This window comes from Passer montanus, unplaced genomic scaffold (assembly GCF_014805655.1).
Source record: "Passer montanus isolate IOZ18808 unplaced genomic scaffold, ASM1480565v1 scaffold4, whole genome shotgun sequence".
NCBI classification, from domain to species: domain Eukaryota; kingdom Metazoa; phylum Chordata; class Aves; order Passeriformes; family Passeridae; genus Passer; species Passer montanus.
In genome coordinates, this window is record NW_024368818.1 from 14,474,109 (window position 1) to 14,762,466 (window position 288,358).

General features: G+C 39.9%; 2 protein-coding genes across 2 annotated transcripts; one reads left to right on the forward strand and one right to left on the reverse strand.

Moving 5' to 3' along the window:
• Nucleotides 1-35,484: 35,484 nt before the first annotated feature.
• TMEM135 (transmembrane protein 135) lies at nt 35,485-194,928 on the reverse strand. The gene is made up of 15 exons (XM_039718506.1): nt 194,729-194,928; nt 184,227-184,354; nt 178,704-178,796; nt 159,655-159,688; nt 126,627-126,692; nt 95,071-95,117; nt 53,815-53,856; nt 52,420-52,566; nt 50,211-50,280; nt 46,161-46,328; nt 43,479-43,542; nt 42,706-42,782; nt 40,963-41,061; nt 39,417-39,484; nt 35,485-37,882 (listed from the first exon to the last, which is right to left on the reverse strand). Exons 1-15 carry the CDS (start codon nt 194,867-194,869, stop codon nt 37,750-37,752), a joined length of 1,377 nt encoding a protein of 458 aa, XP_039574440.1. The 5' UTR covers nt 194,870-194,928; the 3' UTR covers nt 35,485-37,749.
• Nucleotides 194,929-213,511: 18,583 nt separating this feature from the next.
• On the forward strand, nt 213,512-219,534 carry FZD4 (frizzled class receptor 4). The gene is made up of 2 exons (XM_039718328.1): nt 213,512-213,766; nt 215,004-219,534. The coding sequence occupies exons 1-2, from the start codon at nt 213,635-213,637 to the stop codon at nt 216,330-216,332; spliced, it is 1,461 nt and encodes a 486-aa protein (XP_039574262.1). The 5' UTR covers nt 213,512-213,634; the 3' UTR covers nt 216,333-219,534.
• The last annotated feature ends 68,824 nt before the right edge of the window (nt 219,535-288,358 follow it).

Genomic DNA, 288,358 nt, shown 5'->3' on the forward strand with positions numbered 1-288,358 from the left:
GGACTTGCATGGGAATTCCTATTTGTTGAAGCTTGCATGAAGCTTCCTATTTGTTCTATACTTACTTGCCCAGACTCTGTATGGCACCATAACCATTTATAGTTTCCAACAACAATTACCCTTAGTTGTGTTTAGAATAATGGAGAATATGCATGTCATATTCAGCTTTCAATTCTCTAGCTAAGCACCAGAATTCATTCAATCTGTGAAGGGACCAGCAAAGGAAATGCACAGATATACACCTATATAATATACACAACACTATTTTTCTACTGCCTCTGCTGTAATGTCCTGCTTCTTGTATTCCTATTCACACAGAGTAGTATTTTTCTCTTCAAGCAGCCTCACTGATTTTAAGTTGCTGTGAGGGAGAGTCAAACTCTATTCAGCATATGTAAGAGACCCTTGTGGGCACAGTGGAAGAACAAGATTTTCACAAGATATGTGAAGGAGGAAGATGTTTAATGCAAAACACTTGGTCAGTTCTCATCTGAAACGTGAAGAGCATTTTAATAAATGTTCAGCAATAGCCTTTGTCCTTCTCTTGTATCTGCTAAAATGAGAACCCAGGCTCAACAAATATATTCCAAGGAATATTAGAAGATAAAGAACACTGGGTTTTGGGGTTTAAGTTTTTTTGGGGGAGAAGGGGGTTCTTTTGGGGTCCCTTGTAGGGGTTTTTCACAGTTAATCTCAGTAACAATTTTTAACATAATATATAGAATTATTCTTAATGTTTAGTCTTTGTGGACTAAAGATTTAATTCTGTGCAAGTTTATATTGCAGCTGCCATTAAAAAAATCTCATGATTAGACACATTTTAACTACATTTCTTGCCTTCCCACTTTAGAACAAAATTTGATATTAAACTGAATTTCATCTGTGATAATATTAGAATCATAACTTGCTATCAGGGACATTAAACAGTAGTGGATTTGTAAGTGAGCAATATTTTGCTAGTTAATGTTCAACCAAAGTCCTAATGACATCCTAAAATTTATATTAATTCTCTGTTTTATATTGGGCATCCTTGGTTTATGGGCTTGATCTTCTTCATTTTGCAGTACCCTGCAAGAGTGACTCCATTTAGCTAAATGTTATTATACTGTGTTATGAGGCCCTGTGCAAATCCATGCCTTTTTGAAACATCCTACAATGACAATTGGCTTCCTTTGTTGTTCCCTGATATATTAGAGTTATGAAGCTCCACAGTGGCACATTTAATCATTGGGTTTCCTTCCATTTTGCTTCACAGAGTTGAGCATTATCAGAGAGGAACTGAGGGCAAAGAATTGAATGAAAAGTCATCCATCAGTACAGTGTCTTTTTCCTTTATTTAATTTGATGAAACATGCACTGCTGTCAATTCTGCAGCCTTTCTGTGAGCAGGACTCTCCTGATCAACAGATGTGGATACTGAATGATTGCTGGATTATACCAGCCAAATGAAAATTGCACTTGGTCCCTGACCTGTGTATTTATTCCACAATGGAAAAGTTATTCTTTCTCTGCAGCTAACAGCATTCACCAGGCCCAGTTTCCCTTTAATTATACATTTCTACAGTTTTCCAGGACCTTGGAGTTTTTTGTTTGTTTTCTTTTTTAAAAGATCTTTACTATTCCTTCCAGCATTCATAACTTGATAACATTCGTCTGAACTAGAATAAAAGTTTACTAAGCATCTGTTTGAAGCATGGCTGAGCAGGGCACATCACTGAACTTCATGACAGCAGCAGGAGCAAATTGCTCCACCCTTTGTAACAAGGCAGACCCAAGTTTGAACTTGCCTGAACTTGCACTCTGAGATCCGCTTGTAGAGGTCCTGAGCCTTAGTTGAAGTCATCTCTACTTACTCACATAAATCTACATAAAAATTATGCATAAAGGAAAGCCCTAAGGATTCCAATGTTATTTTAGCAAAAACATGTCTGTTAGATAGTTTAGCCCCAGAGAAAATTTCAACTAGAGAAGTTTCTTGTAGTAGAGCTGGATAAGGTAAGTGCCATTATTTTCCAGGCTAAAAAATTTCACTCTAAAAACTTCAGGCACAGAATTAATTGCTTTCTCTAATACAATACCTGAATTTAATGAAATTGAGAAGTTAGGATATTTTTGTGTTCAGCCCTGTTTTCATTTTCTAGATGGTCACTTCCACAGCCCTGAAATAGCCTTAAAGAGATATCGAGGAAAAGACAGAGGGATCAGAGGCAGTTTCTCCATACTAACCTTCCAAAAGACTGAATTGGTAGAGATGGGGAAAGCATGAAGAAAAAGGGAAGGACTCCTGCTGTTTTAGGACTATCTGAGCAAACTCTTGGCTACTACAGCTGGCTACGAGGAGCAATCACGGAGCCAGGTGATAATTTCTAGGGAAGAGCACTGGCTTCATTCAGTCACCCTCTGAAACAGCTAACATCTGGCAGACACTTGTACCCTAACAGCAGGGGGGCTTTCCTCCCTCTCCTCATTGCTGTCAGAGAGAAGTCAGTCAGGGTTGGCTGAAATATGCTCTGGAGCTTGTCTCCACCCCTGGGGTGCTGTGCTGAATGCAGCAGGATGAGTTGAAGGAATTCAGGAAATGGCTTATTTGTGCATGGGAGGGAAAGTGTCACCACCACCCCTGGGTTTGGGAAACAACCAGGACTTCTGGAGTGGTGATGGTGGTTTTATTCTGTCCCATGGGGTGCAAGGAAGATGGCTTCAGTACTTCTTTTGTCATGAGCATCCTCCTACCTCAGAGAGAAAAGAGTGTGGTAGGAATCTTCCTCTTTCCCTTTTCTCTGTCAGTGTTCAAATGAAAGGTCAAGGAGTCCTACTTAAAAAAGAAATCATGCTTATCTTGTTTTCTCATTGTCCCAGGAAAGGGGACACAGTCTGTCTGTAAGGGGGTCTGACTTATTCTGTCCCCAAACCTCTATTTACAAAAGGAACCAGTGTTGTTCAGTCCCATTGGCACTCATTGGTTCCACTGTGGTCTCAGTAGATCTCAAGATTTTAGATCAGCTTCAGTGTCTCACCAATAAGTAGTGCTCATGTGAAGCCAAGCAACACCACATTAATATTTATGTTGACAGATATATTCAATCCATAAAGCTTTTTTCTTTTTTTTTTAATATTTGATAAAATGATACATTTGATCCATTTTGATAAAATGTATTATACCCACTTGAGAATGGTGTACAGCCTCGTGGAAATTTTTTCCAGGTAAGGGCCAGATCTTTGATCATACAAGGAACAACCCTATCAGTTGCAAAATGCTGGTGCTATTCCCTGCACTGGGAATACTGTCCTTTGCACCACAGGGTTATGCTCCAGTACCCACCCATAAGCAGATGATGAAACACTCTTATTTTCATTACTTCAACTATACCCCAGTTTGCTTGTAAATCAGACCTCAATGAAAAGAGATATAAAGTCAACAGGCAGTTTGGCAACCATTAAGAACACCCAGGAGGAACAAAATTTGTTGTTGAAGCTTTAATAGACCCCACAAATCTGCAACAGCCTGAACTAAATTTTTCTCCTGTATTTAATTTTATTCTCTTCAGCTTTCAAACATAGATCCTTCAATAATTACTGTTACATCATCCAAGCAAGCCTCCTGTAAGTCCTGCTCTACTAAGTTTACCTGGTTGTATCTGCTCTTGGAATGAGTGACTTGTACTTAACAGAAAGGTTATTCATGTTTGGCTAAACCAGGTTTCCTGGGAGGACAGTGAGAGACATATCAAGTGCTGGTTAATCTGCCATCACTGAAACACTGATTTTATGTTTTGCCACTTGAATTATTTTGCTTCCATTTCTGATGTTTATATTCTTCTTTTCCTCCTGAAGAGCTCTTCTGGTGCCTGTTGTTTCTTTCCACAGAGGCACTTGACCACTGCAACAAAGCCACCCTTCAGCCTTTCTTTTCAAACAGACTGAACTGAGTACAATCCACTCACCCTGGAGTATTTTCCTCAGCTTACATGTAATTTCACAGATTCGCAGGCTAGCTGAGGTGGGAAGGCATCTCTGGCGACCACCTGCTCAAAACAGGGTCACCCAGAGAAGACTGCTCAGGACTCTGTCCAAACAGGTTTGGAATAAATATCAAATAATAATATAAATAAATAATTATTCAAGTTGCATGGATCTATGTTCAGCATTCCACTCAGAGGGTGGAATGGTAAAACAGAGTTGTTTGAAAGGGATCTGCAGTGACCTGCTCTATTCTCCCACACTCAAGGCAAATGCAGCACCCAAGTGGGATCATATTGCTCCAATTAGGTTTTGAAAATTACTAAAAGCATTCCCATAAGTTCACTGGGGTGCTGTTGCAAAGCTTCAGCATCCTTGTGGTAAAGACTTTATTTCTCATGTCCAGGTGTAATTTACCTGGCCTCATGTCTCCCTGGTGTTTGCTGTCTATGAATTGGGCCTGAAGTGTTCAAATACTCCATCACCCCTGGAATTTTTAAGTCCACCATAGTCATATGGATCTTGCTTTTTTAAGAAAATAAAAATATTTTAAAAGTAGTTTGATTTATGTGTTCATCCAAGCTAGCCATAATCCCCTAGGAGACAAATAGAGTTTCTAAACTTGGATGCTCTAGACTAAAAACTACAGACCTCACACCAAAATGTTAGACAAGAGCTTCATAAATAACAGGAAAATGTGACTTTTTTTTTATATTGTGCTCTAATCAGCTTTTAAACAAGACTGAATCTTTCCAACACAATATGCAGGCCATGTGAAATAAAACTTCAGATAAACAATTCATTTTGGTACAGAACTAGAATTTTGGAGGAATAGTATAAGAACAACTAGAATATAGAATTTGAGATCAATATTAATTGAGTGCTTTGGTTTCACCCTTTTTTGCTATTCTTGACTCCAGTGTGAGTTTGTGGCATTGCACTAAGAGCCTGTCCTGACAGGGTTGTTACCTACAGCTGCAGAGTGATGGTGAAGAACCTGTATGTCCATGCTACCATATTTTCTTCTTTTAGATCCTCCCCTTCACCCAAACACCTCTGCCCAGGTCCATCCATGTCCTCAGGTAATGTCCCATGGCTACAGTCCCACAGAATATCCTTCCCAAAAGCAATTCAGGTGCAGCAGATGAGGCAGCACACACCCAGAGGCAGGGAGCTGACAAGTCCTCAAAATTTCCAGGTATGGAAGGCCATGAGGCAGAAGAAGATTTGAGGGTGTATAAAATGTCCATAAGATTTATAGGTGTACCTTCATATAATCTGAAACATTTAAGGTCCCTGTAATGGATTTGGGAGGTGTGTTTACAAAAGTATTTTTCCTACCTTCATCATTTAGAGAGCGAAGTGTTAAACACTTTTCTACAGCATACAAATCACTGTGCATGGGGAATTTCAGTATCTGGCATCTGTTAGGAGCATGTAACATACATAGAGTAAGGAATCTGATCCCTGGACAGCTCATTTACTTAGCAAGTACAAGCAAAGTCTTTACTCATTTCCTCCTGCCACGGCACTGAGATGGCAGCCTCACTACTCAGCTACCCAAACAAAGCTTTTAACCCTTAGCCCCAGGCCAGCATGTAGGCATTGAATTTGCTGCTCAGCTGGCTCTGTAATAGCTCAGCCTCATTGTGGAGTGCACTGTGCCTGTGTTGTGCCAGGTTATCTCTGAGCTCCGTGCTTATGTTCAAAGAACAAACTCATTAATAATGTCATACTGTTCAGAAGTCACCCTTGTGCATCATGTCATTCACTGTGTGCTCTGGCAACAGAAAAATAGCCTGTCTGAAGATGCATTCATTCTTGAAATGGAGAAGAATAATGCATAATTCTAGCACACCTCATTCCAGACATGCAGAAGTAACCACCGAAGCTTGATTATTTAAACAGAAATTTATGGAATTGAAGAAATAGAATCATAGAATTATTGACTTGGAAGAGATCTTAAAAATCATCTAGTTCCAACCTCCTGCCATGGGCAGGGACACCTTCCATTAGAACAGGGTGCTCAAAGCCCTGTTCCAGCCCTGCCTTGAACATTTCCAGGGATGGTGCATCCACAGCTTCTCTGGGCAACTTGTTCCAGTGCCTCATCACTCTCACAGTAAATAATTTCTTTCTAGTATCCAATATAAACCTACCCTCTTTCAGTTTATATGTGTGTGTGTGCACATGTATATATATGCACACCATATGTAAATAGTCCTGCTTTGGAAGCAATCCCATTCATCTGAATTGCTGCACTTACCCATTAGCCACTCCAGCTGAGCAATATGCCCTGGAAAAGCAATTATCGAGTCCTTACAGGTTGCACCCTTTCTAAAAGGAATAAGTTTTAAAATTAGGGCAAAATGTTCCCCAGAACTGACTTGGATCCAGCAACGCAGTTATATGCATATTCAACTTCAAAATTGCACACTGTAGTACAGCCACTTATTAACTGTACCTCTGCAGAGCTACCAGCAAGCCACCAATGTATTTCTCTCTGGGTAATTTAGCTATGTAAGACACATCCATACTCTATTAAACAAATCAAGAAAGCATATTGAGAAATTTCATATGGATAAACAGATGCCAGAGCCTGAACTGCAGCAACTTTACTGCGGAGCAACTTGGAGGCGATCTCTGTTAGGCAGTCACTTATATCTCCCGAGCATGTTGGAAATATAAAACAAAATGAACTAATTTATTTCAGGGAAGTAAAGTAACTCTGTTTCTCAGCAGTAAGCCACGGAGCCACACTTACTCATTTTCTCGCAGACATATGTACATGCTATTAAACTGCAAATCTTTGAGAGTTGGAAGAATATAAAACTATCTCCAGAAAATAAAAGCAATAAGACGTATGTTGAAAAAGAAATCTCCAAGATGCGTCATCAGTAATAGATAACGAATACAACAGCATTTTGGAATTAACATGAAATAATAGTTATCATAATAATAGTAACAATAATAATAATAGTAATATAAACTAGAGCAACACCACTATAAATAAAACAAAGGCAAAATTTTGATCAAGAAAATAAGAAGGAAATTATTGTGTTTCTGTAGAAATTATTGCTGTAGATGGAAAAGCTTCATATTACTGAAGACCTGGCTTTAGAAGAAAAAAGTATTGTCTGGCTTTTCTCATTCCAAGACTGACACTCCCGTGGCAAGCACTCTGATGAGATTTCCTGTGGAGGTGGGTGGAGAGGGAGTAAGGTAAACAATCAAAGAATGAAGTGTTATCCCACAGCACACAGCTGGACATTGCGAGCTAAGGAAAGCTGACAAGCATTGGATCATATAAATTCTGTCCCAGAGATCTGCAGAAAGCCACAAGGGACAACAGAAAGCCTTAGAAAGATTTTTTACATAATGCTTTGCATGAAGGAGGAAGAATTAAGTAATGGAGCCAAGTATAATTAATTGGGATCATGGTAAAAGTTCTAGTAGAAGGTTGAAAAAGCAGTTACACATGGGGAGGGAGGAACAAGTGACATGGTAAAGAGATTACCTCAAACTTACTTGTGATTCTTAGCCCTTAGAGTGAGGCATTCATGCCTTGAGTTTCTTGAACAACAATGTCCTGAAGTAGAGACTCCATAGTTATAAATAAAAAGCTGCCATTACCCAAATGACTGCCCCTGCTGAAGTTGGGCATTTCAGTTCTTGGGTCAGCAACACACAGATGGGCACTGAGCAGGCAGGAGCACAGAAGCAACACGTCCGTGATGGTGACAGTGACAACCAGTTACAACATGAAACTTCAGATGCTGCTCTCTCTGGAAAGCTCATCATCTCGAACGGGGTTTGCAGGAGAGCCTGAGGTAGACTCCCCTCTTTTGGCAAGCCCAAAGATATCAGCCTGGAGAAGAGAAGGCTCCAGGAAGAACTTCTAGCAGCCTTCCAGAACCTAAAGAGGTCTACAACTAAGTCAGAGATGCACTTTTTGCAAGGACATGAAGTGATAGGATGAGGGATAATGGTTTCACACAGAAAGAGGGTAGCTTTATATTGGATTAGGAATAAATTCTTCACTGTGAAGATGCTAGCACACTGGAACAGGTGGCCTAGAGAAGTTGTGGATGTCCCATCTCTGGAACTGCTCAAGTCTGGATGGGGCTTGGAGCAACATGGTCTAGTGGAAGGTGTCCCTGCCCATAGGCGGGAATTGGAACTAAATGATCTATAAGGTCCCTTCCAAAACAACCCATACTATGATTCTGTATTTTGGGTTCTAAGACACATAGGATGAAGAACAAGGTTTTGACAGAAGAGAACAGTTTTTGGCAAACTGGAAAAGAGGACAGGATTAAGAATGTCCTTAAGAACATGCAAAGATGTTGAGAGGCAACCAAGCCCTCGCTGGGATGAGGCATAGATGCCTGGGGAATAATGCACTGTTGATAACACCAATATTCCTAGAGTCCAATACAGGAACTGTCTTTTGTGATTTACATGGGAAAAGCATGCTCAACATTTGGCATAAATTGAGCCCTCAGGGAATTATTGCTCCGGTCTCCGCATGTCCCCTGGCTGCCCCCAGCATGACGCACAGCAAATCTGACAGGGCAACGGAGACAAATGTGGATGACTGTGAGGATAAATACCCTGTGCCACGTGTGGACACTGCAAAACTTCCCAGACAATGCAAGCCAGCCCAGACCCAGCTAATTTAAGAATTTATTCATCATTCATTGCTCTGTCTGAAATAATTTTGTGAGCTAAAAAAAGGACGTCACTTTAAAACACAGCAATTACATTTGTTTGGAACAGGTTTTTTACATTTCCATTTCTTCCTTATTTTTAGCTAAATGTGCATCTAGTTTTGTCTGAGCATTGTCCAAATCTCTTCTAATGAAACTTGCTTAGTGCACGTCACAAGCCAGATTTCAGAAATGTCTGTAATCAGAATTCAAGCTAAGTGCCTGCTGAAGGGCAGCCAGTATAGAAATGGTCTTAATATTTTCATTTTTAAATTGAATTAAGAGTGCACAGACCTTACTTTATCAGAACAGCTACTATTTTCTCCTGAGAAAACCTATGTACATTATTTTTGTAAGGTTGGAGATATTTTTGCTCAGCTCTAGGAAGGTAAACAGTTGGACTGAAACAAAAGAAAACATCTACAGGATCTTGGAAAACTCTGGTGTTTATGCCTCTGGGCTCCTATCTTCTAACATATACATGTGCCTTGTCAATCATAGTGGATTGGATGCCAAATTTTACAGGGCCAGTTTTGCACAAGAAAATTTTAAGTTTAAATATCTAAAATTCTCATAAAGGGCAGGACAAGCAATAAGCATTTCTAAATGATCCACTTAACTGATACTCTGCCTGCTGCTCTTAAAATCCAGCTGGTTTATTCTAATTGTCCACAGAATACCAAAAAGCACTCAGCAGCCATCTATTCTGCTCAGGCAGGCAGCAGTGAAATCCCAGCTCCCTTCGAATATCATTTTTCAACTTGTTTATAAAGTCTGCCAAATTCCTGAAGAATTAAGGTCTTACTCAGCTTTGCCCTGATTGTAAACAGATAGGGAAGAACACGGGCAGGAAGGAGTCCATATCTGTTTGCATCAAAAGTTTTCGTGTGAGCACAGAATATCAAGAGGTTCCTTCACTCATCCATCCAAACACTTGGGTCTGAAAGATTAATTCTACCATGCTGCAAGGGCAAAGAAGGAGAATTTTTTAGCAGTGACCACCTCTACTGACTTGCTTCCACTAGTGTGACACTGGAATAAATTTCTTTGGTGAGTGAATTCAATGAATCTAAGTAACTAGCAGGGATGCTAAAAATACTTTGAGATATATGTTTCATACACACACACACACATATATATGTAAATGTATATGTGTGTGTGTATGTATGAGTGTGTATATATATATATTTTTTATATATATATATATATATATATATATATATATATTAGAATGTCATTAGCATTTTGAATTTTTTAGGAAAAAAATTCAAGCAACCATCAACTGCCTAAAGCCACAGAAGAGTGAGTTACAGTAATAATCAATTGTTCTCCATTATGCTAAAATTCCTCTTAAACTGTATCTTACCAGACACCACAGCAGACCATTAAGGGACTTCTTATCTGTGAAATCTCCCTTCACACACAGCAGCCTGACAAAATAATAACCGTGCTGGTTCTTCCAACTCCTTCTGTCATTTTAGACTGTATTTATCAAAAGGGAATGGTGTTTCTGCCAAAGGTAATATTAACATAAGTTAACATGAATTCCTGCAATTAAATCTCCCTGAGAAACAGGGTTTCCTTCAGTGGTTTGAATCCAAAACACAGACATCTGAAAGCAAATCTGCTTGTAAAGAAAGGTGAAAAACCACTTGGTTTCCATTCTCTGAAGAGGGAAAACAGCATTAAATAATTATTAAATTGGTCCCGCCCAAGAGTATGGAAAAAGAAAAAAAACTTGTATACTTACTCAGTGATGATACACTGAAGGGAGGGAGGGGTTTCTGTCTGGTGAGGGCAAGAGCAGGTTGCTGATGGATCTGCAAGTGAGACAAAGGCTCACCAACAGAGATCCAACCTACACCAACTTCCTAGAACACATATTCTTTCATTTGGGATGAAGAAAATTGAGATCCCATCTCCCAGCCAAGACAGTTGTTTTCATTGTATTAAAATTAAATTATAAAATGAAGTCCCATCCAAAACTGTGGAAGGGGCTAACAATGGGCCTGTTAGCTAAAGGAGCAAGAAGAAGCTGAGAAGAAAGAAGAAGCTGATAAGGAGCTCTCTCCAAGGCTGTAACCAAGGAGACCAAGAGAATTGAGGGACTGAAGAAAGATAAAAACTTCACAGCTGCATGAAGTATATCTAGAAAGTTAGTTAAGTCACTGTAACTTTTCACCAATAGTGTTATGTTGATTTATTGTATCCAATAGTTAGGGTAAAAGAAGCATAAGCAATTAAAAAGTGTATAAAAAGTCAGCCATGTTCGATAATAAAGTGTTGCCATCTGAGACTACTTATAGTCTCTGCTTTGTGTCGTGACCGCCTCGACAATGACACAAAACTACAAAACTCTCCTGGTTTTGTGTTACAGCTGGATGAAGCCTCCCCTCAGCTTTACGTGGTTTCCACACAAAAATATAAATTATTTCATATTTCCAAAAATATATATTATTTTATTTTTCAAACACAGGTTTGGCAATAGGAAGAACCATTCCCCATTCAGGGTTAAAATGAAATGAATGAAAGCTGCATGTTTGTGGACTTCTTCATAAAGCTTTTCCACAGCTGTATCTGTTTTAGAAATAGAACCAGTCAAATTAGTTGTATAGTAATATCCATTACAAAAGCAGTTCTACTGTATTTTCCACCTTTAAAAAAAATAGTAAAGATTGACTCTTTGTTTGGAAGGTTTTTGTCAATATCTTGCTTGAGCACTTGTACGGTAAAACCCCAGATTCTTTCCAAATGGCCAATGTGATTATTCATTGTTTTTTGCATGTCAGTAACTACAAAATCAGAGTATTTTCTCCACTCAGTGAGTGGCAATGGAAGTACCAGCAGCTAAAGGACACTAGGCTATGAACACTTCTCTGGGGTTACTTTTTGGATTAATTATTAATGCAAAAATTCACAAAATTTTCAGCATTTTTAAATCCTTTCAACTACATGAAGCAGTTTTCCCAGTATTCACAAATAATAATGATTTTTTAAAGCTAATCTTGGTATCATTATTTGAAAGATACTAAGCTACTTTTTCTACTATCAAATTAATCCTACACATAATTGTGTTTATTCCTTAAGCCTTAAAAAAATATTGCATGGTATCCTCTGAGAGTTACAGTACTATAAAAACTATTTAAAAGTTTTTATTATACTCCTTCAAACTGTAATTGTAAATAGAGCAAATGAGGGAACAGGGGCATAGCGCTTTTTAGCCAAAAATAACAGAAATAGGGGAATTATAAGAGATTCAGCAAGGTGACCTAGAAATCAAGAAACTACACTGCATTCAAGTTGAATAATGTAACTGCACAGAGCTGAGGTTGGAGGTGAGGATGTCAGCATTGCATTAGCCTTGAGCTCACCCTTTTCTCTCTCTGAGTGACAAGCAAGGTGGAGAAAGCAGCTCCTGCTCAAAGGGGACCAGCCAAGAGGCCACATGGATGCCTCCAGATCTCACAGTGGCTGTCAGAGCAAGGATCTGCTCAGTTCAGATGAGACACCAGACCCTGAGATCCCTCGATTGCAGGTCATCTGCTAAATGTATCAGTGTCAAGGAGTGAAACCAGCATTTACTGAGAATATGTAGAGACCTGAGTGGGAGGGCTCCTTCTTGGGGATAACCCAGCCCTACAGCCAGCATTTTTCTTTCTTTTCAAGGAATAGGTGTAAGTTGGTCTCCAGGTGCAAAGATCAGAGGAGTTGCCCAAAAGAAGCCACAGAGGAAGGACATTCCAAGTGACCCAAAATGCCTCACTCACTCACAAGCAATGAGGCAGGGAAGGGATTAAACCTGGAAAAAAAGAGAAAAAAAAAAATTAAAAAAAAAGGCAGAAGAAATAGGTCCTTTAATAGGTCCTTTCTGTTTACTGTAATAGCAATGCTTGCTGAGCCATGATTTGGTTTGTTCTCCGTATAGTCACAGCTATTTAACAGCCCAGGCTGTCTCACTGCAAATTCAACAGATGCAGAGTAGTGAAGTGTTCACTGGCTTCTATGCACAGGGTTGATTAAATGCTCAAGAAATTAATAATGACTGAGAGAACTACCATAACCTTGCAGGGCAGCAACAGCTGTGGAAATGACATTTGTATAACATGCTCCCCACACAATTATTTGATGAGAAAGTTAAAATATTCCCATATGGGGGTTTTTTTCCCCCAAAATGCTTATCCAAGGTCTAAGGTCCTACACAAGAGTTTGATAACCTCAAAGGTCAGCACAACAGGTCTGGAAATAAACAGTGAGGGGAACTTCTCTCTGGGTCATATTCTATCTATAGTGTTGTCTCTGGAGTCTGCTACAAGAGAGAAACTCCACCACAGAGAGATCAGTGCTCAGGAACACCAAGGAAAAGTGGCTCCTGGCAGGAACAGCTCCCATCAATAAAGCATTGTGGATGCCCCCGCGGTGAGATGAAGGATCACCAAGCCAGCCGGGCAGAGATGGCCACAAATGATGCAAGAACCAAATCATAGGAAAGGGTTTGGTGAGACACCACCAGCTCAAGACAGAGGTGACTGAACAAGGACATGCACCAGTGGGTAGTACTCACACAGGTGTTGTGGAGTGCACACAGAGGCCACAGCAGAGCAGTTGTCCATAATGAGCTATGACTAATTATTTTCATTCACCAGCACATTTGTAACCATATTTCTCAAACAGTAACCTCATGAATGGTAATGAGACCCCAGGGTATTTACCACACCACTTATCTGTTATTAGAGCACACTACTAATGTGTCTGTGGGAAGCTGAACATTAGTGAGGGGCTGGAATAAAAGGGCATTCAAATGCCAAGAAAAATTAATGGTATAAAAGCACAAAACAGTGATGCATCAATCAAACACCAGCACACTAAGAGAGACAAGATAGGCAGGTCAGCTGCAGCAGGCATCCACCCTTCAAACACTATCTGGATCTAGGGATCAGAATTGAACTCCTGCTCCCTAGGGCCCTCTCTGTCTGAGTCCTCCCACTCACAGGATGCAGTGGCATGGCCAGACATGCTGTGCTGCCATGGCTTAAGAGATTACAGTCCCAGCATGTCCCTGGCCTCTTGCCTCCACCTTTGCCTCTCAGTATATTTGATGCCAGTTATTATCCTTCTATAACCCCTAGCAAAAAATGTGCTTCTATCCAGGTTTATATCTAAGATGTTTTAGTATATTTTGCTTGTTCAGATCTTTCAAGAGAACATTTTGGCAGCCTGAATTTTGGAAAAACTATATCAGCAGAACTTAGGGGGATGTGAGGAGGACTGATCATCAGGGTGGTGGGCTGAGCAATTCTACACCAGCTGAGCTATGGCCAAATCAGCCTGATGGACTGCATATGGAAACAGGGAAACTACTTGCAGCACTTGCAGTGACATTGCACTTTCTTTCAAGATTTAGGCCAAATTCTGCACAACCAAGGGCACAGATCATTTCTCCATTACTGTATTGGCCATCCCAGAATGTCAACACTCTTCTTCTTCCATTCCTCCCAACAAAAGGAAGGCATGGAATTCGGGGGGTTTTGAGTAGACCTACAAGCAGTGAGGTATCTTGCACAGAAATCCAGGAGAAGAGGCAGTTTTAAGATGTGGTATTCTGTGGTATTCACAGGTGGTACATGTGACAAGGAGACTGTGCAGTACAGAAGAGGATCTCCTCTATAGCTACAAAAGTCCTTCACTGATGAAATCACCCACAGAAGATCCCACATAGGAAGCACATGTCAAAGTGAGGACAGTGTGACAGTGCTGTCAAAGCTGCTGCTATGCAAGGCTTGGTAGCCCTTGAGCTACAGCTGAATGCTTTGAGACTCTCTCTTGTATCCCACTCCACTCCAGCACTTGAAAAATAAATCCAGAAGCAGAACTAGCTATGAGCAGAGGGCATACCACATCAGAAATTATTTTTTGGGATCTACCATGCAGATCTGGGGGCAGGGGAAGCTGTGTCTGTGCCAGCCTGCTGGGAGGACTAATATCACACAGAAATCAGGACAAATGTGCTGGCAGAACCCAAGCAGAGCATGAACCTGCTGCAAGGCACCACATGTCCAGGACTGCTGCAGGGAGCTCAGCACTGTACACAGATTTCTGTGGGCACTTGCATGTCATACAACCCACAGAGGGTCCTGAGAAGGCTCTATTTTGCATTGTAAAAGTATCAAACATGTTTTCACTGCATGTTAAAGAGGACTTGATGTTTGATTTGAAGAATGGTACCTTCAGTGACTAAAATGTTACTACTCTTTATCCAATCACACACTTACAAATGCTGGCACTACTGACAACTGGCAATTTGATTCAAAACTCAAAATATCAAAATGAAAATATCGCCCAGATCATCAGCAACTTCAGTTTTATCTGATGAACTTCATGGGAAGTATCTTTTCTTGCACGTTAAAGCTAGGAGGAAACATGACACTGAGAGATCTGGAGCCATGAGAACTACTGAAAAGGCCCAGATCCCCTCTTTAGAAATTGTGTGAAAAATTCTATTATCAATCCTAAAAACAAGACTAGTGAATTTGCCTTCTCTGTGCCAAAGGAAATTAATTTTGAATGAACAGCTTTAAAATGTAGTCGAGCACTCTCACTTTCCTTGTCAGAGTTTCTACCCCTTGCAGCAGTTACAGCTGCAGTATTTGACTCTGCTCAGGAGGTAAAATATATCCTGAGGAGCTGAGATAGAATAAATGACTAATGCTAGGAAGAAGGGGAAAAAGGTTGGTAGGTCTGCATGCTCCTGCAAGTAGCAACTGTGATTTGGGAGGTTTCTGCCTTGCACCTTTCCTTGTCTGCTCTTCAGTCATACCAAGGGTCAGAAAAGCTGTTTCTGTGCCCTTGCAGCAATGTGACAATTGCAAGAGAAAAAGCAACCTCTTAAAGCATTACTGACAAGCTATTTCAGCTATTAATTCCAATTTTTTTTTTTAAAGGTAATATGCTGGTTACCATGTAACCTCCCTATTTCAAAGTAAACCAAGGAAAAGGAAAATACATTCCTGAATATCCATGAACTATTATTTTGCTTGTTGAGTAGGCAATATGTAGAAGTTTGCTCAAAACAACCCCAGGAAGTTCTGTATTCTTTTCTAAGAAAGGAATCAGTCATTGCAGTTAAAGACAACAGCTTAAGACCCTCAAAAAAGACAGCAAGTATATCCCACAGGCAGAAAGGAATCCAAATTTGCCATATAAATGAGTTATTGTGAATTTTTGGCTCAGCTCTGCAAGGCAGATTAGCATTCAACCGAGCAGTCACCTTCCATATGTCTGAAACCGTGTGACGTCGGTCCCTGTCAGTGCCACGCAGCAATCACTGACTTGCAGGTTGAACAAATGCTTTGCACAGTTGCAAAGAACAGATGTTGCACCATTCACTATGGTCATGAAAGATTGAAATCATTGGTCTTTGTGCTAATATACTTTTATGACTCCTATTGCCCAATGATCTCAACACTCTCTCATATCCCTACTGTGTCTCCTATGGAATGGGAACAATAACCCTTTAACACAGCCAAACAGGCTGTATTGGTCAAAAAATGCATTGGGAGAGGACAGGCAAGCCCAGGGAACTTTCCCTTGGCCAGATCAATTGCTAATGTCTGTTAGTCCTTGCAGCATTCAATTTTCCTCCAGAGAGCATGACTGAATTAGGCTTTTAAAGTAAAACAATAAAAAGTAATTAGACTGTTCTACAGGGTTCAGCTTAACTAGTTTTTTTTAATATTTTTGTTTCTTTATTTTCATCTTGTGAAAAACATCCTGTAAATCACTATCTATCACAGCCACTTTTCTAAAACCATTGACTTGATTTAAAGAATTTGCTTTGTTTAAAACTTAAGTGAAATAAACAATCTCACACAACTGTGAGTTACAAGACTGATACAGATCACAATTTCTTTTTCTGATTTTTTTTTAATTTTGAAATATGTATTTGAACGATAACAAAATTTACCATGAGAAAAATAACCTTTATTTTAAAGAAATAATTTCAACCAGTCCTATTCCCTAAAATTTTCTAGAAGACCACTTTTAGGTTTGCATTGCCTATGTAAACCTCCTCCCATGTGAGTAGGACCACCAAGATACCTTGGTCTGCTTCTGTAGGTCCCTCAGAGGAAACAAAGATGGTTTTCTTCTAACATATTGGAAATTTGTAGCCACAAACCCCATACTTGTTTGTTTAGGTTGCATGGATCTAGAGTGGGGTGAGTCCCAGGAAGCCTGCATCTTTAGGTGGGTAAAGACAAATAAATTTCCCATGTTTAGCAGCAGTACTACTAACATGGCATGGCAGTTCAGTTATCAGGCATATCATTTTGTTAGCCACAAAACCTTAAAATATTCTTGTGTGAAATCACTCCAGTAGAAGAAATTTCAGCCTAAGTATCAGAAGTGTATTAAATACCTAAAGCCATTTTTTGACTCTTACACACTCCAGTACTTCCATATATTTACATGCCAGCCTATATCTATAAACAAAGCTCTGACCATGACCAAAATGAGACTTCTCTTTTTCCCCAGGCTGCACACATCTGCCACTTGTGTCCCTGAGTAACAGGACAACAGTTTGGAGGCAGTCCTGCAGGGCACGGAGCACTCTGTCCTGCCCAAAACCTTCATAGATGCTTACGAAATCAGAGGCTTGAGCTACAGGCTCAAGCCTAAGTGAGGCCAGCAGAGAAGGTGCTGTTCACAAAATCACAGAATATTTGAGATAGGAAGGGATGTCTTGGAGATTGTTCAGTCCAAGCCCCTGCACAAAGCAGGGGTCATCAGGAGCAGGTTGCTAGGGGCCAAGTACAGCTGGATTTTTAATATCTCCATGGACTTTGTGCTGGTGTCACAATGATTTTACCCCCACAGTTCAGTCAGTTTTCAGTCCACCTGCCTGTCTATCTGCCCTATATTTCATCAGTTTGCCTATGAGGATGCTACAGAACAGTGTCAAAAGCCATATGGTCTCTCTTCATCCACTGAACTCATCATTTCTTGTGAGAAGGTTCTTGGTTTTGTCTGCAAGACTCCCCTTTCTTTAACCTATGCTGACTGCTCCCAATCACCTTCTTGAACTTAATGTGTTTGGAATTGGTTTTTAGGAGTATTGCCTTCGCAAGGTGAGGCTGAGCAGCCTGCAGTTCTCAAACCCAACTTCTTGCTCATCTGAAGTGACACTCATCTGGGTGACAGGAGTGACACTGGGTGAAAGAAATGCAAAAACTTAACTGAGAGAGCATGATCACCCAAGGCAACCATCCAGTTTTGCTCACCACCAAGGTTTGTTACTGACCTTTCTCATTAGTGTAAAAATAAGAGCTGTCCCAGATAAGCAAGGTAAAGTGTATTTCTTCTTTTTCTTTTTTTTTTTCCCCTGCTCTGGACACAGTTGGGCACTGATGTCTGCTTAGTACACCTACAACTCATTTGTCTGCTAATTGTTCCTCCAGGAGACATCAAGGTACTTAAAGTTCCCAATGAAGATCAGGACTTGTGATTGTGAGACTCCTTCCACCTGTGTGAGGAAGATCTCAACTAGTTTCACCTCATCAGGTGGTCTGTAGCAGAAATCTGCAAAAACAACACCAACTTCTGACCAAATCCTGACCCACAAGGTCTAAGTTTATGGCTTACCACTCACACCAAGGCAGAGCTCGACATGTTCCCAATGCTCTCTCTCATACAGGGCAGCTCTCTCTACTTCCTTCTTTTGGAGCCTGTAGCCAATCTTCAGAGCACTCCAGCTGTGTGAAATATATCACCATGATCCTAAAGAGGCTGTGGCCCTGCTATTGCACAGAGACCTCTCATTCCTTCTGTTTGTTGTGCTGCACTGTCGGAGTGCCAGCACTTCAGGGAGGTGTCCAGTCATAATGATTTCCCAGAGGAGGCATGTGAACTTCCCTAGTTTTTGACCAGGTTGTTGAAGACTCCAGTGTGTTGGCTCCAGTCAGTTTTGCATGGGTTCATCAGAGCCCATTTCTCCTGTAGCAGTCAAGCTGATGAAGTTCCCCAAGTCCTGAATGTGCCCAGAAGGACTGAGAATTGAAGAGGATTTGTTTTCCTGCCCTGTACCCTTTATTAAGCACTAGTCCAAGCTCAGAATAAATGTGAAATTTTGCCATTTCCAAGAAAAAGTTTCACCTGATGCCTTTAAAGAATTGCATCTTTCTGCACCCTCCAGTTTTGCCAAGGTGGACATATCCTACTGAGTAACTTCACACTTCAGATACCCAAAAAGATACCCAAAAATCTCCCACCATTTACAAAGCAGGTTCATTTCCCCCTGTTACTTGTGTGACCTATCAGCATCCCCTTGTTTGGTATTATCAGTATTTCAATCCCATTTACACAAAGAGGGGTGTTCATGCAGTCCTGACATGATCCTTCAGAGGGACAGCCTATTTCACAAGTGTTCATAAATACAAGTAGGCAAAATTTGTTTCAGAAGAGGAATGCTGAATGGAGATCCACAGGAACTCACTGACCACCTCAGAACTAAACCAGTAATACTCTAATCTGCTCACAAAAGGTAAGTAGCCATGAGGCCTGAATTTATTCTCGTTTATATTCTAGAAGACACTGTTGTTCAGGAATAAATATCGTATGTAAATAAAAGACAGATTGTGAGTTGCAGATTTTCAGTAGCAGATAAAACCATAAAGCTTATCTTAACACTAGACTCCATGCATTCTTGTAATGCTAAATATCATACTTCAACACCCAGAGAACAAAAACTAGTGAACAAATCCCACATATTTCAATGAGATTTTCATACCTTATAGCTCCTTTGAAACAGAAAAAGTGCAAGATTTTATATGTATTTATACAATGCCACCTAGTGTTGTACTCACCAACACTTTTTAATCCAGAGAGCACCCAGTATTTTTTAAAAAAACAGTGTTTGCTGGCACACTGTCATCAAAATGCTTTTCAAATACTGAAAATCAGCAGTCAGATTACATGGCCAGACTTCATTCTTTATCTCCATTTTTTCCTGTGTTGTTCTTTACAATGCATGCAGGAATGTGACTTAATTCTTACTATTCCTAACTTGCAGCTATTCTATAAGCCCTGATGTCACACATCACCAAAAAAAAAAAAGAAAAAAAAATTATAACACTCCTGTATCTAGACCAACTTTGTAGCCACTGGAGAAAACCAGGCACTTTGAGGGACTATGTAATTTCACCCTAAAACCAGTATGTAAGATAGGGCAGATGAATTACAGCCCCAAAGTTTATCTGTCTCTCTCTTGTTTCCCCTACTTTGCAGCAGAGAAGCAGGCAGTGTTTACCTCCCACTAGGAAAGTAAACAAAGTTTCTGTAGAAGGGGAAAATTGGAAGGCAGTGAATTCTGGCATCAGGGTGAAGGCTTCTGCCTCACCCAGCTAAGGGCTTAGAGTTGCAAAATGGATTCGCCACCATCAAAGATGAAGAGGGAACAGATGTGACAAGTAAAAGACTCACAATACTCCAGGTGAGACAATCCCCTCCCTTGCCCTGCTGGCCATGCTGTGCCTGATGCCCCCAGGGCACACTTGGCTCTCCTGGCTGCCAGGGCACTGCTGACTCACCTTCAGCTTGCCATTAATCAGGAACCCCAGGTCCCTTTTTCAGCACTGCTTTCCAACCTCTCGTTTCCCTGCACACACACCGAAGGTTGCCCCATCCCAAGTGTAGGATCCAGCTCTTTCCCTGTGTGAGTGACAGGGGTTTGGGTTCTGTGGCCTGGGACACGTCTGCAGAGTAGCATCTGCTTGGAAGGTGTTTGCTAAGCAGAGAGAAGTAATTTCCATCATGACAGCTGATCTCGTAAGGAGGGCTTTAAATTCAGGAAAATGAAGGGTAGGGTAACTAGCAGTCTTGTGAAGGAGAGATGGACAGAATCACCGAGCAAAGGGCGTGAGGAGTGATGTCATGGAAGGGACCACGAAGTCAGCAAAATGAGGCTTAAGCGGGATCTCCAGCATGTGAGCAAGGAAGTGCCTGCAAGGCACTATCATGGAGAAATCTTCCAAACCATCTCCAGAAACTCAGGGTTCTGGGGAAACTCTCTGAAGTACCTGTACAGTCGTGCTGTAGTATGGAGCACACACAAAACCAAAAGAAATACTGCCTGAACATCAGGAGACACTTTGTTCGTGTGAGAGAGCACCAGCACAGGCTGCCTAGAGTGCTTATAGCCTCATCCTCTGAGATATTCCAAAGCCATCTGGACAACTGGCTCAAGGTAGGCCTGTGAGAGCAGAGGGGCTGGATAAGAGAACCTCCAGACATCCCTTCTAACCCTAACCAGTCTTTGATTCTCTAAAGAGAGCCAGAGTCCCTTGATCAGACTTCCACACTGCACAATTCCAAGGTTCTGTACAGGAAAGAAAAACATTGACCCCAAAACCATTATATTTTGAAAAAGGGGATAAAAGATCTTGATGCCAACCAGCTCACTGTTTGGGCCTATGTACTTAATATTGTCGAACAGACTTGGAAGGAAAGGATAATTAAAGTCAAAAGCTAAAACTGTGTCTTATCTGAGGTACATAACATTCAGGGAATTGGACTTATCTCAGGAGATAATGGGCTTCTTACATAAGTAGAGTGCAGAGCACCTATGCTGTCTCTTTTTAAACATAGTGGATATTGTGCTTCATGTCCTAAAATAGGGTCTCCTGAAAGAGGAATCACCAGGCTAACAAAAGGTTGTTAGTGCTGTTTCTCAATATTCAATTGGGGCACCAAGCCAGTTTAATGCTTTTATTTCACTGTTGCCCTGTATCCCATTAAATTCAGGATTGCCATTACTGTAAAAGACCACAGGCTTCATTCTTTCTCTGCAAGGCCTCAGGACTTGCCAGGCTTTGTTCAAACGTGTCTTGGCTTGCCTAAAGTTTTACTTTAGCTTGCTCAGCTCTAACAGCACTTTTTCTAGAGACCCTGGCCATTATTGCCTCATTTGTTTTCTTTGTTATAATAATGTGGTAAAACAGTATTTTTTTTATATAGACAATGCTTATTCTGCACTAAATGAAACATTTATGACCGCGGGATAATGATACATTGTATGGGGAAAGCAAGGCTGATACGACAGCAGAGGCCTTGAGAACGGGGACATGGGATGCAGTGCAAGCAGGCAGAGGGTGATAGGGACATTCATTAGCGCTGGAGACTCCCCCAAGGCTGTAAACAACCCACCAGAATGTGCTGTTAGAGGACTGCACACCTGTAGCTGAGCAAAACAGCTTCAGGGGCAACAAGGAGACCAAAGAAGTTGTCTTTGCACTGGAGTCTCATTGATAGCTGGAATTCTCACCAGCTGTCCTGGGCGTCGATCTAGTAAAGCTGTTAAGCCTGTGCTTAACTTGAAAGAGCACTAATGGAACTCAAAGCTTGAAGCAAACAGGACTTAGGCTGAAGTTAAAGTAGCTGTCTGGACTGAATGGGTTGTTTATATAAAAGTATTACAGCTCTGTGAAGCTGAGCAAAGTTTTCCAGTTTCCTCATGATGAAGTAATATTACAAATACAAGAATTACATTCTCAAAATGTATCTATATTTGTGAGCACAAACTTATAAATACCTTCTTATTTACTCAGAGAATGATCTGTCTTCAGTGTTACACTGTTTCCTATATACCTACTCAAAATTTTATGGTCTTAGTCTAAATGTTTATGATTTAAAAATCACATGGTATAAACATTAGTGACAAGGGCAAGCTAGTATGTTAAAGAAACTTGGTCTCAAACCAGCTTATTTTTTTTTTCCCTTTTCCCCCCCCCCTGAGGATTTATTGATTTGTACAGTTTGGGGTTTTCCTCTTTGGCAAATGGGCTGTTCTCTCCCCCACCCTTATCAGTACAGCTGTGTAACTTCACTAATCTGAATCATGCTCTTGCACCAGGCACTGCCACACTGAAATGCTGTTGAAGTCAATATTTATGGGTGTGAATTGCATAGAAATGAGGTGAGAATCTGACTGATTTCAGTAGCTCTGATCTACTGAAAACTGGAGGGAAATCCAGGGCTGCACTTTGCTAAGCCTTCGTGTCAAGATAACCAATATCAAGTTGCCTCCTCTGCTCAGACAGACAGAATTCAACTCAAAAATTCCTGATTTTTACCTGCTGAGTTGGGTCCCGAAGCACTAGTCCTGTGATTACAAAAGAGACCACAGATCCATTAGACTGGGTCACTGCTGGTTGTTTTAGCTGTAAATTCATAGAATCATAGAATAGTTTGGATGAGAAGAGACCTTTTAAAGGTCATCTAGTCCAGTTCTCTCTGCTGTGAGCAGGCACATCTTCAAAAAGACCAGGTTGCTCAAAACTCTATCCAGCCTGACCTTGAAAACTTGCAGGGACAGGGTGTCCACAAGTTCTATGGTCAACATGTTCCAGTGTTTCATCACTCTCATTGTAAAAAAAAATAGTTCTTAAAAGTGTTCTAAATCATCTCTCCTTCAGTTTACAGTCATTACCCTTTCTCCTACCACAACAGACCCTGCTAGAAAGTTAATCCCCATCTTTCTTATAGGTTCCCTTCAAGTACTGAAAGTCCACAAATTCAGCTGTTATAGGATTGGAATGGTGGTGGGTGGGCAGGGAACTGGGCAGTAGGAGAGCCTTTGGGGCTTTTTCCTGTGTGGGTGTTAATTATGCAGTACTTACCTTTGAGCTCTTTCTGGTAATCCTCTACCAACAGGAGAGGACATCTTGCTCTTCTTCTGCCTCTCTGGGTGATGTAATTTCAGTGCACCAATCAGCAGTGGGCTGGCAATGATCAGAAAACCTGAGAACTCATCTCTCACAGGCCAAGGATGAATTATGTGTAGCCAACCAAGCAAAGAAAAGTAGATGAATTCTGTCTAGGCCATATTAAAAACAGGCCAACTCTCATTAACTATGTTTGGCTTTGACCACACTGTTACTTGCACCACCATTCTTCTCTCAGTCTCAAAAAATAGCTACTTCAACCTGCATAAAGTAAAGGAGACTAAAGCATGGAAAACTCTAACCAGAAACAGAGCAGAACATTTATTGCCACTGGCAAAATCTCATGGTCATCCAATGACCAGATCCAGGCAGGGAGTGGGGCCAGCCAACCTCCCACAATCCCTTCAGAAGTACATCACTCTGTGATGCCCTGACAGTAGAACCTTCTTCTGTTGTACAACTGCAGCTTGAAAGATCATCTTGATCCAAAAACCACATGTTTACAGTTAAATGTTCTTTTTTTCCATTCAAAACAGTCCCAGACAGGACATGATGGACATGGAGTGAAAGAGGAAACAACAGACAGACATTGAACAGCTTTGCCCAATGTCACAGAATAGACTGAAAGCAGAAATGGAAATAAAACACTGTGTACAATTCCAAATAAAGAAGGAAATGGGAGTTTTGAGTCACTAAATCAAGGAAGATCGAGGAACATGACTGCTGAGGAGGGAAGGTTTCCAGAAATAGCATGCTGCATGCAACAATCATTCCCTAATGCTGCCTTCCAGACATGTGTACAAAATCCCCTCAAAATCCTCATCTCCCCTGAGACAAGGACTGTGCCCTCGTGACTAATGGTGGCTTAAGGCCTCAACATGCATTGCAGAGCTCACAGACAGCCCTGGCTGAAGGGAAAACCCACCTGACTGCTCACCAAGCCAAAAGGAGAGAAGGGGCCCACATGTTGCTAATTTGAATGAATTTGTCTGGTGCTTGCTTAAGCCAGGATACTCTGTGGAGTTGATCTGGGGACCACACTCACCTCAGTAAAAGAGGAGGAGCTATGCCTGCTCCCTGTGGCTCCTCTTCCAGCAGCTGCATTTCCATACTAGCCAAGAGCCCCAGCAGCCTCCTCAAAGATGCTTGTGCCCATCACCACAGCCGTGGGGAGCCCAGTGCCTCCCAGCACCAGCCAGCAGCACGGGGCAAGCTGGATTCAAGGCAGCACGCACTATGAGTGTTTCAAATCTACCGTGGCAGGCCTGCATCGCTGGCTTCCCACATCTCCATGGAGAGCTGTGAAGATGTTCCCATGTGAAGATGTTTGGGGCTGCTGCTTGCCCAGGTACCTGTAATAAATATCTCGTTTAACCTGATTTTTATTTTTTTTTTAAAAAAAAAGATAATTACCCAAAAACTTCCATTTCCAAACTTTGCCACTTCTGTGACAAAAAAGAAAAAAGGTGCAAAATTATGTCTTTTAAGAAAAATGTTTTCAGCAAAAATAATGAAAGGAGAGCTGGAGCTCTTCCTAAGAAGAGGAGAAGACAGGAACTGTCAGGAAGCCTTGTGCAGCTTCCCATGGTGCTGTGACTCAGAGCACTGCTGTCCTGGTGATCTGAGAGGATGTTCTCCTCAGCTGTCATCCATGACCCTCTCACCTGCTACAGTGCAAGAACATTTATTCCATAAACCTTTACAGAGAACAATGTGTCAAACACTTCAAAACAAAATCAATGCATCAAACAGCAACACCCATGAAGGAAAACACGGCTACATCAGTTCTGCAAGTGGAAGGTGTTCTGCTTTCTGACAGAGCACAGCATTTCTCAGATGCTGCAGGGTGTAACTCGGGTTTCTCCTGGTTCACCCATATCCTAAGGAGGAGGGCAAGGATGCCTGGAACAGGCTAAAATAGACAAGTCAGCTCAGCTGCTCTTCCAGCCCACATGCTCCTGGCCTGGGCTGTAACCTGGCACTCAGGGTCTTCTCAGAATAGATGCTACCGACAGCAACTGGCAGAGTATCCCAGCTCACACTCCTGTGGGAACCAACAAATAATATCTTTCCAATTCTTTCCAGGCTATATTGACATTTTATTCAGTGATTTTAAAAAATGTTACTCTGCAGGGTTTGGTTTGTCACAGTGTTAGACTTGCTGAACATCTCTTTCTCCCCTCTCGGTCAGCAACAGGCTTGCTCACATCTGGCCTGTCTGGTCTTGCTCTCCAAAGACAGAGAGCAAAGAAGTGCTCTATTTCTATTTCATTTCTGCCAGTTATTTCTTTCTTTTTTTTCCTTCCTCCTTTACTACAGTCAGATGAACACGATCCAGCAGTGCCCAGATGACCAAAAAGGCTAGTGGCATCCTGGCCTGGATCAGCACTGGCCAGCAGGAGCAGGGCAGTGACCGTCCCCCTGTACTCAGCACTGGTGAGGCCGTGCCTCAAATCCCGTATCCAGTTCTGGGCCCCTCACTACAACAAAAAACATTGAGGGGCCGGAGCGTGTCCAGAGAAGGGCAACGGAGCTGGGGAAGGGTCTGGAGCACAAATCTGATGAGGAATGGCTGAGGGAGCTGGGGGTGTTTATCCTGGAGGAAGGGAGGCTCAGGGAGACCTTCTCACTTTCTTCAACTACCTGAAAGGAGGATGTAGCCAGGCAGGGTTGGTTTCTTCTCCCAAGTGAAAAATTATAGGACAAGAAGAAAAGGCCTCAAGCTGTATAAAGGGAGGTTTAGATTGGATATTGGGATAAATATGTCCTGAAAGTGTGGTCATGCATTGTAACAGGCTGACCAGAAAAGTGGTAGAGTTCCCACCCCTGGAATGTTCAAAATCATGAGGATATGGCACTTGTGGATATGGTTTGGTGGTGAACTTGTTGGTGCTGGATTGATGGTTGGATTTGATGGTCTTGGAAGTCTTTTTGAACCTAAACACTTCAATGATTCAGTGATACCATAAAGAATCTTATAAGCATTTCCAGCTGTGCATAATGGTTCATGGTATTTCATTGATTGGTTCTTGATTGGCTCTTGGGAGCCTGATCTTTATGCTGGGAGGAGTCAGCACTGGTTGCTCCATCAGTGTAATAAAAGGTCACTCTTGGATTTGTAGAAGCCCATAAAGAAACCTTCCAGAGGATTTGGGTGAGACATCTTGTATCTTGCCTGGTTTTTTTTTCCTTAGTGTAAGTTCAGCTCTATGAATACCCTTTGCTCTCAAGCCTAATTTTGAAAGAGCTGTAGGGAGCAAAAATTGCAAAAACTCTTTCCATTGACTTCTCCCACTGAGGTTTTTTCCCATTTCTTTTGCAAGCTCCAGGTGTGTTCTTGGAGGATGAAGACAATTCTTCAGGATGGGTGTAACTATTGATGCTCCTGGAAAAAGTTGCAAAAGATCCTCTGCCCTCTGGGTCATTATCACCTCTGTGTCTCCATTAGGCTGTGCACTGCTCAGCAAGCTGAGGCACTTTGGGCCAGCTGCATCCCTGCAGGAATGGACCAGACCACAGCTGAGTCCTGCAGAGGACCCAGCTCATTCAGAATGCAGGAGAGGCAGCTCAGGCTCAGCATGTGGGTGAGAGCCCATGGTTACACCCTTTGTGGAGCAGCCCCCGTGTCAGGGCTGGGGGTTGCCTCAGCACTCTGTTATGATGAAGTAAGAGAAGGTCATCTTGTACCAAAACCTCACAAATGAAGTGTAGCATAGCAGACACAGGCCTCAGACACATTTCTTGGGTACTTTTGTTCTCTTATGACCTCCAGCTCAGGTGCATCCTGCAAAAACAAGAAACTCCTCTCCCTCCTCCAGGGATGATACTGAACCTTTGGAAGAGTGCATCCCTGCCACCAGGGGGGTAACCCAGGGCTTATTGACCCAGGTCGTGGTGGCTCACTTCCATCCGGGTGTTCAGGGAGAGAAAATGTGGCACTCACTGCACTGAAAAATGCACCAAGACCAAATCCACCAGCACCCACCTGCACCCCAGTAACTTCTGGTGGGAAACCATCTGGTGAGAGCCTCTGTCCTGCCCCCACAGCACTCGCTGACAAACTGCACCCAGGCAAGCCACCTGACAAATGAGATCTGTATCTGGTGTGTTATCAAAAGCTGCAAACCATGAGTTTTTTAGCTCTCCACAGAGTGAGGGTGAAGATTTCTGAAGTGACTTGTGGGCTCCAGGTGCAGCTCATGCCCTTGATAGACTCCACTCCCACTGGAGTGAAGACTTCTGCAGCTGCATCAGAAAAATGTTTCAGACTTCTTTGCTCATCTAGAGACAACCCAAAAATCAGAAGGTAAAAGTTTGGCAAAGTTCCACCAGAGTAAACCCTGGTTCAGGCTTCTTTGCTCATCTAGAGACAACCCAAAAATCAGAAGGTAAAAGTTTGGCCCCAGGGAATTCAAATACTTCAATAGGACCAGATTTCATGCAAAAAATCTGTTTACAGAGGAGGGACAAGGAACCAATCGTGTATTGATGGAAGAAGTTAGTTTGACCACTGTATATTTGTTAGATATAATTAAGCTCAATAGTTTTATTTTCTGTGGTTCATTTGTATAAAAGTACCATTGCCAGGAACAGGTTGGCATTAACCCTCAGCAATAGAGATTTTATAAAACATTTATAGGAGAGAAATACATACATGCTTCATCTCTATTAAAATGTTTCCTTTGAATTCTCCTTTGATTAAAAAAGAAAATCAAATGTCTATTCTCACTGTAGCATCAAATTAAACCACATGAAACAAAACTAAGCAAAGTGCCAAAACATTTGTACCCTGTGCTGTGTTTATCTGCACGTGTGCGTTCCTGTGGGTGTATTTTTATATCTGCCCAAGTCATCTCATGGCATCAGGGCAATTAGGGATGTGAGGGATTCCTGGGTGCTGAGTTTTGGAAACATGTTTATTGATAGGGAGGTATTTCTCGCCTTGGCATCTGAGCACAGTGAGGACTCCTCGTCTTCCATGGGGGAAGCTCAAGAAGGAGCCAGAGCTGGATCTGAGTGTTCATGACAGTCACGTAGGCAAGGGCTGTGTGGATGGAGAGTACAAGCAACTGTGTCTGTAAGAAGAGACGGTATTTTCTTCAGTTCTTTAAAACCTCTAAAAGGAGATGAGAGCAGAGGACAAACCCCATAGCATGGTACAGGCATGTTGCAGTGAAGATTTCTGAAGTGACTTGTGGGCTCCAGGTGCAGCTCATGCCCTTGATAGACTCCATCTCTGCAGGTTTGATGGGCAATCTTCTCCCAAAGGTTCTAGATTACCGCTCTACAAAGGGGTAATTTCTCAAACAAAAGAATGGCAGGAGAGTAGGAACGTACCTACCTACCTACCTATCTGCTGAGGTCCCCTGATCTGCTCAAAAGGTGTCATATTCATGTGCTGATGTCCCCATCTCTCCTACAGGAGCAGAGATGCTTGGTTCCACACTCACTGCCTACCCCGTAAAACCAATTCACTTTTTCATTCAGTGTCAGAGCTTATTAGACAAACTAAAATGAAACCTGAGGAGCAGCATTTCATCTGCTTCATGTGCCCCTGCACAAGCAGGAACTTAGAAATGTCAAACACACACAAACAACATGCAGTTGGACTCCTCTCCTCTCCTCTCCTCTCCTCTCCTCTCCTCACAATTTTTATGGCCTCATGGTTTTGTTGGCACAAAGTGTACTGTCTTCCCTGTGGAGTTTGGCACAGATTCACATAGCTTTTCAGAAATTTTGTATATCTCATGCAGGGCTGGTTTTCCTCACATGGTAGTTACTTGTTTTCCTCCTTCATTTCTTGACTTCAAAGGCAGAAAAAGGTATTTTGTTTAAAGAAGCAGTTAAAGGATGTTGATGAGAGCAGAGTGCGTCCTCTCAGCAAGATTTTCCACCTGGAATATGAAAATGCTCCTTCTGTGCTGTAGGATATCACCCCTAGGAATGTTTCTCTGGCCAAGGAGGGAGGATGGAGATGCCCCTCCTGCTCCCAGGCACCCACCACAGCAGCCCCTGGGGATGGGCCTGCCTGGGACATGCTGGCTGCTCTGCCCTGGAGCCCGGCTGCAGCAGGGACCACAGACAGCACGGGCCTGTTGGCAACACACATGTAAGTCTGTGCACTTCCTAGTGAATTCACAGGGATTTCCAGGGAAGGACAAAGGGGGAGCAAGAGGAAACAAGCACATCCATCTCTGGTTTCCTCTCCTGCTTTGTCCGTGCAGTAAATTTTGGAGGCTAAAGCTATAAAATGCACATCGCCCTGCCTGACCCTGGCCCTTGGCAAAGAAACACCGTTCCCTCCCACATTGACTGCCCACAGGAGAAATGTGTTTATGTGCATTACTGGTCCAGGCAATTAATTTGCAGCCATGATAATGAATCTGAGACCTTTTGCCTGATTTCTCCCTTGCTGCCAGGCAGCTTGGCTGTCTGGGCAGAGTCCCTAGTAAGTAATTTCCCTGCATATCTCCTCAGGCCAATAGGAAACTCCATGAGTCACTTTCCTCCCTTTTAAGAGCAGTAAGCGACAACTGGGAATCAGAAACTTCCTGTGAAAACAAAGGCACAAAGCCTTGCCTTGACAAGTCTAAATCACAACAAAATCTTTGTCAATCCTCCAGCTAAGGCTGCCATATCTCTCCTCCCACTGCTCTGCTCTGTGCAGCAGCAGCCCCTTGGCAGTACTGGAGGTGTGGGAAGCCCTGTCCCTCCTCAAAGAATCATGTAATGATTAAGATTGGAAAAGACCATCAGGATCATCGAGTCCAACAGTTAACCCAGCACTGCCAGGTCCACCACTAAACCATGTCCCTAAGCAGCACACCAACATGCTTTTTAAACATTTCCAGGAACAGTGATTCATTCCACCACTTTCTTCCGCAGCCAGTTCCAATGCTTGACCACCCTTTCTGCAAAGAAATTTTTATTAATATCCAACCTAAACCTCCCTTTATACACCTTAAGGCCTTTTCTTCTTGTTCTATTGCTTTTTACCTGTGAGAAGAGACTGGCTCCCCACCTGGCTAAAGCCTCTTTTCAATTGCGGAATTGAAATTGTGCAATGTGCAATTGTGGAATATGAGAAGGTCCCCCTGAGCCTCCCTTCCTCCAGGAAAACACTTCCACTTTTCTCAGCCACTCCTCCTCAGTTTTGTGCTCCAGACCCTTCTCCAGCTCCGTAGCCCTTCTCTGGACATGCTCCAGGCCTCAATGTCCTTCTTGGAGTGAGGGACCCAGAACTGAGCACAGGATTCACAGTGTGGCCTCACCAGTGCTGAGTACAGGGGACAATCCCTGCCCTGGTCCTGCTGACCACGCCATTGCTGATCCAGGGTGCCATTGGCCTTCCTGGCCACCTGGGCACACCCTGGATCATGTTCAGCTGCTGTTGACCAACACCCCAGGTCCTTTTCCAATGGGCAGCTTTCCAGCCATGCATCAATGCTGCATCCACACCTCTAAACTGAAGGGTGCCAAGGGATGTTGCTGGGACAGAAAAGGTGAACTCTCAGAGCTAAGTTGTTTGTAAGTTCAACAAATTGACATTTGTTGGCCAGGACCAACCAGTACACACCCAGCACATCCTGGGACATATCCAGGAGTTTACATGGGCCAGACCTCATTCCCTCTGGTCGGTGGCTGCCCTAGGGGACTGGCCTTGGCAAAGGGACCCTTGCACCCCTGTGGTCATGTGGGAGGCAAAAGGCTTCCCAGCATTATCACAGCTCACAAAATCCATGCGGAAGTGGCAGCACAGAAGGTCCTTGGAGGTTTTCACAACTGAAAGGAACACACTACTGTCAAGTTAAACTGAACCTCACATGGATTTTGAGAATCATGATTTGAAGCTGAACCTCCAGAAATGGAGACTGATATTCTTAAGTCACTTAGGAATCTAATCTGTGCTCTCAGCTACTGCAGGAGGGAGCGTACAGGAGGGGAGGAAGATGTTGCTTGTATATGATAGCATAAAGTGTTTTTATTGTCAAGTCTTGAGAAATATTGCCCAACACAGCAAGTAAAAGGTCGCTCTTTCTTATCAAACAGAAAACTCTTTAGAATGAAGAGCTCAAAGAAAGATTTGTTCCAAGGATCTGAGCTAATGTCTGAAAACATGGCCTCAGCCCCCCAGGAAAAACATTTTGCATTGCTACACACACTGTTTTATTTGGACTCAGTCTCATCTTTGTGAGAATATTCTCCTCCCACTCCCACTTATTACAGCAAAATAATTTAAAACTAACTCATGGAATCAAAAATTAAACCCATGCTGAGTGGTATTATGATTGCTGCAGCAAGCAATAATTTCTGCCCAGCATCCTTGTCTGTGTACAGATCAAAGCCAGCATTAAGGCCAAACACATCCTCAGCTAAGAAGGACAGCCCCACTATTGCTGTTCCCAGCTGAGCGAAAAGGCTGAGCTCTCCCTGTTGGATCATCTTTGGAGTTTACATGCCCTGGAGCTGGGATGCAGATAATCTTCAACAGCTGTAGGTTACCATGGGGTTGAATGAGGACCATACAGCTGAAGGGGGACAGACAGGTGAGCAGAAACTCCAGCTGAGGTGAGCAAGACTTCAGCATTCAGCTTCCCACAGGAGCACTGTGAAGGCTGTTATCCAGGCTCCCTCTTTCCCAGAGACACGTGAAGCCTGAAGTCATGCTCACAAACAGCTGACTGTCAGAGACTGCATGGAGCTGAGTTCCCAGGCAGGCCAGCATGTGAAGGGCACCATTAAAGGGGAGGTTTTCCATCAGAGCTGCTTTGTTCTGCATGCTGCACATGGCAGGGAGCTGCTGGGCACAGCTCTGATGGCAGCGACCAGTCTGGCTCAGTCCCCTTTGCTGGGACTGCTCTAATTTGCCCAGTCCGTCTGACTCCAGCAGTGACTTAAGAAACAGGCTCCAAGGCATCAGAGGAAGCCTGCGGTGCTGAGTGGCCTTGGGCTTAACAAGCCCGAGTCTGTTCTTGTGGCCACTGGTTTCCTGCCTGGGTTCCAGCAGGCTGTGCCTGGGCAGATGAAGCTGGTTCCATACAGAAAAACCCATGTGACAGGTCATCTCTTTTATCCTTGTAAGCCTGCAAACACGAAGTAGCGCTATCAGGGCACATACCAGATTTTTCATTTCTTGACATCCTCTGCATGAGCGACATTGCTTCACTTTTGAGATCCACAGCAGTTTGTGCTCCAGTGACAGTTGTGGGAGAGGGCACCTGACAGAACAGGACACCTGCTGACTTCCAGGACACCTGCTGACTTCCAGGACACCTCCTTGCTGTCCCTGTGACCTTGCAGAGGATTAAGCTGTTTCTACTGTTATAGAAACCAACTGGATTTCTTCATCACCCCTGGTACGTGAGCTCAGAAATCAAGGCCGTGTGCCTTCAAAGATGACTTTTGTCCAAGTTGACTGTTCCTCGTTGCACACTACCCACAGCTCCTCTAGGTTCAAATAATGCACAGATAATACTGTCTCAAACCCATGGCAGTGATGACAACGGGTTAAGGACTGCACCACATGAGCCAATGTTTTTTTAAGCCTTTGGGTATAGTTAGAGTTGACAATTTGGTCACTTTTTCAACTAATGTAAATGGTCAAAGGAAAGGAGTTTCCCAGTTGAGTTACTTGTCATGGTGAGGGGAAAAATTTCTTTCATTTTTCATTTGTTTTACAGCCAATAAGCAAACCAACATTTCTGGATTCTTTGGAACTAGGTTTTTTATGTTTGTATCAATGCAGTGCTATCAGCAGCACTTTAAGGTGGGACTCTCTCATCAGATCTGTTCATCCCAGCCCATTTACCCTTTCTTGCAGGTTTTTACTGCCTGTAATGGGAAAGCAGGTTTTCACTCTAAAATACTATGAAAATGCAGAAAAAAGCCTTGCCTTTGTTCCTGATTCTGTCTGATTAGGTCTTTTGTAAACTTCAAGCAGGCCTGGGAATGGTCTTATCAGCTCCTGCTCCAACAGCCACAGCAGCAATTTTAGGTCTCTGTTGTACCAACTGAGGGGAAAAAACATCCACTGGATTCCACCAGCATGAGGAGATTAATAATTTGCCTAAATTTCTAACCAGACCCCTCTACCCTGCATAGAATTTTGTCATTAATGCTTAAAATTCTTCTGACTGTTCTCCATTTTAATTAGCGAGTGGAAATCTCTCTGGCCTGTGCCAGGGAAAAGAAAACAGTCCTTGAGATTAAAGTGGGCTCTAATTCACATTTCTTCTTGCCACATTCAAAGCAGCATTTGGTAAAGCAAGTATCCTGTTTGATGGAGAGGGAAGGACACAGTCCAACTGCTGCAAAAGGTGAATGCTGTGTCCTGAGTGAAGACATCCCATTTCAGTGTGGCTAAAGGCAAGGAAGAGCACTGGGTGATTGTGCCAGTATATCCACAATGGCAATTTTAGGTTTCTTACGGGGGAAAAATGCCTTAAATCTTACTGTTAATGTATCTACAGGATAAAAAACCCATCCAGGATCTGCTACTAAATGGTAAGAAAACCCATGTGACTGTGTCGCTCAAAGAAAAGTGCCATATTTTTCTGTTGCAATCTCAAGGGTGTGAGAGAAAATGTATTGGTTTTGTCAAATGAGGTGACTTGTGAGGCACCCTCCCCCTGCAAATAGAGAGAAAAATCAATCTGGAAATGAAAACCTCCAGACCAATATTTAGGCACAAAACTACAGCCACTAAAATGTCTTCACTGTCCCAAACTGCATTTTGCTACATCCCCCTAGTCCTGAGCTTTTGCACCACAGCAAGGACTCACAACCCTGATGTAGAGTCACGTAAGTTGATAAAGACCTCTAAAACCATCGAGTCCAGACATAGAAAGCCTGGGCCCTGCCTCCCCATGTAGTTGTGTAAAATAATCCTCAAAATCATAAAACCTCAGTATAATCCTCACTGATTTTCTTGCAACCTTTTTGTGCCTTGTCAGTGCACGCACAGTCAAGGACCACTTGTCCAGAAATATTTTCCTCTGACAGAGTTGGAAATTTAAGCAGCACACAAACTGTTCTGAATCTGAGCATAAGGCTGGGCTCAGACCACAGCAGACTCTTCTACCTGGGATGTCATCAGGAATCTGGAAAAAACCTTGCCCATGTCCTCAAACATAGGCAAAAGCACAGTGGCTTGGAAAAAAGGAAGGGAAACTCGCAAAGGGGAATGACCCAACACGGGGATAAGCAGAGGTGAGGGAGGAAGAACTAAGCCATAGGCCATGCTTGTTTCTGGGAGCCATGGATGAAGGAGCAGCCTCCTTCAGGCAGGAGATGCCTGCATGGAGCTAAGTACTGTTGTCCTGAGCAGACTCCCTAAGGACACCCAAACCTCTGTTGCAGAACTGTGACATTTCAGGTTGACCCACCACTTCTCACCACCTCCTGCGCAAGCCTACCCCTGTATTCCTCTTTGCACAATAAACTTTTGCAGGAAGTTTGGCATCATCAAAGAGACACCATCCTATCATCACGAGCATCAGGAGGCAGAAAGGGCTGGCCTTTCAGTCACATGCGGCCCAACCGTCCGGCCACGGCAGGCAGAGCTCAGGGTGTGCGGCTCTGCCCTGCCCGCACATCAGGACATGTGGCTTGCTCTGTTTGAAAAAGACACAGTAACATAACTCACCTTACCTCATCACCCAGGGAAGTGCAGAGCTGAAGTTGCCAGCTGAACAGTTCCGAGGTTACCTCTTCGCTGACACTGCATTGAGACTTTATTTTGTAACAATTTAAATGCTCAGTCACATTCCTGGAGCTCCTTCACCACCAAGAAGCACTTCCAGGGCTAACGCCTGCAAACTGAAGGAGAGTCCACTTGGATTAGATATAAGAAAGAAGCTTTCTACAAGGAGGGTGGTGTGGCACTGGCACAAGTTGCCCAGAGAAGCTGTGGATGGTCCATCCCTGGAAACATGCAAAGCCAAGTTGGATGGGGGTCTGAGCAACCTGGTCTGATGGAAGGTGTCCCTGCCCATGGCAGGGAGCTTTGGAACTAGACAGCCTTTCCTTCCAATCCAAACCTTGTATGATCCTATGCTTTCATTTCACATACAACTCCAGAGAGATTATTAACATGGCCCAAAAAGTCACTTTTTAAAGCAGCAACTGTTTATTATTGGGAAGAACATTAGGACTTTATTTTTTTTTTCTTACATATATTCAATTTTAATAAAAATAATTTAGATTTTTTTAAATTTTTCTTTATATTACATGAAAATAACTTGAAACAACTGTGAATTTTGGAAGCAAGAAACATAGACAAAACTGTTATTTAGCTGCTGAGATGTAGTTCTTGGATTTTTTTCCCAAAAAATCCCTCAAATAGAGAAACAATCACAATTGTCATTCCAGTGGAGAAACTTAATCCATCTATAAAATATCTTTAAGTTTGAGAATGGTATATCATTACACTAGAAAGTATTCATAATACATTGAGTGAGTTTTAATATACCACCTAAAATATATAACTTCTCAGACTTTACAAGGTCAAAAACTTTAGACCATATTCCAGTGGAAAAACACTATAAATCTCTTACAATCCTTTAAAGTTCTTGTTCAATTAACTTTTATTTCCTTTTGAGGAATTCTAATATAATTGCAAGCAACAAAATATTGCATACAAACTAGCTTGCAGAACTTTATTCACACTAAATTGGACAACCACTGTTTAAAAGGATGAAGCACCTTTAGTAACAGTGACAAAACATCACTGTTAGTGGAGCTGATGAAGAAGCAGATTTTGTGCACAAATTTGTAAAATTGTCATGACAATAAATTTGATAAAAATGACTGTATATTCAGTATTAAGAAATTCAGCTAATTGGAATTAAAATATGTTTATGGCTGGGGTAGGATTACAGTGTTACAAGACAAAGACTAATTAGTCCACTTCATATTATCTGTTACAGACTTCCAATAAAACACTGATTTCTTCTTTTTGGTTGGTTTTTTTTTTTTTTTTTTTGAAAATACATGCAACCTACTGCAATTTCCCTGGCTTATTTCACTTCTTTTCAGTTTTTTCAGTTGAATGTGAATATAGTTCATCTTCTCATCAACTTCTAGGATAATGAACACCATTCGGCACCACCTGAATGGGTTATAATTTAAAAAAGCTCAAAAAAGCAAAGGGAAAAAAAAGCAATTAGCATGTCAAGGTTTCACTTTGGAGCACAAATCTGCAGAAATATGTACAGTAAAAATGAGATGGACTTTGTGTAGGTAGTTATTTGCATTGAGTACCAGATAAAATTTAATGTAACTGTGCCAGTCGTGAGTCTGATAGCCTGGTGGAAAACCACTCTTCACCAATCACAAGGAAAAAAGACTATTAATATGATTGTCAAAACTGTTCTCTCCAACAGCTTAACCTCAGGGGTCAGTTCTCTTCCAAAGAAATGCTTGAAATGCTGGCTGGTGCTGTAGCCCAATAAACAATCTGATGCCATCTAAGGCGACAATGTCCAACCCTTTCAAAAATAAACATTTTGCTTCAGTATATTTTAGCTGGGGAGGGGGGGAGGTGGGTGTGTGTTTAGCTTTGTTTTGTTTTGTTCTTGGCTTTTTTATTTTTGTAACTGTCTGCTGTTTCCAGCACCATCTCAGAGGCTGGAATGCTTCATTCCTTCCTCTGCCAGTTGTGTCCCTTTCCACTTGGCAGATGCTGACCACCACACCCGCCGCTCCTCGGCGCACGGCAGCCACCGGTGCCGCTTTCTTGTTTTCCTTGCCTGTTATCTGTGTCATCAGAGGAAATTACAGCCCTGGAATGTGACTTCTGAATCAATATGTGGGTTTTTTTCCTAAGGAATGCCTTATTTTGCAACCACATCTGTGTAAAAATACCCTAATTTTAACTAATGAGGGGGTGGTGGCTCTTTTGAGACAAAACAGTGATACAATTTGAAAAACCAGGGAGGCATTTTCACCCGACTGCAATATTTTTAAGATCAGGTAAAATTTTGGAGCTAAACTATGCCAATTGTCTTCATTTCTAAATTAATAATTACTTTTAGTTTTATCAAGAAATATTCTATTGCTATGAACTATGGAATTTTTGAAATCATGAAGCATATTTATGTTTTACTTCTCTAAATATATTACTCATTTGTTTAATTCATTCTACCATACTGTCAACCAACTATAGTAATCCAGAAATGTTTTCTGCTTATGGAAGGGGGTTAATCACTAAGCCACACCTCCCTGCAAAGCTTCAGTATTTCTGATTGGTAAAAAGCTTTTCTCATTGAAATAATACTGAAGTGGAGCCCTAGTCCTCCTCCATATATACGACTGTCAAGTTAATTAACTTTTCAGGACAAAATGCTGATCACAGTCAATGACATTCGTGTTCAAGACAGCTCCAGTGGTAACTCTGGTGGCACAACTGTGTATCTTGGGTCAAGTTTAGGCGTGAAATCCTTGAAGTTCTTAGATGCTTCAGTACCAAACACATCTAAAACTTTCCTGTTCATGAGAGCAAATCTGAAAAAGAAAAGACAAGAAAGCATGAATGCATGACTCATTTACTTATGAAAAAATAAAATTATTTCATGTCATAAAAGTTTACCAAAATCTCTGACATATAAGGCTTCAACCTGCACCATTTATATGTTGAAAGTTCTTTACCTCAGGCAATAAAGATTTTTTTAAAAATTGCATTTGAAAAATGTGGCTAATAGTGTTTGTGTTAGTGTACTTCAAAAATGCAACTCATTAAAAAGGGGTAGGCTCCCCTTCTACTTTTAATTCCACAAAAAAAGGTTAAACCAAAATATACTGCTGTTCTCTCTCACTCCAGCAGAGCAAACTGGGGCCCTGCCTGCCCAAGTCTGGATGCCAATTTTATGGGTGTTACAACCGATTTCCATTTTGTTGTTCTTCACAACTATAGAATGAAAAGTGTATGAAATGTCAAAAGAAACTGCCTTTATGGAGAGAGTATCAAAACTACCATTAGAGAGATTTGCTTCAGATAAAATAAATGAGCAGAACAGAATTTGTATTCCTTCCTCTCCTTCAATTAAGGCAAGCATAAGATTATGAAAAAATGCAGCCAAAATTGGACATCTGCACTGACATCATTCCCTGTATCATGTTTGTATGGCCTCAGAGGTTGCCTGAGGACTGCCTCCAGGCATCCCAAGGAAAGCTTCCCACTATATCTTCCAATGTATTCAATCACCTCATGTGTACTGTGCCACGGGGAGTGTAGATTCAACATGCTCCAGGGACTGGTCTCTGATTTCATTTCTATTTTTGCAGTCTGGAGAGCTTGTTGTCACGAGAAGCATTACCTTTTATAACCCCATTCATAAACTGATCAAGATTTGGATGCCTTGTTCCTGCCACACACTGCACCAGTATAACAGTGTACACTTCACTAAATCGTATTTTTGTAAGTCAGTTATAGCAAGATCTATTTTTAAAATAAAGTTTTTTAGATTCCTGCAGAAAATAGGAAAAACATCCAGTATGATATTACATTGTATACTTATGATTACGATCAGTGAAAATTTTTCACTAGCTTTCCAAGAAAAAAAAAATCCTTTCCCAACTGAAACAGTTGTAAAAAAAGTACTGAAACTTTCAAGTATTCTTAGGAGATATTCTGACATTTCCAGTAATGCTTTTAAACCCATGGGCATACTATGTTGTCAATCACTGTGCATACTGATTTCTTCAACATGTACAGTTGTTTACTGGATTCTTCATGTTCCAATGGAACTTGAAAGCATCCCACCCTCCAAGTAAACTAAAAAGGCTTCAAGTAAAACACTCATCTGCTAGATAGTCTTAATTAGAGCAGTATGCTTCTGTCATTACACTAAACCCAGCAATGTCACTTCAGCAGCAAAGAACTTCAAGAGTACTGGAAACCATTTAAAAAGCAAAGTAAATCCACAGGAAATTAGCCCTCATGTACTTCTAGCACTGCTGTTGGTAGTGAGTGACACAGAAAGCTGAGTGTGATCAATGACAGGTTTAGACAAGCCAGAACCTACCCCTGAGCACATACCTGCCCTTTGTTAGACGTAGAAGAAATTTCCAGTATGAAGGTCTCAGGTTCTGAACTTCCATGACAGCCTGCAAGGAGAGGATTCTGTCAGAGCCAGCTGACAGTGCCAGGCAAAAGCTTCATCTGCTACATTAGGTTGCCAAAATCAACAAAAGGATTGTTATGGAACTCCTTTTTACTGCTCTCTGCTGAATTCAATGCTCTGTATGATCACCACCAACACAGACTCATATTTCCAGAATACAATATTTTACCAATGGTGACAATTAACTTACATCTCATTGTAAAGAAAGCAACAACAACCATTATATCTACATACGTGACTTTGGACCGGTGGATGCCAAATTTACCTCCTACTTAATCCCCTATCCATTCTGCATTTTGTTATCCACCATTTCTTGTAGTCATATTTATATTTCATGCCACATTATCTTAAATAATGTCAGAGATTCAAAATCTATGTATTCTCTCTATTCCATTACTTTTCTGGGTCACTTAGAAATACAGAGAAAAACAAACATCTCAGTGTGGATCCTTTTTATAATTTTTCCTTCCTTCTTCTTGCCAAACCCAGCAATTTGTTTCTAATCTTAGATTTGTTTTCCAATCAGTTATTAAGTAATCAAAAAATCCTTCTTTTCTCACATTAACTTTTTGTCTGTTAGTCTCACACAATTGTCCCTGACAGGAATATTTTGGAGGCCTTCAGGCACATCCCAAGCACTAAAATATCAATTCACTTTGATACTAGACTTAGAGATATCCCAAGTACATGGGAAGAAGGAGGAGGAGGAGTGTCTCTTAAACATCCTGTTAAGCACAAGACTGCAGAAGATTGCTTTAGGGTCATTTTATATTCTCTTTATTTGGGGGCACAAAAAATATAAATTGTTATAGAGGTTCCAGAGAATATGCAGTTCATGCAGGGATGTTTCAGCAGAAGGTCTAGAAATAGTGAGATGCAGTAGAATAGTAGAGCTATTTGGGTAGCACTAAAAAGATGATTTTCTAGCTGATGTAGACGATTAAATGACTGAGGTTAAAGGCATGTAGCTAACTTGAGAAGTACAAAAAATGGTACTACTGCCTGTGTCAAATGTAACACTTCAGGGTTTTTACTACTTTTTGCAGATTTTTTCAATTAGGCAATATTAATTTAAGTCAGTGGAAACTTTCAGTTGATTTAAAAAAACATAAAATATTGTATTACACTGGTTGCCTCCTTGAAAAACTGTCCTTTCACATGCTCATGGAAGTTCATACATTAATGTTCATCTGCTGGGTGAGTGCATTTCAAAATTCTTTCGAAAGAATTCAATGTTTTGTATAACATATTCAGCTATAAGCACAGAAGAAACTGAGTCCTAGAAATGACCTTCCCCCAGTGACACTCAAAACCAGGATGCAGGAGCCCCAGGATGCAGGAGCACGATGCTGTGAATCACTACATCTCACCATCTTTTCTACAGAACTATCTCCCTGTGCTCCTCTTTTCATTCAACAGTTGATGTAAAGAACTTCATGCTCTGTTAGAGAACATACTTACTGCCTGAAAGCATATTGATGTAGAAATGGCATAGATGATGCTGTCTGCATGAGGGAAATAGGGAACCTTCCCTGCTTCAATGCCTTTGAAGTATATAGTCTATAAAAATAAACAAAAAATGTTGAATGCAACAAAATCATAGTATCTTTTTACTTTTTTATTTTACCTTTTAAAAAAAACACATCAACTTTATATTTTTTTATACGTCCACAAATGTGATATTGATTAAAATAGATTATAGATGTTGCACAAGATCCATCTAATAAGAGGCCATTAATGCACAGAACAACAGAACAGGACTAGCAACAGCTTGGGTGCTACAGAACCTAAAGATAAAAAGAGAAAAGTTTGCCCTGTTAAATTCTTCATTTTCAAAAAGCAAAAGAACAATGCAATAACTATTCCAACAAAGTGAATATTCACTGTTCTTAAACAGCTTGAAATCACATACTTTACTTTCTGAGAAAACATGTACAGTTTATTTTCCTGAGCACAGCCTGACCTTGCGAAGCAGCACACGCCTCTTTGGTCAGTTACCCTTGGCTTGCGTAAGATGATAAAAACAGTAAAAAAAAAAAAACAACAACATCCCCCAAAAAAAAACCAAAAAAAACCCCCAAAAAACAAAACCAACCACACAGCACTTTTCTTATTTCACCGTAGACATGATGTCTGAAAGTCCACAGAAAACCATCATTAATACAAGATAATACTGGATTTTTTACAACTGGTGATCCAAAAGTCATAATGGATAACTAAGGTTTGTCTTTATATGACCAATATGTGAACTGCCTTCAGAGCTCGGTCTGGGATAACCAGGAGGAGGAACAGAGAGTATCTTCCCTTTTTATGTTTCATTTTATGTGTAACAGAAAAAAAAAAAAGTTCCTTCTTTTTATGAATTCTGTCTTTAAAATTAATTCTGCTCTGGTAATGGAGGTGGATAAATATCACTAGAAAACAAGGCCTTCAAGTTCTGCAGGAGAAATATGTGATACAGGTATGATCATACTCAGAGAACTTTATCAACTCATTCCAGTGGTGGTGTTGGGGAATTAACAATGACTAAGTCTCACTTTTCTGGAAAAATCAGAGTAAGAAATCAAATGCTGGTTAGAAAAGTATAATCAACATACCCAAACTCTGCAACTATTTTTTTCCTGGGCTCCTAATTTTAACAAGTTCAGAGAAATAATTCAAGCCTGAAGAACAGTAATTAGAACAAAGTTCATTCCAAAGCTGGGTATTCAATCAGCTGTAGTACAGTGACAAACAACTTCAGCTCTAGACCAAAACCTAAGCTATTTTGAGTTATCTTAGACTGTTGAATGCCAAAATTAGGGAACAAAGGCAGGAAGTTAAGCTGTAGCTTTTGGCAATAAATCTGCAATTAAGGACTAGGTCTGATTTATGTTTCTGGCAGAATAGACATTCTTGGAACTTTCTGATTTAAAAAATCTGCAAAAACTACAAAGCAAAGGGTATGAGAAGATTTAAAAAGTAATGGAGAATATATATGAAGACCAGTGGATAAAGGACATTTAAAATTAGTCAAAGAAAAGAAAGTAAGAAAGAAATGAGAATACATGGCAGCATTGCCTCTTGGCACACATGTAGTCAAACACCATACAACTTTGTATTTTACTGGAATTGCCTGACAAAACCCCTGACATTCATTTTCTTTTCTTCTGCCTTGAAAAAATAGATTAAATGAAGGCCTCCTTTAGGAGGATAATAACTTACCTCTACTAATTTAGACACCAGATACATAGAGATCGTTGTACTTTTGTAAAACATCATAGAAATTCCTGCTAGACACCCTGTAACAATTAGAAAAGCATTGTTAAGGTTGTGATTTGGGTTGTTAAGGTCACTGTTATGTGTCAGCCCAACAAACTGTACAGGACTATTTATTTCTGCTGCTACAGACTGCACAGTCAGCTGATGTTCTTTTGCTGCCCATCCAAATATGGTTTGTATCACTAAAAATAGAAAGTCTCACAAAGCTGAAAGAAATCTGTACTTCAGTGCTCAGGAGCACACTATCAAATTTCTCTGTTTTTTGTGGGATGAGAGATCTCTGCGGTTCCAGCATGTGACAGATGCACATGAGGGAAGGGCCCTCACCACCACACAAATTTCATGGTAAAAGCATCTTGCTTTGGACCCAGTGGAGCTCAATGTGTAATCCGTCACATATGGAAGAGTATTTTCATCTCAATGTCTACAGCTGCAAATTAAAGGACAAGTTTATATTTATGTACACAGTAATACACTGTCCTTTGAGCTGACCATAAACTCCACATACGACTGAATTTGCCTTACAATTTTAATTGCAACTCTTTCCTTGACACCACTTGAAACATCACTGTCACTTTGACACAACCTTGATGTACATAGGAATAGGAACAAAGTCCTATTTTAATCACAGAAGTCTGAAAATGGAATTGAAGGACAGACAAGAGGAATACTTGCAGAGTCCCAACACAGACAACACAAACTTTCCATGGACTCACCAGCTACAAGTGCATGAAGCTCATCATCTAGGTTTCGGACCCAGCGCAGGAAGCAGCTGGTACCCTGCAGAAGAACAGAATGCAGGCTTAGCCCTACTTATTCCTTAGAACACACAGACTGGAGGTATCCCTTATAAGCTAGTAATACAGCACACAGTATGAATTAAGAATGTAGTGTGATAATACCCATAATCACAGAATCATAAAACGGTTTGGGTTGGAAAGGACCTTAAAGATCATCTCGTTCCATCTCCCCTGCCATGGGCTGGGACACTTTCCACTACACCCAGTTTCTCAGAGCCTCATCCATCCTGGTCTTGAACACTTCCAGGAATAATGCATTCTTCTTCTTGGAAGGTTGTTACAATAAAAGGCAATTTAATTGATAAGTGAGCAGGCAAACTTTCCCATTTTATGAGTCTTGTAAGGGAAATATAAAATCACACCGTAATTTCTTAAGAGCTGTAGAAACTTTCATTATAGAGACATGATATGTCTGATTAGGTAATCTTTACCACATCAAGAAACACTAAATTACATCAACAAAAATACAGGCAAACAACAAAACTATAGAACAAGCCTTTCAAAAGCATGGATGATACTAAAGTCTGAAGAGTTGGACATAGTACCCATAACATTCCGGTGTCTTAAATTTTCAATTTACTGCTGCCATTTCTTTCAAAATTGGAGAGCAGATTAATCTAATTTGAATTCAAATCTAATACCAAAGCTAATCTTGAATTCATGTCATCCTCAATTGCTGTACCTGCTAAACTCTTTCCCATGATAAAGGGTTTTTTCAACTACATACGAACCTCCAGAGATTTTTCCGTTCATCCAATAAATTCTGGAACTTGGAAAACACATTAACTTAAAAAGGCAGAACTGCATACCCTTGGATCCAAAATGCACCAAGCATTTAATTTTTTTTTGCCATGGTCCTATTTTTTTGAGTGACTAGAATCTTTGCTGCCCTACATGTCTATTTAGACTGGAAGAAAAATATAATGCAACCAAATTTGTGTAAGTTATGAAATGCAAACAGTAACATATAGTAGATCATAGACTTGCAGGATCATTTAGCCTGGAAAGAGCATTTAAGATCAAGTCCAACTATTAACCTAGCATCCACCAGGTCCACCACTAAACCACATCCCCAAGTGCGACATCCACACACCTTTTGAACACTTCCAGAGATGGCAATTCCATCTCTTTCCTGGACATCCTGTTGCGGGGCCTGACAACCCTTTCAGTAAAGAAAGATTTCCTACTATGAAATCTAAACCTCCCCTGGGCAGCTTGAGGCCAATTCCTCTTTTCCTGTCCCTTGCTACTTGGGAGAAGAGACTGACCTACACCTGGCTGCACCCTCCTCCCAGGCAGTTGTAGAGAGTGATGAGGTCCCCCCTGATCCTGCTTTTCTCCAGGCTAAACACTCGCAGGTCCCTCAGCCAGCCTTCATCAGTTTTGTGCTCCAGACCCTTCCTCAGCTCCACTGCCCTCCTCTGGACATGCTCCAGCCCCTCAATGTCTTTCTTGCATTGAGGGTCCCAGAACTGAACACAGGATTTGAGGTGTGGCCTCACCAGTGCTGAGTACATACTTAAAAAAATAGTAAATAAAGGTCAGAATATGTCACCCACATTTTATGAGTATCCACTGGGCTGAATTGCACCTCTCAGTTGAAGCTTTTAAATACAGCAAAATCATTTTAGCTTTTGCAATTTAAATATTTTTCTTCTCTAAAGGCTTTTTTCTTAAAGTTTAAGAAAAAAATTAATTTTCAAGCAAACTCTGAACAGCTCATTTGCACTTTCCTATAAAAAATTTTAGACTCTGCAACCTACAAATTATTGTCTCTCGATTTAATTACCAATCAAGTGAAGTGCTGTTTTACTTATGTTTAAGACTGCCTTCATTATTTTTCAGTAAATAACATTTACCCTGAATAATACAGCATAATATTGAATTTGCAGAGCAAATAAAGTGGCAGTTGAAAAATGCTATGTGATTAAGAATAGAAAAATGCAAAAGACACTTCAGCACTGCACTGTGCTGAAGTGCTATTCTGCATTAGGGCAGGTGCTTTGCCACATTCTCTTTTGGCATAAATAAACATAATTGATTAATTCCAACAATGCTGTATGAATGCATATCAGTTCACAATCTGTCATCTTATAATGGGGTAGAAAGGATAGACTTCCAAGCAGTAAGTGCAATGTCTCCCCAGCTACATGCTATATGTTCTGCAGTCTCCTGCTATTCAGTGTCAAGTAAGAATTCCAGATATGTGAACCATCAAAATCTGCACATGGCTTCTCTCTGGCAACACAGACACTATTGCAGTCACTACTTGTGCCTGCATGAAAATGCTTTTGTGTAGCAGCAAATCCCTCTGAAATCTGAATTCACTTTCTCTGAAGTACTCTCTTTCTCCTGATCTTGAAAACAAGTTGCAAAATCCATCAGGTTTATATAGAAATTACAGAAAAAACACACAGAATGGAAGAATAGCTTTCTATTTACAATTTGATTACTGCAATAGTACTAAATTTGTCAGTAACATCCTGTAGGAAACAGCACCAGTACCATTAAGCAGCTTGACTTTTTAGCTCTTTGTGATATTCTGAAAAGAGAAATAAAAAACAGAGCATTTGTCATTTCTGTATGCTATAAACTTACTTTGTATATACTGACAAAAGATCCCAGAAAAGCTCCAAGCTGGAAATTTTCCTTGTTGTAGAAGAGGGAAAGCAGCCGTGATGGTTGTGTAAGCAGATGCCGGAAGGTGGAAGGAATCCGAAGGCAACACTGGATCAGGTAACCAATGCTAAACATCCTAATGAAGCCCTAGAGAAAAGAAATAGAGATCTTGTGGTAAGAAACCACAAAATCTGGAATAGGAAAAGCAAAAGCTTCTACAGAAGGTTTTATTTTTGACATCAAATAGTATAAAAACCCACTCTGAAGGTAAACACATCAATGTATCCTATCCCCACCTTCTAACTCAAGAGTTTTCTTTTTCCCAGTTATCCTGTAAAATAGCAAAAGCAGTAAAATGATAGACAATTGACTCTTCTTTAACTTCTATGAATTTCTGAAAGGTCTTAAGAGAGAGCCTTCTATTTTACTCCAAAATTCTGTCCTTTGAAATAATCCTGATGACTTCATTTCTAGGTTACTTGACCAGCTTTTAACCACAAATGGGTTTATAGAGGAAAGTGATGCAGTGGAAAAAAAATGAACACTTCTGTACTCAAATGTCTCGAGAAAACAGTAAGGAGGAAAAAGTCCACTAAAAATAAATTTCAGAAAGTGTGAGAATTAGAAGTTAACCCTGGTGGCTTGGCACATGCTCATGGACTTTTCCTCAGCCAAACATGAAGTTGTGGGATGTCTGTAGCAAGGGAAAGGGAGAAACTGGAATGGAGTTCATGTGCAGAGCTTCTGAGAAGAGATAAAATGGGTTCCAAAGAATTTACTTACTATTCCACCTTGAATAGGAATCTTTTTTTTTTTTTTTAACATGGCACAAAACCACACTCACTTTTTTCCCCAAATTATTCTCCCCAGTTTCTTCAAAATTCCTCCAATGCTTCCTACCATTATTCTTACCCTAAAGTGAACCTTTTTCAATAATTCTGATTATGTTTTGCCCAGTTTTTCTTTGGAAGATTCTTTATGTGAAAACTTTCTGCATCCACTTGCAAATAAGGCAGGCACCTTATTCAATTACAGGGACACAATTCCAGTGACAAGGAAATCTGGCAGAGGTTATGACTGAGCAACCTTTCAGACTCAGAAACTCAAACCACTTTCGCCTCCTAAAGAACTTTATAATGCATCATAAAGCTCATAAACTTTTATTGTGGTTAAACATCCAGTAATAAACTCTTCCTGAAGCAATTACTCTTCCTGCTACTCAAGAAGTGATTTATGAATTCAAGTGGAAGAAAATAAGTCAACCAATGATCCAACAGAATTTTTGATTGAAAAAATTCTATTATTTCATGCCATTACATCAGAAAAGAAGAAAATGTCCCAAACCCAGCAGTGATGAACAAAGCCCAAAACAAGAAACAACAGAACAGTGTATTTGATGTTTTTACAGAGGAAAGGTGACTTCAGTGGGGCGAACAAACATCTAAATTACAACTGGAAACACTCAAACACATCCCTGATTTTATTCCTATTAGTAACCAAATTAGAAGCACTGAACAACACGACAGAGGTTTAGGTTCATGTGCATGAAATACCAAGTATTGTGCAAAATCTCCCTATTTAGCTCCTTACTTTAACCAGGTGAAATCATATCACACCTAGAGGTGTTTTTTCACAGTCACAGGAAGTATCATGTCTTATAATCCATGTACAGTATTTTATCTTTTATCTTCCATAAAAAGCCATCCAATAAGAATGGATGTAATACACAGCAGAGCATATGCAGGACACTGTAATAAACTCAAGTGACCAAAGAAAACTCTGCTAAGAGCCATTTCTCCACAGAGATTTTGAGCTGGAGCTCAGGTCAGCCAGAAGTAGTAGCACAGTGTAATGACATATCTCTAGAATTTGCTGAATAAAACTTTCTTTCTGCTTTTGAGAAACAAATTTCTCAATACATTCTAGATACTTGCTATAACTCAAATTCAGAAGAGCACATGTGGACACAAGCAGCATACTATAAACTCTGTTGCAATATATTAGGAACTAGTTAAGATAGTTAAAATCAATTAATTAGGATATTTAATATTTATTCTGGGTATAGAGTAGCCCATGTTCCTTCAAGAGACAGAACTCTGAGACAATAATCATGGAAAATAATCTCAGAGAAGTCATGGATACCCCATTCCTGGAGCTGCTCAAGGTCAGGTTGCATGAGGCTTTGAGGTGCTCTAGTGGAAGGTGTCCCTACCTACAGCAGCAGGGCTGGAACGAGGTGGTCTTTAAGGTCCCTTTCAACTCCATTGTATGATCCTACAACCTTCTTTGAGGTCACCCTAGTCACCAGTAAATTTGGAGAGTTATCTGGTCCTGTCTGCAGCACCAGCAGAAGAAACAGACAACTGGACTTGTGGCTAATGGCTCCTCACTGTAAACAAGCAGAATCCTAAAGAGGAAAAATATTGTTCCACTGCTTCTGCCATGGCTCTTTTCAGACATTTACAAGAACAAAGCATTTCAAGTATTTAAAGTTTGAAGGGAAGTCAATGAACTCAGGTGGTATGGCACTACTGAATCGTACCTCATGTAAAAGCCATGATGCTGTCACCAAGCTAATGCACATTTAAATGTGCAGCAGGAGAAGAAGAGCATGCAAATGGCAGTTAAAGCACAGATGTATTAATGAGGAGAAAAGTTGTTCAAGGGTAAGGGAAAACAGCACTGAGGGGAAGTTTTGGCAATAAGCAGCTCATCACATCGTTATCAGATTTGAAAGCTCCATTACAGAAAAGGAGCTGTAAAAACATGCTCAAATCATGTCAGCTGACAGTTGCTGTTGATCAACTCCAGGAACAGTCATAGAGCTGAACTTTGAGAATTTTGGATCTTTAAAAATATGAATACATAAAAATAAATTTTTTTCACTCATGTTTTAATTTAAATAAAAAGTCACAGAACAGACAGGAAATTAGAGGATCTGACTGCCACCTTCAGCAATATCTTCCTCACTAGATTATTGCAGTCAAGAATAATTTATACCAAAATACTACAGAGGACAGGTCCAAGGATGAAATGTATTTCAAATGCACAACTGTCTTCTCTAAAGAAAGAACAGCCTTATAAAAATTTCTTTTTAAAATTTACGTTTCTTCAGGTCAAGTCTTTATTCAGCTTTATTATCAGTTAGGATTTTTCCTTCCCTCATTCCATTTAAGGATATATAAAACAAAACAAAATTATGCTGAATCAGTAAGTGAAAAGTACGTGTATTCCTGAATATCTACCTTCCACCGCATCCTCGGCTTCCTTTAACATTTTAAAAACTTATTTTTGAAAGTAATATACATTAAAAGCATCTGAGGATACTCAAATACATTTTTGTTGCTCCATATATAAAACCAGATCAACTGTTAAGGGACTGGGATCTTCTGGAGCCTTACCAAATCCCAAAACAGGCATAGCAGGTGGTACCACCTGTGCCAACCCAATGCCAGCTAATACAAATTTCTGCACAGTAATTTTCTGAAAAAAAAATTGCACTGCTCACATTAATAATGGAGGATGAATTATACCACCATAGATAAACAGCTCTTCCTGGGCGTAGCAACTGTGACCAATCTCTCATTACCCCGAGCCCTTAAAATAAACGACTGGAGGAGTGCACCCAGTGCCCAGCAGCGACGTTCCAGAGCTGTGCAGCTGCACGGGAAGCACGGCCGCCTGCCACAGCAGCACATTCCAGGTGCTTTATTTAGGGGGGAGTCACAAGTGGGCTCAGCCGTGAAGTGCATCACATAGTTAAACAAGTTCCTTGCTTGCTAGGCCATTTTTTTCCCACACATTTTATGTTACTCATTCACTACAGCTAATCTGAAAGACCAGAGAACTTTAACCCCACCACCGCCCCATCCTAAATTGAGAAAATCTGTTTCTGGCTTGTCACATTTTCAATAGAAGCAGAATGAGTAACAGGCTCATTTCTCACTTCCTAAGCATATGCTGTTCCTGACTACAGACTTTTACCCCCTCTTTGCCAGAGTTTGTCAATCCAACTTTTTCTGCACTTACTTTAATACAGTATGAGATGCAATTATCTCCATAGTGTTTACAGCATCTATGCCTTGGGCCATGTTTGCACCTGCAAAAAGCATAATGAAACACGTATTAACTCGTAGCTGTTTTCAGCATCAGCGACAGGAGACTTCATAAATTTTTCTTGCCTAAAAATACATAAAGTGCTATTTGCCCAGCACTCATTCTCCCCATTACCCACTGAAGGGCACTGTGAACTTTTATGATGCCATAAAGGGACAATAAAAACTAACAATACTTTAGTTGTACACCAAGAAAAAAGTGTCTGCACACTTATTTGGATCCAACCTCTTGCCATGCTACACATAAAATGCTAAATTAAAGAACAAATTTTCTGCCATGGTCAACAAGGAGAAGTGGTGTGACCTCTCCTCGTTTGTCTCTGCTCCATGGTTCTGGAAGGATATTTGAGCAAGCGTCTGTTACATGTATCCTTTCATCTTTCACACCACTAAGGGCCACTGAAAGGCAATGCAGATCATACAAATGCACACCCTGTGAGACTTCCCTCAATTACAAGCCTCTCACTTTTGGGCTATTTCTTCTGTAGTGTACATTTTTATGTAGCTCTTCCTTTGAACTGAGAATTTGACCTTGAGTATGTAAAACAGACTGGCTTGGGCTGTTGGGATGTGTGGATTGTACAGTTTCTAGCCCTGCACTATGCAGAATTAAAACAAGTAATTCATACTGGGTCTGAACATTATATTTTGCTATATCCAAGTATTTAAGATTTAATGTAAAATAAATTACACAATTTATATACTATGTCAAATATCTTGGAAGTTTTGAATTGTGTACCATAAAGTCTAATAGACATGAATCATCTGTGAGGTCAGTTTATGTAGCAAAATTGTAATGAGAATGTGCTCAGGTTACAGGCATTTAGACTCAATTATATTGAAAAGAACCATATGGAAGAGAAACCAGTGGGAACATAAAAACTCCATATTGAAAGTTTGCTGAACGTCCGAGTTGGGAGTTTCAAAACCTTAAAAAAATTGTTCTTCTCCATCTTCAATCCTTGCATTTAACCAACAACAGAAGAGCAATGATCTATCTCTAGCAAACTGAGTCACAGGTATTTAAGACAAAACAGACATAAGCCATTCAGGTAAAAGCATTTGACTATGGCTGGAAGTGTCTTTTCCTTGTAGGTCTTTTGCTGTCTAATACAGTCAAGCCTGAAAAACCACTGATGACTTCCCTCCTATTTTTCAACTAAAACTCACAGAAAATCATAGGAAGTCACCAGGTAATGGGGATCAATTCATGTTTGTTCATCATCGGAGCAAGTAAAATAAGCCACTACTTTGAGTACACAATGCACTTGGAAGACTCCCTCCTGCAGGACAGCAGGTAGAGATTTGGTCATAAAACTGCTCTGGAAGAGGTCGATGGAAGTGAAGAATCATAGGTGTCACTATGAAAATACTCCCAACCCATTTTTTACTCCATCTTCTCTGTAAATGAATGACTCCTCATGGTATCCAGTGTGCCTGAAGCAGAGGAATCAGTTATAGCAGAAGTCAGCTGAACATATCAGACTGAAAAGCTCTCCCTTCTTTAAGCTCATACTAAAAGACAGTGAATTGGATCCCGCAGATAGGGGGACACCCACCTTGCCTAACTTCACATGTCTAGATCTGACCTCATGTAAAACAGTTTTAAGACTCTTTGCTTTGCAATTTCCTATCTCCAGACAGCAGAGGCAGCCCACGTGCCATTAATCCTCGTTTTAGGTAGTTCTCCTTTATGCAAGACAGTCCCCCAAAAAACTATGTTACAGTCACTTATGGTGACATAAGTAAGATCTGCTGCTGTGCAATTTTTCTCCTTAATAGTACTACTAATTCCAGCAGAACTATGCCATGAACTGGTTTTGCTGAGAACTGCAGAAAAAGCAACCACCATTCTGCACTCATCGTGGACTGCATTTGCTCTCCCTTGTTAGACAACTGCATGTTGCAAGTCATAACTATGACATAGGTCTTCAAGTTTTGCTTTCACCAGAGTCCATAATTTGCCACTATTAACTACCTAGTAAAAATGAAATTAATAAACACTGAAATGCAAAGCAGAAGTATTACAAAACATTGTCAAATACAACATAACAGGTATTAAAGTGCTCTATATAATAAAGGTTCAAATTTTTTTTTGTTTTCTTTTGGGTTTTTTCACTCACACTTTGTCCATGAGCTTTTTTGTTAGTGCCAGAATGTTCATTGACTGTGATACTTTTTCATTATGCTTGATTTTTCTATCTGTTTTTGAAAATGCTGCTTCAGGTGAAAAAGAATGGGTGGGGATTTCTTCTTTCCCTACAATGAACCTGAAAGAAAAAAGCAAAAGAGAACAAAGCAATTGCATAAGTAACTCAAAGAAATACATTAAGTCCTGTATTAGCCTCTAAGTCTTAGACTAGATTGAAGTTACTCCCAGACCTGTAAAAACCATCTTATACAGCTGCTAAACCTCCTACTTCTTCAGAGAAGATCACTCCATTGACATATATTTAAAGATATACTTCAGCTAGAGGATACAATTCATGCCAGGAATTTTTTAAAACTAAAATCAAAACCATTAATAGGGAAGTCCACCTCTCAAAGGCAGAGCACTAAGTAAGAATATAAAATGGCACTTGAAATATCTCAGTTTTCTCCAGCAAAATGGGGTTACATAAAGGTGGATAATTACTATAATATTTTTATAAAATATCTATTTTGCAGAATCTTTGAAATGTTTTGGCTCCCACCGAAAGCACCAACTTTGTTTTGCTTGGCCTCATCTTCAGCCTTCTTACTTCACCCAGAAGTTGATATTGCCAATATATTGGCTCATCTTAGATGTAGAATTACTGTGTATCAATGACAAGGGAGGACACAATGGCAAAATGTTTCCTAAAACCATGCACTATAATCCAAGTTACCCTTGGCAAGACTGCCAAGGTACAGTGCAAAGAAGATATAAAAACTTTGTCATTCTGTAATGCAGCAAATAAGATCCAGGTACAAACACAGCAGCCATTTGCTTCCAGGAAAACATGGGTTATCATGAATCCCAGTTTTAGGAAGACAGAAGATAAATGCTCCTTCTAAAACATGCAATCATATGTCTGAGTTTCCTTTAATAACAGTCCCAAATATGAAGGGATTTCTCTCTTGCTAGCACACAGAAGGAAACTGCCTCAAGCTGCACCAGAGGAGGTTTAGATTGGATATTAGAAAAATTTCTTCACTGAAACGATTGTCCAGCATTGGAACAGGCTGCCCAGGAAGAGGTGGAGCCATTGTCCCTGGAAGCATTTAGAAGACATGCAGATGTGGCATCTGGGGACATAGTTTACTGGTGGACCAGGCAGTGTTGGGTTAAAGGTTAGACTGGATGATCTTAGAAGTCTTTTCTAACCCAAATGATACTATGATTATGCCTTCTTCAAAATATGTTGTATACTCAAAAGTTGGACAAATTTTAGAGCAGCATGATTTTTCTTAGGAATAATCTTTTCTTACAATGCAGCTGCCACCTGTGCATGATTCCTCAAAATCTTGTCTTACATAGTCACAAAACATTTACTTACTTTAGTGCAGAGTATGTAAATCCTTTCAAGCCATCTTTGCACCTGAAAGACAAAACCAAAAGATTTTTCTAAAATGGGCTGCTGGCAATATAAAGTGTTACAGATTAAATATGGCATAGAAGGGCTGTGGAGGAACACCAGTTTTCATTAACAAAAAACAGCACGTTTGCAACAACTCTGTGGTTATCCTTGATTCTCAGTTGTCACCACAGCCTTGGGACACATTTCTGAAACAAAGGGCACAGCATCAAATGCCAGTGCTTCTCTTTTTTATCCAAACCATGAGTGGAGAAATTTTTAAAGCATAGTAACAGAACCACTAGGGCAACAATGCAAGCTGACAAAGAACTGTTGCTTTATGGAAAAGTAGTCATGATGAGTTGAACAAAACAGAAGTTTTACTGCAAGGAGAGAAAGGAGGGTTGGGTCTCAATGAAACACCCACCCTTCTTGTGAAAAGCTGCAGGGAATAATTTCTCTGACTTCGAGATAAACTGTGGTACTTTGCAAAGTGCTGATCTCTGCAGCTTCTTACTTTAAGAAGACTCTTAATCTGAAAGTCCTAGGTTTTCAATTATACAGTCAGTGGTTGCTCTGATTCTGAGCTTGACAGTATGTATGTATATATATAAAATATATATCTGTTCTTACAACTATGGGGTTCCTTTTTTGAAGAATGACCACAGCAAGGAGCCCATATTTGGCTACTGAAGATTGGACTATTGACTTTTTTTCTGTCCAGGATACAATGAAAGGAGCTGAAACTTGCAGCTGCTACTGATTTCCCCTGAAAAACCATGTTGACAGCATAGTAGAGAGGAGATATCTGTGTTTTCTCCCCTTTTCTTTTTGTAGAATTCTATGGGGAATATAGGATAGCAAAAATGCATTCCTGACACAGTATACAAAGCACAAACTAGTAACTTATCAACACCACCATTTCGAGAGCATGCCTACTCTAAGGGAAGGTAGGACAGCAGTCGCAAAAGCTTTGTAAACAGAAGCAGCTGATGACAACCCTTTGCCTTCCATCTGCAGAGACCACATTGTCCCTGGAAGTTCTGTGCCCACACCCTTCAAGAGCAGGTGACACCATCTCCCAAAAGGCTCCATGCATGGTCAACCTGTACTACCAGTGGCTGGATACATGCAAACAGCAGGAAAAACATATCAAATCAAAGATGTTCACAAATGAAGAAAGTCTTCCTTTGTCCTGGCAGGGGATTGCCTGGTGCAGAGCTGGTAAGACATCACAGCACTAAACACTCCTGGGAAATCTTCCCAATGTTATGACCTTCAACACACATGTTTCCAAGGACTTGGTTTTGTCAGCATGTGCACAGTTACACAGAGCACCAAAAAATCATTGTAAAGAGTTTGTCTTTTAAAATGACTGCAGTTAAAATATTGGTCGCATATTTATGATGCATAGGGGTTCAAGGTAAATATGTAAAAATAAAATTGCTCATTGTATATTTAATTAACATAGAACTTTGAAACCAAAGACATAATTTTACTTCTGATTCTTTACCCATACGTCCAATTCAGAAGCCGAAACACTATCACATCACTTTTACAGAACAATGGACTCACTAAATGATGGACTGAAACAAATCAGATTAGCCCAGAGATCACCGTGAATCACTGGCAGAAGTCCAGAGTCCAAATGCACAGGTTTAATATACACCCCACTTCATCCACAGTACCATGGTCCAGTTTCCAAAGTTTGATTTTAAACCTGCAGCTGACTGTAAGTTAAATGTCCTTTGAGTGAAGGGTGTCTAACACATTATGCCTGCAAGCTGCCAGCTCATGAATAGGGCTTTAGTTTCTACTTTTCCAGTAAATTAAAACCATATATACAAACTGCAATCTAAACATGCACGTAAGTGTTTCAAGAATAATATCAGAATAGAAGAGTAATCACAGCATGGACATAATTATGTTTTCTCCTTATGTTTCTGAACACTGCACTTCCAGTTGCAAGTGTTCAATGATTCCTTTACTGCACCACCAGATGTCCCTGCCCAGCTGTGCTAGAAGCACCCTGATGGATGCTATCCCTACAACTCATTTCCTTTAAACTGACCCCAAAGAAAATGTCAAATCTTTTCTTCATTAATATTGAAAATCAGAAAACATCTGAATGACCAAAAGAGAAAACAGCACTCCAACCCACTACTTTTTTTCTCCAAGAAATAAAAAATATTTCTAATGCCTAATCTAATTACAAAAAAAGTCAATTCTGTGTAGAAAGTATTTGGTGTATTGGAATTTTATTAGCTATGCTTACTTTTCTTATTTTTTAGTTGTTCTGTGTATTTGGAGCTACAGCTATGAACCTCCCTGAAAAATACATCAAAGTTAAATATGTAGTTCCGTAAGGAAGTGATCCTAAAGACACAATTAGAATTTTTTCCCCTTAACTTCCTATTTAATTTTAAAAAAGTAAAAAGTGCAATTAAGCTTTTAAATACAATGTAATTAATGTTACTTGCTGCCTAAACTCTCTCCTGTAAAACCATTCTGCAAAACTAATGGGTGTGCAGAAAAATTGTTTATTAAGGATTTTATAAACAGGAGTCCTAGAAAAACAATACTTGCAGTAAAGAGTAATTTGTACTGTAACTCCCCTTCTCAGGCATGGCCATTTTGCTCTTATGAATGAAGACGTAACCAACAACAAATCTGTAATTCTAATTTTTTGTTTTACATCATGGATAATGAATTCACTATATTTAATGTTTCAGAATGCTGGTCTAGAGATTGAAATGACCTTTTTATTCACTCAACACTGGCAGCAACCAAAAAAGCTCTACACACTGACTTCACGCACACTTTTTTGGGGGGGGAGGTTGTGACAGCCCCCTTGCAGAGACATCACAAATTCAGTGACTGGTCTCAACAGTGACTGCTGAGGAACAACACTGGCTGCACATGGCACGTTTCACAAACACCTGGCTGCTAATAACTGAAGTAAGAGTAATGATTTGCTTCATGCAGCCACTAATTGGTAATAATAATGCCACCACTAATTGGTTATAATAACTTTTACTCAATGCTTCACTGCTCAAGGGGTGAAAAAGCCTGCACTCTGCTGCTGACCCCCACGAACCACTCAAGCTTCAAATGAGCCTAGTACAATACATTACATGTGCCCAGCACTGCAGACACCCCTGAGAGGGGAAAAATCTAAACAGTGAATTGTAAGGGGTTTGTTTAGGGTACTATTCAACTTGCAAAGCTTGGGATAACAGAGTTGTATGGCATCAGAGGGACTCTGTGTAGCTCACCTACCCTTCTGTGAGGGCATGTAGTGATAGGACGAGGAGGACAGGCTTTAAACTGCGGGGGCAGATTTAGATTAGATACTAGGGAGAAACTCGTCACTGTGACGGTGATGAGGCACAGGTTGCCCAGAGAAACTGTGGATGTCCCATCCCTGGCAGCGTTCAAGACCAGCTTGGATGGGTCTTTGAACAACCTCATCTAGTGGAAGATGTCCCAGCCCATGACAATCATTAAGGTTCCTTCCAAACCAAAACACATTCTACTGCTCTATGTTTCCCACCACGCTGAATGTCCCAGGGACCAAATCCCATTCTGCAGGAGTATAACACTGTTTTCTGCCCAGCAAGCAGTAATTTAAATGGTCCATAATTTGGCTACATTTTCCCATCAGATGGGGACTGTCCCTGGTACAAAGCCAAGAGTGCCAGTGACTTTGCCAGCTGTCCCTGCTGGCACCACGTACCTGATCACACAGCAGAAATGCTCTACTCTGCTCCAGATTTTGTTTGGCCAGAACTTGTGTTTGGTTGGAGCCAAAGGAGCAGAAGAATCAAAGAGCCAAAGCAATAAATTTGGATTCTCAAAATTCCCCTGCTGGGACTATTCTGGCACATGAGCAAATAGGATTGATTTTAATCATGCCTATTTATAAGATAAATTTAACTTACGGCCACACACATTTATTTTTTCATAAAGAAAACAGCAAAAGTGGAATAGAGCCAAGGCTTGATACAAACTATACTTCCAACAAGACATGAACAACTGTAATTGTGTTTGTATATGCAAAGAGGTGCTGTACATTAATTAACTGTACTCTCCCTCCATCCTGCGGGAAGAATTTCCCACATTGTACTGCACAAGCCTGGATGCCAGCAATTATATTTTGGGTTTTTTTATTAGTATGTCTGTTTTGGAGTTTTTTATTAGTATGTCTTGTCATAGCTCTTCTCAAGACTTCCTCTGTGACCAATAAATATACACTGCACAAGAAACCTTCTGAGGGAATGTCACTTTTCACCCACGGAACTGGTAAGCAGAAAGCAGCTCACAGTAGTAACAACATGCCATGTTTAACAACATCCCCACAGTGCTTATGGTATCCTTTAGGGTAAGAGTAAATTAGAAACTCCTACATGCAGAGCTCTCATTATGGCCACGTGGGAAGGAAGCACTTCAAGCACAGGACGTGTTAGCATTTTACTGCAGCACCTCTGCCTGTGAAGACTGGTCAGGGGGACTACATTTCCACATTAAGGCGTCTTCTTCATGAAGAAGGGAGGATCATACTGATGAAATGTGACTGTGTCTGAACATGCCAGCTATACCTCTTGCTATTAAATCCCTTCCTTTTAGGAATTAAAGGCTATCTACGGTATTTTGTGACCTATGCTGATCTCTAGAGGACAAAACATTTTCTGTTTTAAGTTGCTTAGAGAGGTTACTATATCTCCCTCCTTCTGTTTTTCAGCTGGACTCCATGATCTTAAATGATTCATTCCTCATCCTCTTCCCTGTGTTAGAAGTCAACAACAACAGGTGCCATTTTTCTGATATGCCTTCTGTATCTCTTTCTCTTCTTCCTTCTCCATCTTCTCTTTTGCCCTTTCTTCCTACAAGTTGAGCTGCTCTTCCACATTTCCACCCAACTGTCCTTTCAATGTTATTCTCGAAAGCTCATTTCTCTTTCTTAAGAAAAATTGCACTGAGGAAATCCAGACGTAAGTTTATGTGAAAAAAATTATTCATACCCAGATTCTCTCTTTTGTGAATTTCCACTTTTATAGATTAAACATATATCTTCTTTCTATTTTTACACACAGGTCTTACCTATTCAAGCCAGAACTGTGACAAAAATATAAGGTGCAATTATAAGCAAAAATCTAATCTCCTACCCCATAGACAACATGCAGCTTTTGGAAAACATGTCAGAAATCATATTAAAAACAATTCAAATCAGAGGAGTTGTAGTTTATAAAAATTATACTTCAAAGTTTTAAATGTACAAATGTAACCAGGATCAAAATTCAGTCAAAAGTCTCATAACATGTGCTTCCAAATCAGATAGCTAACTTCTGCATGTTTAACTTAAACACTAAAGAATGTATCCATGGCATTTCTTTTAGTTGTGCCTGAAGTATAACATGATCTTTTGAAAAGGCCATGGTTTTGCAAACACTATATGCAGTGAATATAAAATCATACTTTATAAAAAAGTAAATGAACAAAGAAACAGTAAATAGGGACAACATTCAAGGAGAAGGATGAGATTAGCACCATGGAGGAGGTACATTATTTTTTTCTTGACCCAAGTTGAATGCATAATTTCCAATACTTGGAAAGAAAAGGTGCATGGAAATGACAAACCATGTAGTCAACAGTGACCTATGGTCCGTCCCATTAAACTCTCATGTAAATCCAGAGAATTACATTTTAGAACAAAAATTCTGCAATTCTCTGAAGAATGTGACACTGCAATTAAAAAGAAAGCTGTTTATATTGAAGTTAAATTACAATACTGGATTCAGATTTGCAAACCAAAGTTCCTATCAATCAACTTCACATCTGATTGTTAATCAAGTTTTCTGCATTATTGTCAAATTGAAATCAGATTTCTAGTGATGCTAATTATCCTACTACTTATAACACTCTCATTTCTTCAGAGATTAGCACTTTCTGAAATGTGCAAGTAACTGCAATTTCAGTAGGTCAAATTTCTCTTAGGTCTTGTAAATGACAAAAAAAAAAAAGTTATTTTAGCTGGATGCAGATGTTCCATATCTTTTTGTACCAACAATATTGTGCTGTGGGCTCATACACACAACAACTCAATCATTCAGGTGGCCACGTTCCCATCTCAAAATCCTTCATCAAAGCCCCTGCCTCACACAGCTAATAGAAGAAGCCAACATAGAACCACAGAACAGTATGGAGTGAAGGTACCTTTAAAGATCCTCTTGTCAACACCCCTACCAAGGGTAAGGACACCCTCCACTGGATCAGGTTCCTTAGAGCCCCATCCAGGCTCTGAATGTTTTCAGTGATGGAACATCTACCACCTCCCTGGGAAACTTCTGCCAGTGTCTCACCACCCTTATAATAAAACATTTCTTTATTATATCCAGTCTAAATCTACCCTTTTAGTTTAAAACCATTAACTCTTGCCCTGTCACTACAGGTTCTATTAGAAAGTCTGTCCTCACCTTTCTTATAAATCCCCTTTAGGTAGTGGAAGGTGCTCTAAGGTCTCCCAGGAGCCCTCTCTTCTCCAGGCTGAACAACTCCAACTCAGCTTGTCACAGAAAAGGTGTTCCAGCCCTCTGATCATCTTTGTGGCCTCCTCTGAACCTGCTCCAACAGGTACAGTCTTTCCTGTGCTGAACACTTCAGAGCTGAATACAGTTGTCTGAGCAATTAAAAAAGCTGACTAAACAATGAAGGATTTATCTGCTTAGTTAAATTGATTTGCTGAATTTTGTGAAGTAATGCAATTTTTCCACTATTCAATTTTGACCTTTTTCTTACAAGTGTTTTAACAAAATACAGCGACCTTCTGTTAAAGCAAAACCCAAACACTCTCTCCAAAGCAGGCACAGAACAAAAATAGGAAATGGAAAAAAACCCTGGAGACATGAAGATGGGAAGTCAAATTGTCTCTAGAGGCATGAGGACACAGAGAAATGTACCTTGACACGTGTTCAAAGCCACGTCCACCTCTGGAGCCAGGGCTGCACTGATGCTGTCTCATTGTTGTTAGAACAATGAGTCAGTCACTAAAGGGACATGCTGTTACAAGATTACAAAACAAATAATCCTTAAACCCACAACGGGTTTTGCTCATTATTAAATAATAGTGGCACCTGCAGTGATTCTATCTTAGAAGGAGACTTGTGCTAAATTTATCTACTGCCAGATTTTCTGCTGGCTTACTCTTATGGCTCTTTGCAAATGGAAAAAAAAAGAAAAAAAAAAGAAAAAATAAGAGGCTAAATTTGCTGGAACTGTTTTTTGTAAACATACTTAATGCTCTTTGCAAATGATTCAACATTTCTCCTACTGATTGATTACTTCATGCATTCAAAAGAAATGGCTACAACATTTGATTTACCAAAATGATCCTGTAATTGGATTTGAGCGAAAGGTTTGGCTGTTTGTTTTGTTTCAATTTGGGGAAAATATGATTAAAAGAAGAAAATCCATTTATATTTTTACATTTATTAATTATATCTCTGACATTTAATAACATATATGATCAGGATAAATTTATAATTCAATGCAAAACTATAAAAATATTTTAAAGAAATTAGCAAACATTCTGAATGTGCTCAGGCCGTTGCTGAGCTAGGATAGAGAGTGAAGATCAGTGAATTATTTTTAGTACATTAACTTGAATTGAGATCTTCACTCTATTTTTCAGAAATATTTTTCATTCGGTATAATGCAGAATTTTGCCAAAATTATTGAGGCTGTTACAAGTATTTAGCCACAAGCATTAGGACAACATCAGCTGGTTGTTACACACAAACTAAATGACTATGTTGCAAAGTTTGTTGAAATTCAACTTCTATTTCTTTGTGATGATGACTGCCCCTTGCAGATTTACCCACTGACCCAGAGTTCACACCCACATCTCCAAGATGAATGCTGTGGTATTTGCCTCTGATGCTTGTAAGTACCATAGGAAGTCTTGAAATTACATTAAAATGTAAAATCTGTTCTGGAAGAACCACATAGTGAATAAAGTGTTTGTGCAGAGCCTCAAGAAAACACTATTTTGAAAACCAAATTTCAGTGCAACCACAGAAATTTACTCCTGAGTAACTCCCTTGCTGGCTTATACTTCAGCAAGAGACCACATTTTACTCTAACATAACAGTTTTATTTTAAATTACTACAGTGCTGGTCAATTAGATCGTATTTTTAGTGCTGCACATCCAGGTGCAGTATTTGGAATAGAAAGTTGCATCACCAAAAAAAACCCCAAAAAACCAAAAACACCAACTTGAGAGACTGGTCATGAGACCTGAAGTGAGCTGACACAAAGCCCAAGCCTACAGGTCACAGTCAGAGGGAGGATGCATCATTTCTGTGATACACAATGCTTGTTCTTTCTTCTTCTAATAATCACATAAATTTGGCTTCTGAACATCTGTAATTCCTTCCAATTTTGAATTTTTGAAAAAACAACTTTTAAGAAAAAGTTAATTCCATACCAAGAATGTATATAATCATCCAGATAAGACACAAGATTTCCTCAAAAATACGAAGAAAAATAAAATTAATTATTTTACACTGAATACTTGCTGCAGTTTACTAATTTAAGCAAGAACATGGTATTTATGAAAATAATCTACCCAAAATAATTGCTGGGAAGTTAATGCTGTTGGTATCCTTTAGGAGATCAGTAGAACCTCCTGCAATTATTTCACTTTGTAAATATACCACATCTGCATTTGTCAGCTACAAAGTATGTAGCATAGTCTCAATTTTCCTGGCATTCCGAGAGAAGGCCAGGTATGGACTGATTGTGAACCTCCAAAGTGACCTCTATAGTGAGAAAGGTACATAACTGTGGGATGTTTAGTTATTTTTAGAAAAGACAGTGCTAAATACTAACTATGGTACTGTCTGGAAAAGGAGGAATTAGACAAAACTGCAATTCAACTGGCTTCCTAAGGAGGAAGGCTGTACATAAACAGACCCTGTAAGCACCTGGAAGACAATCATGAGGACATGACTAACAATGAATACACACTTATGAAAAAAAATCCTTGTAACATTGTGTCACATTTTGTAACTGGGATTGCAAAGTGATAGGTGTCATATGCTATTGACTTAATTCAGGCTTTGAACATAAAGCATTTGACATTTTCTTACAAAAACAACCACAGAAATATAATCTAATGGAAAATAGCTAGAATGAATACAAAACTGCTTAGAATGTAGGAGTGAGAGAACAGTTGTCAACGGCTTCCTGAAAAAGTGGAAGGACAGACCAAGGTACTCCACAAGGACCAATTCTGGATGTCTGCTACTCAATGATTTCAGTACTGAGAGTGGTGACAGAGAAAAAAGTGCATGCCTATTACATCTCCAGGTAATACTGAGCAGAAAAGGGCTACAAGGGCTGCAAAAAAAGGATGAGAGAGTTGGGGTTGTTCAGCCTGGAGAAGACTTTGGGGAGACCTTATATCATCTTCTAATACCTAAACAGGTTGCAAGAGTCCTTTCTAAGAGGAACTTTTAGAATGTCATTTAGTCTTAGGACAAGAAGTAAATTTATACTGAGAGGAGGTTTAGATTAAATATTAGGGAAAAAATTTTCCTGTGATTGTGGTGAGACACTGTTACAGGTTGCCCAGAGAAGCTGTGGATGCCTCATCCCTGGAAGTGTTCAAGGTCAGGTTGGATGGGGTTCTGAGCAACCTGTTTTGGTGGAAAGTGTCCCTGCCTATGGCAGGGAGGCAGGAACTAGGTGATCTTTAAGGCTCTTTTTAACCCAAACCATTCTGTGACTCCATGATTTTATGAGGTGGAAGAGATTGGCTCAGAAAAAAAAAAACAAACAGGATGCTATTCATCAACTGCATGTGCATTATATGTGTGGAGAAACAATCAACTACACAAAGGATAAGAACTGTGAAGCATTAAAAAGCAAAAGCTGATATGGGATGCAAAAGAAAGGCTACAACTTGCAGAACACTGGATTGTCTTTCTCTATTGTATCTATCAAGCTTTATCAGCTGAAATAAATTATCTTGAGCATGACAAAAGAGAATAGGGTAGAGGGAGACAAGGGGGAGAAAAATATAGCAGTATCTGATAAATCTTTGCTACTAAAGTTTGCTACGAAGTAAAGCAAATAATCTGTTTCACTCATGTTTGTGGATGAGAGAAGAAGGAATGGACTAAAATTTTATCAAGATATATTCTATTAGACTCTGTAAAACTGTTATCCAAAAAAATGGCTAAGAATAGATTGCTCAAGGATGTCATGGACTCTCAATTACTGAAGACTTCAAAGAAAAAAAAAGTCAGACATTTTACACGAATGGGGAGAAAATAAGACAGTCTCTCATGAATTCAAGTCTGTTTATTCTACATTAAAAGACTGAAAAATAGAGCAAACACTTAACATAAAGGTCCTCACGTATCCAAAATTTAAACCAATGGCATAACCTTAAGGAGGGAAAGTGGAGATTCTCTAAAGCTGTTCTTGAAGGTTTCTTTGTCATAACATAGTATGTTATGACATAGTTTCTTTGTTGATAACAAAGTATGACTGCAGTGAATGAAAAATCAAAAGGGATCAGCCCAGAAAGTGGAGATTCTCTAAATCTGTTCTTGAAGGTTTCTTTGTCATTGATAACAAAGTATGACTGCAGTGAATGAAAAATCAAAAGGGATCAGCCCATGATCAACCCTTGGTTCTTGTTCTTCGGCTGAAAAAGTCCTCAAAAACAGTAAACAAGAGCTCGAAAATCTGATTTTAACTTTGAATTCATCTGTTTTGTATTGGAATTTTCATTCACTTTTAATGTTCAAGTCACAAATGTAACCATTTGTTCTCCTAGAATAAAACTAATCTTGCTCTCATTTTACATTTAAAAATGTGTTTTAGCAAGCTCAATGCACTTTGTTGTTGTTGAAAATATAAAGCCATATAAAAATGGTTTTGAAAACAAACTTTCACGTGGCTGCAGTCCCAGCAGGCCTGGGAATTGAAGGTGTTGCATTATGTTTGTTACTCAAAAGTAAAGGTCAGTTTTGGAGCTTAACTTCATGAAGAAAAACAGTGCTAGTCAGTTATCAGCCCAAAGAAGAGGCACAGGTAAATGAATCCACATGGACAAAATCTACATCTGAAGAAGCAACACAACTGGCTTGGCTGTGGAACACAACTGTGAGACAGCTGCAGGAAGGCCAGAAAGCACATCTGCCACTTCTTCTGTGTTTGATGCAAATGAGCAGCCAACTGGAATTAACTGTTCTATTGGTCTGTGCCAGGCTCTTTTTTCAAAGTCAGTATTTGGTAAGAAACAACGTCAATGTGACTGGCAGACCAAGGACTCAGGATGAAACTGTGGGCTGTGCCTGTATCCATCCAGTTAAGCTGACCATCCTTCTCTCCTTTTCCTGTGAGTTTTCTTGTACAGAGTGCTTCAGGAGAGATCTTATGTTTCTGTCTTGCTTCTGTGTTCTCTTCATAAAGTTTTAGTAAGAATAAATAAACAGGGAATGTCAATGACACATCTCCTTAATTCCAACAGAAGCAACAAACTAAATATGGAAAAGTAAAGAAAGAGTGTAATATACAAAGGAAATTTTTGGCCCACTTGACCTGCTAATGCCCCACATTTTAACAGGAAAGGAAGAAAATCAGCAGACAAAAGATTTGCACCATGTTCCTTCAGCTCTGACAGCTTTCCAGTGAAAAAGTTTAGAGTAATACCCAGGGCATTTGGACTGTTTTCTTCAGGGGATTACATTCCTCCATCTATCTCTTCCCAAGCCAGAATGTGTCTTTTTTCTAACTGCACCTGATGCTGACTCATGGACTGCTCTGGACACTGCAAAGCCATGAAAGCAGATTAGACAAGGCTGCTTAATTTTTGATTTCCAGTCATTAGGTGGAGAGGAATCAAAGTTCTAGTGGCATATTCTTGGTGGGTTTTTACTACTTTAATATACTCATCAATATTATGTGAACACTGTTCCTAACTCCATATGGCAGATATTAATTCTTGGATCCATAAAATTTTAATTGTTTATAATAAAGCTATAAAAACTAGCCAGCTGTGGAAAAGATCATTATAGTTTCAGAATTTTACTTGTAATCCAGCATGAAAGTACAGCAAAAGTTTTACTTTCATATGGCAACCACAGTTCAACAAAACTACACTGAAGTCAAGTTATTAAAGGTACGTAAACCAGGCAGCATGTAGCAGCTGCATGGTCTTTCATTCTACCCATTACTTGCTAAAGTTTAATTAAATTCATTATTTTCCACTGGCTGTTAGAAATACAAAATTTTTTTAAAACAGTAGTATTTTACATATTTCACCCAAAATACACTGATAGTTGAAGGTAAAAAAATATTAGCACTAGTAAAAGTGGAAGAAATTGAAGGTTTATTAAATTAGGTAGTTGCATGAATGTGCAGATTCATGGTAAATTTTACTATATGCACAGAAAATGAGTTTTGAAATAACTGAAAATAAACTACTCTTCAACAGGATTTAGGAAACCCCCAGCACTTGTGAAAAGAGATGATTAGCACTGTATTCAACCAAGAACTGACGTTTAAAAAAAAAAAATGTGAAGAAGCCATGTTTTGAATTGATGTGTTTCAGTCTATGATGCTGAGAATAAGGAAAGGATTCATGGCAAGGATTAGGATGTTACAAATCATATGGAACATATGAATAGGAGTCTGTTTTCACATATCAATAGGGGTTTAATTTCTGAATGAGAAGCTTAAGCAAGGGCACATTCTTTTGTAAAATATCCCACGGGTTTCCTAGAATACACAGATGTAGTGACATCCTCACTTCTAACTTTATTCAATAAGTTCTTATAAATCCTCTATGAATGTTTAATTCCTAAAAAAGTAATATATTGGAAATTGTTTTTTGAGAAGGATAATAAAAATAGAAATAAAGTCCATGACAGAGAGAAAACTAAATTCCCTCAACCTAAGAAGAAATATTTATTAAGGACAACTGCTTATAACTTCTCAAAGTTTGCTGCTCTGACTGCTATCTGAAATCATGATTTCCCAGGGGGAAAAAAAAATCCAAACCAAAGCAAAACAGCTGGAACACAACCTAGAGATAAAAAATAAATCACTTGCAAGTGAATTCCACATGCAGAAGCCCCAGTCAGTACTCTATACAAACAACAAAACAAAGCCCAGAAGGAGCATTAACATCCCTGGTAACTGGTGTCTACTAATTGCAGAGCATCAGGACAGCTTCAGTGGAAAAGCAGAACCTGAATAGGATTGTCTGATAAATCTCCTACCCTCAAACACTCCACACAATATTCTTGACCTTGTAGGTCACAATCTTTTGCTCCCAAGTCACTCATGCCAAAGGGAATAAAGAGGTTTACCCCATTCTGTTAAGTCCCTGTAATTATTTGTTACAGTTTTAAGTCATGTAGCATTATGTACATAGCAGCTTTGTGAATCACCCATGCTCTTTTCAAATGAAAACTCAACAGACAAAATGGATGTAATTTAAAAACCTGTAAGGTAGCCCAAAACTTTACAAGTTTAATTACTTTTATATTTCATTTGTAAGAATTCTGTGTAGCAAACAATTTGCAGCAGACAAATTAGATGTAATAGCCTCCAATTATGTCTAAACCAAACAAACATGAATTAATTCACAATAGAAGAAGGTTAGAAATTTATCTAAAGCTTAAATTCACACAGATGGGAAAAACACATATTAACCACAATTGGGTAAGAAAAAGAGGGTACCATCAGAGAGCAGCAGAGTCATAAGTAAGTCTTCAGATAGTTTTCATTCTCAAATTTCACATCGCTAACAGTTTGCTGTCAAATATAATATTTCTTTTATGGTGTAATTTGGCTGGAGTCTGCCAAATGCACTGTATAAAAATGATTACTTCACCTTATGAATCACTTTTCATCAGCATACTTTTAAATACAGCTGTGAACTTTTGTTCTAGAGAAAAACAACAATTTTACACTTGATTTATCTGATGGAGCAAAGGGTGGAGCCTGGGAATTTAGGATGTTTTGAGGTTTTTTATATTCACTTATTTGTTCTCTATTTTAAGTATAACTACTTTTATAAATATATTTCAAAATACATAAAAATATGTGCAAAAAATATTATATGGCTCTCAAATATTAATGTGTTTCATAATATGCTTGCAAAAAATTGACCTGGGGAATGCAGCCAAGAGAGTTTTGGGGGTCACACTGCAGTCTGGAATATCACTTTGGGCTTTATTAGGAAGAACATTTTAGCCATATTGCTAATCGTACTAGTAATGGTAAGGTCTAAATGGCCTAGAGTCATGTCCTCTTTAAGGGCCATATCTTGCAGAACAAGCAGATGTACCTAAAACTGGCAGTTTGAAAGGACAAAGTAATCAATGCCTGTCTTACTCATGTCAAATCCCAGTAAGAGTACTTCATTCTTTTCTCATTTTTGGATTCATGATCCATCCCTATGGGCCAGAAGAAAACATGTGCAAGAAAGTTTAATATATAAGGAGGAAAGGAAAGTTGATTACAAGCAATCTGCACCAGGAATAGCATTAGTGTTCTCAACAGTATTTCAGAAGAAGTTTCCATAGAGGTTTTTTTGGTGTTTGCTTATAATGTGCACAGAATTACACTATCAAATAAATCTTCTCTGGAAGGTTATCCTCCAAACTGTTGTGTATTCCTATTATCAGGGCAAATATTCCAGAATTAAGACTTCTTGGTAGAGGCAAGCCACATTGATGTCTGGACAACTAATGAACCCTGTAGCTACAACCCTGACAAAGCAGCATGTGCCTTGACGCTTCAGAATATTTATGTGGTCAAGTCACAGAGGCTCCACAGAGCACTTGGTGACATACATTTTAGATCTCGCTTGATAAATTGATACAGTTTGATCTAGACTCAGTTCCAGACTTTCTTATACTTTGCAAATTAACAGGGGCTTTCCTCACACAGAATGCTCATGAAGATGCAAGAGACTGTGTAGTGGTGGTGTCAAATAAAAAGACAGAGTAATGCTGCACCTCTTCATTAAACCTACTGGCTTGCCAGGAGAGGTTTCCATAGAGGAGCAGAGCACATACAAATCTGCTGGTGTTTTGTATATTGAAGCCAGAGAGAGAGGCCAGATTGATTTTGCCCTCCTAGAGATTCAGACTCTCTGACCAGACATGCATATCACCCAGTTTGTGTTTTGAGGTTTGTATGTGGTTTTTTTCTTGTTGTTCCATCAATACAGAATTTGCATGGTTACAAACAGTGACAACTTTAAAAGCTATACTGAAATTGTGTCCCAAATTAATTTAAACTAAAAATTAACAATCATAGAATTAAAGAATTATTTGTATCCAAAGGTATCTTATAGGTCATCTAGTTCATACTCCTGTATTATACCTTCCACTAAACCAGGTTGCCCAGAGCCCCATTCAACCTGGCCTTGAACACTTCCAGGGATGGGGCATCCACAGCTTCTCTGGGAAACCTGTGCCAGTGCCTCACCACTCTCATAATAAAGAATTGATTTCTTATATCTAACTAAATCCATTTTCTTTAAAGCCATTCCCCCTTGTCTTATCATTACACATCCTTGTAAGAAGTCCCTGGAAGGTTCTATAAGCTCTCCCTGGAGCCTTCTCCAAGCTGAACAACCCCATCTCTCTCAGCCTGTCTTCACAAGAGAAGTGCTCCAGCTCTCTGATCATCTCCATGACTCCTCTCTGGATTCTCTCCAACAGGTTCATGTCTTTCCTGTGCTGGGAGCCCAGAGCTGGACACAGCACTGCAGGTGGGGTCTCACCAGAGCACAGCTGAGGGGCAGAATCCCCCACCTTGCCCTGCTGCCCACGCTGCTTTGGATGGGTGGCTTTCTGGGCTGTAAGGGCACATCGCCAGGACATGTTGAGCTTCTTGTCAAACAATATTCATCAACTTTTTGTTCTGATACATCAAAGTCATGTCTTATACAACTCAGATTTTGAATATCTGCACACAGTAAGCATTTTTATTGCTACTTTATCTAACTTGCCAGCATATCAAACCATAACTTGATGAACTTCTCTGCCTTCCAGGGTTTTTTTGTTTGGTTGGATTTCTCAAAAATATAGTTTTCCCTTTTTTTGCTATTAATAGTTTAAAAAAATAACTTATACTGAGAAGAATGTACATAAACAGTTATCCTTTTAGAGACAAGAAAAATACCAGACTTTTAAATGCCCTTTATTGTTGATTAGACAGGGTTTGTTTTTTTTTATCATCCCCATTCAACTTCAACAGGACAGTGGCAAAGTTTTTAAAACCTGTTAGGCTAAATCAATTTTGTTTTTTTCATGAACAATTAAAGCAACAATTTCTTCCAGGAGAAAACAAATTCACGGAGCCTGGTTTATGGGAAATGTGAAGAGCAAGTGTATTCTATGAGTGCAACACCCTCACACACTTCTGTGAGGTCTACAAAGGACTGGGTTCATCCAGGAGCATGTGATCACCAGCACAGCTGTCTTGTCTGCACAACTGCTTATTGTTGTGAAAAAAGCAGAATTTTCTGTACCTTTGGGACCTTAAAACTTTTACAAATATGACTAAAACTGCCTCTAGGGTTCAAAGCTTCCTTAGGAAAGGGATCGGCAGAAACACAAGGGAGTGCTGTGGGTAACATCCTTCCTCCTTTAAAAACCAGGTGAAACACAGTCAGGATTTCACTTGACTAATATATGAGGTCTTACAGTTATCTCCCCTGACAGAAATGATGTCTGTTAAAAGGCTAACCTGAAAAAGATACACTTAAGAAAAACAAACTTTCCCCGACTCTTATCTTTTTCACATCTCATCATCTGTTTTTGTGGGAAGTTTCTATTAACATATGTTCACAATATGAATTTCTAAAGTCACATATTAAATTCAATCCATTATATTTTGAAATGGAGATTCTCATATATCACTTTTTTTACCCTTTTTTGCCCTCAGATTGCCTCATTCTGCCAACATAAAGCAGCTCAAATTTAAATCCACAATGAATTTGAAAATGATACCATTTGTTGCTTAAAGTATCATTAAAAGAGCAGTTTTAAAATTTACCTGGTCATTTTTCTAAACAGATATACCACATCTACAGTATCTCCTCTTTTGCAAAACATTCAAGAAAACACCATAAAATTATATGAACCACAAGAAAGTGCCATAGTTTGTTTGCTACAGATTGCCTTAATCAATGCTTTAATGAATTGTGATTATTTGAGCTGTAAGTGCTTTAGAAAGAAAAATCACACTCCATAATACATTCATGCAAAAATCTAACTGTGGATGTTTATATAAATTAAATATAATGTACATTATAAATTACTCCTCAGATCCCAGTGTTAGCTGAAAAACTGAAATATTGCACCAGCTTGCACATCAATGTCTGTAAGAATAAATTCATATATGTATGTCAAAAGAATTATTCACTTTACTGGCAAAAACCAACTCATTTCTCCAAAATGGGACTCAATAAAATTCAGAAAATATAACAATGGAAAATTTGTTGTTGGATGCTGTTTCTTTGGTATCATTTGGATAAAGGATTTTTCTCAAGGTTAGCTGAGAAAGAGCCTGTCAGTGACCGCAGCCATCACAACATAAAAGCAAACATTATGAAGACCACATTTCATTTGCAGATAAGAGCAGAATGAAACAGTAAAGATTACAATTTGGGACATTCACATTTTTCTCATTCTTAAATGAGATTCCCAATATCAGAGAAACCTACCTTTTTTCCCCTGTTGATATTTTTTAAATGGTGCTTTTTGAACTGGAGAACATCTGGTGGGCCACCCTACCATTCAATAGGGCATGCCATAAAGGCATGGAATTTCACTGAATTTTGTCAAATTCCTTTGTGAAACAAAGTCACCAATGATACACATATATAATATACACATACTTTTTTTTTTTTGGTCTTGTCCTCTAGTAGAGATACCTGTACTCAGGGATACAGTTTGTTAGATGCTGTGCCCATACTGTGGCAACACAGAGACATGGCTGGAAGGAGACTGTACTGCGGGATCACGCCCATCACCTAGAGTAAGCAAACTCAATTCTCAGCAAGGAACCACACTTCTGATAAGCAAATCTTCTTATTCCTTATTCGAAAAACCCATCAGACTTATTTGCTGTGAAACCTTTCACTAAGGAAGATGTGAAAAGAAAGGGAAATTAAAAGGTGGATTTTCCTTTCCTAAGCATTCTGCTGGCCTCAGCAGGCAGCTCAATGCTCAGTTGAGTCTATTTAGATTTAAGAGACATAAAACATGACTTCAGATCTGGGTGGGCTGTGTAATGTCCAAGAATATATGAATTGGTTCACCTTCAAAATAATATTTTGCTGCTTTTCTTTCCTCCAACAATAAATTATATCCACTTTTGCAATAAAATCACAGGGTAGTGTCTAACAATACTGTTCCTCTACATCTACTGCTGGGTGTGTATCGCTGACAACCACCTGCCTCTTCCATTTAAAACAGCAGATCACTTCAGTAAAACTATAATTACAACTGGATGAACAGATAGAAAGTCAGAAGGTGCTGGTTTTATACAGTTTCATAAACAGATCAAAAGTCTTTTTTTTTGTCATGCCCTAAGGGGAGAAAAAAAGGCAGCTCTCCCTCTGTAAAATGAGCTAAGTGCAAGGTGTAGCCAGAACTCTGCTGAAGCCAGGAAAAATCTGACAAGAAAGAAAAGACCCATGAAACTGAGTCGTGCCATAAATTGCTGAAGAAATCAAAATATCAAGCTACTACCTTCTGTAAGACATTTGCTGTCATAAAATCATATTTTCAATAATATGAACATCTGTACAGTACTTCAATCACTTTCACAGCACCTCGGGTTTATTTAACACTACATGAGTTCCTAAGTGCAATCCAAAATTAACATTCCATCCAATCCAATCTTGTAAAGTCATACCACACCTCTAATTATGTGTCTTATAAATACACTGGTTTGAATTTTTATTTTATATTTCATAGTTCCCAATTATAACTGATTTTTACACAGGAAACAATTTTGAAGTCCTAGTAAGCATTAAGAGAATATTTTATCCTTCTGTATTACTGGTATTTCAAAAGTAAATCTGCTAAATAGAGTGTTTCATTTTCTGAGACCAAAACCCACATTATGTCACCTTTAATTATGTGGTAAGTATCCATATTGAACAATTAAAATCCCATTCTGCCTGACAATCACCAGTCAAACATTCCATTTAAAGAAACACTGTCACAGACATATAGTTTAAAAATTAGTATTTGGTTTAAGAATGGGGAATTTACCTAAAATCTGGTATTCTCAACAAGTATGTCAACAACACTTAAATTTCCTGGCACTGGCATCCACTAACAGGTTAATTTCACCCTATGCTTTTCAAGCAGCTTTGTAACCCAAACGACTTAAATTTAAATGAACCAGAACAGCGCCTGCTCTGAGGTCTCCAACCACGCACATGCAGCTATAGTACTGCTGGGTGTTCACAAACATGCCATTGCCAGAGACCACAGCAGGACACGTGCTGTGCATGAGGGACTCCAGCAGAGCCTAACAGAGGGCTCTGTGGATGCTGTGACCTCCACTCAGATAATCACCACTGGCAACACTCACTTCTTCAAGACCTAGGAATTTCCTACCCCTGAAAGGGATAGGGTAGCCTTGCAGGAAGGCTTCTACATGGCTTCCTCTGTATCTCCTTAACCTACAGCAGTCAGGCTTTAAATAAGTTAATCATGCTTTCTCCTGACTGCTTCCAAGACGGAAAGGGAAATTCCTTCTCTTCCATTAGCCAAAGAAAGATTCAGAACCTTCACACCATGGACTACTCAGGCAGCAGCTCTGTCATGTCTGAATAGATGCTACATCAAACTGCAGATCCTACATATATATCCTAGGTTCATGACCAACCATTATCAGACTGGATTACACACAACAGGACCTCATACAAAGGCTTCTTGTGGCTACAGCAGATCTGTGGGGGTTGGTTTGCACCTTCACAAGACACGCTTCACCCCGTAAGGGCCATACTGTGCCATTGGGAAGTCACCACTTGAGCATCTTCCTCCAAGGAACGGGGCAAATGCTTGCTTTATTAGCAGAACTGAAACACACAATGACCTTAACAAAACAGCAGTTCGACACACGTTGTCCCCCTGCCCCCAACTACACAAGGTATCATTTTTCCATCTTACAAGACTCTGCAGAGATAGAAGAATGAGAAGCCATGCGCTTGGCTCTTGGGGAAGGAAGGCAGGTCTGTACAGAAGGCCTACGGTGCAGACCTGGCTATAACAGGCATCCCAGCCACACAGTCCCACCTTGCAAGTACAGAGCAAGGGCTCACAAGCAGTGGCCTCCCAGAAGACCAGGAGGGATTTTTCTGCAAGTACCTTCTAGCACTGACACTTTAACTCAGTGAAGGAATGAGACCTCCTGTGGGGCAGGAAGATGGAGGTGGGGGGAGATCAGTCACCCATGATTTGCACTCTGCTGCCAGGTCTCCAGCTGGGCTAAGCATTGTGTGACAGACCTGAAATCCTGATCAAGTCCTTGATTTATGTTTTGGCATGCTTCACCAGTGCTTCTCAGCAGGACTAGATGAATCATTGATCTGTTCCAGTACAATGATTTCTATGTATGCTCATAACCTTGGAAGAATCTGTGTAACATTTGAACATGCATTTAGCTTGCTCAATGCTCAGCTTTAAACACTGAATTGTATTCAAGCTGCACACTTACATTGTTGCTGCCTACATATGCACATTAAAAAAACGCCAAATTTTAGAAAAAATACAAATTTTTAGAAAAAAATACAATCATTTCTTATATCTTAATTTAGGCCTGAATTCAAACATTTTGTGAGATAAATGGTTCATAAATTAACTGTATCAGACAATGTTACTGTTATAAAATCCTTGACCCCAGAAAAACTTTATTTAATTACTGAATAAAATAAATGTAGCAAGAGAGACAGCTAATCCTTGAGCATTCTTCCTGAATTTTGTCTCAACCACACTCATGCAGGTCAGACATAGACAGACTGTCATACACAAATGAAAGTAACAACAACTGCCTATGCTCAGAGAGCTCGAATAACTCTCTACACCCTTGCACAGCCAGCAGCCCACTGACATCACCTTTTAAAACAAATGCAAAAAAAAATTATAATGATCTAAAGAAATTTCCTGTTATTCTGCTCTAGAGAAAACCCCCATCCCATGTCTTTCACATATGGTGGAGACCATCAGCATTTTCCAGGCTCAGGACATATTTTCTTAATGAGCATTGCAGACAGATTTCCAAAGCTGTATGTAACTTGTGAGGCCTTTGGAGCACCAGGAGCTCCAGATTCCTTGGGGGTCCCTGACCTCCTCTTCACAGGTGGGTGCCACAAGGCTGAGGACCAGAGAAGCTCTGCTTCCCACCTGCCACCTCACTAACTCTGGAAACACTGAGTTTGCAGCCCTACCTCCTCTTTGGTTTCCCTCAAATTAGGTTCAATTTGATTCTTACAGCTCCATTTCATGTCTAATGCACCACCTTGAGCAACTCTGGCAGTTAGTATAAAGGAGAGACAATTACCTAGTTACAGAAAGACTATACACAATGCAAACAGTTCTTTCCTCTATATATCCAAGAATGCCTGAGGTTTCATAGGGTGTTACTTAGGAAATATTCATTGCATAATTATGCAAAGAAAACAATGAATATTTTGTTTTACTGAGTCTTGCTCAAGCTGAGGAGCAGCAATGTATTCACTATCAACTACCAACTTACTTGATTGTGAAAATGAAGCAACTTCTTCCTCTTTGTTAAATATCCACATCAGAAACCACTGAGATTATATTAGATTAAATACCCAATTCCCAAGAGTTACTTTTAAAACACCAGGCAAAATTATTCAGGCAATATTCCACTTCAATAATTTTTTAAATCAATAAATCTAAAAAAGTGCTTATCTACTATTCCAACAAATAACACCAAAGAATACTTTAACTAAAAAGAAAATTAAAATAATTATTTCTTTTCCCATGACTTTTTTTAGTTGCTAGCATACGCAATATCAAAAAAGTTCTTAAAAGTCATGAAATGTCATTGCAGAACTACAGCATTTGGTGTTTAAAAAGAAATTTACTATTAATTCTTTAAAAACCCTAAATGAAACTTAAGTAGTAATGCCTTCTGAAGCACTTTCATGAAATGGCACTAAACTACAGATGTAGTTTATTAAACTTTCTTTTTCTTTCACTTGTCTTTATCTTTTAAGCTGCAATTCTCACATGGCATGAAATAAATTATATGAAAATTGCAACTTAAAAAGGACATTTGAGTGCACATTTTAAAGTAATGGTATTTGAAAACTCTTAGGTAAAGAGGTGATTTCTGGAAAATCTTTGTCAATATAAAAATGCAGATGAGGTTATCTACCTTCTACCTACCGAGACATCCAAAACAAGATATCTGCATCAAATTAGATCTGACATAAGATGAAAAGAACAAAGCACAGGAGAAGAGATGCTAAGCAGAACAGGGAAGGTGTTGGGTTCTTGAGATGAATGTCAGGTATGCCAGGTAATCATTTCCAGCTAAGTGAAAGAAAAAGAAGAAAAAAGGCTATTACAGAGCAGATGGCTACTGAAAGAGACATTCTCCAAAAGCTCACTCTACCCAGTTGCAGAGTAAGAGCTATGTGCAAATAGCATCCTGAGCTTTACCAGCAGACTAGCAGCACACAGTATGCCAAGGAGCACTTGTGGAAGTGGCAAATTATCCTACACTGCACACACCATAAAGCCCTTCAGACCTGAATTGATTTTATCTCTACATTATCAGACACCTTCTGAAATGCTAAAGATTGTGTGGGTCTTTTCTTCATTCCCTGCTTTTGCAAATAAAATAAAATGAGAGAAAAATCACAAGCCTAGCAGACCATCTCATCTGGGAAAGGAAACCTCCAGGACTGCTCTAATGGCCATAGAATAGGATATCCTGTACACAATTAAGGGTTAAACATGTCCAGTTTCCTGAAAAGAAAAGCCCCTCTAAATAGATGACTTCTTTATGTGTAGTCTATAGAACAGAGAAGAAAAGACTGGAAAAAACAAGACCTCGAACTTAAGTATTTCCAAATCTCATCTTGGTGCTCTGATAATTTATAACACCAAATCTTCCCTAACATGGAATCTTATGTTATTTCAAATAAGAGAGGGCTTCTGAATATATATATATATACACACACACATACATATATAAACAAAATATAGTATTTATATACAAACTATTTTTGCTCAAAGTCTACAAATACTTTCAGCTGAAGTTGTACTTTGCAAGGAGGAATGGAGAGGCACCAATTAGAGGGCAAATAACAGAAATGCACATTTTAGATTTAATTTAGCAGAAGGCAATCAACCAAATAGTTCCTAGATACTAAAACATACCATCATAGCTTTGGTTGTTTTCCAAAGTATTGTTTACTTTATATGAAATTAATACAGTAATATAAATTAAAGTCTTAAAATGCATTTGCAGATCAAATGCCAGAGGACTTCTTTAAAATTAGAACTGAAATGGAACTGAAAGTGCAGGCACTTCCACCTTTGAGTACATTATTTAATGAGACTAAGAATATTCAAAAGAAAATTTACTTTATATTAATTTTCTCTCTCCTGAGAAATGCTGCATTTTTTTAATGCCTCTCATTGAAACCTAGATAACTGCTTGTCAACGGATACATATGAGCACAAATGTGCATATCAGTCACAGTGTTATCTATAATTCTGAGTACCAGGTGGCATGTTCAACATTCTATTAATTGCTGCTATGCTAATTGATTGCAAGGGCACTTTAAAGAGGGATATGCACAAAATTATGCATAAAATTAGTCTTTTATATTTTTAAAATTAATAGTAGCTGTCTGTGAATCGAATGCGCCTGAAATAAGGACATGCTGAGAGGCTGAGAGTGAAACAAAGAATCACCAGACTGCTTCGGTAAATCACAAGAATAATTCCTGGGTAAGTCACTCCATGCTTCCCAAAGACAACTGACAACAGATTAACAGTGAACCTACTTCAAATTATCGCATCTTCAGCTTATGAAACAAAATGTAAACAAATGTTTCTTATACTGCCAAAGAGGAAAAGCATGGATATTGGTTAAGAAACTCAAATAATTTATTCCTGCACTTTCCCTTTATGTTTGTCACTTCTTAAAACATACTCAAGCACTTTATAACACCCAATAAAGAGCAGTCAATCATTTTACATTTTAATCAATATGATTTACATTGTATTTCTAATGTGACTCTTTAGACTAGAACTGCTTGGGTGGGTCGTGCTGATATAACTCGAACTGACACTTCCCTGTCACCTACTCACAGCACACTCAGTACAGTGAAAACACTCACACTCTTATCAGAAGCCACAAATAAAGCCCCAAACCTCTTAAACGATTTGAAAGCTTTGCTTTCAGCACAGGCTTACCCTTTGTTTGTCCCTGTGAGAAGAGGTGCATCAACAAGAAATTATCAGTAACCTGTCAGTCTTTACTACAGAGTGACAACAGAAGATAAGTAAAATGCCAATTTCTTTAAGTCAGTTTTGGAAGGTGACACACGCTGAAAACCTAACAGTCCTATCTTTTAGCTGTGTCTAACATTTAACTTTTCTAAAGGGCAGGGACAAATCAAATCATTTTCTCATCAACTGATCTTTACAAAATTAGAAGAATGAACTCAAAGCAGAATTCCAGAAAGAAGCTTTTCTACTTACACATTCTGGTTTCAAGCATTTTATGACTTCAGTTTTTCCTCTAGTGCTATAGGCAGTTATCTCTTTAGTTAATTCTTCATGAAGCAACAGAGAGAGAAAAGATATTCTAAACCAGGAAATGAATAATTGGAAAAACCTGAAGTTCCTTGGTATTCCCATTGCACAACTGATGAGATTTCAAGATTTCAAAAGCCCTTTAGAGCAGCTACTAAATAAAGACCTGTGCTACAATCATGTATCTTTTCCTTCTTTCTTCAGGAGACCTTGCTCCTGGAAGAAATGCATACAAGCATGTATAGAGACCCAGCCTATGACAGCTACCACACATTTATATTGCATGAAGTCACAAAGGTGTTCCAGCACATCAAAGGTGTCCTCAACATATCATCTTCCTCTCTACAGCTGATCTTTGTTGCTTCAGTGACGTTTATTTTGCCAGCAGTCCTTCCTCAGAATTCTACCACTAAATACAATCTACTGTTCTTTGACACCTAGGTGATATAAAACATAGTATTTCCAATAGGTTCTCTTTTAGGAGTGATGGCTCATGTCTTATGCAGAAACAGTTCCTGCAGGGAACAGAAATCACTATTTTTTTAAAAATATCCAATATAAACATCAACATTTTCATGTTAGTTCTACCATGTTAGTTGGACCAGCCATTTAGCCTCCATGTATGGATGCCAGTCCACTTGAGTTCTCCTGTGCTTAGAATCAACACGCACACTCAGACAGGGTCATAATCACAACTGAACTCAGACCACAGGTTATATAGAATAATGACATAAAATTACAGAAGAAATTTCAAACAGTCGCTTCTCCATCAAAAACAAGGACTGCAGCTCTACCCTTCATGTCAGCCCTGGTCATCAAACCATCCCTCACTATTTGGTTAGTATTAATATTAGAAAGATTCTCAAATATAATTATTTCTAACCCACGTCTAGACCCTGCAATTTTAGACTATTATTTTTTTTGCTTTTACCCAAAAGAGAGTCCTTTATTCTTGTCCTCATTACAGAAGTACTGCACACATGAGAGACTAGTATCAGCTTAATATCTTTCTGGAGTAAACAAAACATTTCAAGTGATTTCAAGTTTCTCAAACAATATGGTCTATAAATGTCTGATCACTTCCATTCTGCTCTGGCTCTGCACAATGTGTCCATGTATAGATTAATTTTGTTACTGCAGCTGACATTACTGACACTAAGGAGAGATCAGTGGTTAACTTCACATGCTTTGTATGCTCTACTCTTATTTATGTCATCACAGAATCAGAAAATGTTTTGGCCTGGAAGGGACTTTAAAGATTGTCTAGTTCCAACCCCACTGCCATGGGAGGGGACATCTTCAGTTAGACCAGGTTGCTCGAAGTCCCATCCAGCCTGGCCTGGAACACTTCCAGGGATGGATGTGCACTCAGTTTCACTGTCCATATCATTGATGACCACTAACAGAGATATGTTCCAAGACAAAGCTGTGAGGGACACCACTCATTACTGGCCTCCACCTGGACACAGAGCCATTGATGACAACTCTCTGGCTGTGTCCATCCAGCCAGCAGCCACATACCCCCAGTTACAAGTGCTGTTCTCCACAACTCAGTACTTTGGCTCATGTCCAGGTTGCCATCTAATTCCTACGCGCTGCTATAAGAGCTGTGACCCATGAAAAGGTTCCAAATTCTCCATCTGTACAGTTGATTCTTTCTTCTAAAGTGCAGAACCGTCCATCAATTCGCATTGTATATTTTGGGAGTATTTTCCAATTTGCCAAATTGCTCTGAATGACATATTCATTAAATCAGTGGAAAAAGCCAGACATCTTGGAAGACAGGTTTGGTCTCATTGTTCAACAACTTTAATAATGATCAGGATGACTACTTAGAGCTTGATATTAAATCTGAGGATGGAACCAATTATCCCTTCCACTCGATGGTAAATTCAGTACTCTGGTTTTTCAGCCAGTTTTAAGTAGGAGGGTTTTTTTCTACAGTGTACTTTCTGGCCTTTCCTATGAGAATGTCACATGAGAGTCTGTCTAAAGATTTACTGAAGATATATGATAGCCTCTATTACTTCTGAATCAACGAAGCCTCTAATCTTCACAGAGGGAAGCCAGATTGACTTGACACAATTCATTCTTCATCAATAACTGTGCACACTGCTATTCACCTCCTTGTTTCTTCTAAGTGTCTTCAAAGAGCGTATTTGAGAAATCATGCCAGAATTTTTGACATTTGCATGATCCTGGGCTAAACACTACTGTAATGCCTTATTGAAAAAAATTAAATATGTTTTAATTCAAATTTATAGAGAAAAAAACTCTGGCATATCAGAAAATTGCTATTTAAAACACCTGAGGTATCCCACCTACTTTACAAAACAGACTTGAATCTAAAATGCACTAATCTTACTCCTTTCAACAAATACTCAAATATGACTGTTCTAATTTAATTTTTTTTCAGGGTTTTTCTTACTAACTACTTATATTATTTTATTAATATAAGATTATCTTACTTCTTAATTATCTTATTCACACCATAAGTGAAATCCAAGGTTTTTACAAATTAATTAAAAAGAACCACAGTTTCACCTGATGATGAGAACCATGGTTTGGTATTAATGTAAGAGTCGAGTCAGAATCTGAATTAGAGTTTATTATATTAATCAGATCTGGTTAGTTCATGGTAAGGTTTATTTAGGCAAAAAATGTAAGACTAGAAACCTTTCCTCAGTATGGTTTCTAATCAATGTATCAAACATATGAAAGAGAATAAAGAATGTCTCATTCTTTAGAGTATTTGAAATGGCCCATAAAGTCTCAGTTTCACAGAAGAAACTGGTTTTTCTTGCAGCAGTTTCTTTTTCTGTGAAATTGAGACTTTATGAACTGAAGCATGTCTGTGAAAATCATCTATGACATAATTTATACTCTTTCAACCAAATAAGCAGATGGCAGAATGAAGAAGAACTATGTAAATCAATGTTTATAAAGTAGCAGACATTTGACAGACTTCAAATTATGTCCAGGGTACACTGATAGATGCCATTATCCATTACTGTGCTTTCTCTGACATTTTATCTAAGGGCCAAAAGCCAAAAGAAAGACCACAAGCATCTAACCACAAAGTAGCTCTTATTTTCCTATTCTAGTCAGCAATTAGCTCACAGGAACAGAATTTCAAGTATTTCCAATGCCTGTAGTTAAAAATATGCCTTTTTCTAAAATGAAATACAAATGTCATATGCTAAAAGCCATATTTGAGACTGCAGTCTTTGGACTAGAAATATATACTCAATTTGCACAGTAGTTACATGTAAAATATTTGATCACGTGCAAGCCTTACACAAACAGAAAGACTATTTATTTTAAAAATACATACCAAAACATGTAGACTCTAATGTAATGTAATTGCCTTCTGCTTTTCATGAAACGGAGATTTTCTGCCCTGTCTGCTATCAAATCAGAAACATGTGATGAGTGTGAGTTACCAATTCAGGACTTGTATTTCATGACCACCCTGGTGTCTGCAACCACTCAGTCTCGCCACAAAGGATTGTAGCAATCAAATAGACACAGGTAACATTCAAACAACAAGCAGAGATTTCTGAACTCTAAATCCATCTTCTAAAAATTATAGTTCATTTCTTGGTGTGATTCTCCTTTCATAGGTGGATTTTGTTAATACATAGATGGTTCTTAAATTTTTCCTAATTGCTGCTCAAAGGGATCTCTCTTTCTTTAATGCCAGGAGAGAATTTTCTAATTTAAACAAGCAACTACAAAGACCCTCAGCTCAGCAAAACTAGGTAACTATTTTTAAGAAAGCAGCAGCAGCAAAACCAGGAAGAACCGACAGGCAACAAATGGGCAAAAGAAATTAAGCTGAGCTGGGACAGCAAAGAAAACAAGAGGAGTAAAGAGTACAGGATGTGTTAATGATAACTTCCTTCTCCAAGTGATAGTGGAGCCAATGAGGACAGGAGCTATGCTGCACTGTTCTCACCAAGACAGGGCTGGTGAGGAACGTGAAGCTCAAGGGGAGCCTGGGCTGCTGTGACCATGAAGTAGTGGAGTTCAAGATCCTTATGGCTGCAAGGAGGACACACAGCAAGCTCAATCCCCTTCAGGAGAGCAGACTTTGGCCTCTTCAGGGAGCTGTTTGGAATAATACCATGGGATAAGGCCCTGGAGGCCTCAAGAAATCTGGTTGATACTCAAGGATCATACCCTTCAAGTTCAGGAGTGATGCATGCCAAAGAGGTAGTTCAGCAAAAATGCCTGGAGGCCTGCATGGATGAACAACCTGCTCCTAGGCAAACTCAAACAAACAAACAAAAAAAAAGCCTATAGAGGATGGCAGCAAGGACAGGTAGCCTGAAAGAAATAGAGAGAAATTGCCTGAGCAGCCAGGGACAAGGTTAGGAAAGAGAAACCCCTGAGAGAATTAAAGCTGGCCAGAGACACCAGGGGCAACAAGAAAAGGTTCTGTAGTACCCTGGTGATAAAAAGAAAACAAGGGGAAATGCAGGCCCTCTCTAGAAGAAAATGAGAGACATGCTTACATGAGATTTGGAGAAAAAAATAGGTATTCAGTGACCTTCTTGCCTAGACTTCATCATCAAGTGCTCCAGCAACACCACCTGAGTTGCACAAAGAAAAATCAGGGTCTGGGAGATGGAAGAGCCATCTGGTATAGGAAAAGATCAAGTTCGACACCATCTTTGAAATCTGAAGGTGACAAAGCCATAGAACCTGAGGAGATGCATCCACAGATCCCAAGGAAACTGACAGATGAAGTAGCTAAGATACTTTCCATCCTTTCTGAGCAGCTGTGGCAGGCCAGTGAAGTTCCCAGTGCCTGGAAAAGGGGAAACAAAATTCTCACTTTTAAAAAAGAAAAAACAAAGACCCAGAGAACACAAGCCAGCCAGTCTCACCTAAGTGCCTGGCAAGATCATGGAGGAGATCCTCCAGGAAACTATGCTAAGGTACATGGAAAACAAAGCAGTGATTGCTGACAGCCAATATGGCTTCACTAAGGGTAAATTGTGCCTGACAAATCTGGGGGCCTTTCACAATGGGGTGACAGTGGGGTGGATAAAGTAAGAGTGATGTCACCTGCCTGGACTTGTGCAAAGCATTAAGCACTATCCTGCATCACATTTGTGTCTCTTGCCTCTTTCTATGGTTCTGTATAACTGTTTATATACTACTTTCCACCTAATGCTCTCGCAGCAATTCTGCACCATGCCCCACTTTTCAAAGTTAAATTATGTCCTGTAACAAGAATGCAGGAGAGATAGCCTTGTGATTTAAGAACAGGACTGGAACTCTATGGCTTGAAGGCACACAAATTTTGTCTCTGGCCTTCAGCAGGGTATTTAAATCTTCTCCTTTAGCACTCTGTATGTAAAACGTAAAGTGCCTCAAATGTACGTGAAAGGGTAAGTCAATTAGCTGCCAAATCCTTACTATACAGTGCAGACATAAGAAAAGTAATACAAAAAAAAAATTTTAAATAAGGAAGAAAAAAACCTAGTTCCTTGTAGTGCTGGCAAAAAACATAGATAAAATAAATCTAACAGTTTTGAAATCCTGCAAAAATACAAGACAATCCCTGCATCCTGTGAATGGATCTTTTTAGCAGTGGGATTAAAGCGACCAGAAATCTTGTCTGCACTGTACTTCCACTCACAGAGCTTGGTACTTTAATGCCAGGATCAAAGACAGAAATCGAATCTGTGAACCTCAATTGCTTTTTCATCATCTGACTTGTAATATCAGCCTTGTTCTGGCCAGTGCCTGGGAGCTACAGGGTGATGTGAGATGGTGCCACTGATCACATCCCCACAGAAGGCATTCCAGGGCAGCTGGGATGCCGAGGTCCCCAGCAGCCACAAGCAGTTTATTCTCAAAGCCTGAGAACCAGAAGCTATTTCCTTTCTTTTATTTTGCATTTAAGGATGACAGGAAGATGATAAACAGCCAAAGCCCAGACACATCAATATGCTAGCAGTACAAAAGCCCTTTGTGATTGACTGACAAAACCTAAAGAAGGGGAGGAGACCCTCTTTTTCTTCCACTGAGGATGGCTCTGGACAGAGACGCCTGAAATTTTAGCCCTCAAAAGCTTCTCCTGTTACCACCAGATCACCTTGCAGGTAAACACTTTCCTGGTTCACTGAGTCACTGTTACGTATCTGAAAAAGAATCTCCACTGAAAAGTGATAATGGTGGAAAAATACTCCCTATTGTACAGCCGTAATTCTTGTACTGCTTGTCTGCAGGCAATGCATTTCCTCTCTTGAGGAGGCTGTGCAACTGGATCCAGCTACATGTAAAGCAATCTGTTAAAATGAGGACAAGATTTACTGCTGGAAAGAAAAAGTTTAAATACATTCCAGGAACTTATGTACCATATGACTAAAAGTGACTAAACATAGTAAATTAAATTTAATCTCTTCACATTACATTCAAAAGTTTGTATTTTTCTATACAAGAGTAAACTTACTGATTTAGCAAATGCAATTAACTATTTGCAATAACTGGTATTCCATTTTAACTCTTAAAGAAATAAATTCTTTCTGTAGGCTAATTAGTTATATTTTTAATAGTGTACGCACAGTACTAAAATCCATATTTCACTTACTTCCTAGCATGCAAATTGGCATGTGTACCATGCAATGTGGCAACAGAAACCATGATGCTTTTATCAAAAATTTTTCCTTTCTTCCCCTATAGCTGTAAAATCATTGATACTACTTAATCCACAGGAAGCAATTATGCAAGACTTCTGAATTTATGGTAAAAGGGGTTTTGTTTCTTTTAAAAGCAGTGAAGACCAACAAAAGAGAAGTCATATGTTTTAAAGATTCTTTAAAGAATCTTCTTGACTTTTGACACATGTATTACCATTGAACAGATGTACCAGCATATCTCAATATGAAAAACAACCACAAAAAAAGATAGGAAAGACAGGAACTAAACAGAACATAATTTTCCTCCCTCACTGGCAGCTGAAAAAGCCTACTCTGCAGCCTTTTTGCAGACTGCAGGAATCAGGAGCAGCATGATTTAACATAGGGAAAATGAAAACTAACCCAAGTTCAGCCCACACATTTGATACTTCTCATTTGGACCTGACCTAACCACAGCTCATGCCTTCAAGAACAGAGCTAGTTTGAAGACAAGGATATAATACAACAATAAAATACTTGCCTACTCATTTCAATCCACTGTTAGCTTTTAAACTTGAAAGACAAAGTGAAAAATAGTATGTACTGGAACTGGCAAAATTCCTATAACAAGAAAGGTGGTTCAAAGGATTGGAAGCAGTATCTGCCTTTTGTAAAAAGCCAAAAGGACAATGATCAGCTTTATTCTGGGCTATCATTTGATACAGATAACATTTGGGTACTGCTTAGGCACATAAAAACAGTTGCAGAAAGCATGCTGCAAAAGTATGTGATGTTTCTGTTAGATCCAGAGGCAGAAACAAAAAAAGGAAAGAAAATGACCTGATTACTTGCAAATTACTTTTATGATTCACTATGCTTTTAAATAAGTACTTTATCTGAAGAGCTTTCGTAAACCCAAAGACAAAAAGCTGCACTACAGCCCTAATAATGCATCTCCGATTCCTTTAATTACAGCTGGATCATGGGTGGTCAAAACTCTGTCCTGCTTGGCTTCTTACTCCTTCACTGTGGATACTGTTCCATCTCTCTTCCTCACATTTCTCTTTTTTTCTCTGGTCAAGCAGTGCATCTGATAACTGGAGTAGGTGAAGGGGAAACAGCCAGTTTTGAAACTCAGTATAATCTATCATCCTTAAGAGGATCCAAAGAAAAAAATATTTTGAAAGGCACTCAAGAGGAACATTTGTTTTCCCACTGCTCATAGCCCCATTTGGAGCCTCCACCCAGTCCCTTCCCTCCCCTTGGCTCTCACCACCAGTGCTCCCAATCGATCACAACTCTGGAAAAGCAATGCTAATCATCTGACTCTGCTGATAGAGTCACAGTGACAGTGTCACTATCTCACCTTTCCTACACTCTCACCTGCTTTTGAGGAGACTGCAGAGCTGCCGGCTCGGATGGGGGCAGGCAGAGATGCCACTCGCACGGCTTGGCAACAGGTAAAAGCTGCTTTGATCTTACTACCAGATGGAGTGTTTGAAATACTGTAAATATATTTATGCTTATCCCTTTGAACACCTAAATCTTGCAGTATGGACTCTCAGGTTTGGTTTAGTGTCCTATGATGCATATGGACATGCACCCTGCACCTCTTCTGGGGTAGGCACAGACACAGCGACATTGCTTGGCTTGGCACAGCAGCCGTACCATGGCTGACCATAAAATAAGCAGGACAAGGATTAAAGGCTGCTGTGGTGCGCATTACCTTGGGAGAAACTGGAAATACAACGGGCAGCACACAATCAATGACCATTATCAAAATGTCAGAAATTTTCTCTCAGGGTATTTTGAGGAAATTAGTCCAGTAACTCCTGGTATCTTAAGACTAAGTATGTTCTAGTAACATTTCAGTATCACAAACACATCTATTCGAAAGGCAAACATGAATATTAAATGCTACATTCTAATCATTAAATATATTGTTAACACATTCTTTCTCAAGAAAAGGTACTAGAAAAAACTTTGTAAAATTAACATGACATGCATGACAAGTCTCTAATTTAAAGCAATACTTTAAATACTGTTACCAAATTGGCATGTACATTTTGAAAGACAGAAATAAATAATGGCAAATTTAAACCTTTCCAGTTCCAAAGATGGATCTCTAGGACACAAAAAAGGTATAAATGCTATCATTTTTTCCTCTTGACAAGAATCTAAAGTGACCACAGTGTTTAGTGAAGTTTTGAACTTTATATTACTGTAAAAATTACAATAATTCAATTTAGAACTTAAAGGATATTTTTAAGTGTTTGACATATTTTTTCCAAGCAGGAGAGCAGTTTGGTCTATGATGTTCTTTTCCTGTAACTTCCATCCAAAAACTTTGGCAATAATGCATAAAAATCAATACTTAAATAAATACTTTTAATAAACACGTCCTTTTTGGGGTTTTTTGCTTTTATTAGCAGAACAAAAAGTAATTTCTTTTCATCTCAAAGGCAAGAAATTGAAAGATGACATGGGCCATGTATGCAGAATATGTCAGAAAAAACTTAAAATCATAGTATCTCAGCATTTCATTAATTCCAAACACTTACCATCCCCCAGAATAATTTTAACAGGATTTCTAGGTAACTTGAAAGAAAAATGTTAAATAAGACACTCCATTTGGAGCTATGCAAGTAAGTTTAGTGCACAATCCCCTATATAATCAGTTAGAGAAAGGAAGCTCCTCAGCATGAGTTGAGCCTACACAAGATAAGAACTGCCTTTGATTTGCCCATTTTTCCCTCCTATATCCTAACTTAAATCAGATAGGTGCCTAAAGCTGAAGATGAGTCCTGGAAAGAGGCCCTAGAGACAGGTCAAAGATCTAATTGTTGTAAGGTTCTCTTTAATGCTATGCTGGGTATCAAAATGGATTTCTTCTGATTTTATGAATACCACTATTGTCTTCTTCCTCCAGTACCTCCCAAATGAATAGATGAAAAATAATGATTCACAGTTGGAAATATAAGAACACAAAAATTGCAAAAGTGGGATTTGCTCGTGGACATTGAATAGCAGCCACTGCAAAAAATGAAGGTGCAAGAGTGTCAAAAGAGGCTCACAAACCAACTAAAGATGCTCCCCTTAATCCTGCTGGACACTGCAATTTTCCACCCTAAATTTTTTTTTTTTTTTTTGGTAAAATCTCTAGGTCCAGATATTCTTCTTACTTGTATGAAGATCTCAAAAACTCGAATTCATGCAGTAATAAAAATATGCTTAAGATGCACCTTTATAATTTCTGAACCACACATGTATGTCCAGCATTAGCCCGAGGAAATCAGTCTCCCTCTCCTGTGAATGTAGCAGAGTTTGGACCAGAGCTCCACAAAATTCAGCAATCCACAAAATTTCCCTTCAAACTAAACCTAAAAGTACTATAAACCCAAAAGAACAACATGGTATAGCAAGATTTAAGAGACAAAAATAAAAGAAACAGAAAAGAAAAACTAAAATGCAGTGGAAGTCTGCTAAAAGACTATGAGAGAAAAAAAATATCTTTCATGAAAAGAAAAAGAGTAAAAATCCTCTTTCACTTTTTATTCCATTGGTAGATAAACAGAACATGGATTATCTCACCTTTTACCCATATTTATATTTGAACCCAGTCTGTGCAAGTCCAGCAGCAGGTCTCTGGGGGCATTTTTAGTTGGTTTGTGAGCCTCTCCAGAAGTGCCTGAGTTAACCCAGAAGGTTATCTTCTCATTCCCAACCCCCTCCTGCAATCCATGTTCTACTTTTGCTCGCACTAAATAAAGCAAACTGGTATTTATAGCATTTCTTAGGAGGCTGACTGTTTTCATCTACTCACCAGGTCATCCAAAATACCTCAGAAATCAAGTTTCATGACATTTACCAAAACAATGCTTTGAATCACTAACTTTGAGATGTTTATATAAGGATAGTAAAAAACATATAAACATGGGAAAAAAGCCTCATCTGTTTTTTTCTTCTGATTTATTACATAATAATTCAACAGCAGAGGGCTTTTAATGCACTCCTGTAACTCTACAACAAATGGAAAAGGCTCCAACATAATCTTTATAAGAAAGGGGAAGATTATTTCATATTAAATCCATATAACAGCAACTCTGACTGTTAAGCTTGCTGATTCTACTGCAGCAGGAAAGTAGAATTACAAGGCAAAAATATCCTTCAAGCAGTTGCTTCAGCACAGAAGGCAGTTCAGGTGATTAAACAAGAGACTAACATGGCACTGGTACCACACATTTTTAAAAGAAAATAAAGGCACTTTGAAATATCATGTCGAAAATACTGAATAAATTACAGGATATGTGTTTCACAGAGAAAGAAGAGCAAATAGCTGTAATTTGGGAAGCTAGAATTTCCTTAATGAGATAGCATAAAGGGCTCTGCAAACAAAAGGACCTTTCTCAAAGGTTTTCAGTGTCTTTACACAAATTTCAGTACTCTAGTAGCAGTATATGACACTGCATCTGCATTTCTTAGGTGTTTTTTTTCACTAACCATTTTTAATCAGCACATAATACATAAATGGCATTAAGAGATCAAGAGCTTTCTCTTGTGAGCTATGCCAATCCTGTGTTATGAAAAACATTATGTCCTGCTTTGTGAAATCATAGCAGTAACTTCAGATTGTCTGAAATTACTGTTTCAGAACATAACACTTCAGCATTTATCTCTAGAGAAGGCAGCCTTCATCCTCAACTCATGATCAATCAATCATCAGAAACATTCAGCCTTCCTTAATAGCTGGTTTCAGCTCATAGGTGGGGCTTTGCTTTCTAAGGTTCAGAGCAGATGAATTAACATGTGCATATTATAAACTGGTGGTATATAGTCTAAGGATTAACTACTATAGCAACCAGTACTGTAGTCTGACAACACATATTCACCCAAATTGCTGGATTTTCTACATTTATACGGATAGGATTTCTATGTAGGTGTTCATTTATTGTAGAGAGATTGCAAGTTCTATATTAAGTGGATTTCTTCAAGCATGAAAATGCACAGCCATTGCATCACCCTTCAAAAAAGAATCTCTTGTGCATTATTCAAAATGAAACTGCTACTAAAAAAAACAATTGCACTGTGTTTTACAAATATTTATTTTACACATTGTAGGATCCCTCCTGCTTCTTCATTTCATTCTATCCAATTACTCTAGAAAAGTATTCTGAACAGTACCATGAATTATTCAAACTGAAATAAGCTGGCATGAAACCATGGTATAATGAAAACCTTTCTACCTACAAATGTAATTCCATGTAAACTGCAATTTAAAAAACAATTAGAAGCATTAAAGAAAAGTGTACTTTTATTATAAGATATTTTAAAAATTATCTCTGGGGACTGATCAAGTGACCTCTCTGCTCTCTCTTCTCCTTAAAGGGAACTAGAGTTGGCTAGTCTGTTCATATCCAGAGGTATTTTCACCCAAACCCCTCCACACCTGGTCTCTTTAGGAAAGCAGCACACTGTGAAGAACTCCTACTCACAATACATTAGATGACACCACTAAGTACTGGGCTTTTTGAGTAAGTGGTGAACACTCAGACCCAGTGGAGTTCAATATCACCTAAAAATTAATTCCTACAGATAATATTCTACAGATATGATAATATTCCTTTCCCCAGACACACTTCTGCATCTAAGATTCTTAAGCAAATATGGGTGGAAGAGCGACAATCCTGTTTCAACTGTGGTTGCCTGTATATGTAAATTAATATACATGTATCAGATTCCACTACACTGTGTATACTACAGCAATCTACAAATGAGTAATACATCTTAATTTCATCACTACCAGTGGAGTGGAGCAAAAGCATTTTGAGAAAAAACAGAGGTCCAAGTTAGAAAAAAGAACCACAAGATGAGGATGGAAGAGAAGAAATAAAAAAGTACTGCACTAAAATATGCTTCCTCTGAGTGTAAATATAACTCTGTTACTTGTAAACCTATCATCTGTATTTCAGCTGCTTTTTTCCAAGTATATTCTTCTATTTTTTCATGTCTCCTGACATGACCTTTTTTCTTCCCTCTTTGGTCACTCTCTCCTTCCTTCTTCCTACTGTCTTCCTTTGTATATTGCTCTTCTGAATTTACCTTTCACTCTGACTCTCCTCCCACTTCACCTATTCTGGAGTAATTATTCCTGGTTTTTCCTTCTACCATTTCAGCTCTGTAACCTCACTTCTTTACTCCTGAGATTTAGCACCTTATTTTTCTTGTCCTGTAGCAGATGCAATAATGTTTAAACAGTCCAACAGAACTGGGGAAAAACTCCAGCTATAAATATCAAGGCTGCCTGGTGAAGTTTTCAACTAGTATGGAACACCTGCCCCATTAACAGACCATTATTACAGAATTTGTTTAGAAAACAATGTAAGATAGCGATTATAGCAAGATACTGAAGACGATCAATATACTAGAAAAGTAAATATTCAAATACATCACGAAGAACAATGTCTATACTTCTACAAACCAAGACTCATGCATCTGTTACAGCAGTATTTCCTGCAACAGTAGGGAGTAGGTAGGAAGACACCCACCTCAAGGGAGAGGTATGATCATGTTGCAATTAAGTGCTATGCTGGTTTTTTTTTTTTTTTCTTCTTTTAATGGATAACTATCAACAAGAGCACTGGCCTTCCAGAAGCAACGCTAAGCAAACTCAACTTTACAGGCTGCTGTTAACCTGGCAACCTGAAAGCTATCCTGGAAGCTGTGTAATATATAGAACATATCTCAATTCTTCCATGCAGAAAACAGTTTTGAACTTTCCAACTCAAATAACTTTTGATTTCCTAGATTCAGCTAAGATCACCTAAAGTCATGCTCATATGCAGTTACTTAAAAATTACCAAAGTCCATGTGAATGCTGTGGAGCATCTGTGCTCTCCATGCTTTCCCAATCAGCACCACTGGCTCAGTCCAATGCAGCTACCATGCATCACAGTACAAGCTGTGCAAGGAAAATGATTCAACTCAAAACAGAGCAGAAAAAGCAAACAAATTTAGTTAAATCTGGAGCTGTTAGGAATGCAGCTCCAACCAGGGCTACCTATTAGGGACAGTAATAATTTTTAAGATCAGAGAACCCGATAACCTCAGATAAGGCAGTTTATATGAACTCAGAAAATAAAAAGACTACTTTTTCTTTTATTCCATGCAACAATTGACTCCCAAGCATCAGACGTTCATAGCATAGAGGTAGACTTATATTTAATCTCTTTTTAGAAAAGTTTTAAGCTTCAAATTACACCATACACCAAATCCTAATAGGATTTTATTTTTAATAATGAAAGATATTTTATATATTCCTGGTGACTATGATTACTACTGCTGTCAGTACCTTTGCTGATATTTTAGTTGGATGGAGAGGACAAAAAGCCACTCTGGGAACAAGTTAAGTAAAATGTAAAAGATAATTTTCTGTTTTTCAGGTCAGTCAATGCTTGTTAGGAGTTAACAGTGTTTTATAGTCAACAGGAATATATTCCACAAGCCAAACAGATCTGACTTTGAATAAGGTGTTTATTCCAAAAGTATGAATATAATTTTGTCAGTTTGATCCACTTATGATTAAGAAAAAGGCTGAAGCGATTTTGAGCCATTAAATAGGAAATGTAATTTGATGACTCTCCCAATTACTTTCTGCTTTAGATAACAGAGACAAGACTGCCTTCCCTAGGACTCCACACAGGATTTTCCCAAGGGCTGTCCACAATCTTACTGAAGGGCATCAATGGTTAATTCACTTATTGATTCAGACAGCAACCAGCTCACAATCACAGGCAGTTCAGACAAATGGACAACTCTGAGGCCTGATTAAGTGACCTCTCTGCTGTCGCTTCTCCCTGAGCAGTTGACCAGACTCTGTTCCTACCCAGAGGTATTTTCACCCAGTCCTCTTTATACCTGGTTTCTTTAGGAAAGTATATGAAGAAGTCTTCACACAAAAGAAGACTCACAAAACTGATTATAATACGAAGGAAGGAAAAAAAAAAAACCTCAAAAACTAGTTTGTGCTAATTATTTTTGACAAATTTGTCTTAGTACATTCATTGGTGTTTACAAATAGATTTTTTTTCCCCAGTAATTAAACTAAACTTGTGCCTATATTTTAATTCCACTGTTAAAACACAAAGGCGAAAGGAATTAAATGTTGTTCCTGATTGCTCAACAGGATATTCCATCAGCCTTGGCATGGAGTCACTATTTTAGAAGACAAAGTGGTTTGGAGACCATTCAACTGCCAGTGTTTATGTGTCAGGTCAGGGAAAAATTCACCAAATATGTCTGGGCTCTGTGTCCGTTCTCACCTCTAAGGAGGCCACAGGAAAGCTGGAGAGGGACTTTTTACAAGAGCATGTAGTGACAGGATGAGGTATTGGCCTCAAACTGAAAGAGGGTAGCTTAGATTTGATATTAAGAAGAAATTCTTTACCGTGACATACTATGTGGCGGTGAGTCACTGGAATGGTTTCCCTGACAAGCTCTGGATGTCTTGTCTCTGAAAGTGTTCAAGGCCAGGCTGGATGGGGCTTTGAGCACTGGTGCAGTGGAACATGTCCCTGCTCATAGCAGGGGGGCTGGAACAAGTTGACCTTGAAGCTCCTTTTCAGACCAAACTATTCTAGGATTCTGTGATTTAACTTACAGGCTCTCTCTAAAACACCACTTCATTACCAAAGACATAGGTAGGAGACAATTAGCTTCCTCCAAGATCATATAGTTTTGACCAGAATTTTAGTGCTCTGAGCTCATTTGACCAGCATGCATGCCGACAGGTGTCTAACCTCAACAGTACAAGTCAAATTCTCTGAGGTTGTTATGGCTTAACTCAGAGATGTAGAAGAAAATAAAGCAAGAAGATCTGCTGCCAATGCAAGGTTCTTAATAGGTTATAGATAAAAGGAGGAATGCATCTTCGAATCCCCTAAATTAACAGCCCTCTTCTATCCACAGACTGTTCTTGGCCAATATCCGTAAGTAATGGAATTATGAAAAACAAGCTGCAGCTTCCAGAGTTTTGCAATTACCAGGGGATCATACAGCTTGAAGAACCATAGATGGCTGCACGCCGCAGAAAATTCTAAGCCAAAGGGCTGTAGTCAAAGGTTACTTTAAAAAGCAATTTTCCAATTTGAGATATAATGAAGCAAATTTGAGAGGTCCGGTATTTAAAGGGAAATAAGATAAATTACATCCATCTACATTGCAAACTGAGAGAGAAACAAGCCATTAAAATGAGTGTCTCATCCACCTCCCACCACTGTAAGTTTTAAAACATGGCTATAATTCATAATTTGTGAAAACATGTGAAACAAGTTTATTCCAAAATTGAAAGAAGGTAGTTACACCCACACACAAGTCAAATATTTGGCATTATTTAAGACCACAAAATTTGATTTTCCTCTTCTCCTCTGTTTTTACCAGAAGAGAAAATGTGATCTTCCTGCCGTGAGCTCTTAAAAAGAGCCATGAAAAGCAGATTTCAGTTGTTTTCACACCATGTTATATCTCCAGGGTCTTAGGAGATGAAACTCCTTAAGTAGTCAGTATATTTTCCAGAAGACTCAACATTTCCCTTTTTAGCCCAATTATGATCACAGCACTGGGTGATGCCACTGAAGCAGTCCAGTCAATTCATCTTGAGCGAAGAATATACAGAGGAGTACCAAAAAGCAACAAGCTCTAAGAAACACTGTTCAAAACGATTTGTACAACATAAACAGATACACCAGTGACATACCTGAAGAAGAACATGAACAGAGCAGCTGTGATGCAGAACAAAAGAACCTACAAGAAAAAGAAAGGGTGTTATTACATAACACACTACTACTGCACGTTCTGGATCATGAAGATTTTATGACTTTTACTATAAAAGCTATGCTTTATATATATGCTTGAGGGGCCAGAAAGAAAGCTTATCTGAGTCCACAAAAAAGGACTGCCTAGTTTCTAGTGAACTTTGAATGATTCTTGTAGAAGCTTAAAAAATTGAAACCCAAACCAGGGTAGTGGGACAATGGACACAGCAAATGGCACCACTTAAAAGCATCTGTAATAAAAGGCCAAGTAATAAAATAATTATGAAACAACAGAATTTAAACAATAAAATATTAAAACTGAAATTTAAACATCACATTTTACCAGTCTTTGTTTTTGTGATTTATTCAAATATCATATTGCTAGTTCCAGTTTAAAAGGAACGTTGTTTAAAACATCTGTATAGACAACTGGTTGCGCTGAACTGCTTTCCAGCAAGTTTGAGAGTAGATAATTATATTCCAAATTAACAGCACCCTTTCTAGCAGTTTAGCTTAGTGCTAAACTCACTTGGAACAATCCTAGCTTGCTCTGGGCTCACACACGAGCCTTTGAGCAAACTTAGCAGCCCTCCAGCACTGAGAGGGGAATATCCAACTTCCTCCAGCCATCCTCTCTGCTGGGGCTTAGAGCTGTTACCTCCTCCTTATCACCTGCACAGGGACTCACAAGTGCTGAAGAAAACCTGCCTTTATCCAATCCATCTTTTCCAGGTACCCCTCACAAGCGAGAAAATATTATTTTATTCTAGATATACTGGCCCATATTCATACCATCATTTAGGAGGCAAAATCCTTACAGAAATATTGCAAGTCTTTCAGAAAATATTTGCACCTATTTTCAAGAGTTGAAGAAGCTTTCATCATGAGAGGATACAGACATATCATGTGAGAAGAAATGGAAGATGTGGCAGAGGTGTAAATTAGAAGGTCATGAACACATAGAACAGGAGGCTGCTACGTGTTAAAACAGATCAGAAAGTGTGAGAAAAATCTGCATAGGAAATCTTTACAATGACTTTCAGAGAAAAAAACATCTTACAAATGACACCATTTCTCTTTTCTAAGTCCTCTGTGATTTAAAACTAGGTTACATGAGACAGTATAACATGTGCTGTGTAAACTATCCATTTTTTCCTTTTCTTTCATCAGCACTCTCATACTTTATTAATCTGCATCAAATATGTGAAAATCTGAAATCATTTTATATCAAATCATTAGGGCAAAGGTATATTTCATGAGGGTAATTGAATATTTCATTTCAAACTAGCAGCAAAAGCAGAAAAGCAGACTTGTTTTTAAACATAAATTCTACTCAAAAAAATCTGCCCTATTCCTCTAAAGTTCAAAATGTATTTGATCAGTCAACCAACCATCAGTTCTCTGGAGGTTATTTTGGAGACACAGGGAGAAGGCGGCTTGACAGCCTGAACAACAATACTGAATATTGGGAAATCAGTGAGCTATGGCAAAGAACCAGTTTTCTGGATGACTGGGGATTGGGGGGGGGAGGAATGACAAATAAAACTAATTAATTAATTGATTAATTAATTAATTAAAGTATGCCTTTGCATTTTAAAACCACTTTACTAAGAAGTCTTTTTCTTGCCCTTTTTTCTTTTATTCCTTTTTTACCTTTTTTGTCCCAGTAAGTTTGATAATAATCTACCAAGTATTCTATATAGCCTATCTAACATTCTATATGTATAATTAAGATTCCCTCAGAGCTCTTTCTACTCCAGGCTAAAGCACCAGAGCTTTCTCAGCTTGGAAAAGGCAGCACGGGACACAACACAGAGACATGTCTCAGCAGCACTGAGTAGGAGGGAAAGAACACCTTGTTCAGCCTGCTGGCAGTGGCCTCCTATGCTGGAAGGGGCCTTTGCTGGCTCATGTCCAGCTTGGTGCCCACCAGGACCCCCAATTCTTTTTTGAAAAGCTGCTTCTTTCCAATGCCCGCAGGATATACTGGTGCCATTCCTCACCAGAGCCAGGACTCATCCCTTTGTTGAACCTCATGACCACCACGATTAAAGAAAAGCACAGACAAAACAAGACAGTCCAGAAGATCATGATGGAAATAAAAGGCCTGTAGGCCACAACTGTTGGAAAACTGCTGAAAATATAAAAGTAGTAGTTAAGGATGAATATGACAACTATGTTCATATAATTATCATATACTGATAAATCTGTTTCATCAAGTACAGAAGGAGGAGGGCAGAGTTAAATCTACAGCAAATAAAGCACTGTTAGATAACAGAAAGAGCTCTCCCAGGGTAGTGATACACCAGAACAAGTTGTCTGTGAGATTGTGGAATGCCCTTTATCAGCGATGCTTAAGATCAGTAGATGCAAACATATCCAAGAAATGCTGTGGGCATGTTTAACAGGGTCTCTCCAATATTTACTCAACTGAAGGACAGCAAGACGTGTGGCTAAACCAGACCCAGACTCTTCTACATGAAATTCACTGCCCCACATGGAAAGTCTGGAGACTGCCTCATCATAGCACAAATAAGGCAGAAACAGAAGAAAATTGTCACTTTGCTCCAAATCTAAGCTACTTTCAAAATAATATTTTTTTAAACTTTTTCCCCATTCTAGAATTTTTTATAATATCTTCAATACAATATGCAGTACCTATTTTAGTTTTTAAAATAACTAGATTAAGAAAAAAAAAAAGGAAAAATACCTACAGAAATAGAATTCTAAATATTAAGTGAATTTAAGACTTCTATTCCAGTGCACAGGAAGTCTCACTTGGGATTTTTCTTGCAGACTCCATTACTTTTTGATTTACAACACAAGACCAACACAATGTACTTGGCAAAATACAGACTATGAATCTTTCCAGCTGCAGAAACAGATACAAGCAGAAAACCTGCATGTTGCTAATGAGAATTATATGCCCTAAAGATTCTAACATCTATGAAGAGATGCCTGTAGGTTACAAGAAAAAATCCTTAAGCTCCAGGACAGGTTAGCATTTTTGGTATGTGAGTACGTTAATTTAATTGATTACATTATACTTCACTGTACTATGCTAAACCTTAAAAAAATTTTTTAAAATAAAAGGAAATTTGCTGACAAAACTGAAAAGGTACTTTTTTCCAGATCTCTGTTCACTGACAAAGCCAGTATTTATTTTTTTCCAAGAAAGTTCAGCCCTCATATAATCAGCCACAGGAAGTGACATCTGGCAGTACCCAGCACTGAGCACAAAACAAAAAGCTCTGGGTGAAAGTGGTTACCACTTGCCCTGATGACAGCAGTAGACCCAGTAACACCAGCAGAAGTAGCTCACAAATGACTTTCCCTCACAGCCAGATAAAAATCTTGGCCCAAAGAAAGGAAAAAATAACACTGCTAAAAGTATCAAAACTACTTGAGCCTTGTGTATTCAGGCTTTTCCCGCACATTTCTCAATCCTGAGGTTATGTGCATTTTCTTTAAGCATTTCCATTATAGTCAGATTTCCTGGGGTACAAAGGTCTCTGATTGGAGGCTGCTCCCCTATCAGCCAGAATAAAGAGCAGGACTGAAGTCTGTGATAAAGGAACACAGACCTAGTAATTAAAAAGAAAAGCACTGAAGGTACTCATAATCTATTTAACGAAGACAGGAGAAGGTAAATGGGCAGATCAGTGATATTAGCACGGAGAAGAATCCAGAGTGTTGGAGCTACAGTTCAACACTGCATAGTGCTACTACCAGCTCATGGAAGACCTAAGGCAGCTTCAACAAATGGCACATAACACTTGACTTCCAGTGTATTCATAAAGCCTGAAAATCATCACCTTTCTGATCAACTACTTTGCAATGTATGCGAGATCTACAGCTACACCTGATGAAAATGAAGTTACTACTACTACTCCTAGATCCTTGGAGGCTGCATGCTGCAGAAAACTGAACTGCCAGCTAAGCTCTGTCTGAGGAAAAGCTTAGTGGCAAAAACCATGGAAAATTAAAAACACAGTTTAAATAAGCCCCTTCAGTAATTAGTACTTGAGCCAATTTCTTCAAAAGTTACAAGATATATAACTCGGATATATATAACTAGGAACTTTGTACAGTTGGTTACAAATTTTTACTCTTAAAATATATGATGCAGAAAACCCCAACTATTGTGCATATATTTTTATTCCAGAAAAAAAAGACATTCATCCACAGAAGAGTTTACTGCTGCCTGTGCTGTTAGAGGTTATAATCCCCTCTCACCTTTATACACACAGCTGAATAGCAGCATAGCAGCTCTAATATCTATTATTATACCAGGGATCACAGAAGATGTTCCATGGGACTTCTGACTACACAATCTATTTTTCTAATTTACCCCCACTTCAGACATGAAGAATGATTTGCTGCACCCAAAAGCCATTCTGGTTTTTTCCGTACATATTAATTAGTCTAATAAAAACCAAAGCATCACTAACAGTAAGCCCCCAAAGCTACACTTGTTTTCTGTTCCTAAATATGTGTTATTGCCATCATTAAAATGTTTTCTACAGTTCTTATCACTAATATTATCTCTTAAGCAAACTCCCTTCTAACAGAAGCAAAACAAAACAAATTAAAATAATGGAACTAGCCATGCAGATTAATGTAATGGTCTTGTACTCCATGACCCAGGAAATACACATGTATGGAATACCTCTTCTTCACCTGAACATTATACAATATTCTAATCAATGAATGGTCTTTGTTAAATACATTGGTTAATATTTTCCAATAAAAAAAATAGCTAGTTTAAAAAGCATGCAATTTTCTGTACTTCTCTAGTAGTTAAAAGGGATGGAAATCAGTCTTTCTGAGTAACTAACAAAGATACCAGAAGTCATACCAAAAGACACCAGACACCAAAAAGAACTTACGTAAAAGCAGGAGCCACATTACTTTACATTCAGCCTCTTAAAATCTGATCTGATCACTCTTGCTAATATAAATAGTTGTTTTAAACCATTATTTAATGCCTCAGGCAAAAAATTACCACAGTAAACAATTACCTGATGGAATTAGTCACCATTAGCTGAGACACAAGTTCCTATGTGACAGTTCCATCACCACAGCTAAAAGGCAGAACTTCAGCCCTAAACCCAGGAGGTGCCAAGAGCATCAGCTATACCTCTGAGATCACTGCCATGAACAGCACTTGCACAGACACAGTGCAAAGGAGGGCCACTACAGCCACTCAGCACTAGATTACATCAGCAATGGGTTTGGCAAGGGGTTTTCCTGAGCACTGAACCAGTTCTCCCTGCTCTCCACAGAGATTCACTGTCCTATCTATCTATCTAGCCTATCCACTTATCCATTCACTGTCCCAAGTAAGTAAAAATCACTTGGGGAGGTCACTCGTCCCCCACTTTTTAGACTGATGTTCTTTTTGAGCAAGTATAGCAGATTCTCCAGAGCACAACTCTACTCCCACCAGTCAGTGAGCTAAACAACACCAGGAAAAGGCAGATGCAAAAAGCAACTCAATGCCCAAGTTACACTACTCACTACAAAACTAAAGCTAGCAGTGTCTCAATGCCTTTGGCTTATTCACGAGAGGACCTTCAAGGAAGGTGGCTGGAGCACCAGCCTGCAGGAATAAAAACAATCCATAATTTGGTAGAAAAATGAGAGCTAGGACTTGAAGTCTTGTCACACTCAAACTAGTAAAATTGCAACTTTTTCTATGGTTACTTAGATTAATTAATGAAATTTGATTAGACTGGTTTGTGTACACTTGATGCAGTTTGTGGTGAGATGCACCAGCCACTGATCAGTATATAACTGGATGATTTTATGGTCTCCTGTGACATTACCATTCATAAAAATATTATTACTGATGCATGGCTCTAAAACAAATGCATTATAAATACTAAAACATGTATTTCTACACACTTTAGCAAAAGCTTCTGAATCTGTTATTTTTATTTAAATTTCAGTATTTAATAAAATATATACTTCAGCTCTGTCAAATGACTTATTAATACTCTATTGAAAATATAGTGAAGACTGAAGGGAAAACAAACTCCCAAATCCTGCAGCAGCTCCAGCCCTACTGCAGCCCTCCAGCTTTTTGTGTCCATGTCCCTTGCTCCTCCCTCCACGGCCAGTGCTGTGTTACAGATGGCCCCTTAGAGCACCAAGCAATGCCTTGGACAAGACTAGGGTGCTTCCAATGACCATTTTTACATTTAACCACAAGCTCCTTATTTCTCAATCCCTCAGGGAGAGAAAAGGAGCCAAGTGGGAACGCAAAGCTCTCTGAGTTTCTTCAGGCACGTACAGATCTGGAACAACCGAGACTATGAGTCCAAGATCCAACAGCTGTAACAGAACACATGCAACCACCATGGAACATTATGGTCTGTACCTGCTGAGTTGGCACTGTCTAGTTACTGTGAAGTCATATAATGTCTCTTCTCTTTTACATACTAATCAGAAATTGTGATTTACTTTTTACTTTTTAATTTCCATTTAAATCTCTTTATAATATCCCTTTTTTCTATTAGGAGCACTCCTCAATTCCTAAGAATTGCAGCAAGCAGCAAAAATGAGCTATTCCATTTCTCAGAGCTGCCACTGCTTATTAAAGAAGTCACACAGTTCCTGTACAGAAATGTCATTAATGAAGTTTTTAAAACAAAGATATTTTACACTGAAAACAGGTTATTTGGTTTTGTATGAAAGCATAAGGGCTTAGGAAAAATGGTGGTTGTCCTTCACCAAGCTCAAACTTCTAGGAATCCCAAAAGACATATGTCAACTGGAAATCCTGAAATGGAGCCACATCTCCCTGGTAATTTCAAGGGATGCAATGTTTTGCCTTCTTTCACTAGGTGATCCTGTCAAATGGAAATCCTTGTAAGACCTTATCTCCATCTCTAATTGAAATGTGTCATATCTGGGGAGAACTTCACGAGCTATCAAAAGTAATGGCAAAAACTCTTGCCATTCCCATGGTCATTGCATAATTATTATCTTCCTAGCTGAAATTAAATAACTTTTGAAGCAAAACTGCTGCTGCTTTAAGATTGATAGGCTTCATGAAAATGCAGAAAACAATTTGTCAGATACTCATTGGGCGCAGGGCCAGTTCAGCTACACCTACAACACTCAGCTGTTAGAGGCTCCTGATTTTTTTTCTGCCAGCAAGTCTGAAGCAATCTCTGGGGTGATAAGATCAAAAGAAACACTACTATGTGTTATTAAACAAGAGATTATATAGATTCTTGTTAAAGCACTGTTGTTGGATCACGATTAAAAGATTACAATTGGCAAATGCAGACAATAACTGAGCCAAGACTGGGAGCACCTGCCAGTCCCAGAAGAACAGCAATGAATTTAAAAAAAGCTAAACATCTGATTTTCGAGTTCACAAATTCTGTGTATGCATGTGTGTGTGTGTGTATATATATACATATGCATACCTATAACTGAGCATTTCAGCATCTTCATTTGTTTTCTCAAAAAAAAACACTTGTCAAGTTTCTTCCCCAATTTTTCATATTCTACTAGCCATAGCAAACAGAGCTACAACATACATTGCCAGAGCCACCAAATATCCTTTCAGCTTCTCAGGAAAGTCCACTGCCTTCAAGAATGCACAAGACTTGAGAGACTGAAGCACAAAAAAAAGTAGTTACCAAATGACAATGTACTCTCATCACCAACAAAAAAAAAAAGTTTTGTGTTATACCACTGGAGTGTACTGAGTTCAATTTATAAATCTACACTTCAAATCCACATTTAAAAATCTGGACTGGGTCACTATGATCCTTCTACAATCTGACATGTTCCTCATGATGGCTGCACATCTTGCTGTGCAGGTTTGCCCATTGCTGGGTCACACACACAACTTGAGTTGAAACTAAAAAGTGCTTTCAGGCAACATGAACATATGTAGTCATCACTCCTTTTTTTTGGATGATTATTCCATGTGTCTTCTGCTGGCACAGAGATGCACAGAAGAACAAATCTTAGATGTGACCCACCTGAAAACAACTACTTCCTGCTCTCAAGGACTGAATAGGGGCAGGGCCAGACAGCTCAAACCACACCCAGATCAAATCATAGCCTCATGCCAACAATAAAGTCAATTCAACCAGCAGGATTTGAACCTCCCTCCATTATACTTTTTACAAATAAATGTGAATTAGTTGTGAATTGCTCAAATTATATTGAAACAGCAGAATTAGTGATATACTTGAAATACAACACCGCAAATGCAAACTACAAAAACACTAACATCTCTAAGTATCAAATCCATATGTAAACTGAAATTTTAATCTGGCTACTTATCCTACAAGAGCTTTACAAATGTAGGAAATACTAAAAACCCAATAAATTTTCTTAGTAGTCTGTGCGGATGTCTTGTATTAGGCTTCTGAACGTAAGTGCTTAGCTCATGTTACAATCATCCAAGATTTCATCTCCACCATGAGAATTTTTGCTTATCTGTCTCTTCTTCTTCCAGAGCTCACAATCACTGAAGAATTACAAGGTTTGATATTACCTTAGTATCCAAAAAGGAACTGCAAGTTATTAATCTTTAAAAGTTTACAGGTATTGTATATTTTGTTGCTGTAAAGCACATGTATTAACATTATAGACACAGCACTTTGCAAGGCAGCATCATGAAAGCCACTGTATCCAGGAATGATTCATACTGGTGAAATTTCTGAAAAGTAGCAGAATGTGATGAATTTCTGATACGCATTGAAAGCTAGTAAAGGGACAGGATTAAAGAGGTAGAAATAAATTATCTATTTCATAATTTGGACATAAAAAGCAGGGTTTTCCCACTATTGCAGCCATTTAACGATTATCTATGTATTTGATAATTGAAGTCAGTTAGGTGGACAAATTTTAAAATTACTAAAAATTTTGGCATGCTCAGATTTATTTTAAGTTGACTACAACAGACGAATAGTTATCTTTTGAGCTCAAGAGCTTCCTGCCCCACATGCCCATGCCCATAGCTGCCTGCTCTGTTCTGCCAGTTGAGACTGTGGGCCGTGCAAAGAAGAGGCTGAGGAAACCAATGGAGGAGCCAGGAGAAATACACATTAAAGAATGTGCTCAGAAACTGTGCATTTTGTTTCTTAAAAATGCTGTACAACTAGCAGACACAAATGCTATTTCTATATATACATATACAGCAGTGTTTTGATGTTTAGTAACTGAGGAAAAATATTTAAAATTTATGATAATTATTTATGTTTGTGCATAAATCCTGGTACCTTGTATATGATGTCATTTAACATTCCTGTATCTCTTCACAATTTTGGCAGAGTTTTCATTAACATTCTGAACTACATGCATTGCTTTGCAAGTAAGAACCCCCCTTGAGAATGTGAGGAGGGGGAATAGCTAAACTGATAAGCTAAAATGCCTCTCACATTTCCCCAGATAGGAGCCTCCACAATGTACAGCTCACACTGGCTGTCATCATAAGACACAGTCAGGTCCTCAGGGGAACAAGGGCTCTTGAAAAGTAACATTTATGTGAGCATGTAAGGAAAGAGAATCAGACCTGGCTGGAAGGGGGTGAAAGCAGTGATTGTGACTGTTGAATGGAGGAGATCATGCTGAGACAGAATTACTTTCCAGTGAATTTTCCTGAGAAAGTACAGATACTCTTGTGGCACATGAACACCAGTTGAGTTCTCGCCACAGATGTCTACTCCATCCCACTGCTGGAGGCTCCTTCTCCCTCATCATCCACATCACTGCAGTAAGCCAGGGAAGGGGCTCAGGGTGCTGGTGATGGCTGTGCTTCAGAGAGCAACTCATTTTGAAGAGCCCCCCTGGTGGTCTTTTTAACCACCTGTGACATGGTGACTGAGTGGAAAGAGGAGATGCTAAGCAGAAGCTCATGAAGCACTATTATGAACTGTTCTAGCTTGATTCACAGTGCCTTTCCCTACCTTTTTATTAAGGTACAATATTCTCAGACCTAAGACACACAAGCTAAAAACTAATACAGAAATCAGTGGAAAAATAATGGTGTTTAACTGAAGTACTTAATTTTTAAATATTACACAGCAAAGGCCCACACACCAACAGCAAACACCCATTCTTCCTCCATTACAGAACTTTATTACACCTTGATTAAGATAAACAGTACCGACTATATTATGCTTCTCTTTCTCCCAACAGTTTAAATTTTGTCTTGTTTGTTTGTTTTACCAACCGTCACTTTAGTTCTAGAAGATCTATCACCCACTTCTCCACATAACACCTACAGGTTCAGGAAAAAGTCTTGGCACCAGCCGAGAATGCAACTGAGAAGGCAGACTAATTTTTATTCTTTCTGCTATTGTTACTACCACCACAACACAGAAAAAAATAAGATCAAAACAACATAAGCAAATTGAAACAGGGTTAACATAAGATTATGCACTGTGGTCACTGTTTAAATATGCTCTTAGATGGTTAAAAATTGGTGTGAATGTTTATTCATGCCTAGAGGTATTACTCTGTTGCTGATCCAAAACCAGAATACAATATTTTCTAACTGGCACATAACAAAACAACTAAAATGGTCACAATTTCATTTATATTACACCCCTGCTGTATTCTGCTCTGCACCCCCACCTCTCTCACCCGTTCCTGTCCTCTGGGAAGGGAGGATGGCTGTCTGCACACAGCTTCTCCTGCCAGGAGCTGGAGAAGGAGGGCTGCCAGAAAGGCTGCCCTAGACCCTCAAATTACGTCTTTCACGGCATCTACCATGGTGGATGAAATTCCTAATGGTACACTGCACCCATACAGCGGTATCAGACCAGTAGGAAAACAGGATAGGAAAGAAAAGCAAAAGGGACAGATAATGTGGGTTACCTGGTATACCAAATCTCCTGAGTCTGCTCTTGGAGAACTTCAAAAGTACTGTGGTACTTGGTAATAGTGTGATTTTTATTTTTTTGTAACTTTTATAAAATATAAATGAGGACACATTCAAACTGGGCACAAAAGACCTCAAAGAAAGAAGTCACCGTGATAAAGAGAGTTAAAAAACCCTTGAAAAGCATTTAATTAGGTAAGAGCTGGTTATCAAGATCTAAACCAATTAATCTGCAAAGATTATTTTCATTTAGCAGTATTAATCATTACCGTGAAAATTAATGAAAATCCGAAATTCTAATTCTAGTAAACAGCTGTGCAATCCACTGAGCTAACTGCAGAAAACACCCATGCCCAACACTACAGTGTTGTACCCTACAAATTACTGGGAACCTGAAAAGGTCACAATAGGGAGATTAGCTGCATTTCTAACTCACCACACAGTTAAATTTAATGGGCTCTTGACACTGCTGCAGTGTCTTCACGCCCAGTTGCTTCAAATTCCTGGACACATTTTAGGAAGCTATCAAAAATTTCAAGTTATTCGTTATTTTACGCAAATAACGTCAAATACTACAAAACTGGGAACACGCATTATCTCCCATTAGCTAAGGGGCTACAGATTTACTTTAGGCTCTCCTTCATCTGGCCTCTCCCTACTCAGCAAGGGGACACTCAGCAAGCACTCCTGAGTGTAAGTAACAAGCTCAAATGAGACAACCTTTCAGCAGCTGAAGCTGAGAGAGAAGTCTGATCTTTCTTGCAACACTTTCACTCCTATCTTTTCCAGTCATTATCTCAGAGCCATCAAGCACTGTATCACTGCTTTTTCAAATACAAAATACATTAACTAATGGCTAAAAATAGTGTTAAAGAGACTATACCACAAACAAGATATTTAATCAAAATTTTGAACTGCTGCTAACTGTGGGGTTTTTTTACCTGATTCACACTTGATTTTGCTGCAGAGACACAGCTAACATTGAGTAAAAGTACCAGGTCTGTGCAGAGCACATAGTACAACACGGCACGTGTGAGTTCAACTCCTTCCTAATATGCATGTTCCGAATTTCAATGCAGTACAAAACAGTTATCCCATGAGAAAAACTTACATCTGAAAAACGTTTTACTCCACTAATAACTTTTAAAAAATTAAATTAATATTTGTTTGTGGGAAAGTAAGATAACTTATTTAAATTATTTTTAAAAATTTAAAGGCTTATCATATGTATGATCTTTAGCTACAGGAGAAAAGAGAATATTATTTAAACACTTGTATTAATGAAACATCTGCATTTAATACAGTTGATTACTCCTCTAAAAGACATCATCAGTTATATTTTTTCCTGTAAAATTAGTTCTATAGATTTTGAGTCTTCAAAAACATCACATTTTCGAAGTGTTATGAGATTATTTCCCCTCCCAAAATACTGCATTCAAATAATTCTTAGCCCCAAATTAGTCCTAAATGTCACCAGAATCTACCTCACCTTGGCTTGACCGGGGAGCCACAACACAAGTACATTTGAAAGACCTGTCTGATTTGGTTGACAGCAAAAGATGAAGTGCAAGAACTCTAGAAAGATTTCTTGTGATAAGAGAAAAAGTGAAGGAAAGCATATCATGAGTTCACTCAGTTCACTGAACTGTGTAAAACGACTCAACATGAACATCTTCAAATACAACAGCAAAGAGCTGAACTGATTCCCTCCTGCTGTCCAGAACACACCTGCTGCCCTTTTGAACTGCCTCATTAAGTATCGCTCTGAAGCACATGGGCGAGCTCCAGCTAGAGAAGATTACAGGGCTCCACACATCCCTCTTTCAGGAAACAATTTAATTCTCTGTCTTCTGCACCTGTAGATGCACCACAAATGATGCAGAAGACCAGGTGACTTGGTTAAGATCCCACAATTAAAGGCTTTTTGATTATAGAACAGGCACTCTGAAAGCAGTCCAGCAAAAGGTGAAATGTACCCATAGGTGGTATTGAAATATTTGCTCTATTAAAATGATTCAAGTTTTCCAAGTCACCACTGAGAAACTCAGTATTTCCCAGGCCTAGGTGTGAGTAGATGAACTCCCAGCTAATGAAATAAAATGGCATTCAAAGCAGTATTATTTAAAAAAAAAAAAAAAAAAACCAAAAAAAAACCAACTTTTTTAAACTTCGAAAACCATGGATGAATGTACCCATAGGTGGTATTGAAATATTTGCTCTATTAAAATGATTCAAGTTTTCCAAGTCACCACTGAGAAACTCAGTATTTCCCAGGCCGAGGTGTGAGTAGATGAACTCCCAGCTAATGAAATAAAATGGCATTCAAAGCAGTATTATTTAAAAAAAAAAAAAAAAAAACCAAAAAAAAAACCAACTTCTTTAAACTTCGAAGACCATGGATGATTATAATGTAAATCAAACAACCCAAACACTCTAGGGTTCAGGGATGACCAGTTGAAAACACCTTTTCATCTCTCACCTACTTCCAGACAAGTTTTTACAGGAAAACAGGACTAGGAAAAATTTGTGGGGCCAGTTCCCTATTGCACAAAAAAATACTATCTTAGTTGTACTCAAAAGCATAACCGGGCTATGAGAACATCCAATGCAAGGCAACAGCACTAGAATCTTATCTTTCCAACTACAATTTCATCATTTTTATGTCTTTAATGCTGAAAAGGAGAGCTAAACGAAGTGCCACAACTATGGTTAACACAAGGGGTTAAAAAATTCAAACCCAGAAAAATGTAAACTCAAAGTAAAATTTCCTTCCTGCAAATTGCAGCAATGGAATTGAAATTAAACTGCATTTAGTTTAAATCCTATTATCACTGGAAATTCTTTTTTAAAAGTCAGCAGCTTTGGCATAATTATGTTCCTGGCCTGTTTCCTCAAAAGTCTCAAAAGACTTTCCTGTAAAACAGCTTAAGTGCACATCCTACTCTGTGAAATGACAGAGTGCATAATATCAGGGTATCCATCACGTATAGATGTGCCTTTTTCCCCAACAGAGCACATAAGAACAAATCAATCAACCAAAAGAAGACTTCAGCATATCTTAGTGAAAGTATCCTGAAACAAAGACTTCTTTCTGCTAACTTAATAACAAAGACAACTGAGGTAAAAGAAGACGACATATAAGGTTATCTCATCAAATTTCATTATTCCATATTTAAGGGAATGCTTTCACAAATACTCCTGAAATCTTTGAGTAAACTGTTATATCACAATTCCCAGGGATTTCAGAGATTTTAGTAATTTCTCTGAATCCAAGGCAGAAACAAAAGGACTTAATTTTTGTTTCCTTAATAGCAGCCATGACAGCCCAGCAGCACCCAGCACCACAGCCTCCTGCACTCACCTCTGCATGGACAAAGGGCTCTCTAGAGGAGGCCAAGAGCTCCTTATATTCCACTAGCCAACAACAGCTGTTCATTCAGAACATAAGCAGAAGCCTATAATCTTACAATTTAAAACAGGCTTATTAAAAAAAAGGGAGTTTTATTGTTGCTGTTGATATATTTTTTAATAACTTGCCTGCCTTGCTACCTCTTGGCACTGTTACTACTCAAATTACTTTTTAGCATAAGCTGGTAGAGAGAGAAATTTTTTGAGCTTTCAAATCACTCACATGTACACATCCCTTCCTACTTTGAAATGGCATTTCTAGCCTAGAGCCATCTCTTCTTTTGGAAACCTGTAAGAAAATATTTTGTGTTCCCTCCATGCACTCTCACTGTAATCAGAGACTAAAATTATTCCTTAGCAGGACCAGTTTCCTTTTCATGCTACCCAAGTTCAGGTGGTGGTTAACTAGAAACAGCTTTGGCAACACAGAAACCCTAAAAGTAAAAAAATAAAATACATACAAAACATTAAAAAACACAAACTCAGAGACAGAAGATCCCCAAACATGCTCAATTTACAGGATTGTTTTAAAAAGTTAAATACAAAAGGGGGTTGGGAACAGGAGCTTACTCAGAGATTCAAATCTGAACCTAAAGATAAACCAAACTTCATGCAAAATCCTTGCAAGCTGCTCAAAAATTACTAGCCTCTAAATTAAATACAGGAAACACCGTGCAACCCCCCCATATTTGTCATTATTTGCACTATTATCACTATCTGCAAGGTATGGTTGACCTCACATGAACCTTAATGTTCACAGACTGCAGGGAATCATTAAAGAAGTGAAATCTAGGGAGACAAAAGCAGAGTGGAGTCAAGCAGGCAGCACATGCTCCAGAACAGCCAAAATTCAGACAAATAGGTCAGGTTACACAAACTCAAGCAAGTGCAAACCAGTGTAAAACAGGAACCAATAGTTTCAGCTATCATATTACAGAAAAAAATCCCTTGTAGAAATGAAATACCAATATAGATAAAATGTTAATTTGGACAATATTTAATAGAGTAATACTTAAGAGATTACTTATGTTATAGATATTTGGTTGAAAGTCAGAAAATAAATATAATAGTTCTGGTAAACAAAAATGAACTATTGTGCTCACATTAGTATTTTTAAAGAAACATCTTGCAAATAATAATTTTCAGATACTTCATTCATGAAATCAAAATGATGCTGTCACATAATAGCAGAGGGTATTAATGTTTTTGACACTTTTGATTACCTACTTACTATCAATTTCAGCCCGCATTGAGAACAAAAGAAATACTGGGGGGAAAAAACCCTCAAATTATATTGTCTGTAGATACACAAAGGGATTCACACAGAGAATAGGCATTTAGTAAAGTAAAGGCACCAGCCTTTCCAGGTTTAACACTTTCTGGAGGGAGGATTTAAAAACAACTTCCTTCCCAGCAGGATTGGACTCTTCTCCCACAGAACAAGTAATAGAACAAGAGGAGACAACCTTAAGCTGCAGCCAAGGGAGGGTTGTTTTAGCAATTACAAAAAAAAAATATTCACTTAAAGGGTTGCCAAGCATTGGAAGAGGCTGCCCAGAGAAATGGTGGAGTCATCATCCCTGGAAGGATTTAAAAGATGAGTAAAAGTGGCACTTGGGGACGTACGTTTAGTGGTGGACCTGGCAGTGCCAGGTTATAGTTAATCTTACGGGTCTTTTGCAATCTTAATTCCTCTGTGATTCTACTCCACTTTTCTGATGACTGCAGTGACCAGGGCTTGAACAACATCTAGTCTTTACCATTACAGAGATATTTGAGATGTCAGCCAAGGGGAATAGAACATGCTTACTATTTCATTTCATGAGTTTGTGTCTTTGAGGTATTTTCTCCCATCATTCTTGATGTGCACCCATATGAGCTATCAGGTTTCTGGCTTTTTTCCTGAATATCAGAACATCACTTCTTTGAACACGGTGCTATTTTCAGAACAAACACTATTTATCCATTTCAGCTGCAGTAATAGCAAAGCTTTCAATTGGGAGACTGTTTCAAGTGGGAGTCTGGAACACCTGGTGAGTTCAGAACACACCCAAGGCTGTCCTCTTGCACATCTTACTGCATTTGCTGCACTCACTGATGCTGTTTTGGTCTTGTGTAATCCAGCTGCTTCTGTTAAAAGGATAACAAATCTTGGACAAAAGTCTGTTCATCATGAGATCAGTTCATGAAGACTTAGTAAAATACACCAACTATTCTGATTCACATAGTAATCTGTTTGGTCCTCCCATTACGTAAGTTTTTTTCCTCTACCTACTCACACAGGAGTAGGTTTGCTGGGGTTTTTTTAGCTAGGACTATGCCTTAGACTTAGACTTTTCTGCTCCTTACTTTTCTGTGCCCTACCATAAATTAAATGCTGATGCAGAATTATGTTTTTGCAGAATTATGCTATTCAGTCTCTGGAAAAAGTAAAACTGATAATCTGCATCTTTCCTCATTCCTTGAGAAATAACCAAGCCAAGCAGTACACAACCAGAAGTTATCTATCAGATGACATGAATCACTCAGTAGTGGGATAACAACAGTATAGATCTTACAACATACAAAACACTAGCATAACACTGTATTAAAAAAAAGGTTGACAGGCAGAAAAGGAGAAAAATTTCCAATTTTTGTGGAAATTATAAAAGAGGATCATTCTGGTAGGCGGTTTGGTCTTTGTATAAATCAACTACTCCCTTGCCAGTGAGTGACATGAAAAATGTGTTTCCTGAAGCAAAGGGGAAAAAGGAAATAACAGTGGAGACATTGATGGAGACAATATGGAAAAGTTCAGCCTGTTATTTTAAGTTTAGAAAAAACGCCAGGAACCCAGGAAAGAAAAAATATTACACGAGGGAGGGAATTTTACTTCAATTTTTAAAAATGTGAAAGTTAGATTATAACTTTATGAGAAAGTATTACAGCCAGTAAAACTGATTTAAACCCTCTAAATTGCAGCCAAGATGATGATCAGGGAATTTAAAAAACACTCATGAGAAGTAAAGGAAATGTCTTATTGGCTTATCTACGATTAAGTAAAACACAGGTTATGTGAGGAAGAATAATTCACTAGTACAACTCACAAAAAAATGAAACAAAATGGAAGGAACAGTTTTATCACTGCCCAATCATCAATGGAACTGGTCAATTTTGGACTAGTCATCAGTCTATTCACTGATACTTAGGAATAATTAAACCTGTCAGGACAAGGAAGAGGAATAAATTAGTAGACCATTAAGAGTCCTTTTCAACCCTAATTACAAGCTGCCTTTTGTCAAAAACAAAACCAACCAACAACAGAAGATATATATTAGGGGGTTTCTATTGCTGCCTTTGTGTTCAAGAGCTTTACTTTAAACTGCAAAAACAAGAAACAAGAAACTATATGGGAGCTTGCACAGGGTCCTAAACTTGGTACCCCTGTACAAATATTGTACCATCAAAGCAATTCTCAGATTGCATCCAGAACTTCTAGCAGTGTTTCATACTATTCCTAGAATTTCACTACTCAGGCAATGAAATGCATCTTAAAACACTGAACAATACTCTGCTCATTACCAAGGGAGAAGCACACAAAAATATTGTTTGGGGGGGAAACCACAGACCCTTATTATCATTCAGCTTCTTAAAACAAAAAATAAACTTCACAACAAATACACATCACATTAAAATTGAATGAGGGCTTAATACTAGCAGATTTAATGTAAGAAGCCTTTATAAATCTGACCTGAGGTCCCTATGCTTTTGAGGAGAAACAAATCCAAGGCAGAAAATTAAACAACAGAAAAAATCAACAACTACAAATAAATAAGAAATATTTGAAAATTAAATTCTGTTATCTTCTGGTTCTCTTGAAAATGTGTCTTCCATTCGAAAGCTTTAATATTTAAATTAGGAGCTTTCTCAGTTCTTACCTATAGTAAGTGCTGAATCTTCAGCAAAGAGTTTTTGCTTCCAATTAAAAAAGAAACGTTCACACCAGAAAGGTTTTGATTAATTATAAGACCACCTTAGACAACTGTATAAACACATTTGTATAGTCTGAAAGGGTATAACTTTGCTACATATATAGACATTAAATAAAAAATGGTTAAATTAAAAAAAAAAATTAAAGTATTTTCTCTCCTCCAAGTACAACACCATTTTTATCTTCTTGCTAGGTCAGCTGAGCAGAAACTATTTTAGAATCATGTAACACATGACAAATCAGTCCTTATCTTCAAAGGTGGTGGTGGGAAAACCCAAAGGAATTTCAAACTCCTGATATACCAACAAAGAATTTAATTATTAAGTGATTTACTACAGAATTTTGATACTATAATCTGCCTACAATACAGGAATGGGTCAAAGAAAAACTGAAACAACTCTGGTTCATTACTATATCCTCAAATGTTTAATGTGTATATTTTCAAATGTTTAATATAATGTCAGATGAGAACATCAGAAACAGAAACACTATTCTTTCTTTTTTAGAGATCTTGCATAAAATTCTTTAAGATACCCTGAGGGAATTAATGGAGACAAATCTGAACTCTCATCTATACTGGGAAAATGTCTGAATGAGGTATTTCAGCAATAAAAGCAGCTTTGTCTAAGTTTAGCTCTCCTAAAATCCCTTCTTAGGGAACCTTTCATATTCAGCACTGTGGGACTGAAGACATCTTAATAGCAGGCAGCACAGAAATTATGTTGTAACTCAGAGACAACCTTTCCCACAGTCTTTTGATCAGATGGTGACACCAGTCCAAAGAGTCCCTCTTCAACAGGCTGGCCCAGTTCTCCCAGTACCACTCCAGCAACACTGATACCCTCTAACCACATTTTTCTGCCATAGCTCTCACTCTGGGGATGAAGCTGAAAATCTGCTCTAGAAAGGCTCTTTCCACTTACTATAAGAAAAGACTTTGTCTTGATAGCCCCTTAAAAAACCCAACTGTTAAATACTGGAGAAAACAAAAATGGGGAAGGGTGAAGATGCAAAGGGAGAACTTCCAAATGCACAAAGTATTCTGTCTGCTTCAGACATAAGCACAGCATTTGAAATGCAAAACAGGTGTCACTTTTCACTCCAGAATTAGTAATGTAACCTCAAATTGTAATTTTTTTGGCATAAAAATGCATTGAGATAAGGGACCAAGGCAGGAACATTTTCTTAGCCAGCTATTTGTCACTATGCCCATTGTTGAGCAGCACTTTAATGGCGTTAAAATCATGTACTGATATTTTAATATACACCAAAATATTTATTAGTCAGTAGAATCAAATATCTTTATTTCTATCCTTTCTATATAAAGTTCCACTACCTAGAACAGTATTTCCCATATTACTGACACATTAAAATAATAAAAACATTTGTGCATCTCAATGCCAAATGCTGTTTGTAGAAACTGCATATACTAGAACTGAAATAATTTATATTGGGAGTTAGGAAAAAAAAAATCATTTAAGCCAGTTTCACAAGTACAGGAAAATAAGACATCTCACAGAGGAATGATTTCTTGATACCCACTGCCTCTACCATACTGCATTGGTCACCAGCTGTTACTTTTAAATGGCTCTCTGTTATTCAAGATCAAACAAGAGAATGAATGATCTTTGGTGGCTATCAAAAACATAGAAAGAAACATTAGTCAATCTTTTCTTTAAACATCATCACTACCATTCAAATCAAGTGAAGGACACTTTCTTTAAGTCTGATAAACAGCTCCAGAGTCAGATCTGATTACATAAAAGTTCTGAGTTTCAGCAACTTAAAAGTTAAAAAAAAAAAACAACCTCCTATTTTATCAAACATATGTGAACACTTCCAAATGTCAGGAATTCCAAGCACTTTCCTTATGACTGGAAAATTGTACCCACTCATGGTCTCTTGACATAGTTATTTCAAAGTGAAACTGAGTTCAAGGACATGCAGATGACACAGGGAAATTTATTTGTCTACATTTTTGTCCCAAATTTACACAAAGTCCAATGAGTTGTACTGAACACCACAGAGAAGAGTACATTGTGTACAAAATAATCTTCCTGAAAAGAAATATTTCCACATCTGCCTCTGTTCAGTTCCATCCTGCACAGACTGCAAAATGACAGCTCAGAGCAAATTCAGAGAAGTAAATTGTACAAAAGTGTTGAACTCTTCTTACAAACAAGTAACAGAGATTTAAATCCAATGTGCAAGGGAGTCAAAGCACCTGCCAGAAAGGACCTTTGTAAAAAATACAGTGCATCTCTCCCTTTGCTATAAACATTTCAGCAATGAACAAAAGGAGGCAGCAAGGCTGTTACTGTTAAGCCAATAAAAGATTTTCTTCTAATTAGGAGTGAAGCTTAGTTTACAAACTTTAGCAAAATTCAAGAGGTAGTCAAAGAGTATGATTTATCCTATATCCCAAAAATATTATAAACCCTAAATTTTTTGCATGAAGTTTCCAGGCATCACCTTATTCCTGAGCATCACCTTATATCACTGGATGATTGAAAAGAATAGTGGCTCCCAAGCCACTGGACTTAGATCCACCAGAACCTAAAACTGCAGGAGACCACGTGGGTTATCAAGACCATCTTTCACTGCAGTTAACCCCATTAATTAGTTTATGATAGGAATTAAGTACATCTACTGCATGACCTATTGCAAAATAAGAAGTGGCATTTTGCCTATATAATGAAGAGAGCATAAGCTTACTTTTCACCTGTAGGATTCCTAGTCAGTCACTTACCTATCCCAAACCTCTCAAGGAGATGTTAATACTAAACTTTTTCCCAGCCTCTTCCTAAATTTATTCAGGTAGTCAACTGTCCAAGGCAAGTATCCCTTACTAAGTTCATGATACACATTGCTGATGCAATTTTAATTCAGGTCTGTGGTCGATCTCTCATTACTTTGTCACATGATGGATTTTATGAAAGACTTCGTGCCTCCTTCATGAAGGGAGGCAAAAAACATTGCATAGTGCAGATGGGAAGCACCATCCTCATTACCCTGGAAAATGTCAGTCTGAGAAGCTTGAAATAAAAAAAAATTGGTATATATATAACACAAAATATAATAAATATAAGCCAAGGTTGGTAACCATTCCAGAGATTCTAAATATAAGGCTAAAACAGTGCTGATTCTCATGAATCTTTCAATGCCCTGACCTAAGATAAAAAAATAAAAATTAAAAAAAAACCCTTCAAGTACATGCTTAAATTATTATTTCCTGCCTAGCAAAAAGCTTAAGTCACTTGTTTGGTTAAATACTGTTGAAATCAAGGGGACATATACACACTTTTAAATTCACTCCCCACTGAGTAAAGCACTAGACCATGTGCTAAACATGCCCTTGGGAATTAGTGTCTCATGCTGCACACTCTCACAAATATTTCGGCACGTGTTTGTTTTGTTACCATGAATATTTCCATTGATAAACGTGTCCATAGCTGTTAACAGGAAAAAGACCTGAAGCATTACTAAGGAAGAAATCTATCAAACAAATTACAACTGCAATATTGCATATTTTTGTAAATTACAATCTTAGAGGTGAATGAGAAATTTCTCTACATGAAGAGATAAGAGTAAGGGACTCAAAGCTGTTAGGGTGAAAACTACACTACAGAAGCAAAGCAAGTTATTGCCACAGCCAACCAACAGAAAAACAAATTTTATTTGCTCAGCTTCCACATCTTTTCCATACTCACAGTTCCTTAATAGGGCACATAAATCCAAAAGAGCAAAGTATTTGCATTTTTAATCCCAAATAATTAATGAGCATTTTCCCTCTTACTTCAATCAGAACCCCCATATAGGAAAATATAAGCCAATTGATGCCATATGTCCCTCTGAATTGTTATTCCAGATGTATTGCTTGTATTCCTTGGAGTCACAGAATAAAAGTTCCTGTTTCCTTGAAAAGTAACATATTCCTAAAAACTCAAATTAAGCAATTTTGAGTATAAAGTAGTTTATTAATATGATTCATTTTTTTTGGTAATATTAATTTCCTTCAACATTTTTTCCCGTAACCTAAGTACAAAATAAAGGAACAATTTACCTATAACATATTGAATTGTCGAGAAGCACAAATGCATTTAGCTTTAGCTTTTAGCTTGAGATTTCTCTGGCCAGAATAGTTAACTAACACGTAGTCATTTGAGAACTAATGTTTAAGTTTTCACTTCCATTACCACAGAATAACTTCACCCATAGTCTGAAGCAGTGGGATTTGACCAGAATGCTTGCTTTTAAAAGCAATGTTTCATTATCTTTTTCTTTAGCCTTGTAACAAAGAAAGAAATAAAAATGCACCGGTTTTGTGGGAATATTTGCTTAACTGAAGGTTAACTGTTCTTTAAGTACTGCAAACAGAAAATCAGAAGCAGGGAAGGGAGTTGCAGCAATAGTTTTCCCACACTGCCCTGCCAACAACCTCAACCTTGTTGGGCCATTTTCTCTAAGGGCTAGAAGTAATTAAGTTTCATTGCTAAATCAGTCTTGAGGCTGTCTTGAGCAGAAAAATCACTTATGCTTAATTGCATGCAGTGATGTGGTGAGCAGTCCATTAGGCAGACTGCAGATACCAGTTTACTTTTTGCAGCTCTGCAGGATACTTATAAATGAAAGGTCATTATTTCATCCAAGCAGTCACTTGTATAATACATATTTCCTACAGAAAACAGTGGTACTTCAAAAAAGGTTCACATTAGACTTTTTGCTACATACTTTTACAAAATATTATTTTGAGGGTTGTTGGGTTAAAAGCTTGAGTTCCTGAAACTTAGGAACAATAAAACTGAATATTCATCCTACCATAAAAACATATGTTTAATAATTATAATTTTATCAATGATGATACAAATATTTTAAAAACAGTATATTTAAAAAACAAAACTGCCCATCATTTTTAATACAGGAAGATAAATATGTAACATAAATATGTAACATATGTGTAGTCACACACATCTGAACACATGCATATGGCCAGAGGAATATTCTCCTTGACCAAGAAACTCTACAGACTCTTTGCTAATCAGAACCACATATTTTTCACCTGATTCCATCAACAAAAAATTAGTTTCCATAAAATTGTAGCTGCCAGGAACAGATTGGTTTCATGGTTCAGAGTGGGAGAATTGTTCCAGCAGCTCATGCACCCTATCATTCCTGCTGCTGACAGACCAGATCTTCACCCAGCACAATCACCTTGCACTGAGATATCAATCAAGAAACACAATATAACCCTTCCTAAGTTATTAAATATTGTAAAAATATTACAATACATTAAAATGAACCAGTGCAGACTGTTACTACAGAACTTCAGCAATGTTAATTTCCATTAACATCCACTATTCCTGATTCTTGAGTACCCACTCCTAAGCAGTGAGCAACAGCATTTGATCGTGCCCATAACAATAACTTCCTTAACATTGAAAAAGGTACCTAAATATCTCAGGCTAGACTGTTCCCCTGCTGGTATTTAGGTACAGGGATGGTCTCACGGGCCAAATGCATAGAAGTTTTTTAAAAGAAGAAAGAACACCTAAGATTTTTAAGTTTGAAATCTATAGTACCAGTCTTACAGTGTCCGAAAAAGCCAGCTGTGCTCACCCAGTAAGGATCACAATCTGTCACGTTATGGAAATGCTCCAGAGTCTCTTCCCCATGCCACCAAATAATGTCACACCAGAAATACTACACCCTAGTTTTGGTACTGGTTCCCAATCCCAGTAGTCAACCTCCCTATCAACAGTATTTTCCCATATCTTCACATTTTGTAAAGAACAATAAAACCCTTAGCCTTTATAAGCAGGAACTGCTTACCCTAGGAACTGTCATTTGATTCTTCTACAGCTTAACAGAAATGTATGTAAATTTTAACTTTTATATAATATTAATCAAGTAAGTATACACCAAATAAAAGTAGGATTATTCTAGTTTCATATCTACAGCCCAAAAAAATAATTTCAAACTGCATTTTGATTTATGCAATCAGTTAACATACAGGACAATTAAAAGTTACCAAACATGACTATTATTTCTTGGTTTTGTTCAACAACACTTTAGTAAGTCTAACACATGGCCAAGAAGCATAAAATAATTTGAATTGAATGAGAACCCTGTTTTCCAAAGGGAATATTACATTTAATTAGCTGAAAATCTTTGACTGTAAGTAACATACACTCAAATTAAGATACTCATCCTTCAAAGTGACTGTTCAGCCTGGAGAAGCAAAGGTTGCAGGGAGACCTCATACCAACCACCTAGCATCTGAAAGGAGACGGAAGGGAAGCCAAGTAGGGTTTCCTCACCAGGCACTGTAGTGATAGGACAAGGGGGAATGGCTTCAAACTGAAAGTACATTTGGATTAGTTGTTCAAAAGAAATTCTCTGCTGTGATGTTGGTGAGGGACTGGCACAGGCTGCCCAGAGAAGCTGTGGATGGCCTATCTCTGGAACTGTTCAAAGCCAGGCTAGATGTAGCTTTCAGCAACCTGGCCAGTGGAAGGTGTCCCATGATGGGGAGGAGATGTAATTAGATGTTCCTCAAGGTCTCTTCCAACCCAAACCATTCTATATTCTGTGATTGTACATACAGCAGTGATTTAGTTGACATGTGTATATTTACACGGCAAAGTGTTAGTGAAAATGGTGCACATTCAGACACTGACAAATTCTTCCAACAACTTGCACAAAAACTAAGGATTAGTTACACGTATGCTTTAGTAACACTCAGCATTTAAGAATACTAAAGGAATGTGAACAAATTCGTAGCTTTATCAGGTTAAGTACCTTCTTACAGTTGCCTATTTCTTCAACTCTATGAATGAATCAACATACAACGGTATCGACACCACCAAAGTGAGAAAGAAGCCATGACATACAAGACTAAAAAAACTAGATTGGGAGCTAAATAGCTTTTCTTACATTTAGCTTTGTTGCCATAATTTTTTATTGTCTACTTTTATCATGCACTAGCTGCTTTGCTGATGCATAAGAGTAAGAAATCTGAAATACACAAGCTAAGTACTAAGGAAGGAAAAAAAAATGGAGAACTCTTTAAAATAGGTAATTCTCTCCTTACTTTACTCCCTTGCCAATACTTTCTTGGTGAAACACACCTGGAAAATACCTCAGGGCATAGTTTAATTTACTTTTTAGCCTTGTGTTTCACTTCATTAAGGGAAGTTAAGACCACTCTAAGACAAATACATACCATGAGCTTGAACCAAAGACAATTACAATAATAATAATGCCCAGCATGATATGCTAAATGCTTAAAGTATTAAATTCTGTTGTTCCGCTGCATGAAAAATAGACAGACTACATTTTCCACACACTTAAAAGAAAACTACAAAGCATGAGTTACCTAGATATTATTTCACTTCTGCTTTGAAATTCAAGTTCTCCAAGCTTCCAAACTTGTGCGTTACCTTTCTTCAGTGGTACCTCTCCATATTCTGGAATATGTAGCCATCTCTTACTTACAGATATTTCTACCTTAAATTTACTACATCACAACAATTTAAAATTATTTAGAGGAGGTCAGTACCCTATCAAGGCTTGAGATGATTTTTAGTAAGAAACAGACTATCTTTAGGCAAATAGTATAGTACAAGAGCAGAAAAGTTCTTCATATTCAACTATGGTTTTTAAAACAAATTTTCCTTCCTCTTAATGACTAAAAATTAATGAAAAATCCATCCATAGACCACTTAAAATGGATAAACCATTTGTCTAAGGCCGGCTAGACAAATAACACCTTCACACAACTGAACACACGGCAAAAACAGTCCTGGAACACTGTACACTGGAACAGCTCAAAGGCAATCTGCTGGTTTCCCTCCCCAGGGTTCAATGGCATTCTCAACCTTTCTCTCTCTCTCTCTCTCTCTCTCTCTCTCTCTCTCCAATCAAGCTTTAGTTTTCACTGCATTTAATCAGAAGAATTATTTACCTTTGACTTACTTCCAGATAACATAGATAAGGTATGCCAGTCTTTGGCAATTAAATTACCTTTGAACTGTTACCCATTGTGACCTGCCAGAAGAATTTTCCAGATCCCGGTACTATTTTGAAATACTTCTGACACGTATGCCCCAAACCAAAACCTTAAGCCAAAGGACTATAAAACAGTTCTATTCTTGTGGATACATTTCATCCATTGCTGCTTCTTTACAAGAAGTTACAAAAGACAAGCTCTATACTACTTCCAAAACAGATTTCATTAATGAGAAAGCTATAACCATGTATGCCAATAATTTGAGCTGTTAATTGATGGTTCAGAACACTCTTATAGGATATCTTTTTAATTTTATTTTTTTAAAAACATTTCTTTTGAAAAAGCTAAAAATAAAAGATTATTTTCTTAGAACAGAGAGAAGGGACTCACTTTTCATGAACAGGCACTTAGACCTGCCTGCAACCAAATATTTTCTTTTAATTTTGCAAATACCTTTCAAATATAAGTAGGTAATTTTATACAAGAAAATACTGAAACCTACCAACACTTTGGAGCTTACACAACATTCAGAAATACAGTCTGGTTAAATTAAATTTACACTGCTTTGCAACATTTTTAAATTTAAAAAACACACATGTTTTCTGTGTGCCAGCAGCCCTTAACCAGGCCAGGAAAAACAAAGAGGGTAAGATTCAAGAGACTAACAATCCTTTATATAGAGAAGAGATTATCCTTTAATGAATACTTAGTTCCACATTACACAACTAAATATGATGACAGGTGTCATAACATCTCTTCTGAATTACCCCACTGGCAAGTAAAATTAAGATGTTCCTCCTCATGAAAAAAGTAATCACAGTTTTTGTTAATAATACAAAAGGTTCATGTCTAGATGACTTTAATTCCACAGGTGAGTTTCCAGGAGCCTACACTGCACTCTGCTATGGCACAGAAGACTGGGAAGAAAGAGGGCAAGGAAAACCCGACCTGGCAGTAATGTCACTTGAACTGTATACCCTCCTTCCCAAGGTTCTTTCAATACACCTGTGGAACAAAAAGTAGTGCTGCATGAAGGAGCATTTCAGTGCTCCCACTGCTACATATTCACTTGTAAAAATATTAAAGAAACCACATTTTAAAGATCCTTACTGGTCCTCTTGTTCAACGTTTAGCTAAGTGTGGCATTGCAAACACATCACTGGTATTAACTATGAACACAAATCCACAGAAATTACTCTTGACAGATATCTGGGCTAAATTCATAAAAGTTTGCACTTCATATTACTGAATTTACAGAAAACAACCAGAATGGTGACATGTCCTAAAAAAAGCTTTAAACAAAAACAAAGACTTGTCTTCTTCCAAGGAAGTCCACTTTCAAGCATGGGTATATACTGCCATAGCAATGAATGCAGTTACATGTAACACACTGCAAGGCAGTAAGCCATTTTAGGCTAGAAAAACTTATATATTTATGCTAACAGCCACAAAGATCATGGCTGGTATCAGTTGGGGCTCTTTGTGAATCATAGCTCTACCATGAAATCTGTTGCTATGTCAGCCTGTGCATTTCACACATTTTTTCCATATATGGGTTCCACCCTCTCAGATTATCCCCCTGCTCCTTCTCTGTGTGGATCCATTTCCCTCATCTACAGAGCCTGAGACCATCAATGACTTGTGAGCTCATTGTTCTAACCAAATCTCTCCTTCCTGTTCAGCATCTCCACAGGATATCCATATCCTACATGACACACTGGTTCTGATATATCACTGGCACAACGTGAATAAACTTGGTCACTTCCAGTAAAATTTTGGAAATTTTCTCTCTCTCTCTGTGTATAGTCACCGAACTGATCTCAGCTTGTGTCAAATGTATTCCATCCCGCTGCCACGCACTCAGCAACTCCTCACAGCCCACTGCTGCCAAGCCTTACTCCTCCTTACAGCTCTCCCTTGGGAGCTCAGCACACAGCAGTAGAGGCTTCAGGAATTCAGAACTGGAAAGCACAAAAAGTCACCTCTGAAGCAGAAGCCTCCTTGTATTCCTCTTGTCACTCATTTCAGCTGGCAGACTGTTGCTGCTCTTGTTTCCTCAACCCCATCACTGCTGCCCTATCAGCCAGCACCACAGAGACAGCAGGCCTGTCTGGCAGAGACTGGCACTGAGAGGAACTGATGGCAGCAGATCTGAGCCTCTTGCAAGACCAGAAGCAGAAGAAACAGCTGGAGAGGCTCTCTAGGTGGTGCCAGGTCCGGGCTCCCCAAATGCACAGCTCTCAGCTGTGCCAACCACCGGCTCTCAGCCTTGTGTCATTAATGAAATGCATATAAAGATTGCCAGAGAGAAGCACAGCCATGGGATTTGGTGTGATCACATCTGCTCCCATAATTTTTGAATCATTTAGGCATCAGCTAGAAGTAGCAATAGAAATGAACAGGGCTCTGCCCCATATGCCACCCCCACAATAAAATAACTCACAGGAATCACTAATTAACATAGAAAACAACATACTGAATCCTGAGAATGAATTACACTTCTGGGTTTGATTCCCTCCCACATATGCTACTACACTTAAACCCACACAGGAGCAAAGAGAACTGCTGAGAAGATTCTTCAGGAACCTCTATGATTAATATTCCACAGTTAAATAATTTTTGGCACTATGCACCGAATTTTGGTAATTAGTTTTGGCACCATAATTATCTAAACTCTTAACTGTGATTTTATAAACCACATGCAAAAGTAGAAAGATCAAACCTATACATCCTAATTTTTCAATTTCTTCAAGAAAAATAAATGAAAAACATAAAAATTCTACACACATAAAGACCTGGTAAGGCCAAATGAATGAGGAAATGTTGAAAGGAGAAATAAAAGAGACTGCCAGTGGACAGTCAATATTGTAACTTATAAATCCACCTGGTAATGACAGCTGGATCATAATGGACAGCTTTTCATGCATCCTGTTTTGCTTGTAGAAGAAATGTTTGCATAATAATCTGTTCAGTGGTAGATACAGAATAATGCCTTTTTTTTTTATTAATTTAAAACAAACAGGTATGACTTTTGCCTCCTAGCAGTGAACAGTTTTACCCTCTTTCAAATTTTAAATGGTGTTAAATTTTTAAGTGCTGATGTGAAAGTTGAACAGCACTTTTGTACATTTGGATTGCTGCCTCCGTATTTTGAAATTTCCATTAAAAAAGTTTCTCTGTTTTGATTATCACTGCCAAATTCACACTTCTCAAACAGAACACAGTCAACTTTAGTTCATATTCAACTTTTATTCTGGCTTCCTTTCTACTTATGTGTGCAAACATCCAGCAAGTTCTTGGAAGGGCAAAAAAAAAAGTAGTATGACTTGATAACTATATATTTTTTTCTGGAAAAATTAGCTTCATTTGAATAATGTAATCTTTCATTTTCAAACTAAGTAAATTATAATTACACAATGGAATTTAATGAAAATATCTCCCTTGAGTGAAAACATTTTCTGCTGCATGAAGTCCAATAAAAATACAAGAGAGAAAAAAGGTATTTTCTGGTTTCTCCCGCTGCCTTCTTACACAAAAAGCCAATTCTGGACCATTATTACCATGTTTTATCTATAAATTATCTAGCTTAGTCTTAACTGCATTTCCACTGAGGTCTCAGGAATACCTCAGAAAAAGTATCATAGGACATCATACACCAACATGAAGTTGACTTTCTCACCCTTCCTTTCTTGCTAACCACAGTTACAACTTCTCACCACTTATATTGCTGCTCCTCCTCTGGTTCTTGCTAGCCTTTGAGGTGGTTTAACTGATAAAAAATCAGAAGGTATATGTGAAGAAAAAATTAAATTTTTTTCTACCTTATCAGTGAGCTAAACTGGCTCAACAGAAGATGTATCAGATTCAAAAATTACTAATATCATTCACAACAGACATCATTACATCTGTTGTTGCCCCAGTATTTTGGATTGCAAAACAGTACAATTAGTTACTCTTTAAGAAAACCAACAATTTTCTTTTTCCAGAATTCACACTCCTGACTGGGTAACTACATAAACATTTTGAGCAACTTGGTCATTAAAAAATAGAAAATTAAGTAGCCTTCACTGTGAAAAAAAAAACCAAAAAACAAAAAAAAGAAGGAAAAAAAACACAAAAAACCCACAACAACAACCTAACCAGGGAATTTGGAAAAGATGTACATATTAGGTAACTAACACTTCTGGAAATGGCATTACATTCTTCTGCAGAAAATAGCAGTACACAAAATTCAGAGAGGACCCATATATTCAGAAAAGCTATAACTACTTTAAAGACAATGGCAGGACATGATATCTCAGGTACATCTTCAGACACTGATGCAGAGTTACATTATTTTGTCACAAAAAAGAGATTAAGGCAACCTCATCAGCAAAAGGAACCTTTACAGTACAGCTGGGACTCCAGAGTCACTGTAGGTCAAGATTCCAGACTAAACACTGTGTCTCTGATAAGAACTTTTCACAAACTTATTAGTAATTTGATCAAAATAATATTACCATGAGAAAACACTGGGTTTTCTGATACTGAAAAACCCCACACACTGTAGCATCCAGCTGTGGCAATGCCCAGATCATTTCTCATTTTCAGCATCATGACTGACTGTAATATTTTATTTTTAATTTTAAATCCAACCTAAGTATAAATGGCACCAACTCATATTGGACATACTTAATCATAACATTCAAAACCATGTTAACCAGATATAAAACTGTACAAAGAAGGGAAAAAAATGTTCACCACAAACAGAAGCATGTATGAGCAACATAATATTCAAATACATTTAGCCTCTCCGGAATAATTGATGCATTAATACATTTATATGTAACATGAAGTTACTATTTCTCAAAACGAACAAAGGATGAAGTAACCTCTCCATAGCTATCCAGTGATAAATACTGATCTCCTGTGAACTTCTCTAGATTTGACCATCCTTAATAGAGAAAATTGAGTGAAAAACTTGGCAAAGCAGCTGAAAGGCTCTCTTGAGCCACTTCTATCATACGGCTAAGTAATGACTGAAGCAAAGAGAATAGAGTATTCTTTGAAAAATATTTCATTTCTGACTGGGCAATATTTAAGTTCCTGTTCTCCTTGAAAACAATACAGGAATGTAGGTATGCACATTATATGTAGTCCAGCTCTCTTCACTTACTTGAAGACAGTATGACTTCCAGGAACTTATAAAACACTATATTAATAAAGCATTATATAAAATATAAACAAGAAACAAAAAAATAGATATATTTAGCCTTACTTCTCCATGTCTCAAAGGTGTGATAGCTCCTCTTGCTACCGCCATTCGGAACAATGTTTCTGTGGCCTGCATCAATAAACACACAGTCAAATTAGTTAGTTAATTATTATAAAAAGACAATACATCTCATGACAATTTGCTTCAACTTTTATACCATTTTTTATATTTTCTGCTACCTTCTAGCACCTATTTTACAATTGAATTGCTCCAGTAATTCCTTTAGAACAACCTGCACAGTTTAGGCAAGGTGACACATGTTGAGGATTTTGGTGTCAGCCTAAGTAACAGTACATCATTCCTCAGGCAACATCACAGCTGTTCCAGAAGACTCTTTGAGCAGGTCAGAGACGCTCAGCCCCAGATAACTCTCCTCCAGAAGCTGCAAAGAACTTCTTGTTGGAAGTCGTAAGGAATATAGTTGGGTTACTGTGGAAAAAATAGCTATATGGCATTTTATGATTCATGAAACTTAATTTCAAAGTTGCTGTTTAACAATACACACTTAAACTGACAAATGTGTATGAAAAAATAGTATGATGCAGTGCTTTTCCTAAAAGCACCTTAGCCCCTCTTAACTCTCAGTAATGGTGGGATTATAAAACACAACACTGTCATGCGCAAATGGCAGGGAACACAAATTTGGGGAAATCTCCTATCTTTGATTAGTTTGAATACCTTTCTGTGTTAGTTGCCCCATCCTTTCTTTGATGCAGCGAGACAATTGGCACATACCTCTGATACAGATATAAGTTTCTGGCTTAATACAAACTATAATAGGTTCTGTACCACTTATCTTCCTACAAGCTGGTTGGAAAAAGGCATGAAAAAAATCTGCAAGTTACATAAATTCACGGACAACAGCATACACATGAACAGATTTGTTTTAAAAACTTGTTTCCATAGCAAACAGTGAAGATGGTTTCAATTTCAGCTGTAAAAAAAACATGGGTTTAATATCTGGTTCTAATTAAAAAAATACCCTGACATTTAAGGATCTATGTTAAGCAGAAGTTAGCAGGCTGTTTGGGAAAAAACAACAACAACTACAACCAGATTTAGAAAGTTTACAAATAAAAGCAGTTTGCAGTAGCTGATCATCTTTCCAAACAGCGATTTGAAAAAAAAAAAGCATCTCAGTGTTTCCATGATTGCATGACTTCCTGAGTTCTCACTACCACTACCTTAAGAAAGCTGCACCTCAATAAATGTGGTATCAAAGACATTTCTTGAGCTAATTCCTCAGTCCTCCTAGAGACAGATTAAGTGAGGCTTATTCTTTCCTACGTAATTTTCTAAAATAACTTAATAAAAGATATTTAGATTACCTTATGTTCTCCCCACACCCCTGTAAATGAATGTGTACACCCCAGAACACTGGGCTGCAATATGTATTACTTCATTTACACCCTCAAGGATGCAGCGCAGTGCTCCAATGTGATTCTCCTTCTCAAACCTTTCTTCCCTGAGAGATTAAGTGAACCTCACACAACCTTTTGTATTTCACAAAATTGGCTTCTTTCACCAAGGTTTTTAGGGATGTTGCAACCAAATTGAGCATTCTGTCAATACAGCTAAGCTGCTTTTGATTCTTTTGAAAACCATTGGTGTGTGTGACTTTCTTTTCACATCTACTAGTAAAAGACCTCTCTTAGTACACTTGTACTCACCTTGTTAATGCCAGATGTCAAAACCATTTAGAAACAAGGAAAAATCATAGCAATAGCAAATGCAACATCACAGATGCCTTCCAGTAGGCTACCCTTCACTAAGAAGATTAGCCCTACAAACACAGCTTCCCACACAAACTGCATGGTGGGGATGAGGCCACCCATAGCCTTTCACCGGCAATGACAAGGCTGGAGAAAGAGCTATTGGGGATTTCAGCATGCAAAATCCAAGAGGAGCCTTAAAGAAGTTTATCTTTCAAAACATTAATCAGGCCAAGCCTACTGTTGGTGTAACCTTTAATGTGAAGGAGGTGGACAGTGGCAGTAAATAGTTCAGGTCTGCATTCTTTTGACAAAGCAAACTAGGTGTGAACATGTGGAGATTCAGTAAGGCAATGTCTTACAAGGTAGAAGAGCATGATGTAACCATTCAGAATTTTTTAACATCTTCACAGGGCTATAACATCACACAGACTAATGATAAAAATAATCAGCTAGCAAAAATTTGCCAGTATTAAAATACAAATTTATCTCTAACACTTCTGTTTTTTTAAAGCTTCCACACTGTCTTCAATTTCCATCTTTTTCCCTTCTGTCCTGCAAATGAAGAAACAATCATACTGGACCATGTCCAAGGAAGTGTAGCAGCCCTGGAAAAGGGTCTGAAACACAAGTCTTATGAGGAGCAGCTGAAGGAGCTGGGGATGTTTAGTCTGGGGAAAAGAAGGCTCAGATGGGACCTTATCCCACTCTGCAACTGCCTGAAAGGAGGTTATAACCAGGTGAGGGTCAGTCTCTTCTCCCAGGTAACAAGTGACAGGTCAAGAAATGATCTCAAATTGTACTAGGGGAGAGGTTTAGATTGGCTATTAGGAAAAGTTTCTTCCTGGAAAGGGTTTTAAAGCACTTGAACACAGGCTGCCATGGGAAGTGTTTGAGTCACCATCCCTGGAAGGTGCTTAAAACCATTTGGGGACATGGTTTAGTGGTAGACTTGGCAGTGCTGGGTTAATGGATGGATGGACTCTACGACATTAAAGGCTTTTCTTAGCCTTAACCACTCTATGTTTCTCTCTGATCCTGCTCAAGTTTTCCCTTGAAAAAGCTTCTCTGGGCCCATTTTCAGCATCTCAAAGATCGGAGGTCGCACAACCTCTCTGATCAACATGTTTCAGCATTTCAAAACAACATTTTAAGTGACAAGCCCACAAAAAAAAATGCAATTTACAGATGACCTGTAAATTCCTTCTGCTCCCCAAAGAAACACAGCCCAATTCCTCAAATTCTCTCTAAGTGGTGCAAGAGGTTTGTGCCAGCCAAGTGGAAGGATATCCTGCAGTTTCTAGCTGTGACAAGCCAAGACACAAGGAAATCAAAAAACACAGAACATCCTGCTGGCATTCAAGCTGCACATGTTGGATATGAAAGAATAAGCATAAGGGTGGAGAAAGTCAAAATATACGTGGATTGTATATTTTTTTTGAACGTTAGAGACAAACTTCATCATACTTAATGCTCCATAAAGGACAGAGGAAAAAAAAGCTGCATGAGGAACCACAACGGCAATATAAAAGCAACAATATTCTTGCACACCTCATATATTTTCTAAAATTCTATTTATGATAATACCTTGCTGAGAGTAAAAGGATCCCTACAGGACATCAAAACTACTTTGACTAAAAATCCAGTTTATTGAACACATCTTGCCTGACATATCTTTGGTATGTAATTTCAAACCTACCAATGTTACCAGTATAATAATAGCCAATATTTATGCAGCAAAATATTTGCATACAACTTGTTTCAATATGACTAAATCTACTAGTGACATTTGAGTTCAAAGGATTTACTTTTAAGTAATGTGTTAAAAGATACAAAGTATATTGAACGGCAAGTTTATGTCATTGTATTAAATCTGCTAATAAATATGCAGAGTATAGCTGTCACAAGTCAAACTAGCATAACTGTCCATTTAAGAAATAATAATACTATTCTCAAAGAAACTGCTGACTAGGAATTTAGCTAATTTTTAACTGTTTTCACTAAATATTACTATATACTCAGATATTTTAGAAAGCTGTAAAAACTTGAGATTTATTTGCATTCAATTCACTGTGAATAAGCCTTCTACTCAGCCATGGGAGTCAGAGGTTCCTAAGAAAGCAAACTGTCAACACATGGTTTTAGTGATCTCAGTGTGAAAGAAATGTGTTGCCAAGATGATTGTTACTGAATCCTAAAATTGTTGCTCGTTACAAAGAACGTGTAGTGTGTTACATTACACTTGAGGTGAAATGGCAGCCTGAGTACGCTATCACTCTGTAACGCTGTGCAAGCTCTAATGTCATCTCCAGACAAAGATGACCAACTGTTCCCAGTCCAATAAAGCAGTTGCTTCTGATCAAATTCTTTGCGAGTTAAAAAAAAAAAAAGAGAAACCACTGATTGTATGAAACAGAACTAAAGTGGAAGATAATTGTGCATTATTGATGGAAATGGTAGGAAAAACAGAAACACTGCATTAGACTCCAGATGTCTTGAATTTTCTAGGTATGCACAAAAATAAAGTGGTCTCACATAATGCTTCAGCAGAATAGTTACTGTTTTACCAAAGCTAAAACTGCAAATGCAAGCAGTGCAGAGATTGATCACACAAGTTAATGAATTTAGAAATGTATGCTTTTTAATCACCTGACAAATTTTGGCATCTACTTCTATATGTTCATTAAAAACCCAAAACAAACAGAAAAAAGCCTAATTGAATTCAAATGAAATTTATGCAGATTGTTTATAAGAATAAAAAAGGATGGAATACCACAAAAGATATTTTTTCTCTCCTATTAGGTTTGCTGATCATGGATACAATAGCTAGCTGACAGCTCTGGCCTGTAAAATTTGTGCTTCTTCGTGAAAAGCAAATTACATGAAAAAATGGTTTTGACAGTCTATCTTAAACCATTAATAACAACCTTTTGACTTGATTATATATGAACTATTGTTATAGTCCTTATTAGCTAACCATCACACAACTTTTGAAAACAAGGAGTGCTAGATAAAACAGATCTGGTGAGATTCAGAAGCAATAATGACTAGGAAAACACAGAAGAAGTTTTTGAATTTTTTTTCCTCAATTCTGTCCACAAAAACTCAAATGTAAAGCAACTGTCTGCATTTAAACCTTACTCAAGATGACAGATTTAACTGAGGAACTTAATTATTGTTGCAACTTTTAATGAAATTACCACAATACCAAAACAGAATGCGTTGCCATTCTATATACTTTAGAAATTTAAAATATATAATAAATATGTCAAAATACAATACTGAAGCTGAACTGAAGCTTTCAAAAAGTCAGATACTAAATTCCTACTCTCTGAAAAACCCTAAAAAGTTCCATTAATTCCATTGTAAAGATGTAAATTCCATATATCTCCATCTTTTACTTTGTTGAATTACTCCAAATGTCTATGCCTTCATTACTGAACTACTGGAACCTTATTTGTACAATGAGTAGATCAGCCTATATTTAACATCTGCAAGACACAAGCTCTTTCCAGTCACCCATTAATAGATCAAATAATATCCTACCTTTACTTTCAATAAATGTAACTTAATTGTGAACTCTCTAAAGCCTAAACAATTTAAACCCCACGATAAAGAATATTTTACAGAGTTTATGAAAGCCTTGTATCCATTTTCCAAAAGTCTCCAATTGTTTTCCCAAATTAAGCTTTCAGAATGTGCTGCACCAAACCCTCACCTTTGCTTCCCATAATACTTGATCTCTCTCTCCTCTGGTTACTTACCCAACATTTATGCAAACAAAGCACACATCTGGCCATGTATCTTATAGTACTATATGGAAAATACTGTATTTACTTTCTTAAATAATAAGCATGTGTTGATTCCCTAACTTGAGTTTGGAGACATGCGAAACACATCACTAATATAGCATAAGTAAATCAGTATTAAAACTAACAAGACTAACAGCATAGTAACTTTTTAGAGTTGTCTTGCTCATTCCTGAGACCATTTTCGGCTTTGTCATGTAAACACGCGTTCAAATTTGTACACAGTTCAGTGTAACTTCTATTCCATTTACAAATTCCGTTTGCTCATTGACCTGAATGTGCACTTTCAGGGTTAATAAACCACCTTATGAATTAATTTATCTCTACCCTCTACCTAACTAAACTATCCTGATCTTCCTCCCTGCTGCAGTCTGCTCAGGAACCTCAGCCTCTCCTTAGACAGCTTTGTAATTTACAATTGCAGAACACACGCTCAACAAACCAGGCATGGAAATAATCACATGATATATGTTACTAAGAGGTTGAAATAAAAAACATTTGTATGTATTTATCTTAATCTGAAGCTAGTAGTCTGCAGTTGTGGTATTTGTAATATTTGCCAAGATTATGATAATTGTTTTTTTTCTCCTGACTTCTCCTTTACCTGTTTCTCTTCCTTTCCTTCCTCCCAGCCCCCTCACAAAAAATGCTTGGTATTTACATTGGGATTCCTGGTCCCAGCCTGTAACTGACTTTCACCTTTTTCTAGTTTTCTCGGCATGAAGGATTGAAGGGCTCAACATTGCAATTAACTAAGTATCAGGAAGCCAGAAAAAAAAATAAATCCAGCAGTACAATGCTCATGAACTGAATTACCCACAAACCAGGCCAGCAGCCAGCATGGGAAACTGGAGAAATAGGCCATTTAAACGCCCCTGCCTTGACAGAAATGCCAGAAAAAGGAGGTCCAAGCAAGCCTGCCCCATCATCATAATGGAACAGAGGTTTCTGCATCTGAGAAATGATCCAGTGAAGCCAATTTAAACCTTCCTTTTTTCCTATCACACAACAGAAGGACAGCAAACAGCTGCAAGCCAGCCTGCAGAAAGCACATGACAACTGTCAAACCTGGTTTTGATTAGTAATGCTGCCAGAGCAGAAGATAGTGGCCAAAAGACCAGTCTGGCCAGACCAGGAATATACAAGCACATTTGCTTGTCTCCCAGGATTTAGGGGCAGCACAATCTTCAGATTTTCAGCTCCAAAACGGTGAGAAGGAGCACTCATCATGCTTCATATCCCTTTATCCCATTTGAAACTGATCCATGGAGAACTTTGCTGCTGCCTGGCCAAAGGCTACTGAAGAAACAATAGGTCTGAAGAAATAACAGGTCTAACAAGGCTTGATGTAGTCACCAAGTTCTCAGGATAAAACGCCAGCACTGCCCTGAATCCAGAGCTGTAATGAACTCCAACACTATACAGAATTATCGAATGGTTTGGGTTGGACAGGACATCTACAGACCATCTAGTCCACCTCCCCTGCCATGGGCAGGGACCCCCTCCACTGGACCAGGTTGCTCAAAGCCCCATTCAATCTGGTCTTATCACTTCCATGGAATGCGTCAGCCACATCTCAGGACAAACTGTTCCAGTGCCTCACCACCCTCACAGCAAAGAATTTCTTTCTTTCTTTATAATCTAAACCTGCTCTCTTTCGGTTTAAAACCATTGACCCTAGTCCTGTCACCACACACACTTCCGAAATGTTTGTCCCCATCTTTCTCTTAAGTCCACTTCAAGTACTGAAAGGCTACAGTGAGGTGTCCCTGGAATCTTCTCCAAGCTGAACAACCACAACTCTCCCAGCCCATCTTTGTAAGAGAGGTGCTCCAGCCCTCTCATCATCTTTGTGGATATGTTCCAACGGGTCCATGTCCTTTTTATGTTGGAGACCCCGCAGCTGAACACAGCACTCCAGGTAGGATCTGATGAGAGCTGAGCAGAGGGACAGAATCCCTTCCCTCACCCTGCTGCTCATGCTGCTTTGGATGTAGCCCAGGATGAGGCCAGCTGTCTGGGCTGTAAGTTCATATTCCCAAGTCATGTTGAGCTTGTCATCCACCAACAGGCCTTGGGGGTTCTTCACTCCAGGGCTGCTTTCAATCCATTCTGTATGCTCAATCTGTATTTGTGCTTGGGCTTGCCCCAGCCCAAGTACAGCTTCTTACCCTTGGCCTTGTTGATCATCCTACACTTATTACTACATCTTTGCCTGTCCATTTTGATTCTTGGCTGTGAGTTCGTAGCACCACACCCTCCTCACCTTAAGAGCACTGGTGAAAGAAACACAGCAGAAGAGAAGACAGGGTGTGTGACATCGTTACAGGCGCCAGGAAGTTCCTGTAGAATTCATTCCCAAGCTATTATAAGTAAGTGAAGCCAAACTCTTCTGCCACACAAGTTAAAGAAGACTGAGGTGAGTTTTCATGGTCCACCTGTAGTTCCTTGGTGAGTTACTGGGACAACAGAGAGTAAAATCAAAAGATCCTTGATCTCTCTTCTTCACTCTAACCCCTGAAAAATGGCAAATATTTAAACACCAGCAAGCTATTCCAGCAGCCTTGGATCTTGCAACAGACATTCACTATGACCAGTAAATTAATGAGAGCTGCATATTTAGACAGCTTTATTTCATATTATCCAAGCACATGTTCTGGAATTCCAGACTAATTTAAACAGTCATTTACAATTCCTTTATCTGCCTTCATTGACCAGAATTTCTTGTTAGCGTGAACTCTGAGCGGGTTCAATTCAGTACTTCAGTACATTCCCTACAAGTTTTACGAGATTTACATTTAATGTGTTTCACAACCAGGGCCCTTTTTCTTCAGGGGATTACCTCACCTTTTACATTTCCCACTGGTAGCAATTTTAAGTAGTAGCTCTCTGTATTTGCAAATGGAACAAAAATTTCTTTGTCTCAATTGGTTTGTTTCCATGTATTGTGATTTACTCACAGTGTTATGTGCTAAACTAATATGAATCCAATCCAAAAAACAATTTTAAATTAGTGATTTATCATGACCACGGTGGAAACAGTACAATAGATTACACTGACTTTGCATGAGACACTTAACTCACTTCCCAAACTTGTTGTTTAAACACGTATATGTCACACAATCTTTCAGAACTAACTAGAAACAGAGCACACAAGTTAACACTACTTCATTTTTGGGGGAGCTTATAAAAAGTTTTACTGATGGTAGACAACAGCTAAATTGCTTTTGAGGAAGAATATGTCTGTTTTGGTGATGACCTAAAATAAAACAGTGTGATTTATCACATGGTCTTATCTATAAAACACTTAACTAAATCAGATGCTGATTGTGATTGAAACCACTTAATACAAAATAATCAGCAAGAAAATGCAGAAAGCCATATACTCCATAGGAAATGGTAATTAACTACCAATGTAATGTAGTACTCTGAATCATTTTTTAATCAACTTTTTTTCTTTTTAGAAGAAGTGAAAATTTCATTGCTTAGAACAGTATTTTGAGAACTGGTGGAAACACTGGTCAAATTCTTCCTATTCTCAAGAAAGCTGTTCTTACTTTGGCCATGAATAACTATTAGAAACCCTCACTTATGGGCTTCACAACACTCAAGAGTTTGCAAGTGAAGCCATTTCAGACAAACTAAATGAGCAAGAATTCTTATTCCCAAGCATTTTTTCCTCAAAATTGACAGAACAACAGTCTCTCCAGCATCTAGAATCACCCCTTTCTGCCAAGCAGTGCAAAGCCCATAGCAAAGCATGCATGCACGCTGTTTTCTCTTTTCAAGAAAAGCAGAAAACTTTTATCACAAGACTAATCTCAGGAGGAAGCCACACTTCTCCTTCACACACACCATCAGAAGAGCCATGTCTACTTTCAACTTTTTAAGGCTGTTGACAGAAGCCATGGTGCAGCTGTACTCCACAAGCCCTGCTGCATTACGCACATGTACAACAGCAAAAAGTAGTAAAATCTGTCAAATCTGTTCAAACAAAAGGCATGAGAATTCACCACCTCTAATTTTGTAGCTAAAGAATTCTAAGTGTACAAATCTGGAGGATTTACCCATTTATAGCATTAGTCTAAAACGTTTCCCTTCTGTTTCTCTGTCATGCCAGATGAATACTACTCCTTCTTGCTCTTGAGTGTTTTCCATGAAGGGAAGGTAGCTGGCCTGATCCTGCAATGGATGAATTACTGCATCCAGCCCAGCCGCATGACCAGAGGACAAACAGCAAATGTCAAAGCAGAAGAAAGCACCTCTAGCAAGCTGAACTAGTAAAATGCCCTTAAAAATCAAGGCATGAGCCAGACTCAGACTCAAGCCACCTGAAAAGAAGTTGGCTAGGGCCTCCATATCCTGAAACACATTAAATCCAGAGACGTTTTCAGTCAGAACTGTTCGAGAACACTGCAGACACCAAAATTACTGTAGTGAATTGACTTCAATACTATGGAATATTCCTGCCTGGTGTATAATGACTTGGTAATTGCTGCCAACTAACTTTGTCAACCTAACAATAATGGTTTTGTATAGGAAAAAACTGTAGCCTACTTTAACTCAAGAAATATGGGACTTGATTTCTACTTTCATGTGTGGGTTGTCTCAGGGGATATAGGACTTTCATCAAAATTCAGATGGTTGCTACAGACAGTGGTAAAAGAAGAAAATGAAGCTACACAGCAATCAGTGCCAGGTCTGTAAAACTCCTCTTTCTCTAAAACTTGTGAGGCAAATCACAAGGAAACACAATGAGATTACTAGTAAAACAAGCAGAGTGCAGAAAGAAGGGCCAGATTGTAGCTTTTGTTTTTCTTATCTGACATCAGGCAGGACAATTGAAACACAGAGGATTCTTCTGTAAACAGGTAGTGTAGTCTTCTTTCCCAAGGGTGGGAGACCCTCAATCAAGAAATCCTAAAAATCTGCTCCTGATGGTACTACCATGGCAATTCCTCATCCAAAAGAGAAGTAATACTTTTCATTTACCTCCCAAAAGTCCTAAAGAACATTGACTTAGTTATTTCCATACACTGCCTTGAGAACATACAGAACAATTACAATTCCAGCGTGGTAAAAAATGTAACCAAATAAAGGGGCAACTGCCTCAGCTTTCTAACACTGAATCACGCCAAGTTATTGAATATTTTTTGAACACAATCCAAATAAATAATTCTATGATTCTACTTCTCATGCAAAAAATAGTTACTATATTTACCACTCATAGCCCACTGATGAGAACAAATTTTAAGAGACTGTGAAGTATTTACAGACTGCAGGTGAGGAGTGTAAGAGAAAAGCCACTGGAGGAACTGATAACCTGTATTTTATGGAAGTTTTGAACGCACCAATAGTTACAGTTATGAAACTGAGCAGCTGCTAATCTGCAAGACATCTACAATCTTTTATTGGGAATGAGCAATGTTCCCAAGGAAAAGACAGTGACTGCACAGTTAAAGGCCACTGATTCAGGTCACAGGAGGCACTATCAGTATATCTACTGCTAGATTTACCAAATCAGAAACTGCAGCAGAGCCCTAAGTTAGTCCAAGTGATGTAGAGCTGTATCACAGTGTTGGGAAGGTAATGAGGAGATGGCCTAAAGTTCAGTTCAAATATAGCTCAAAGTCTTGCTTGCTTCCAGCCTCAGGGACAGACAAAGAGAATCTCTTCACCAGACCAGTTTATTACACTACATCTACCTGTTCTCTTTATTTAAAATATGTAATTAACAAAACTACAGAGAGTTTAAGATTTACAGCAAATAGTTTAATCAAGTTCAAACTAACAAGAAAGAAGATCAGGGAACAAAATGTACAGTTATTCCTGGCAAGGTTTAATGGTACTGAATATATATAGTGGGTCTGTTCCACAAGCTGCACAGGATTGCACAGACAGGTTTATTTAACCACGCTGTACATTAGCACGGCCAAATAATAGCTCATACTTCTTAAAGGAAAAGTACATAAATTAAAACAAGTAGACCATTACAGAACAAGGAATTGTCTAAGGAATATAGCAACACTGAAAACAATTTAGAAACCACAGCAGACTATCAAGTGAGCCTAAAACACACAGTGCTCCCCACCAAATCTGGAAATTAATCCTGATAATTCCTGATAATAAAATGTCAAATAAGAACATAAGTCAGAAGCTTTCAGTTGGACTCACTCTTCAGAAAGCTTTCAAAATATGGCTGAAAAAAGGATGCCTCTGTTTTGCAAACATTTGAGAGTAGCTAGCACCATTACAGGGTTAAGGACCATATGTCAGGTCAGGTCTTCACTACAAGTTTGTCCCTCTCATCTATCACATGTTTAAGGTCTCACCTCTTCACTGACAGAATATACAGGAAAAAAAAAAACCAAACTGGTGCTAAAATGGATGGGTTTCATTGACCCTTAAAGAACTTGCATAATCAAAACACCAGAAAAACTGTCAGCATGAACTGTCAACAGTAAGATGCTCCTCCAAGACAGCTCTGTTCCATGCTTTATGCTCACACAAGTATCTGTACAGAAACACTCTCTGATAGCAGCCAACTCCTTCACTCAGTAAAGAGAGAAGGATGAATTACCACTTTACAAAAGCCTACAAATAAAATAGCTTCAACTAAAGCAGTGAGATGTGGATTTGTTGTTTTAAATACATGTCTTACCAAAGCAATTAGCCAACACTCATCTTTCTTAAGTCTGGATTTAAATGCCCAGTAGCTGTTCAAAAATAAGTTACCAAATAGAAGTGTCCAAAAAAGGCTAATGTGAAAGGTTTGTCATCAAGCTGGAAGAGGGCTGTCATCAAACTAGCCAGTAAACCATAATTACTAGCAGAGGCTACAAATAAATCCTATTCCAACTATTCCAGCCTTCATAACTGGTAAAGACTCTCTGTGGCAGGGGACAGAATAATTTAAATAAAACATAAAAAAGCACATCCTTTTTTGGGAGGGAAATATGTGTGCGTGTGTGTGTAGAAAGGGCTAAAGGGCCATTCTCAAACCTTTCCTATACACCAAGGTCTCATTTCCAGCATGTACTACAGATACACATGGTCATAAACAGCCAGACCCCATTACAGGTTCCAAAATGCAAGTGCCACAGAAACATGGAGAAGTGACTCGGGATTAGGCTTCAGGAATTGCTGGAGTCTCTGTGGCTGGCACCCACAGAGCCAGAAAGGCAGAATGAATGGATCCCTCAGTGGTTTACAGTAATTAGGCACATTTCTGAAACTGGCGCTGTGATTGCTTCGTCTGCACTAATTGAGCACAATGCAAAGCAGTGCTCTGAAATGCCAAATGGCACATTTAACAACCTTATAAAGGAGCCAGGAGTACAGATTCCTTCTTTTTTTTTCCTTAATGAAAAAAAAAAAAAAAAAGCACTGGCCTAACTTGTCACTGCACAATACAGAGAGCTGGAAACTTCCCAAAATTGCTCTGTAAGTGTTGTTTTATTAGCCTGAGACTGTTAATAAATATATTGTAAATGAACTTATACTTGCTTGGGTGAACATAAAGAAAGAATTGTATCACTGTTCTTACAATGTTTGCAATTTACTCTAGTTCTTCACTTTTTTAATCCTAGTTACACTGTTTCTATACTAGTGTACCTTAGCAACTGACATTTATTTGGGCCATAAATTACCCTAATGCAGTTTAGTGCTCTTTCATAAATTTTACTAACACAACACTTACAGAACATAGACTTGTATTAATTAAACCCATGCCTACACAAATCAAACATTTCCTTTTAATGTTTTTACTTACTGCTAATTCTGGAAAACATACAAAAGGACAAAGGCTTTCTCTTCTCTTTCACCAGGTGTGAATATACATATACATAAATATACACATAAAATGTGGGGGTTTAAATGTGTATCTCATTACCAGTGTGTCACAGCTGATAACTGACAATCTCTGAGAAGAAAAATATTGTCTTCCAAGAACTTGGCATACTGAGCTACAAATTAGATCCCTTCATTAAGAGAAACGTAATTAACTCTTAGCAATTTCCACTTTTGACTTCAGTACTGCAAGACTTCCATTACTTGTCAGAAACAGCTTTAGCAATTTCAAACCCTAAATGTTAAGAGTCTTTCAAGATTAACACTTGAGTCCTGTAACAGAAGTTTAAGAAATTTGAAAAAAGGCTTGTTTCCTATAAGAACAAAAAAATGTTTGAGGAACATATTTATAAGATAGGAAAACTAAATACTAAGGTAATTTTGGTTTTTCAATGCTTTTCATGCCCAAGTTTAGTTTTAAAATGGAAAAAATAAAGCCATTGTTATGCAATATCTGTATATGAATATTCAATAAATATTCTGAATAACTACAGCAGTAGAGCACACTACAGTACAGGAAGACACATGACATATATATGACAACGTGTGTAATATGCACTTAAGGTGCTACTTAGCCACACTTGTCTCCTATTTGCCAACATTTGAAAATATGTTGTATTTTGTACAGAAAATACATTGTACCAAATCAAAAGCAGAACAACCTGAGGTGCTGCACACCCTGTCCTGGGCTCCTGCCTCCCTCAGGCAAAGCCCCTGGGCTCCTGACACATGGAACTTGAGGTGAGCAGCAAAACAATCCCACCACTGACATAGCCAAGACCTCACAGAATGCCTACAACCACAAAGCACTCAGACAGACTGCCCTGTGTAAGGCAGCATCTGCTCTGCTGGAAGCAGAGCATGAAGCCCCAGGTTCTGTGTTTAGCCTGCTCTGGTCACTCACTCACTAGAAGAGAAAGGGCAGGTCTGTGTGCCCCCAGCTGCACACACACACCAATCCCACCCCCGACAGCAGGAAGCATTGCTCCCAGGCACACATAAACTCTACACAGGCATTTAATCCAACATGACATATTTGTGAACAATTTAAGCTAACACAGCAGCACTTACACCACAGTAAAACCTTAGAGATACGATAAATAATTTACAAGAGCAATGCAGTCACCAGCAGTGTTTGTTTTCTCAGTGGTCTTTATTAAACCAAATCACTGGGATTAAAGCTACTACAACAAAAACTGGAGACAGACATGAGTGGGTTGACAACTCTTCTGTTTGTTCAAGCCTCCTTACTGAGAAGACTCGAATTAAATATGACCAGAAATAAATTTGTCACAATACAATTTTAATTCTCAAATATCTGGAACCAATTAACTTTGGGAAAGTTTCAAAAGGGCCACCCAGTGATACACACAAAATCATTTGTGTCTGCTGTCTTGTTTGTGATAATTTTTTTTATTGCTACCTCAGTTTCAGATGTCAGAGTAATGACTTCCACATTCCGATAAAAATGTGAATTGAATCCATATGGAAAAGATGCTCAAGCCCATCAAAATCAAAAGAGCTCCCCTATTCCTAAGTTCTTATACAAAGAATTTTATGAAGGCTAACATTTTGACTATTCTCAATCAAAACCAGGAAATTTTTAATATTCTCAAAGACTCAGATACATCTTTCTGTGACATATCTATTACTTAAGAGAAACATTAATGTAATCCATTTTACTTAAAAGTCTCCAGTTAAAATTAGCATGTTACCCTTCGAAAGATGTAGCAGCCTTAATTGCCAAATGATTCCACTTCCTGTTAAAATTATTTAGGAAATACACATTACAATTATTTAATGTTCCACACTTTCAGATATTTAGATCAAATATTCCACATACAGCATATTTATCTTCCCACTGAAAAATAACCTAAGGCAATTGCCAAGACTCAAAAGACTGTAAAAGAAGCTATCTCCTCCTTCTTCAGTCACAAAGTCAATGTCCTTTCCATCCTTCCAGCTTGAAAAAAAAATACCTCACCACTCCTCTAGGAGTTTGTTTCTCCTAGATAACAGAGAATAAACAGAGGTACAGGCAGAACTTGTATACACAATTCTCTAAAACCATACAGTATTTCTTTATATTTCTTTTTGAAAAATATCACTTCTGCCTATATTTTCTATGATAATTAAAGAGTACAAGTGCTTCAAAAGTAACAAGGAGGGAAGGGGAAGAGATCTGCTTTATCTGACAAGGTCAGGCAAAACTATTGAATCAGTGTTACAGAAGCCTTCCTAATCACACAGCTAAAAGCTCCCCACTGTCCATCCACTGGAACAGAGACTCCCACATTTGTCAGAGACACAAGCTCAGCTGAAAAGAGCACTCTCCCCATCTGCATAGACTAACAGAGGATTTGGTGAGGTAAGCTACATCCACCCAAGCACACATCATCTCCGAGTAACCAGGTGCTAACAACACACACTGTCTGTCCAGGGATTCAACCACATACACTCTGAAGCACCAAATGCCATGGGGCTTCCCTGCATCTTCTTTAGCACCTGTTTCGCCTGTTTTTTTTTACATACGGTAAGAAGAATTAAGAATTAAGCTTAGATAGAAAATCCTGCTCATGTATGCTCAATTACTTATTCCATGGACAGCAAGGAGAATAAAAAATAAATACAGTTAAGAACCTACACACCAAGAGGCAGTGGGAAGGGGAGGGATGTGCTTCAGCAAGCTCTGCACAGGACTCCTGGAAGTCCAGTAAGTCACCCCACTAACTGTGGGAATCGTTCCTCAGCTTACACAGATGGCTAAACGCCTTCCTGCTGCTGGAACCGAAGTGGCCTGAGGTGCAAGACCTGCCTCGCCAGATGTAGGTGTACAAAGCCTTTGAATTCCCAGTCCACAGGCCAAAGGAGAAATATCTGCATTAGATCCCAGAGCACAGGTCCACAAAGAAGAGTTCCATAACACACACAATTCCTGATTTTGAAAAAGCAACAAGTGCCTGAAAAATACCTTCCCTGCCATACAATGAAGGAAATTCCAGGGCACAGCTGCCAAAACAACATATAGGATTGCAACTTGTGATTGCACTAATGAATTATTTTTCCCACAATTTCTCCTGCAGCCCACAAGAAAGCTTTTGGCATCCTAATTGTCCCGTGTAGTTTCACATCTGTGTGCATCAGTTTGTTTTGAACTGCTAACAGTTTTCTTTGGCATCCCTTCATTCCTGTATTACAAGTAAATAATTCATCACCATTCCCCCTCTTCACATAAACATGATTTTACTTTCTTGTCTCCTACTCATTCTCCCCCAGGCTAAGTTTACTGAACTTAGCTCCCCCACTTACACATGTTCTTCAACACCTTTGCATCTTTATTTTTCCAGGAGGTACTTTCTCTACTTCTATTACACTTTAAAGAGGACTAGAACTGCAGACAGCAGTAAACCTGTCAGCACACCCATGATTTACATAGTGGCGTGATAATGATTTTTCAGTTTTATCCTCTACTCCTTTCTCAATCATCCTAAATATTAAATTGAAGGAATAGGGAAAATGGGGGTTGTTTAATAGCTACAAAATGTGGAACTGACATTTTCCTCATATTTTTGACTTCCTGTCTGAGTGAAGAATCATATTCCAACACTGTACATATAAAAGAGGAGTTTTCTCCCCACATGCACTGCATTACTGCCACTTCATCAGTGGAACAGTGTTACAAGGCTTTAGAACCAGCTCTAATTTTTACAATCTTGGACAAACTATAAATAGCAAAATTTATCTTCTCAGTTTCTTCTTTCCCAAAGTGCTTATGACAATGCCAATAGGTGCTCTTCCTCATTACCTAGTGCTTGGCCATATTTGCATGATCCTTATTTTTGCAATGCCAATCTGAAAGTCTGTGGCTAAATTTAAAGAACTAAAAATTGAGTTGGTGAGCATGGATGCCTGAAAATTATCAATATGAAGATATTTAAAAATTAGAAAATTCTGTGCTTTTAAGTTTATCTTAAAGATATATACAATTTTTCTGTATTGTTTTCTACCTGCACAACAGGAATATTTTATCAATTGTTTAAACAAGCAATCTTTGCATTCTCTTACCAAGGGCTAAATTACTCTCTTTTTTCTGACCAATTTCTTTTTCCAGTTATCTTCTGATGGCATATCTTACGAGTCTTTAAGCTTTCTATATTGCTTTATAAAAAGAAAATCTATCCATACTAAAAATTCCTAAATGCTATTTTAAATAAAAGCCCCACATTTTTGAGATAAGCACACAAAGTGTACTTTCCCTTAGTCTTAACTTCCATTTTCTTCCTTAACCATTACATAATCTATTGGAAAGTTCATAGGAATCTGCTTCTGCTTGTTTTTGTTTTTCTGTCACCTATGCCACTGCTTGCCGGTCCAGCATCAAAAGGAGTCAACTACCAACTTTGCTCAATGACAACTTGCACAGGACAACAGCTCATCTTCACTCCTTGTAGCCTCCCCACTTAGAGCATTGTCTGTAATCTCAGAATATATTTACACCAGTTTGCATCTGGTTGTAAGCATTAAGTTGCTATTTAAGACCTGAACATTGATCTCAAGGATCATTATGTATCATGACCTAAATATTCATCAATCTAATTTCAATAGCCAGGCTAAAAATGCTTCACGAGAAAAGAAAATGGCACAGAAACAGTCAGAGTTAATGTGCTTTAGTGAGATGAACTTCCTCTCATTATTTTATTAATCTAATACCTATTGGGTGATTATTTAAAAATATTCCAGGAGCTCCTGATGACATGTTTTTGTGCCCTCAAAATTCAGTATTAACACTATTAGTAAGCCTGCCAAGTATTTTTTCTCCAAATCACCTGCTCAAATGACCTGTAAACTCCTGGTTAACCCATAAAAGTTTAATGACTTTTATAGGTAATACAAATACACTCTGCAAACTTGCTTTCAATAACAAAAAAAAGACCTCTAATCAGGGAGACGTCATGTTTTATCTGACTTTTCTTATTTGAGCAACATGTAAGCAATCAGTGAAGTAACAGATTAATTAATTAATTCTCTGCATTTGAAATCACAAGTCCAAATTAAAAGCAATTATTTGAACACTGCTATAATAGAAATAGTAAGCAACTGAGTACAAGACAAAAGTGACCATAGACCAGTGGAGAATTATTACATTTGCAAATATTTGCAAATACTTCAGTACATTGAATTGAAGTCTGTGCAGAAGACTTGGCAGGTTGAAAAAGTGAAAAGAATCACATCTGTACTACAGCCAAAAAAAAATATACTTGGTCTTATGACTTAATTTGGAAATGCCCATAGTGTGAGACCCAGACGTACAATGAGCTCAGCTGGTCAGAACACAGTCCTAATTTAGTAACATCAAGGCTGTGGGTTCATCCCTGTATGGGTCATCTACTGAAGGGTTGGACTCCCCGATCCTTGTGGGTCCCCTCCAACTGAGAGTATTCTGTTGATGAACCTGTTGATTTTGCACACAAGATGACCCAAGAACTGAAAGATAGGTTAAAAATACAAACATGAACATCAACTACAGGTTTTGTTTCTTAGGTTATTGCAAAACACCAACTTATTTTCTTCATTTTAGCACCTAACAGTTTGTTTGATCTTATGTTTCAGTAAGTCTCAAGTAATTAATCACCTACTTTTGCTGAAGGTCATGATGCTCATTGACAGACCGTTATGCTAGCCCTTCCTCTTAACCCAGTGGTAAAATTCCTGTAGCTGAGTCCTCTACTACGGCCCACACCAGCTTTTTATTTTCAATTCACTGCACAGGTTTGAGGTTTTCCATATCCCTGACCTGTGACTGCAGCTTCCTTCCACTCCCTCTTCACATGAGTGAATACTGTTTAACCCAAACCAATTTGACTTTGGTCTGAACTACTGCTCAAAGTATAGATTGCAGTAACTCCATTCAGTAAAGTTCCAAATATAATCCTTCCAGCTTGACACACATTCTTTGAGTTTCTACATGCACAATACACAGGCTACTTTGCAGAGAAGACAGAATTCTGAGAGAAAAATTACATATTTGTGTCCATTAGTAAAGCTTTCCTAACAAATCAGTGAGAGGCCTTACTCTAAAATTTGTCAAAGCAGAAATGTCTTCAACTTCTGGTTCATTCAGATTCATAAATGCCATACAAGCAACGAATCAGGAAATCTAGTAGAAAATCTATACAGATTTTCTTTTGGGGAAAGGGGGAGATATCCAAGAGTTTCATTAGTTATGACTATGCAAAGCTCCAGCAAGGTCATTTATATCAGTGAATTCCCCTTACATCTTGCTTTGCCTAAGGCTAGTGACTTACTGTGATTTGCAAGCATTATCAAACAACACCCATATTCAAGTTCAGTGTATCCATTTTGACACAAAATGGTTGATATTGTGCACTAGAGTCCTGCCTCAGGACTCAAAGGGCCGGTTTGAACACCTTAACGTGCTCAGGAGCATGGATCAGCTCCCAGCAGTCTTAATTAGGCCAGGAATAAGTAAGAGACATGATGAACATCAGGGTTTAAATGCAAAGTAAAAGGGTTATTAAAAAAAATAATTTCTTGCACAACAGAGAATTGCAGCGTGTTAAAAGAACTGTTGTGACCAAAACCAACTTTATATTTTTACATAGGACAATGACCATAATTTGTAAATTTCTCCTGGTTAATAGAAACAGAAAGAAAGAGAAAAATAGAGACAAAGGCAGTACATGCCTGGATGCATGAATCCATGTGCATGTGTCAGGAAGCAGATAAGGTTTTTATACTCCTTAAACAAAAAAATTCCTACACAAGCATCTGAAGAGTTTAAAAATTTCAAATATTCAAAATAAGTACAATTGTTTATGAAGTATTTATAAGCAGCTAGTGGGGCATGAGCTTACACATATAAAAAGCGTGTATTTCCAATCCAACTGTACAATCCACTCTTTTAAAATTTTTGTAATGACTGATATTTAATTCAACATCGTGATCTGCAAAACACATCAAATTCTTTAAGTTAAATGTTCCAAATAGAATTTTGTCTCAGAAACTCTACCAGCACATTTGTGAGAGTGAAGCCAACAGTTACTTTATTCAAGGTTGCTGACACAGATGATTTTATATAAACTTAAACAACTTTTCAAGATTAAGAAATTTGCAATTGAAAAATAGTATAATCATTAACACTTTAAAATATTCAAATGTGACAATTATTAAGTTTGATTTTGGAGGAGTGTTAAACAAATTCAGGACACTTTTAATGAAGTTATTTACTTTCTATGAACTTTACATCTAATACATTTTACTGAAAACTATGTCTATATTTTTTTTAACCCAAACTATGGTAGGTATACTTTACAAAATTCAGAAACACATAAAACGCTGGCATATGTGTCAGTTTACTGAATGTTCTGTCAACATAAACCAGGTATAAAAGTTGAGAAACTTATGTTCTTAAATATATGTTGTTCAGCCCCTCTTTCTGATTCCCACTTCAGATCATTCTTCTCCCTAGAAATACTGAACAGGGAATTTCCATTTCCAGACTTATTTCAATTGAGTCTGCAAAAATCTCCTGCAGTTCTCAAGATCTGAGGAGAGCAGCAGCTATTGAGGCACCCCATTGCAGAGAGAGAAGAGTTACTGAACCAGAAAGAAACTCCTTAAAGAATCACACTGCTCACGTTACAAAAACATTAATAGTTCACATGGAAGTGACCACACGAGATCAATCTCAAACGATGCAATTCCTCAGAAATAACCCCATTCAGCAGATTACTGTAGTAAGATACAGTAACTGATGCACTACTGAAACTTCCAGAGTCACTAATGGTCTGATTTACTGATCCATTGTGTGGAAAGGGTAGAAAAGAGAGAGGACCAGATTCAGAAAATATTCTAATGTCACACTCATTGCTGGATTTTCCTTTAAAAATACTACAAAAGTCAGTTTGTCTTCCAAAGACAGAACAGTCTTAAAGACAGGACACTAACTGGCAAGTTTCACACATGAACAGGACTCAAACCAAGACAAAAAATCTGGCTTAGGAAAACCAGTCAGATTTAGATGTAGATAAAATAAATCTTATTCTTTCTTTCTTCACATTTAACAGATGTAGACTGGTATTTTAGAATTATTTCCTTCTGCTATATGAAGAAATTCTACATTTTCTTTACCAATGTTTCCTTGTTAGAAGTCAGTTTCAAGGAAGGATTTTTTCCTTTCATTTTCCAACACCAATACAGTTTTCAAGCTGACCTGTCTTCCATCCAGACTGACATTTACAAGCTGTGCTAGAAACTGTCCTCCTCCGCTTTTCTAACCTTATTAGAGGCATAAGGAGCATATCACAGAGACAAGATTTCAAATGAACCACCTCCCCCTGAATGCCAAACCACTGACTGTTTAGACAATTAAAAAACTTAGTCTCAGCACTGTTTAAAAATCTAAGTATCCTGTAACAGCATCATGTAAAGAACTTCAGCAGCCACGTGTTAACATTTGCCATACACCAGCACATCCATTCTATCTGACTATAAACATAAGCAAAAGCATTTACTTTTTCACAAAAAGACTTTTAAAAAAACATTTTATACATAGCATGAGAAATATTTTTTAACACAGAAAATATTTCAACACATAGAAGTGAAAAAGAGAACATTCTTTTTGACTTGTATGTGCAAAGGCACAGCTTTTGTTTTGCATCACAGAAACCATTAAAATGGAGAAACTAACTGTAATAGTTTTGAAAACAACTCATTTTTGTAAGGAAAAAAAAAGGTTATAATTTTTGGTTGTAATGATTATAATTTTTAGACCAAACTGGTTTTGCTCCAAAACTCTCTGTGGAAGTCTATTTAAGGAATGCAAATGCACAACTGACTTTTATTTTGACAGCTTAGTGTTTCAAAAGAAGCAGAATGATTTCTGGGCTCAAAGTACTGCTCTGTTTAATTATCATCCTATAAATGATGTCAGGAACAGTATCAGACTAGAACTGGCACTAATATACTATAAATGCATATAGGCAATTAAAACATGAAGGATTTAGTTTCAACTGAAACATGGAGCACAGAAAATAATAATTAAATGTAATATGCAATTAATCAGAAGGAATGCCTGCTCATTCCACTGGCCAGCTCTATGGCAAGATTAACACTGTGTTGAAAAAAAATCAAAATAAAAACCAGCAGAATAAACTTAAACTTTGCAAACTTTTGTCCTCTTAGAAACACCTTCAATCTGCATATTTTGAAAAGAGAATTGAAGATTTCCTCTTCTTCAAAATGAAATATGCACTCCATGACTAGTTTTCATAATACCTGAACCATCCAAGAAGCCATAAAGAAACAGTTTGCAAAAACTACCATCAACACAATAACTCAATGATTTTGAGCAGGGCAGCCAAAACCTCAAAAAATAAAGATTCCACAATTCTACACATTACATTACATATACATTTTGTTAGAATGCAGTAGCGAGACAAAGTGGATGTTTACAGATTCATCCAATGCACTCAGTTAGCAGTTCTGATCCACCAACTTCTCTATCTTTGACTACGCAAAAACACCTTTACCCAATTTCCTTTGTGCTCCAACAAGAGTGAGCCAAACAAAGTTTAGTGTGCTCTTGGTAAATCTGCTATCTGACACTAGGTCCTTACAACTGTTCCCCAGAACTCTTCCACATCAGCAGCTTGCAGAGAACCCAGCTCAAGAACTTTTCCTCTATTCTTCATGCCTGAGCTCACCACTGGACAAAGCAGATACATTAATAACATTCTGTCTCAAACACACTCTTACCATGCCTCTGATTTTCAAGCTTCAGCAGAGGACTCCAGGGTTTTGGGTAGCGCAGGAGTAAGAAGCCTGCAGCAGCATCTCACCTGCTTCACTGAACACTCAGAGCATGCCCTCCTGCAGCTGCAACTGGATCCTGAGCATTGTTCTGAAGCAAATGGAGATGCAAATGGGAAATACTGCTGGAAATTGAAAAAATCCCTCCCTTCCAAAGAAGTTTCTGTATCTACACCTCACTACATACAGAATAAGCATTCCTTTTGCTTAAGGTCCCAACTTTTTCAGTCCCCAAATTGCATCTTCACCTCATTTTCCCCAGAGCACGGCCATCTGCCCTTCTTCCCAAACCTCACAAACTTAGAAGCATGAGAGGGCAGCAGAAACTGCCAGGTAACAGAGACTGAAGCTGGAAAAAGGAGGATAATGCCTGTGTTTTTCAAAGGCTTGAAGAACATAAGAGGACTGCCTGACAATCTGAGAGAAGGGAAGAAGACTGCTGAGATAGTCATGAAATTGAAAAAACAGGAGATTCTTGCTCTCACAAGCTTTTACCGGAAGACTTCTGAAAACTCTTTCCTCCCACCAGGAAAATCCTCAACCATCTTGAAACACTACTTGGATCTGCTCTGCTGGGAAGTCTTAAATTCTCTCTTGGCCCATTTTCTGCTCTATCAAATCACTGCCCACAGCAATTCTCATAATCAGAAATGTTACATGCACTAGAGAGGGGTGTCTGGAGCTCTTCAGAAACTGAAGCCATGCATTATTTTCAACTTCACTACTGACCAGCAGGGAGTTAACTATAAAAGTCAACTACCTTTCTTTAGCTAGTATATTTTCTTACAGGAAATTCTGCATAAGCTACCAGCTGTGGCTGAGAGGTTAGCCTCAAAACTGAATTGTAATATTGACACTTTTGCTAATTCTAGAAAGTCAAACGGATAGATATTTGCTATAGAAGATCACGTTAAAGAAGCATAATGATAAGTACAACATTGAGTTTCTAATGAGACACACAGGAAAGCTCTAAATGCAAAGCAGCTTTGCACAGAAAGCAAGAGACAAAGAATTAAATGTTTTCTCTGACTCTTGCCAAAAGTCCTGCTCTGAATTGATGGATGAGGTTTCCTGAGGCTAAGATGCCAAAGCCAATTAGCCATGTCAATCCACAAGAATGCCAGCTGCCAGGATCTAACTTTATTACAGTATTACTTAAAAGTGAAGACATCAGCAATGTTTAAGTTCACATGACTCCTAATTTTAAAACCTGCCTTTTTTAGATTTAGGGTGGGGGCAGTGACAATGACCTTAAGTTTCAACCTATTGAAATTCTCACAGAGTACCATGATTACCCATAATTTAATTATGTAAAGCATTCTGTTAATCAAATTAGACTACATTATACACTATTCAAAAGAAAGTAAGACTTCAGCTTATTTCCCTCCTCATATGAATTCTATGTAATGTTTATATTTAAAAGTAGCAATTTATTTCAATAGTGCCTGTTTCAGTTGCCAAGCTGCATATCCCACAGAACATGATATGTGTAAAGTATATAGCTTACCCATTTATGGCATCTAATTTTGAATTCCAAAATAAAATTTTTGGAAAGTGTCTTGAGTATTTGTTGACTAGAATAAAGCATGTCCAAGTCTTTGATTATTTGAAAACATCTGCATTTAATTTCTAAGCAAGGAGTTTGGAAATGTTGATCTTACAATATACTTCCCTGCACATTCACCACAATAAACTCAATCATTCCATGAAAGGGTAAAATTTTTCTTCTGTTTAGGTGCCTGTGAAATAAATCTGAACATTACTGTCAAGCAACAAAAAGCACCTATTTCTTTGGAATAGCATCCATATTCCTCCAAACTTCTCAGAAAACTCTGTATACTTCAAGTAGATTATATTAACTTTATTGATATCTCAATTGAAAGTTTGGCTTTTTGCTACCACTACTACATTTATACTGCCTTTATTTACCACCCCAGTACACAACTGGCAGTTCTTCTTGAATTATTCTGTGCCTCAAGAATGCTGAGAGAATGAGACAAAAGCAAAAGTATAACAAGGTTAAGGAACAGTTGCAAGCCTTCTGGAAGAAAAACCAAGCTTTCTTTTCTAGATTCTTATCCAAAACTGGGATTAGTTTTAATCATTTCTTGGGTGGATAGTTTTTGTTTATGCAGACACATGCCTATACACAACCACATATACAGCAAATAAGAGCCATTACCAAATAAGTAAGAGCTTTAAATCAATAAAAGTTTGTTCTCAACTCTCAGTTTAACCTGTCAAAGGAAAGAGAGACTGGAATGAGTGACCAGCCTATTCCAGTTATGCAGATCTTTCACTACGTAAAGCCTATTTCATTAGTATTTATTTCCTTCCTTTGAGATGTTTCGGAAAGATAACTTGGAAATGTAAGTGCCATCAAGTGTCCAAGAAGGCTATATTTTGTTACCATTTATAGAGCATTACAGTCTGCCTACTGAAATGACATGAAAAAAACAAATCCTATTTCTCATTCCAGAAAACTGTCTTCAAGTGTAAACTAACATGATTAGCTTTCTTTGTTGAGATTTGCCCTTTAAAATCTAAAGGATAAAAATCCATTGATCTTGGTTCTTGTTCCTGAGTTTCATAAACCAGATTACTGTCACTGTCACCAAGTGCATCTGTGATGCCTGAGTGCCCATGCTGTGACACCAGCCATATCGCAAGTGTCACTCTGAGAACAAGGGGCTGACTCCCTCTGGCTTTAAACCATGAGGCAGCACAAAGATGAAGGCCATGTCTAAAGAATAAACAATAAGCTCCATCTGAGTATGCCTTCCATGAAATGGGAAAGATGCAAGCTCTTTGTTTTCCACCTTATTTTTCCACTAAGATCCAGGCAGTAATGAAGCAGAAGCCATGGAAGATTCTTTCCTCTCAAGCCCAGATGATGAGCTAGGAGAAAAAAGCCATCCCACAACAGGAGGCAGAACTTCCCAAGGAACATCACATGACCTGACAGAAGAAGAAGCAACCAAGTCTTGACAAAATCCCATGCTACAATGTGGGCCAAAACAGTTGTAAAAATGCCGCTATTAGAAGCGGGGATCCAGGACTCTCTGTTGAGCTTCAAACTTGAGATGTGTTATATTAGAACTACAGCCCCAGGGAAAACACTACTGAGTTGATTCCAATCAATATTTCAAGTCTTGTCTAAATTGATACCAGACAAGACTTGTTTCTTGTTGGCATTAAAATTAAAAGCTTGTGCTAGAACTACAAAAATTAGCAACTACAGCAAATGGCAAGACATCACCTAAGAGAGTTTGTCCATGCAAATGCAGAACTTCTGCCTCAAGTGAGTATTTCAGACTTCTTTCCAGCCAGGACTAAATTATGTGCTTTTTGCTCTTCCCTCACCCAGGCAGCAATGACTTGGTGCTGGATGCTTCCCTACGAGAATCAGGACATTCTTCAGAACATTGTCCCAAAATGGGGCTTTGCCCTCCACAAGGCTTTACAATTCTGAGCTTCAGTTTAACACAGTTTCCAAGAAGGAAAACCTTTCCCTCTGCGCTTTCAAATTTTCACAGAATTACAGAATTGTTTAGGCTGTGAAAGAGCTTTAAGATCATCAGCTCTGACTGCTAACCCAGCACTGCCAAGTCCACCACTAAAGCATGTCCCCAAGTGCCACATGTACAAGCCTTTTAAATTCCTCCAGGCTTGGTGACTCCACAACGTTCCTGGGCAGCCTGTTCCAGTGCTTGACAACCCTTTCTATGAAGAAATTTTTCCTGGTATCCAATCTAAACCAAATATCAAAGTACTTCTCCTATTCCAACAGTAACTTATAAAACCACTTACTATTCTACAAAACAAAAGTAGCTTAGTACTTAAGGCTTTTTTGTATGAAAGAAGCAACAACACAATGGTTTTACCTTAACTAGCAAACTGTCAGCTTAAAAGGTGACAATACAAGGAATGAATGGAGAATCTGGACACCGTCAGACAATAAACTCATGTTTCCTGACAGCTGCTGCTGTAATCAAAGCCACTGTCACCCCAGAAGAGGAGTAGAAAAAACAGTGACAAAGCAATCCTGGAAGACAAATGTCTCAAGCATTTACTTGATGCACTTGCAGTTATGGAGATTACTTCTGAAATGTTAGAAAAAATTCAAAAAACCCATTAATTTCTATTTGGCTAATATGCTAAAAGAATAGCTAAAGTCTTACATCCAGGCAGTCCTCATATAATGTTAGTACTAAGGTTTACATGAAAGCACACAACAAAACTTTAATTATCTGAAAAGACAAGGCATGACTAGTCAAATTCATTTTACCACAACTAAAAGGTTCAAAACATTTAAAATGTGTATTTGGAAAATTTAAATCCACCTGTCCTTCATCATTTTGGATTCCCTCCATGTTTTGACTAAGACGAAACTGTTCCCAATGGAGAAGAAAAGGTGGAAGGCAGTCCTGTTTATGAAATGTCGGTTTAGTAAGTTCAAACAGAAAACATTTTCCTGTGCTATGATGAATAAACTGTGTAGCCAAATATAATGCTTTGCTGAAACAAATGAGATGTGTTAAATATCTGTTACTTCACAGTTACAAAGAAAGAAGTGACAATGTTCTTTTTTTTCATTTTAAAGGATATTTTTGAATTGGTACACAATGTTTTATAGCACGTAGCAGCACTGGGTGATAATTTCTCCGAGTTGCAAGTTATATTAATGACAAATGATTGCACATTACTGTAAAACCTGCACAAAACAAAAACACCCTTCAACCTGTATTATTAATAGTATCCTCCCTCATTTAATTGTAACTGGCACAAGGTATTTCTCAAGACATCTGTAACAACTAAGATACGTCAGCAATTTTGTACAGAAAGCACTTGATAAGCTCATAAGAAAAATCACTTAGGAATGCTCAGTCTTAGTGCATTTCTTGCATGCAAGTACCTTCTTTTACAATATTACCAGTCTGGCTTTAGCAAAAAGTTAAAACTACAGGATCAGCAAAATAACAATTAGAAGTGGCTGTTGTTTATTCTCTTGCCATAGCAAGTCTCATTCCTCCTTCTTTCATCCATCCACCTATCACCCTCAAAAGGGCATTAAACAATAACAAATTTAGTGTATATGGAAAGTTATATTGGAGGGTTCTTGGCCCAAAACATTTGAACCATGTCCTATATTGTGCCATATCTCTGTCAAGCTTGCTATTTACTTGGCTCTCTGTGTGTGCCAGATATCTAGAATTAGGCTAATAGCTTTGAGGTTTTTTTAAATATTACACAGCATGAAAATTTTGTGATATTTTGAATCACTATGACTTCCACCCTGTAAAAAATTCATACAAATACCTGGAATTAAATTTGACTGAAGAGCAATGGATACTAATTTCTCCATGAGATCCTGAGGGATTTATTTTCGAGTCTGAGTTTCAGCATTTTGCATGCTTCTAGACCAAATATTTCAAGCTTTAAGAGCACAACTTACACGCAACCTTCACACTTGACTAGTTGGAATAAACAACAATACACCCAAAATGAACCCAGATTTAGCCATTTTATGCAACTGAAAAACAAGTCAACTGTGAAACGTCTTGGACTACTTTAAAACAGCAAAAAACTGCTGAGCTGTGTTACTTTATCATATACAGAAGCAAAGCATCACCCACTGCAATGCCACTGATCAACTCATTCTGTACTTGTCTAAGTAGTATCTCTTCCTCTGTGTATGAAGATCTGTGTACAGTATTTCATAAACACCAGATGCACTGATGACCCAACATCAGCAAATAAATAAGATTGATCTCCAGATTTCTCTGTAAATTGTGTCCAGGTGAAATTGCTGACAATTTCCCCCACTTCCATTTCCAGGACGCCAACAATACCATCTCTCTGTGTCTCTCTTTCTGGTCTCTTCCTAAAATGTTCTTAATATTAATTAATTATTAAATTAATCCAATCCTTCATGGCAAACCCATCATTTTCTTTATTGCCTGCTCTTTCCTTTAACTAGAGTAAACTCTCATCTTTTTTCCACTTGTTTTACCTCTAACACTCCCACACACCAACTCCCATTGTGTCAGTCCAGCTCCATGTCTCTTGTCACAACAAATTTTTGGGTTTTACTTGCAGATTGTGCTTCTCTACTTCCTTTCTTTCTATATTTCTTATCTTACTTTTCAAATTTATACCTTTCCACTCAGTAATGTTTTCTCTACGGCTGGGACATATCCCTACACTTCTTCCTCCCATCACTCTCAAGAAACAGCTCTCAACAACATCACTCTACCTTTTGCACCCAGCTGCTTCACCTTGTGCTAAAGCTTTGTCATTTAATCCGTGACCCTCGAAAGCCTCTTACTGATATTAACATTTCCAATTCTGTAAGCAGCCCACCATACACCAGATGTTTTAGTAGAGAATGAATAAAGACTTTGATGTAGTGATGCAGAGTTTGAATTTCAAACAGCATGCAGCTCAGCACATGCTAGGATAACTGCTTCCTCTCTGGGGTAGCATATCAGTGACAACATAGCAATTTTTCTAAAGTTTTGTTTCTCAAAGAAGCTTTATATCAAGTCAGTCCTAGTTCAGATTAGTCTCTTCCTATTTTGCATTTTGAAGGCAGACTTTGTTTTATTTTCAACACTAGAAAAGCCAAACCCTAACCCAAAGACACAGTTTCTTCAATGTAAAAGCAGTAACTCAACTGCTGAGCTGTTCATAACAAAGTGTGCCCCAAGTGTCTGGAAAGATAAGAGCTATAGGTCGTCTTAATGGACAGTCATTAATATCTGTTCCAGATAAAAATAACTGAAAGATTACATTTCACTTTCCACCTTTTGCTGGAATCTTGGGGTTCCTTTTGATCTTAAATTATCCATGAAGGATCATCTTATATGTTCACTATCAATGCATCTCTCAGGATCCTAGAAATTTTGTGACTTTAATACATGCAATCCAAAATAGAAATTGAAAGCTCCATAGCTCTGTGTGTCCACAGCACTGATTACGACTACTCTGTTCTGGGCTATTACAGAAACCTTAGGTGTCAAACGCACATGTTAAGCAATGCTAGGACATAGGTGTACTAATTTAGTTCTAAAAAATTCAAATTACTTCCAGTGAGAAGCTAAGAAGTTGATTTTAGACTCTGCACATTAAAATTAAAGCTACAAATGCTTCAGTCCATGCTTATTTCTAACTCCTATCTCAAAAAAAACAAAAATCCAAATCCTAAAGTACATTCTTATATAGCTTCAATTTAGCAGCAATTTAGTCTGAAAAAAAAATTATTCTATTTTTCCATAGAGCATATATAGCCTAAACATCTTATTTTTAATCTGCCATGTTAACATGTAAGCAGCAAGGAAATGCAGCTAGGGAGTTCAGGTTCACATAAATCTATAATCACTGACTTATTTAAAATTAACTAGGACACTTGTTCACATGTTTCCATTCACAAGTTTTCAGTAGCTCCAGATTAAAAAAACAATAAAAATGTCACATTTAGAACAAGAGTCCTTAGACCTCGCTGCCTTTCATGTTCTACTGCATTTAACTCACTGAAATAAAAAACAGCAACCATGCATAAAGATTTAACACACCTTTCCACTAAGTAAATTCATCTCCAAGGACAAATTGTCACATACTGGCAACTGGACAACAGGACTTAAATTTTCTGATTTAAAAGCTCTAATCTGGCTATAAAAATTCAGTGCAGCAACAGTCATGATAATCACTTATAATAACCAACAGTAATTACAGTTACCTCCTGCCTACCTGGGCAAAGGCACACATGAAGAATCACAAAAAAAGCTTTAATAATTATTGCTCAGGCTGCAAAACCCAGCATAGCAAATCATGAAACAAAACAAAGGAATATATTTAGTTCCATTATCATCCTAACAGGTCCTGACACGAGTTTTACAGAATGCAAGAAATGCAAGCTAATTTCACAATCTACCTGCCATCACTAATGACTAAAATGTGACAGCTTTCAAAATGGGACATGCTGCAATCTAAACCTAACAGACAAACGTTTTAAAGGCTTAGTAACTTTATAGGTGAATCTTATAAAAGCATATAAAGTTCTAAGCCAAAGATAAGCAACACAAATAGGGAAACATTTACTGTGATTACAGGGCTTGCTAACAAGGTACCACATGATCACAAGTTTACAGAGCAAACCCTGGCAGCCCTGGCTTCACCAAAGATTTGTGACTAAAATAAGCCACTGTGCTGAAGAGAATATCCGTGCGGAATGGTATCCACAAAATGTAACTGCACAGCTTGCCTTTTCCCTTACAACTCTGTCCAACACCAGGTGACCTGTGTGGCACCTCCTCAGAGCCATGAACACAATGACAGCTTTCTCAGAATCTTGATACTCAGAGGTGACGCTATTTAAGCACGCCTATTGCCCCCTTCTCTTGGAAAGTCTATTCCAAAGGAGTGACAGTATGTTCAACTAAATACCACCATCCTTATAACCTCTCTTCCCTGAATGAGGAGTTTCTACACAGTGCCCTTCTGAATTCAAGGAAAACTTCCAAGGTTCAGATTTCCTTGCAGGAGTCAAACCTTGTTGCCATGCATTACTGGGACTCTGAACAGCTAGTTAATTGAATTCCAAAAGAAGAACTTGTCATCTTTTCAAATTAGGTTAAAAAACTTCATAAAGAAAAGGAATCCTAAAGGACAGAGTATAAGTCATACAAATCAGGAAGTTATAAAAGTTACAATGGTACTTCAACAATAATAAAGTGAAGAGAAAAAATAAATTTATTCTCTTCTGAAGTCTATAAGTTCCTCACGAGTCTGTCTGTAAAGACAGAGTCTATGAATACAGAACAACCCAAGAAACAATTTCTGCCTAAAAGAAATTGTTAAGCACCAGACTTCAAGAGAGAACTATATAATGGGTTTGGTAATTGCATAAAGGGACTTTCCAGGATATCTACCTGCTAACACATGTCATGATATCAGCTCCTTCCAAAAGCTCTGCCCCCACAAAATACTCAGAATTACAAGTCATCAACAATGACTGTACAAGGACGGAAGAGAACCTATTAATTTTATCACCCTAATCTGTACTATGATACATTGCCTTTGTCTCACCCCTTTTAGTCATTAATCTTATCATCACCATCAGAGTTTGACTCATGCACAGCTCTACTGAGGCCCAAGCAAACTCTCTCAGTAGTCTGAACACAATTCTCGTTTTCTTTTTTGTAGTTTCTGTGACCATTTATGCAACTCAAACTGTACAAAAACTACATAATTCCTTTGGCAAAGTAAGATCTTTCCTAAAGGACTATGATCAAGTGACAGAAGCATTTTATATTTATAAAAAGTTAATGCACAAAGCATCATTTAGATAAATGTTATTTATTTGAAGGAGAGTAAAAGAAATATGACTCAAGATTTAAGTTGATACAATCATGTGGTATAACTGTTTGCATGCACAACTGACCCAAGTTGTAAAATTATTAATTGCAAAACTGAAGTATATGGTGTTGGATTTCTCATCTGCAAAATAATAATCATTTAAGTACCAAATGCTATTCTATCATGGAAAAGAAATGCAAAATTACCATCTTCTTGGGGCTACAATACACAAAACTTTGAGCATAGTACAATGAACCACATTTCAGCCTCTGCTTTACAGCTACTTCTGAAAGACCTCTGATCACAATTTGCTCTTAAGGGAGTTTTAGTTATCTAATTATACATATTTCTTAAAGAAAAATCCTGCAACAATTTTAAAAATGCAATGAATCTCAGCATCTATCAACTTTAAAGAAAACCTTTCCCATGGATCTCACATGTTTTTATTCTTTATTGAAATAAAGGACTACTTACTTGATTAGCCATGTATATTGTGAGAAGACCTCTCCTATAAACAGAAAAGATAAAATAAGAGGATGAAACAAATATTTTTTTCAAACTGAAGAAAAACACTTTACTCATTAAGAATATTTTATTAAAAAAGAGGTTTTTAAAAACAGATTATTGATGGAGAATGAATCATTAGCACCTTATAGAAAAATAACTGCAAACATAAAAATAGCACCTTGATAGCACAGTATCCAAAGCAGTTAGGAATTACAGGAACCAAGTTATATTATATATAGCAACTGGCTACTCCACATGAGTCCTGAAGCTCTCAGAAGGGGCAAGGCACCTTGAATTACACACAGCACTTATCACAACTTAAGTCTACACATAAGCCAGTAACATAAGCATGCAAACATTGACCTAAGCCTAAGTTAAATTGTGAATTTGCAGCAAAATGCTCCAGTGTTAACTTCTGTTTTGTAATTGGTGCTATGCAACTCCAGGCACCTTAGCCCTTCTGCCTACAATATCAGGAAATGTTTTCTACTGAGACTGATGCACAAATCTTGGCTCAAGCCAGTTGAAAGTCATGGTGCCAACAGTCCCCTGAAACAGCGGCCACCATCTTCTCTTCTAACCTTTATCTACTTTTTCTTCCACTCCAAATTTTTAATCTGTCTGTGTCTCAGCCCACAGCTCACACTGCTCTTTAGGAAAAGTAATAAACTTGGGCTCAAGCTCTCACATTTTTGTTGATCTATTGCAGCATAAAATGAAAACTGAACTTGACTACATAGATGTGAGCTACTCCAGCAACCGACTGCACTGTAGGGTTCAGATGAAATTAAAATTATTTTCTGTACCTGAGTTGCAAGCCACCATCACCCTTGAGAAAGTAGAAGACATTATCACTACAGGTTTGCTTTGCCCTCAATTATTCCTCCTCTTCTGCAAAGACTACATTAGAAACTGCAGCCAAAGGTTGGAACACTCAGTTTCAGTATTTCCTACTGGACTGGTGTTCTTATCTTCTTGAGTTTACCATCAGCCTTGTAGTACTTGGGATTTTTCTCATTGACACCACCAGTCATACACAAAGCACCAGAATTTTTTTGTGTAGGCATTACACGTTCAACTATTAAAATTTCTCAATATGGAAGTCAGTTTATAACCTGAATCCATACTTTTCTTCATGTCACTTAGGATTTTTTTTTAATATCACTACTACAGAAGGTAATACAAAACAGAAGGTTTAACCCAGGCTTGCATGTTTCATTTAAAATTTCATGACATTTTAAATTTCTAAGCATTCATAGAGTGCTTAAGAGAGCCATGTGTTAACAGAACATATCCTGCTATCAATTCAGTTGAAGAAGTGAACAAAAGCACAGATAGCAGGAAATAAATCTGTATCACACAGTTCCCAAACTTGATTCATCCAAAGAGTTTATTCAGTATTTATTAACCCCCATGTTTACAAGTCCATAAGTTTGTCAAGTTACACATCCAGATCAAGGTTCTTCACAGGAGCCATCTAGGCTACAGGGATACATTCCACTTAAAAGTTTTACTGCTACCACATCACACTGAATTTGTGGAAAGCAGTAACACAGCATACTGACTTCCACAACTTGCTCTCTACTCACAGGGAAGATTCAAATTTGGCTTAAGTCCAAAACTTTAACCAGCCAAATCAGTTCATTTCATGGTTGGTTTTTGTTTTTTTTTAAAGCAGAGTCCGCTCTCTGCATACCTCTCTACCCAGTACCACCCTGTGCCAGATACTGGAAACAAGATTCTAGCATGGAAGCTAAGGAAAAAAAAAGCCTGAATCTAAAGATTTGGTGAGGATGAGGCATACAAGAAAAAAAAGAAGACAAAAGGTAGGAAACGGGGTCTCTGAGTATTTAAGCAAAATAGCTCCTACAACTTGCAATAAAGGATCAAAATACTGTATGACATTCTGAACAGGAAGGGGTAAAAATTCACCCGATGCAATAGATAAATTCAACTCTCGGGCTGGTCTGCAAACATTCAGCTAGTCTTTCCGTTCACTAGCTCAAGTGATAAAACTATACTGGTGCCTCAACCCTCCTGAGTAGCAAACTGCCAGATAATACACAGTTCTGTGTACTGTAAATCTTATTTAATTTGGTCTCAAGAAAAAATATTGGATATTTCATGTTTCTTAGCTTTTCTTTTTACTCCTGTAATAGCATTAAAAATTTATGATAAACATCCAAACACTCAGCCATTTGAAACACAGAGATGAACCTACCCATAACAGCTAACCTGGTAACTCAATCATTTTGAGTATTCTGGAAAATGTCAGAACATTCAAAATCATCCTCCAGTAACACACCTGTGAGAAGACTCAACCAGCAACTGAGCGACAGATGCAGCTTTCAGAGTACACTCTGTGTATTCACAGCTGTACATTCTACAGTGGGCACGAAGCAGGATGATCATTGTTATGTTCACATAACTTAGTGGATTCTCCCCTGCAACCTCTCTGTCATGCAGAGCTTTTCAGCCTCCCACTGAAATTAATTTAGTCTTTTTTAAAACACTAACAAAGTAAGCACTAAATGAGTTTTAGTTTCTATTGTAGTCCCTTTGGGGGAACATTGCAACTCACCAACCACAAAGACAAAGAAAGGAAAAGGGGCTAGAGAAGAGGAAGGAAAGAACTCAGAAGCTGCAGTGCAGCTGTAGCAAGGCCAATGTGAGAAGTAGGTGGCTGGGAGGAGACAAAATGTGCAGACAATAAATTTGTGCAAGGAAGTAACTTCCGGAACTGAAAACACAGCAAGTTGTTAGGTGACGTCATCTCCAATTGCCTGCAACAAGCCCGGCTGTGAGGCCCAGGATAACTCCAAGCAGAAAGAGTTTTCTTTCTCCAAATTAACTCTGTGACTGTTTTAAAAATAAATAGCCCCATGTTTCCATGGAAAAGGGAAAAAAAGGGGAGGGGGAAAGGGCATTCTTCCTGGCCCTGTGCAAATGTGATCCAACAAGCCTAACCCAAACCTGAACTCTGCTGTTAAAAAGCAGTTGGAAGTTCAGAAAATGTTGCACTATTTTGTAGCAATGACAGCTGACAGAAAACAGGACAGAAAGATGGAGGTAGGCCAAGTAAAAGGGTCACTGGTACAACCCAAGGACTGTATTAAAACTGCAGCTGGTAAATAGGGGGAGAATATAATTGGGAAATTATATTAAGAGAGCAGGAAATTATTAAACAATAAAAATAATTAGTCAGCCATGTCTAACCACATGCTTTGGGGAGGTTTAAAGATACTAATAAACAGCTTACATTGCACTGCTAAAGTCCATGACCCAGTGCTGAATGCTAGTCTTGGCAACACCAACACTAGCAGGTGGCTACAGCAGTGACAGTCTGGCAAGGTCACCACGGAAAAGCCTGACCAGACACACACAAATCCCTACTGCCTGCTCTTCCTCCATGGTTTCTGTCTTAGGCCATTTTCTCCAAAGCCTGCTTTCATTAATATCTTCATTGTGGCTTCCCACTGACTCCCAGTCATCGCCTCAATTGACAGACTCTCCCATAGCCAGCTCTGTTTCTAATGACACCTGTGATCTTTAACTCAGGAGGGAAAAACATGAGCTAGGGGTAACCTTAAATTCATGGACAGTAGACCAAGGTCCATCCTACCAGTTTCTTGTATTAAAGAACCAAAAAAATACTTTGCTGAAAAAATGTTAACAAGACAGGTCTCCTTCACCTGAAAAAGGAGGCTTGCATGAAAGTAATAATGTTTTAATTGCTCTTAAATTCAAATCTCAAAGAGAAGGAGTGTTTAGTATACTTTGCACTTAGTTTCTTCTCCTTTTTCTTCCCAATTCACACTTTTAAACAAATTTTCTAACATGGTTGATAGAGAACTGAGTAAGCAAGGTCTCAGAGTTTAGTTATCCAACACAAGTCACATTATCTACAGTTGAATAATTCCAATCTTGCAGACTCCACATTTAATGGTTAAATTACAAAAGACCACAGGCTTCTAGAAGATAATTCTCTTGTTCATTTAAACCTTCCTCAAAGAAAAGTTTAACTAGATAAAATTTGCTTTTTGGACAACTTAGGAACATTCAGATGAAATTATAACAGCACTAGCTCTTAAACTATGGCCTATAAACCTCAACAGAGAACCACATATTTTTGTTATTGCACCGCCCAGAGGAAAGAGTCTAAAATAACTGCTAAAAACCCCAAAAAGCTACAGGATAAAAATAACAAGGAAACCTAGCAATGTACTGGGCTGTATTACCAGAAGTTTAGGTAGGAGGTCAAGGGAAATGATTAATCCCATTTACTTGGCACTCACTACACCTCAGAGCCCTGTGCCTGGTTGTGGCCCCCAGTACAAGCAGGCACTGATCAGTGGCATGGAGGACCATCAGAATGGCTGGGCAGACTCCCACCTGCCCCAAGGAAACAGCATTTTCTCCAGCAAGTCATGAGAGCACTGGAACAGGGACTCAGAAGTCTGCAAGGCCAACCAGACAAATCCCCAGGCAAGCAGGACTGAATTCAGTGCCAGCCCTGCTCCAAGCAGGAAGCTGCACTAGCTGAATTCCCAAGGCTTACCTGAACAATTCTATTACTCTACAGAAAAAGGTGGAAAGCAACTTCAAAATATCGTCAATAATTATTTTCACAGATTATAAAACCAGAAGAGATTACAGTGATAAACAATCTGTCTTCCTAACGAATACAAAACAGGAACTCTTCTTTAATGAATCAGCCATGTACTTAAAAAGATCAAATTTGTCTTTTAAGTATTTCCAATCACCACAATCACTGATACATTATTTTATGGGTACTTATCTTTACAGTTTGCACCCTAAGAAATGAATTAGTCTGGTCTCTGAAAACATTTACATCTTTACCTCCCCTGTAACACTACCCCCTCCAACCAAGTCCCACTCAATACCATTTCTTAAACAAGAACTGAACTCCTTCAGTTTTTCCATGATGTTCCCTAAGTTTTTAATCATACTTAAAGCTCTTTGCTAAAACCGTCCCAGTTTTTCAAAATTCATCTTTAGGACATCAAATGAAAATACAGGAAATACAAACCAGATTAAAGTTCTCCTATCTTTTGTTTAAACACAAGTATTTTAAAGTCAAAGAAATCATTGGGTGCTGCTCTCAGACTTTGCATTCGCCTGTGAGCAAGGTAATTATATCTTTTTGTAAGTGCTGTAAATTCTGGAAAACTTATTTGACTGAGGCCAAAGTCTAATTTCCCTTACACGTGAGTAAAAAATTCTACTTGTGCCAATAGAAGCAGCAACTGTCCAAATCTGCATGCCAACATATTGTTTGTGGAACACTTTGCTGAAGAATGTTTCCTTGCTCAGCTTGATGGGTTATAAAATTCAAAAAATAACTCTATTTTCACAAGCAGAATAAGCTTTTACTTCATATAATAGTAAATCATAAAAAATACCAATCTTTAAATACCACCAAGATTGTTTTTTCCTACAAAATTCATTGCCAGTTCTCTCTCATGTATGGTTTTCCTTCAATGTATTTATGGTTTCCCTTAAATACAGAGTTGTTGCTAAGCTAAAAAAAAAAAAGCAAAACACAACAGCATCATCTGCACACACAAAAAAACCCCAACCAATCTTGCCTGAAGGTGGGATGAATCCTTAGAAAGTACTTACACTCGTGGAAATTTTACCATAAATTAATTATTGCAACCACAGAAGCCCTCAAAGAAAATTTCCAACAGAAAGCAAACACCTTCTCTTTCTCTAAAAAGCCACAGAAGAGAGGCAGGACCTGTCATTTTTAAACAATATCTTTCTCAATATTTATTCTTCCTTCTGAATATTTTCTTTCTTTCATACATTTTGCCTTGCCCTGCCTACCTTTTCTGTCTAATAGCAGCACTCCAGTTCCCAGAATTTCCTCATGAAAAACTGTTTTTGGTGATACGAAGTTTAAAGAATTGTTTTCTCTATTGCCTTGTTTCAGTTTAACCACAAACCTTTCTGAGCAGACATCCTGAAATCTAAACATTCACTGCAATTAATTAAACTTATTTGAACTACTATAACTCCTCTTTTTTACCAGTATTGTGGTTCTTATGATCGCTTTTTTTTTTGTCTTGCTCAAAACTAAAGGGGAAATAAGTTAGCAAGTCAGAAATAACAGGAAATAGCTACAGCAAGATGAATACCACTGTGTACAGAATTAACACAAAATGACTGAACAGGCATCTCCTTCAGTGAGCACAGCCCTAAGTGTGAGCTAAAAGAGGGAGCTCCTAAATTCACTCCCAGGGCAAGGGACACACCAGGGCAGGTACACCCAGGCCCCATCCCTACGACAGCCCCCATAACCCAACACAGCAGCAGCCAACAGCACAGGGGGATAGGAGCCTAAAGATGGATATAGCACCTTGTTAAAAATCTTCATGCATGCAGTTAAGAGAACAGGTTCTCTGATTAAACATGTAATTGATGGATTATGTTTCTCCACATATGCAATAAATTTAAACAGCTGGTGGGACAAACACCAGAAAATAAAAATATCCAACTCACTGCTAAGACCACAGCAGTTTTAGCTTTGCTATAAAGCTTTCTAACTTCATCCCCAGTCCAAAACTTCAAATTCCTGATATCTGCTTATCTGCTTTGCCAAAAGTGCTTCATGTTGACAAATCAAGAAGACTTGACTCAAGAAGAAGCAGGTACTAGAATCAAACTCACCTTTCCTTGTGACCTACATAACGAAATCAGAACTCTACATGACTTCCGCAACCATTTTTTCCATAAATTCATTACATTAATTTCCTACAAAATCAAATCTGAATTTTATATGAATGTCACTGTTCACTGAATCTGCTGCATATTCTGACACTTATCACTGTATTTTAACTATTTTTTCATTATTATTCTTTAAAAGTCTAAGAAATGACAAGTAAAACTACTTTTATAAGAATTTCTGAATTCAAAGGCAAATAAAGGAAAAATAAAGATCCAAAAAGAGTTAACTCTGGCTTTAATTTCTGAACATAAACTAAGAAGCTAACATAATAGTTTGTAATGGCTCCCCAGACAGGACTCATGGTCTGCAAAAACAGGAAGAATTCCTCCCATCAGCTTCAATCCCTCCCCCCGCCCGTAAAACATTACTTTATAACCTGCAGAATTAAGTCAAATACACAAATCACAGGTTTCCCTGAAATGAAAGAAGTTAAAATGAAGAGGTAAGAGGTAGGGTTTTCTCTGCTCTACAGCAGCTTGACACCACAAGCGAACCCAGCATAGATGTGGAGTTGTGATTGCATCCCTGTAATAACACAAGCACTGCAGATTATGTTTAGGGTATCGTTAATCTCTCACACCCACCAATTTCCTACTGACAGCCAGAGGTCAGCAGCAAAGTCCTGGTGCAAAAGTTCACTTAAAATCAGCAGGAACAGACAAGCTTTCAAAATAATGCTGAAAATTATGAAAACAGACTTAAGCAGTGAGTTTTCAAAAAAGAACATGGTAACTTTTTGGTTTAGTAAAGACCAGTAGGTAAGTCCTTAGCACAAAAATCATGTTCAGAACTTCATCTCAAAAATATACAGTTTAAGGACTCAAGACCCACTTTTTTTTAAAGTAATTTCCTTCAATATTTTGGGTTGTTTAAAGTAGGAAATGGACACTTTGCAAGCTGGAGAAACTGAAATTGCTCAAAACTGTAAATCAGTAATTCTTGCTTGGAGCACATTACATGTTAAGCAAAATGGTTTTATGCAAATACTCAGAATTTGTTGTTCATAAAAGGAAACAAAATAAACTCAACATGTTCTATGATTTGAATACATGCCAAAGAAAGGGTATGAGAAAACTGGAACGGGAGAGAAGCCAAAAATAAAATATATCTACAGTAATACATTCCAGCTAAATTAGTACCAATAATTCTTACAGAGTTTCCAGAAAGTGCAACACAAGATAATATCTATAGTTCAATTTTTTTAAACTCCTTTATGCTCTATTTTGTACAGATTTTCTTTCACATTCCCTCCCTCTTCCTTCTCTCTGAGTTTCTCTATGGTATCTACAGAGCAAAAACAAACGCTGACCTACAGAGGGGAAAAAACCTCTTAATTAAAGTGTGATTTAACCTCACAAGATTCTGTGAAGAGATAAAAAGATTCCAAAAAGCTTATTAGTATTAGAGAATGACTGACTGGGAGATAACAGAAGAAAAACAAATTAATCAAACCTCAAGAAAAGAAATGAAGGATTTCGGGATTTTTTAAATTATTCACATTCTTGGTACAGAAGGTCTATCTAGTGTTAAGTAAGGCCCCAAACAACAATTTCTTTGGACTGTTGATAGTAACACTGAACTGTTTTTAATCAGCTCAGTCAATCACAAAGAAAACACTCAGTTCTTTCTGGGCATGGGCTGTTTGGCCACTCCGTCTGGAAGGTATGAGCATAGGACACAAAAGCAAACACTTTTTAACAAAACTGCTTTGGACACTCTCAGCAGCAGCAGGTCATTGTTTAATGCAGTCTGTTGGCAATCACTACCACTCTAAAGTAAAATAGGACACTATGGACAGAATAGTTAATAAAAATTAGGAAGAGCAGGACAGGGCATGGAAAAAATTCAGAGTTGAAAATATGTCCAGTATTCACTGGCCTTGGACATATACTCAGTGTATTTTAAGAGTGAGAAGGCAGGAAGGAGAAACAATTTGTCATATAAGGTCACTCCTTCAGTTGACAGCTTGGGGCTGTCCCAATACCAGCTGAAATTTATGCAGTATCTGACCTATTCTTCTAAACCTCTACCCTCTAGCCCTTCTTAAGTTAAGAGCCCTTCAACCACACCCTACCTGCATATCCCAAAACTAGCTCACAGCACCTCAACAAGAAGCAGCTCCAGAGGCTTCCCAAGAAGCCCCTTGGAATGGTTGGCCTTCCCTTTCCAATTTCTAGTCTGTGCCAAGTTTGAGACAGTCCAGTCCACAAGTTTTTTGACAAGCTACTCAAATAATCAGTTATTTCATCTGTTTCAAAAGACTTAAGCAGCCTGATACTGTTTTTTCAAGTCTGTAAGACTAATACCTCTTGTAGTGTTTGCATGTTTAGAACTGATTTTCTCTTTAGAGTCATAATGTTATAATGTTACATTTGTGATAGGATTGTACTGTTTAGAAAGCACCTGAAACAATCTGTAAAAATAAGAAAGCTATTTGATTTGACAAATCAATCTAACTGCAACAAGTAACTATTGAAGCTTTTCACATGGTGTGACTAACTTCTAAATGCCCTTGTGTTCAGCAACAGCAGACTAGCACTTCCAAGGGAAGTAGTGCATGGAGTTAGACTTGTCAACATGTACAGTGACATTTGCTTTTTTCCCTCCCTTTAGACCCTCTAATGACAGCCTATTAAGTAATTTTAAAAACAGGCTTTAAATCCAGTTAGGAACTATTAATTTAATCACTCAGAAGACAGATGAAGAATGTGTCTATTAGGAATGTGCCTACATCCGTAATGGGGGTCCACCAAGGGGTCCCAAGGAACAGCAACATCAGAAACCAATGTGAACTTTCTCTAGAAAGGCAAGAAAACCACACTAAAAGTTTGACTGAGTGTCATTTCAACACATCCCTACTGACTGAGAAGCCAGTTTCTGGCAGAACATCAGTCCTGGATGATGAACTGTGCCAGATACTACAGACAGATGTTAATGAGACATTTCACCTACCAAAGAAAGAAATAAACTATTGCCAAGTCCAGTTTGAACCTACTATTTTCTGGCATTAAGCTCAAACATCCAAATTGCCAACAGTTGATACTGGAACATTTTTGCTAGTTCCTCAGTCCGTTGCTCAGAAGGAATGAATAACAGACACTGAAGAGCTTAAAAGGAAAAACATATCACTGAAGCAGCAAGATGGAGCCCATATAAATTCCTTCACATAGACCAAATTATGCTGCACTACCAGACAGTCCGTATTGCTTCAGTCTGTCACCACAGCTGGAGCATTCTGGATTGCGATAACAGGTACTGGCCCAAATTCATAAGACCTGTTTAATACCAGGCTTGCCTTTAATACCATGGACACTGTTTGTTCCTGCTTCTTAGACAAACTGTCTTTAGGAGAAGTTTTAAAACGGCATACACTCACTTTATCAAAAAAGATTCAATCTGGAACAGAGGTCATTAGATTACAAGAAACACTACAACACACAGCATTTTATTTCCTTATTGAAGGAAATAAAAACATGTCATTTTCTGTCCCAGGATGTGGAGCGGAGAGGGCAAGAAGGGGAAGTAAGATGTTTGACCTAAGAATAGTGCTGTAATTTTTGCCACAGAAAAGCTTTGCATAATTAAATATAGCAAATCACTACCATTCTAAGTCTTTACCTTCACACTTTTCCTGCTGCAGGAGCTTACAATGACCTTAGTTCCTTGGGAACAATGAGGCTCCAGAAAAGTCAGTTCTTTTATAGAGGGTTTATAGGTGTGGCTTGCATGGAAACAAATACTTAAGCAGCTCTCATCTATAGTATCTAACAACAATATCTTACAAGCAGACCTGAGGAACACAGCACCAAAAAGTTCCCTCCAAGACTTCCAGCCATTGCACTAGGGACATGCTAGGCATGGAAATTATCTTGCCAGGTAAATGTCAGCACTCAAGCCAGCTCACCTAAGCAGCATCTGAAGTTTATTCTATACTAGCAGAGTATTTATTATTCTCCCTCTGGGAGCTACATGTTACACACAAGCGTTCAGACACAGAAGATGTATTAAGTGTTTGCTTAAGCCAAGGAAGTCCAAATGAGTGTGTCCTGGATGCTAGTGCTGAGCCGGCAGGACAGAGCAATTAATCCACTGTTTGTGCCATTTGAACTAAAGTCAGACTCACAGAATAGTCCAACGTTCAGCAGCAGTCGGAATTTTAACATTTTATCTGTCAGCGTTTCAACAGGACTAAGTTTTACAAATTTTGTTGGGTTTTTTTATAGTTAATGATGAAAAACAAAGAATACAAAAATATACTACTATGCAGATGACTAAATCGTTTTTACCTAAGTTTTCAGCCTAAAAAGTGAACATTTCAGAAAGAGATTTGCCAAAAATGGTTCTTGAAATAATTTTTAAAAATCAAACTATAATCAAGTCTCAGTTACTCATGGAGCCATGCAGAAAGAGAGGAAGGTATCTGCACAGTCACCTGGGATCTATCAGAGCTTGCTACCTGACCTTAGCACTGCCCTTTGTTCACCCAGGCTGGCCTCACGTGCACTGATAGAGTAGGCCAGAGTTTAATGGGTGCTGCCTGAGGTATCTTTACTTTCATGAAGCAGCCACGTGGCTGAGCCTATGCAGGTAAATCCTTCTGAAACTCAAGATCTGGAGGCCGCTGAGCAATTGCAACCAAATAGTCCTGCATGATCCATCTCAGCCCTGACTCTAATAACACAGAGAAAATAAACCCAGTCTCCACAGACTCATCCAGATGCTGCAATGCATTCTGCAGTGTCTCCAGAATCAGGTATATATTTCACAAGGAATCTTCCAGTATTCTTCCCTGTCTTTGTTATCCTTTAAAATGAATTGTTAACTACAAATCTGTAGCTGCACTGCTGCTCTTCATCTTGTGCAAGATTTCAGTTGCCACACAAAAAAACTGAACCAAATTTTACAGCATTCAAATGTTGCAGCCTGAATGTTAAACTTGGTTGCTTAATACTTACGCAGAAACGGTACAGTTTTTCAGAATCCTGGATGGTTTATAACCTGGACTGACTGACTACACATGTATGGAACTGTAGTTACTGATTCCCAAGAAACCTTCTTGCTCTGTTCACAAGTAAAGAATTTGCCTTGCCAAACTTTTGCTATCTCAAGTGGATGAAATCTAGTTTAAGACAGTTATCTAGACAATAATGAGACAGAATGGTGAATCATTAACTGGTGGGAAAGAAATGACTGGTATGAAATAGAAACACACATTTCAGATAGTTGGAAAGTCCAAGTGATGAGTGCAACCACTTCTTTTATCCAGAAGTATAGGGATTATACCTCTATCTTATGTGCATACACAGAATCACACAGAGTAAAGGGCAGGAATGAAGGATAGACTTGCTGTAGGAATAATTAAGAACACCATACAGGAGAGAAGATCTTTCTCACACAGTAAGCCAAGTGGTTTCCATAGTTCATATAGATAAAGCAAATTTTACTCTACTTTTACAGCTACTTTTACAAATGGAGCAGACAGTTTATACTATGCCAGTAACACAGCATCTTTCTATGACCCACAGAAGACATGCTTGTCCTTCACACAGGACAGGCTCACAATATGGCTACAATTTAAATGACAGCCTTTCCCTCATCCACTAGATGAGTGACCTAGTGACAGAAGGACATCAAATAAGAAAACAGGACAAGTCCTGTTCACTTTGTGAACTCCTGTTTACTGTGCCTGGTGATCATGATGCTCCTCTAAATGCCTTTCAATATTACCCAGAATAATCTTCAGAATGTTTCCAGAAACTGAGATTAGGCCAACAGGTCTATAGCTTATTAGGGCTTCCCTCAGACCCTTCCTGTACACTGAGTAACACTCCTGTTGCAACACCCAATAGCTCCTTCAGAACTCTGGCATGAATCCCATCAGGCCCCATGGACTTGTGAACACCCAGCTGATACAACTGGTTCCTTTCAATCTCAGTGTCTGCAAACGGATTGTACTGACATACATGGTCCTCCAAATCAAAGAACTGAGCAGCTCAAGATCGACCAGTGTTGTTAAAGATGGAAGCAAAAAACAGTCTCTACTCTTTCTACATCTGTATTAGTCAGGCAACCACCTTCACCAAGTATCTTCAGAAAACAAGTGTTTTCTTTAGACTTTCCCTTGCTATTAATGTACTTTAAAAAGCCCTTCCCTGTTGTCAGATAGAGCACAGGCAAGTTTTGACTCTAATTGACTTTTTGGCCTTTCAAATCTTCTCCCGGAATATGCAAACCACAGGTCTGTACTCTTTCTATGATGCCTGACTTCGCTTACAGAGATCACACAGTTTCCTTTTCCTCTTGAGCTCCATGAGGAGTTCACTGTTCAGCCAAACTGGTCTTCTGGTTCACTCGCTGGACTCACAACATACTGGAATTGCCTGCTCCTGCACTTGGAAAACACAGTTCTTAAAAATGGACTTCATTAATATTGAATTAACTGAACAGTTTAAAAAACTCCAGAAACTGTTTCTAGGATTAAGACATGATGCAATAATAGTAAGACAAATAGAAAACTCTCTGAATATATCAAAAAAGTTATGACTGCCAGGGATATACCTCAGAGAGAGTATTAATTCTTCTAGTTTAAAATACTAGCCTATCACAGATTTTTCCATGAAAAATATCCCAAGAGCTGCCTATCCTGAGCTACCCGCCATTCACAATATTGCCATCATCACAGCCTCTTTCAGATACACTTCTGCACTCCCAGCCTTGAATAATCAGTTTTCCCTACTTCTGATAACTGTTAAAGCAATATTTTTGTGGAAGGTGTCTCTGTCCATGACAGGGGTGTTGGAACTAGATGAGCTTTTAGGTCCCTTCCAATCCAAAATATTTTATGAGATGGTTCTATAACTACAGCACAGTAGCAGCCCTCCAAGCATGCAGCACAACATGTTCAAATGTTTATGCACTGTTACTATAAAAACATAAATACTCAAACAGACTCTCACCAAGGCAGTTGCTGAAGTACAATAAATTTAACTTATTTTGGTTTAGAAACAGAAAGCTTTCCCAGTAACTTCTACAGCCTGGCTCCATATTCCACAGCAGTAATCACTCTAGAGGAGTACAATTCCAAAAAATTTGTTTCCCTGCTAGCTCTCCTTACCAGATTACACCACAAAATACTCATGTCAGTGATCCAGACTCCAGAGTTTTTTCACTACAATGCAAAAAATATGTAAAGAATTACCCTTCAACATAGCCTGCTTTCTTACTTGTAGCAAGTACGACTAAAGCTTAAAAAAACACTTGCTGTGTTAAGAGTTTTTTCACTTGTTTTGATTACTCACCCCACTAAAATGGTGATTTATCTGTTTCCCTAAAATATGTCAAACTGAATAACCACAAAACATTTCTGAGAAAGGAGATTGTCACCTCAAATCTAAATATACTATCCTTCTATAAAGAAATATATATCAATAAATTTGTATTTGAATGTTACAAAGTTACTAAATTCATGTATTTCTTTGCAGTGTATATTTTTAATGATTACTGCCATATGCCTCCTTTACACTGTGTTTAGACTAATAGCTGTTATGGCAAGCAAATAATCCCAACAGCACTGAATGTTTAATCCGAACAAACATACACTGCAAAAATTCCACATTGTTCTCACACAAATGTTTCTGTCACTTTTCCAAGCAATGCATAGTAATACTTTTGTTTCCAAAAACACTAAATATATATGTGTGTGTATATATAGATCTCCTCTATAACACGCACTGTTGCACTGCTTTACTTTTTAAATGCATGTGCTTCAAATATTTTTCTAGGAGTCCAGCACGCTAATTTTTTTTTATGAAAAACACCCAAAGTTTTCAACTAAAAACATATTACAAATACTTGCCCAGAGCAAGATTTTACAACCAAATTATAAAAGCCCTAAATCTCAAGTTTTATAATACCATCAGTGACAGAGTCGTAACTGCAGCGACGAGACAGGCGCCGCTATAACGTTAACAGCCAGTATGTAAACATTAATGCAGCCTAAGGGGGGAGCAGGGGCAACCCCACAAGTGTCCCCTCACAAACGCCACCGAAATTTTAGGTGGCTGTAGTTAAACTTTCTCCAGCATAATCAGTTACAAAAGGCAGGGGGAAAAAAATCCAAAACAGCCAGGCAACAAGACAATTAATTTAGTTAAAACTGGAATTGTGTCCCCTCTTAAAGCTTTATAGTTCTTGAAATTCATTAATACATGATTTCTTGAGCAAGAATAAAGTATACTTCCAATAAAATGAAGTTTGCCATTTAGCTACTAGCAAAACACAACTTGAAATGGTTTTGAAATATCAGCACATTTACAAAACACTTAAAGAGAACACAATTTTTTCCTATAAAGTAATCACAGAGCACTTAAATACAGGCTCTCCACCAAGCTATGGTACTTTTTTGTCTTATAAGTCAGCAAGGTACAACTGCTCTAATCAGATTTCCAGTAACAGGCTGGCTTCAGCCAAGTCTCAAATCACATTTCAACAGCTCGATTTGCAACAATTTTAACAAGTATATTCAGTTACTTCCTTGCTTTCTAACAAGTTTCAGTACTTCTAGAACAAGGCAGTGCCATGCCTTTCACTCCAAGTTGCATATCTCCTCCTTACTGTATGTTCAATTCTTGGTGATATCATTTAATAGATGTTGAAAGAAATTACAGGAGACTGTAACTTGGAATTACAAACAGAAGCCAAAATATGCTTTTTTAAAAATTATAAATAAAATTCCTTCTTATCACCTGTTGACAATAACACCTGTAGGAGATAAGAAGGATTGTATGGTTAACTCCATAAAAAGGTTAATAAAATGAATGCAATGATTTCCTAAGGAAGCTCAATGAAATTAAAGGAACTGAATCATTTCTATTTTTGAGGAGACATTAACACAGCCTTTAATGTCTAATACTACAAAACTGTGATGAAACAATTGCACACTTTTCTTTAATAGAACATGTAAAACAGGTAAAACTGCAAAGAACATTATATTCTTTTAAGTATAATCATGCCACTGCACCTATTAGAAGCTTGCTTGCTTATTATTATATAGCCATAGCTATTATGACAACATAAACATAAAGAATGACTAAAATATTGGCAATTAAAACAAATTAGAGTCAGTAAAAATGCTTCCTCCTAACCCTAAAAGGCAATCCACATAGCTTGAGAGCACTAGAAAAAGGGAAAAATTCTGAGTTCCTCCTACTGGAGTAAGGGACAAAAGGCATAGAATATGTGTTTGTAATGCACAGATTCATAATCTCCATGTTTATGTATCCAAAATCAACTCTTATCTAAGAAATAACTTTTATCAAAACATTACTTAATCATAATAATGTGACCAGTTCTCTTTCAATAATCTCACAGAACATTTATGGATACATATACAAAAAAGTTAAGAAGTGTTTTTATTCCTTGGCCTTTCCACAGATCCTGATAAACTAGTTTTCATAGACAGGACAACTATATTTTATGGTCACCACATAGAACAAACATGGACATATTAATGTGCCATTTTTATCTTTATAGACCTGTAGGAGCATAACACAGGGCAGAGCATTTCCCGAGTCTCTTTGACATTTCTGTGCAATGTCACCTCCGCTCCTCATTGCCAGTGTCCTGCAAATCTGTAATTACATATAACACAGATAAAATCTACAATCAAACTAATTCTGTAACACATTAGAAAACATGCTCCTCCTCAGGATTATAATGCACCTAGCCAAGCTATCAATCTCTTTTTCCCATTCTTCCATATGAATTACATACTACTGGCACACATGAACAGCAACACTTGGAAGAAAATCTGATTTATAAGCCTGCAGTTCCCAAGTTTAAGACTGACAAGGACACTGCACAAGCAAATGCCAGTGAGGTACTTAAAATAGGGTATCCACTTGGGAACAGATTAAGTGATTAAGTTCAATGCTGCTGCCAGCTGCTAGTAGCAATTTGAAGGGCTACAGATAGGTTTATGAACTCAAATCAGGACTTTTTCCCACTTCCCTGATTTTTCACAATTTGTTCTAAGCTGCTCAGCAGATAACTGAAAATGCCCCTGTGTCTCCATGTGAAACATCAGTTTCCTAAGGGACTGTGAGTCTATTAAAATTTGATTTTGCCTGTAACAGAAGCTAACAGGCAAACAGATGTGAAATCAGAAAGTCATATTTCACTGTCAGCAGCAGCATTTTGCACATTATACATAGTTGCCATCTGAGAACATACCAAATAACTTCATATTAAAAAAAAAACTTAACTTCCAAATACCTCTTGATATCTTTTAACAATTTCTTTCATTAAGAATATTTTCCTATGTGTTATACTGCAATACCAAGATTTCCTTCTTTCCTTTAACTCATCAAACATAATGTGAATTTTTAGGCAAAATATCTTAGGTCACACATCATGGATTCTGACAGAAAGGGGAATAACCCTACAGAAATTAAGTATTCAAGCATCATTCACTGCATACATGCTGTACCAATATACTTCTATCATTTCCACATACTATTTCTAGTATGTGGAAATGACAGTCTATTTCAACTTCCATTTCTTTGAAGTTTCAGATCCTAAATAGAATCCTGTTAACATGTCAGAGCTTCCATACATTACTACAAACAAGTCTAGAAAACCCCATTTAACATAAAATTTGTTTGCCTACTTTTTTTTCTTACTCTCAAAAAGTGTAGCTTTGCAACTTTCTCATAGTTGTTTTGCTGTTATACGAAAACCTTGTACAGGTTTGGGCTCATAAGCAGTTTCAACTCCCCAGTCACAAATATTCTGAAAGGTACAAGAAGATCACAGACTGACAACCAGCTTGATTTCTTCCTCTTTAATGTTACCTAGAAATATTAGAAGTCTGGCACAGAAAAGCCTCACATTGTAACAAGTCTGTAGGAAAAGTTAAGCCCGTGTTACCACTGAAAAAAGGGAGAAAATATATTTGCTCTCACCCCAAAATGATACTGTGATACCAACATCAGTGCAGGAGTCTAAGTAACTAGATAAAGTTCTACTAAAATGTATCAATCTCATAAAAGTAATTACTGCAAGATGAAAATCAGTCAGCTGGAGAGGACATGAAAAAGATACTTAACTTCTATGGTAATGATTATGATTATTTTGTAACTTGATAATGATTATTTTCTCTATAATTACATTGAAGAAAGTGATTTAGAAGTGCTCCCATACTTCCAGAAACTCTTACACACCCTAAATCTTCAAAAACAATGGCTCTCTTTTAAAAGGATAGAACTTTGACATACATAAAACTTGGCATGGGATTTGCTTACTCCACAGCTGAATTTCAGGAATGGGGCCTGACAGTGAGTCAACAACATAATGATACATATTTGCCATTAGTTTTAAATGACTCCTTAAGGAAGTTTCAGACATCCACAGTAATCAAAAGTGCATTCACACCACCTCTAGTACCTCCTCCACTATCTTTAAAAAGAGCAATCCTTTACTTTACCCTTCCTTTACCTTCTCTTCTTTAAATTAAACTAACTAACTAGATGTCTAAAGCATCTCACTCCACAGTAAATTAAGAAAGTATTGTAATTGACACTATTTATACAAGCTACCAATGGAAGTTGAGTTGGATTTCCAACAATAAAAACTTCCAAGCCAGGATTTCATCTGCCATCTTTCTGGGCACATTACAAATGGCAGCTTTGGGCTATCCTTGGATTACTTAGAGTTTTCTTCTCCCTCGTAATACTTTCATAATGAACTTACCTCTGATAGGTGAACTTCAGCACCTCTCCTTAAGTGAAAGGCTTTGCTTTCTGTACCACTACATTTAATCCAACCTGAATTATTTCAAACCACAGTTTTCTCCACAACATCCTGTAATTCCTCCATCTTAATTAATGTCCCATTCTTAATTCAAATCATCAGCATTCTCTTTTCTGTGACTAATTACAAACATTGCTCAAATTATATTTTAAAAAACAAACAAGAACAAGCTTCATTAGGAAGCCCTGATATACCAAGCTTTATCAGGCAATACTGAGCAATGCAACTGCTCATTAAACAAAACAAACCACAAACTTGAAACTGAATGTTTGGAAAGTGTTTTTTCACTGTAGCTTTCTAGATTTAAATTTAAGGTTGCAAAAAAACACTATTTCAGATGAACTGTATTTCCAGCACTCTGAAATAAGGCCACTGAACTGTCAAATGTCAATCATCAAACAACCAAAACAAGAAACATTACTATATTAAGCTGAAAATCCATAAACACAAACCCTACCTGCTTTTCCTTTCAATGAGAATAGCCATGTAAGAAGCAGGTAAAGCTGCACCAAAGCCAGGAGACCAAAAGTAGAATTTTCCAAGTATCTTCCTGAAAAAGAAATTTAGACACATATTACATGTAAATGGAACATTCATGCACCACATTGTATTTTATCTGTATTATAAAATTACAAACTATGTATTAATTTTGTCTTCTTACATTAATCTATACTTACTAGTAAACACTAATTGCTGTATTTTTACAGTTGCATAATTCTTAAGGTGTTCCCAAAGTGCTTCATAAATAAATTCCTGAAAGACTTCATTAATGTATTCATTTCATTTAAGTAGCTATTTTTCTTCCAGGAAATCAGTGTCTTCCAATACATATTTTTGAAAAGTTGCAGATACTAATTACAGAAAAATCTCCTAAAAGACCTTATAGCCAGTCATCTCTTTGCTACTTGTCCAAATACAAGTAGGATATTCAGTAAGATCTGCCTTGTGGAATGCAGCAATGCACTCAGGTGAGAGACAAATCAAATCAAACAATTTTAATACATGCCACACTCCAAACAGACAATCCACTGACGCTAAAAACAGGAAAGTACACATTTCCAGTAAGCCAAGGAATCAGTCTCTACATTACAAGTGGAAGCAACAGTGAATTTCCAGTACTATTAAGCTGGGAAGTCTCTCATTTTTGGCAGCTGGATCTGGATTTCTTTTAGACTTCACACAATTTCAACTACCAAAATTCCTTCAACAATAAGAATTAAAAAAAAAAAAAAAGTTACACAAATGGCAAAAATGGCAATATCTAAGAAAATCTTTCTATAAATTGGTCATTATTAAAGGAAGAAAGCCAAACTGCATGCCAGACACGATGTCACCCACCATGCTTGGTCTGCTCAGGAGACCTGCACTTTCAAACTTATTCAAGCCAAACATAGGCAAACAAGAGTCAGAGTTGTGACATTTGGTAGCATGATAATAAACATACTTCAATTATACCAATGCTGCTCAGATGACAAGCAATATCAGTGAGAAAACAAAGGATTACAATGGAGTCTACACTTCTAAAAACACAGCAAACAAAATAAACTAACAAAATGGCAAACACGTACATGGTAGAAGAGGCCACTTTCTTAGACAAAATTTCATGTTGACGACACAGAAGACAGAGCAAAGATAATTAATCAACACCATCTGATTAGCTAACTCTTATTCTTGCCGTCAAAGGCATGAGCAGCCTCATCTCATACTTCTGCAAAAATAACATTACAGCCAGCAATGCCAGCTTATGTTCGTAAGTGAAAAGAGAGCCAGTGTATCAGCAGCAAGTGATGTAATGGCAATTACACACACTGCTCATTCCCACGGCTGCAAAAGGATAATTTCTCAGGATGACAATGCCAAATGCTGCAGGAGCTAAAGTTCATTATTAGGGCTCTCTCAGAAAGTAATTACTGTATGAAGTTTCAGGGAAGTCATTTTAAGCATCTTAATAAGTATGAACACATCTTACTAGACACACCTGCTAAGTAACAGAACAAATGCCTTTTCTGTGGGAAAGAAACAGTAATTTGTTCCTTTGGCATGGTTTCGAATCCTTTTACAAATGCTTGGATGTTTGGTTTGACAAGATTTCGGAAACAAAACTAACATATTTTACATAATAAAGTTCAGTGGAAATAAAAATGTACAGTCACTAACTGAAACATTTAAACTTCTAATAAAGTAAATGAAAATTAGATTTTGTTATTACTTGCATGGTTATTTTCACACGTTCTATGGATAGAAACTGGAGTAAGAGAGAGGAGGTCTTTCAGGCCGAGTGCTCAATTCCTCAATCTACAAGCTGTACATGGGCAAACTTAATTACCCTAGTTGACAGACTAACAGAACGATGTCTTTGTGAGGTTTTACATGTAATTGAACCATAAACCGAAAAATCACACCTTTCATTTAACAGATGCAATGCCTGTCAACACAGGAACCCCGCACTTCCATCTGCAGCCCAGACAGATGTAGTCTGCTGGATCTCACCAGAGGAAGAGATTACAACCCCCAGCTGGACTGTCACACATCCTTAACAGAGATCATCACTCTCACTGCTCTGCCAACAGAGCAGCCTGTACATAGACCCTAATTCACCACACACACAAAAAAATAGGAGCTAAAACAAAGCCAGTCAAGTTAGCTTGGCAATCTTTTCTAAAACAAGAACATCTACCCACTGCCTAAGACATTGCTGACATTGAACTTAGATATTTTTGAAATTTTACCCACTTGTGAAATAATAAGAGTATAAAACAATGCCTGCAATAATTTTAATTCCACATTCTTGCCTGAAGTTTTACATCCTTGAGAGTATTTTTATCAGCTTCAATTTTGGTAGTTTTTCCTAGTTGAAATGAAGAAAATACTGTAAATATGAGTTAATGTGTCCAGCTATAAACCCTTACTCCATTGCTTTGGTCTAGAACTCCAGGAGGGCAAGAATAATCAACTGCGCAGGGCTTGCTGGACAATTCTGAGTTACTGCTGCTGCTATAATACACCTTTGAAGCAAAAACAGGTCTAAAAACTGCAGCATATATCCTATACTACAAATCTATCACATCCCATCTCTCATCACTATCTAGAACCACATGGAGAGCATCTAGATCTTCACAGCCTGAAACAATCTCTTTTCATGGTTTCATATCAACTCCAGAAATACTCAGGCCAGTTATGCAGAAACAGAGGTACTGGTATTTCTTTGATGGTTTAAAATTTTTCTGGCCTAGATAATCACAAACCATTACTCTTGCTCTCAGGGGCCACTGAAGGAAGTGCACTGTATCACACAGCATTAAGTTCAAAGAATAATACAACTTCAATCAAAACATTGAGAAAGCATAAACATTTAAAAAGGCACAAATTGGTTAAAAATAAAAGACTGAAGGCTCACATTTCCATCCTCCATCAACCACCCAAGAGCAGGTGAGAGAAGCAAGCTTATATGACTCAAGCAGCAAGACAAGTATATTAAATACAAGACATTAAGTACATTTCAAGTGAATGACTTCTCAACATTATGATCTTAGGACAAACTCTTACAAAGGCATACAGAGCTCAGTTTGTAAAGGTGTCATGTACTCATTCAGCTTCCTGGTGCAGTTTCATTTTTTTCTCCAAACACTACTCAGTCAGCTCCTTGACCATATTCAAGGGCTGAAGTGACTTGTTCAAAGAACCTACACATAATGATCCTCAAACACTCTCCTGATAAATAGCAACTAGTTTAAAGCCCATCCCTGAGTAAGGACAGAGCTGCTTTTTACTTTGCACTTTTCTCTATCAAATTTCCTACGTTATTTTAATCAACAGATCTTTCTGAAATTGATGACAGTCAGTTTTAGATTTCTGTACTGTAAATAATCTTACACGATCTCTCATACTAGTGTTCAGCCCCTCTTCCAGATTTCTTAGGTATTTCCAAAACAAAGGACATACAGGAACTTCACTGGCAACTTCTTTCTACTATGCAAACTAATTCTTTATGCCTTGTTTTGTTTCACATATATTAACTACTTCTTAATCATTTACTAATTCCTGGAAGACAGAGGACCTTCCTTCTTGAGAGTCCTAGCAAGCGTTCTTATCACCTAGGAATACATGGAAAATGCACCAAGCAGATCATCACCAGGTATGTATTCGTTCTTCAAAGGATACAAGTTTGGAAAGCATTTCTTCTCTGATACATAACATGAGTAACAATCATGCTATCCATTGTTTTCTGAAATATAATTTAATAGCTCAGTTGCTGAGACTCTGAATTTCATTTTGGACAGAAAAGCTGCAAAATTCTCGCTATATCTGGACATTCATGTACTTCAACAGGCACCATTACCATGGCTGCCTTAAACACTTGTTTTGCCTCTATTAGTGAATCAGTTCACCAGTTTCAATCAGCACTCTAGCCAAGAACATTTTAGTTGCAAGTCCTGCAATTGCAGGTGGTGGGCAGTGTGCAGAGACTCCGCCAGCAGGGATTCTGCTGCAGCTGTTTATTCCTCAGGGACATCCCTTTGCAAGAGAAGAAGCATGTACACCTCCCCAGATGTTGGCTGGATACTGTGCAGCACAACTGTATGAATGGCAGAGTAAGCACTTACATGTGTTTCCTGTCACATTTAATCATTGGAATTGTCCTTTACATGGTTCTGACCTAGATCAACCCAAACAATGCTTCAAGGGGACTTGGAGGGCACCTGGGCTAGGCATCATTTCCATTACCCAGTCTGCATCTGGCCATGCTGTTCTGGAGGTCAGAACAGCTTAAACTGCTATGCTCACATAGGTGAAAGTGATGCCCTGCCAGAGTAAGACACTTACTTCACTGACCAGCACAGGCACAGTCACACATCTGCTAGAGGGCTAGTATCCTCTGTAAGAGGAACTACTGAAAACCATACAACTTAAAACCTACCAGCTTAATTTAGAGAATAACATTGAACTACAGCATTGCAATAAAACACTGTAGATTTACAGGCAAATACATGGCAGAATAAGGAACAGCACTCTGTAGTTCAGAGCAATAAAGATAAAGCAATATTAATACAACCTAAATTTCCAGAAAACTTCATATTCTTTAGAGCTCATTACTTATAGATTCACTTTGAACTCTGAGAATTATTTACTTGAAAAGCATTCCATGGCTCCTCAGCCAGCTCCTCTTCTTCTCTGCCTTCTCCTCCACCTTTGGAGGAAAGCTGAGAGGCCTCTAAACAGATTTAGAAGTAGGCATAAGGGGTTTATCTTTTAGAGGGGCTGGTGAGTATGCTGTGAATTAACCTTCAAACATCCACAGCTACTTTAGGCTTTACATTTCTATGCATAGCATCTCTTACAATAAATGCATAATCATATTAATAAAAAGCAACTTTTAATTTTTAACTATCAAGTAACTATCCAGATAGTTACTTGAAATATATGCTGGAAACAGAATACAGAAGTGCTTTTTATGCTCATTTTTCAGAGCAAGTCTGTATCTTACAGAATCTCAGAGGCTGTGCTGGGATTTCCTTCATTTATGATCATAAGAAAAAGTACAAACTTGGATGTCTGGATAAAGTGCAATATAATTAAACGTTACCACAGACTCTGCATGAGGAAAATAGAAACCAATATCAAATTACATCAATTATTTCTAGGAAAGAAAGATTAGGACTTTTTAATTCCCCTCTAGAATTTATTTGAATTTCCTGCAACAATGTATTTTGAATCTGTAAAACAAAGAAAAAGAAGCAAAGTGGATACTTTGACTTGTTTACTCATTTAGAAGACTACAAAAATGAGAATAAAGTAATTTTTAAAAAGCAAAGTCTCATATTCAAATGGTCAAATCAGAAATCAAGATGATTTCTGTAGCTTTTCTTATTTCAAAGCATTACAAACAAGCCAGTTAAAGAAAGAGAAATATTATTATACAAATTGAAAAGTTGCACAAAAATAGCTTTATTACATTTAATTTTTAGGACAATATACCAACCTTAGAATGCAAAAGCAAGCAATATACAAGGTCCCATTTGCTGTCAGAAAGGAAGTTGACTGCAAGATCTCAGGTAGCAGTTTGTACAAATAATAGTCAAGTTTTCGTTTCCTGAGAATAGCTGCAATCTAAGGGAGAAGGGAAGAAAAAAAAAATTGAGGATAAACATTAATTCAGTTAGGCACTTTTTGCACATGGTAAAGAAATAGAAAAAGGGAAAATGAGGCATGCCCACTTAAGTAGTAAAACAAAGACTATTAAACTTTATGGACAATACCACAAAGATTTGCTTTGAACTTGTTCTACCCGTTACAATATTTATACCAGGAAATACATCAAGCAATATGAAATAGGAAGTATAGGAGGAATTTTATTACCTTGTTAACATTGGCCATAATTGTCAGAAACACTGTCTGCCAGCTATAAAAACTTTTAAGATGTTGATATATCTACAGAGTTCTGTCTTTAAGACAATTGGACAACCATATAATTATGGTCAGAATATCACTAAAGTAATCCAAATAGTGCCTTGCACCATGTCTGTGAAGTGGTGATGTATTTTTAAAGATTTTCTACTTCAATTAAATAACTGCAAGTCCTCAAAAAATGTTTACCATCTGCTGGGTGAACAACACATTCCTGACATATTTCACAGAATTGGTATATTACCTAAAAAACTGCCTATAGCAGAAAACAGGCTCAATCTAAAGAATAAACATTCTTTTTGTTCAGTTTAATGTATGTCCCATGTATTATAAAGAGTAGCTTATTTAATGACTCAAAGAGTAATTTTTTGTCTACAGAAATTCTGTAATTAGCTAACAGGAAGATGTAGCAAGCCACGCTTGTCTCAGAGGTACTCAGGGCTAATACAAAAGGCAACAGACAAGCCCAAGTAAGGGAAACTCTGGTTACACCTAAAGAAAAAAAAGTTTTCATTTGAGGGTGGCTGAATACTGGAGGAGGCTGCTGAAAATTATTGTGGACTCTCCACCCCTGGAGACCCTTGAAACTTAACTAGAAAAGTCCTCAAGCACCTCAGGGCCACCTAAGGTCCCTTGAACCTGTGTGCTCTTACAACTCCAGGAAAGTACACTTTGAGTGTAACATGAGACAATTTTTCATTCTACAAACATTATTATCTTCAGCTGCACTGATCTCCCTGAGACTCTCAAAACTGGACTGAGTTTTTGGTCAATGCTTAGAGAAGTTCCAAACAGAGCAAGCTTCATATTGCTAGTGCTGATGAGAAGAAAGATATCGTGTCAAATCCATACTGCCAGCACATCTCAAAGTCTTGGTTGTCAGAGGGAGGTAGTCTTCCCAAGCATTGTCCACTGAATAGCAAGTAGATGTTTTAGAATCAGAGATGGGCTCAGGATTCTACTAAAACTAACCACGGGAAAGCTCTGCCAAAATCTTGCTTCCAAAATGAAGTTTGAACTAAGGATTAAGAAATCCATGCATGAACAGACCTCTGAAAACAGATTTACACATTACTTAATCAAGTGTCAAGACTGCTTTGAGCATAACGGATTAGGCAATAATGCAATCCAGATAATTTTTCTGCTGAAGGAAAGTCTTAAATGCCAGATAACTAGTTGCTACCCACTCAGCTATTTCTAGCATATTGCAGGAAGGACAGGAACATTGGAACAAAATAACCATTTTTTTAAGAACACAGCCCTTATACCAAAGCGTGAAGCCTTGATCCCTCAGACCAAAGTGTAAGAAGTGCAACATGGAAAGATTGGTATCTTATAAATTAATGTCAAATCAAATCCCAAAATTTATTTCTGTAATGTCTCCAGGAAGTTTCATATTAATGTAAATTTCTGCTTTCCCTTCTCTTTACTATGCTACTCCCAAATGAAAAACAGAAAAGAGCCAGAAATAATAACACACAAACCATTGCAAAGAAAATTGTTTATATTAATTGAAAGAGAAATATGTGTAAGAGCAATAGAGTTCCATGCACACACACAACAAAAAAAAAAAAGAAAAAAAAAAAAAAAAAAAAAACTTAAAAAAACTTAAATTTTAAAACCTCTAAAAAAGGTACCAGCACCCCACAAAAAAAAAAAAAAAAAAAAAAAAAAAAAAAAAAAAACACCTTATAAAAGCTTAAATTTTCTAACTGCTTTATAGACATCAACAAAGCTAAATATTGTGTAGGGCTGAAAGCAGGCAAGAGCAGACTATAGAGTTCTTCTACTCTTCTACTACCAGTGATGTGATTACATGGGAAAAAAAACAGATATTTCAGGATACCATTCTATTGTCCCTATCAGTGCCACACAATTTAGAAAAGTATTATTAAAGTGCAGAAAGATTATGAAATCTGATGTCAGATTTATGGCTCCCACTGGGATACACTTCACTCAAATCAGCTGGGAGAACATTGTGATGAAAACCAAATTCTTACAATAAATGCACAGGTCAAGGCTTCCACTTAGCAGTGGATGCCAATAGCAGAAAGAATGGAAGGAGAGGGCATCAAGACATCCAGTAGGTACTTCCTTGGCAAAAGAATAATCTCCATAACGATCCTAACAGATGCATTGAAAAAAAAAACTGGTATTAATAAACGGACAAAAAAAATATTTTCTAGCATTAAATGTAGAATTCACACAACTGCATTTTGACTCTCCAACATAAAAAATGTAATTATAAAAAATCAGTCCACCAGTTTCAGGAAACTTCAGTTTGCAGAATATCATTACCCAAGTCCTTTTTCTTTTTAACTTAGTCTTTATACACAAATGCTAAGCCCCATGGATCTAAAAAAAATCAGAATTTATTTATTGCATCCTAACCATGGAAAGAATATACACAATTCCAATGCCATCCCCAAACCACAGCTACACAGCCTACTGCAAGATTACAGCTAGGCAGTTGCTGTTCCAGCAGAAAAGGAACACAAGACTCAAACCCAAGCACGATTTGAGGCACCAGCCAAGCCTGATTATTTTCATGATGTGTCATGTAACGCCTACAAGTATTCATCATCCAACCACAATAACCTCAGCTTCACCTCCAGTATCCTTAATCCTCAGCTGTATCCCTGAACTATGGATTCCACAAGAGGCACTGCACACAAAGCATGGTTTGACTTAATTAAAGTACTAATTGGCTGACCAACATACAGTTGAACAGGTTACATAGCAGGCTAAAAACACCACAGGCTTTCTGCCAATTCTGCTGTCCTGTGTACAACATTTTTGTCTCTCCCTCCTCCATCCTCCCTCCTTAACCATGTAAACCCAAGTTTGTACAAAGTGTATGACTTCAAGGACTACTCCTCCATCAAAATTTGGTCAAATTAGACAACACATACTACACTGACTGATGGAAAATGGAAACAAGTACTACCATCTCTCATTCCTTCACAACATCCAGCTGAAATCAACCACACCATAACAAACTTTTATGAAATGTCTGCACAGAAATATGCAGACACTTAGCCAAATCCTTAGGAAAGCAGAGTTCAACAGCATTTATAAGCACAACTACCTGACATGTTGAGGCACCTTTAAAATGCAAATTTAGAGATTAGCAATACAACTGTGCACATGATTTATATAATCCATATGATGCAAGTCATTAAAAACCCAAGGAAAAATTTATAAATTACATCACACGCTAAAAGCAAAGCAATCATCTCCAGTATTTAAAACAGTTAAGAAAATACTTCAGATTACTCAAGTGGCAGGCAGAGATACAAATACATGCTAGATTTCTTTCAAAATTGTATTCAGTTATTTATATGCTCTTTTAGAATAATTTGCAATTTTTTTACAAATTTTACAACAACATTACTCCTTTGTTTTATAAAAATTATTTTTAAGCTCTTTGGAGTAACTGAATTTCAAAATGCCCTCAGGTAACACTTGTGTTTTGAAAGACACTTGTTCAAATAAGCAACTTCTTTCTCATGTGTCCCCTGAAACACTCAGATTTGGTTTTCCTTATTTAGTTCGTCCCTTCCTGATTTCACAGATTACAAAACCTGGGTTCCACATTGTTTAATTCATATCAAAAAACTGGCTTCCACATTGTTTAATTTCATAACTCAGTTCCTGCAGTACTCTGAGGAAGAAGCATGTGTGCCTCCTGCTCTCTGAGTCGCCCTCTCTCATGCAAGATGCTATATGAGGATCACCATCGGTGGGTTGAGTTGTTTTGATTTGAATTTTTTAAAATTTTCCACATCACCCAATCAACTAAAAAAAACAGAAACAGACAGTCTCATGTGAGATGCTATATGAGGATCACCATCAGTGGGTTGTTTTGATTTGAATTTTTTTAAATTTTCCATATCACCCAATCAACTAAAAAAAACAGAAACAGACAGTACTCACACATTCTTTGAATGACATCTAAATTACCTTCAAGCCTGGAATCACTCTCATCCCATGACAACTTATCTTTAGTATTTGTTTTCCTTCTACTGAAATGAGTTGGAGACTAATTTCATTCAGTCTAACTCAGCATAATTTTAAAATGTCTAACTCAGCATAATTTTCAAGGATTATCCTCCTACCCTGAAAGTCTTACACCCTACAGTAAAGCTGTACCAACTTAAGAGAACAGATTTATTCCTTGATAAACAGTCCCTGCTAGTTCTCAGTATTTGTAGTGTCTTTACCAAGATCTTGGCTCAGTCAGTCAAGGCTGAGACTTGCCCTCATTTCCAACAGTACCATGATGCAGGTGCCAAGTTACCTCTTGCATCTTTGAGCACAAATTTTTTAGTTTACCTGAATTCATTACATGATTCTTTTTAAATTCTCAGCATATCTCAGCAAAAGATTATTTTTGTTTATTTTCAATTTATGAAAGAATTTTTATAGCATGGCCCAAAAGCCACCTGAACAGAGTGGAATGATCACAGCCTGGAATGAAGAAGTCACAGATTCTTACTTTAGTAACATCTAGGCTAATTTTAGTCATATTTAATCCAGCTTCCAGAAGAATCTAAAGGCAAGAAGACAATGACCTACATGTCATTCATAACACAGCAGAGAGACACAGGACACTGCACAGTACTAAGACGAACAGATATCCAGAAGAAGGCAATCACATACCACCATCACAGTAACTCTAGGTACTGGATCAGACAGAAGAGAGATTACTGACAGTGTAACCCAGAGATCCAAGCTGGCATCCAGAATCATATTCCACAGTAACACTATCATTCTCCCTAGTCTCCCCACCCGACTTCTAAACACACAATGGTTTGCAGCACAAAAAGGAAAAATCACATTTTAATATACCCAGCAATTCCAGTGTATTTTAGAATACAGTCTGGGCAGTGCAGCCTTCCTGCACACCTCAGAAAGATGATATATGACAATTCTATCTGTGCTGGCAGATCAGAGAGGATCCACTTTAGTGTTAGCTGGCTCCCCACCTTTGCTCAGGACCAGGTCAAACAGCTCTCCCAAGGGAAGCTGCAAGCAAAGCATTGAAGCAACAGCAGCAGCAGAGCCAGTGTGCACCATCCATCCTTGGGAACAACCTCTGGCCCAATCCTACACAATGTGCATACAGCCAGGAAAGTGATGTGAGACTCACATTTCAGCTTGACCTTTGGCTGGTGATTCTGTCCCACCTATAACTGTTTTCTAAATAATTCACTAGCACAGTAAGAGTTGTTCTTACTGTTGTTGCCTCCAGCCAAACAGAGATTTCCCTGTGAAGTGACCTGCCAGCTGCCACACCTTGCACTGCAGCTCCCTGGCCCATGCTGTACTCGTACCAACGTCCCTCCCACTGATATTGCAGAGCAAGGAAAAGCACTTCATATTTATACAATAGCTGATAGCATTTGTGTCTCTGACAATATGATACCCAATGCTATCCTATTCCTAGAGAGGTTACAGAATAAAGAATGGAGATTAAGATACAGAATGCAGTTAATGATGGGTCAAACGCCTCAGGAAGACAACAGCACTGGAATCCTAAGTAGAAAAAAAAAAACCCTTCAGACACTGAAAGAGAAAGAAGCAACTGGCATCTAAAAACCTGAAGATTATTCTAGGCACAGGAAGAAGCAGATATGGCACAAGTATGAAGAAATATTAGAAGTGCAACCCAAATGAGAATCAAAAGTAAGAAAATGGGTGTGAAAAGAGTATGAGAAGAAATTAAGAAAGAAAAAAAAATCAATAAAATAGGGTAAGTGCTGAGGATCATTAAAATCTGTACTGGAGGTACTGGAGCAACAGACTCTGGTTACATCTGTTCTGACGAGTTGGCTGAACCACCCCTCAGTGCAGAGGACATCTGAAACAGACCCGCTGGCACCCACCCTGCACTAGGCCTGCTGCTCCCCTGCTCTGTGCCAGCAGATCTGTGTGGGAGAGGTGGCTGCAGTCAGAGCCAGGAGTAAGCCAGGAGTCAGCTTGGGCCAATGCTCAAGCTGTGCTCTGGCTGTGCCCTTTAGCAGCAGGAAGGAAGGACAGCAGATTTAGGGGAGGAAGGGGCTGGTGCTGGGAAGGAAGGGCAGGAGATGTAGGTGGGGAGAGGAAGACCTGTGTTTGAAAGGGAAAAGGGCAGGACAGAAGTCAGGTTGCAAAGTGAGGGAGGAAGGCTGTCTTAAATTAGGTGAAGAGAGTAGACAACCAGACTAAGAGAAAGGAAAGGTAAATGGCATGACTGACTCTTGCCATCCCATAGGTAAATGGTTAGAAGAAAGAATTCTAGAGGTTGCTACTACAAAGTAGCAAACAAACATTTTTTACTTTATTCAGAGTAGGTGAAAATGTTACCTGATCAGATTATCTCGGATACACTACAAAGCCTTCATACAAATGACTGAGCACATTTATCTACCGTGCACTATCAGCAAACAAATGTCTAAAACATACAAACCCCCAGGAAAAGAGGACTTTGCTCTAATGTATGTGATGAACAGCACTTTACCCATGTGAAATCAACAGAATCTTGGGAAATGGAAGCTGAGACAACTCAAAGCCAGTATTCCAGCCTTTTCCCAGCTTCATGCAATTTCCCTGTTAAATCATTTTCTTCTCCTCACCTCTGTCAATTTCTAGAAGTCTGACTTCTCCAGCTTTGAAAACACAAGATGACACTTTCCCTTTTTGTTTAGCTTTGACTAATGTAAAAACAAAGTATAGATGGAAGAAAACACAGCAAGTTCTGAGGAAGGACTTTTTCATTGAAGCTTCAAGATATCAATGCAAATAGTTTTCATAAAGTATAATTACAAGTTTTATGAAAGACTGTTTAGGGATTCTTCTGCAGGTATAGATGCTAAGCAACTTTTTTTTAAGTGAGTCTCATAAGATTTGCATATGAAGACATTCAGTTTGTGAAAACACAAGCAGTCTTCATTACAAAACAGGCATTCCTGTCAGCCACTCCATGTGGGGAGGGACAATTCAATTAGATGTGAAGCCCATTTTCACTAAAGCAATCCATTTGTACTGGAACAAAAATAAAGACAGTGCAAGTGTGGTGTCTCAAGGCTATATTTTTTTCCAACAAAAAAAATACTCAAGCACAATTACTAAAAAGAGAAGGAAAAGAAACAAACAACAACTAAACAAAAAGTACAGCACTACTTAAAAGCAAAGACTCTATACAGTCACTTACTGACAGCCAGTATTTCACTTACTAATGCCACTTAATTCAGCTCCATCAGTCTCCCACAGACCAAGGACAAACAAAACATTTAAGAGATGTGGGGTGAAGCTGTTATGAGTTTGCACTCTGGACTGTAACTGTCCCTAACCACATTCTCTCAGAGAACAACCTCTGGTTATTTATTCTCATCTATTCACTCATTTCTACACAAGCTTTGTGAAAGGAAACTCTTTCATCTCCTTTCCTTAGTTATTAGCTTGTAGCAACAGGAGGAACAATCAGAAGCCATTTTACAGGCTTGACATAGAAAAATGAAGTGCATTTTTTGTTGCTGAGCTCTACAAAGGACCAGGACTAAGTACTGCCAGAAACATTTTGAACACACACTGATATAACTATAAAGACAAAATAACTTAAGTGCATCCTCTTATGTGAACCTGAACATGTCTGCTGTACAACTGTGGTATTTCATCTACAATTAAAAGGTTTTCAAGCACAGCTGTAAGTCCAGCAAAGAATGAATTCTGTGATGACTCTCTTAGTACAAGACTGTTCTTTCCCTGCCAGGCTATTTAACTTGCAAAGCTTCTGCTTCCTCCTCTGCAGCCCACATTGCACCCTTTTCCTCTTTACCTTACACTGGTTCTGGTGCTCATCAAATCCTGCTCAACAATCCAATTCAATTCATTACTGCACCTGAAAATGACCCAGCTAAAAGCAGGGTAAGTAACCTCTTCTGGGTTAGCTCATGGAGAGATGAGGTCCAGAATCACACAAAGAAAAGGTACAGTTATGTGCCTGGGAGCAGAGACTGGCAAGTGCTTCTTCTCTTTTTAGACAGGATCTGAGAGCAGCTCAGCTTTAGATTACTCTGGCAGGTCAAGTTAAACACTATCAATAAAAACCTAAGAGAAACTAAATTGAACTGAAAAGAAGACAGTGCAAAAAGTGACAATTACAATATAGCAGGACATTGGTTGAGAAGGTTCCCTCCTCACTTTGGGTTTGTGACAAGATGTAACTGTTTATGGAGTCACAATGCAAAACAGGCCAGGGAAACATTTTGCATTTTGAGGTTTGTTTTTCTTTTCAAAGAAATAAAAAGCAGAAGCCTTCCCGCTAACCCGTGACTGCACAACTGAGTGAACCATAGCAGAGCTATGAGCAGGAAATCTCTTGACCAGGTTTGGCTGATGGGGATTTTTGATTTAATTACACAACTGTTTAAGCTGCTTTATATTGAGCCAGACCTGAAAGATCACCACTACACCTCTCATGGCTCACTTGAAAACCATGCTCTGCTGGTACAAGTATTTGTGCTCCTGCAAAGCAAACTAGATAGAAAACAGATCCAAAGATACTAGTACTGGTTAGAGGAGAGGAGAGGAGAGGAGAGGAGAGGAGAACTAGTACTGGTTAAAGGAAGAGGAGAAGAGAGAATGTTCTCTGCATTAGTTTCATTATACAGCTCACTGTATGCTCCCACCACCAGCTGCCACTCCTGTCTGTGGCAGTTCAGAGTGAAAATGTTCACTGTCAGACAGGACAGCTCCTTAGGTTCACACTGCTACGTCACTGTCTTATCATATAAATGGATGTCATCACAATTTCCACTCAAGAAACCCTTCAATGGGAGCTAAACTGAACTATGTCAGGATGCTGCCATCCCACTCCTTTCCTTCTCTTTATTACATAGCTCAATAATTTTGCTGCACCACCACTGGTGCAGACTCAATGACTTGTGCTTCTTTCTGTCACATCAGCTTGGGGGCAGCTCGGTGGCCAGCTCCCTCCTCATTCCCCAGGGAGAAGCAGGGAGGTGGGGACAGAAGGGCTCCCCTGCAGCGATTCCAACTTAGATTGGCTTCCAGGGTATGTTTACACAGGTGATGCAAGCACATCTCAGCTCTTCTATCTACACCCTAATTTGCTGGAAATGTGCCAGCTGCAACTGAGGTGATATAACCAAGTCTAATTGCACACTCATACTAAGATACCTCACCTGTAGGATACTCTCTGAACACTCAGACTCCTTCAGCCTTCATAATTTTTTTTTAGTCTAGCTTCATTATGCAATGGAATCTCCTTGATCTTAAAGCACTGATTACGAAGGTGTCACCAACACACGTGCATTACACTTGCTACTGCCAAAGACACAATGCTAGCCTCCCAGGCAAACACTAAGGCTTTTCATTCAGGTACCACAGGTATTGGAAAATGACAAAAACACGATGTTCAGGCATGTGCCCGTGCCCCTCTACCCACCAGCACCAATCCTCTCACAGTATGTTATGCCTCCAGATGCCACCACCCCCTATGTCCTTCCCCTGCCCTACTTGGCCCAGATTCAACATATTCTCCCTGTCATGCCTTTCCCCCCTCAAACACCGGCTTCTCCCCACCACCAAACCCTGCAGCCCTTTCACCAAACGGCCCCACCACCATCCCTCTCCTCCCCAGCACCAGACTCCACACCAAACCATACTATTTACGATTCTTTCCCTTCACTCCAGGGTCAGGAGTCTTGTCTCCTGCCTTTTGCCTCTGACCATAACCCTCTTCCCCCACCCCAGACGAGCTTCCCTTCCTCAATAAGCCTTATGTCCTTCCCTGCCGCCCCAAGCCAGACTCCCCTCGCCATGGCACCACTTGTGCCCTCCCCAAAAACACCCCTATGCCCTTCCCCCTCCGCCCAGGCCAGGCTCCCACCACGTCCTTTACAGCCCCATTCCACTCCTGGCCAGGCTCCCCGCTGCGCCCCAGTATCCCCCCAAAGCCAAGGCCAGGCTCCCCCCTCCCTGACACCCCTCCTGCCCTTGTCGTCCCACGCCAGGCCCCCCTCAGGCCGGGCTACCGCACACACACACACACGCACGCACACACCCACCCACCAGGTAGAGGGTGCCGTAGATGCGGAGGGACTCTGCCAGGGCGCTCTGGGTGACGTGCAGCACAGCCCAGGAGCACTTGGGGTGCCAGGTGTGCCCGATCTCGTAGCAGCTGTGGGGGATGGACTTGCTCAGCGCCGCCATCTTTGCAGCGCGCGCGCGGAGGGGAGGGGAGCGGGAGGGGGCGCGGGGCGCGCGCGGCCGCCGCGGTGTGTCCTCCGTGTGTGTCCCCCGTGCCCCTGGGCGTCCCGTCAGTGTGTGCCGCGCCCGTCCCGAATGTGTCCCCTGTGTCCCGCGTGTGTCCCTGTCGTGTGTCCTGTGCGCGTCCCGTGTCGTGTCGCGCACCCGCGGGGGCACGGGCACCTTTGTGCCTGCCCGAAGCTGTGTCCCGGTGTGCTCGGTGGGGTCGCGGCCGTACGGACTGTGGGATGTGTGCGGGGAGAGCACGGCTCGGCTGGCTCTTGTCGCGGTGGTGAGGGCAGGTTTCGCTTCGGAGGAGCCCAGGCCGAGCAGCTCGGAATTAAAGTCGTGCCGCAGTTCGCCCGCCGCCTGTCACGGCAGCGACATCTCCTTCAGCTCGCTCCCCCCGTGCAGCCCTGTTCCCTCCGGTTTTCCTGTCATCCCGCTCCTCCTGAGCCCCTGGATAATGTCAAACACTGTTTCCTGTCTTAATTGGTGTGGCCTCCTCACACACTTAGAAGTCTGTCTCCTGTGGTTAGAGTGTTTGCAGGCTGGCTGGAGAGTTTTGTAAACTTGCTGGGAAGTAGATTGGCCTGTGCGTGAGTCCCTGTGCAGAACTGCGTATGAAGTGCAAAGTCTTCCTAAAAAGCGCTTTAATTATGAGCACAGTGAGCCCAGGGAGATAATTAAGTAAAGTTTAAAGGGACCACTGGAGGTTACCTCGTCCAAGCTCCCTCCTTAAGCAGCATCCCCAAAAACATGCCACTCGGGATTGTGTCCAGGCAGCTTTTGGATATCTCAAAAGTGAGGGAGACTCCACAACACATCTCTGGGCAGCCTTTTCCAGTGCTTGGTCACCTACACAGTAAAGAAGTTCTTCCTCATGTTGAGGTGGAACTCCCTGTGCATCAGCTTCTGCCCATTGCCTCATGTCCCCTTGCTTGGCACCACCAAGAAGAGCCTGGCTCCATCCTCTTGACACCCTTCCTTCAGATGCTGATAGACATTGGTGAGGTGCCCTCTTAGTTTTCTCCAGGTGAAAGAGCCCCAGGTCCCTCAGCCTTTCCTCATACAGAAGATATTTCAGTCCCCTAATCACCTTTGGACATGGTAGAGTTTTACAAAACCATGGAGGCAATGACTGATGACACAGTTACAGCTCAATTGCAAAACTGGCATCTAGATCCAGCTTGAAATTTTGCTAATTTAGGGACTAAAGTAGCAGTGTGTACAAGGACCTGAGGATTTCATTTGTGTCTCTGTTAAATACCAGATCACAAACACTCTCTCCTGATGAAGCAAGTACACTCTGTATGTCCTGTGATGAGGTTGAGTCAAGAAGAGATTGTTTCCAAAGGAGCTGCTGTGGGTGCAAGAACATACTTGCATTTCAATTTTAGCAGCCCAGAGATGGGTAGGTTGAATGGTTCACAGAACCTGGGGCCACTGAGAGACTATTTGCAGACTCACAACAAATCTGCAGTAGGAGACTTTGGCCTAAATAGTTCAATTATGCTATTTCAGTCAGCATATCTGACCAACCAACCTTCTTCAGGCAGAACTCTGTCTAAAATAGTTTGTATTTAAAAATCTAGTAGAAGGCCTTAGAGAGAACTTAAAAAAAAAATAAATCAGCTTTCTCTTCAGGCAGAACTCTGTCTATGATAGTTTGTATTTAAAATCTAGTAGAAGGCCTTAGAGAGAACTTAAATAAATCAGCTTTAGCACTGGGGTACAGCTTCCCTGCATCTGTGGCTGTGTGGCAGCCTCAGGGAGTGACTATTGCTGTGAGCTGAGCCTCGCAGGGAAGCAGCCTTGGCAATATAACCAGCTGCAGTGCTGTCTGGACTTTGGCTTGGACCTAGTGCCTTGCTTGCTGTTTTTGTAGTACTCTGTAAAACACTGCTTGTGGGCAGAAAAGGCAATTATTGCCTAAGTTATGGATTCTGGCTCTCTTTGCTTGCATGTTTTGGCTTTGATAATATTCTGGGCTTAAGTCTTGCTTTCTGCCTTGTATTTGTAGGCAGAGAGCTATGGCACATACAATAGTAATTGCACAAGCTGATTACTTCACCTCTGACACAGGTTTTTGCAGACAGTCCTAATTTTGGGACTACTCGCCCAGCTCAAGTTAAGCAAAACTTGCAGAGAAAGATCCAACATTTCATTGCTGAAATTGTTGAAAAAAAAAATGTTCATGAACATTGTTCATTTGTGCAGTGCCCCTGATCAGGCTGAAGAGTTGCCTGCTCAGAACTGCAGGCTTTTGCATGTCTCCTGTTGGGTCATCTGAGGAAGACCTCTTTATCTGACTGATAAAGAAAGCAGCGCAGTCCTGACCTTGCTCTGGGCTCTTTTCCATGGGGTTGCAATATTCTGAGAAGAAGCCCCAGGGGTGAAGCCACGTGGGAGTACTGCTGATGGCCCACTTGGCATTGGATGCCACCCCAGGCTACTCTGTCCTGGGAAACCTACCCTTGATTGGAATAGGGACAAAAAAGTCTCAGAAAAGGATGGAATCTCATGAATTAAAATAAAACATTGAAGACCTTTACTTTTGCCCCATAAGTACCTAGAGTTTTCAGGAATGCTCCTTTTTGCATTAACAACGCTCTCTACTGGGAATAGCAGGGTGTGTCTATAATGTTGCTTAAACAAACACTAGTGGTGAATCCTGTGGCATAAAGCCAAGTGATGTGGCACACACGGTTCAGAGCTTGCCTTGTAACATCCAGGTGCCTTGGAGAGAACTACCCAGAGTTCCAAAACCAAAGCCAGGGAAAGAGCCAATTGCGAAGCAACATGAATGGTGGGGGAGTTGAGACTGCTCATCTTGTTCCCTGGTTCTTGTTGATGTAGCAGAGTCAAAATATACCAAAGTGTCTGAATAAAAATGTAGGCTGACAAAAATATGAGCCTCACTAGACTAGGACAGCAGTGATGTCACGGGCTCCAAGCCCTGTGTCACCGAAGGGAGCAATGTGGCAGCATCCCGCTGCATTGAGACTCTGTTCCTGTTGCCCATGTTAACAAACTGCAGCTTTAGCACAAGTCCCTGGCCAGACTTACTCTTTAGCAAGGTACCTTAACTGATGGACAGCACTGCAATCCTTTAGTTTACCCATGCAGATGATAACTGATTACATTAGGGAGGCAGATAGCTTGGATAGCAATTGCTGAATGAAGAAAAGTAGTCCCTTCCTTTCCAGGTTTTAGTGGGTCTCAGTTTGGAACACTCTCTGCTGCTATCATCAACATCTGCTAAGACTGGTATCTGCAAATAAATTACATATCTCATCCCATGAGAGTAACTAGAGGTGTGAAGATTTTTCTCTTGCCTTCACACTGGGCAGTTATCAGTGTTAGAAAGTGGCCTGGCTGGGAACCCAAGGCAAGCATTTAACTAATTAGAACAAAATCAGGCAGAAAAAAATAAACTGATGAAAAAAAACAACCAGGAGACTTGACATTTCAGGAGCCTCTGCCTTCCAAATGCATTGGGATCTGGGAAATCTTCTTTCTAAATATTTTTATATATCAGAACAATCTGGAAACATTTTAACTTGGAATAAATGTTATGCTTTGCCCTCTCCATTCCCTCTTGTTGCTTTCCAGCTTGTGTGCTTTTTTCTTTTTTGTTTGTTTTCTCCCTTGGGACAAGGGATCCAACTTTTCCCTGCTACTCATGCAGTTCTCAGTGTCTGCATTTTGGTTCTGGAAGTAACTTCTCTTGTCTGATAAGAACTGCTCTTTCCACCAGTAGGGCTTTCTTTTCACTCACTAATTTTCCTGCTTTTCCTATTCTTCCACTCTCATTGTTATTATCCCTCAGCTTGTTCTCCTGCCATCTGTGCAATTGTCTCATGCCTCCATCATAAAGTATATGAAATCCAGACTGAAAAGTATTCTGCTGCTTAAAAAAAATCTAGGGATTAAATTCATTCTTCTCCTCAGGTCAGTGGTGACAATGTGTACATGAAGATATCTACTTCCCTCGGTAAACTGCAGAGAAACTTGGAGATATTGCTCCAATCTCCATTTCTTCTCAAAATCCAGGAGAAATGGTGGGTACAATATATTATTTGTTTCTTTTGAAACAAACCACAATCTTGTAACATAGATCACTAATACATGAAATGGCTGTTTTCAATGGGGGTGAATGGCCATTGAGTGGATTTACTTTCCTCCAAGAAAAAAAAGGGCCCTTTAAGAACTACTTTTCACCCTTGTGCCTGAAACTACTTATGCTTTTAACTTGACCCATTTTGCATTATTTGAAGAGAGATTCTCTTCTGGCTTGCAACCATGAATGCTACTTATTCATTTTTTAGCAGGGGATAAGCTCAAAATACCCTTATGTTTGCTGATATTTCAAGGTAAAGGAATTATCTGGAAGTTTTCCCATTTTCCAAGATGTAGTAATGTCCAAACTAAATATGGGATGGACTGTGGGATAATACCCTGTGAGCACTTTAATACACATAATAATATCCCCGTGTTTATACAAATGCAGATTTTTTTTCCAGATCTAAATGTTGCAGTCTTTCTTACAGAGGCACCAAGGATTATACTAAGAAAACAAAATCATAGCATTCACCACACTGACTCTGTGGGCCAAACCAAGAGATGACACACTGAGCCATATTCATGCTGCTGGCATCAGTTGAATTGTACTTCAACTGTATTTAGCCCATGGTGTTGCTGTTCCTGGAGACAGTGATTTCTTCTTTCTAAATCAGGTGACAGAATTGGTCATTAGAGGCTAAATTAAGCCACTGCTTTCACTACAGAAGGAATGAGAGGCAGTGCATGTGGACACACCATCCCAGGAGCAGCCTGAAACAGCAACTGTGACCCTGCTGCTTCCTCGCTGCTCTCCTGCTTTCCAGGAGAGTGCTTTCTATAGCTCTGGAAAGAATGCAGAAATCAGCCTTGCATTATCCAGCTAGCTCAGCGTGCTCCTGTGCTTGAAACTCCCTTGTCCCGTCCCATATACCTTTGTTTGAATTGAACCACTACGACACAGCTTTACACCACCCAAACAGACCTAAATCTTTTCTGGTGCTATCAGAAAGTATGGCTGCCTGTGCTCTACAGTCACGCTGCTGTGTCTGGAGTTCATGTCCTTCCTCTGCCATCCTCTTGTGTCGTTGTTCACCAAATTGAACAGTCAGGAAAGACCTGTCCCACACAGCTTCGACGTCCTTCATTTCTGCCTGCCAGGTGGGGGCAGCAGCCTTCAAACATGCAGGTGATGATCACCTTTCCAAGACCATGAGTGGGAAGGGTGGGAGCACCTGGGATTCCACGGTGGAGCTCAGGGGCAGCATCAGATGGGTCTCCACTCCTCAAGAGCTCCAAGAACTGAAGTAGAGCTCTGCACCTCTATTGTCTGTGACACCTGATAGCTAATTCACTCTCTGGCACTTTTTTGGGGCCTTTTGAATGATATCTGAGATCAATATGTTATAGAGAGGTCTGGCTGTAAGTAGGATGGATACCAGCCAGTCATTGTCATTTGCCTGTAGGAGCAGCAGTGAGTGGTGGGCTGTTTTTCAGCAGCGTCAATGCCAAGGATCTTTCAGAAAATAGGAGAGAAAAAGGAGACAGGAGTGAATCGTGACACCCTCAAACAAAATCTTTTGTTTGCCATTCCAAACTTTTTTGAAGTAATTATTAAGATTTTATTTATTCTTCCAACACAAGTATTTTTCAGTCATGATCTTAAGAAAATAGGAGAGAAAAAGGAGACAGGAGTGAATCGTGACACCCTCAAACAAAACCTTTTGTTTGCCATTCCAAACTTTTTTGAGGTAATTATTAAGATTTTATTCTTCCAACACAAGCATTTTTCAGTCATGATCTTAAGAAAATAGGTGCCTTTTTTATTTTTCTTTTGGAGTTTCTAGTTGTGCTTAAAGCTTCTGTAATAAAACTTTCTATCCATCAAGTTGGACTGCTGAGGCCACAGACAGAAATGTAATTATTCTAAAGCAATTGAGCACCCAACAGCTCCTTCGAAAATTAATGATAGCTTCTAATAACTCAGCACTTTTGAAAAGACTTTCAATTTAAGCCTGATTTTCTTTTTTTTCCAGAAGAATAATGAACAGTAAATTTCAGCTATGTAGTTGTCAAATGCTCATGTTGAAATAGCCTCAGGACACTGATCACTCGTGCTGCCAGCACTTGGATGTCACAGCAGTAGAATTCAACAGCCTAAGTAGCAGCTGCTAAACTACTTCATTTTTCAGGTTTATATTTTCAAATAGGCAGTGATTTTATGTTATCCTGGGTTAATAAAATACATTGTCCTTCAGCAGGACTGTGGATATCCAAAGCTGTGAGCAGAGTGAATGGCTCAGAGGAGACTCTTTGAGGCAAGCTGCTCCCTTTACCTTTATTTTCCAACTTTGTTGCTTGTTGTCTTGAAAGTGCTTTAAATTGCAAATTAAAGAAACAGCACAGCCATGGTTAGATTTTGAAACACTGTGTTTAGGTGGGCAGATGTATCTTTAGACATCCACATTCGGACCTCCTGTCAAAAATCAAGGCAGTAAAAATCAATTGTGGATTTGATGGGACTACAACACCAGACTCTTGGTTGGTTGGTTCCTCTCTGCTGGACCAGGGTCTGTCAGTGTATATGAACAAGAATCAAGGAAATAAGTTGAAGCAAAGTAGTTAAAACTCTCAAAAATTTTTAAACATAGAAGCATTCAGAGGACAAAGCCTTCTTTTCAGCACCTCTGGCTCATTCCTAGAAGCCATTTCTAACTTTTCTGCTCAATTAGTTGAGAAAGTCACTAAAGCATAGCAACATCACAGGAAAAAAAGCACCAAAGAGCCTTGAGAAAACTCTGAATAATGCAGAAAGAAAGAACAAATGTTTTATATATGTGGTATTGTTAAAACTCTCAAGCGGCATAAATACTATAAACAATAGCAAAGAATAGGATATTTCTGTTTGTTTCCCCACACTTGAGATGACCTAACCTACCTCAAGCATGGTTCCACTTTGGGACTTATGAGTTATTTGATCAGTCCAAAGTTGTGAAAATAAACACTATTATTCTACTGTTTTACATTCTTTTGTTCTCTGTAAATAGACTGAGGACTAGCAAAGTAAATTATAATAAAATACAAATCAAAATAAAAAATGCCGATAAAGCAGAAACAACGCAAGGGGAAAAAAATGTAATAAACACAGAAATAATGAAGTTAAATACTCATCGCTGAGAACAGCTCTGTGTGCACCAGATGATTTTGTCACTGTTTCATGGCTGTGTTCTGATCTCATTCACAGACATCTCCTGCAGAGACTTCCTGCATGCTAACCCTGTCATGGCCAAGAGAAAGACCTAACATCTTGGGGTCGTTATTTTCAAAAACCCTGTGGAGTTAGATGTTCAGGTTTCATTGGATTTCAGTGCAGGTTGAACACCTAACTTTGTGTCTCTGAAAAAAATCCCTTTGTAAAGTAATAAGTCATTTCTTTGGCCCTCCCTATATTGTCTTCCAGACAGTATTTTCAGTGTTTTTTCTAGTTGTAAGTAAATGCTGTGGGGGCTATATAGTACCTGCAGACCTAGCTAGAAGATATTAACTTGACTGTACATTCTTTATTAAAAAGAGGTTTGCTATCTGGGCCCTAGGCACAAAACTCCATCCATGCCTCTGTGTAGCAGTGACATCTTGAAGGCATGTCTTGCAGATCATTTAATGTCCAGATCTGTGCACATCGTGTGTTAATAATTACTATTGTTCGTAACATCAATGATAGGGCTTTCATCACTCCCTGGGAGAAGTGATTTTGCAGCCTAATATATGTCACTGTTGGAAGGCTTCTCTTGATACTTTTATAATGGTTTTTAGCACTGGAAGACTCTGAAGATAGAGAGCAGAAAGCTCACTGCGCTGGCTGGAGCTCAGTATGCATGTGCATATGCCTGTGCATAGAGATGAGGTAACTGGTCAGACATGGCATCATTTTACATTCCCCTCCCACACCAGAAAAGCACCTTCCTTCTTTATCCTATTTATAGAAAATAGAAGAATTTACTTGGTTCTTTTTTTGGACAAGAAATGTAATGTTAATGTTTTATACAGATCTCTTCGGTCAAAAGCCCAGGATGGAATCAATACAGCCCTGGCTGGGAGAGCATGCTGCCCCTAAAAACAAGGTAGTAAGGGTGGTTAATGACCTGATGTCCACAAATGTCACAATGCCAAAAAAAGGATTAACCCAAATGATATAGTACAAGTGAGTTCCCTCATAGAAGAACTTAAGCAAAGTTCACATGGGAAATCATAATGTATGCAAGAAATTATAACTCCTCCTGGCACTCCAGCACCCACTGAACTGCATCCATCTCTGCTTAGAGAGAAAAATGTAAAAATAGCACAGAAAAGCATATTTTCAGATGTTGAAGTGAAATTTTAAGTTAGCTAAATAGCCCAGTTTAAAAGAGTATGCAGCTTTTACCAATGTATGAAGGAGTTATAATTACTGATGATCCAAAAAAAGAGATATGTGAGTTTACAGGATTACCAGAAGCTCATTGTCACAAAGCAAATGTCATTTAACATTCTATTTTAGATTTGATTAGAAATAGATTTAGTAAATCTATTTCTTACCAATACAACTTTCCAGAAGGGTTTTTGAAATCTTCTTTTCCCTTGTGTCTACTTAACAAATGATCTCTGGAAATGCTGGCGATTTACTTACAGAAATCATGTTCTTAGGACCCAGTTCATCTTTTCATAATTCAAAGGCTGGAGGGGCATGTTATTATGTTTTATGTGTGAGTCTTATAATAAAAATGTTAAAATTATCCTCTAGTCAGGCTGAAGAATATTTATCCTACAGTCATGCACTGTTGCCCAAGGGTTCTTACATAAATTCTCCCTCATTCCTCATTCCCCTACTTCATTTGAGCCTATGTTAGTTCCTCTTACCTTTACCCAGCTGCCTGAAGGAGCTGAGGAATTAGATACACATCCTGAGCTCCTTTGGCAGTCAAGGGAGAGTGAAGCATCTTCAGTGCAGACTCTGTAGATCTGAACTGGCCTCTCAATGATCTTCTCTGTCTGCCTTGCCCACATGGTAGTCAATGGAGACAAACCTAGCACCCTCAAAACTTATCAAAATTACATCCCTGCATCATGTGCGCAGGGAGGAGAGGCAGGCTTTGGGGCAGGACAGAGAGGGTCGCTGGCCTTGGCAGTGCTTCCCTTCTACTGTAGTCCTCTTGGCATGGTGGCAGAAAGAGCCTTTGAGAGCCTTTCCTGCAGGATTAAAACATGGAGGGGTCACTCCACCCCAGCCTCAGGAACCAGCTGCACTTGAAGAATGTCTTTTGTCTAAATTTGGCACCCAGTTCTTCACTGCTTTGCCCTGTATGATGAGAGCAAAGGGTGTTGTTCATATGTTGATCTCCTTTTCAACTAATTTCTTCCTACATCTGAAGTGATATTATGTCAAAAATTGAATAATAATCTTGCCTCTCAATACAGCACCATGCCCAGTTGTGGCCTGAAACTTTCATATTCGAGAAATAATTTGCTGTAAATTTATTTGGGGAATATTTAGGTTAGATGGCAGCTTTCTTATGTTTTAAATGCACTTTTTAGGAGTTTTCTTTTATATTTGTCATAATTCCCCAAGGATGTGTGTACAGTGTCAACAGTACTGAAAGTTATGAACTTTTACTTTAAGGAACTGAAATATCATTGTAATATAGTTTGCATGGTAATTTGGCCCATGGAAGTCTCTCCCAGGAATAAAAATGCCTGAGAAAAACGGAATTCACATAAACTCTCATTATTTTCTAAGTTAATGTATGAGTCTATGGGGAAATAGATGAATTGTCAGGCTCCAAATATAAATTACACTGGCCAAGAATGAAAGATCAGTACATACTCAAATTCCAGATCCAGTAATAATAAAAATAAAATTCAGCACTAGTTCCATTGATAACAAAACCTCAGTACCGTGCAAAAATACCACACCGTGATCAGCACAGCATAAAAGAATAAGGGTGCGGTTCCCTCACGGTTGAAGCCAAACTAAGCTGATCTGCTTCCTTTCGTGGTCACACCACCCCTCCTTGTCATCACAGCACTATTTATTTTATTTTCTTAGTTTTCTAACAATCAGTGTCTGGACCTACCCTGCCCTGCCAGGGCATCAGAAGAAGAGAACATATGTACAAATCGTAAGGTGGGTTGCACTCCCCAAAACCACCTGTATGTAGGCAAGGAACATAAGGCAAATGTGGATGGCATTATTTATGCTCAGACTAATTTGAAAGTCCATTGGTTTGTGTTACAGTAATCCATATGATTATTTTGCCAGCTTGGATAGAAATTAGGAAACCTGTTTGCCAAAGACTTGCCAAACCAGTCCTTCTCACTGTCTGGTATGGCATTTATATGTTTGCCTTCCTGTGAATGTAGCACTGCTTTAAATAAAGAAAAAGAAAATCTATGAATGACGTATACAAATGGTTAATGGAAGAGCAGGACTGTCTGTGCAAGAAAGGGGAATAATCTATCCTGGAAGAGAAAGTAGAATAAAGCGGATATCTTTTGCAATTACATGCGTGCTGGGTGTATAAATATATTAACAAAAACTCATCTCCTTAAATTAAATAAATACACAGCTCTCAAGCTGAATGCATTCTGTAATCATTTAGAGAGAATAAAACCACAAATCAATTAAATTTTTTTGATAGTTAGAAAAAAAATTGAAGAATTGCAGTGGAGACAGGAATGTGGAAATAACTAGCACTCAGTAACTATGTTTTGAATGGCCCACAAAGTGAAGAATAGTGCCACTGTAAACTGGGCAGTCCAGCTAGAACTGGAAGGCTCAAGTTTGGTGCTTACTTTAAAGTTCTCTGTGATTCCATAAGGACCTGGAGGCAGTGGTGTGTATAACTTGAAGCCACGTTACGGGTGCGTGACGCGGCTCCAGAGAGCACTGCCAGCAGCCCGTATCCTCACCGGGACAATTTTCCCTCCTGCGTCCAGTTCCCGCTTTGTGTATTCACAGGCACCACAAAAGCAACGTGCATGCAGCAAACTTCACCTCTTGGCAGATGTCGAGTTTCTTTCCCAGGAGAATGACCCTACTGCCTGCCTAACACAATACAAAGAAGGGTTTTTTTTCCCAGCCGTGCCCTGCAAGTCAATACTCGCTGTTATGTAACTAAACACAGCATATCAGCTCACATAGCCTTTTTAATGGGGAAAAATAGTACATTTTAAGATTTGTGGCCAGATTCATCACACGCCTGACAGCTCTGTGCTGCTCCAATGACACAGAACAGCTTTTAGCCTGCAATAACAGATTGATTAAACCAGCTCGTCATGGTATCACTGGAGCAGTGCAAACCAGTTGAAGCATAACAGTAAACCTACCACCTCAGCTTTTATTTTGAGGGATTTATATCTCAGCCTGATATAATTTCCAGAGATAAAAAATATAATGGATTAATTCATTAATGTCCATGCTTAAAAGCTTGATATTTACTTATTTATTAATAAGTAAACTAATTTAAATGTTTGAAATCTTTGTGTTTACTTCTTAGTGAATACATTTGAGGAGAAAGCACTAAAGGATGATTTTTAAAAAATCTGTCCCCCTCTGTTCATAAGCTTGTTTGTGTGATGTTAGTGACAGCTGGATGTGAAGACCAGGGCTGAGTGCAACCTGGGTGAATTAAGAGAAGTAAGTTGTCTCAAAGTCTCACATAAAGCAGAAAGAGTCCTTCTTAAGTCAGGTCCACTGAAATTTGCTTCACAGAATGTGCAAAATGACACCAAAAGCCAAGTACAATGTTGCTTATGGACAGCAAACACACAGGAAATAACCTCTGATGCTGCCATAGAATTAAAGCAAAACAGGATGCAGAAAGGTTTAGTGGGAAAGATGACTCTGCAAAAAGGAAACTAAGCCTTATTTATAAAGCAAGACTCATGACCTCTCAGGGAGGGAGAACTCAGCCTGTCATTTTCTACCACGGCTAAATCACACCCCATGAGCAATCAGTCTATTATTTCCAAAGTTTTCAGGCTAATTTGCTATTGCAAAATAAAATTTCTTCAAACACTACAAAAAGTGCATTCCTTCTTCAGGATTGTACCCTGCACATGCCAAATCTGAAGCTACAAACCTAAACTATTTTGGACTTATCTGAGCGTTAAAAAAAAATGGTATCTCCGAACAATTTTCTAAGAAAACTGGCAATCAGTCTATTATTTCCAAAGTTTTCAGGCTAATTTGCTATTGCAAAATAAAATTTCTTCAAACACTACAAAAAGTGCATTCCTTCTTCAGGATTGTACCCTGCACATGCCAAATCTGAAGCTACAAACCTAAACTATTTTGGACTTATCTGAGCGTTAAAAAACGATATCTCCGAACAATTTTCTAAGAAAACTGTTCATCGATTTCCAGAAAAAAAATAATCATTTGGGCTGAGGTCAGTGTGGCTAAGGTCAACATTTTCAAGCCAAAATGTGAGTTTCTGAGCATTATAGAAGTAATGGTGAGCAGCAGTTTAAACTGAAAGTCATTCTGAGAGACAAAATCACTAATTCCAATGTTCATGCTGATTTTTGCTTCTACCGTAGCAAAAAGTCTACTAATTTTCCTAAAGGGAAGAGATGTCCTTGAAAGTGTATCTCTGCAGCAGAGGTTTCCTGAGAAGTTTGTCAAAATCAGGCAAGGGCAGAGGGCAGGGTTTTTTAGATGGGATTTGTATTTTAGCACAAAATTTTATAAATGTAGATACACTATGAAATGCTCATTCTGAAAATGTTTTTGTCTCACTAGATCCTGAGAGTGACTTTGCCTCACAGCCTGTTGTGCTAATGTGGCTGGAGAGGAATATCAGTCTGAATTATATGAGGAAAGAGGCTTTTGGAAAACTGGGGTTTTTTTGGTTTTTTGGTTGGTTTTTTTTGTTTGTTTTTGTTTGTTTGGTTGGTTGGTTGGTTGGTTGTTTTATTTTTTGCCTAATTGAAGTTATTCTTAAAAAGATAAATACCTGTGTAAAAAAAAAAAAGAATACTAACACATAGATGAAGTGACCTAAGTGGCCTTTACATAGGCACCTTTCATCCTATGAGATTTATGGACAGTTTTGCTCCCTGTTCCCCATGGAACATTGTGTGTGATACCTCTGTGCCACCTGGATTTCTAACCCCACCCATCATCTGAGAAATCCTCTTGTATTGTTGAATGTTTTGATGGTATCTAAACGCAAAGGATTTCTCAAAATTATGCATATTAAGTAGTACTGAAATTTCCTGTTTACAATGCTGTAAAACCAAATTCTGAGGTCTCTGTGCAAACCAAATATTGACTTTTAAGGGTCATGGAGCAACTATTGAACCAAATTGGCATGCAAGGAATTACACATCTGAATCTAGATATGGGATCTGTGTCACAGCTTAGCTGCACCAAAGTACTTTAAAGAAATTACAGTCATAACTGCATGAAAACAGAGAATCACAGCCTGTCAGGAGACTTGTGCTCTAGACACACTACTGATGTTTTCTGGATCTCCCTTTGCAAGGAGAGCTGGCCCACATGGAGACACCAAGGGTAGAAACTTAGAGTATCTTGAGACTATCAGGAGCCAAATCCCATTGGGTCAGGCCCAGAAGGCTTCTGCAGTGTGCCATGACAGGTAAATTTCCACACAATACACATTTTATTTCAAAGTTTGAGACAAGTCCTGCCCCACTGAGCTCAGTGTTGATTGACTCAAATCATTGAATACGAGTGCCACAAAGTGCACCACCTTGTGCACTGGTGTCACCTGTGCTATATCTGCTCTCCACAATTCCCTGAAGCCACTTCGGGGCCAGTCTCTTCTCCCAGTGAACAACAGAACAAGAGGAAATGGCCTCAAGTTGCACCAGGGGAGGTTTAGATTAGATATCAGGAAAAATTGCTTTACTGAAGAGGTGATCAAGCACCGGAACAGGCTGCTCAAGGAAGTGATGGAATCACCATTCCTGGAAGTGTTCAAAAAACATGTAAATGTGGCACTTAAGGATGTGGTTTAGTGGTGGTTTTAGCTTGGCAGTGCTGGGTTAATGCTTGCACTTAATGATCTCCTCCAACTTTAATGTTTCTGTGATTCTATGAATACTTTATATATAAACCCTCAGATGTTTGTGTGTGTAAATATATTTGCATATCTATATATATAAATATACACACATATACATAAATACATATGTAGCTCACTGCACTGGGATTTTTTTCCGAGATTGCATAGAGCCTTGTTCACTGGAAGTGTCATGACAATACCATTTCTTTCTGTTGTTACTGGACAATTGAAATGATGATGATAATGGATAAGTGCAAAGAGGGGAATATATATCTTTCCTGCTTCAAAGGAGTCAGCCTCATGAAGTACAGAAGTAAGCGAGAAAACTTACTTTGAGCTTGTGAATGGCAATTAGGAAATTATTTAAAAATTATTGCTAGATGCTTGCAAAGACATCATTGAATAAAATAGGTCATTGATTTAGGTCTTGATTTTGAGAAAGAAGGTCCTGCATAAAAAAACTCAACTGGAATTCAGATGAAAATTTTTCTTTTAATTATTTAATCAATTTTTTAAATTATAAAGTTAATTAAGTTTAATAAAAGCATAAGTGTCAAAGAGTATGAAGGAAACACTGATTTGAATGAATATAAATCCAAAAGGAATGACAAGAATGTGATAAAATATACAAACAAAAAAAAATTAATGGACAGATGTTCAAAGACAATATTATTTTATGTAAATTGAGACTAAAAGAAAGCCATTAATGGTAGAAGTCTGTTACTGAGAGAAGTTGTGGAATTGTCAGTAAACAAAACAGATAACAGCTAGGTCAAACAGTCATTTTTGGTGTATATTGAAAAAATACATATGAGATTAGTTGTATCATAGAGATAACTAATAGTAATTAAGTCATTCTTAAAATTTCAGTATCCCAAAATTGCTCTAGAAGCTACACATTTTAAAATCCTTATATGTTTATTTGACTTGTATATAATGTCTTTAAAAGAACTTTCTGGAAGGTAATATTCTCTGTCATCAGTTCCCAGGAGACTGGCTAGGAGGCAGGGACTGTCCTCATCCAGCACTGGACACCTCTGTGAGAGTTTTCATCTCTGGGTTGGTCATCCTACATTCCTTTTACAGTCAACTGAGAGAGAGAGGCATTTCTAGAATGAAATTCATCTGACTAAAAGCTGACATCTATGTTCGGTTAAAATAATCACATCCTAATGTCGTATCCACATTTTTGTTTTAGAAAACCAACAGGATGCCCAAGCTTTCTCCAATCTGGCTCTCCTTGCAATGCAATGCAAGAGATCATGTCCTTGGAGGTCTAAGCAAGGTCATCTTGTAGGACTCAGCTTTTGACATGAGTATCACTCCAGTAGGAAAGCTGAACTGAGAAGTGAATGTTCTATCACTAGAGTTCAGGCAAATGTTGATGCAAATGTTGAAAATGTTCAGGGAGGAGTTATGAACCTTCCTAGATGCCATACAAATCAGTGGAAGACTCAGAGATCATGGTATTTATTTTCATAGTGTAAAAATATGCTCATGGCTTTAATAAATATGCAAAAAAATACATACAAATGTAGGGGGGAAGTACTAAAAACAAGATAATAACAAGTAGAATTTTGTATTAATGTCATTCTTATTATGTAAGCTGCTTCTGCAAGTGTCTGTCTATCCTGACTTTAGCTGACTCTAAAGGGACCAAGGATGCTTCAACTACTAATTCAGACACATCTATTTATACTTTAAAGGATGGTTTGGGGTGAAAGTGGTATTTAAACAGCAGGGTAAAACCTTGCTCCTTTAAAATCAAAAGCATGATTAAAGAATTGGGAAAAACACCTTACAATAAGAAACTCAGAAAGTTCGATCTATTTGGATTAATAAAAAAGTCCAAAAGGTAACTTAATCACAGCCTGACATTACCTATAGGGTTAATCTCAGTAATGACTTCTCAACCTGTCCAGCAAAGATAGAACAAAAGTCGGTGGCTGGAAGCTGAAGATAACTCAGACTAGAAACCAAACGTAATTATTGGCGGTGACAACGAATAATAATAGTAAGGGTGCCTGCTGATCCTTTAACTAAAGAACTCTCAAAATCAAATTTATATTAAAAAATACGCTGCAAATCAGGCAATCGATAATTGAGGAAGGAATATAGCTTTTTCTGTGCCAGATTCAGGCCAGTGTCTCACACTGCCCAGTAATCCAAGAATCTATAAATCCACTATCCAGGAGTTTTGCTATTTTGAGCTGTTTAAAGAAAATGTTATCTACGTGCTTATCATGGTGACATTGGATCACTGTTATATGCATAAGGTTCAAAGCAGGTTAATTACCATTTTTTCCAACTCCAGCCTCTCATATGATTTGCCACTGCCTCTCACAGCACTCTTGTTTTCAAAACTAATTCCCATTATCAAAAAGACTTTCCAAAGCAAACACAGCAGTGTAGCACTTTCTAATATTTATTTTGTATTCTCAAAGAAGAGGCAATAGTGTTAGGAGTTTTTTTGGGGTGAGAAGTTCTTCTTCTACAAAGGTACTTGTGTCCACTGTAGTTTTGCTTAGTCCAAGGACTAGGTTCATGGGCCAAGGCTTTGCTTTGTAATTTCTGAATATGCAGTAGGTGGTTTATTTCATCAGAATTAGGTGAAGGCCTTATTCTAGTAGCAGCAAACTCTGCTTCAAACTCAGCACCTAACTGCAGCAGGAGATGGCAGATGAAAAGGGGTTTCATATACTGAGACAAAGATGCATAGTTTTTAAGGTCACTATGATTCTCCCTCTAGCCTTCTTTCCTACATAATTTGGAAAAACAATAAACTCCAACCAAAACCTTCTCCCAGGGAAGCCTGCCTCTTACTTTGATGTGTTTGACTGCATGGGGAGCACCCATCACCCATTCCCTGAACTTGTGTGCTAGGGAAAGTAAACTTGCAGTGCTGGGAACAGCTTGGTGGACATGTGCAGCACACCGTGTGCGTTCACAGCATTATCACCCACCCAGATTAGCAGCTGAGCGCTGCTGGGTGCAGACACCAATGCCTGCAGGTAAATATGGGCTTTGTATGATATGGTTGAGTTGCTGACTCCATTGCAGGCTCCTTGACTGACCTTGGGACTGGAGCACTGTCTGCCTCTGTGTTTGAAAAGTTAAGATAATATTACTTGTCTGCCTCACAAGAATTTTGTGAGGTTAGAGACAATGTTTATGCAAGCTAAATGTAAAGTGTTACAGCAACGAGAGCTCTGTAAACACCTACGCTCACAAAACCTCAATTAAAGCACCATTTTGCTAGAGGAAAGCACGTTAATGCCCATCAGTCCCTGCAATGTCCCAGGACAGCTCACACACAGTTTCCCCCCTCTCTGAGGTAAAGAAACCACATTGGCAACAGAGCCTCAGAGGGGAAACCTACAGTGAGTGAGCAGAGAGCACTCTCCAGCACGGCTTTGGCTGTGATTTACAGTCTTGTGCTTGGTAAGGAGCAATAGCTGAGGGGTGGCTTATCCCATTAGTCCCAGTCTTGGCTGACCAATGGAGCTGGGGAATGATGGGGAGCAGCAAAGGCCCCCACGTGCACTCAGAGGCCTGGCTGCCTGTGACAGACACCCTCAGGAGCACATGCACATGCCACATGCTGCGTGCACACAGAAGGAGGTTGCTTAACCAGGGCTTTACAAATATTTTCAAAGTGCTTTACAAAGAATTCATTAATAGATGACATATTTTTGCTAAAGGCACAACCAGCTCAACTAGATTTTATTACAGGTGTAAATAATATCAAGGGAATTTAAGTGTGAGTCTTGTTTCTCTGCTCTTAATCCCTGCTCCTGCTGACATGCTAAAGGTCTGCTTAATCATCCAGCCCTTTCCTCCCAAATTCACAAATGCTTCATCCACATTACTTATTTTACAGGGATTTATACAAATGCCAGGAGGTACCTAGCAGTGCCCTACAGGTTTCATGGCCCCAGTGAAAAAACAAACAATGCTACAGCCCAGATGTGACCCAGTGGTGCATTTTAACCCATTCAGAAGACCAAACAGCAGCTTAGAAAGCCATCCTCAAAATATTTTTAACCCCACAGTGGAAGAGCTGAGCACTTAGGGCTGGAAAAAAGGCAAGAAATGAGGGGAAGATTGCGGCACAGTGAGCCCAAACACATCCGCCGAGCCCAAACACATCTGCACGGGGCTCAGCCTACCCTGTCCTTGTGGAGCCGAACTTGGGGAGCCCCTAGGACCAATCCACCACGGGAACTCGGGGAATAGTGACAAGGTCACCCAGGGGCACTGGCCACACGGGACAGGAGCGGGGAACTGTTGTGGGGAGACGAGACACGGACAGGTATCCCCGGGGGTTTCTGAGGGATGCAGGATGGGGAATGCAGGTCACCAAGGAGAAGGGGCCCCTGCGAGGCGCGCTGAGTGGAAGTGCGCTCCTCGGGGCTGGCGGTGAGGGTCGGGCTCCCCAGGGAGCGGCTCGGAGGGGACTCCCGGTACCGTGCTGCAGGTAGGACCCCGTGCCGTGCCGTGCCGTGCCGTGCCGCTGGCCGTGCTGCTGGCCGCGCTGCTCGGCGGGGCCAGGGGCTTCGGCGACGAGGAGGAGCGGCGCTGCGACGCCATCCGCATCGCCATGTGCCAGAACCTGGGCTACAATGTCACCAAGATGCCCAACCTGGTGGGGCACGAGCTGCAGGCGGACGCGGAGCTGCAGCTCACCACCTTCACCCCCCTCATCCAGTACGGCTGCTCCAGCCAGCTCCAGGTGCGTCCGGGCTCCGCGGGGACCTGGCTGCGTGGGCGAGGTGGGGACGACACTCGGCGGGGCCGGCGGTCCCCGGGCCGGCTGCTGTCCCCGGCACCCCATCCTCATCCCCGTCGGCTCGGCTCGGTACTAACCCAACCCGAAAGTCGCGCCAGCTCGCAGTGTCGCTCCTGGCTGGCTGGGGAGAGAGCGCGGCTCACGTTGGGCGGAGGCGCGGGGTCCCGGCGGTGTCCCGGCGGGGTCCCGGCGGGTCCCGGCGGTGTCCCGGCGAGGTCCCGGCGGGTCCCGGCTGCCCGCGGCAGGAGCGCCTCCGCAGCGCGGTACCCCCCGCCCGCCCGCCCGCGGAGGCTGCGGCGACTCCCGGAGCTTTCCCGGCCGCTGCCCTCCGTGCCGGCCGTGCCCAGGTGCCGCGCCCGATTCCATGCGGGACGAGCGGAGCTGGCCGGCCGCGGGCAGCTGGGGAGCCGCCGGGAGCTTCGCCGCGAAAGTTTCTTTCCCAGGCGAATGGCAGGATCCCTGTCCTCCCCACGGGCATGGATTTCCTCAAACAAAACCCAGCTTGTTTCTCGGGGCAGAGTTCCCGAGTCAGCACGCAACTCCTCTCACGGTGTCGTGTCGCCGAATTACTGTTTTTCAAAAGACGAGAAAACTACAATATTTTATTACTGTCGCAAATGCATACGTGAACTTATTGTAAAAGAAAAACATTTTTCTTTTGCAATAAGCTTGCGAACTAAAGTATTTCAAGAAATGCTTTTTTTCTCCTATTTGTTTCTCAGCTGAAATATCCAGGCAATGCTCAGAACAAATATGTGTGTTTGTTTAAACCCCTTTAATTTGGTTTTCTGCTTTCTTAAATTGTACCCTCGAGGTTTAAATCTGGCTAAATCCCACTTGCTTCCTTGGAAGTGATGGGCTAAGTTTACATGGATTTAATCTAGGGAGTAAAATTTTCAGACTTTGGCTTTGGACCACATTTGAACTGAAAGAAGACAATATTGTTGGGGTTTTTCTCTCTTTTGTTTTTATTGTTCTTGGTTTATTTGTTTTTGGTGTTTTTTGGGTTTTTTTGTTTGTTTGTTTTTGTTTTGGTTTTTTTTTTTGCTGCTTCCTGGTTTTTTAAGGGAAAGGACCAAATATTACTGCTAAAAAGGACAAAAAAAAAAGAAAACTTGCTGTATTGCAACCTGTTTCATTTTCCCTCAACACATTTGTGATTTGTGTTTCTCTCTTCCAGTTCTTCCTGTGTTCAGTTTATGTGCCGATGTGCACAGAGAAGATTAACATCCCCATAGGTCCCTGTGGAGGCATGTGCCTCTCTGTCAAAAGAAGATGTGAACCTGTTTTAAAAGAATTTGGGTTTTTCTGGCCAGAAAGCCTAAACTGCAGCAAATTCCCACCCCAGAATGATCACAACCACATGTGCATGGAGGGCCCAGGAGATGAAGAGGTTCCCCTTCACAGCAAGACCTCCTTGCAGCCTGGAGAAGAGTGCCACGGCATGGGATCTAACTCGGATCAGTACATTTGGGTGAAGAGAAGCTTGAGCTGCGTCCTGAAGTGTGGCTACGATGCTGGTCTGTACAGCAGGTCAGCTAAGGAATTCACAGATATCTGGATGGCCATATGGGCCAGTCTTTGCTTCATCTCGACTGCCTTCACAGTCCTGACCTTCCTGATTGATTCATCCAGATTTTCCTACCCAGAGCGGCCAATCATATTTTTGAGCATGTGCTACAATATTTATAGCATTGCTTACATTGTGAGGCTAACTGTGGGCCGGGAAAGGATATCCTGTGATTTTGAAGAGGCAGCAGAACCTGTTCTTATCCAAGAAGGTCTTAAGAACACAGGATGTGCGATAATTTTCTTGCTGATGTACTTTTTCGGGATGGCTAGCTCCATCTGGTGGGTCATTCTGACATTGACGTGGTTTCTGGCTGCGGGACTCAAGTGGGGCCACGAAGCAATCGAAATGCACAGCTCCTATTTCCACATCGCAGCCTGGGCCATCCCGGCGGTGAAGACCATTGTCATTTTGATTATGAGACTTGTAGACGCAGACGAGCTCACCGGCCTCTGCTATGTTGGGAACCAGAACCTGGATGCGCTGACAGGCTTTGTGGTGGCTCCACTTTTTACCTACCTGGTCATTGGGACTTTATTCATTGCAGCAGGACTCGTGGCCTTATTTAAAATCAGGTCTAATCTCCAGAAGGATGGAACTAAAACTGACAAACTGGAAAGACTGATGGTCAAAATTGGGGTCTTTTCAGTGTTGTACACCGTGCCAGCGACATGTGTCATCGCCTGTTATTTCTACGAAATCTCCAACTGGGCCATTTTCCGCTATTCGGCAGATGATTCCAATATGGCAGTGGAGATGCTCAAAATTTTCATGTCCCTCCTGGTGGGTATTACATCAGGTATGTGGATCTGGTCAGCCAAAACTCTGCACACTTGGCAGAAGTGCTCCAACAGACTGGTGAACTCAGGGAAAGTGAAACGGGAGAAGAGAGCAGACGGTTGGGTGAAACCTGGGAAAGGGAACGAGACCGTGGTATGAGAAAAGGACAGCATCCCGCTGGTCTGACTGCTCTCCTGTGAAGGACTAATCATGTGCAAGCATTGCTGTGTAAAAGTTGGGAATAGAGTAGGGGGATGGTTACACAACCTGTCTCTGGAGATTGGAGGGAAAAAAAAAAAAAGCCTTAACGAATAGACAGCAGAAGGATCATGCTGCAGATACAATAGCCATAAACCATGCTGCCCAAAATAGGAGAGCCCAGGGAGGCTTTAAAAGCTGTGAAATAGCTAAACATGTTATCTTCCTTTTTTAAGTCTTGAACTCTTTAGAAATGGAGGTGCTGTAACCCATAGCTGTGAGATGATGTTTTCCTTTCATCATCTTACAGCTGATGGTGGAAAGGCAGTCCAGGGCCAAATCCTGGGCTTAATTAGTATCCCGTTACCAGAAGATGGAGCAGGACCTCAGTCAGATGTCTTCTTTGCAAGTTCAGCACTGAGAAGATAGCACTTGATGGGGATTCTGTCTTTATGCCCTGGGGAATTCTGGTGTTCCAATACCCTGTACAATTCAGTCAGGGATCATGTCCTGAAACAAATAGTAATTGGACTTTCCAGGTCTTATCCGTGATGAGTAGGATTCAGTGAAGTATTAGTGAGGATGACTTTTCAGGCATCTAATGGCCTAATAATAATTTTGATTCATTCTTTTTGCCATTTATAACCTGGTCTGAATGGAGAATTGATTCTGCCTTGTGGGACTTTGAACCTCCCTGTGTTTTTTCTCACCTCAGTTTTTCTGTGCTTCTATCAATACTTAAAAAATCTAAAAGCTTTACTGAAGGCCATCCTCAGAAGTGGAGGAATCAGCTCAAAGTGGGAAACTGTGCATGGTCTTCTGCATCTATTATCATTATCCATCTCCTCCATTCCTGCCCCTTCAGGTGCTCCTGCTATTTCTAGCAGACCACTTTATTCTGCTGCATTTATTAGCTTTTAAAAAAGTCTTAACTCTATAGTGTTCTTTCCTCCAGGAAAGAGAAAAATTAGTTGAAGGTACCTTCAAACAATGCCATGTTTCTCCAAGCAAACTTACTTGACTCTGGAGACTCATTGCATGAAGCAATTAAGTCTCAATGTAGTTCATTCAGTGTGATGGTATCTCCTCTGTAGACGCCAGTCTGGCGAGAAGCAAAATGTTAAGTTCCTTGGCAACTTCGTGTTCACACAGATCAGTTGTATAATTATGTGTGTCAGTTGCAATTAAAAGAACATTCTCAGCCCATGACATTGCAGTGCAGCTGACTGTCTCACAACGATGCTTCAATTGCTCACTGACAGCTATGGAGACGGTTTTTTAATATATATTTACGCACAGAATGTGAGCAGGAGCAACAAAGACTTTTCCAGTTTTTGTAAAGGGACCCAGGAAATCCAGCTTCTTGGTGAATAATGTTTGAAAGAAACCATTGCATTTCTTATTCTTTTATTTGAGGAGGCACCAGCTTGTGCATGTGGGGAGCTGAATGTAGTGTCAGGGGGTTGTAAGAAAGGTGATACAAATACAAATATCCTAGAAGCACTTAAGAGAACACTGTTATGATGCTCTATCCTTTTGAAACACATTTGATTTTATCTATGTGCCCCAAGCTTTTGCTTCATTTGTTTGTGTGGAACCTGATCAGCTGTAAAGCATCCCCCTGGTGCCCCAACTCCCGTGATCTTCCAGGGCAGCTGAGAACAGATGCTGCTTTATTAAAGTACTTGCTTTCCACACAGGTGCCCATGTGCTTCCCAAACCACAGTTCACTCCAGCTCTGGAAGTGAGCACTAATCCATCCCAGAAGCATGTATTGTTTCAATGTCAGTGTTGAAACATGTGCTAGAGAACTTTTTTTTTCTTTTACAAACAAAATCCAGACCCCAAACAAACCCTAATGGCAGTCTTTGCGGTTGGGCTCCCTCTCCAGCAGAACAAGTGACAACTTGACACATTCTGTTCAAGACACACAAGCACTGTCTTGGCCAACACCACATTCCAGCTGGGCCTTTTCACCCTCTCCATAAAGTCTCTCACTGTTAGTGTTGTGTTTGGATCTGGTTATTCCTTTGTGGATGAGGAGTTTTGCAAGTGTGAGATCTTCAGATGGCTGAGCTTCTCCATCACGCAGTCTTTCTGCTAGCGCAGTGAGGAATGTAAAGTCAGCAGCTGTATGTTGGCTTTCAAGGAGCAAGGATGCAGTATGGCCCTTTATTGTAACCTAGTATTTGGCCATGCCAAAGTGTCATGTTCACTCAAGGTGTGCTTCACTCTGAAAGGCTTTGGATAATAAGACCCATGTTTGAGCAGACTGATTCAATAAATGGCATTTTAAACCTTGTTATGTACACAGAAGTGAATGCTAAATAGTGCCTTTTAATGAAATCCTTGCATCTCTGCCTGTAACCCTGTGAACTGTTGACAGAGGGATGCCCCTGGTGATGTGAGACACAGTGAGCTGGATGAGGATGGCACTGTGTAGCCCTAGGAGGGACCTGGAGGGATATTCCGTTAAAGCATGTGAGGGATTCAAAAGCTGTGGGAAAGAGGTGGGCTGGGGGGAGGCACCAGCTGCTGTTCCTGAAGACACATCTTTCCCCAGCAGTTGGGGGAACGCTGTCCTGACCCAAAGTGAAATTAGTGGTTGCATCAATTAAACCATTCCACTGATGTATTCACGCCCATGCATTTACCTGGCTCCATGTCAGGGCTGTGCAGGGAAGACCCAGCAGACAGCCTAAAAACTGGCACTTGCGAAGAGCGGGTATCAGCAACTCTGAACTCTGAAGCTCTCTCATTTCAACACTGTTAGGAGCTTAAAGCCATAGCCAGTGTGACTAATCCTGTCTCGGAAGTGCAGTTAGTTGCTGTGGTTATACAAGCAGAAACTTTGCAGGCGTTTCCTTCGATTGCGCAGTCCCTGCTCCCATCTCCCCCTTCAGCGTGTGCTCTTGGCACTGCAGGTTTCAGAAGCATCTGCCAGAGAGGTACAAGCTTAGCTCTTACATTAAACAGACAAGTTAGCTCCTTTCTCTGAATTTTAAGGAAATAGACACTGATTATTTTGGGGTGTACAGAAAATATATCTACTTCAATGTATGTACTGTAAATTTCTAATTTATCACTGTAAAAAACCAAAACAACGTTGCTATTTAATTTTTATATCAAAATAAAATTTTAACCTCTGTGGATAACTAAAGAATTCCTGGCAGCCTTCACATTTTTGGTGAGTTTTTTTCTTAAACATTGTTGGAAGTGCTTTTTTGCCCTGAAGGAAGAAGGACTGAAATGCTTATGCTGTGGTGAGAGGATGCTTTGAATGGGTTAATCCAGCATGGTTTGGATCTAATAACAGAGAACGAGATATCGTTGGGAAACAGTGAAAGTATGTTCATGTTTCTGCTCATGGGGTGGACAGAAACCCTTTCAAAGACAGCACGCAGGTCCTGGGTGCTGGCTGGGGCTGCAGCTGGAGCTTTGGTGTTGTGGGAGCATGTCGTCAAAGCCCAACTGGAAGGCAAGGCAGAAACACAGCCCGCTGCTGCTCTAGCACTGCTGTGATGTGGCTGCAGAGAAGAGCAGCACCTCTGTAAGGCTCCTTTTCTTCCAGGTGTTATGGAATGCGTGCATCCAAAGCATGAGTGCTCGGATCCAGAGCGTATGGTGGAGGAGGGCAGCATCACCACTGGTCCGTTCAGTGTATGGGAGCTATTAGTGCCTTTTGGAAGGGGAAAATCTTAATCTTAGTAACCTGCTTGAAATTAGTTCATTCCTATGGGTGATTTCACTGATTTCAACCCTTCAGAGGAGAGATTCAATTGAACGTCTACATGGTTTTCTAAAACCTTGGGCTTTTTAATGCTTTACTTTTCTTTCCTGTTTGTCATTTCTGTTCACAGTTGTGATGTATGGGGACAGCAAGGAGTTACCTTTCGTGTGCATCCCTCACCAGTTTCTTTTGACACTGACAGAACAGTATGCAATATTAATTACTTGAACCCACTTAATTGTCTCCATCATGAAACAATCTGTGTGTGAGATTATTTAATTAGCAGAATGTTATTCTAATAAGAACCTAAATCAGACTAGAGTGGATAATAGTGAGGGCGTGCTATAAAAAAGAGTAGCAACTATCACCTGTGTATCTGTAGCTAATCAAGTTTTGAAGAGCAGCATCTAAAACTGGTAATTATGAGTGATTTGCTCATGCCTTTGGCAGCTCATCATTGTAATCTTCTCAGGCTGGTGATTAATGCTATCTCTCAAACTTATCCTAATGAGTCTAATAAAGCTACTGTTAACTGTAACAAACATCAAAGAGCTTCTGAGGGAAGGAGCTCATGTTCATACCACCTGAAAGCCTCAGGTGTGGCATTCAAGATGACTTTGGCTGCTCGAGTTCTCTCTCACGGGTACTTGCCTTCACACAGATCCCTCACATCGGGTGTCTCAGAGCATCGCCTATGAAGTGATAGTGGATTGCTGGAGTGGCTCTGAATGGTGAGCAAGCTCCCCAAGCCACAGAGATGACAAATCCACTCAGGTTTGCCTGTTGAGGGAAGTATGTATTTGTATACAATGCTCACAAAAAAATTAACATTTATGAGGACTTTTTGTGCTTGTTTTGATATTTAGCTTGGGGGTTTTTACTTGGTGGTTTTGTCTATTTTTTTTTTAAGATGTCTTTAAAGAAAACAAATGTTAGGGAGTTCTAGAGAAGGAAGACAGAGTTGTGCTGCCAGCAGTCAGGAGCAGCCTAAGCTCCAGTGATGTGAAAATATGGTACCACCAAGTCCCTGGCTTCAGTGGTGGTTTCCATCACACCTCCTCCATCCTCAGCCACTCATTCCCATATGGTGCCACATTTCAGTTCCTCCTTCACTTTGCCAGTACAACTACTTGTGGTATGATGCAGACATCATCCTGAGGAGCTGCTTCCCAAGCCCTCTTGCACCATTTTCCCCATCAGGCCACAGCTCTGTCTACCTGTGAGGTTGTAGGAACAGGAGAGAGCAAAGTGGCAACTGCCTGAGCCCTTCCAGCTTCCCCAGACTCAACTAAAACAACAAAGCCTTCAGTGGGGCTGTTGGTGACTCCCTGATTCTTTAACTGGGATGACTGAGTCCAGATGTGAACTGCTCACCTACAGGTGAATGCCCCACTAGGCAGCCCCACAGCAGCTGTGTTGCTGATGCTCCATAGTGCCCTTTTCAGCATGCTGGGACTAATTGGCTCATAATATAGGCCAGGAGTTCGCAGCCTCTTTCTCGATCTAGGATGGCTTAACCAGACTGCAGACTCTGGTGTAGCTTGTGTGGAGAGCAAAGCATCTCTGAGCGCTTGCAAAGCCAACTCCGGCTGCAACAGAAATGAGGCAGAGCACGGTCCTGGCTGGAGCAGGATTGTGCCATCCTGCTGCACCTCACCATGAGGAACAGGTGAGAGGATGGGTGCAGGTCAGCCAGCTCTCAGCTGATGCTGAACTGGTGCAATAGATCCCATATCACTATTTCCTGCAGCTGGGAAATTATTTCTGACCAGAGGTCCTGCACATCCTGGCAGACTCCAGCTGTTGTAACAGCTTTGTGTTGTTAGCAACCAGATGTTTTGTTTTATGCTCTGGGAACAGCCTACCAAACAGTCACCACGGGGCTGGAAGAGCACAAAGGTGGCTTAGAGGGGAGCAGCAACAAATGAGGACTCACTTGCTAAGGTATCACCGAGAAGCTGTTGTTTTCTTTTCCCAGTTTTTTTCAGGGAGCAGGGACACCCTGTGTGCCAGATGTTAGGTACAACACCAGAGAAAACAGGTTAAATGCCAAAGACAAATATTATTGCACCGACAAGCTTACTGTAATCTGTAACTTTGATTTTGTTGTTGTGTTTCCTTCCAGAAGGGAAAGTGCTTATTAATTAGATCCACTTGGAGAGCTCAGAAAATTGATACTTTACTTAAATATTGTCCATTTTTAAATCAAAGGTTTAAAACATTAAGCATAACCAAAACAAAACAAAAAACCCAAACAATTACCCGTGGCTTGTCAATACACTGGCAATATAAATATCTTCATCTTATATTTCCATCAGCATTTAGCTAGTTTCCTGTCTGGTTCTTTCATTTCCTGAGCTTACTCTAAGGAAGGGAAAAACATCCGTCCTGCAAAATAGATGCAAATCACTCAGCAGACTGCTTCTGCTTCTACAATATTAAATTTTAAAATATTACTATGCAGAGAAACAGCCTGACAGTAAAGGTTTTAATGGATGAAGTGTTTTCTTCCAAAGCAGCTCAGAGGCACTCTCACTCAAGTACTTGGTAAGGGATGATAAGCAGAGTGCCATGGAAAAGCAGAAATTGGTTTTTCAGGGATTTTTCTTGCATTCGAAGGTCTTCTGCCTTGCAGCAAGGAATGGCTGACATCTAGTGGCAGCTGCACCCTGGCCCCAGCTGCTCGAAGCCTCTCCCAGCCCTGCCCTCCACTCGTGTCAAAAAGCAGGGCAGGTACCTCAGCTACTGCAGGTGAAGGCTTTGTCCAGCAGCACGTTCCACCAGCTCTGGGCTATACATTATGGTTTGCACCAAGTGCATCAGCTAAGAAAATCAAAAGCTCACCCTCTATTTAATAAATTGAAAGATGTTAGATTAGATATTAGGAGGAAATTCTTTATTGTGGTGGGTGGTGAGGTTCTGGAACAAGTTGCCCAGAGGAGTTGTGGATGCCCCATCCCTGGCAGTGTGCAAGGCCAGGCTGGATGGGTCTTGGAGCAACCTGGTCTAGTGGAAGGTGTCCCTGCCCATGGCACGGGGCTGGAACAAGGTGGTCTTTAAGATCACTCCAACTCAAACCATTCAATGGTTCTATGATTCTATTAATCTCTCCTTGTTCAGCCCTAGGCTCAAGGCTGGCATGGTTACAGCCACGTAACCATGATAACAGTGCTCATGGAGAAAAAGCCAGACCTGGTAAAGTAGCATGGCAAAAAGGCCAGTGGGACATCTGTCCCCTGCTGTGATGAGGAAAGCTTCTCTTGGCAGAAGCCAGCAGCACATGAAGTCCAAAAAGTTTATTTGAGGACTTAACACAATCTCTTCCTTGGCCTCACACTACTATGTTTATAAGAAAAAGACCTGTGGGGATCACAGCAGAACAGACAGCCTCCAACCTGGGCTGACAGCCTGCTTCTTTCTGCTGCCATTTGGCAGCGGTGGGAAGGGCTGTCAGCCCCAGGAAGAAAGCATAAGGCGTTTGCAGAGTCACGTGGAGACCCACAGTACAACTGTACATCCTGAAAGGAGGGCTGCAGGAGAGGCCTGGAGATGGGGAAGAGGCTTCTCAGAGCAGGAGAGAATATGTATATATATATTACAGCAAAAAAAATCAGCTGAAGAGGCCCTAGCATATGAAAGTTATGACAAAAAATAATGCCATTCCACTCACAAAGCAATCATGTTGCTACAGCTGTGGCCTGAGCGGAGCCAAAAGAAATGAGGAGCCATCCATACCTCCCCAGAGAATGCTTTTATAACCGAAGCAGGGAAAGGGGCAGACCCTATTCTGAGACACCAGTAATTCATCCCGTCAGCGGCAGCGAAGCCGGCCGTGGTTTTGTCACGGCTTGAGCTGGGTTTCACTTTTGGAGCTCCCGGGGTCCCTCCCTCCAGAGAGCAGCGGCTGCTTCTGCCACAGCCCTGCCACCTTCGGGATGCGCCGGGACACTGCACAGCGCCTCATCCCTTCTTCCCCGTCTGCTCAGAATACCGGGTGCTTTTTGCTTATTCTGGCTGTGAAAAGTTAAGCCCGAGAGACACGGCCACCAGCTCTTCTTTTGGGTGGCCTTTCCAGTGGCTGCTTTCTGCAGCCCCGTGGCTCCCTCCCTCAGCCTGGGCTCCCATCAGGCGTTTGCAATCCCCTTCCAAATCTGCTGCTGAGCAGAGGGATTGGCCATGGCGACTGAGAGAGGGAACAGGATTCAGCAGCTGCCGCGGGTACTGGGACATGAGTGATCAGACATGAGAAAGTGGGCTTAAATTGCATCTGTGGAGGTTTAGATTGTTAATTAGGAAAAAATTGTTGATTTCCTCATTGTCAAGCCCTGGAAGAAGCTTCCCAGGGTTTAGTGGAGTCACCATACCTGGAGATGTTTAAATGAGGTGTACAAGTGTGATAGTCTCTGGGGTCCCCATTGAAGGAAGGAAATTGAAGGAATCTGACTCCATGTTCTTAGAAGGCTAATTTATTATTTTATAATATTATATAATATTAAAGAATGCTATACTAAAACTAGTATACTAAAGAATAGATAAAGGATACTTACAGAAGGCTAGAAAGAATTATAATGAAAACTCGTGACTCCTTCCAGAGTCCCGACACAGCCTGACCGTGATTGGTCATTAAGTCAAAACAATTCACATGAAACCAATCAAACACGCACCTGCTGGTAAACAATGTCCAAACCACATCCCAAATAGCAAAACACAGGAGAAGCAAATCAGATAATTATTGTTTTCATTTTTCTCTGAGGCTTCTCAGTTCCCAGGAGAAGAATCCTGGGCAAAGAGATTTTTCAGAAAATATAACAGTGACAAGAACCTAACTAGCCTCCAGGGGACAGAAGAACGACTAAAAAGTCTGAGAATCTGTTGGTCCAAAGAGGCACACAGAGTAGGGTAAGTGGGAGAAGAATTTCCATGTGAATAGATTCACAGCAAAAATGAAACCTGGCACTTTGCATCCCATTCCCTATTGCACCTACTGGCTCATCACCTCCTGGCTAAGGAAGGAATGAGACTTGTTTCACAAGGGGAAGCAAAGAATTTGCCTTTTTTTAAAGAAATTACTGCAAAAATCCTTTCTCCATCTAGGTTTTCTAGCTCCTTTTTGAATCTACACACAAATTTGACTAAGAGTGTTTTTATCTGAAGCAGTCACGCACAGAGACAGCCCTTAGACATCTCCTTTCTCAGGGGTTCAAAAGCAAACTGGGCCTGCGCCCTGTAGGGCAGAGGCAGGAGGAAGAGATGAGATAGAAGAAAGAAGAACAGCCTAGAAGGAGAGCCCCAAGGTGGCCCAGAGCAGGGGCAAATGTGTGTCCAAGCCGTGGCTGCTCAGCACTCCCAGAGGGCTGCCAGCAAAGGGACAGCACACAACACTGCCAGGGTGTGGGGTGTTTAAACTAGTCTGGGAACCACTGCACAAAGCAGAGGGGGCTGCACCCAGGTCTTGGCAGAGCTGAAGAGTCAGTAGCTGCCAGCAGAGGAAAAAACCAAGAGCAAAATACTTTCAATGGATGCAGCTGTTTGCCAAGTGAATGTCTGTGCACAGCTCATCAGAGAATCATGAAATCGTTTGGATTGGAAGAAATCCTTAAGATCATCAAGTCCAACTATAAGCCTAACACCATTATCCATTTTTTATGGCTTAATGTTCTAATATGTTATCACGTTAACAAGAACACACTTAAAGCTGGCATTTGAACAGGGCAAAATTAGCATTGCATCTTAATCTGACACTGATGTAGATGTATTGCCAGGTTCAAGCCTCTGTCTTGGGTTCCTCTTTGATACTTTAAGCTACCTAAAATCTTCCGAGTGAGGGGAAGTGGTTTTGGCTGTGACTAGAATGTATAAATTAAATTCTCTGAGGGCTACCTTCATTCTGGGAGCTCTGCCTGCAATTCAGTAGGACCCTGTGAATCCAGATTTCTATAGTTATCTCTTGTGTTGGAAAGGAAGAGTCCCTTTCTGTGTACACTTTGTAAAGGAAAGAGAGGAAGGAAGGAAGGAAGGAAGGAAGGAAGGAAGGAAGGAAGGAAGGAAGGAAGGAGAAGAGCACCTCACTCTCAAGATCAACATTTAAAGGTGAAAACATTGGATAGCACAAGTGTGTGGCAACACCATGTAAATCCTATTTCTTCTTGAAGTGGGAACACATGAGTACAGAAATATTCATTTCTGCCATTTCACAAAAAAAAAAAATCCAGCTGGGTTGGTTTTGGTTTTTTTTTTTAATTATTCTACATTATATGAATATAACTTTAACTGGATCAATAATTGCAACACCTTTGCTGAACAACTTTAGTGCATCAGCAGGGAAAAGTGGATTTCCCTTCAATTTGTCTTCAGAATCTTCTGATTTTGACTTTTGATTCAAAGTATTTCAATCTAAATTTTGTAGCAATAAATACAATTTGATTGATTACTCCTGAAGTATTGACTCCGAAATGAAGTGTTTGCTCAGTGATCAGTCTCAGAGCACTCTGAAATCATGGAGGGGGGGTGTGTTTACTCACTTGATGGATGCCAGACTGGCAAGCAGGAGGAAGGCCTCAATAAATCATTTCTGACATTAACCTTGCAGAAACAAATTCCCAAGAGTATTTGTGTTAGTTTGGCTGCCGGTGCTTGTGCAAACACTGCTGGACAGAATTCACATCGCTATCTTTTTGTGACTAGTTTTACAAACAAAAGTTCCTCATTGGCATTCCAGACAGTCAGTGGAACAAGCGGGATGAAGGAAAATGCACTTTGTTTATTCAAACAACAGTTCGTGTGTCATTGGAAATATGTATGAAACATTCATAACAGATTTTGGAGTTGATAAAAAGAAATTTTAAAAAGCATGCACTGGACTGAGGAATGAAACCTCATTTTAATTTGTTTAAATAAGCAAAATGTTCCAGATATCCAGCATCTGGCATCTGTACTTTTCGTATGTATGTTATTTTTTGTGTTAACATTATATATGCCATGAAATTTTCTTTGCATTTTTTTTTTTTTTTGCACAGTGATTATGGGGTTAAGATAGTACAGGGAAGACCTTTTTGGTGTGTCATGAGAAATAGCTGGAAAGGGAAGCCTCTGTTTCTGAGGACAGGCATGGTAAGTTGGTAAGTAGCAAGTGTGGGGTGCATATGTATGTGTGTGTGTGTGTATATATAGACATGTATGTATGTATATTTGTGTTTTTAGTTTAAAGTTCTAATGATAACCTTGTGCAGAATTGCCATATCTTCTTCAAAGACACCAAACCTCTAACTGCAAGAGCTGTAGTGGATCTTCTTTCTGCAGGGATAGGGACCTGCTTGCTTTTGTGCCAGTGGGAACTGTGGCTGAGCAGCACTGCCTGAGGTCTGCCAGCACATGGGGATGTCACACCACCAGCACAAGCAAATGGCTGAGACCTGATACCCCACCGATGTCCCACCAGTGCCAGAGCTGGACTTTTAGGGGCTGTTTCTAAACAGAAAGTCTTTTCCAACAGCGAGGCCTGAAAACTCATGTTTAGAGCCTGAAGACTGCAGAATGCTTCCCACACTTTGGATGTTCTAGAGATCCACCATGGAGCTCAGCCATTCTCCACTTCTTTTGTTGAGAAAAAAATAGGACAGTTGTGCTTCTCCCACTAAATTAAGTAGGAGCTCTGAGCTCCTTTGGGAGGCAGGATTTTTGCCCTGTTCACTGCATAGGGAAGGCTGTGGGCTGGAGTCTCCCAGAATGTGATGTGAAGGGGCTGCTCAGGCCCAGCTGGTGACAGGGAGCTGTCCATGGGACTGAGGATATTCCTGCTGTGGTAGCACCACTTTCTCCCCACATTCCTGCATGGTCCTGCCAGGCACTGCCCACACACAGGTCTATCACACAGGGTTTCTGCCTGCTGAGCCACCTCCCCATGGATGGAGAAGGGTATCCCAAAGCAGCAAAAGCCTTCCAACCTGGTTTGTCCCAGGTAGCTGCTGCACCCTACACAGCTAAACAACACCAGCCTGCCCAGTCAGAGATGGATCTTTCCACCAGACAGGTCTCAGAGCCAGGGAAAGCTTTATATCTCTGTAAGCCCTGATATCACTCCCTTGGAGTAAGAGACAAAAAACACCTCTGACCTTGCAGGACTCTCAGTGAGCTGCTACACAGATTAATAATAAACCACCACACTTTCCTGAAAGCTCCTGTAACTTTTGCCACATGTTAAGCCCCCCAGCAAGAACTTGGTTCTCAGGGGTCCTTTTTCCACAAAGATAGATTGAAATTCTGCCTTTGACAAATTAGCAGGAAAACTTCCCTGGTGTTTTTTAAACAGGTGGTTCTTCCCACATCACCAGACACAAAGTCCCTGGGAAATATGTTATTTTTACTTGACAGAAAGGTGAAAAACAAGCCTGACTGAAACGTGAGAAACCAGCATGTGGGCTCGACAGCCCTCACTGCCCACTAAGCTGCCATCGCTCATTCATCGAGGCACTTAGAGCACGAGGGAAAGGAGTGATTCTTTTTCACCATCTGGGAACACCAGTCTGGAGAAAACAACCCTCTAAGTCTGTGCTCACCATTCAGCAGCAAAGCCAGGGCAGCCCCGTGCCATCAACCACCACTATTTCCAGTAGATCCCTGCACTGGGAATGAGAAAAAAGCCACAGAGATGATGCAAAAAACTGGAGCACCTCTCCTTTAAGGAAAGGCTGGGTGTGCTGGGACTGTTCAGCCTGGAGATGAGAAAGCTCAGGGGGAATCTCATCACTGTGGATAAATACCTGGAGGGAAGGTGCAAAGAGGATGGATGGTCTCAGGTTCTTTCCAGTGGTGTCCTGTTCCAGGACCAGAGGTCCAGGACATAAACTGAAACACTGGAAGTGTCACTTGAATATCAGGAAACATGGGGTTTTTTTCTCCTTTTTTCTTGCTCTGAACAAAACCAATGACCAAACACCAGAAGAGATGCCCATGAGTGCTGTGGACTCTTCATACTTGGAGACAGTGGAAATCCAGTGGGACATGGGCCTGTGTAACTGGTTATAGATGGCCCTGCTTGGCAGGGTGGTTGGATGAGATGACATCCAGGGATTTCTTCCAGCCTCAACCATTCTGTGAGTCTGTAACAGCTGCCAAAGACTAAGTCTGCAGCTCTGACAGTAGGAGAAATCTTCCACCTTGAAAACTGAATTTCCCAGTCACGAACACAGGACTTCTCCCTATTTCCAGGTCAATCTTGTTCTACCCTGCTGATAGAGAGCATGCTTACCAAATCAGAGTGCAAGAGCTGCAAATTCTAGAGGAGCTTGTCATTCCTGAGCAGCTCTTTTCCTTTGATGGACACAGACAGCTCCAATCCCATGTTGTAACCTCCAGCATGCCTGCAAGAGGAGGTACAGGAACACAAGTCTGCTGTCAGCAGCAGCCTGGATCATGTCTTAAAAATCTGTGGGGATCTGAAAACTGAAAACAGGATCAAACCTTGTGTTCCAGTTAGCATCCATCATGATCCTTTTACCTTTACATTAGTCCAAGAATGAGGAATAATTAACCTATTCTGCTGCCTGTTTAGCTGTGCATAAATGTTGCTCTACAGGCAGGAACACAACAACCTTATCCTGTCCCCTCTACAGAGGGAACCAAGAGGTGCATTTCTCCAAGTCCTAGGGTGCGCAGACTTTTATTAAATGCTGTAAATGTTCTGTCTGATGGATTGTGTAGGAAGTTTTCTGTTGAAACAACTGAAGAGGTTGCCCCTCAGGAGTGAAAGGACAGCCTAATCCCAAGGCACAAGCCTGAACACTTGGAAGGAGGAAAGAATTTGTCCAATAAAGTAAGAATGCTTGGAATTTTACCTGGTTTCAGGGTATGCAAATGGAGTTGCAAGCAGAGAGGGACTGCTCAGGGATGCCACCCTCTCATCCTCTCAGTTTTCTGTATTCTTGGCATTCAGCTCCAGACACCCTTTGCTTAGAAGTAAAAATATTTAGGTATAAGCTCTGATGTGGAAAGGACACTTCTAAGTCTTAACAATTATCACAAAAACAACTGAGGGAAGTTTTCTTCCAACACTGCTGAAAGAAAATGGTATTTGAAGAACAGGCATTTCTGACATCTCTTGATTCAAGGTAGTTTTGGGACTATTTTCTCCTGGTTTAACTCAAAGGGCTGAGGGTTTTGTAGATTTGTGCTGCTAATTCCCCATCCAAGGCACACAGGAGCTCACTTGGCAACTGGTCAGCCAAAGGCAAAATTGTGCTGGGCTCTAAAACCTGAGTCCCCTGACAGCTGGGACCACCTGATAGGTGGGTTGACACGTCTTCCTTTACCTGTTCTGTTCCAGCAGCACAAATGCACCCCCTGCCTTGGCTCTGGGCAGATAAGAGGCCTTTGATAAGGGGTCTGATGTGTCAGCTGCACATGGTGCACTTCAGCAAGCTGCCATGCTCACAACCGAATTGTTTTATCTGCATTTTGCTCTCAGAGGTGTGAATTGTGCCTCAACTTGTTTAGCCTCAGCCTTGTCTTCCATTTGCTGGCATTTTCACAATGCCCCTATGAAAGTTTGTTCCCAAGCTGTTCTTACTCCCTTTTGCTCTCATACTTTTTAACTATGCTACTCTATGCAGTTTCTGGGTCCCCTGGGAGAAGGTTCTGAGGCACCTGCTTAGCAGGGCCACTCTACACAGAGACAAAAAAGGAGATGCTTTACAAGTTATTCAAGCCTGTGACAATCTGTGACATGAAGACTTCCATAGACCTTCCCGGCTGGGGCTTCCAAAGATGTTACTCCCTTCTCTTCTTTGCTGAGGATCTGCCAGGCTTGCTCATCTCCTGCCATACATAGCTGTAAACTTTTTCACTGGTTCAAAATTTGCCACATCAGCCCTCTTCCTATGCTTACCCAGGCCTTGTAACTCTTTCACAACATTACTGTATATTTGCAGATTTGTGACCTCCACCTGTAGTCAATCATTCCCCATGGTCTAACTGGTCTCTTTCCCCCTGCAGCACCTTCCTTACACTACTGTTGTCTGTAAATTATTTACCCCACACTCAGAGAGTGATGAGTGTCCCTTGAGGCATGCACAGCTCACCCACAGTTCTGCTCTGGTTTAGACTTCCCAGATTTTCTGGTATCTCATATAGATCTCCTTGCTCTTTGTTCCATCAGCATTCACTTCTCACTTTCAGTACAGCAGGCTGCTTTGGAAAGGTTCTGGACCTAAATTTTGAATTTCCAATTTCACTTTACATGGAAGTGCAAAGTAGGGATTATGTGGATGGAACAGTGTAGGTCATTGGCATGCAGTTTTGGGAGTGTGCCCCATGTAGAATCATAGAATCTTAGAATCATTCAATTTGGAGAAGATCTTTAAGACCATCAGGCCCAACCAGCACTGCTAGGTCATTAAACCATCTCTCTAGCCAGCACATTTACCCTTTTTAAACAACTGCAGGAATGGTGACTCCACCACTTCCCTGGGCAGCCTTTTCCAGTGCTTGAAACTCTTGCAGTGAAGATATTTTTGCTCATATCCAATCTAAAACCTTCATAAAACAACATGAGATCAATTCTGCTTGTCCTATCACTTGTTGTCTGGGAGAAGGGATTGACCCTCACCTGGCTGCAACCTCCTTTCAGGTGGCTGGAGAGAGTGATGAGGTCCTCCCTCTCCCTCCTGTTCTCCAGGCTAAACACCCCCAGCTCCCTCAGCCAACCCTCACCAGACTTGTGCTCCAGACCCTTCCCCAGCTCCGTTGCCCTTCTATGGACACGCTTCAGCCCCTCAATGTCCTTCTTGTAGTGAGGGGCCCAGAACCAAACACAGGATTTGAGGTGTGGCCTCACCAGTGCCCAGTAAAGGGGACAATCCCTGCCCTGCTCCTGCTGGCCACACCATTGCTGATCCAGGCCAGGATGCCACTGGCCTTCCTGGCCACCTGGGCACTGTGCTGGCTCATGTTCGGCTGCTGTCAGCCAGCACCCCAGGGCCTTTTCACTGTGCAGCTTTCCAGCCATTCTTCCTCAAGCCAGTAGTGCTGCAGGGATTGCTGTGACCCAAACAGATCTATGGTAACAAGCATGACCCAACCAGAGAGAATGTCCTGTCTCTCTGTCCATGGCTCATGTACAGCTCTTCATCCAGCTGTAAAACTAAAGAGATTTAGATTAGGTATTAGGAAGAAGTTCTTTACTCAGAGTGTGGTGAGGCACTGGCACAGGCTTTCCAGAGAAGCTGTGGATGCCCCAACCCTGGAAGTGTTCAAGGCCAGGCTGGATGAGGCTGGAAGGAACATGGTCTAGTAGAAACTGTCCCTGCCCATGACAAGGGGAGTGGAGCTATATGATCTTTAAGATCCCTCTCAACCCATGAATCTGTGATTCCATGATCACTGGGAATGACCTAAACCAGGGGTTTGGGACTCACTTGGGGTGCCTGCAAACTAGAAGTTTAATGTTTCACTTCCCAGCACTGCTGTGTCTAAGTCCCTTAGATTTTTCTGCTCATCATGTGAACCGGTTCCAAGGTGTGCAGAAGGGTTTGTGTGGCTGCCACACAGCAGGGGACTGGCTCACAGAGGCTGCAGGAGTGAGAATCAGGAGGGTGACACCGGGAGCAGGATCCCTCAAAAGGCCGGCAGGGAGCCCGAGCAGAGCAGAACTTCCTTAATGTGCAGAGTTCCTTTGAAAATGTGTTCTGGTGCTCCCACTGGTGCTCTTACAAGATCTGATGCCCTTTTTTCATACTTTGTGGAGCCTGAAGGCCTGTGAGATGGTGCCCGCGGGCCGGGGCCCGGGATGTGGCGTGTGTCACCACTAGGTGTCACGGCTGTCCCGCAGAAGCCACCCTGTCGCACAGCCCTGGAATCAGCCAGGATATCCCCCTCTTGGCAGCTGTGGGAAACCACAGAGCACTGATAAAAACCCCGGGGAGCAGGCAGAGCCCGTGCCTGGCTGTACCCTGCCTCCACGGAGGAGGCCGCAGGTGGGAGAATTTAGGGTGTCACCAGAGCCCAGCCTGGCTCAGCACAGCACAGTGAGGGGAGGGAATTGAAGGTGCAGGACTGACTTTTCAGATTGACTTGAAAAATTGTATTCATAAGGCAAACCCTCTCATAAACAGGGTCTACATTCCCCAGATGTCCCAGTGTAGTCTGTGCACATGCTCCCAGAAAATTGGGATTTCTTTCACATGACTAATGGCTGCTGTAGCAGGTCACAAGTTTCACACATGTTCTGCAGTAGTGCTATTAAGTCTTAAACTGATTCCCTTCCCACAGTGTATTTCCAAAACCAGTCTTCCCCACTTCATGTTTAAGCACTATGTGTTGGTTTGGGCTGGGATAGTTTTTTCTAGCTAGTATGGGGCTGTGGTTTGGATTTGTGCTGGAAAGAGTGTTGACAATTCAGGGATGTTTTAGCTACTGCTCAGCAGGACCTACACAGAGCCAAGGCCTTTTCTATGCCTCACCCACCCCACCAGCAAGAGGACTGGGGGTGCACAAGGAGCTGGGAGGGAGCACAGCCAGGATAGGTGACCCTGGCTGACCAAAGGGATAACCCAGACCAGGTGGCATCATGGTCGGCAGACAAAGCTGGGGGAGAAGGAGAAAGTGTGGGACATTCAGGGTTAAGACATTTTTCTTCCCAAGTCACATGTGATGGAGCCTTGCTGTCCTGGGATGGCTGAACACCTGCCTGCCCATGGGAAGTGGTGAATGAGTTATTGTTTTTGCTTTTTCTTTGCCTATTAAACTATCTTTATCTCAGCCTATGAATTTTCTTACTTTTACTCTTCCAATTCTCTTCTCCATTCCACCAGGAGAAGATGGGCAAGCAACCATGTAGGGCTGAGCTGATGTCTGGAGTTAAACCACAGCACTCTGCTTCTCCACAAAAGGAAAAGTGACAAATGCTTTACACACTGTAATTTCCACCCAGATCATAAATCCAGAATTTCAGAGATGTGGTCCCTAAAAGCATTTCTATATGAGGTTTACATAATCAAGTGTTCAGTCAGGTTATGCTGGAGGTTTTATACAGGTAAGGTGTGTCCATGAGGAAGGAGGCAGCTCATTTACTCAATTCCTGAAGCTTTCTCTTCTTGCTACCAAGCAGCCTGCAGGTCTCCTGCTCTCTTTTAGCCCATCCACATGCCCACATTCAGCCAGCTCCTCTGTTTACTTTTCTAATGCTGGAGCTGGGATTACCCTCACTGTGAGGCTGTGTGGATCAGCTGCTTCCCATTGTGATCTGCTTCATTAGTAAAGCTTTTTCTGGGGGTCTGTTTTCAAGATGACATGTGGGAAATGCACACCACCTCCAGTAATGTAAATTAATAGCAATTGAGCTGTGTGAGAGATTCCCTGTGAGCTGCTCTGCAAAAACAGTCCTGCAGCACATGTCAGGAGTCATTAACACATCAGCTGCACCGCATCCAATGCTCTGAAAAAGATTTAGGAGGGACTAATCCCTCCAGTGGCAGAGCTGTGTTGGCCTTTGGCAGAGTTACATCATGGATGAATTTAGCCTCCATTGTCCAGCATCAGACAGACTTGGCACCATAGGAATCACAATGACAATAGCAGATGGGCTTGACACGCCTGAGTGTCACTGGTTCCCATCCTCCTGTCATTTCAGAGGGAGTTCCCGAGCCCACTAGATTATCAGACCACGTTCAGAAAACTGGAGTCAGCACAGGGAGCACACATAAGCCTTCAGGCAGCCTAGCATATTTTCTGTCTTCTAATTACATACATCATTTCTGATGACAACTTCATCATTTTTATTTTCACTCAAGAGTCCCTAAATGGGCTAACTGCTATGGTTCACTGTGATTTGACATCCAGGACGGGAACTGTGGAACAAAAGAAGAATGCTGTCATTTCACAATGCAAGCACAGGAGGCATTCAACTTCAATAATTTGTGTTTGCATTTATGACATTTTACCAAGAGTTTTGGTTCACTTCAAGAGGAGATTTGCTGCCTTTGTCACAGAATGGAACACCAGTTTGGGTGTTATTCACAGTCCTGGTGAGGGGTGACCATCAGCCAGTCATTTACCCTCACTGCACCTCTGAGCATCATTCCTCCTTTCCACCACCTTTTTATCTGACAGTCTGTCTTTCTTTTTCTGCTTGTAAAGAACCTGGTGAGGTCCCAGCTTGGCGCACCAAGTGTGTCAGTGATCTGATAGAGAGCATTGCAAGCTTCTCTAATTTTGAAAGCACTGGTGGGTGTTTGCCTTGTGTAGGAGCCAGGATCCCAGGGCACTATCTTTGTGTGAAAACAAGAGAGTTTACAAATCTGTTTGGATGACTTCACACGGGAAATGCACAGAAGTCAGCGTTAAAGGGATAGGAGAAATGAGCAGGACTTGCTGTACTCCACTCAGGGAACAAATTGTCAGAAGTCTGCAATTAAACTTGCAGCAGGAAGCCTCCTGGGGTAGGGCTGCTTTCTATATCAAGTACTTGACAGTTAAAATTGAAGTCTGTTGAACTTTGCTACATAAATATACATGTGTTTCTTTTCACTTATGAGTCATACAGTCCATTTTACTTGTTTATGTGAGACAAGCTTTAAGAAATTATTTAAAAAGCAGAAATGTGGCCACTGATGATGCTAAACATACCTGTCTACAAGAAAACACAACGAAACATTTGGGAAGAAATGTATTTCACATGCAGACTGTGTTTATTAATTTTATGACAATGTAGCTTAACCAGGATAGCATTACATCTTTAGAAATTTGTTATGCCATTGAAAGACAGCTGGTCCTCACATTAAGAAAACACAATGAAAAATACAACATACAAATGCTCCAGCTCTCCTCAGGGAATTGTATTCCAGTGTGTGCAGCCAGTCCCTTAATGAGTTTTTATCATTGCTGATCTCAAGTCCCCATGCTATTTGCAGTCTGCACAGTCCTATCCATGAGTAAAACAATTTTTTTTATTTTTTTTTTTAGGCAGCACACAGGGACAGAACTCAAGCAACTCAGTAAGTACCCAGTTATGATCATGGTTATAATCTGAGGACTTTAAAAACCTGCTGGTATGAACTTTTTTTGCACATCTGCTATCAAATCCCAAAAATCTCTCAAATTCTTTATTGACTTCTACTCAATTTCAGCATGGGATCACTAGTGAAAGCTGATTGATAATTGACCCAGAACAACAGATTGTATACAACTATGTATCTGGGACACAAAGAGCATCTCATAAGCTTCAACTCTCCCAAAGTCAGACTTTTATTTTGCAGGATTTTTTGTTGGGTTTTTTTTTTTCGGTTTTTTTTTTTGTTTGGTTTTTTTTTAAGAGTTTACATTTAGGTCATTCCATCCAGTCTGAGGAAAGTGTCCCAGTTACAAGGTTATTGATTATTCTCCCTCTAATTTTTCATTACAAACTTCAGATGTTTTATCCCTGATGGGAGATTATTAACTAAAAAGCCATTTTAGTTCATCAGAATTTATAGGATGGGAATATAGTTGGGATGCTGACTCTAAACTTTTTGCTACCAAGTTAATACATTGCAATATTTGCTACAAAATATATTTGCTGGAAATAAATCCTGTGAAATGCAAGCTTCCATATCTCCATAGCTCCCAGTCACACTGAAAGCCAAGCAGAATATTGTTTCATGCCCAGGGGATGCCCCAGCATCTGCCAAGCCTGCCAATGTTTCATCAACTAAGAGATTTCAGTTTCTGTAGATGGAAAAACCATACTATGGGAATTACACAGGTAACTCTGTCATCTTTGAGAAAAAAATCTTCAAAGATAACTCTAAAGGACCAGCCCAACCATCACAGATAGATGTTGATTATGATTGTAAATCCCAAAGTTATCTAGGAGTCCTGATACATAAATTTCCAGTTCATGGCACTCCTACATAACATAGTGAATTAAGCAGAAGAGACTGACGTACCATTTCCCTCAATCCTGTTTATACCCTTCAATTCTACAGCAAACAACTCTGTAAAATGCAACTAACTCCCATCCACCTACCACAAAAGCAAACATACCAGAATACCAAAATACCAGGCACTAATTGCCACTACCAATAGCCATCCAAAATCTCAAAAGCAGAAAAATTAAAATGCAGCCTCAATTAATAATGCCCACAATGTATAAAAAGCAAAATTGCTTTCACCATGTGGTCTATGAGCATCTTTCAAAGTGGAAACTCAGTCATGTTTGTCTAGAACCACTTGATAGGAGGGTGTAAATTTCTGGAGAGTCTCCTTCACAGCCTGACATGATGTGGATTGGCCTGATTTCCTGTCAGAATGAGAATTAGAATTAATATTTGAAAGTTCATTGATTGTGAGAGAAAAGCAGCTGGGCAGATCATGCTCAGCTTGCATTGCTAGGACTGCTGGGATGGGTCAAGCCTTGCCAAAGGAATATGACCTCAAGGCCTTGGATGAATGTCTGCCTTGGGAGCATCTCAGGTGAGAAGACCTATTTAATGAGATATCCAAAGTCAGAGCTGAAGGATAGAGTCAGGTGAGAACAAGGCAGGCAACAGCAGAGGTTTTGCACCACACCACAACACCTGTGGGTAATTCTTCTATTATCTGAAGGACAGAGTTTCTCTGTGGCAGCCATGGCCACAGAGAAGACTGGAGAGAAATCTTCTTTCCTGGCAGTTCAGGCTGCAGTGCTAGACAACTGAAATGTGAAATAGGAACCTCGGACAGGGTTTGTGTCTTCCTTCCACTATAACCTTGGCTTTTATTCATTTAGCCATATTGCCTGCTTATCTGTGGGATTTTCCACAGTGTCCCTGAGAAAGTTGCACTACAGACACAAGGACCAAACAACCCAGACCAAGATGCACTGTCTCAGAGCAAACCCCTCCAATGCCAGCCTTTGTGATATCATTGTGTGAGAGAAAAGCAAGCAGCACTCGATATGGTAAACAGTTTTTCTGTCTTTACAGCTTTACAAGAAGACAACACTGTTGGAAGAAAGCTGTTAACACAGAAGAATATGGGAAAAAATTTAATCTCTGAAAAAATTTCAGGAGAAATTCACTAAAGACTTATCTGTTTTATACACTTATTCTGAAGAAAAAAGTTCAGCAAAAACATTTGTATCCACAGATGACATTCTTTGCCAAAACAGCCCTGGGTTTAGGTATCAGCATCCCCATAACTGCAACTTCAGCTGTGTTGGGAAAGAGATTTAGTTTTTATAAATACAAATTTATACACATAAATACATATTTTACCCAAGTGTTTTTCAAATAAAGAAGAAAATCTTCCCACATGCATAGTAGAAGACCCAGGGAATTCAAGGCTTTCCAAGGAAGCTGCTTTTATTTATCCCTATCATACCTTTGAAGGTGTTGGTTTCATCCTGAGGAACTGTGAACATTTTTATAAGTTGGAAAAACCTCTCTTCTATTGAATTTTAAACATAGCTCATAATCCATATCATTTATATGGGAATGAGCTGGAGGTTCAAATTCTGACTGTCACTGAGGATCCATGCTATACTTTGTGGGCAGTTATGGGGCCAGCTTTATGTAAGCACAATGCACCCAGCAATTTGTCCATCTGCTGCCCAGGTGCCATGTACATCACCCATCAGATAGGCTGGACTATTCCTGAGCTATTCTACATGCAAATTTGGGATCGCCTTCAAAAGCACCTGGCAGCCTATGAAATGCTGCACTAATGTTATCAGAACCTTTGGAAGCAGAGGGAAACCTTGACTGGCACAACAACCTCAAGGCACTGTACAGCAGATGACACAAACCTCAGATGAGAAATTCTTCCTCATGAGAAGATGATTTCTGCTCTTGGAGAGTTCAGTATGAGGCATGTTAGTTACCAATGCTTCCTGCTCCTCCTGCTCCACTTAATGAAAAAAATCTCACATTGTGGCACTCAGCTCTCAACATTCATCTGCCACTTCCCTTCAAACCTTAGAGAAATCCATTTAATAGGAAGATTCAGGGCTTTTGCTCTATTACGTTTCAGGGGCAGCCAGCAGGAGAGATATGCAGAAGCCATAAGCATAAGAAGCTTCATGGTGCAGAACTCCCCCTTCTGTTTATCTCAGAAATACTTGAGTACAGGATGTACTCAAGCAGGAGAAAACCACATATGAAAAATCAATAAAGAAATAAGCTTCTAGCAGGGCTAACCCCGAGCTAGCCAACAGAAGAGAGACTCCTGGCTCTAGCAGTCAGACTGTCTTGGTGTCTTGGTGTCTTGGATATTTTTATCAGAATTTCATTTGTACTGTGATGTAGCATCTGTACTATTCTCAGATTCTGTGTAGTGGCAGAAATAATACTAAGGGACCAGTTGTGGATGCATCAAAGGAGAATGATAAATGTAATCTTATTTAATATATTTCTACAGCAGGATTTGTTTGCCTCTCCAAGACCTGTAATTCACCTGAAATGAAAAATCAGACAATCCTGATGTTTTGTGAACTCAGACTGTAATCTGATTTTTAAGTTTCTATCAAATTTTGACTACTCTAGAGTGACTGAATAATATAGTTTTTACTTGGTCCTTCTCCCCATCTGTAGGAAGAGCACTCATGATCCGTAGAAGTATAAAATAATTCTTTTTTTTTTTTTCCTGGAAGACAAAAGGTTACCTGCAGCCCAAGTTATCCATATGTATTTTATTAGAGCAAAGAGACAAAACCAAGATTTACAGCCAAAATCAACAACCTTGAAAAATACAGTTCTGTTCACCAGCTTAGTCATCTTGCATATTGCCCATTTGATTGGGTTTTGAGCAAAACAAAGAACTAGAAAGAATAGTGTGTGTTGCATTAGGATCTCTAATAGAAGTATAAAATAATTGTTTTTTTTTCCTGGAAGACAAAAGGTTACCTGCAGCCCAAGTTATCCATATGTATTTTATTAGAGCAAAGAGACAAAACCAAGATTTACAGCCAAAATCAACAACCTTGAAAAATACAGTTCTGTTCACCAGCTTAGTCATCTTGCATATTGCCCATTTGATTGGGTTTTGAGCAAAACAAAGAACTAGAAAGAATAGTGTGTGTTGCATTAGGATCTCTACCAAACCGTAAGAGAAGCCAGAGAAAAAATGACTCACACACTGGGAAGGATTCCACCTGTTCCCATCCAAATTATGTTTCCCTGTCAGGCTGGAAGCAGCTGATGCACTGGTTCCCATGGGGATATTTTAATCTTGAACAAAATGCACATTTAAAGGCACTTCCTGAGTTTGTCCTTTTTATTGTTTGCATTTTGTGCTGCCCTCTAACCAGCACAGAGCCTGGTACTGTGTGACCCCTTCTGCACTCCCAGACTTCAGCACTGCTCCCAGCTTTTAAGGAAATTGAAGGTAACTGACATAAGAAATGCATTACTATCTCCAGGACTGGGAAAGCCATGGAAGAGGTCACCTGTGAAAAGGGGTTTATTGAGAAGCAGAAACAATGGGAAATGGACTTGAAGTGATATGCTAAATACCTTGGACTTCCAAAGAAAACCATGCCATATAAAAATAGGCTCACGAGATGTCTACAGTAATGGTCTAAAATTCACTGCCCAGACATACTTTTTGAATGCTTCTTCCCATTAAGAATTGATTATTAAAAGCTTGTTGATCATGCATAGAAGAATACATAATTATGTACCACCAGTGCATCACAGTCCCAACTACAAACATCTCTTCCTATTCTGCATGGCCACGAAAAGAAATGGAGATAGGCTGACCACAAGCAGGCAGATTTTATAAACACTTTTTCCAGCTGTTCCTCCAGATGCCTCAGAATCACAATTCTGTGGCTGTGAATCAGCCTTGAGCACAGGGAGCCAATAAAGTTGCTCCTTGCATTCCTTTGCTGCTATCTGAGCGATGGTGAGGAATGGTGGCAGCAACATGCTCCTGCATCACCCTCGATGGCAAGTGAGGGAATTAGGCATGAAGCTGGAATTTGTGGACATGTCTGCACAGACTCATGCAGGCAGATGTGAGCATGCCTTGCTATGCTATGAACAAGCCAAGTATCGGTAAGATGGATGTGATTTTATTGTGCCAGATCTGTATCCATCTCTGAGGATTTCTGTGATTGTCTTCTGAGGTCTAGTTTGAATATTATCAATTTGTCTGCACGATTAACATTTCAGACTTTAAAATTGCAAAAATAAAGACAATTTTACATTTTTGGATAATCCAAAATAGTGCTATATTCTATGATTACTCCATTTGCTGTTGATGAAAGGAAGGCATTTCACTGGTTCAGTCCTAACAACTGGAATATTGCAGAATGTTCCTATACAGTTGTTTTTCAAATAAAATTAATCGTCTTTAAAATTGGATCCAATGAGCCTTTAGCTTAAAGTCATGAATCTCTCTGTTCATAGCATAGATTTGAGCCAGATGTTTTACATTTTTCATGCCTGAGTCATGAGCTGAATGTCTGACTGTTGACCCACGTTTTGGAGTGAATTCGTCGAGAAACCCTTTGCGGTAACTATAGTTTCCTGTCAGATGGAAAAATGCTGGAAACTCTTTCTCATGAACTTCTGTCCCTCACTGTCTCCATTTCCTGTCCAAGATCTTTCTAAGTGGGTTGGCAAAGTGACAAGCTTTATCTGACATGCAATCGCTGATTAGGGAAAAAGGGAATGTCAGTGGCAATTCAGACAAACTGTAAGGAAACTTCTTTCCTAGCTCACTTTTTTAGGCATGTGGTGAAAGAATCTAAATGCAATTTGTGTATCATTCAGGCTAGTGTCCTCAGAGAAGTTATTAACTAAGATTTCATCTGTACTTGGCAATATTTGGATCTCCAATGTACTTGAGCAGATAAGGTTTTGTAGTGGTAAATACGAAAAAAAACCACATTATTCTCTATAAACACAAACAGTCTGACTGGGAACAAACAACTCTCTTGTCCTCTCTTGAGATGTACTTAGGAGCTGTTCAGACCATGTGTCTGTCCCCTCCCATTCACTATATAGCAAGTTGCTTTTATAAATTCACATGGATGAATTTCATTACCATACAGACTGTGAGCTCATGTAATGACAAGGCCATTTAAACCCCTTGGCAGGCTTGGTCTAGCTTTGATCTAAGTTCCAACTTGAAAAAGACACCAAACAGCTTTACAGGTACAAAGACAAGACAGTCAGCATGGAAAAAAATCAGGTTAAATATTAGGAAAAATTCTTTACTGTTAGGGTGGTGAGGTACTGGCACAGGTTGCCCAGGGAGTTTGGGGATGCCAAATCCCTGGAATTGTTGAAGTCCAGGTTGGATGGGGCTCTGAGCAACCTGGTCCAGTGGAAAGTGGCCCTGCCCATGGCATCAAGTTTAGAAATAGATGATCTTTAAGATACCTTCCAACACAGGCCATTCTATGATTTTATGATGTTCAGGGATAACAAAGTGTTCAAGAATCTGAGCTTGACCAAACCTTTGCTGGTGTAGAGCCAAATATCAGAACTTTCATCCACTAATTTCTCTTGTCCCCAAAGAGATAATGGTGAGCAGGAAGGTGAAGTAGAAGAATGGAAGAAAAGTTGAAAACCTCCAATAGCTCTGCACAAGTGTTCAGGACATACTGCAATTACAGGTTTTCTAAAACTTGCCACATAACTTCTGTCAGCAAAGCAAAAATGGTCACAGAATTGTGGAATACTTTGGGTTGGCAGAGACCTCTAAAGGCCATCTAGTCAAACCCCCTTGCCATGGGCAGGCATTTCAGCTAGATTAGGTTACTCAGAGCCTTGACCAATCTGACCTTAAATGTTTCCAGGGATGGAGCATCCACCACCAATCTAGGCACCACCCACAATATAAAAATATTCTTCGGTATATCTAGACTCAACCCACCCTCTTTTAGCTTAACACTCTTACTCCTTGTCCTCTGCTCCTAAATCATCTCTCCCCATCTTTCCTGTACATCCCCTGGCAGTACTGGAAGGCCGTAATAAAGTCTCCCTGGAGACTGCCTGGACATCTTCGGGCAGTAGTTACGTGTTTTTCGGTCCAAGGGCTGTAAGTGCACGGAGAGGCTCGGTAGCAGCACCCCAGCTGCGGCTGCCGCTGCAGGGCTGGCAGCAGGGGACATCTAGTGGTGTTCAGCTGTAAACAGAGGAGCAAACAGCAGCCGGTGCATCATTCCCCTGGGCCCAGAGGACGTTTGCCTTGTCCAAGTGCTGCAGGAACGGCTGTGTGCTTTCAGGAAGCATTTGTCCTCCTGCTCTTTGCAACGCCACGACATATGTCTGCTTTGCACAGAAGTGAGGAATTAATGCACACAGGCTAGAGGTGGCAGTTTTAATTTGTATACTTTGGTATATGTGGAGGAGGAATCTACTAGAAAATTTGTCTTTTAATGAAGTTGTGAATCTAGCAGATCACAGAGATTGCTTGTAGCTTTTCCTAACAAAATTAAAATGCTGAGGTATATCACAAAAGCCTGAACTAAAATTAAACATCTGCTAACAACACATAAAATTATGTTACCCCTTGGGATGAGACACTGCTGCAAAAATTCAGTGTCACACTCCCAGTAACATCACTATCACCTGTCTATGGAGCCCTTTATTAGCCTTTCCATGTCAGAGTACAAAACTTAGATTAGTCTGTACAGAGAAAGCTTCACATAATGTCTTTGCCATATATCTGGGGAGAGATGGCTCATTTTATTTGCTTACTTATTTATTCTTCAAAATACTTCAAAATTCTTCAAATTACTTCAAAAAAATTCTTCTAATTACTTCAAAAATGGAAGTGAGGAGGGCCACTGAAAAGGCTGCACTGGGTTTTTAATCTGTGTAAAGCATACCTTTGGGATGGATTTCCAGCAAAGTGCCCCTTTGGCCCTGATTTAGAAAAGCCTAGGAGTCTGAGGCTGAAGTCAAACAGGTAATTATATGCTTTGCTGAACTAGGGCCAGAATGCTGAGTACTTCACACAAACCTCTGGCACAAAAACAGTACCAAAAGGCCACCAGAAGTTCCAACTGTGTACTGAAAAATAATATAGAATTATTTCTATACTGCTGGATAATAACTTTGAGTGCTGATCAGAAACCAATCAATAGGTTGAAATCAAATGCATATGGCAGACTCTTCAGTGAAGTTAATGTTGTGAGCATGTTGTCAATTTTGCACAGAATATCCAGCCTGGTAAAGCAGAATTTTTTAAATTATCCTGTTCCAGAAACACAAAAAATTTGACACTTGATTGCCCAAATTGTCAAAACTAATAGAAAAACATTTTTCTTTAAGTCACTGCTTTTCCTTTTGTTTGTAATTTTTTTTAAGAAAGAAAGGGAAAAAAAACCGCATCCAATTCAAGTTGCATGTTCCAGTGCTGCCTCTTGAATGTTATAATATTATAAGCAACACTTTGTTTGAACTGAAATACTGATTTACAATGCTAAGAGAATTCCATACCCAAGTAAAAGAAAGTGACAAATATCAGGGGACCCTAACACAAAAATATATGTTATGTGAATGATATTGTACCACATCACTTTTAAAAGACCATCCCTCTCTTTTTCCATCTGATGTCCAGTGTCTCTTGTCCTCCTATCATGAATCATTGCAAATAGTCTGGCTCTGTCTTCCTGACAACCTCCTCAGATACGGAAATGCTGCTCTTTATGGAAAGGTGCCCCCAAAAACTATTCTCTGGGCTGATCAAACCTGTTTTCCTCTGCCTCCCCTCACACAACATGTACTCCATGCCCCTGATGATTTTGGTGACCCTCCTGCTGACTTGCCCAAGTTCATCATTCTCTTTGTTTTACTGCGGGCCCAAAAACTGGTCACATCACAATATTCCATGTGTAGTCTAACAAGGGATTGGTAGAAAAGAATAATAACCCCTTTCCCTCCAGTATCCTCTAGCTACACTCCTGTTAGCACAGTACAAAAACTTGTTTGTTTTCATTGCTGCCAGGGCACATCACTAACTTACATCTGGGTTCTTGTTGTTCCCCAGTCAGTCATGTCCAGCCTGCAATGAGTTCTTCCTTCTATGGGGCAGGATTTTACATCTTTGTTCAACTTCACAGGGTACCTGTGGACCCATCTCTCCAACCTGGCCAGGACTTTCTGAATGACAGCCCTGTTCCCAAGCGTGCCAGCTGCTCTTCCCCTGATCCTCCCCTGGCTTAGCGCACCTGCAAAGCTGGTGAGGTACATCCTGTCTTCTCTTCCAGGTCACTGATTGAGATTTCAAAAAAGATACATCCCAGGACAAAGACGTGGCTACATTCACTTGTAACCAGCTTCCAGGATGAGTACAAACAACCCCTTCCCTAAGACTCTTAAGAACCTCTTGGCCCAGCTGGTTATTCAGCCCCAGACAGTAATCTGAGAGTCAGACCTTAAGAGCCCAGCTTGAAAAGAAGGGTGCTGTGACTGTTATAAGTCTTGATGAAGCCAAGGTAGACAACACCATTCTTTCTTCATCCTCAGAACCAGCTGTATCATCTTGGAAGTTAAAAATGCTCTAACATTAGGGAAATCCATAAAATACATGTGACCTTTCGAGCTTGAAAAGAAGAGTGCTGTGACTGTGTCACGAGTCTTGATGAAGCCAAGGTAGACAATACCATTCTTTCTTCATCCTCAGACCCAGCTGTATCATCTTGGAAGTTAAAAATGCTCTAACATTAGGGAAATCCATAAAATACATGTGACCTTTCTCTACTATCTTGCTCCAACATTGAGTCACTTAGATGAACAAAGTACTGTTGGAACATTTCGGGTTCATCTTCTTCCTGTTGTGAACTTGGTACACAAGCAAAGATTTGACACAGTGTCAGTTTCCATAGTGAGTAAGGCAATTTATTTCACTTAGGAGGCCGCTCTGTGGACTCTGAAGCATGGCTGCAGTAACTTGAACTGAACATTTCTACCTCTGTGTCTCATCCGTGATGTTTTTAATGGACCTATTATCATGTGATTAGAGACATTAATTCCATAATTTGCTTTCCTTTTTAGTTCTTGAAATAAAATCTGTGCCCTTATGAACAGAAAGGTGGGCTGGGTAGACAAGCCACATATGCCAGGCTGAAAATGCTGAAAGAGAATCATAGAATGGCTTGGTTTGGATCTCTGTGTCTCATCAGTGAGGTTTTTAATGGACTTATTATAATATGATTAGAGACTTAGTTCCATAATTTGCTTTCCTTTTTAGTTCTTGAAATAAAATCTGTGCCCTTATGAACAGAAAGGTGGGCTGGGTAGACAAGCCACATATGCCAGGCTGAAAATGCTGAAAGAGAATCATAGAATGGCTTGGTTTGGAAGGGACCTGAAAGATCATCTGGTTCCAGCACCCTTGTCATGGGCAAGGACACCTTACTCTAGACCAGGCAGATCAAAATCCTATCCAACCTGGCCTTGAAAACCTTCAGGGATGGGGCATACACAACTTCTCCGGGCAACTACTGGAAAATAGGGAAAAAATAGAAAAATATAAAGCATAGGAATGAAAGAGGAGAGGGAAACGAAAGGGAAAACAGTAGGAAAGATGTTCTCATTCTTGTTTGTGAGTAGTCAGCAGCCCGGCCAGCATGAACAGAAAGGTGGGCTGGGTGGACAAGCCACACATGCCAGGCTGAAAATGTTGATAAATAATCATAGAACGGCTTGGGTTGGAAGGGACCTGAAAGATCATCTGGTTCCAGCACGCTTGTCATGGGCAAGGACGCCTTACTCTAGACCAGGCAGATTAAAATCCTATCCAACCTGGCCTTGAAAACCTTCAGGGATGGGGCATACACAACTTCTCCGGGCAACTACTGGAAAATAGGGAAAAAATAGAAAAATATAAAGCATAGGAATGAAAGAGGAGAGGGAAACGAAAGGGAAAACAGTAGGAAAGATGTTCTCATTCTTGTTTGTGAGTAGTCAGCAGCCCGGCCAGGGCAGGGCATCCCCCGGTCTCAGCAGAGCCGGCGGGCGGTGGTTCAGCACCATGGCCAGCGGGGCGGGAGGGATGCTGAGCTGCGGGGATCCCCCTCGGCGACAGGGGAAATACCTCCTCGGCCTCTTCCCAAGTCCACACAGCCCTGGCTTTTTAGGAACATACGGGAGGGACTTAGGTGTGTCTGTGGGCCTGGGCTGCGGTGGGGGTGTTGGCTTTGAAGCATCCGCACACGGACCAGCTGCAAAGAGCTGTTTGTAATTCTCGGTCCCCCAGTGATTTCTTGGCTCAGATTGAAAGTGCCTGCAAAGTTCTTTGGAAATGTCAGGTTACCTTGCTATAACATTTCTGTCTTCTTTTTTTCTCTCCATTTTCGCTGACAGTGGCTTATAACTGCTTGTAGTGCTTTCTCTGGAAGAAAAAGGCATTCATGAGAAAAGGAGTGGTGGACTTTTGAGGATGTGATCATAAATAGATGTTAGGAATTCATGATATCCCAGTTCATTACATGCTATTAAATGTGAGATGATGAAAGGGGGAAAGAAAGCTCTGCAACATGGAGGACATTAAGACTCCTTGAGAAGGTTTGCTTTATTAAATTCACATGTGTAGAGTCCATTCTAGTTGGTTTTCATTTGATGGTGGCTATCACATCTCGGATCCAGCTGTCCACTGGCTTCTTCCCTCCCTACAAGTGATGGTTTCCTTCATGTAATTTCTCAAGGAATTAAGCTCCTTGTTTTTAAATGGCTACTACTTGGAAAGCTGTTAAATCCTGCTCTTAGAACTTGGGTGTCCTTCCATCTTTATGAAACTGTGAAAATCAACAGGACTGGTGCCACAGGTTAATACAGGGTCTTCATTCCTGAACCCCTTCACAGATGTTCTTGTGGAGAAATATCTTGCTCTTACAATGACTTACCCATCCATCAGCTTTTGGAATTAAGGCAGTGCACTTACATCCTGCCTGTGCCCTTACAGCCTGTCTCACCTCTCCCAATACCGTCTTTGCAGGGAGCATTCACTTTCCTCCATCAGCACAGCTGCTCTCCATCTGTAGAGCTCTAAGGGAGCTCACAGCCCCGGGGAGCCTGGAGCACGGAGGGAAGAGGGATGTGACTGTCTTTACCTCACCACAGAACCAGGCACTGCAGGGAACAGGTGGAACAAACAATCCTCTCTCCTCCTTGGGAGCTGGATGGCCAGCGAGGACCGGCTGCTGCCCTCCCCGGGGGCTGGCGATGAGAGCCCACCCATCGCCCTCTGCCTGGGCAGGGCTGGGGACACCCCCGCATTCCCCGCTGGCAGCAGTAGCGACAAATCCCCACGGCTGGAGGCCACGGGGAGTGGGGTACGACTGCCACGGCAGAGCCTTGAGGACGTGGGGACACACACACGTATTCCCTGTCCGCCGCAGCTCCCTCCTCCCGCGGTGCCAGCCGCGCTCCCGCCGCTGCTCCCCTTGCTGCGCCCGAGGGTGAGTGCGTGGGATGGCACGGAGCGCATCCCGCCGGGAGCCGGGCTGGAGAGGAGGGACGGGCCCGGGGGCCTCTCCCGCACCGCGGAGGGGTCGTGCAGGTGCGATTTGAGAAGGCTAAAACAGAGTAATGGGCAAAATAATCAAGGGGGGAGGGGTCTTCCTTCCTTCCTTCCTTCCTTCCTTCCTTCCTTCCTTCCTTCCTTCCTTCCTTCCTTCCTTCTCTTCCCTCTCTTCCCTCTCTTCCCTCTTCTCTCTTTTCTTTCTTTCTGTTTTTTACAAATTAAAGCCTTTTCTGCTGGACTAGCCTGAAAGAGAAACTTTGGTGAGAGCAAGTCAGTTTTAATTTGGACATTTGGTTTGGAAATGTTCGTGTGTTTTTTGGCAAAGGCTCAATGCCTCACATTGGTTCTCCCTTTTCACAGGTTATACATAAACCAAGGGTTTACACCCTGCAATTATGCATGAGTGTATGAGCAGGTGCTTCCAGCTGGCCCCTGCTGCCCTCCCTCCCTGCTCATTCCCCAGAGCCAGTATGGGAAACTGCCAGGGATAAAATGATGAGGACATTCATCATGGGGTGAACCTGCCCTGGCTCCCACTCCAGCCCTGGGCTCCTAAGCTGGCAGCCAGGACATAAACCCAGCAGACGTGCTAACAGCTCAGTGCAATTCACTTAATAAACCTAGGAAAGAGAAGATCTGTTCAGACCCTTACTGATCTCTTACTGATCTCTCTGATGCCCATTCTAAGTAGAATTTTTTGGGTTTTGTAGCAATGGGCCAGTCAAAGCACTGTGGTTTGGGCAGGAAGAAAGCACATGCTTTGGAAAATGTTTATAGAGAATAGTAAAAAGAGAAAAATCCTTTGGCACTTATGTCAGAGACACATATCTTTTCTTGATGCTGTATGCACTGCTTGGATTACTACACTGGCTGAGGGAATGGTGTAGATTTGTTGGTGCACCGTGAGCCCTTCCACAGGGCTTGCACCTATGTCCCAAGCACTGTCAGTACCAGACCATCAGAGAGCTGAAATCTAGAACATCTGTTAGAGAAAACACCACTGTTCAGTGCTACTCACAGAAATAATTGTATACATTGAAATAAATCCTTTTTCAGAGTAATTTGTTCTGGAGATGGCTGAGTTTCCACTCATGCAGGGAATCAGAGTCACAGTTATTGTAGGCTGATCTGGCTGCAGGTTAAAGAGTCTTGCTACTTAAGAAAAAGAATCCTGTACATCCTTTATTATAAACTTCTGTGCACTTTGTTTGACAAGGAGTGACAGAGTTCAGGATGCTGCAGCTCATTCTAATGGAGCAGATCTGAGCAGAGTGGACTGCACTGGCTTCCTATAATCTTCTAATTCCGTGATGACATGTTCAGTGATTTCACTGGGGCTGGGACTTCGCCCTCCTATGTTACCTGGATGACTCTTTCCAGACGTATGAGTACAGTTGAAAATACAGAGGATAATTCAGTGGTATTTCTACACTGCCCAAGAAAGCACTGAGCAGAAATGGCACCAGTCCATCCATAGAGACAGCTTAGCTGCCCAGGACAAGGCTGCTTAGCCCAGTTGCAGCATCAGAGTGACAGAGCTGGGCTGATACTGGTGACAGGGCCAAATTGTCTGTGCTGCCCTCCAGGACACACAGAGGTTTGCTCTCCTCTATTTCATAATAAAACCTTTTTTAATTGAAAAAAAAAATTTGTTTACCTATTTGCATGATTCATAGAAATAACTTTATGTATTTATGTATTATGTAATCCATGTGTAATGAACTAGTTTGTTTATTCTGGATGAATATAGTGCTCTGTGAGCCATAAAAACAATGAGTTTTAGAATCATGGAATCATTTAGGTTGGTAAATTTTTTAAGATAATTACATTCAACTGTTAATCCAGCACTGCCAAGTCCATCAACAAACTATGTCCCTAAATGCTCCATCTAGACATCTTTTGAATACCTCCAGGGATGGTGACTCCATCACTTCCCTGGGCAGCCTGTTTCAGTGCTTATCCACCCTTTCCATGAAGAATTTTTTTTTAATATCCAATCCTGGTGCAACTTGAGGCCATTTCATCTTGTCCTACCACTGTTCCACAGGCAAAGAGACCAGCCCTCACCTGGCTGCACTTTCCTTTCAGGGGTTATAGAGAGTAGTAAAGTTCTCCCCTCACACTCCTTTCTCCAGACTAAACACCCTCAGCCCCCTTCAGCCACTCCCCATCAGATTTGTGCTCCAGACCCTTCCCCAGATCCATTGCCCTTCTCTGGACACGCTCCAGCCCCTCAATGTCCTTGTAGTGAGGGGACCAAAACTGAGCACAGAATTTGAGGTGTGGCCTCACCAGTGCTGAGTACAGGGGAAGAGTCACTGCCCTGCTCCTGCTGGCCACACCATCACTGATAGGGGGCAGGAGGTTTCTGTACACAAGCCAGGATGCTTTTTTCTTGCATCTCAAGGCTGGGTGCTAACATCTTAAAAATGGAAGAGTTTCTGACATCCAGTCATCTGCTGAAGGGCATCTCAGAAACAAAAAGCTCTCATTGCTTTGAAATCATATTTTTGACTTTCCAAGGTATTATGAAAGTACCTTGAGTCAATCCTTAGTTGGCCTGGCTCATGCAAATCAGACTTAGGTAAGTGAGCTGAGAGTGTAAAAGTCTTTGATCCCTATGTATAGCCCATCTCAGCTGTCACATTTTATGTGTGATTTGTAATCCACAACACTCCTTGCAATGAAAGAACTGTCCTGTGAGAGTCTTGGTACTGCATTTTCCTCAGTGCTATGTCCAAAGTCATATCACAAGTTTGTGGAATATAAAGGTACACCAGCATTCCCAAATAAAGGAGGACCAGAATTCAGGCTCGAGCATTGAGCACTTGGTCAGCCACACTGCTTAGCTGGTAGTCCTGTCCCTGTGTTATCCTTGTTTTTTAATGAAATGTTCTAAATGGCCACTTACTATGAAAAAGAATTGCAGCAGTATATCTTCATTTCATCACAGAGAGATGTCTGGTGGTTGTTTTGATGACCACTGTAGATTCAGAAGTAAATTCAGAATTTTTTTAACTATTAAACTTTTTAAAACTATGGATAGATGGAAGATTTTTTTGGTAAAATACAGCAGATTAATTACATAAAGTTATCTTTTATGTTCCTTTTGTATTTTAAGAAAAAAATCATTCAGACTTAGCCATGGGTTTATGATCCTCTTCAGCTTGCTTTTGGGGGAGGGAGGAAAAATCTAATTTTGGGTAAAGAAGTTATCAAATAAACTAAATACTGGGCTAGGGGAAAAAAATATCTGAGTAAATAAAAGAAACCATGCTCTAGCAGATGACTTTCTTGGCTGGGGAGAAACATAACTAGACAGATATGAGACAGCATTAGAGACTGCAGCTGAACAAGCAAATTTATAACAAATGATCTTACACAGATTAACTTGAGATAACTGCAAATCTTCTGATCACCCTCAGCCTTCTTCACTGTTTATTTATCATGTCTAACCTCCAAAAAGTAATTACTGGGAATCTCTGCTCCATCAGAGTCATCAGATTTAGATTCTCATCCTAATTCCAAAACACAGAGCTGTGCCAGGTGCTGGGAGGAAGATGAGCTCTATCCCAGCTGAAGCCAGGACAGTGAGATGAGCAATAGCCCCTGCAAACTCTGGGCAGGGGACAGCCACAATCAAAATGGTCATAACACGAGCAGCACAGCCACAGGTGTTTCTAGAAGTGCTCCCTCTGACAGTAGCACTGCTCAGAAATTGTGCTTCCATCTTCTGCAGCAGCAAAGGGACCCTTTTTCATTGTTTCAACCTTCATTGGCATGGATGCTTCTGGGGTTGTACCTGACTTGCCATGGCTTTAATCCTGTTTGGCAAATCTTACTTTTCTATCTGGGACTGGACCTGGAAAGAATAGTAGTTTAGAAGAAGCATGTGCAAGGAAATTATTAGAAAAAGAGGTCACTGGAAAAAGTGTATCTTTGTTTAGCGTTTAGTAAATATGGTTGACAGATGCTAAGAATGACATACCCCACCAGATGTTTTATGTTTTAGGAAAAAGAAGCATCACAGCTATAGCATGATGAATCTATTTGTTAACCTTTCTGGCAGGTGCTGCAGGGAGGGCTTGCATATAAAACTGTAATCTGCAGAAACTTTGCACTATTTGAGGAAGGTTAATCATCCTGCAAACTTGTGTTGGATCCTCAGCTGACGTAAAACAGTGTAATTCCACTGTGCTCAGTAAAATCAAGTTGATTTATACCAGCTAAGGACATCATACCTATCCCTATATTTTATTTGTTTTCCTAATTAGAATTGAGATCAGAACATAAGCAGCATTTAGCACTCCTTCAGGAGTTATTCCACTATTTTAATTGTTAGAAGAATGAAATACTATAACCCTCATATCCTCAATTGAAATAATACATAACTCAACAAAAATCTGATTGGAGGAGGACATATTCTTGAGAGTCTCTGTTTGTAATTTTTATTCTCAGTCATCTGAGAATTAAAATTAATTGTTAGCAGCCTAAATGGCTCCCCCAAAAAATAAACCAGGATTCAGCTGGAGTGTGTTAGATAGAATCAGGGTGACAACTTTCTCTGGTCATGAAAAACAATTAAAATTAAATAGATAGTAATAATTTACTAATAATTATAAGTATCTAAATTCAGTGGAAAATACTGTCTGTTTCATCATTCACCACCAAGGATATGATCTCCTTGCAATAACTACCTACTTGTTAATCCCACATACTTGAGAGATGAAAAGCTGGAAAACAGTCTTTTCAATTTCTGTTGAGATTGTTATTCGCTATTATATATGACAGCAATGAACTGTCATATCAGAAATTCTAAAGTTATATTTGAAGTACAGTATCTGTCACAAATCCTGATTTAGGATTCTGCTGACTATGCCAGTTTGTCACAAATGAGTGGTTTAGGCCACTTAAAGAACAACCATCAAAGGTATTAGCAAAAGCAGTTGTTAATATACATTTGTGGAAGTGTGACTTAAGACATTTATAAGACATTGCAATGGCAAGGCTCACTCTAGTTCTGATTGCATGGATGAAGATTACAAAGGAAAATGAGATCACAATCAATAAAGAGTCACTCACACAGCAATCAGGGATGAAAAAAGACAAGGGTGCAAAGTGTAAGGTTGCAGAAGGGTTTAGCAATATCAGCAGTACTGGACACTACTACTCAGGTGGGGAGTGTTCCAGGGTTGTCAGGGGATGGCTGATTATTCCTCTTCTTGTCCTTCATTTAGCCAGGCAACTGCAGTACCTGATATGATCAAGGGACACTTCACCACCCAGCTCCTTACACAAAGGCCAGGGCCTAGCAAGAATCCCTGAGATCATAGAGGAGGGGTGGGGGAATGCATCAACAGAGTGTCTTGTTTGCCATTTCCCTAACAATGTTTGTACCAAGGTAATTTTATTCACTGGAAGTTTGGTTTAATGACACTCATAAACTCTTCACTGTTGCACTAGAGATTACACTCCAAAGACAAGGCAGATAGGACACAAGACCATTCTTCAAAGGTTCTTTTAAAAATCCCACTAGGCAGCTCCATGTTTCTTTAGGCATGCAGGTGTGCTAGAAAGTCTGAGCCTGTAGATAAATAGGCTTATGGAAAGCTGATTTGATTAAAATACTCTATTGGGTATCTACTGTAACCCATAGACCAGTAAGGAACTGGTCTCAAACATCCACTGTCTAGAATGTATAATACATTGGTCTTAGATTACAAATAAATTGTGACTTTCCTGCTTCCTTTGGGAACTTATGACTCTAAACTACCTCAGCAGAGTTAATTAATTTCTCCTGTAATTCATTGTAAAGTTTCCTATACATAGCTTCATCCTATTAGTCACAATCTTACCTCATGGCACATGGTCCCTCTGAAAATTTAAAATTACATATTCTGTGTATGTAATACATACATAGCTAATTTCTATGTCCCCTAGCACTGCCATTAGATTACATTATATGTGGCTAGATTTCAAAAATATTTGTAACATAACCATTATTGTGTCATTAATGTTTAATTGATGACCTGTTTACTCCCTATTTCTAGCAGTTCATTACTGCCTTTGTGTTGCTCAGTTGCAACCCCCATGAGCAGGGTGTTAATCACTGGGGCAGTGCTGCAGCACAGCTGTAGTATAAACCCATGCAATTCTAAAAAAAACATTGATGGTTTATACTGCATTCAAAAGGGGCAACTCAACCTATAGCCCTTCTTAGACTCCATCTGAGTCTTCTAATATCAGATCATTACCTTTCATCTTGCATGGCATTTCTTTCCTTCACAACAGTTTCAAATGTGAACCAGAAGCAGAGTCTTCATTGAAATGGAGTGAATAGGATCTGCAGAATTTTACATTTGAAAGGAAAGTGGAAAATAACAGAAAACAACTATCAGTGCTTCAAACCCTCTATTTGGATACTGAGGCACACACAGGTAACAATATCCTCTTCAGTTAAGAGTGCAGAGGAGATAATATGCAATAAATAAGTACTCTGAGCTATTCTGAAGAGGGGACTGATGGAAAAGTGAGACAGTTAAGTGCATTATTTTTAGATCCACAGTTCAATGTGCTACCCTTATGACCACCTTCTTGACAGAAGAGCCAAAGGTAATTGATGCTGTCAGTTACAGCATGCCTAGGTGTCCTTTCTTTTTATCCCTTTCATGAACAGCCCAGAGTAAAGCACCTCTTCATCTTTTCTTCCATTGCATCTTTGAAATTCTGCTATAACTATAAACACAGAGTGTGTCCTGTTTCTGTCCCAGGCATTTATGGTGTTCTGAACAACCTGTTCTGGTTGAAGATGTTCCTGCTCATTGTGGAGGCATTGGACTAGATGGCTTTAAAGGTCCTTTCCAACCCATTGAATCACCATTCAATGAAGATGCTTGCTACTGTTATAAAATCTCCTTTTAGCTCTTGTGCCTCTGTATTAGTAAGGATGGAATTTCTCACACTTAATTTATCTCACAGCCCTGCCTGAAATGTTTATTTCTGTGCTACTCATCCAGATTGACCTTATTGCAGTTGCATCAGATGTGTTAGAAACACCCATCCCAGGATGAAGTACACATGACAAAGCAGATTTATCCCTATGCTTGCCATCAGGATAAACTCACTGATTCATTCAGTATGTACCTTATGCTTCAGAAGTCAGGAGGGGAACAGATGAAGACTGAAAAAGATCAGATAAAGCCTGTTCAGATGGCTGTTTGTTTCTTTGGTTGCTTTTGCTGCTTTAATAGAACTGATGTTCAAAGCCACTGATTTTCTCCAGTTAAATGAATTTTGTCCACTTGCTGGAGATAGAGGACACCTGCCTCTCCCCTTAGAAAGGCCGATGTGCTAGGCTAAGCAGAAAGATTATTATATGGAGTGGATAATTGGAAAGGTTTGGCAATTTGAAAAGCAAGCCAGCTGAAAGCAGGCCTGAGGTTTGAATACTTCCATGGAAATTAATGTTGTGGTATCTGCTCATTTTTCAATATATGGTGTGTGGTTTTGTAAATGAATAGCAACTTGCTTACAGGATCTGAGAGGAAAAGTAACACTGGAAGGAAAGAGAAGGCTTGAAAAGCATCTTTGAGAAGTTTATGTACTGCAAAATTTCTTCTTGCGGCAATTCTTCATTCCTGAAGATAAGAGCCAAAAATTAATTTCTTTGTGTTGGAAGGAAAATAGTGTCAAATCTAGTAGTTATCTAATGCATTCTGGTTGCCATAGAATCAATTATAGAATCATAGGATGGTTTATGTTGGAAAGGAGTCTTAAATATTATCTAGTTCCAGCCCCCTACCATGGGCAGGGACACCTTCCACTAGACCAGCTTGCTCCAAGCCCCATCCAGTCTAGGTTGAACACTGCCAGGGATGGGCCACCCACAGCTGGGCAACCTGTGCCAGTGCCTCACCACACTCACAATAAAGAGTTTTTTTCTAATATCAAATCTAAACCTACTTTCCTTCATGTTGAAGCATTCCCTCTTGCCCTGTCACTACACATCCTTGTGGGAAGTCCCTCTCTGTCCCTCTTGTATCCCCTTTAGCTGCTGGAAGGTGCAAGAAGGGCTGGAAGGCTGCTATAAATAGTCTAATGATTGACTGCTGCTTCTCACCTGTGTAGCCATACATTTCACTCTCTTACTCCAGACTGAAGCAAGCTACTGCTGGAAGCTTAGATTAGGATTCCTCTGTCTGTGTTCGGTGCTCTTAGCTGGCATGTGGGGCCATGCAAGCTGCAAAAACCAGTCCTGGCTTTCTATGCCCACAGGTTTGGGCTATTACACAGCTTATGAAGGATCCTGCAGAGCTTAGGCTCTCCTGGTGCTGCTTGGTCTTCTGAGGCTGCCAAATCTTCCTGGTGCTTACCTCTCAAAATGATATTATTCTACAACTGCAGCTTGTCTGAGCATAAGTAATCCTATTATGAGTAAACTTGGCCTCAGAGAGGAAGAAGAAGCCAAAAGGCAAAAAGCAGTGAAGTCACACGCTTCAAAGACAACTGCTCTGCTGCAACAACCCCCTACATCAAATTATCATTTCATTTACAGAAATCCATCTTCCTTTTTGAATTCTTAGATTAATATCTTAAGTAAATAAGATACATTTGGATGGTCCATTTTTTTTTAATCCAGTTCTTCTTTGGAAGGAATTTTTTTCTTTATTTGCTTCAAAGAAGCCAGACCCATTCCCCCAGTTAATAATATGGAGTTAAAGAGATATTTCACGGGAGTTAGTTTTGATTTTAAGACACATCTAGTTATATTCTTCAGCTGCTGAAGATCATAATTCAGGATAGGAGATCTATGAAGATTTAGCCAAAAACACAGAAACTTTCTGAGTTTTTCACATTCTCCTTGGTTCAGGTTTGAAAAATAAAGTGTTAATTTGTGTTTCTAGGTTTCTGAATATCCTGGACAAGCTCCAAAGGACTGAGAACTCTTGTGTCACAGACGGCTGAAGAGAAAGGGCAAAAAAATCTCTGTTGCTGCCCAGTGTTTGTCCTGGCATCTTTGCTGTTTGCCTACCAGCCATTAAAATGCAATAGTGCTTCTCATGGGTATAGAGCTGTGGTAACTTATTCAGTGTTAAGGTTAAATTCCACTTCAGCTAGATACATGGAGGGGCTGCTGATTTTCCTCTTCCTTCTGTAGCAGCTGTGGAGGGTCTGCCTTTACAATACTATCTGCAAACCAATGTGGTACCAGGCTCTAATGTAAAAATGCACAGTAAAAGCACCAACAGAAAAAATAAGTTGGGATAAGATGATTAATGACTTTCATGAAAACTTCATGTTTTATCCTCTTAAGTAAAAGGCAAAATATTCTGGGTGAGGGCTCTACCTTTGCATTTCAGTGCTAATTGGAGTGACGACTTCTGCAATAATGTGCTTAGATATCAAACACCAGTTGTGGCACAGTGCAACTAAATACCTTTGTATTTCCTTACCCTTAGCACCACCAGCCTGATGGTACAGGGGCCCTGAACATACATCTTGGTTCCACAGACAGAACTTGGTTCTTCCTTTTCAAGTACGTTCACTCCCTTCTTTGTTCCCACTGTAACTTGCTGACATTTCCTGATTTCCTCCTTGCTGACCCAGATGCTGCTGATTCACATCTGGGACAAAACCCTTTATTTTTCTGCTTTTATCTGTACTGAATGCCTCAAACCCAGTGGAAATACACAGAGAGGCACCTTCTGCAAGCCATGTGAGATGAAGAAGCTCTGGGCAATCTGCTGCCTGAAGTGATTGTATTTTGCTCCTCTAGCACACTCTTACAGATCACAGGCATTGTCAAATTATCAGTGACTGAGGACAGCCATTCACCCAGGCCAAGAAGGTGTTCCATGCCTCTAAAATCAGAACAGAAGAATGGCTGTTTAGCTCTGATGAGCTGCAAGGTGAATTTCAGGGCTGGAGAGAGAAAATTGCAGACAGAGACTTTTGGGAACAGCTGGAGACTTTACTGCTAATTGCCTGATCTAGTGAGATGTTCTTGGCATACAGCTTTGTGGCAGAAGGATTACAGTGCCTGATTACCAGCCAGAAATGCCTAAGCACACAATCCACCTTGTGTGAGGAAATGGGAAGGCCCTCTGTGTGGGAAAGGGCTTAGAGGCACACAGAATTGCTTACAGGGAGCCACATGGCCTCAGTATGTACCTTCCAGGGCCATATACCTTTGCTGACCATTTCCTACAATGAAAAATCACATGATTTGTATAAAATATGGTTGTCAGATTGCACTTGGCACACAACCGAGTCCTCTGGGCATGCAAGTCAGGAGTTCAGTTCTGCATGACTTTGCAGACATTTACCAGCTCCCAGAGTTTCAGTTCTTTTCCCTCTTCCAGTATGAGGAAGAGCAGAGAGCTGCATCACCTATCTCTTTGATTAGGAAGACAAATTTGAACTTTGTTCATGGTAAGACTCAAGAAAGTGACATTCCAGGTCTAAAGACATCTGCCTGTCCTCAAAGAATGGTCCCTGAGCCCAGCACAGCACACAGTTGTGTGATATATGTCACTTGTGCATTCCTTGGTACTCATCCAGAGCTCCAGTCTGTGCCAGCCCTGTATTGGTGTCAGCATAAGGAAAGGGTTGGCATCAACTCAACTGCTGTGCTTGGGTCTGCCTTGACGAGCTGCAGTCCCAAAGGAAAAACAAAGCCAGGAGGAAGGGAGCAGCAACAATCCTGACCTTAGCATGTGGCTGAAAGCCAAACTTCTTGTGGGTTGAGTACTTGAATTTTTGAGCAAATTTGTTCAATTGTCTTTAATTTTAACAGTGGCTAATGGGTTGCCTTTGGTTTTGCTTCTACAGTGGAATAGGACTTTTGTGTATGGTCTTTGTGCACAAGAAGGTTTCCAAACAAAAGTGTTCAATAGTCATGGTACATTTGTCCTCAAAGAGAAAAAAAGCTACAAAATTGGCATTCCTCAGCCAACACACACACAAATACTGTATCTTTGTGTGTATATTCAAACAATCTCTTATATATGAATTGCTGTCCTTCCCTAGTTTTCTCAACATGTGAAATGATTCTCATCTGAAAGCCAGATGCATATCTCCAAAATGAGTCTGGTCTGTGTTCCAGACATGTGTTTTCATGATATCTAGTCCCATTTCTCCTTGTTTTACCTTTCTCATATTAAGAATATGAAGAACTATGAAAGCTGTTGAGGATATGAAATTCTGAACTGATTAATCCAACTGAATTATCTGACAAAGATACTTGCAAAGTTAGGGCTTACATCTCATTTTATCCAATAAACCAGCAGCAGCTGGCACTTCCACAGGGTAGGGCAAATGGTGTATTTTATGCTGCAGGATGAATTTGCTCAGTCTTTTCCTGGACTCCACCTCTGATTCACGTTGTCTGGCACCTACAGGCAGTGAAATAAGGGCTGGTGGGCTCTGGACTGTGTGGTCTGTTTTTCATGATTACTGAATGTTACCTCATGGGTAACACCAGCATTTTTTATGTCTCAGTAAAAGCATGTTACTAGTGTCACTGACTCAGAATTTAAGCAGTGATTCATCACTAGTTTATTCTCAAGATAACAACCCAGAATCTTTTCCCTAGAGCTAAGTTATTAATTCTGTTTGATGATTAATGAATGTTACCTCATGGGTAACACCAGCATTTTTTATGTCTCAGTAAAAGCATGTTACTAGTGTCACTGACTCAGAATTTAAGCAGTGATTCATCACTAGTTTATTCTCAAGATAACAACCCAGAATCTTTTCCCTAGAGCTAAGTTATTAATTCTGTTTGTTACCACATTTCAGCAAAGTCCCAGCAACAAGACCCAGTTCTGATGCAGGCAACATGCAGACTTCCACTTCCTTGTGGTCAGGAAGATCCAAACATCAGGTCATGCCTGATATTGTCTTTCAGCCACTAGAAAGATAAAATCATGAGGTGCCCAGACTCTTTGCACATCCTGCAGCTATGTTCCACTAACATGTCTGCATAAGGTGATCCGTTCTGCTTTGCAAAAAGCCAAGTACTCAGCTTTTCTGGACTTGGGTCATCCAAATAAATTTGTCCTGGTAGAAATGACATCTTTTAAGAGGACAAGCATTTAACTTCAGTCAGAGCAAGATCACCACACCCAGATTTGGGAACAACATTTTGATCCCACCCACAGCAGACAGTACTCACAGTGACTTTTTATAGAAATGCCCTGAAATGCTGATCTCAACTTCTTTCCAAATCACTCCGTGTATTCATAGGGAAGAGTATTCTTAGTGCATTGTTTGTATAAAAGGAAAAAATAACAAAAGTCCTTTAAATTTCTGCATACATGTACCCTTGCATGGTAACGCATCAAATACATTAAGGCAGTTTTGTCCTGAAAATGTTTAAAGCATACTTTGAGCAGGTGAGAAGGAGATAGTCAAAGCACACACCATTCAACAAATATGAGCAGCCTGTTTTTTCAAAGGTGTGAGAGCTGCTTGGCTTCATCCAGCTATATTAAAAGATGGGAAAATCAGGACATTTGTGGACTCCTCAATTTTAAATACCATAAATGAAGTAGAATGTCCTGCACTCCATCCAGAATTTGTGGCTGATTTCTTCCACAAGAAGAGAGAGCTAGGCCTTCAAGAGAAATTCCAGAGAAAGATAGTAAGTTTAGGGCTGAGATATAAAGTGTAAATAGGATCATGTGAAATACAAACAAATACAGGATGAAGCTGTCTTTATTATAAGAAACTTGAAGACACACAAGAGCTGGCAGTCATAGCAGATCTGTGAGGGTCCTGAGGACACATAGGGGGAGCTTGGTGCAAGGAGAAGCCTGAGGTGAAGAGATGTCAACCTCATTCCCTCCCCTGTGGATTCTTGCTCCCCATCAGTCAGACAAGGAAGAGTGGACCCAGCACTGGCTATCTGAGCTGGCAATCCCTCTGCCATTGAAAGTAGAGGCAGCATAACTGAATGGGAAAAGTCAATCCTGCAGAAAAGGATGCCTGCACAGCCCTCTGTTCTGCCTTTGCAGAGTTCTGCCATTGAAACTGGAGGCAGCATAACTGAATGGGAAAGTCAATCCTGCAGAAAAGGATGCCTGCACAGCCCTCTGTTCTGCCTTTGCAGAGGGCCTGGCTGCCCCGGAGCCTGGCCCTATGTGGGGAGGGCAGGTGTGCTACTAATGTGTCATTTCTGCTCTGAAGGAGAGGGCTGGTGTGCAGCAGCAGCCCAGATGGACACCATCAATCATGGTGCACTTGCATTCCCTCTCCCGGAGGCGTTGCCATGCGTTTGTCGCTATGGTCGCTGAGATGCAGAAGCAAACAAATGAATTAGGTGAAAAATGAGCTCATATTGGGAACTGCTGAGCAGGGTACAAAAAGGGGCAAAGCCCTCTTGGTGGCACTCACAGTGCCTCCCACCCTTGTGTTACCGCCTGGGGTCTTTGGCAGCGCTTCACGTTTTGCACCGACCTTGTTTTCCTGACACCTGAATGCAAGGGCTGATCTCGTCGTTTGTGCTGCTGCTTGTTTGTGTTGAGGAGCAAGAAGCAGCCCCATTCACCCACCCACCTTCCTTGTTCTGAGGCACTGGGCTCCCATTTAATGAGTGTTCATACAGCAGAGCTTACAGCCCATGAACAAGGCCAGACAAAAGGCTAAGGAAAAACAAAACACTTGAAAAGGACAAAGAAATAATGAAATTACCATAAATTTACCTAGTTCGAAACATGCCAATTGTAGCAAAAACCAAGGCTGGCATTCTCACAGCCTGGCTTCGCTGGCGAGTGTTTTGTCTGGCATCATAACAGGGGTGAACCTCTAATTAGTATGATCTTAAAATCAGTGGGATATTGGCACAGTAGGAGAAGTGGCTGCACTTCCAGACCTCCCATTTAAAGTAGCCTGAGCCCTGAAGAAATAAGTCTTAGAAGAAAAACACAAATAAATTCCACCATATTTCAGAATTCAAAAAATTTAATCATCATCACTGTTCTATTCACAAGAAAAAGAGTGGAAAAATCTGGCCCCTATTAAAAAAAGTTTTGGATTAAAATGCTGATTTTAATGCAGATTTCAAAGGAGAATCCTATTTAAAGCTCCTGTTTCCTCATTTTGGTAAATTCCCCAGGGAAATGTACATAAGGATACCTCCTTTAGAAAGCACAGTGTGCTGTCTTTTGAATTTACATGGAATTCCATATGGAAAATATAACAGCTTGATATTCTTTTTGCTGATAGAGTCAACAGAGAGATATAGGTATACAGAATGCAACATATATATTTATATAGATATATATGTAAATAATAATCTGCTAAAAGGCTAAAAACAAACAGGAAAAATGCAGTGTTTATCTTGTTTCTGCTCTTACTTTGAGAGTAGGATTCTGCAGTCAGGTCTCGCATAATCATCCCACCTCTGCTGAGACAGTGTGTATGGCTTCCTGTGCAAAAATCAGACATATCACTGCTTAGGTAGAGGGGCAAATATGCTGCATCAAGCACAGGCTTTCTTTGTGATCAGATAATTTAAAAAATTCATGCCAGTGTGAGATTTGTCTGTAAAGTAGGGGTCAATTACACAGAAATGTCAATAAACCAGGGTTTGGGAAGGTAAACAACGCAGGCTCAGACACAGATTTTAAAGCAATCTGGTCATATTAGTAACCAAGCACAGGATTTCAGGGTGAGCACACATGTGCTTGACATGCTCAGCACACTCCTGACTGAGGCCCATAGTGGGACAGTACCAGAGAGCTCTGAAGCATGAGGTGCCTGGCACTGATTTGGATAAGAGTGGAAAAGAGTGACACTGCCAGACATGTGAGCTGATTTTGAGCAGTATTCTCAGAAAAAAACCCCACTTATGAATTGATCATGACCAAAAATCCAGTTAAATAATATCACTTGTCTGGAGTGGATTTCCAAGGGACACATCTTGGGTGTCCAGAGTTCCAGAGAATTTGCTGTGCACAGAGCAAGTATCTAACCCCAGGGTAAGGGTCATTGTCACTGTCATGGACAGCCCCAATTAACTGATTAAGATAAATCAAGGTCAAAGCGTGTCAAACTTTTCTCAGGAAGAGGACTTCACCAAAACTATTTTCAAGGCCTCACAATTCAAGTATTGTAACTGCCTATCCTTATATTCACTGCAATAATTTTTAATTCTTTTCTTCATTCTTGCATCATCCATAAGAATATTTCCATATAATCAGATTCAGTAGCTGGTTTATGTTTTCTTTTCCCAAAAACGAAAGGCATCAAGTGTGAAAATAATTTGACTAAATACAACTATCTATTTTCAGTCTAGTCATCCCCTAACTTCCTTTTGACTGTCTGCAGAGACACTTTATCTCATGTTAAAGACAGTAAAACTTAAGCAAATTAATTGTGCCCTCAAAAATCATATTTCTTGCTTTTCCTTGCAAGCAAGCTGAGATATACTAGCTCAGGTGTTCCCACATGCATTAAAAATGTTTAAAGTTAACTGAGATAAATGCTAGTGTGTCCTACTTCATGCTTTTTTGTTGTTGTTGTTTTTTAAGTACCACCAATATTTTGGACTTTGCTCAATTCCTGATGCAATTTCTGATTTGTGACAGCTCTGTCGTCCCCAGGTGAGACACAGCGTTGCCTCCCTCCCCCACAGCAGGAGGACACTATTTTGGGAGATATGGTGTCACCAGCTCTTAGTGCTACAGTCATTACCATTGTCACCGTGCTGGCATCGGTGAGCACTTACTTGTGTTTCCTGAGGTACATCTGCTCTGGATGCTGCAGGGCCGCCCAAGTAGGACCAGACAGAAGACTTGATCCCAGCAGGTTTGAAGAACAAGTCTAATCTCACCTCATCAGAGGAGCCACTGAGCTGTGACAAGAAGAATCTGCAAGAAGAAGCCCCAGAACTTGTGGAGGAGACATGCTATTCAGAGATGAACAGCAAGAAGCACATCCTCATCCACCATCTGTGTTTTGTCACACTGCACTCTCTGTGTCTTTGATTGATTTTTCTAGGTACAGTGAATCTTCTTCTGCAGTTTTCTGATTAAATGCTTCTATAGACAACACCTTCAGTAGCATTTGGCATTCCTTGGCATTTTCTCTGTTATGATCTGATTTACTGCGGACACTTCTCCGCTTTCACTGTTGAAAACGGATTTGGGGTTCCAGAGTTCTGCCTCTGCTACCATCTTTCCCACCTCATGAGAGAGAGAAAGAGCCAAGGACCTTGAGAACTGCCTGAATTTATTATCTTTTTAAATTATAATGACAAACTGGGCACACTTTTGGCACTTCAAAGGTAAGACTTTGCTCTCCATACACAGAAATCCACACACTTCATACATTACATCTTGCATCATATCAGAGCTCAAAACAGGTGAGCTAGTGATCATCTGACCTTCTAATCTTAAATTGATCTCCTGATCTTAAACTCAGTGCCAACTAGTGCTTACATTTCTGTTACTAACAGAGCTTTCAAGTCCATGTGTTGCTTTTTCTTTGCTGTTGAACCATTTCATTTTTGCCATGTAGCCAAGATGTTACTAGGCACCTCTCAGAGCCACAACTGTACTGACTGTTTAAAAGAACCTCTCAGCTGCTATAATTCTGGCCATGCAAGTGATATTCTCCCATTCATGTCCTAATCAGTGAGTGTCCCATGTTTGAACCATGCTAACTGTGGGGGGAAAAAAACACATCTGAATAAAATAGAGAAAATTAATCTGAAGCTTCCTGACAGCAGATATTTTTGTCATTCCCAGGACCAGATGAGAAAATGATGTTCAGAAGAAAAGGCCAGTGGAATATCTCTTTTTGGGTCATCTTGGTTTAAGATGGACAGGGAAGAATTGAAAAGCTTTTTTCGGGGGGACAGCTGATCGTGAGTTTTTCCTGCAGCTCACAAAGCAAAAGAAGTACAGATAAATAAACACAAACATCCCAGTGGTGGCCTGTTTGAGACCTGCCTGCATCAAGTTTTTGAGAGCTGTGTTGTTTACCACTAGCACATTCACTGAGGCAAACTACAGCTGTATTTTCCCTCTTACAAACTTACCCCTCCAGCAGAAGTTTCTTTTGTTTCAGCATCTTCTCTCATCTTTAAAACAAACCCCAAACCATTCTGATCTTTGTTTTTACAGGAAAAAAAGCTGGAAGATGGAATATTTGAAATGCTCATGAGGAAAATTTGAATGAGAAACTCTTGTTTTTGCAAATCTGCCTATGCAGCATGAGCCAATCCACATTTTTTGATGAGTGGAGTTGCCAGCAATGCATGCCAGGCAGGTTTTGGATCTGATCTGCATCTCTTGGGCATCTAGTGCTCCTAATCCAACAGCAAGGAAAAAAAGAGCCAAGACCACTTTTATTCTGGGACAGGCCAACAAAAAACAATGCAGCTCTGCATACAGACTTGGATATCATTGTGGAAATTAAATCCATTATTCATAGCAAAATTTCACTTGCAATGGATCAGCACTACTTGTGACTAAAGCTGATATCTTTGTTTTGCCAAGTCAAAGCTGTACATTGTGTTTTGCCTCTTAAGTATGTATTTCAGTATTTTTGTGTATCTGTGTTACAAGGTAACTGAAGAGACAATTTCCATCAGATGACAGACTGTCATTGGCAAATCTACTGTGTTACAAAATGCATAAAATAGCAATGCACTCAATAGCTACTTAGACCTTTTCTTTGTTTCAAAATTCAGCTTCCTAGAATATCTTTAAACCTAAATCAGGAGAGAAATGATCACTTGCATTCATGTGTGCCAACATTTCTTTTAATGTATTAATTTCATCTGAATTGTAGTTCCTAGCATTTCACTGAGCAGATTTACTACGTTCCAGTGGCTCACATGCTAGCTCTGACAGAGCTGTGCATCCCAATTGTTTTTCTTGGATATATTTTTTTTGCAGTAATAAGGTGATTTTTGGCTTTTAAACCAATGAAAGCTGAAGAGTGAGATAATAATGTTATAAACTGAACCCATATTAGTGATAGCAAAAGGGATAAGGGGAAAAAGAATGGGAAGTCATAAAAATACATAGGGGATCAGAAATCCTGCTCGTGGTGTATTATTGTTCACTCCAAGGAGAGTGCAGAGGTAATCCCAACTGTTCCCATTTCCTCGTGTCTCTTCCACAGAGCTTGACTCCTCCAGCCATTGCTAAAGATATTCTCAATCTCTTCTATGGTCCTAAGTCCCCACCGTGGCCAAGACTATTAATATAGCCATTCATTCTCATTATTCACCTGCCTTAGTTGTTTTTTTTTTTAATCTCCTCCCATCTACTCCATATTTTCCATGACATTCCCATTACTCATGACCCATTGCATAACTCTTTTTACTGTTGCCACTTCTGAGTTACTTCAATTCTGTCTTCCAGGAAAAATTGTTCCCTAAATGTATTAGGGAGCATTATAGAATTGGAATACAAACTATGTAACCATATTAAAAAAAAACAACCTTCAAATGGCATTTATACAATATTCTCCATATTTTCTTGTTTGATACAATGCAATTCTTCATGCATTAAAGAAGAATTCTTAGTTAAATGTATCTGATGAAGGTCCTCAGAGCTCTGCTTCTTGAAACTACAGATCTCAGTTCACAAAGTCATCTTGTAAAAAAGAAGCCAAAAGAAAAAATTTAGGTTGCTGAAATACAGAATAACCCATCTCTTAAATCAATATGGATTGATTTTCAGGTCTGGTGTCTAAATAGAACATTTTCAAGTTAGACCATTGATCAATGAAATGAGCTACTGCAGCAGTGAAAACAACAGAAAACTTTTGAAAGATATATAGACAATATTCTGTGGTTTGTATTTTGTTTTCATTTAACCCTTTTCTCCCACCTTAACTGTTTGTGACTAAATAAAGACAGCAAATACATAATTCTGATTCTTTGATCATTTATCTGTTTGGTTTGGTTGCTTTCATTTTAGATATCTGCAGTATCCTGGTTTTACATAAAAGAAGGGTTTGTTTTGACACATAATCAGCCTGCATTTTTTCCTCTGCCAAAGATCTACATGGACACCTCAGAGCAGCTCTAACACCTTCCAGGACCTCTGCATATCTGCCCAGCATCAGCACAGCTTGAGGGAAGCCACACCAGCAAATCCCACCAAGTCCACCACTGCCAGCCTGCAGCTCCCACTGCAGTTTCCATCTTTCCTCCGCTGGGCAAGTAATTTAACATGACTCAACCAGAGGAGGAACAGAAACAACTTAGTGGTTAGGATACTACCCTGGGCATCCGGACTCATGGACACTGCTCCCTTTCCCTGGGATTTGCTTCTGCATTTGCCATTAACCTTCAAAAGAGAAGCCATAGGTGGGAGCAGACCAGGACCCATGCCTGCTCAGCCAGAAAAATATGGGCCTGATTAATGGTTAGTATTTTTATACCGATGTGATAGCAGCATTGAACATCACAAAAGTTGGAGGAAAACTGAGGGGAAGTTAACAAAAAGCTTGGGGTTCAGTGCTGAATAGTCTCAGTGGTTTACAGGGAAATCTAACCCCTAAATCCTAGTTTGTAAAACAAAAATATTGAACACTTCCTTTCCCATGAACAATCTGTCCTCAGGAAAAAGGCCTCAGCAAAGGAACTGCATCAACAAGAAATCCCAGGAAGGCATCCACCAGAGGGAGTTCCATGAATGCATCAGACCCAGCCTGAGGTATAAATGGTTATAACCCGGCTGAGAGGAGCCCTGTGCACTCCCCGGGACAGACAAACTGCTCCCCGCAGCTGCTGGTCAGGGGCCTGGGCTGAATTCAGCAAAGTACTGACCCAAATCTGCATAATCTTAAGTGAATACCCAGTGAACTCTAAGGAATTGCTCTGTGCCTGGCATTAAGGGAGTGTTTTATTAGAGCGGGGTCAAAATACTCAGTGCTTTGCAGGATCATATGAGGAAAAGAAAAGACTCTGTTTACACCTCGGCTTTTATTTTTCCCTCACTGGTTCACTTGTTAGAAAGAAAGCTAAGCCAGGGCCAGCCTGGTTTCTGGGAGGCCCAGGGAGGAAGCCTTGGAAGCAAACCCAACTGCTTCCACTCAGGAAGAGTTTTTGATGAGGCTGCCTCTGACACGCAGCAACAGCAGCTGCTCTGGATGGATCCTGGCCCCTCTGCCAAAGAGAAAAACAACAACATGGTGACACCTCTCTATCTGCAATACAGGATAAATCTCTGGTTCAACATGAAGTCTGCTTCTCAGATCTTTTTGTCTAATTCATGTTAAAATTACTTTCAGCAGAGGGAAACAGTGTGTACTATTCCTTTACCAAAAAAAAGAAATCAAATTCTTGCCTCCCTCTGCCCCAGAAAGCAGGCAAAGGATCACAGTGCTAACAAGCCGTTGTGAAAATATCCTGGAATAAAAATACCATTTTAGATTTTTTGATTTTTTTTTCTTTTAATTGCTTCTCCTGGGTGTTCTAGAGTCTTGAACAGTTCCTAAAAGACATTTAAGAAAAAGCACTCTACCCTGCTGGAGATCTCAAGCCAAATTCTGCTTTATATTAGGATAAAGGAGCCCAAGGAGTTAATCCCAGTTATGTGCTTTGACACAATTCCTGACTAAAGCCTCACAGAAGCTGTGAGAAGACATTAAATGAAGGTGATTCCCGTCTTGATGAGATTATTTTCCAATAAGAGGGGGAAAAAAGGCATTGCAATATTAGAAAAGCACGAGGCTGTCATTTCTGTGACCACAAGACGGAGATGCAGAGAGGGTTTCCTTTTTGGACATTCCTGAGCTGGAATTCCAGCCCCAGAAGCAGGAGGCCCCCAGCCCAGGGCACAGTCCTTTGTCACCTCTACCCTCTCTGTAAACCAGGCATCTTAATACCCCCACTTTTCACAGGAATGCTAAATAAAATGCCTTGAAGATGAAGTGCCTGTCTTGCTGTCACGCTGCCAATTCCCCTGCACTGTGCGGATTCATATGGTAACAGGAGCCAAGGTCAGGGAAGCATTAGTCAGTCTGAATTTGGCAAACAGGGGTGTCAGTGTCTAATAGCCCTCGCTCGCAGATTAGATTAGCATGCAATGCCCTGCCTAGGTTATCCTTGAAAATCACTTCAGCTACTGCAGGAAATGGCTGCTCTGTTCATTAGCAGGGGTGAAAGCAGGACAGTTACTTTTGACATATATTTGCTTTGAAAGTTTTGATTTTCTGTGCTGTTAGTGCTGGTTTAAGCCTATCTGAGAAACAGTTTTTTCATGGGGTACTTCTGATCTGTTCATATCCCAGGAGTTGTTCAAGGCCAGGCTGGATGGGGCCCTGAGCAACCTGGTCTAGTGGAAGGTAATGCTGGCCACAGCCAGGGGTTGGAACTAGATGGTCTCCAGGGTCTCCTTCCTACCCAAACTGTTCCGTGATTCTGTCATATCTAAGGTATTGCTTTCATCCCATTCCTCTTTCCATTTCTTTCAAGCATATCCCTGGGGTGTCTACTGCCAGACCATTCCCAGTGGTGGTTTCCTCACCATGGAAGTCCTGCTAGTCCTACCTGAGCATGCAGATTTTGGTGCAATGAATTGCTGCAGGGAGAACGTGATGTAGCATCCACTGAGCCTGTACATCCATGGGCTGCAGAGCAGTGCAGACATGACCTTGGCATCAGTGTCATTGCTTCTCTGAGAAACCCTGCTATAAGCAAGGCTGATGAGCTTCTGTGCAATGTCCTCTGCCCAGCACACTCCCAGTTTTGGAGCCAGCTAACTGGGCCCCAGCTGTCAGGCACCCTGCTCCACTGATCTGTGCAACAAGAGGCTGCTGACAAGTTCACCCTGCACTGTTGGGTTGGAGAAAACATCTGGGCTGACAGCAGGTAGCCTCAGTCCTGTGACAGGAAATGAGCACGTCAGATCTGTGAGGCTTGTTTTAATCATATCAAAAGGGTCTCTTTCAAATCTAAAGTATTTATTTAAAAAATATTTTCTTAATAGAAAGACAAACACTAAGAATTAAAATGTCAAGTGGTTCTCTATGCTGTCTGCCAGTCACCTTTAGTCTGCTGTCACTTGTAGTCTAGGTGAAAGGCGAGTCTTTTGAAGCACTACTACTGTTAGTAGAAATCTAAATATTAGCCCTTCCTCTCCATGTCTCCATCAGATAAGACACCAGGTTTTCTGTTAGCAGCCTTGAAGGTCATAGCTGTTGATGCCAGCCACGCTGTATTCAGCAGGAGTCTGGGACACAAAGAGGTGGGGAGACAACATGGATCCAAGCCACATTTTTTCTTTCCTGCCCTCTTGCACAAAGTATTGCAATTAATTGGATACTCAAATTGGAGTGAAGGCAGGGACTGCTCTTTCTTGGAGTGACCCAGTGCTTCAGCCCTGCTGCCTTCATAGCCTTTACCTCCTCCTGCCAGCGCATGCACTCACTCTCAGGGCAAATGTTCACCCCCTCTGCAACAGTGGAAAAGAACAAAGCAAAATACCAAGATTGGGCCAGTGTCAGCATATTGGGAAATAATGCTATTAAATGCAGTCTAGAACAGCTTTCATGTAGTTCTGTGGGACTCTGACAATAACTGTATGTCTTATAGCAGTTCCTTCTGCTCTACACAACCTAAGCCTCACTCAGTAAATTGCACATTGTACAAAAATGTGAAACAATCATCCCAAAATATAGATGTCTTTCAGATCCACAGTCATTCTGACAGAGATCTGTGTTGCCCTATACAGGCAAATCAGCTTCCAAGAAGCAACATGCTTCTAGAGGGACAATGTTAGCAAAATCAAAGCATGTGTGAGGGAAAGCCAAGACAAGGCTGGGAAGGCATTCAGCTGCCAGTAAATACTCCCTCCCCTTTATCCCCCACCATTCCCTTGTCCCCTTTATCACTGGAAAACAAAAATCTGGATGAAGCCACAAATGACATAAGGAATATTTAATTTTTAGCAGTGAACCCAGTGTGGGATAGCACTGGGATGCTAAAGCCCTGCAAACCGGGGCCGAGTCAAAGCAGCTTGTGTAGAAGCCAGGACAGCCACAAGACTGCTGAAGGCTGCCATGGAAGCAGGGTCCAGAGTCACATGGAGATGAGTCTTTGAAAAGAGTCATTTCTAATATAATCAAAGTCAAAATACAGTCCAAGATGAGATTCCTGTAAATAAAAGGAATTTTATTAGTTCCACATGGCATTATAACACAAAGTTTTAAAAAAACTTAAAGCCAGCATGCTGGAGAACATAACCAACCCTTTGGGCCTTTCTTATGGAATGATGTACAGACAGCCTCACTGGATGTGGTTATTGCCCTGTGATCCCTGTGAGAGAAAGGGGAAGGGGAAGGGGAAGGGGAAGGGGAAGGGGAAGGGGAAGGGATACCCAAGAGAAGGGTTTCCAGCCTGCCTTCTCCATATAATTGGTATATTCTGGCCTCTATGCTTTTCAACCTTTGAGACCAAGAGAATCTTTTTTTTCTGCCCAATGAATTCTGATTGTTTTAAACTTGAATAAGTCACAAATTTCCATCTGAAAAGTCAGCTGTCCTTTGCACAGCTACTGGCAGGAATAAGTTGGGGTTATCTATGCCTTGATTGTCTTTGAAGCATGAGAACCACTTTCATAAAAACTCAAGGATGATTTCACTGAACCCAGTAGCATGTCTTAGTGGGTCCAGGATTTCACCCCAAACATTCCTCTTGCAGTCCACAAATTGAACCTGAATCTGAAAATTGTGTTTAATTTTCTCTCACTTTTCCATCACCAGCAATGTTTGTACTCCCCCCCAAAAAAGTGTTTCTAATGCATAAACCAGAAACTCATTTCTGCCCATGTTGTCCCTGCAGTGCTCTCAAGGAGAAGAAGCAGGGCAAGTCTATTTTAGTCAACCAAGTCAGTTGGTGAGGTCCTGTGTACTCATAGGAATTCAGTCTGTTGTATAAGCAAGGGTCAGACACGTTTACATGTTTCCAAAGTCACTTAACAGCCACCATATGCAAAATCCCCAAGCTTTGCACGCTTTCAGTTGAACAAAACTCCACCTCAATCCTAATCCTCATCCTGCTTTCATTTAGACTTCCTTAGCTTAAACTGACATCTTGGGCTCAAAAGAATAGTAGATACACACCACTTGCCCAGATATGGAACAGTAAATGTTTGCTCAGTCCTGGCTGTGTGTTCGGCTGGCTCAGCACCTCTAATTCTCCCAGATATTGTGAGAGTTTTCCATTTTCCTCTCCATTTCCATTTTGCCCATTTTTCTTCCTTTCCATTTCCATTCTCCTTTCCCAGCAAATACTCCCTCCCCTTTATCCCCCACCATTCCCTTGTCCCCTTTATCACTGGAAAACAAAAATCTGGTGGTGGCTTCTTCTTTGCCTTGTTTTGATCTGTGTGTGATAAATTCATTTATGAGCTGTGATGTGTTTTTTTGCTGATGCTTCTTTTCTTTCCACAGCTGGGACTGCAGTGCCTCTCCCAGCACCAGCAAATAACCTATTCAAACATCTTCAGAAACTTTGCAGGCTATAGTTTTTCATTTTATTGCTTCTTTTGCTGTGTCTGGTTGTTGACTTCTCAGAGAGTAAGAGTAGCGTGGAACTGGAAACATTTAACTGGAAACATTTAACACTTCGTCAGGAACATAAGAAGTTCTCTATAGGCATAAAAAATAAATCTTTGTTGTCTGTGGCCTCTTCTAAGACTAATATGCCATTTCTGAGGGGCTTCCTCTGCCTTCTGGAGTGCCTCAGGGCATCATGAGGGAGGAGTGCTGCAGCAGGGCTCCAGCACTGCGGTGTTCCAATTGTTTTTCTTCAGCAGGGAAGTGACAGCTGAAACCATGGCTTCTGCCTGGAGCCAGTCTGGGAAATATTCCTGGTTGCACCTCACCTTCATATCGGTGTGACAGTGTTTGAGACAGCAAGTCCAGAGTCAATGAGCATAAACATGCTTTAACAAGCACCTCTGAGCATCACTGCAAATCACTTTGCAGGAAACAATGGCTTGGATGATTTCAAGCAAGACTAAAGTGGTGCTGCTCAAAAAGGGGAAAAGTTGAAGAGAGCTCACTTGGACACTGAGCTCGCATCAATCCTGCTATTCCCATTCTGAAAAGCTTGGAGTGTTCAGATTCGCAGGACAGTGTCTAAAACAGTGTCTAAAAGCACCTTATTTCATCTTTAAATTAGATGTTAGTCAGAAATGCCTTACTCAGAGGGTGGTGAGGCACTGGAATGTGTAGCCCAGAGAAGCAGTGGATGTCCCCATCCTGGCAGTGTTCAGGGCCTGGCTGGATGGGGATTTGAGCAACCTGGTCTAGCAGAAGGTGTCCCTGCCCATGGCAGGGGCTTAAGACTAGATGATCTTTCTATAGTTCTGTGATTATATATTCTCTGGCAAGCTAAGAAATTCCCTAGTTTCCCTGCGGATGAGGTCTCAGTGTTCCATACCTCCCGTTGACTCACTGTGATTCCCTGTTTGAATCTGAATGTAAAGACAAGTCCAACTCAACTTTCTTTCTCCAGGCCTCAACTGTCCGTGAGGCTCCCAGGGAGCCCCTGGTAGCAGTGGTCAAACCCATTTTTGTTTCCTGAGATGTTGGTGCTACTTTGGGGAATAACAAAAAGCTAGGATAAGCATCATGACAAAAAAAACAAACAAACAAACAAACAAATGGCTGTTAGAGGCTTTTGGACTAATTGATTCCCTGAGCACCTTTAGGAAATTAGGCAAACCCTTCCTGTCCAGATCAGTTCTCTCAAAATGTGACTCAGCCCCAGTCACTGCAAACAATTGTTGTTTTTGTCTCAGCTGCAAGGTCACGTCTGGATTAAAATATTTTCAGTTTACTTTTGATGAATATTCTCCATCTGAAGGCAAATTAGAAAGGCTTTTTATTTCCCTTCAGAACATTCACCGTTTGCACAGACTTAAACAGCCCTTCCTCTGGGGCAATGTCACATACTGAACTTCCTAATAAAGCTAAAACCAGCCTCTAGAAAAAACCCTGAACTTCCCTAAACATTAGGGAATGAAAAATGACTTTAAATACAGAAAGCAAGGGCTTTTAAGTTACTGTTCTTTTCAAGGATTTGTATTATAATTGTCACTCTTAGAGTAGCACCTAGACATAGTAATTCAGATTAGCATTCCCCTGAGATAAGCACTGTTCAAAGTCCTTATAGTAGGAGGCAATCCCCATAATAGCAAGGAGATTAATGCTGGAGAGAGTGAAGTATTTCATAGGTGAATGTCCTGCTCAGTAAAGCTGGACAAAAGGCCTTCTTTTCACACTCCATTTTCCTCCAGCAAAGAAGGACAAATTAGCCTGCACAGTGTGACAGACTAATGACTTCCAGTCTTCAGGCCAGATCACTGAGGATAAATCTGCCTGGGAGAACTCGGGCAGACGTGAACTCCCTTGTCAGGGCTCAGGACAGGTGAGATGGAGGCCAGCTTTGAGCCAAAAGCTGTGTGACCAGGTTATCATAATGCTGAGGTGATGTCCCTCTGCCTGGCTGGTGTAACCTAGAGGGAAAAGCAAAGAGCAGCAGGAAGGATAATTCTGTAGTTTGAAAGAATTGAGAGAGTGTTTAGGTGACATCTCCAAGGTCACCTACAGGCCCTGACTCTGATGGCAGTGAAAAGCAACAATCAAATCCCATTTTCTGGAGTATAAGCAGCCCAACATTGTCTGACATGGGTTTAGAAAACATTTTGTATAGATGAAACATTCATCTCATTTTCTTTCTGACTGTCACCTCCAGCTTTACCAAGCTGCATTTTTCCCCATGAATTTCTTTCAGATTTTCTCTCTTCCACCCCGGAGCCCTGGGTGAAGTGCTGTACACCAGCAGGGAAGGTGAGTGCACACAGCAGGAATGTGAGTGCTGGAGGAAGCCGGGCTGCCAAGCAGCATCTGTGTCTGCTGCTGAGGGCATCGCTGACACACTGGGTTATTTCTGCTCTGATGTCACCCGGGTGTCTAATTAAAGACAAGGTTAAAAGCACAGCCTGAGATTTAAAGTTGTGAATACTTGCAAGGAGAGATTTCAGATTTTGCTTTGGTGTTTAAAAGGTCAGAAGCTTTATGGCTCCTGCCAGTTGCTGGTGAGATGCATCCCAAGCACCCTCTCAGGTAGCACAAGCCTGGTTTTAGGACGCCAGGACAGCAGAGAAGTTTTCCCCTGCCAGGGCTAATCAGAAAAGTTGCTGTAATGAGAAGCCTAGGCAGATTTTTCTGACTCAAAAATGCTTGGTAAAAATATTGAGGGGTTTTTTGGATATAGCAAATGAAACGGTTTTTTATTGCAACCAAATCACTGTATCAGTTAACACAAAAAGTGCAGGGATAAATACTATTTTTCCATTAGGTTTTATCTGGAAATCAAAAGAAGTACAAAACCATATTTTAAATCCAGCTTCTTATCCTTGCCAAAGACCATGAGTCACACATTATGGTATTCACAGAGAAGCCAGCAAAGCTTGGAGAAATATTTTGGTATTAGGTTTCTATTCCTTATCCAGAACCAGACAAACCTAACTGAGGGTGAAATCTGAGAATAACAACAGTGGTCAAGATTCTTGAACTCAGGTGCCTAGAAGATAATTTTATTCTTGGGGGCTTTGGTACAAAATAATCTCATTAATCAATTTTGACAGCTACAAAATTTCCTAAAATTTAACTGGCAGTGGACCTGTGCACAACAAAAGGAATTGGAGTGGGGTTCAGGCACCAATTGTAGGTGTCTGTACATGAACTAGAGATTATGCTCTCATTACAGTAAATATGGATGGTGCCTCCAGTAAAGTTATAGTGAATAGAGTCTGGAAATTACTCAGCTGTCTAACTACCAGCTGACTCAGGGTACACCAAACTATACAGAAGGCTCCATGGTGTGGAGCCTGGATTTCTGGATTTCTATTGAGTGTAAAAGGAGTATAGATACTTAGGCCTCACATACACACTGGCACTCATGTGTTTTAGCATGCAGCTGAATCCCACACCAGATGTTAATATGGGCCATCTGTGTACCTGTGCTCAAGATGTCTCGAGCCGTGTCTAAACCAGCTGTGGCTCAGCAGCCACAGCTCCATACAGAGGTTGCTCCTCAACGCACACCACACTCCTGCCCTTGCACATCTGTTTCTTCACAGCAAGGAAGCTGAGGTGCTTAATGTACCCCTTGGCCCAAAGCAAAATGACAGAAGTTTCTGCCCACGTGGACAACACACAGCACATCCTCAAGCAGCAAGGTTTACCTTACCATGCCTTGTATCTGCAAGCAACAGGCTTGAAACCCAAGAGAGAACTTCAGCCAGAGGAATAGGGAGTCAGGACTACGCACATCCTCAAGCAGCAAGGTTTACCATGCCATGCCTTGTATCTGCAAGCAACAGGTTGAAACCCAAGAGAGAACTTCAGCCAGAGGAATAGGGAGTCAGGACTAACACTGACAGCCTGGACCATCTACCTTGCACTGAGCTGGTAGGATAGGTGTTGAGATTCCTGACCAAAACTATTTTGTATCCTGCTGTTTCCATGAAAGCCAATCTCAGAAACCAAACATACAAAACTTGTGTCCTACCTTTCTCGTAGATCTCCCTGGCCCATCTTAGAACTGACCTGAGCTTCCAAATATTTTTAACAATCCTTCAGGTTTTGTTTCTTTTTCCTTTCTTTCTCCTTGATTTTTATTTCTAAATTCTCACCATCTATTTTCCATAGAAAATTGTACCATAAGTCTGGCCACATGCTCTTGTTACACGGTGCTTTAAATCTCTGCAGGGTGACACTGGAAATCAAGTGCTTATGTTCACAAAGCTCCCTGCCATATCTAATCTATATAACAAAGGACAGGAAGAGAAGGAAAATAAGCCCCAAAGTTCTCAGAAAGGTGAGGAATGCTGACAGAGGGTGAGGCTCCTGCTGCAGCCCAGAAAGAGCCTGCAGTGGTGTTGCAAGTGTGACACTTAAGCAAGGCTGTCCCAGTAATTGAAAACAGCCAGAGCACTCAGTGTCACCATCACTGCAAAGGACACCAAACACTGCAACAAGTGTGTTCAACAGCAAAATGAGGCAAAGTCCTGAGAAATGGAAGAAGATTACAGTATCGAGGGGAGCAACTGGTGGTCAGGTCTCCTCAGCTCTGCTTTTTGCATCGCCATTCCTGGGATCCAGCTTGCTAAGGAGCCAGGGCTGGAGAGCCGAGCGCTAGGCATTGCTTTCCCCTCATGCAGCCCAGCCTCCCTGACCTCGTGTGATCCCACAGGGATGATCTGCTGAGGCACAAGCTGAAGCCTGGAGATGTTTCCTGGGAAGGGATGGGCCTCACCATATGTACAGGGCACTTTTATAACCCTACCCCCCGGACTGAGCATGAGAAAACAACAACCAAGCCGATGACAAAGGGTCACATTGCCATGTAAGGCAGTTGGAACTAATGATATAAATACACTTTGAACAAGACATCTTTATCAAGAGAGGAAGTATTAAGAACTACATTGACCAGGCAACACAGGAGAAAGGAGGATAAAGAGGGACTGAGATAAGGTTAATGAAGAATGACAAATAGAGCCAAGTGGCCTTTTCCTGTTAAAGAAAACCCGTCCCTTCTACTTATGGAGCTCAAAGATACAGAGGGGACTTTCCTGAGCCAAGGACCCCAGCAGAAAAGGGAACTGGTGCTCTAGAAACCCAATCCCTCTCCTTTATGAATACGGGGTGCAGCTCCAGCCCAGCCACAGGTCAGCCTGCTCCTCATGGGAAGCCCAAAGCACGTGGATCATTCCCATAAGGCAGAGCATTCTCCTTGAGGCATGGCCAGCCCAGGGCAGTCCCTGGCATGCAGGCAGTACTTCGACTTGAGGCATGGCTTTTTCTGCTCTCCCTGCAGCCAGGGAAAGCCAAATGCAAACATATGCAGGTTGAGCCAGGCAAAAACATACTTGATTGCCTAGAGTTGTCATTTTTTTTATTCCAGAACAGTTCCAAGAAGGATAATAAACCAAAAAGATTAATTAAAGAACAAGAACTAATCAAAAGCAAAGCAGTACCTTCTGGCTAACAGACCCTATTGCACTTGCAGACAGAATTGTTTCCATCCCTCCATGGTGAGGTTTTAATTTCTAATAATTGAAGTCCCTCCAGACATTTGCATGCAAACTTTCCTGGCTGCCACCTGACCTGAATCTCTCCACTGATGACGGCCTTTCTTGTGGGTGAAAAAAGCAGCAGGCTCATCAGCAGTGCTGGGAGACCAGGAAAAGCCCATCCCAGTAACTGGCTGGCTCCAACAAAACCGAAGCCAGTGGAAAGGATCCAAATTACTTTCGAGGACGCTGGCTCAGGGCTTTTGAGATTTCAGGCGAGGATGACAGGGCTAGAAGTCACAGGAGCAGAGCAGGTGTGAAGGTCATGGGGAGATTTATTTGCCAGCAGCCAGGGCACAGCCCTCCTGCAGAGCAGCCTCCAGCAGTGGGTGAGCTTGTCCAGAGCAGGGCCAGGGCTCTGGGGCCAGTCACAGCCCCGAGTTAACTGGCCTGACCGACCTGCCCGCTCTGCCCCCATGCTGTAAGCAGCCTTGTCTCCAGCCCTGCCTCTGGCTCCCTGTCCTGTTGCTCCTGAGCAGGCTGCCCAGACAGAACCTGGGTCTTGCCTTGTCCAATGGCCACTTGGTGGCCAGCAGGAGTGGTCACTGCTCCTGGCCCGCTGGTGACTGCACCCGGTCAGGGATGGCACAGCCTGTGCTGGGATCACCCCCACTGCCAGCTTTTCCTTCCCTGTGGAGCAGCACCACTCCTACTGCTCCTGAGCAGTCACTTCAATATCATTCACAGCCCACACATGAGGATCCCATGAGAAAGTAGTGATGGCTCCTGCAGCCATCCCAAAGTGCTTTCCATACTCTGCTCCACTGGCCTTCCCAGCCTTGGCAAGTGGGCAGCTTTCCTGTGAGCAAGGCGGCAGGCACAGGCCTCCTCCCTGCAAGTCAGATCAAGACAGGTGACCTTCAAGCACAGCTCAAAGGCATCTGGTGCTCTCTAGACAAAGAGGATTTTGGTTCCCAAGCCAACCAACTCAATACTTGATCCACTTTTAAGTCCTGAAGAAAGCAGTTCAGTGAAAGAGTGGGTTTACATATAGATATAATTAGGCTAAAAGTAGAGTGTTATGTCATGGTAAATCATATGGTATAGACAAATCTTAAAAAATAAAATAAAACTTTAAAAAACCCTAAAACCAGCTTCATATACACACATCCATACACTTCCATGCTTTCTTTTAGCTCATCTCAGACAAAAGAATGCGGACATACTTATCAATCTCAGGTTCAGATTTGGGAAATCTGGATATATCACTTTAGGTCTAAGGTGATATATCACCTTAGCAGCAATTAGGCAAGATTGTTACAGTCCATTTTTCAGGCATGTTGTCAGTCTTAGCATGCTAACATCTACAAAATACATGTGTAGCTCAAATTGATACTCTCTTGGTATGATGTGCAGGTAGATCATCACCTGAAAGAGTATCTAAATAACAAAACATTATTAAAGATTGTTTATGTTTTGATAAGGCATAAAAATTTTGAGAAAGGGCTAGTGGCATTCAAAAGATGGATGGGAAACTCTTAGTAGTTGTTCTTCTCACCAGGAAGATTTATGACCTCTCAAAAGAGCTGCAGAAGGACTTCCCAGCTCTTACCTCCAGGCAACTAAACACGTGGTGCTGAAAACTGGTAGTTGCTAAGAATATCTCTAATGAAACATTTCACATGGCATCCTTTGTGTTTCCACATGGAGCCTTTTTGACCTCTAAAAGCTGGTCCTTCTCATCACTTTTATCCCACGCAGACATAAATGTTCATCGCTGCTTCACTTTGTGAGCTGATAGGCTGAGATGCAGCTTCAAAGAAGCCTGTTCCTCAAGAGCTGAGATGAGCAGCACAGGCAGGTCTGTGCCTCGCTGCACAGCCACCACATCACTCGTGACAGCTCGTGGTATCTGTTCCAATAACATTTCCAGTGCTCCTTTTAACAATAATTTAACTTTGTGTTTTAATAAAAAAGGCAGATGCAGGCTGCAACAGAACAATCCCCTGCGTGAAATAACTTTGAACTCCGGACAAACATGCTTTAATAGACTTCCCTCACATATCATTTAACAAGTTTTCAAATGTACAGATGCTATCCAGTTACTATCGCTTTGCTGGCAGCTGCTTCACAGACCTTTTCTACAGTAAAAACAAGCCATCAAAAAAATGACAGCACAAGAAAAATATGGCCAAAGTGATAGCATTTGGTAAAAGTACCATCTGCTTGTTTAAAAGCAACAAGCATTTAATATCCTGCAGTCACTCTTGTTTTTCAAGCTTTTTATGGTTCTGAAATATTTGCAGGACAAAGGTCCCAGAAGTCCCAGGCGAGGGGAGAGATCCACTGCTGCAAAAACAAACCCAGAATGAAACAGCTCGTCAATGAGATCAGAAAAGAAATGTCACTCACTCCACTGGGTCACTGCAGTCAGCGTATAGAGCTGTCTCTTTGCCCACCCAAACCCCCCTCCTTTGGACCCATCCCACCTTAGGCAGAAGAAGGGGAACTAGCTTAAAATCCATGCAAAAAATAGTGACTTGTCTCACTTCATGCTTTTGCAAAGATTTCACTGTAAAGAGAGCAGAGGGACTCAATAGACCTGAACATGTGGAAGTGCTTCTTTGTTGACCCAAAGGTTTTAGGGAAGCTAAACCAGGCTTATTAAGGAATTTCTTTTTGTATGCTGTAAATTACTGAAGAGAGGTCCCAGACTTCAAAATCTGGCCTGGATTTCAACCTCCCAAAGAGCTGAGCTGATTGATTCTGTGGTTATAGTTCAAGTGCTGTCACAGAGCCAGTTGCAAAACTGGCATGTGGTTCCAGCGTCAGATTTTGATTATTTTTGGACCAAGAGCCGCATGCGTCTGGAGCTGGGATTTTATATTATGGCTCTATTAAGTAACATTTTGCAAATGCTCAGCCCAGAAGGAGGGAGTACATTCCAAGGGGCACAGACTCTTTTAAAACAAAATTGTTTTTCAGTGTTCTGGTGCATGGTCAGGGGCTGAGCGGCACCGAGTGCTGCTGGCAGGTGGGCAGGAGCCTGAGCACCACCCTTGAGAGGGCAGTCCCACACCACATCTGGGTCCTCCTCTCCCTCTGCCACCCTGCAAAGCCTGAGCCACCAACACCAAATTCTACACAGGTATCCCGAGGATCCAGACAGGCCCCCCCCAAACTGCCTACATCATGTCTGCCAGCAAACATGCCCGTGGGATTGTGAGCCTCCCTGTGCAATCCCACCACAGAGGCTAATGCTTCCAGCCTTGGTACAAACGCTCAGCCCTGCCATTCTTCATCATGGCAACCATGCTCCAGAAGTTGAGCCTTCACAAGGGACTTTCCCAGCTAAAAACCCTCTGAGCAAGGCCAAGCCCATAGCAGCAAGCTCTGGGTGCAAGTGATAGAAAAAGGGAAAGTAGGAAATCTGGCCTTCCAAGCTCAGTGCCTTTTCAGCTGAACTGTGTGTGATGATGGGTGGATGAGGGGAATAAGAGACCTGTAGGTTTTAATTAAGCAATAAAAAATCCTATTCTTTGATCAAAGCAATGGGAAAGGCTCCACATGGCATTTATTTATCTCTGGGTTAATCTGTCTAAAGGGTCTGAAAAACACATTGCATCTGCACTAGTTTTTACTATTTCTGGCCATGTAAGCTTTGTCCCTACACATCTAAAGCTCTTGAAAAAACATTCAAGACATGAACTAACACTAGCCCAGTGACTGAGTGTGAGTGACTATCCCATAGAATGTCTTATACTCCAAGGATAGGGTGGGTCTCTGCATTTTGCATTTTCTCTGTGTTCAACAAAATGAGGATTTGGGCTCTGCCTATGCCCCAGAGGTGCCTCATATCACCTGCATCATTTATAAGGCAAAACCCAAAAACCAGTAAATGGTATTTCCTCAGACAAGTGTCACAGAGGCACAGACAAGAAAAAGTAGTTTCTTACCCCATGGTAGCACAAGAGAAGAAATCTGTCTGCTGCATTACTGACTTGTGCTAATCACCTGTCCCTCCTCTCTCTTACCACTAAAGAAGTCAGTACGTATAATCAAACTTGATCTGGATTAACTATGATTCATATCTTACCAAAGTGACTGTTGGAGTCAAGCAGCCTTTTAAAAATTTAGTTCCTTGAAATATTGATACATGTAAACATTATTCAATAAAGATCACTCTTCTAAAATTATTACCCATATTAATTACAATATCTTTTCCTTTCCCCTCTTGCCTGCTATAGAGTACTAACAGAGCTATGAGAAAGTGAAGTGATTTTTAATTCTGGATTGCAAACCATCAACACAGCTGCAGATTCATTTCCAGTTGCAGATGCTTTCTGGCTAATGAAGTTAGAGCCAGAAGAAATGCAGTTTGGCTTTGATGTTTCAAACGGTTTATGGGTCTGACTGCCTGGAAGGGGAAATAAAATAACCTTTTATTTGTACTTTTGGCAAATTAATTTTTGAAATGGCTGAAAGGCTGACAATGAGCCTTGCATTATCATGCTCGCAGAGCTGCTTATGAGATTGAAGCTAAACATAAAAACTTCTTGGATGAGAGCCTGAAGTGCTCCCCAGGGAATAATTGTGCAATAGCAGAGGGATGAACAAGATGGTGAAATAAATCTTTTCTGCCATTACTCTCCCTGATGTTAGAGTGCTGCTAAGGACATGATAGCAGCAGAGACTTGTAATACTCTTGTAAGACTTGTGTTGAAAAAAAAAAACAACCAGAAAAATCCACCAACAGTGTGAGTCAAAGACACTGTCAGGCCTGCTGGCATATTGTGCAGTTCATCCAATATAGAAATTCTACAAACTTTTAGAATTCCACAAACCACTGGATAAAGGACGGCACAAAAAAAATGAGTGCCTTCAAAGAGGGAAAAGGCTTGGGAGAGGCTGTCAGAGCACATGTTGAGGAAAAAACCAGGATCAACCAAGGCAGTGGAAAACAAATCTCCTGCTTAGAGGACAAAATCACTGAATGTGCTTGTGAAGGCAGTTCTGGTCTGCTTGCACCAGTTCGCATCCTATTTTCAGTGACCAGAGCAGGTGTGTGGAAAATTATTCACTGCCTGAAGGGAAGTGAGTGTCTCCAGATGGTAAGGAGAGTAGACAGGGGGCAAGGACAATGTCCCAACCCAGAGAAGAGGCTCCAGAGAAGCTGTGAGGGAGGTGAGAGGGGCAGGGAGGAATTGGAATGCATAACCAAGGACTCTGTGTAGTTTCTTGCACCTCAGAAAGTCCCTGAGTGAGCCAGCTCCTTTCTTCTTAGATATGCCATGAGGGCCAGCAGAGATTCAGGAGCCTTTTTTCATTCACATTCAGCTGGTTTTTAAAATGTGTTTGGCCTGTGGCACAGTAAGTCAAGTGGCAAAATAAAAGGAATGACTGAGCAGAGGCCCATCACAGGTCTGCTTGGTGACTAGGGCTTGCACTTTCCTTTGAGGACTTCCCAATCCTCTCTCACATCAATGGCTTCCACCGGATCCCAGAAAATTAAAACAATTCTCAAAAATGGGCACAAGTCCTAACAATGTGTTATGGAGATCACATCTGAGTTGAATCCCTTTGAATTTTAGGAGGAAACAAAGTGTGTTCCAGGCTGACCTTTCAGATCTATCTATAGTACTTCGACATTGCTAGACCAGTGTCTAAGCACCTTCCAAATTTAACAGTTTTAGCTGTCAGCTACCTTTCCAAAACAGGAAGGGTCCATGCTCCTCTAACTGAGCTAAGAGCCCTTAGCTCCTTTTAGAGACAAAAGACAGAAACAACATTATTCAGTGATTCATCTGACCTATTTTAAACATGAACTTTACGGAAACAAATCGTGACCTACAAAATTACTTCTCCTTTCTATTGACTGTGAAGAAGTGTTTATCACATCATAGACATCTGCATTTACTCAGCCCAAATTGCATCCAGAGAAATGAAAGCCCAGACTAATTCTCTTTATTTCATTGTAGTTTGATGTTGAAATGTCTTCTAAATCTGTTCATGGTTACACAGACAGGGGAAGTAAATCTAGCTCTGAATTCCAGGCATTACCTTCCTTCTGGGTCTGGTGTAAAAGGAGAAATGGTTTGGTTTTAGCTTCTATTTCAGTTACAACTAAATTTTCCAAATAGGCCAATGTGGTTTGAGTTCTTCTCTTCAACAGAACATAAATATCCCCCAAAGACTGAATTTCAGTGTTTCTTCCTCTGTGTTAGAATTCTCGCTGAGACCTAAATTGTCTATCATTTAAAACTTAATCCTAACTCTGTCTCTAATTTGCAACACACCAAATCTGCCTAAAATCACATCTGTCCTGATAATTTTGCTTCAGATATTTACATTTGAATCTTGTCAGAAAACTCTACAGCTGTTTGAGTTGTCATCATTTACTGTAAGTTAGATGAAGTTGTATAATGGGGTGAAAATGGCCTATAGGATTTATTTGTAGGGATATGATTCAGTTATTAACTTTGTTCAGAAAATTTCTCTTTAAAGTCAACTAAAACATCATTGTTCAGAAAATTTCTCTTTAAAGTCAACTAAAACATCATACTTCCTGGGGAGGGGGGGTTAGGGAAAGAAAACATTTTGCCTTTCTCTTCTCTTCATGTATGTGTCCTTTCCCCCATGCCAATTTTTTGCCCTCTTGTAGTAGAGAAATTTGTCTTTACTAGGGAAGTAGAAGAGGATTTTCCATCCACTCCTTCCTGGAACTGAACCACAATTCCCATCATGAGCAAACAGATGTCTAGTCCATCTTTCACACCATTTTTGCTGCCTTAACACTCCTTCTTCTCTTCTCTTCTCTTCTCTTCTCTTCTCTTCTCTTCTCTTCTCTTCTCTTCTCTTCTCTTCTCTTCTCTCTTCTCTTCTCCTTCTCTTCTCTTCTCTTCTCACCTCCATACACAGCTTATCCTGGCATTGCCTTCAAAACACTTTAAGCACCTCTAGAACTCTTGAGCTCCTGTCTTAAATTTTCTGCTCTGTAGTTCCTTTCAGCCCTCCACTGCAAGTCTCAGAGCTCATTGACTCTGCCTGTTATTGAGATTTCCTGCTACTTTGTTTTAGAAGATCCTGTTAAAGGTCCTAAGATCTTGGCAAACTCAAGCTCGAAGATGGTGATGTTCCTGATGTTCAGCCTCCTGCTGACATATTCTTGGAAACTAAACTCATTCCTGTAGTGAAATGAGGAGATGAAAGAGATTGTTGTACAGGTTAAAAAAAAGGCAACATTTTGGGTATTGAAGTGTGCTTGCAGCAGTTATATCTCTCTTAACAGTTTTCTAAAAGTTGGCCCAAATCTGAGCAACCTCTATGTGCTTAGGAAAAACCCAACCCTGTGATTATTCTACAGAGGCTTCTCCTGTGCAAATAAATGCACAGGAGAAGAAGAAAAAGAAACATCTCTGAAGAGATGAAGAAATTATTATGAAGAGATTACTGCGTATGCTCAAACCTTTCATTTCCATCCTGTGTGCTCACACCATTTACACCCACAAGAGAGTGATGCTAACCAGGACTTGTTGTTAACCTTACTGCAAAGGCTTCCAGTCCACCACACCTCTACGACTGCTTCAGCTGAGGACACCAGGGACAAAAATTGACTTTCCTAATGATGAAGAGCCATGGCTGGTGCTAAACCCAAGGGCTGGGATCTGCACTGCTCTGGGTGACCCAGGTTCCCAGGAGCACTGGGAAAGAAGCATTTTAATTCAGCATGGAAGTATTTAAGATAAGAGTATGGGAAGGGATATGTTTACAGACCAACTGGAAATTTTGGATTAGGAAGACAAAGAGACAGAAGTTGAGAAGGATCTAAATTTCCATATAAGAGTGTGACTTGGGGGATCTGGTTTGGGACGGATAGTGAAGCATGCAGATTTTTAGTCAATACAGAGGTGACATAGAGAATGAAGAAGAATGTGTGTCCAGAATATCCTCCTCTTCTGTCTTTGTGGAGTAATGAGGAGCCAGCTCATATCACTGATGATAAGAACCAGACCAGGTGAAGGGATGAGGTTAGAGAGAGGAGACAAAGGCAGTAAACAGGTATCTGGCTGTGGTAGGAGATGGGGCCTGGACTGAGAAGCCCAATGAGTGAGCCTAAGACAAAGGCCTTGCATTCACTCCCCTCTCCAAAGAGCTTCCAGCAGTAACTTTGGTTGGTGTTTCACATGGGAAGGGGAGAAGTATTTCCCACTGAAATAGTGCCAAGGTGAAGAAGGGTGCTGGTGTGTCACATCCACAGCAAACCTGTGACCCATGACCTCATGGCTTTTAATTTCTAATGTTTTCCCTTTTTTCTGTCTGGATGGACTTTTGTAGAAGAGCTCCTCCCCATGGTAGACAGGCTCTCTCCAGGCAGAGGCAAGCTCTTACCTGCCCCATGGTCTAGCACTTTTATAGATACCTCTTGACTTTAACCTTACTACAAAAAGCTCTAGGTGTTTGGACAGTCACCAGTCAAGAGAAAGGGCTGAATCTCACCTATCACCTCTAGAACATGCTCTAGAAGTTGGATCCCATAAAACATAAATCCCATGCAGATTAAGAGATCAGGGTCATTTTCAGCTTGCTGGTGCTCAGACCACACAGCACCTGGTAGATAATTCCATTTTTGACATACAGTCAACCTTGGACTTGACACTGTTTTGACACAAAACTATAATTTTGTTTGTGAGAATGTTGCTTTCATATTGAGAATGGATGGCATCCAAACACGTTCTTATCTTCCTTCCCAAGCTGGGCTTGCTCATGCCCATTGGCATTTGAAGAGTTGTTCAACACTCCAGAGGAAACAGAGCCACCTTTGTTTCCAAGCTCCTATTACTCACCTTCTTTATCTTTTAGCTAAAAGCTTTAATGGATCTGTTTTGCTGAAGCATTTGAGGTTGGAGGCTATGAAGAACTTCAAAGGCATTTAATAGCAGCTTTGTCACTGATTTTGTAAAAAGACCACATAGCTTGATTAAAAGTAAACCCTGCTCACAATACTGCATGGAGCTCGGCTGATCTATTTTTACTGCATCACAAATAAAGCCAAGGAGAGGGGGAAATCCCACTGAGTAACAGGATGTGCGGGAAGGACGGAGCATGTCTCCCTTCTGTATTATCCAGGTACTCATTAACTCTCTGATAACCAGTTTAGACAACACAAAGTGGAATGTCTCCAGCACCAGATGGTAGTGATGAGGAAGAAAGGGGAGTGCAGCAGACAAGATAAAACTTGGCAAAAAATATGCAGAGGAATTTCTGTTCATTAGGGCAGAGATTGGAATCTGAGAGTCCTAAGTTTTACCATTCCTTTGTTGTCAGGAAGTGTCTGAGAAGTATAAGGACAAACTCCTGTCCCTGGTCACATAGCTGGCCCCTCCTCAAAATGCCCAACCATGCAGTGATGCAGCTTCTGCTCAAGTGATGTAGTGTCTGTGTATACATAAAACAATGCTCCATGTGTGCTGCTGACAGTGTGGGTACCAGATAGATCCCTGTAGAACAGTCCAAGTTTGCAATCTCTGCACTCTTACAAAGTTGAGAAATGTGAGCGTTCTCTTGGCCCATGCAGCTTTAGGTCGAGGTTCACATACATTGATAAATCTTCTTAATTAAACACTCCCATGTGCTTTTTCCAGTGTGTCCCAGAACATTATAACATAGCTTCATCCTTTGTCACAAAGAGTATTTTTTAAATATTTTTTTAAGAAACAAAAGACAAGCTTGGGCTGTAGTAGTATGAAAGGGTTACTCTTCAGAAATTATCAGCT

Coding starts and splice junctions, on each gene's coding strand:
- TMEM135 (XM_039718506.1), bottom strand. CDS start 194,869: ATGGCGGCGCTGAGCAAGTCCATCCCCCACAGCTGCTACGAGATCGGG. Junction 95,118..126,626: donor CACCTTTGAGACATGGAGAA/GTAAGGCTAAAT, acceptor TTTTTCTTGTAG/GTTCTTTTGTTCTGCATCAC. Junction 52,567..53,814: donor TTTACATACTCTGCACTAAA/GTAAGTAAATGT, acceptor TTTTTCTTTCAG/GTTCATTGTAGGGAAAGAAG.
- FZD4 (XM_039718328.1), top strand. CDS start 213,635: ATGTGCCAGAACCTGGGCTACAATGTCACCAAGATGCCCAACCTGGTG. Junction 213,767..215,003: donor GCTGCTCCAGCCAGCTCCAG/GTGCGTCCGGGC, acceptor TCTCTCTTCCAG/TTCTTCCTGTGTTCAGTTTA.